The 245,570-nt window shown below is 42.2% G+C and overlaps 6 protein-coding genes and 1 pseudogene across 20 annotated transcripts; 5 read left to right on the forward strand and 2 right to left on the reverse strand.

The window, feature by feature from the left end:
- The first annotated feature begins 781 nt into the window (after positions 1–781).
- Positions 782–47,804, forward strand: BBS5 (Bardet-Biedl syndrome 5). Of its 7 annotated transcripts, none has more exons than XM_058664592.1 (17): positions 782–904; positions 3,909–3,991; positions 9,591–9,656; positions 10,338–10,423; positions 10,507–10,634; positions 13,101–13,236; positions 15,849–15,944; positions 20,807–20,869; positions 23,801–23,935; positions 25,554–25,637; positions 26,891–26,914; positions 30,162–31,283; positions 34,915–35,072; positions 35,194–35,301; positions 40,982–41,167; positions 42,725–42,871; positions 47,473–47,804. In XM_058664592.1, exons 1-17 carry the CDS (start codon positions 846–848, stop codon positions 47,582–47,584), a joined length of 2,793 nt encoding a protein of 930 aa, XP_058520575.1. In that variant the 5' UTR covers positions 782–845; the 3' UTR covers positions 47,585–47,804. The 7 variants fall into 7 exon arrangements, with proteins under 7 accessions (XP_058520575.1, XP_058520576.1, XP_058520580.1 ...); XM_058664593.1 differs by having other exon boundaries at positions 10,338–10,387; XM_058664594.1 differs by lacking the exon at positions 782–904 and adding an exon at positions 1,117–1,200.
- Positions 47,805–51,751: 3,947 nt separating this feature from the next.
- FASTKD1 (FAST kinase domains 1) lies at positions 51,752–98,273 on the reverse strand. Of its 2 annotated transcripts, none has more exons than XM_058664598.1 (15): positions 97,915–98,273; positions 87,955–88,439; positions 85,369–85,437; positions 84,202–84,327; positions 80,543–80,941; positions 78,358–78,468; positions 76,162–76,293; positions 72,299–72,785; positions 70,653–70,767; positions 64,207–64,335; positions 62,674–62,805; positions 62,217–62,330; positions 56,784–56,922; positions 55,754–55,868; positions 51,752–52,065 (listed from the first exon to the last, which is right to left on the reverse strand). In XM_058664598.1, the coding sequence occupies exons 2-15, from the start codon at positions 88,389–88,391 to the stop codon at positions 51,970–51,972; spliced, it is 2,601 nt and encodes an 866-aa protein (XP_058520581.1). In that variant the 5' UTR covers positions 88,392–88,439; positions 97,915–98,273; the 3' UTR covers positions 51,752–51,969. The 2 variants fall into 2 exon arrangements, with proteins under 2 accessions (XP_058520581.1, XP_058520582.1); XM_058664599.1 differs by lacking the exon at positions 97,915–98,273 and adding an exon at positions 91,045–91,149.
- Positions 98,274–98,405: 132 nt separating this feature from the next.
- PPIG (peptidylprolyl isomerase G) lies at positions 98,406–151,226 on the forward strand. 3 transcript variants are annotated; one of them, XM_058664600.1, is made up of 13 exons: positions 98,406–98,541; positions 115,789–115,865; positions 115,950–116,024; positions 116,413–116,520; positions 118,023–118,067; positions 120,936–121,023; positions 122,836–122,865; positions 122,949–123,088; positions 140,762–140,975; positions 143,232–143,399; positions 144,624–144,711; positions 148,461–148,597; positions 148,785–151,226. In XM_058664600.1, exons 2-13 carry the CDS (start codon positions 115,805–115,807, stop codon positions 149,899–149,901), a joined length of 2,271 nt encoding a protein of 756 aa, XP_058520583.1. In that variant the 5' UTR covers positions 98,406–98,541; positions 115,789–115,804; the 3' UTR covers positions 149,902–151,226. The 3 variants fall into 3 exon arrangements, with proteins under 3 accessions (XP_058520583.1, XP_058520584.1, XP_058520585.1); XM_058664601.1 differs by lacking the exon at positions 98,406–98,541 and adding an exon at positions 98,615–98,910; XM_058664602.1 differs by lacking the exon at positions 98,406–98,541 and adding an exon at positions 115,434–115,447.
- Positions 151,227–155,994: 4,768 nt separating this feature from the next.
- On the reverse strand, positions 155,995–181,427 carry CFAP210 (cilia and flagella associated protein 210). The gene is made up of 9 exons (XM_058664603.1): positions 181,253–181,427; positions 176,717–176,943; positions 175,099–175,272; positions 174,801–174,994; positions 171,802–171,958; positions 168,334–168,473; positions 165,541–165,733; positions 162,174–162,338; positions 155,995–156,442 (listed from the first exon to the last, which is right to left on the reverse strand). Exons 1-9 carry the CDS (start codon positions 181,317–181,319, stop codon positions 156,098–156,100), a joined length of 1,662 nt encoding a protein of 553 aa, XP_058520586.1. The 5' UTR covers positions 181,320–181,427; the 3' UTR covers positions 155,995–156,097.
- Positions 167,654–168,178, forward strand: LOC105941587 (small ribosomal subunit protein uS17-like; annotated as a pseudogene).
- Positions 181,428–182,213: 786 nt separating the features above from the next.
- Positions 182,214–187,652, forward strand: PHOSPHO2 (phosphatase, orphan 2). 5 transcript variants are annotated; one of them, XR_009245404.1, is made up of 3 exons: positions 182,214–182,244; positions 186,599–187,446; positions 187,522–187,652. XR_009245404.1 is itself a non-coding variant. In XM_058664215.1 (3 exons), the coding sequence occupies exon 3, from the start codon at positions 186,623–186,625 to the stop codon at positions 187,355–187,357; it is 735 nt and encodes a 244-aa protein (XP_058520198.1). In that variant the 5' UTR covers positions 182,497–182,764; positions 184,145–184,258; positions 186,599–186,622; the 3' UTR covers positions 187,358–187,652. The 5 variants fall into 5 exon arrangements, 4 of the variants coding, with proteins under 4 accessions (XP_058520195.1, XP_058520198.1, XP_058520199.1 ...); XM_058664215.1 differs by lacking the exon at positions 182,214–182,244 and adding exons at positions 182,497–182,764; positions 184,145–184,258 and having other exon boundaries at positions 186,599–187,652; XM_058664212.1 differs by having other exon boundaries at positions 186,599–187,652.
- Positions 187,653–208,467: 20,815 nt separating this feature from the next.
- KLHL23 (kelch like family member 23) lies at positions 208,468–226,722 on the forward strand. 2 transcript variants are annotated; one of them, XM_058664604.1, is made up of 4 exons: positions 208,469–208,843; positions 209,770–210,984; positions 216,266–216,418; positions 224,131–226,722. In XM_058664604.1, exons 2-4 carry the CDS (start codon positions 209,772–209,774, stop codon positions 224,439–224,441), a joined length of 1,677 nt encoding a protein of 558 aa, XP_058520587.1. In that variant the 5' UTR covers positions 208,469–208,843; positions 209,770–209,771; the 3' UTR covers positions 224,442–226,722. The 2 variants fall into 2 exon arrangements, with proteins under 2 accessions (XP_058520588.1, XP_058520587.1); XM_058664605.1 differs by lacking the exon at positions 216,266–216,418 and having other exon boundaries at positions 208,468–208,843.
- The last annotated feature ends 18,848 nt before the right edge of the window (positions 226,723–245,570 follow it).

Raw genomic sequence — 245,570 nt, forward strand, 5'->3', positions numbered from 1 at the left:
TTTGCAGGACCAGCGCTGTGGTATAGCCCGCAAAGCTGCCTCCTGCCACCCTGCCATCGCAGAGGAGCATCAGTTCAAATCCAGCTTTTCCGCTTCCATTCCTTCTTCCAGAGGCTGCATTTGGAAAAGCAGCAGAACATGGAAGACACTCAAGTCCTTGGGCCCCTGTCCCCACAGGGGAGGCCCGGAGGAAGGGCTAGGTCCCTGCCGTTGAGGCCTCGCGGGGAGTGATCCAGCAGAGATGGCAGCTCGCTCTCTCTAACTCTTTCAAACAAATAAACAAATCTTAAAAAAACAACAACAGAAGTTAATGTAGTATGATCTCAGACCTCTGGAAAAAAAAAGTTATTGAGGCCCTAAAAGAGGCATTGGTTATATCTATTCATAGTTACTGAGGTATTTCTTTATTTTTAATTTAAAAGTAACAATAACTCATTCTAGAAGAATCTGTAACGTTTTAAAACTATATTTTCCAAAACAGAAAAAAAATACATTTTCCCAGACATGGAGATTCATACTTTAGCATCTGAATGAGTGTTAAAATGGCTTTGTGGGGGCCACAGGGGGTTCCCCAAATCACTGTTTGTAAAACCACTGATGTCAATAATTGCAGCGTTAAAAGAAGCCCCTTGGAGTCATCCAAAAACGTATTTACTGCTTGCCTACTCCAGCTGGGTTGCCGCTGGGCCTGAGGGAGCCAACGCCTCACGCGGCTGAGGCAGGGCGAGCGGGCTATCGTCTCGGGGAAGCTTGAGTCTCGGCGGCCGCCGTAGAGGGCCTGTTTCCTAGGAGCCGCGGGACGCGGTGCTCGGGCCTCTGCTGCCGGCCACGGGCCGACCTCCACCATGTCCGTGCTGGACGCGCTCTGGGAGGACCGGGATGTCCGCTTCGACGTGTCCTCGCAGTGAGTACTCCCCCATGCCCCGGGACGTGTAGGCTGTGTGGGGAGGGGCGGCGTCGGCGTCACTGACCGGGGCCCTGCCGCTGGAGGTCGGCGCCGGGGGTCGACGCCTTGGAAGACCCGGAACTGGCCGGGCCGCCGCGGCTCGAGCAGGAACGAGCCCAGGGCACAGTGTGGTCCCGTGTGCCATCGAAGGGCCGGTGCCGGCCCGGAGGACCCTCAGTGGACGCGCCACCGCGGGTGGCCGGGACCACGCAGAAAGCTCGGAATTTGGCTTTGCCTTGGTGGAAGGAACATAGGTTGGGGGACTCGGGACACCGGGGGTCTAAACCCAGAACTGGCATAACGACACAAGTTGTGGGGTCCCTGGACACGTGACCCTTGATTTCCATCACCCTGAGCCCAGGGCAACTTCTTGCATGTAAAGTGAGAGGAGTCAACACTGTTGAGAACTGCCAACCACACAGACTTAACGTCTATGGTAAGCTTCATCTAGTGTGTCTTTAATAAACGGCACATTTATTTACCTGTTTTTAAAAATTTGTTTTTGAAAGAGTTACAGAGATTCCTGAAGGGAGAGAAAGATCTTTCATCCTCACTCCCAGGTGGTGGCAGCAGCCAGGGCTGGGCCTGGACGAAGCCAGGCGCTTCACGCAGGCCTCTGTAGGCTGCATTTCCCAGGCAGTTAGCAGGGATCAGAAGTAGGGAAGCTGAACTCAAACCAAATGCTGGAGCTCCTGACAGCATGTTTACACACTTTGCCACAACAGCAGGCCCATTTATTTACTCTCCATCACAGCAGTCTTGTTTTGGGAGCCTCTTTATCCACAGCCCTGTTTTTGAAAAAAAATGCCTCACTCTAACGAGAAAATAATTGGAAACTTCCTGCCCAAAACACCATGTGAAAGAAACGACCAGTGTTTTCCCCGACCATAAGCAGGGAGCTGGGTGGGAAGTGCAGCAGCCGGGACGTGAACTGGTGCCCTTATGGGATGCTGGCACTTGCAGACAGGATTAGCCAGTTGAGCCATCCTGCTGACCCCAGCAAGCTATTTTTTGTTTCCTTCTGTCTTCCGTTGTGTCTGCCAACTCCCAAAGGTGTTTTATATCCACTTCCCCTTTAACCATTCCCTCTGTAACTGCCTGATACTCCTTCATCTCCTTAGAAACCCGTGGGAATTACTCACTGACCATGGGACTAGGCCCGCTCCTACCAGACAGACGTTGAGAATTGCCCGGTCTTCATTATCCAGTTGTATTTCTCTCACTACTTGTTCCCCAGGCTGTCCAGTCTTCTCAGCTGTCCTTTCAATTTCTTGTTCTTGGCCTTTAGTTATGGACTCTGCTCTGTGTCTTTTCTTTCTGGAACTCCTGCCCCTCCTTCTATGCCAGAGGCCAGCTCCAAGTTCAGAGCTTGAGAAGGGTGTGTGGAGTCGGTGAAAAGAAGAGACACAGACATTGTCACTTGGTGCCCTCTGCTAACAGCTCAAGAAGCTGTCCTTTTTATTTACTCAGACACATCACAAGCCTCTGCACAAACATTTGATCTATTTTTATTTCATGACCACGGGGGCATGCACAGGCATTTGGTCATTCTATTTGTACTTCATGGTTAAGCAGGTGCCCCTAAAGGTAATTGTGCAAAATACTATATTCATATTCTTCAAAGCAAACCATTGTTCATTCTTCAGTATTAGCCATGGAGCGACAGCCGGGACTCCCAAGGCCAAGGCACATGCGATTACCTGCTAATCACTAACACATTCCTATTACATTCCTATTTCCACAACTTGCCCATCATTTAATGGGAGAAATATGTCACAAGGGAAAAAACATAAAAATCCAAGACAAAAGTTTCAAATATTAAATCCTCCTACAGCTATGGGCTCTACAAAACCATAAACAAACAAACAGTAATTAAAAGCATATCTCTATAATATTAATAAAAGCATCCTTTAATTCCTCTAGCCAAAAATTATATAAGAGGCTAAAACATACACTTCCTATGCTCCAAAGAAATTGCAAAGACAGGCTAGCCTTTAAGGTAACAGTAACTGTAGTTATCACCATAGCAATTTCAGCTCATTCTCCCATTACTTTCATTGAATTTTAGGATACTTACCAAGCCGTTTCCCAGAAGGCATACTACATGTCTGGGCCAGATTCGGAGGCAGTGGGTAGGCATACAATAAAGTGTCCAGAAACGGCATTGGCTTAATTGTACTCCTGTGTGCAAATTGTTAAAGGCCCACTAACCAAGACATTATCAGCAATATTAACTCCCAAGCTCACATTGGTTTCAAAACCTATCTTGCAAGGGCAAACAACACTCTGCCTTCAGACCAGAGATGGTCTCGCCAAGAAACCGTTCAATTTATCTGGACAATATGATGCTGTACTCTATGCTTGCAATGAAAGAATCTTGACTGAATTTGAACTGTAATACTGCAACAAGGTGGAGGAATCCTCCATGGGGAGAGGATATGGGGAGGGGTTGGGGGAATCCCAGAGCCTATGAGACAGTGTCACATAATGCAATGTAATCAATAAAAAATAATATAACAAAAAAAAAAAAAACCAAGGGCAAACAACAATGCCTCAATCGATTACAGAATTCTTTGCGGGGTGGTTGAGTGTCCATGCAAAAGGGGTGAAGCTGCATCGAAGTGGTTGGAGAGACATCTGACAGGCCCTGCCATGCAGCTGGAAGCTCCTCACGGCCTTGCCAACAGGGGAGCTGTTCTCTTCACACCTTTGTGTCATCCACACTCACTGCACGGACCCCAGCACTTCTACTTCCATTTACTCCAAGTGGTGCTGGTCACTAGAGGCCCCACTGTTCTCCAGGTTCCAGAGATTCTGGAAGAACTCAGTATCAAACCTGTGAATGCGTGTTATAGTTTGATTTATACTGTTGGCTGTTTTGTGTGCATGTCTTGTCTCCCCCTAAATAGATTGTGAGGATGTTGTTATAATCACAAAATCAAGACCATTATGTTCATTTTAGACAAATGAAAACAAGACCTGGAGAAGTCCTTATTGATTGTTTAGACTCAATTGAAGACACCAAAGGAAATAATGGTGATAGAGGTGAGTATATTGTGTAATTTATTTGACATTTCTGGTTATATCATATGTAAATGTAATTGTGAGAATGAGAGACTTAAATTTACATACGATTTCTTGGGCTGAAGCGTCAGGGGAAGCATTAACCTGTAGCCAGAGCTGCAGATTCTGTCCCTCCTTTGGTCCGTCAATAAATCCTAGTTGTGACTATAAGCTTTATTCAGTATAACTGTTAAAACTCTAGCAGCCCTGTTTACAAAGGGCATGGGATACTTCTGACACTCGCAGCCGTCTCTCCCCAAAAGGGGAAGGGGCAGGGAAAGCTAATTGTGTCCTTGCTGTGGTATGTGGAGCCATGCTTCCTTTTTAAGAAATCCAGGCCTAATGCATAATTACCTAGGATTAGCACCTCAAGATGCATATGTGGGGAACAAATTTAGTGCCATTATGAAGTCAGCTTGTAGGTCAAGTACTGGAACATCCTCTGAGATTTCTCTTGCTGTCACTGAGAAAGAGCCACACCTGGACTCTTAACCCACTTAACTCACTGTACAACAACTCCCACCCCCACTATTCATTCTCAAGGATAAAAATGAGAGATGAGGAGTGGTAGCTTAATGTATCTAAAAAATTACTTTGGGGCACACCTCTTGTTGGAAAGAGACCTGGGGGAGTGGGGTGATGGAGGAAACCTCACTCAAGTCGGCAGGTCAGGAAGTCCTGGGGAGGAGCCGTGGCCCACAGCAGCACATCCCACAGCAACATATCCCACAGGAACACATCCCACAGCAGCTGCTTGAGCGGCTCCTTGCCCTGGGAGCCTTTCTTCTGGTCTGCTCAGGGGCGGTATGTGAGAAGCAGGTCCTAACATAAGCCTTTCTTCTCTGTGATGGGAACCTGTCACCCTTCCAGCCGCAGGCAGAGCTTGTCGATGCCTGGGGCCCACCCTGAAAGGACTGCTTGCTTGCATCAGATCTCTGCAGTGTTTCCTGGTGTCAGTAGGCCTAGGTGAGAGTGAGATTTGAATATCTCCCAGCAAAGTAGAAGTCTTGGTGTGTACCTTTGAGGTTGGAATAACAATGCCATTATCAAGGTGGCATTCGAGTTAAACTGAGAAAGCCAAGTGAGAGCTTGATTGTTCTCATACAACTTGACAAGAACTCTTTTTGAATTTTTTATTTGAAAGGCAGATTTGCAGAGAGAGAAAGAGAAACAGATCTTGATCTGCTGGTTCACTCCCCTAATGGTCAGCACGGCCAGAGCTGTGCAGGGGCCCAAGGATTTGAGCCATCCTCCACTGCTTTCCCAGTCCATAAGCAAGGAACTGGAATGGAAATGGAACAGCCAGAACTCTCAACTGGCACCCATGTGGGATACCAACACTGCAGGCAGAGGCTTAACATGATAAACCTTGGCACCAGCCCTAACAAGAACTCTTCATGTGACAGCGCGTGCGCTACTGCAGACCCTGAATGATAGAACTCCTTTGGAGTCTTCAAATGCTCACTGAGTGCAGAATGCTGTTGAAGTAGGGAGGGCAGAAAACCTCCTGGCCAGAAATCTCAGGGCCTGAAATTGTTACTATTCATAAAAATAACTGTGTCTACTCAGACCTGAGAAACCTTGATTCAGATGAAACTGTGTCATCGCATGCAGAGCTGCTGCTGATGAGGTGATAAAAAAGAAAAGGGGACTCAATCTTGTCTTCCAGCCATCTCCTTCCCCTACTTTCCAGCAGTCTGAAATGATCACGTTAAGGCATTCCCAATTTAGGAGCCCCTGTATTAAAACTGTGAGTCTCTCCAGATTGCCATGTTTAATCCTCTCTGACATTCAATGATCAGATTAACCTTGTACACAGATGCTGTTCAGCGGGGAAGCAGGGGAGCTCTGTTTCAGCATATGGGAGATTAGGAGATGCACACAGCTGTTTCTGAGTGTTTACAGAGCCAGAGGGAAAAGGCCCGTGCCTGGAGCACTTGAATCAGAGCCACCGGATAGGGTCATTTAGGAGCAAGGAGGCAGTATAGGAATGCTAGGTGCTTACAGCAGGAGCATCAAGAGCAGAAACAGGGAAAGATCACCAGTGGGTTCATAAGCCATCCCTTCACTGTTTTCTCTTGGGATTTTCCATTAGGAAAACATGAAAGGATTCATGGATTTGTGGACACAGCACAATTACAGAGGCAAATATTCCCTGGGAGAAATGGATAAAGAAAGCATGAGCCAATTTATCTGGTTTTTTAAAAGTCATAAAAATGAATTTGTAAGAAATTCAAATATTTTTAAATAATAGACATTAACATTTTAAATGTTTATTCTTAGCCAGTTACTGTTCTGAACCTTTTAAAAAATACTTAACCTCACTTCATAACACTACATGTATATATACACATTCACAGGTAGAGGTTACCATCTTTTTTTTTTCCCCTTCAAAAACTGAGGAACAGAGTTCAGTTAACTTTTCCAAGGCCACGTAGCTACTTAGATGATGAACCAAACTTTTTCCCTGCTAGGAGCGCATTAGTCTCCACTCAGTTTCAATTTTAAACCCCACCCCGACTCCGCTACCCCCATCACTAGTAGCTCTGACCTGCACATCTTGGTCTCGTATTACAGAGCTGCAGGTTTGTCCACACCCTTGCACTGCCTGTGCTGCTGCTTTCCATTTGCCCCTTAGGTCCAGTGCCCTACACCCGTCTCCCTCCAGCCCTGGGAAGATGACCTATCTGAATTATACCAAAAGGTTCCTCAGCCCTGGCTGCCAGCTGAAAGAGCTGTGGCAGGAAAGGAGGCATGGGAGAGAGAGGTGTCTATTTATTTCCTGGTTCTTTCCCAGTGAGAGGCCGGCTGTGTCTCTCCTCGCAAAGTAGTCCTTCCATGAGACTGTCATTCCTTGTAGGTTTCACTGAGTGCACCCTCCTCTTGCCCCTTTGGGAGGGGAATGGGAGCAGGTCCATGACTCACCCATGGTGCTTACAGGCCTTTGTCGTGGTTGTCAAGTCCACGTGCCAGTCATCCTAATGGGAGGGTGCCTGCTGTTTTCTGTTGAACCCTGGTCCACAGACACAGTGCCTGGTCTTCTGTGATCTTATATACCTTGCCCTCTCACCATGCTTTACAATACTTACTATTTTTCTAATTTAACCTGTAATTCACCACAATCTCCCTTCTGAATACCTTTCTTTTATTTCTCCTTTTCTATCCCATCTTACTCCAGTATTTATCCTGGAATCATTTTTCTGATTTTAGACATTCTAAGAATTTTCAGGAAAGAGAGTGTGACCTAGCTATGGATCACTGGTCAAAGATTTCAGTGTTTGAGGCCAGCACGATAGCGTAACAGGTTAATCTTCCGCCTTGCAGTGTAGGCATCCCATATGGGTACCAGTTCATGTCCTGGCTGTTCCATTTCTCACCCAGCTCCCTGCTTATGGCCTGAGAAAGCAGCAGAGGATGACTGAGATCCTAGGGACTCTGAGCCCACATGGGAGATCCGGAAAATGCTTTTGGCCCCTGGCTTTGAATGGGCTCAGCTTGAGTGGAATAGCCATTTGGAGAGTGAACCAGCAGATGGAAGATCTGTTTCTCTTTCTCTGTAAACCTGCCTTTCAAATAAAATAAATAAATAAATAAATAAGTCTTTTAAAAAAAATAAAGATTTAACTATTTTTATTGAAAAGGCAGATATACAGAAAGGAGGAGAGACAGAGAGCAAGATCTTCCATCCGATGATTCACTCCCCAAGTGACTGCAACAGCTGGTACTGAGCCAATCCGAAGCCAGGAGACCGGAACTTCCTCCAGGTCTCCTATGCAGGTGCAGGGTCCCAAGGCTTTGGACTGGCCTCAACTGCCTTCCCAGACCACAAGCAGGGAGCTGGATGGGAAGTGGAGCTGCAGGTATTAGAACCGTCGCCCGTGTGGGATCCTGGGACGTTCAAGGCAAGGACTTTAGCTACTAGTGCTGGACCCAATAAATAAGTCTTTTAAAAAAAGATATCTGTGGTTATAATTTGGAGAAATGTTTTTAATTTTAAGTGAGTTTTATTATTTCAGGATATCCTAATATACTGGTTGTGTTACAAATATTTAAAACACACTATTTACCATGCTCAAATGTATTTGATTTTTTTTCTTATAGCATCCATAGAAATTATTTTTATTACATAGGACATACTTTGAAAAATAAGGTTTATCTAACTTTGTACTTCAGTGTAGGAAAACAGTCTGATGTTAATCATGAAAATACTGAGCTGAAATCCAGTTCACAGCAGGTTTGGGCACATAAGTTTGTGGAGCGCTTAGAGAGAGCTGCTACGCAAATATTCAGGTGCTCCCTTAGTGTATATGTGAGTGTTACTTGGAAGGTGTGACCTCAGTGAATGACTTCATGGTTACACTCTCTGACACTTGTTCTCAATTGTGTACATATGACTTAAGACCAGGGAGCCTAAGCAGCTTCTCCCAAGACAACGTAACACATAGGAGCGGCACTGTGGTACTGCAGGCTGCACTGCTTCTTGGGATATCAACATCCCACTCCACGGTGCCTGGGCTGCGGTCCCGCCCCCAGCGCAGCTCCCTGCTGTCGTGCCTCAGTGGCAGCAGTTGATGGTTCATGTACTGAGTCCCTGTCACCCACGGGAGACACCTAGACAGAATTCCTGGCTTTGTTTGATTTGACCCATCTCTGGCTATTGTGGCCATCTGGAGAATAAACCCATGAACAAAAGATCTCTCTCCTCTGTCTCCCTCTTTCTATCTCACACTCTTGCTTTCAAATAAACAATTTTTTTTGTAAGTAACTAATGAATGCTTCACTGTCTGCCATTGTCTGTACCGGCAATGTCAGGCTAGGACACATTTAAATAGCAGAATGATGGACTTCAGATTGTTTATGAAGGATTATAGTGTTGTAAATAATATAGAGGAAATAAGTTGGGGAGAGGGATGTAGGTGAGGGAATAAAGGAAATCCCAGGGAATAAATGGAATTGTACCCAAAAATTAAGAATAAAAATAGAGGGCCCGGTGTGGTGACCTAGTGGCTAAAGTCCTCGCCTTGAACACGCCAGGATCCCAAATGGGCACCAGTTCTAATCCCTGCAGCTCCACTTCCCAGCCAGCTCCCTGCTTGTGGCCTGGGAAAGCAATTGAGGACAGTCCAAAGCCTTGAGACCCTGCACCCACGTGGAAAACCCGGAAGAGGATCTGGGCTCCTGGCTTCGGATTGGCTCAGTACCAGCTGTTGCAGTCACTTGGGGAGTGAATCATCGGATGGAAGATCTTGCTCTCTGTCTCTCCTCCTTTCTGTATATCTGCCTTTTCAATAAAAATAGTTAAATCTTTTTTAAAAAATAATAAAAATAGAGAAAAAAAAGTAACTAATAGGTAATTGTTTCCTTAGTTGAATCAGACCAAACTGTGAATAAATTCCTGTATCCCTTCAAAAGATATTCAGATTTTTGTCTTTCTGGATTCTAAATCATGCATTTAACAGAAGTATATACAAGTACTTTCAGTGACATAAATATCACTGTTACTAGAACTTCCATGTCCACCTTATTTTCTGCTACAAAATGTGTCCTGCCAGAGCTAATCTATTGTTTTGTTTGCTTTTAGGTAGACTCTTAGTAACAAATTTAAGAATTATTTGGCACTCTTTGGCATTACCCAGAGTCAATCTTTGTAAGTATCTCTATTCAGTAACTTTAAAGGGGAAAAAGAAAATCCTTTGTCAAGGATTTGCATGGTAACTTTGGATACTGCAAAAGCTGTATCATGAAATACATAAAATCTGAAATTAATACAACGCTTTAAAATCCTTAGCTAACCAGACTGTATCATGATGCAAAAGAAGTGGCTCGTTATTTGTAATCCATTTTGTATCTTGAATGTATGTGTGATCAGGGCTTTCATGTTGAGTGGGTTTTGTTTTTTTGCTTCCCTCTAACCACTTGGTATAACACTGTTTCAGATCATCCTGAAGGGAGATCTAAGCTCTAATAGAAGTGGCATCTTTGTGTCAAATTCTGTTACATTTTTATTTTAAATTGTTTGACATTCTCCAACTAGACTTTTTCTTTTTATGTAATGCTTCAAAATTTTTCAGTAAATAATGTTACGTAGGTTGTGGAGAAGCAGCAACTTCTTGTTTCCCACGTTATGCATGCTTCTTGTTGTTAAGAGGCAGAATTGACTATCCAGTTGTTTCAATTATTTAACTTAAATGTTTTGCTTCATATTGTCATAATAAATAAATATAGGTTTATAAAATAGTTAGAAATTCTGTATATGTGCCTATTTGTAGAAATATTTTTTCTGCATTTAGTATACCATGTTCTTTAACATCTGTGGTTGGAATTGCAGCAATTGGTTACAACTGCATAATGAATATTACCACAAGGACTGCTAACTCTGTAAGTCTGAAAAATCTTATTGTGAAGAAATACAAGGTATTTAAGGTTAATATTTGTTTCCCTTTAAATGATAAATTGAATCTCCAAACCTAAACCTTTAAATAAATTTGTATTTACAGAAATTACGAGGCCAAACTGAAGCTCTTTATATACTAACAAAATGTAACAGTACTCGTTTTGAATTTATATTTACAAATTTGGTTCCTGGAAGTCCTAGACTTTTCACTTCTGTGATTGCAGTACACAGGTAATGTGATGCTTTATGAATCACTGAAAATTGTATTGATTTTTATTTTATTTGAGAGCAAAATTGCTCATCCACTGGTTCCACTCCTCAGGCACCCATAAAAAACAATGGGGTGGGACCAAAGCTGGGGGTTGGGAGTGCAGTACAGGTCTCCCAGGTGGGTGCCAGGGACCCAGCACCCTGAGCCACCACCCAAGTGCATACCGGCAGGAAGCTGTAACAGGGAGCCAAGCTGAGACTGGATCCCAGGCACTCCAAGTGACATATTAACTGCGACACAGTCCGCCCATCCCTATGGAATAGTATTTAGAGAATAAGTTATGGTACTGCCTTCCTCCAAGCTCTGTTGCAAACATCTTAAAGATATTTAGAATACCACATTTTATTATTTAATAAAGTTTGATGCTATTTATAAAACTTGCAAGATTACTGAGATTCGTAAAAATTTCTGCTGAAAATTCTATTACATTAGCTACCAAGGTAGGTAAAGAAAAATTGCAAACTCATGTGGAATGCATGTCCCAGTATTTGATTTGTAATTATGTTGATTTTTTTCTTGAATACATAATTGCTTAATTTTTTTTTTTTACTGACATGTAGTTCACATAGCCTAAACTTTCACCTAGCAAAATACCCCCATTTAACTACCATAGCTTGGTAGTTTTTGTAGTCACAAGGTATGCAACTATCACTATTCAATTTCAGAATATTCATAGCACCTCAGAAAGAAGCTTCATACACAGAGTAATCTTTCCCCATTCCCTCCTCCTCATACTCTCTGATAGCAACTAACATTCTGTCTTTATGGATTTGCCTTTTCTGAGCTTTTCATGTGAGTGGATCACATAATAAATGGCCTTTTTGTATATGATGCGCTCTCTCTCTCTCTATATATATATATATATATATGTTTCAACTGAATTATTTCTACTATTATATTCTATTCTACTCAATTATATATATTCTACTTGATTATTGGAAAGGCCGAGTATATAAGGGAGAGAATGCTGCCCTCTGCTGGTTCATTCCCAAATGGCCTGATCTGGGCCAGGCTGAAGCTGGGGAGCCAGAACTCCTTCCTAGTCTCCCATTTGAGTGGCATGGTCCCAGGAGCTTGTGCTGTGTTCTGCTGCCTTTCTGTCTTCATTAGTAAGAAGCTGGATGTGAAGAGAGCCCAGATCAAACCAGCACTCTGACAAGGGTACTATTGTCCCAAGTGGCAGCATCACCTGCTGCACCAGGTCCTGACTCACATGCAGCTTGTTTCCAAGCTCCAGGCATGTAGTGCCATCTGCCGGTTTATAGTACTTCATTCCTTGTTATAGTTTACTGAATTCCCACTGCATTTCGTTTATTCATCCATCTGCTGTTGGACATTTGGATTTTTTCCACTTGGAGCTGTTACGAATACTACTGCTATGAACGTTTTTGTAGAAGTTTTGTGTGAACATGTTTTCACTTCTATTGGGCATATACCTAAACCTAAGCTTTTTCATTTCATTTAGAAGAAGGAATATGATATTAAAAGTTTAAATAGATGATGAGGAACATGGTAGTATTATTATGAATAATATAGATATGTATTTTTCCAAAATCACTTTTAACATAGTTTGATTTTTTCAATAAAGAAAGTGAACACTTATAGCCAGGATGCCCAGATTCAGCTTTTTCAGCTTATATTTTGGAAGCTTAAAGCAAAAGTCAAGAGGTTAAGAATGAAAATTGTGAATTTTGATTTATGAATGAAAGTTTATGAATGAAAATTAGATTCTAAATTTAATAAGATGCTTTTATTTTTTTTAAGTTTTTAAAAAATATTTAGTTATCACCAACTGAAAGGCATAGTTGGAGATCTTTCATCTCCTGGTTTACTCCCCAGGTGACCACAAGGTCAGAGCTTGACTGATCCAAAGCCGGGAGCCAGCTAATTAAAGTTAGCCAGATTATTTTTTTCTGTATTACTTATCAAAAACAGTACATGGGCAGCAAAAAAAGTAATAGGGATTTTATTCTTTCCCTGTCCTCCCCTCTCCCTCCTCACCTCTCCCTTCCTCTCCTCCTCAGTCTCCCTTGAGATTCATTCTGTTTTTCTGAATGGAGGTAGAGGTGAGCACAGTGTCTTCAGGTTACAGTGCACGAAGCTATTGAACTCCTCTTTACATCAAAGGAAAAAAAAAACACCTTTTGACTAAAACTGGAATATGAGGAAAGGTGACCTTTTGATAGGAAAACAGAATACATTTCCTTTCACATTGATGTTGTATGATATCTATCACCTTGAAAATTAGACATCTGAAAAATAGGTTACTGAAATAAAGTGCATAAGTACTATGCTAAAAATGACAGATGAGATCTACAAAAGCTATATTAACTGAAGTTTATTGAAAAGATTTTTGAGTGTTGGATATTGTTAACAGCAATGAGTAAACACAACCTAAGTCATTTTGGGTTCTTCTTGTTTCATAGAGCCTATGAAACTTCTAAAATGTATCGTGATTTTAAGTTGAGAAGTGCACTGATACAAAATAAGCAACTGAGATTATTACCTCAAGAACATGTATATGATAAAATCAATGGAGTATGGAATTTATCCAGTGATCAGGTATTGTGCAAACAACTGATGAATTTTTTGGGTCCATGAAAATTTTTTTAATTCATCTTTGTGTTCAGGTGTTCATTCAGCACTAATAAAGTTAGCACTTGATAAGTTCTTATAACTCTCGGTATGAAGCAGTCTTCTGATATCTATTTTTATGATTTTATGCTCTTAGTAATTTTTGATCTGCACAGAACTTGGAGCTGAAATGACCCTTTGAGATCACGTGCTTAAGTCTCTCCATTCACAGATGAAAAAATTTTCAGTTTCCCAGGAGTTAAGTAGCTTTACACATTCAGTTTGCCCCTTATACTACATTTCTCTCTACACCGTGATAACTTATGCTAGGGAAGGAGAACCATAGTGCAGACAGTCATTTAACCTCATCTCAGAATTTAAGCATATAACTCATTTTGATTATTCTTAAATTCATGATTATAACTCTTCCTTTTGAAGTTATAACATTTGGAACATTGAATATTTTAATAGCTAGAATAAGTAAATATATTTTTCAAAATAAAGTTTTACTTCTTACTAAGAATAGTTTCTAGTTTTTGTGTATTTTACAAGCTAGACTGGCAGTCACTGTGGTTATTTGAAGGAAGGGCTTCTTGAGAAAGCATGGTTCATAAACGTAAATTGTAAATAAGCTTTGCTCAGTTGGGAGATTGGGTCTTCAACTGATAAATGTTCTATAGGTCAGGGTTCAGGAAAAATTTTCTGTAAGAGGATCAGACAGTGAATATGTTCTGCCTTTGAAGGGCGAAACCAGCTGTAGGCATAGGTGAGGAGGTGAGTGTGGTTGTCTTTTGGACACTGGAATTTGAATTTAGTACAATATTAATGTGTCACAAAATCTTCTTTTGACTTTTTGCAACCATTTACAAATTTAAAAATCTTTCTTAGCTTGTGACCCCATAAGCTGTAGCTTATCAGCCTTTGCTTTAGCTTATAGCTTAGATGTCACTTGTTGTTGTTGTTGTTTTTATGTTTTTACTTGAAAGAATTACCGAGGTTCATTCCTCAAATGGCTGCCATGGCTAGAGCTGGGCCAGTCTGAAGCTTGGGTCTCCCACATGTATGTAGGGCTTGTGCCGTCCTCCACTGCTTTCCGGGGCCATTAACAGGGAGCTGGATGGGAAGTGGAGCAGCCAGGACATGAACCAAGGCTCACATGGGAATGCCAGCACTACATGTTATGCCAATGTGCTGTCCCCAGATACCACTTTTTGAAGGCTTCTTTCTGTGTTTTCCTGATGCAGCTTCTACTGAATAATTACACTCTAATAAGTTATTCCCACTATAAAATATAGAGCTTAATCATGGCTCTGCATTAGTTACTCTGTTGTTATATCAATATCACTTAGGACAGTACCTGCATTTTTGATTAACCAAGTTTTGATTAATAAAGTTTCATGATTATGCCATATTTCATTTTATTGAAAATAATGGTTATTGTCATCCTAAGTCTTGTTCTTTGAAAAATAAGGAAACGTAAAACTTACTCTGCTATTGTTTTAAACTGTCTTTAGGACATTACAAGTTCTCTTTCTACTAAGTAAGAGGAAACAATGACATCAAGAATTGTTTTTTATAAAGTTAGACTTAGTATTAATCAGTGAGACTTGAGCAGGAAATGATGTAGGCTAATGTGTTTTCTTCAGCAATCTCTTTCAAGGTGAGAGTGAAGCGGAATACATAAATACTTCCTCATATGTTGGTTTACTTAGAATTAGAAAGTGTACAATTGGCTTTGGTGTTCTAATTTTTATTATCCCAAAGAGGACATTTTGTGTTCTGTTGTTGATTTGAATTAATGATTTATGCTCAACCTGAAAGTTCAAAATTAACAAAATCCTCTATGTGTATGTGTTGAAGGGAATAAAGGGAAAATGAGGAAGGAAAATGAAAAACAATAGAAACAGATAATTTTGATGGTATGTTGGTTTTTAGATTTTTGAGATCATTTAACTTTATACTAGGATAATTTTGAATAGGTACTGAGGGATCATGTAACTTGGAAACAGTTGTTGGATTTTTTTGTTTGTTTTTTGCTGATTTTTTTTTTGTTATTATTTTTGGGGAACAGTTTTGCTCTATCTTGTTTGTATGGAAAAGCCATAAAATATCTTTTTTGATTAGAAAACGGTTATCAAATGTGTTTTGTCTCTCATCCCAACTCCTTTGTCTTGACTTATCTCAGTTTTTGAATAATAGTTATAATAAGATCTAACACTACAGGATGCTTACTGTATGTCAGACTATGTTAAGGGCTTTATTTATTAGATTCATCGGACCAAATCTCCATTTTGCATTTAATAAAACATGACAAGAAAAAATAGATCCATGGTCAGACCACTGCATAAGTGTTTAGTTGTTCTGATTATAGTAATGGTTTCATGATTAAATAGTCTGGTTCCTCTGATTCCCAAGTCCAGCTCTCTGATACCTAATACTCCTGTCACTCTATAAATGATGGAAACATACATATTTTGTAATGTTTAGTCCTACTATTATCTGCTGCCATGATCATCACAGTTATTCTGTTGTTCAGAATGCAAAGGCTAGGTATTAGGACAAGTTACCATTGGTTTATCTCTCCTTACTGTATTTTACAGGGAAATTTAGGAACTTTTTTTATTACCAATGTAAGAATTGTGTGGCATGCAAATATGAATGACAATTTTAACGTCAGTATACCTTATCTGCAAATTGTAAGTACATGTGAACCTTATTATAAATGTAGAATAGTTTCTGTTCATCAGTCAATGGGACTTGGCACTTAATAAATTTTTTCTCTCTTTTGAAGTAATATTTCTTTGCTGAGAGCATGCTTTAAAAACATTAATCAATCAGAGTATGGTTTTTTGTTATAAAGAAATATTAAATGAAAAGATAAATATATTTATCACAGTTGGATACCACACAATATGTCCATGTACAAAAATATCGTAGGATGGCCCACAAATATGTACACAGTGAACAGTTTACAATCTCAGTATAGGAAAGACCCAGTTGTACATGTCATCAAAGAAACAACATCAGTGACCCGCTGTTAAGAAAGAAATATACTAATAAATGAATATTAAAAAAAAAGAAATTAAAAAAAAAAGAAAGAAATATACTGTATTCTAAAGTGTGTCTTCATTAGATTGCCTTCAGAGAGCTTTATCTGCTGAAGTACTCTCATTTCTCTGATGGAGCCTTAGCATGGGTTAAGTTGACTCTCTTGCCTCTTTCTGCTGTAAACTCTTTTGAAGTCAGAATGGATTCTGAGTGAACTGCTTTGTATTCAGATACAGAAAGTACTACAATAGGACTCATAATTTAGGGGTGGACTTTGTGGTACAGCCAGTTAGAGTGCTGTTTCGGATGCCTGTACCCCATTGGAATGCTTGGATTCAAGTCTTGCCTCTGCTTCTGAATCAAATTCCTGCTAACATGCCCCATGGGAGGCAGCAGATGATGGCTGAAGTACGTGGTATCCTTATGGAAGACCTGGGTATAGTTCCTGGTTCTTGACTTCAGCCTGGCTCAGCTCTGGCCGATGTGGTTGAAAGATCTGTTTCTTCCTGTGTTATTGTGTCTTTTGAATGCATTAATCAGTGCCTGCTTGACACCACAGGTTAAGCCACCACCTGCAATGCCAGCATCCCATATGAACATCGCTTCAATTTCTAGCTGCTCTACTGTATATCTAACACTCTGCTATTCTGCCTAGGAAAGCAGCAGAAGATGGCCCCAAGTATTTGGACCCCTTGCCACCTAAGTGGGAGACCCAGATAGAGCTCCTAGATTCTAACTTCAGCTTCGCCTCACCCTAGCTGTTGCAGCCATTTGGGGAGTGAACCAATAAATAGGAGATACCTCTCTCATTCTGTGTTTTTTTCTTTCTGCTTTGTCACCCTTCCCTCTCTCTATGCCTTTAAATAAATAAACCTTTACAAAAAAGTAAATCTTTGCTATCAAAAAGTTAGTGGTTTAGTGAAAGGATTCAAGATGATTTCTTTAAAAAGATTTATTTTACTTTTATCACCAAGTCAGATATACAGAGAGGAGGAGAGACAGAGAGGAAGATCTTCCATCCGATGGTTCACTCCTCAGTGGCCACAACGGCTGGAGCTGAGCCAATCCAAAGCTAGGAGCCAGAAGCTTCTTCCAGGTCTCCCACATGGGTGCAGGGTCCCAAGGTCTGGGCCATCTTCGACTGCTTTCCCAGGCCAGAAGCAGGGAGCTGAATGGGAATTGGAGCTGCTGGGATTAGAACTAGCACCAATATGGGATCCTGACATGTGCAAGGCGAGGACTTTAGCCACTAGGCCACCACGCCGGACTCTCAGATGATTTTTAACAATACTTTTTAGCTTAAGTCCAGTTAAAGTTATTAAATCCAGAATGAGAGCTGATTGTACAAATTTTTCTTGAAAGTGAGTAAAGATGCTGTTGCTATGTTAAATATGTGATTCAGTGAAAACAAATAGTAGACTAATACAGTGAAAAATTCCATTTTGTACGAAGAAGCTGTCTCTAGAACGTGTAATGCAAATTAGATGGAACATTAAAATAATGATTAACCCAGGATAATAACCCTTATTATATAACTAGTCTTAAGACTAAGCAATTTTATTAATACTTATGGAATAAATAAATAAAATGTGATATCTGATATCCTTTCTTATGCAATTATTTGCCTATGAGAAGGATAAAGCTTTGTAAAATATCCCTAAGCCTATCTTTTGCTCATGTGTTTACTGATTTATTTTAAAATATCTGATCATTGATTTGACATATATCGAGCACTTACCAGGCTACGTGCTACAGATGAAAACTAATACATGTCTCCTGTCATCAGGGAGTTCTTAGTCTTGTAAAACAAGCTATACATTAGAGCCCGGCACAATAGCATAGCAGCTGAAGTCCTCACCTTGAATGCACTGGCTCTTGGCTTCAGATCAGCTCAGCTCTGGCCATTGAGGCTGCTTGGGGAGTGAACCATCGTACAGAAGATCTTCCTCTGTCTCTCCTCCTCTCTGTATATCTGCCTTTCCAATAAAAATAAATAAATCTTTAAATAAAAAATAACATTAAACAGTAAGTTGTGGGATTTGGTAGGAATAAAATTATTTCCATTCACCTAAAGAAATATAAAGATATATAAACGAGGCTTGGAGGCTGTGACAGAGTCTGCGTAAGTGTTTGATAACTTGGTGTTTGTATTGACCATTGCACTTACCCTGACTTCTAATATGCTACGTAATTACTGAATAGTAAACAACCTTGTGCTTTCTGTTCTTCAAATAGAATGCTTTTTGTTTCTTAAGAATACAGTTGCCACGTATGGCCTCTGGAGTGAATGCCATCCGGCCCAAACAACTTGCAATCTGATACCTTCACAGCCTGTCACGGCAGCAGTCGTTTCCTAACTTGAAGCTCTACCCCTCAGCCATTGCTATGACCGTCGCTCCCATTGATGTCTCAGCTTCTGTCTGGTGCTGGCTCAGACCTTGTCGATGTTAGGGTCCGGTTTTGTCAGTTTCCCATGAATGACAAAGAGCCTTACTGATAATGCAAAAGCAAGCAGAGTTTATTGTGCCAGCATGCTGGGGTCAGACTGATCTTGGGACACGCAGGCCAGCCAAGGAGGGGTCGGACCCTGAACTAGCAAAGGCTAGAGATTATATAGGCCCCTTCAGTCATTACATGCATCATAGCCCACACAAATTCAAACACAGCAATCAGACACGTCATCTTTAGGGCTTCCAGGTGCAAACAGTCCGCTTCGTTCCCAGACACATCATCTTTAAGGCCCCTGGGTCTAGACAGCTCATTCCGTTCCCACACACATTCCTGTTCCTGGGACCGGATGATTGTGCTACTGTCCTCCTGCACCCGGGTCCATTCTATAGATAAGGCTTGTGACACTGTTCACAAGGTCACAGAGGAACAACATACATCACTAAAGTGGAGTTTTCCCATGGTCCAGACGCATCCCGACCTAACAAAGCAGCACCTTCTTGGCATGAAAGGGCCTAACATTGCCTAATGCTAACATTCTAACACACTAACTTCACCTCCAGTCAGTCACCTGCTTAGATTACCTGTTGACAGCCAGGTGCCCGTACCCCATGGTTCTTTAACATTGTGTGTTTCCTGATGAAATAGAAAGTAGTTAGATGACAGGCCAAGTTATAATACCATTAAAGCTTATCTCTCTTCCTTTTTTTTTCCTTTCCTTAAAAAAAAATTTTTTTTCCTCATTGGAAAGTCAGATTTTATAGAGAGAAGGACAGACAGAGAGAAAGATCTCCCATCCACTGGTTCACTCCCCAAACAGCCACAACGGCCAGAGTTGAACCAGGAGCCTCTTCCAGGTCTCCCACATGGGTGCAGGGTCCCAAGGCTTTGGCCCATCGTTGACTGCTTTCCCAGGCCATAAGTAGGGAGTTAAACAGAAAGTGGAACAGCCAGCACATGAACTGCTCCTATATGGGATCCCAGTGCTCAGGGGTGGAGGATTAGCCAGTTGAGCCATTGTGCCACTCCCCTCAGTCCCGCTCCCCATCTTTTGTTTTAATATTTTATCTTCTATGGCTCCCCATTAACTTCCACAAGCTGTGTGTGTGTGTATGTGTGTGTGTGTGTGTGTCTTCGTCTTCCTACGGGCACCATCAGCCCTTGTACTGCCATCCCTCCGTTCTCTGAAGACAAGGAGTCCTTGCTTATCTTCTCTGACCACGCTTACTTGTGATAAAATGTTTACTATTGATGTTAATTACAGTTATATTTGATATATCCCAGGCTTCCTTGATACTTGGTAGTGAATGTCTGTAAGCTTTTTTTTTAATGTTTATTTTTATTTACTTGAAAGGTAGAGAAATCAGTCTTCTCTACCAACTTCCTGCAACAGCTGGGTCTAGGCCAGGCCAAAGCCATGAGACAAAACTGTCTAGATCTCCCTCCTAGGTAACAAGGACTTAAGCACTTGAGCCATCACCTGCTGCCAGCCCCCCATGGAGTGCATTAGCAGGAAGCCAGTTTGGAGGCAAACGTGGTACTCACTCCCAAGCACTCCTCTGGGGATGTGGTGTATTCAGCAGCAGCCAAACCCGCTACATCACAATGCCCTCCCCACAGCCATTAGGCTTATTTTTTAAACTATGAAGCTTTCTTTAAAAAAAAAAAATAATAATATAGGCACCAATAATGTGATAAACAGAAGTCACATTGTGACTTTTAAAAATTCACACAGATGTAAGAACAGCCACAAAAGTCAATGATTTGCGACAGTGAAAAGATTGCTAGTCTTCTGTGTAAAGTGTTCACAATCATTGACTCTGAAGGGAAGGGTATTTCAGATTTCTTTAATGGATGTCATGGATGTCTTTGTGTTATCTTACAAGTTTGCCATCTATTTTCAGTATGCATCTGGGTCCGTTTACTGAAACTGTATAGGAGTTTCAGGGAGGAAAGAGGGGGGATTCTATTCTTTAGGATATGGAAAGTAGTTTCTGTGTAAAAGCCTAAAAACTTGCATTGAGAAAATAAAAGCATTCATCTTTTTCCATTTTATATCTAGCGTTCAATAAAAATTAGAGATTCGAAATTTGGTTTAGCCCTTGTCATAGAAAGCTCTCAACAGGTAAGATGTTTTTTTATTAAACTTTGGTAGATTTTAAAAGCTATGTGACAGTCTATAGATGTGTTTTATTTATGTATCAACCACTTTACCTTCAAGAATATTAGCTATAAGTTACATAAAGCCCTTCAAGTCTTAAAGTAATTGTCTCTCTAATGAGAATCTTGGCTGTTGTTTTTTTTTTTTGCTCGTGTTGACATAATCATTGTTACCATTATGATAATCACTTTTATTTTTTTTTTTTAAGATTTATTCATTTTATTACAGCCAGATATACACAGAGGAGGAGAGACAGAGAGGAAGATCTTCCGTCCGATGATTCACTGCCCAAATGAGCCGCAACGGGCCGGTGCGCGCCGATCCAAAGCCAGGAACCTGGAACCTCCTCCGGGTCTCCCACGCGGGTGCAGGGTCCCAATGCATTAGGCCGTCCTCAACTGCTTTCCCAGGCCACAAGCAGGGAGCTGGATGGGAAGTGGAGCTGCCGGGACCAGAACCGGTGCCCATATGGGATCCCGGGGCATTGAAGGCGAGGACTTTAGCCGCTAGGCCACGCCGCCGGGCCCAATCACTTTTATTTTTAATGCCGGAATCAAGTCACTGTGCTTATGTGCTTATCATGTGATATAGTACTCTGTTTCTCCATTTGCTGGTCAAGGAAACAGGATAAAGAAGTTAGGAAGCTTGCTTATGCCTCACAACTGGTGAGTTGTGGAGCTAGATTTTGATTCTAGGTCTGACTGATTCACAAGACAGTCTTTGAGACTTTCAGATATGTATAGAAGCCTTTACATGCCTGGTGTGAGATTTTAGATTCTCATATAAAGATCGTACTATATCTAGGTATAATGGCTCTTCTCTCCCATTGTGCTAGGTTTTTGCAAAAATACATTTAAATAAAAACTTAAAAAATATTTTAAAGGATTTTTAAAAACCACTTCTCTAAACTCTAAATTTAAATATGAATATCTATTTATTCCTTTTCCATATCTAGTAGCTTTCAGTTCCTGAGTGTTTGCTATGTTCCCCAAACTACTAAGTTGCTTGTGTATGGTATTTATTGTACCAATTTTCATGTGTATGGTATCTTACTTAATATGTACAACGTTATAACGATTTTATGGGTAGAGAATTGAAGCTTAGAGAGACCAAGGAAAATAAGTTTTTAGGTGTCATACAGCTAGTAAATCAGTTACAGAACCAGAAAATCAGCCCAAAAGTATTTGTTCTTAATCCAAACTATTTGCCATTTAATTTTTTAGCACTCCTCTAACAACCTGTCATAGTCAAGTCTCTTAAATCTCCAAGGAGATATTCCAAAAAAGGCAGTGAATTTTTTCTTTTAATGTATAATGTATTCTTTTCAAGACTTAGCTCAAGAGAAGCCTTGTTCCCTTGACCTTCATAATGTGCATTGTAAGTTTTGAAACATGAGTTTATACTCTTAGAGGAAATGATGTGACTGTGCTTCAGGATCATCCTGAGTCAGAGAGAGGTGACATAAAAAAGCTGGCTATGTGTTTAACTGCTTAAGCTGTATGATGACTCTAGTCATGGAGGCTCATCAAGTTTTCTTCTGTTTTTGTATATGCTTAAAATCTTTAATGATAAAAATTTTTTAAAAATCAACTTACATGTTATACGCTACAACAAGAACAATTAGGAGAGTAGTTTGTCCTATATGAAAGCATGTCAAAAAGTTTGTAGAAAATGCAATTAAAAATTTATTTTCATGCAAAGTGTTTTTTAAAGATTGATTTATTTGAAAGACAAAGTTATACAGAGAGAGAAAGAGAGAGAGAAATGGATCTCCCATCAGCTGGTTCATTCCCCCAATGGCCACAAAGGCCAGGGCTGTCTAGGCTGAACCCAGGAGGCCAGAGCTTCTTCCAGGTCTCCTGTATGGGTGCAGCAGCCCAAGCACTTTGGCCATCCTCCCTTGCTTTTCCAGGCCTTTAGCAGCAAGCTGGATCAGACGTGGATCAGCTGAGTCTCAAACCAGTGTCCATATGGGATTCAGGCATAGCAGGTGGCTTTATGCATTATGCTACAATACCAACCCTAATGCAGAAAAGTTTTTGATCCTATTTGCATGTGAAGCATCTTAAAAGTTCATGGGTTCAGCGCAGTAGCATAGTGGCTAAGGTCCTTGCCTTGCATGCTCTGGAATCCCATGTGGTTACCTGTTCATATCCTGGTTGCCTCACTTCCCATCCAGCTCCCTGCATGTGGCCTGGAAAGGGAGTGGTGGACAGTCCAAAGCCTTGGGACCCTGTGCCTGTGTGGGAGACCCAGAGGAACCTCCTGGTTCCTGGCTTCAGATCAGCTCAGCTTTGACCATTGCAGCTACTTGAGGAGTAAACCAGTGGACAGAAGATCTTTTCTCTGTCTCTCCTTCTCTCTGTAGGTCTGCCTTTCAAAAAAAAAAGAATAAATCTTTTTTTAAGAAGAAGGTTCCTGAAAATGCAGAAAAAATTATGCATGGATTTCAAAATTTTTTTGAGCCAGAATTTGTCTTAATTCAGTTTTTAAAACTTTATTTTTTGAAAGGCAGAAGTGACAGGAAGATAAAGTAAGAGAAAAACATCTTCCATTTGCTGGTTCATACCCCCATAATCCAAGTTGACTGGGGCTGATTTAGGCCAGTACCTGCAGCCTGAAACTCCATCCAGGTCTCCCACATGAGTGATGGGGGTCCAGGTGTTTGGATCCTATTCTGCTCCTCCAGCTGTTTTAGCAGGGAGCTGGATTGGAAGTGGAGCCACCAGGCCACTCACCAGCATTCCGTATGAGATGCCAGTAAAGCAGGTGGCAAATGAACCCATCGTACAACAAAACTAGTTCCTAATTCCATTTTTTATGAACATCTTGAAATGCCCTTGAACTATACATACCATTCCTCAAGCTTGTTTGTTTTGTCATTTTTTGTTGCAGAGTGGAGGATATGTTCTTGGCTTTAAAATAGATCCTGTGGAAAAACTACGAGAATCCGTTAAGGAGATAAATTCACTTCACAAAGTCTACTCTGCCAGTCCTATATTTGGAGTGGATTATGAGATGGAAGAAAAGGTAACTTGCTCAGTATGTGGACTGGAGTTTGCTGAATCACTTTTACATAGCCTGCAAGAATCAGATGTAAACTCATGGTGTACAACTGAATGTTGCACTGTTTTTATATGATGAAGATGCAGACTGTGCTCAGGTGAGCATGGCCCTGAGCCTCTGCAGTGGGTGCCTGTCACTTGTCTTCTGACTGCCTTGCAAGTCCTTCCCACCCTTCTCTGTGAAACAGCCTACTCATATGCAGGACTCCCCTTGCTTGGACAGACGAATCTGTCAGCCTTACCCTTATTCAACCCAAGTTCCCAGTTAGCATGGGCAAATCTTAGAAGCCTCACAATGCCATCCTCCTCCCTCACTGTACCACAGTACAGCATCTCCAGGAGTCTGCTCCAGTTCTAGGACCTATATCTATTCCCAGTGGTGGTTGCCTCTGCCATACCATGTATGAAACATTTTGAATATCAGGCTCACATGTCTGCTGTTTGCCTTCGTCATGATTCTAACTGTTGAACCAACTCTCTTTCGGTTTCATTTACATCCAGTCTGTCCCTGACGTCCTCAGCTCTCTCTGTCCACCCTGTCACTAGCAGCCTTGCTGGAGGTGGTGCTGTTGCCACATGCTCTGTTGCCATCGCCCTTTCTGACCTGTCGCAGTGCCATCACTGACCACTCTATTACAGGATTCCTTACTATCTGTGTTTTTGTTGTTTGTTTGTTTTTGCTGGGACTCTCCCTGCACACTGCGCTGCTGGTTCCCTTCCCATTCACTCCATCTGTGTCCTGCTGGTACCCAGCAAGTTGAGCCATATCTCAGTGGTGATCCGTATGTTTCTTTTTGCTTTTGTACTATAGGATGTGACCAGAGAGGATCAAGAAGCAGGTTGGGCAGTGGAGTACAAATTCATGACCTCATTGAGGACCTTGTGGTCTGCTATCTAAAACCTCTCTCATTGTAACATACCCTGGATGGATCTCATCTCCTGGATCATTCTTTTCCTTTTCTTCCCAGCATGCTCTCCTTCCAGTGTTCTCACTTCCACTGTGCCTTCTCTGTGTGTAAACTTGGTGAGCACCTGCTCTTCAGCATCTTCAGCTTGTTCTTTTGTCATTGGCTCCCGATCCGATCCGTTCCTATCTTGATAGATTCATTCTGCCTAGCATAGTTACTCTTTTTTTTTAAACGTAGTTGATTAGGGCACAAAGGTTCAAGGGTTACAGGAAAGTGGGTAAGACCATTGTTTCCACAATTTTGTGTGTGTGTATCTGGGATAAGGAAGGAGATAAAGGGAGAAGCCCCACCCAGTCTCCCACCCCAAGCATGGTTACTCTTGAATACTTTCATATAAGTAAAATATTGAATAACATAAATTGAATTTCTCATTTTGTAGTTTGATAAAGTAACAAAGTGATTATCCAAGCGAATAAGATAAGCTAGGACTTGAGAGAGCAGCTCAGCTCTTCTACTATTAGTAGAAGAATATAAATGGTAGAAATTTTTCTAAGATTTGAAGACTCCATTTGTGTTATCTTTTTATAAGTATTAACAGTTCACATATTACATTTATCTAAAATGGTTTATTTTCTGAACCTTGTCTCTGATGCCTTGACATTTAATGATTTCCAGCCACAGTCCCTTGAAGCTCTGACAGTCGAACAGATTCAAGATGATGTGGAAATAGATTCTGATGATCACACAGATGCTTTTGTGGTAAGTATCACAAAAGAGAATAATTATGTGTATTATGGTGTTTATATGAGTTAGTTAAATAATCATTTAAATGGGCAAAAACACAACAGAACTTAAAACTTTTGATGTGAGTTTGAAGGTAATTCTTTTTTTTTACGTGAAAGAGTTTCTTTTATGACTTTACTTTTATATTACCAAAATGGGGAATAGATATTCAGAGGATTTTAGACATGTGACAAGCTTTCCCCTTAATACTCCAGAATAATAGAGCATGTTTAATGTTATAGTTAATTCATTTAAAATCTATTCTTCCCATCATTAATCTTCATGAGATGGACTGCCTGAGTTAGAAGTATATTGTTTTTAAAAGGATATGTATTTGAGCAATAACTTTACTGTTTCCTTTCTGGTGTTAATAGCCAAAATAATAATAATAACGTTTTCTCAAGACTGTGGTCTATGAATGTGATCAGATTACCTCTCTGGTAACAAATATTTTGAAACGAAAGAGTGTAGTTGGCATAAAATATTTAAGTATAAACTATTACTCAAGAATATAGTCGGCATAAGATAATTATAAACTAATACTACATCAAACTATGTGTACTTGCTGACACATTGAATTAATGCTTGCTTTGCTTCGTTTGGCTAACAACTCCTAAAACAAAAGGAAGAAATTGTACAGCATAAAGTCATTCTTTATTATCTTTTAAGTTAACAATGCTAATTACAAAGCACTTTTTTAGCACTTAAAGCATAACTCTTGTAGACATTAATACCAATTGAAAAAGGAAATAAATTGTGCCAACAGCATTGTGGAAAATGGGCATTGAAACCACTAAGTGGACAGGAAGAGAATGTGGGAACGAGTCACAAAATCATTTTGCAAATTAATTGCCTGCTCCCAAGCCCACTGATTCATTATTTTTTTAAAAAAAAAAGATTTTTATTTTTATTGGAAAGATATACAAAGAGGAGAGACAAAGAGGAAGAATTACATCCGTTGACTCCCCAAGCAGCCACCATGGTTGGAGCTGAACTGATCCAAACCTAGGAACCTGGGACCTCTTCTGGGTCTCCCACATGGGTGCAGGGTCCCAGGCCACAAGCAGGGAGCTGGGTGGCGGGTGGAGCCACCGGGATACAAACTGACGCCCATATGGGATCCTGGCGTATGCAAGGGGAGAACTTTAACCACTAGGCTAGTGTACCAGGCCCCACTGATTCATTATTACAATTCCAGTATGTGAAACAGAATTTTCTTTGTATTTCAGGCTTATTTTGCCGATGGCAATAAGGTAAGAACATTTTACCTTTGGTATATCAAAAATTTTTCTATATTCCCACATGTAGCACTCACAAACTTATGTGAACCCTATTTTTTGTTTTTTTCCTCTTCCTTGCCCACCTTCTCTCTTCCCATCTTATCCTCTTATCTCCCAAAAAGCAACAGGATCGTGAACCTGTATTTTCAGAAGAACTGGGGCTTGCAATAGAGAAATTGAAGGATGGATTCACCCTGCAGGGACTTTGGGAAGTAATGAGTTGATCTTGAGTTAAGCTGGATTTCTGTTTAAAGACATCCCAAGACTAAAGACTAGTCACCTGCTATAAGACATGGAATTAGCTTTTATATTTACAGCTTTTAAAAAAATTTTTTCACTGGTTACAGAAAAGCTCATTTGGAAAACTGTCAGTTTTCTAAAATTAACATTTAAAATTGTAATCAAAATGTATCTAGTTTGTAAATGTTTATTTTGTACCTACAGCTTGTAAAATGTTAGTTCTTTGATATTAAATGACTGTATCATGTTGGGCTTAATAAAGAATTCATGCAAGCAATTATTAATGTTTTGAAAGTATTATTTGAAAGAATAAATTAGTCTTATGGGCTCAGCTAAATTCTACCTTCTTAATTATAAAAATCTGGTTTGAATATTTTATCAGATAGCTCCAAATGTAAGCCAACTCGAATACAAATGATAATCCCTAAGTATGTCATTTTTAGGGGATAATTTCTGGAAGAACTAAAAATTATAACTGAAATACATCAACTCCTCTGTAATGCTGTCAAGATCTTAAAAGTAATTTCAATATAGGTTTGGCACAAATACATTTATTCTATAAAAAAAATAGTTTTGTTCATTTATTGGCTTTCTGTTTGTGGTCACTGGATCTTTGACGTTTTCAAAAATACTATATATATTTTTTTTATTGGAAAGGCAGATATACAGAGTGAAGGAGATACAAAGAGAAAGATCTGTCTGCTGGTTCACTCCTCAAGTGGCTACAACAGCCAGAGCTGAGCTGACCAGGATCCAGGAGCTTCTTCCTGGTACAGGGTCCAAAGGCTTTGGGCTATCCTCTGCTGCTTTCCCAGGGCACAAGCAGGGGATGGGAAGTGGGCAGCTGGGACATGAACCAGTGCCCATATGGTACCACAGCACATGCAAGGCGAAAACTTTAGCCACTAGGCAACTGTGCCAGGCCCGATATTATTTTTCTGACTCCTTGGAGAAGCAAAATTTGGTGACTTCTTTAGAATAATTTGAAATTTTTGGCCACTAATGTGTAAATAAAACACTGTAAAGAACTTTTGTTATATAATTGAAAATAGCCAAAGGAGCCCTTTTTCTGTAGTGGGAAAAGAATGAGTGTGTAATAACATTTAAAATAAGATGCAACTATCCACATAACCACAGACACCTAGTAACCCTGGTGCCAACCTCAGATCATTGAATGTGAGTGAACAAATGGTGCTAGTGGTTTCTTTCATTTAAATTGAAGAGGGTTTCTGTAGTTTTGAGGGATGGGATTATAATAACCTATCTTAGGGGGAAAAAGACATTTAAAAATGTATATGTTACAGATAAAAGGCTGCCATTGAAGCTGTTGAAGTACTCCTTCTCAAGCTAAACACATTTACAGATTGGCAGCTAGTAAGGAATAAGCTCCAATGTCACATCATGGTATTTGCACGTGACTCATTCATCTTTTCAAATGTTAGGTGTTACATGTAGAAAGAACTGAGTCATTTATTGTTTAAACAAGGTAACAGCTGTTTTCTCTGGTGCGTTAAAACCTTTAGTGGCATCTATAAATGGAAAAAGAGTCAATGAGCTCTTTCAGCTGTTTAGCTTTAGCAGCTGACAGCACCACTGACCTCATGGTGATGTAAAACGAAGAGGCCTTTCCTCACAGCGTTGCTGAAGTTCAGAAACACTCATACACAGCTCACCAATCTGGAGACATCCATCCATTCAACAAGCACCCACAAAGCCCTGAGACTGTAGCATTAACTAAAATCATTCGGGCGGGGAGGGAGGGGAGTCCCTATCTTCACAGACCTTGTGTTCTTTGGTCATGTTTATAAATACCAGCCTTTGCTGTTGCAGTGTTTTCTAGCCCCACCGCAGTCAGAATATGATGGATTAATGAAGCATTTCATGAATCACATATTATCTATAAGGAATGGATTTTTCTTTCAAATCGTAACTTCTGCATTCCATAATTAACAGTTTCTCATAGTCAGCAATCTATGACTCTAGCTATGTATCATTTGTTAAAAAAAAAAAAAAAAAGAAAAGAAAGAAAAAATCCCATTTTCCAAACTCTGTGGATGAGGTAGCAGTCCATTCTGATTTTGCTGTGATGGCACAGTTCTTGTGGAGTTACATTTCTAGATCTTCAACGTAATTAATACAAGATCATTTTCACCACTTAAAAGCACAGAATGTAGTGGTCATATTTGTTTGAGTTTTTTCTCTCCCAAGATTTGACTTTTAGCTGCTCTTTGCCTGGTTATTGCTTGCCACATCCAGTCCTTTGTACAGCAAGGCAAAGTACGAATGAGTTGCGTAATTTTATAGTTTCTCCATTTAAGAATAAAGATAATTGAGAGTGTCTTAGAAAGTTATAAATTTCTCATTATTATTTCAATTATAAAGGAGGTATATTTTTAAAGTTTTAGGCAACTATAATTATAGTAACTGTTCCCCAATCCTAAAAGAAAAATCCTTGTCATACTGCTTTAAGCAGAAAATAAAATGTGTGTAAGGATGACTGGAAAAGGGATCTCACTTATGAGTGTTCACATGAATTCACCTCTCATTCTTGACCTTTTCATCATGAATGTGGAGAGCCAAGTAGCTTGCCACTTAGACCAATCTTAGAGGAGTGACTCAGGCTTACGATTCATTTTTCTGTGAGTTCAGTAAACACTCTTAGTAGCCTTGATTAGCTCATCGTTCTAATGTTCTATATATGTTAGAGCTTTGCCCTTCACTTGAATGCTTGTTTCTTAGCCGTTTCCTTGGTGATCACAAGTTCCAGTTGTTACTTTCAATCTACAACAGCTGCAAGAACAACTCTTCTTTCCAAACTAGCTCTCCTAAATTCCCCTTGTTAGAGTTGGGATCTATATTTAGCTGGTGGGATTAAATTGCAAAGGCTTCAGGCTGGGCAAAGCTCACTGGTCTGCCTTTTTACAGCTAGACCTGTGTGCTGCAAGCAGCTAAGGCTTTCAGTGTCCCCTTCCTTACCCAGGTTACTCACAGAATGGATTCCCAGCGGGAACTCGCAGAGGAACTGCGGCTTTACCAATCCACCCTTCTTCAGGATGGTCTAAAAGATCTCCTGGATGACAAAAAATTCATCGACTGCACCCTCAAAGCAGGTGACAAAAGTCTTCCTTGCCACAGATTGATTCTGTCAGCTTGTAGCCCTTACTTCCGGGAGTATTTCTTATCTGACATCGAGGAGGAGAAGAAAAAGGAGGTCGTGCTGGATAATGTGGATCCCGCGGTGCTCGACTTAATTATCAAGTACCTGTACTCGGCCAGTATCGATCTCAATGACGGAAACGTGCAGGATATTTTTGCACTGGCCAGCCGCTTTCAGATACCCTCGGTGTTCACCGTGTGTGTTTCCTATCTTCAGAAAAGGCTCGCTCCTGGCAACTGTCTAGCCATCCTAAGATTAGGACTGCTTTTGGACTGCCCGCGACTCGCCATTTCCGCCCGGGAATTTGTGTCTGATCGCTTTGTACAGATTTGTAAGGAAGAGGACTTTATGCAACTGTCTCCCCAGGAGCTGATCTCGGTCATTTCGAATGACGGTCTAAACGTAGAAAAGGAAGAAGCCGTCTTTGAGGCAGTGATGAAATGGGTGCGAACAGACAAAGAAAACAGGGTGAAAAGTCTGAATGAGGTATTTGATTGTATCCGTTTTCGCCTTATGACAGAAAAATATTTTAAAGATCATGTTGAGAAAGATGATATCATTAAAAGCAACCCAGAACTCCAGAAAAAAATTAAAATTCTCAAAGATGCTTTTGCAGGCAAACTCCCAGAACCTAGCAAAAACGCAGAGAAGACTGGGGCTGGCGAGGTGAATGGCGATGTTGGCGACGAAGATTTACTTCCTGGCTACCTGAATGACATTCCCAGGCACGGGATGTTCGTCAAAGACCTTATCCTTTTGGTGAACGACACGGCTGCGGTAGCTTATGATCCCACAGAAAACGAGTGCTACCTGACTGCCCTGGCTGAGCAGATCCCCAGAAATCATTCCAGCATCGTTACCCAACAGAATCAGGTGTTTGTGGTGGGAGGGCTGTACGTGGACGAAGAAAACAAGGATCAGCCCCTACAGTCATACTTCTTCCAGGTAAGAAGCATTGCATTTACAGAGGCAGAGAGGGCGGGCTGCCCCACTTGGCCCTTTGTGGATTATTGGGGCTGCTTGAATTTGCTTCTATTTGATAGCCTATCCAAGTTGCTTCCACTTTCCTACTTGGAAGATTGAGAGAAATCCTGCATTTAACTATGTGTCAGATTTAGTAAGAGGATCAGTGACGAATGAGATTCTAATTAATGCTTAACTCACAACTCAAGGTTTTTCTTGATACTCTTTTGCCCAAAATGCTGTGTTATAGCTGATGGGGTGACAGTAATCCTTCAAAGCCCTAAATTTAATCTTGTACACTTACCTGAAGAGTAGTGTTGGTATCTCTCCCTAAATCAATATAAAAAGTTCAAAAGGTTCATGGAAAATGCACATTATCCCCAGACTCTATGGAATTGTATCATAAAATTCAAAATTAAAAAATTTAAATGCACATTATAAAAAATTGCAAGGAAAAAAATTTTGCACCAAAACTTAATTCAAACTTTTATGAATTTTTTCAAGTATCTCATACTTCACACATCGCAAAGAAGTAATCATTAATCAGACTTCCTACTTTTTTCCAAGTTTCCTAGGATTGATTTGAAGTCCCTAATCTTTCACAATTATGCCTAAAATGTAGATAAGAACCTGTGTACACATTCTACACACTTTGGATTATTCTCTAGGCAACACAGCACACAAGTTTTTTTAATTTGAATTACTGTTAGGAGTTTATGCTAACATGTTTACTGGGACTGGAGTTGTGCTTAGAGTATTACAACTCTTAATCTACAGTAGGTTGGAAAGTATCACTATGCTCCTAAATCTGTATTGTAAAATACGTAGAATTTATTTACTTTACATAAGTAAAATGATTTAAATATACATATATAAATCCACCTAAATTAAGAATCTTTAAATTGTATGTTTGTTTGTTTAGAGGATCTCTGTATCACATTATCAACATCTTGCACTTTATCAGTGTATGCAGGAATCAGTGGCTTAACCTTCATCTTCAGTAATGCCAATACCAGTATTTTGCAGCTTACAACTAGCTCAGATTTGGTTTAGGTCATGGCTAATCATGGCCTGGAGCTTCGGGGCACTTGAGCAGGAATGGCCGAAGATAAGCTAGTGTAGAATGTCAAAGTACAGCCATTGTATGCTCTCAAAGTATGTGACTACTGTGCATTCACAAAATACTACCTTTAATCAGCTTTTTCTAATCTTTAAAGGTGGAGTTGTAATACATATTAACCATGTTAATTTTCAAAGTTTCTAGGAAAAGTGTTATAAGTATTTAAACATTGGCCTAGAAAATTTGTTAAATCATAATTTTAAATTCAATACATTTTAAAAAGGTAAAAATTTTGACTTTAAGAAAAGCTATAAATACAAGTGTTCTTCACAATACTTGTGAGAAATGTAATTAAAATGTTTGTTTTGGAGCAAAAAAACAAAAATGGATCCAAACATAGTGTTTTTTTTCATAACACTCATTTTCCATGGAGTTTTTGAAGCTCCTTCAGATATCCAAAAGTAAAAATATTGCAAGACAAACAGATACGTGGATATCATACACACAAGCAATAGTTCTAGCCATGAAATAACTCCTCCTAGAGTTTATTTTTTATTTTTCATTTAACTTATTGAATATATCCACAATCTAGACCCTAGTCATTTCATCTTTATCCAAGTCTCTTCTACCACATACTCCATCTCTCTAAAACTACCCTTACTTTTCTGACTTGGTTTCTCATTTCTGGCTCAAGGAATCCACTTTTCATTCTTTATACCTACCAAAAAAACAGTACACAGAATTGGAAGGTCACCTCCCTATTTCTATCCATTTCTTGCTACTTGTCAAAGACACAAATAATAGAACAAGATGGCAAGATGAAAACACCTGATCATAAGAAAAATCTGTGATTCACACATTATTGGGGTAAAAAAATCCAGATTTTGTATTTTCCTAATTGTGTTTTATATATATTAATTTAGTAGTAACTTGATGTTTACTATATGTTCTAAAAAAACTGAGATAGTTCTTAGTAGAATGAGGTTTAAGGGTTTTATCCCCATACCAGTTTCAACAGCGCCAGATTTTAATAGGTCCAAATCCTATTTTTAAACAATGAAGTTGAATAGCTGGACAGCTCATGTATCAAAGAGCCCGACAGGCAGTCTACTGTGACATATGCTATAGAAAAGGCCCAATAAGAAGTAATTGAGGAAGGTGGAAACTGTTGTGCAATGTGGCTCTAGAATTAAAATGTATGCTATTCCACTTTTAAGAAAAACTATGGAATGTGAGTTTGGGACAATGATTTCATCCATCTGTGCCTCAGTTTCCCTGTATGTAAAATGGGGATGATAAAGTGTCTGTCCTGGAGGACTACCCAAGTAAAGCATTTATGGCAACACTTGATACAGAGCCAAAACCCTGTGTTCATTGTTATTTCTACTGTAATGTACACTATATTTTAAAATAAATTTTTTCAAGACTTAAAACAAAAAAAATACATATAATTGACCTGACTGGACACTACACAATGTATACATGTACAAAAACATCACATAGCACTTCATAAAGATGTGCAGTTTTGAGGATCTGTTACAAAAATATAAAAAAGAGACAAATAAAAGGCAGTTGGGAGAAAAAAAAAAACTACAGTAAGGCTAGATAGATGCGGAATGCAACTGCAATCAGAGCTAACAGTGCAAGTATGGAGGGTAAAGCCCTCTTCGTTAGTCAGTGCTTTGTTTAGCTGAGGTTCCTCAGACACCTCTCTCTGCACAGCAGCCTTTTATGTCCACACCTATTCCTGGTATCCACCAAATCTGAATTTCACTGCTTGCTTCTGCTAACTTGAAGTAGTACAAGAATGCAGCTAGACTCCCTAGCACTGTGCATGGCTTGGTGTCCAAAAATGCAAAGTAGAAAAATCTTAAAATGATTAGCAGTGAGTGCTATGGGAACAGAAGGGAGCCAGGATCACCTATTCCATAGCACGGGCCCTGGGACGGCCACAGAGAGGTTGCAGAAGTGACACCAGTAAAACCTAGAAAAGCTACAACTGCCTGAACTAAAAAAAAAAAAAAGTATTTCAAATGACTCAAAGGAAAGATCAAGAAACTGACATTAACACCTGCTTGTATTGTAATTAAAAACAAAACAAGGTAAACCTCAACATTTTTCAAAGAAAATACTGCCTAACGTCCCAGTTGTCTGAGGACTGAGCGACAGACAGGTCCAGCTGTCCCCAGTGCTGGCTTGGGATCATGTTAAATTTAGCATGCAGGGGTCATTCGCATACCGTGCCCCTCCCTCTGTGATAATTTCTCTCTCCCCAGTGTCCTCAAAGTGTTAGGATTTCTTGTTTCAAGCTGAACAAAGTAAGAAAAGGGAAAAATGTCTGGTTGCCACTAACCTTTTGTGGTAGTCCCAGCTTTCTTATTGGGAATTTTGGGCTGCAATTTAATATTTTGAGATTGTAATTTTATTTTCCTTGAGAGATCTTCGACGATCTTAATGAATCCTAAACATAAAGCATAGCCTCGCTTGTAGCACCCCTGTAACTTTCCTCTAATGAGCTCCACACTTCCTCATCTCCTTCTTCTTTTCTTCCAGCTTGATAATATAGCCTCTGAGTGGGTTGGACTTCCACCTCTGCCTTCTGCCAGGTGTCTCTTTGGTCTGGGAGAGGTAGATGACAAAATCTATGTAGTTGCAGGCAAAGACCTTCAGACAGAGGCCTCACTGGATTCAGTCCTGTGCTACGATCCTGCGTAAGTTGGCATGACATTCCTGCTCCCTAAACATTTGAGTGTGTGAGCATCTATTAACACACTCTTATTTTCTCATCCTTAGATTTACTAAAAGCATTTACATCCTATTATCTAATTTTAGGGCTGCAAAATGGAGTGAAGTAAAAAAACTTCCTATCAAAGTCTATGGCCATAATGTGATTTCACATAAAGGGATGATATATTGTCTAGGAGGAAAGACAGATGACAAGTAAGTACCCTGAAACCTTAATGTATATATACCAGTGATTTTTTTTTTTTATTTCAAGGGTTTCTTCCTCTTTGCACTTGGATCTATAACATGAAATGTGACTTGGATCCCATTCTTTATGTATGGAAGGTAAAATTTAAAACAGCATTCTGAAAAGTTATTGCGAATTATTATAAATGATTTCCAAAGGGAAAATTTAGCTTTCATGAGGCTAGCACAGTGGCCTAGCAGTTAAAGTCCTCACCTTGAATGCACCGGGATCCCATATGGGCGCCGGTTCTAATCCCGGCAGCTCCTCTTCCCATCCAGCTCCCTGCTTGTGGCCTGGGAAGGCAGTTGAGGACGGCCCAAAGCCTTGGGACCCTGCATCCACGTGGGAGACCCAGAAGAGGATCTGGGCTCCTGGCTCTGGATTGGCACAGCACCAGCTGTTGTGGTCTCTTGGGGAGTGAATCATCGGATGGAAGATCTTCCTCTCTGTCTCTCCTCCTCTCTGTATATCTGACTTTACAATAAAAAAAAAATAAATCTTTTTTTAAAAATTTAGCATTCAGAAGTAGCTAAAATAAATGTGTAGGCACCAAGCATATTTGGTAAGCTCAATCATAAGCTTTCTTATGTGGGAAAAGCAGCATCTAGCAGCATAATCAAGTTTGGTTTTGGGTTTTTTTAGAGTTACAGAGAGATCTTCCATCTGCTGGTTCACTCCCCAAATAGCTGAAATGGCTAGGGATGGGCCAGATTGAAATTACAAGCTAGGAACGTCTTTGGGTCTCCCACATGCGTGCAGGGCCCAAGCTCTTGGACCATCCCTGCTGATTTCCCAGCACCTTAGCAGGGAGCTGGGTGAGAAGTGGAGCAGCTAGGACTTGAACTGGTGCCCATATGGGATGCCAATGGAGCAGGCAGGGCTTTACTTGCTGTGCCACAATACTGACTGCAACACCATTAAGTGCTTTAAATCACTGATTTGTAATTGTAGTTCACTATGTAAAACAGAATTGGCTGATTCGCTTTGCCAAAAGCAGATCAAAAACTTATGTACTTTTTTTTTTAAAGATTTTTTTTTTTAATATATTTTTTACTAATTACATTGCATTATGTGACACAGTTTCATGGGCTCTGGGAATCCCCCAACCCCTCCCCGTACCCTCCCCCCATGGTAGATTCCTCCATCTTATTGTTGTATTAACATTTCAAATTCAGTCAAGATTCTTTCATTGCAAGCTTATATCAAGCATAGAGTCCAGCATCTTATTGTCCAGGCAAATTCAATGGTTTCTTTTTTTTTTTCTTTAAGATTTATTTTATTTTTATTACAAAGTCAGATATACTGAGAGGAGGAGAGATAGAGAGGAAGTGGAGCTGCCAGGATTAGAACCAGTGGCCATATGGGATCAAGGCGAGGACCTTAGCCACTAGGCCACGCTGCCGAGCCCCTTATGTACTTTTTAATGTGACATTTAAAATATATCTTCAAAGATAATAATGTACTAAAAATATCATGGATTTGCAGTTTATATTAATAAGATGGAAACTGGATAGGTCAAACTGAAACTGAGAAGTATAGATTGGTAAGAGGGCAGTTTTTCTTCAGCGATGTTTTACACATTGACTGACAGAAATGATATTCAATATATTTAATAATTTCAAAAATGGTGGCTGATCAACCAGAACAGACACTTGCTGCTGTTGGTACTGGTACTTAGGCTCTTGTGAGAAAGCCTGGATAAAGTTCGGGTTTTCTTAAGATTTATTTTTATTTTTATTGAAAAGTCAGATATACAGACAGGAGGAGAGACAGAGAGGAAGATCTTCCATCATTGCTTCACTCCCCAAGCAGCCACAACGGCCGGTGCTGCGCTGATCCGAAGCTTACACAGGTCCAGGGTCCCAAGGCTTTGGGCCATCCTTCACTGCTTTCCCCCAAAATACGCAGGGAGCTGGATGGGAAGCAGGGTTGCCAGGATTAGAACAGGCACCCACATTGCATCCCAACATGTATAAGCCAAGGACTTTAGCCAGTAGGCTACCGCACTGGGCCCAGGATAAAGTTTTAGGACAAACTTTGTATACAGGCACTTCTCAAGGGTTAAGTAATTATAAATGATCTTAGAAGACTGAGAAGTGCATCTCACTGCTCCTGAGTCAGTCAGGCCATTAACCAAGCATACTGCCTTTCTGTTAAATGAGCAACTATAGTTTAGCAAGTAAAGTCGAATTTCCTGCCCCTGAAAACTGCCTGGTTTGGTTTGTCATCATTTGCCCAGGCTGTTTAGTTACCAGGGATGTCCATTCTGGGAAAGGATTCCATCAGGACAAAGAAGGAAAGGAGAATAAACTATGGAAATGTGCTAGAGTTAATCATTAGTGATGATTACCCCATTAAAATGACAAATATTACATGGAAAACGTATTTTAAAAAAAGCAATGGTTTGGGGAAGCTGTTTGGCCTAGCACTTAAGGTGCCCATTAAGGGCCCAGCACAATGTTTTAGCACTCAGCGGCTAAATCCTCACCTTGCATGTGCCAGTATTCCAAATAGGCACCAATTCCTGTCCTGGCAGCTCCACTTTCCAGCCAGCTCCCTGCTTGTGGCCTAGGAAAAGCAGTAGAGGACGGCCCAAATCCTTGGGACCCTGCACCTGCATGGAGACCTGGAAGAGGCTCCTGGCTTCTGGCTTCAGATCAGCTCAGCTCTGGCCATTGAGGCTACGTGGGGAGTGAACCAGCAGACAGAGTATCTTTCTGTCTCTCCTTCTCTCTGGAAATCTCTATTTGCAATAACAATTAGAAAAAAAAAAAGATTCCATAAAGCCATTTGTGTCTGTATTGAAATGCCTGTTCTCGACTTCTGATTTGGCTCCAGACTCCAGCTTTCTGCTGATGCAGGCCTGGGAAGCAACAGTGATGGCTCAGTTCACTGAGTTCCTGCCTACCCCATGGGACATCTGGACTAAGCTCCCACCTCCCCACTTCATACCAGCCCAGTCCTGTGGACATTTCAGGCATCTGGGGAGTGAAACAGCAACTTGGAGTTCTCTTTCTCTTTCCTCTCACCTGCCCTCTCCCACACACCCTCTCTCTTAAATACATGTAATTCTTTAAATCAATTATTTTCACATAATCTGTTGATATTCAACAACACTGTACTAAAAATTTTGGTATCTTTCTTATTTCAGCTATTCCCATCAAATCAATATTTAAAGGAATGCATATTACAAATCACTTAGTGTCAGATCTTATTTTGAGCATGTTTTCTAAGTGAGTAGAATAGAAAATCACCATTAAGCAGTGTTATGACTTTGGAAACATAGGAACCCTGCCAAAATGATTTAAATTGTTTCCTCCAAGTAGCATTAGTAACTAGGAAAATGATATGTCAGTAAGAAGCATGTGGGTCTTGTCATAAGAATATAATAACAATATGATTAAGCAAAACAGCATTTCTTAATAAAGGTCAACATAAAAAATTTGGAATGATTCTTTATCCAAGAGTTAGAACTGAATTGCATAAATTACAGTTAATGTACTTGGAGGGAATTATTTTGTATCACGTTTTTATCAGGAAGCTTTTTTAAAATTAAGATTTATTTGAAATGTAGAATTACAAAGAGAGGGAGAGAGACAGGGATCTGCTGTCCACTGGTTCACTCACCATATAGTTATCACTGGGCCAGGCTGAAGCCAGGATTGGTTTCATTTGGGTCTCCCATATGGGTACAAGCATGTGGGCTGTCCTCTGCTGCTTTCCTGGGCACACAAACAGGAAGCTGGATTGGAAGAAGAGCAGCTGGAACTCAAACCAGCATCCATATGGAGAGCCACTGTTGTGGGTGGCAGCATAACTTGTTATGCCACTAACACTGACCCCCAAGAAACTTCCCAGTGATACCTGTCGTCAAGTATTAGGGAAATGCTTCTACTCCAGGTATCTGACCCTTTCTGATTAAGAGACTGGTGCCATAGTGTGGTAGGCTAAGCTTCTTCCTATAGCACTGGCATCCAATATGGGCATTGGTTGTGTCCTGGCTGCTCCCATTCTCATCCAGCTCCCTGCCTATGGACTGGGAAAGCAGTGGAGGATGGCCCCTACACCCACATGAGAAACCAGGAAAAGGTTCCTGGTTCCTAACTTTGGATCAGCTCAGCTCTTACTATTGGGGCTGTTTGAGGAGTGAATCAGCAGATGGAAAATCTGTCTCCTTCCCTCTGTAAATCTGCCTTTCTAGTAAAAATACATCTTTTTAAAAATTTTTAATGACTTTCCCTAAAGTCAACATCTCTTGAAACCAAAATTATACCAAAAAAAGCATCAAGAGAAAAACTGCCCTCACAAAAACCTGGGGTGATTCTTTATTGCCATTAATAAATACATACAGTTAATTGGTTATTTGGAATTCTGAACTCTTATCACTGAACCATACATAACTTTACTAAGAACATAATTCAGATGAGCCCAACATTTTCTGGTAACATTCAGCATATAAAACTACTCCTTATGCATCAACTCAAATAACTAGTTGTCTAATACATAGCCCAACATTTCTTTTTTTTTAAGATTTATTATTTATTTTTATTGGAAAGTCAGATATACAGAGAGGAAGACAGAGGAAGATCCTCCATCCGTTGATGTACTCTCCAGGTGGCCACAATGGCCGGAGCTGAGCCAATCCAAAATCAGGAGCCAGGAGCCTCTTCCAGGTCTCCCATGTAGGTGCAGGGTCCCAAGGATTTGGGCCGTCCTCAACTGCTTTCCCAGACCAGAAGCAGAGAGCTGGATGGGAAGCTCTCTGGGACATGAACTGGAACATGAACCTGCGCCCATATGGAACCCAGCACATGCAAGATGAGGACTTTAGCCACTAGGCTACCACACAGGCTGAGTCCAACATTTCTTAAAATACAGTAGTATATTAATGGTAAATGAAATGAGATCTTATTAGTTAAATATAAAATAGGTATATTGGCATCTGATTATTATTACAATGATTATTTAAAAAACCTGTTTGAAAGATATATTGATAAGAAAGTTAGAGGATCTTCCATCTATTGGCTCATTGTCCAAATGGCCTCAATAAAGCCAGGAGCCTAGAACCCCATCAGATCTCCCCCATGGCTTGGGTGGCAAGGGTTCAGGCACTTGGATCATCTTTTATTGACTTCCCAGGCATATTGGCAGCAAACTAAATGGGAGGCGAAGCAACAGATACACAGATGTAGAATGCCAGCATCAAAAGCTGTGGCTTAACCTGCCAGGCTCCCACCTAATCAAAAAGTTAACTTTTTCATTCCTAATATATTCAAATAATGAAATAATAAACCTAGTATTTCTTGTTATTGAGGCATAATAAGGGATCTGTGATATTTTTAACTCAGAATAAAAACAATGTTTCCTATTAAATTTCAGGTCAGATAGGATTACAATCTACTGTCCCTGGACTTCTAAGCAGTTGCCTAGATATTAAGGTACCCTACCTTCTGGGGGAACAATGAGTTCATAAAATACCATATTTGTCCTTTGCCTAGCAGCAGATATTGCCCTTAAGAATTCTGTGGCATTTTTCTGGTCTTCTGTTAACACTCTCTAATTCATGAGGAGAAGCAAGGCCAATTTACTAGAGGTTGCTTTGCAGAAAAGATCTTAAACATGGACATTTGTTGTCTTTTTTCTTTACAGAAAGTGTACAAACAGGGTGTTTATCTACAATCCCAAAAAAGGAGACTGGAAGGACCTGGCTCCCATGAAAACCCCACGCTCCATGTTCGGGGTGGCGGTCCACAAGGGGAAAATTGTAATCGCAGGAGGAGTCACAGAGGACGGCCTTTCAGCTTCAGTGGAGGCCTTTGACCTCACCACCAACAAGTGAGTGGCTGCGGCTCCCAGCAGGGGCCGCTGTGCATTGTAACTGTTAACTGACAGAAATGAAACTGAGCTGGGACATGGTGGGCAGGGGCAGGGAGAAGTACTTTGCCCAGGGTTTCTTCTGCTGCTTCTGGGAGTAAAAATCCCAGTATTTCGACATGCTGTGTGTTTGTAAGTTGGAGCACGTGACCCTCAAGTTCATGTAGCTGTGCTGTGCTTGTCCCTACTTGTCACTAACTTTGTGAATGTAGTCATGCAGTGGTATAACTTCTGATTAATTACATACATAAAGACAGATAGCCACATCTCTACAGTTTTTCAATTGGAAATACAGTTCTTTGAATATGAAAACATCTTAATTATTACTGATGTGTTTCTTTGTGCTTTTTATGCCTTTGTTGAAACTTATTTTTAAGCTTTTAATGACAATATGACAAATATTTGCCATTCTTATATAAGATTAATCTTTTTCAAATCTTTGGGTTCACACCTCTAGAGGAGTATATACTTGAATATTATTTTGGCAATGAATTAAAATCAGAGCACTGTTATTACATTTTTTTAGAAACTATGTATGCCTGACTACAGAATTCTTCAGTGTCTGAAAATCACAAGCAAAGTAAAAACCTCTTTTAGGCTCTCTTATTAAATAGAACCTAAAAGCACTAAAAATATTTTAAGACTATTCCTAGGTGCTCTTGATTTAAGCAGTTACAGAAGCAGCACACAAAATTGTAAATCCTCTATTCCTAGATTTATCCATATGTATGAATACTTATATGCTTTTCTAAAAAAGACAAAGCTACACAAAATGTTGCTTATAATTATATTTGACAACTAGAATAATGAGGATATTTGTTTTCTTGTGCACGTTCCATACTTTCTGTACTATAATGTACATATACTATCTTTATGTTAAAGAGAGTTGAGAGAAGAAGGTTCAAAGCAAAAGTCTGAGGCCCACCACAATGTCAGGGTAATGCAACAGAGACCTAGCACATGTCTAACTCCTTCCTGAAACCTGCAACCACTTTCCTTGATTTTATCTTCAGCTGTCCTATTTCAGAAGGCTGTTAATATTTTTTTAATTATCTTTAATCCTTTATAATAGAAATTATGAATCATGAAAAATAAATTTTCCATCTTTAACTTCTAAACCTTATCATGTGCCTCTATTACAAAGGATTGGATGTTTCTTGAGAAAAGCTTGAAATTAAGTTTCTAAATATTTACATTAGTATTCAAATTCAATATAACACAGAGGCAGGTTGGGAGTTCAGGAACCCTGTAAGTACCACAGAACCCACTGTGTTTAACAAGTACTTTGGAAACCACGGCTCAAGAGGCTAAGGGATGAAACATTCAGAGTGGTTCACTGAAGGCCTTATATCTAGTGTAATTATTGTACCTTTCAAATTAAGCAAATTTAAAACATTTTCTAGGCACAAACAGTCTACTTTTAGATGACTAAGCTACTTAGATTTAAAAATTATTTCCTATAATTATTCATTAACTACAATTAAGTTTTCCATTTGCTGTATTTTCAACAATACCCAGATGGGAAGTGATGACTGAATTTCCCCAAGAAAGAAGCTCCATCAGTCTGGTCAGCCTGGCTGGATCCCTGTATGCCATTGGTGGTTTTGCTATGATTCAACTGGAGTCTAAAGAATTTGCACCCACTGAAGTCAATGACATATGGAAGTAAGTTCTCTTTGCTCCAGTTTGCAGAAATCAGATATTGAGAAAAATGAAAACTGAGCAAAAATTCTTAGTAACTAATAAGCCAAACTTCCCCAATATACAATCTATTTATTGTTTGTAAACCAAATACTTCAAAAGTTACATTTGCTATATACTTGATCAAGTACTGCTTCGAGTGAGCTGTATGAGCTTGGGAAAGAACTTATGTGGACCTTTTTTTCAATCAATAAGATGAGAGTTGGAGTAGTAATCTTCCAGTCTCCATTCCAGTTCTAAATAGGCAACACAGTAGGTATCCAGTAAAGGGAAAGCTGCCTACCTTTCCACCAGTCACTTAGTTCCTAAGAAAATAGAATTTTGAAAAAGAAAAAAATTTAACCTCTTTTATAGTTTTCCATGAAATCATTAATACTGCTTTGGATTGAATTTAAATGATCTTCCAGTTGTTTGAGGAGTCAGTTAACAAAGGGTTTAAAAAACAAAATAAAAGTAAAAGTAACAATCCATTTTACCTCCAGATAGGTACAGAGCAGTTCTCCCAAATATGACACTTGGCAATTATTGCTTAGGCCTAAAAAAAAAGGAATGTTTGAAGTGGGCAGGGGGGTGTGTTTTACCACAATGCTTAATGCAGTGAGTGTTCTGTGGAAACGAGTGCATCCAGGAAGCCTCGGGGCAGAGATGGCGAGTTTGTGCTGTGCAGTCGCACCATCAGGCACAGTGTTCAGATTCCTCCTTAGCACCAGACCACATGTGCTGCCCCACCGCCCCTGCAGCCCTCAGCCCAGGCTCTGTGCCTACTCTGAGTCCACAGAAGGTAGACCTTAGGTGTCAGAGGTGAACATAAGTTGAGTCCATGCAGCACGCTCACTTGGAAACCATGACACTCATGCTTTACCTGTCACTTTAAAGGCCAGTCCTCACGCGAAGCTGGCTGCTTTTAGCTGACCTGCCATCAGATTATCCAGAGCTTCACCATTTGTCTGCAGAATATCAGCTCCTGGGAACTTCTTAGAAATACAGAATCCCAGGCCCTACCCCAGATATAACAAATCAGAACTTGCATCTTAGCAAGATTTCAAAGTGGCTGGTTTGCATATTTTTAGCTACATCTTTGAAGGAGTATCCCATATGCCTAATGAGTGATGGCTTCCACTAAGACTTGAGAGTGGCTCAACTTTTCCCTCCATTTCAGAATCAGCAGGTGCTTTATCCTTAGCTATGAAACTGGAAGGCTGATAAACTTTTTTTTTTTTTGCATTTGGGTATTATTTCCCTAAGTGGTAAAAATAACTAGCTGTGAGAGGCAAAGAAAAAAGTGGTTATAAAAGGAAATTGCTTACTAGCGATTTTTTCCAAAAATAGAAGAAGAGAAAAAAAATTTTTTTCAGGAGCAAAGAGGCTTACAATTAGCAAGAGAGTGATATGGAGAAAACCTGGAAGCACAAAAAGAGAGAGTAAATGCTGTTAAGCTGGGAAGGTAGGGATTTTGAAGAACAGGGTTATATATCTCAGGTCAATGGGCCAAGCTTCTCAGTCCTGACTGTACATTCCTGTTGTCTCAGATGCCTTTAAAAAAAAGTATTTGTTTTCATTTTATTAGAAAGGCAGAGACAGCTTCCATCCAGTAGTCAACTCTAAATGTTTATAGCAGCTTGGGCTGGGCCAGGCTGAAGTCAGGAGTCAAAAACTCAATCCAGGTCTCTCACAAGGGACCCAAGAACTTGAGTGATCCGCCTGGCTGCCTGTCATGGATCAGAAGTGAAGGAGCTCAATATGGGATGCTGGTGTCCTAAGTGGCACTCTAAACCAGCCTGCCCAGTGCTCTCCCTGCATAGGTGCTTAAAAGCTATCAGTTCCTGGGCCTTAGCATTGACCAATTACAGGTTTCTGGAGGTAGGGCCTGTTTCCTAAAATCTTCACAGCCGATTTTAACGGACAGCCAAGTGGAGTAATACTGCTGTTAAGGAATTGTGCTGTTACCTGATCCTCATTTGATCCGCTCTGGTTCCTAACGGTAGACAAAAGCCACCTAGCCATGGCATGAGGTAGGTGTAGACAGCACAGCAAAAAACAAGGGGCCCGTACATTGCTGAGAGCAACTTTCTGACTGTGGTTTATTTTGCTATCAAGACAATGCTTCCCAAACCTGCCTGCACATTGGGGTCATTGGCAGCTTTGAAAGGTACCACTGCCTCAATCCCACCCTTACTGTAGGCTTTAGCGGGTTTGGGATATGACTGGGGCTTTGGAAGTTTCAGAAGATTCTCAAATGCACTGAAGCTCATAGCCATATCTATCCCTATAGGGATATGAAAGCCAGTGCATCACATTTTAAATCAATAGGCTCTGTTACAGCCATGTGCAAAAATATTTCATTTCTCACATTTTTTTCACAGTGATCACTCCATAATTTAGGATTGACAGGACTGAAATTAAAAATATGACTGCCAGGAAAAAAACATTTTTAAGCCACATTTAAATCCAAAATCCTGTTGCTTAAATGTCTTCTATCTTCTCTTCTATCTGCATTTTCTATCCAGCTTCCGGCTAAGGTACCTTAGAGGTAGCAGACTATGGCCCAAGTACTTTGGTTCTTGTCACCCAAGTGGGAAACCCACATGGAGCTGCTGGTGCCCTGCTTTGGTCTGCCCTAGATCTAGCTGTCGCAAGTATTTAGGGAAGGAATTAATGGATGCAAGGTTCTCTCTTTCTCTCCCTCCCTCGCTCTCTCTCCTCCCCTGTCCTTCACTCTCTTCTTCTATCTCTCTCTTTGCCTTTCAAATAAGTAAGTCAATTTTTTTAATCAATGGGTAATAATTACATAAAATTAATTTTGGAGTGCTGATCAAATTAAGTTCATAACTTTGATACCAATTAATATTTTTTAAATATTTTTAAAAGATTTATTTATTTTTCTTGCAAAGTCAGATATACAGAGAGGAAGATCTTTCGTCCATTGATTCACTCCCCGTGCAGCCACAGCAGCCGGTGCTGAGCTGATCCAGAGCCAGGAGCCAGGAACTTCCTCCAGGTCTCCTGCGTAAGTGCAGGGTCCCAAGGCTTTGGGCCGTCCTCGACTGCTTTCCCATGTCACAGGCAGGGAGCTGGATGGGAAGTGGAGCTACCAGGATTAGAACCAACGTCCATATGGGATCCTGGCACATTCAAGGCAAGGATTTTAGCCACTAGGCTACCACACCGGGCCCTAATAATTTTAAAATATCAGTCACTTGGAAGGCATATATAGAGAGATCTAATTCACTGATCCACTTCCCATATGCCCACAACAGCTATGTTTAGTTGGGGACAAAAACAAGACCCAGGAACTCTATCAATGACAGTGGCAGGAACTGAATTACTTAAACTATCACTGTCGCCTCCCAGCATCCACATTAGCAGGAAATTGGAATCAGGAGATGGAACTGGGTATAGAACCTGGACACATTGATCCAGGAAACGGGCATCTTAACTGATAGGTTAAATGCCCACTCCTGGTGATTATTTTTTAGAAAATTTTGGATTAGGGCCCAGTGCAGTAGCCTAGTGGCTAAAGTCCTTGCCTTGCATGCGCCAGGATCCCATATGGGAGTCAGTTCGTGTCCTGGCTGCTCTATTCCCTTTCCAGCTCCCTGCCTGGCCTGGGAAAGCAATGGAAGATGGCCCAAAGCCTTGGGACCCTGTACCCATGGGGGACCCAGAAGAAGCTCCTGGCTCCTGGCTTCAAATTGGCTCAGCTCCAGCCATTACGGGCACTTGGGGGGGTGAACCAGCAGATAGAAGATCTTTATCTCTAATTCTCTCTGTAAATCTGACTTTCCAATAAAATTTTTATATTAAAATGTAACTCTTAGTTCTCAGAAGGAAACAATAAAAAGGGGGGCCCGGCATGGTAGCCTAATGGCTAAAGTCCTCACCTTGAACATGCCAGGATCCCATATGGGCACCGGTTCTAATACCTGCAGCTCCACTTCCCATCCAGCTCCCTATTTGTGGCCTGGGAAAGCAGTCAAGGACAGCCCAAAGCCTTGGGACCCTGCACCTACGTGGGAGACCTGGAAGAAGTTCCTGGCTCCTGGTTCAGGATCGGTGCAGCACCAGCCATTGTGGTCACTTGGGGAGTGCATCAATGGACGAAAGATCTTCCTCTCTGTCTGACTTTGCAATAAAAATAAATCTTTATTAAAAAAAATGGGGGGGAGAAAGGGGAACAGATTTTTTTTTCAGAGATCACTGTTTATCAGGTGCAATGCTAAGCACTAGTGTATGGGAGCAAATGAAATAAGTAAACTCAGTCTCTTCCCCATTTTGTAACATTAAAGGAATAGCCTGTTTCCCTGTCCGTTATTCCTCTACTTGACAGTCTTGATTTTCAGAGAAGGTTGAACTCCTTGGGAATTCAGTTGACATTCTGTGACAACCATTCCAGCATTTGCTCGCTTGAAGAATGTGTCTTTTAGAAAAAAAAAGTCAAAGTTGTTATACCACACAGGTGTCCCCTCCTCTGGGTAGAAGCTGGTGGGTTTTTTTCATTTGTTTACTGAACACATGGAATGCTATAAAACTACTCAAAACTGATTATTGCTGTTTCCCCCCCTCAGGTATGAAGATGATAAAAAAGAATGGGCTGGGATGTTGAAGGAGATACGTTATGCTTCAGGAGCTAGTTGCCTAGCAACACGTTTAAATCTCTTCAAACTGTCAAAACTATAAAAAGGTGACAAAACCTAATAATTTGGGATGTAGTTTCTTTGGTTATCAGGCCTTTAATTTATTCTGTTTTTTTTTTTAAAGCATGTACAGGGATTCATGTGGAAATTATTCGGTGTTAATGCCTAAGCAGGGAGAATCCGAACTTCAAGGTCACACTCTCCAGTGTGACGATCAGAGCTTAAATCCATTTTTCTAATAAGGAATTAAATTGACAGTTGAACAAATTCATTCTTTTTTAATCTGTCTCACTCAATGGATTGAAAAAGAAATTCCTAAACTGAGTCATTCGCCAATTCTTTCCTTTGTATTGGGATACTTTTATACTTGTTTTTTGCATTACAAATGGAATTCAAGAAGTACATCCACATTTTTTAAGTGTTTAATCAAAAAACCTTTCCTCATGCTTAATCCTGTGTGTTGTATTAAAGATTATGTGCCATAAAGACATTGGGACTGCTGTGAAAAGAGTGTAATAAAGGGTTTCATTGGAAGGGAAAAGTCTCTAAGTAAAGGTAGTTAAATCCAAACAGCCTTTCTTTTTCCCCATTCTTTTTGCGACACTAACATATGGATTTCCAAATAACTTTTTTAAAGGTTAAATTTAAGATTAGTTGATAATTAGTCTTCAAGCCATTAACTACAGTATCTGAGGCAGGTGGATGGGGGTGCACAACAGGAAATGGGTAGATCTGTAGCTGCAGGGACATACATCGGGGCACTTCGGGTAATGAGGAGGAGGGTATATACTCATTGCTTTAATTTTTAGCTGTACTTTCCATGAAGGGCTATTTCTTTGGTAAACTTATGATTGCAAAAATGATAACTGTATTCCATTTGGGGACATGAGGCTCTATATTCAGTGTTTCTTCCCCATGTATACAGTAAGCAGAATCCTCAATCGATCCATAACCACCACATTCAACTCTATGCACATCAACAACCAACCCTCACTTTATCTCAGCACAGTAACTTGTGGGTCATTGACGTAAGTTGGACTTCAATCCTTCCACATTCTAAGAAAGTCCTGATTTGTGACTTATTTGGAGCATTCTCTGATTACCTGTCAAATACCAACATAAAGAACAGATATGTGTTCAGATTCTCCATCATAAATACGGAAATACATTGAAAAAAAATCAGTTTTATTTTGGCTCTTACCACTTTTCTGTATTGAAAACTACTGATCTGAACTACACCATCAGCATACAATCAACAAATCCCATGGGGGAACCCTACAAGTTCTTCAGCAGTTAAGCTGTTACAGGAAGGAGTGGAGAAGGTCACTTAAACAGACAGATATAAAGAAGCAGAGGATGGGAGATGCACACCAGGGTTAATAAACCTGCAAGAAATACTTACTATAAAATCAGGTTAGAAGCTGTGTCTGGGGAGAGAATACTGACCTATGTAGATATGCAATGAAGTTATAAAAATAATGTTTTTTACAATGTCTATTTAGGTGAAGATAGTAATGTTCCAGAAAAAGTGGTGATCACACAGCATATTAAAAAACCACTGTATTATTCTAAAGGTTGAATTTTATGGTCTGTGAATTTTAACTAAAAAAAAAAAAAATGTTTCTGTTGGAAGTCCAGCTATTTAGATAGAAAATTCATCAAGTAAAAATGTAAGTCTACATACACAAAGACCATTAGGAGTTTTCCACTTAGGGCGTCCACATTCGATATCAGTGGTGGGTTCAATCCCTGGTTTTTCTAGTTCCAATCCAGCTTCTTGCTGATGCACACCTGGGGAGGCAGTTCATGATGGTTTAAGTACTTGTGTTCCTACTACTATATGGAAGACCTGAACTGAGTCCAGGCTTCTGGCTTGGGTCTGATCCAGCCCTAATTTCTGTGGGCATCTGGAGAATGAACAAACGGACAGAAGTCAGATTTCAAATGACTAAAATAAACACACACATTTTAAAAAAATGAAAACTATTTGATTAAGGTACCTAGAGAAAGGGGAGTAAGAGACATGGTACATGACAAATTAGACTATGTGCCACGGTGAGTGAAAGGTATGTCAAGGTCATTTATTCACGATTTTCACGGGCAGGCATTTGGCCCAGCAGTGAAGATGCCAGGTGGGACACCCACATCACATGTAGGAACAGCCAGGTTTGCTAGGCACTCTGGCTGCTGACTCAAGTTCCCTTGGGAGGTAGAGGTAATGGTTCAAGCACGCAGGTTCCTGCCACTCATGAGAGACCTGGATTGTGTCCCCAATGCCTGGCTTCAGGGTGGGCCACTGCAGGCAAGCACTTAGGGCATGAGTAGCAGATGGGCACTCTGTCCCCTTACCTCACAAACAAAAATAAAGTTAGAAAAATTGTTTATTATAACTCCTTATGAAGGACTATACTGTTGTAACAATATGGGGAAAATCAATCGGGGGGAGTGAGAGTTTACAGGGGGAATCCCAGACTATACGGAATTGTACCATAAAATTAAAAATTAAAATAAAAAAGGTGTTTGAAGATTTCCATGTATATCAAGTATACAATAAATGATTTTCAATTACTTTCAGCAGTCTAATTATTTCATTTTAGAAGTTACATAATGAAAATATTATAACTTTATTCAAGGGTTTGTTTCTCAGCATCATTTGCTTAAGAAATAAGACACATTCATGAACATGCATAATTCAACACAGACTTCAACATATCTGATTACACAAATGAATATCTTAAGGAAATTCAGGAGGGAGGATGAATTTCAGTTGTTTGCTGTTCTAGTGTTTTTCACAAAAAGTTTTGTGACATTCACATTCTGAAGGCCATTAAGTATGAGGGCTCAAGTCATGCAAGTTCATTGGCTATATCAAATCTATAGCAAACATATCTCATCTAAGCCTAAACCATGAGTCTATGCAGCAAATTACATATAGGTCACATGTTTTAAAGCTGTGTTTACGATAGGAAGCACTCTGGCTACCAACTACATGTCACAGTAAACCCAGAAAGTCATGGAGTCTAAAATAGTCAAATTTCAGAGGTCACTTAACTTCCCACCCTATCAGGTGGAATGAGGTGGTTAGATTATGGCTTTTCTGCCATATTGTTCTTACAGTAAAGGCTTGGGATTATATCATATAATAGGACTCTGACAGCTATTTTATTGAACAAATGTGCTATAAGACCAAAAAAAAATCCTTGTATCTTCAGTGTACAATCAGGCCAGATGAAGATTGTCCCACTCAGTTACCACCCATTTGTTTGCTTCCATTTAGAAGAAAATTCATGTCTCTGTTTTGGCTCAGTCAAGCTTTCACAACTCCATCTGATCCACACTACGCTTCTTAAGATTACCAGTGATCTTCATGTAACTAAATATCATGGACATTTCCCAGTTCCCGTCTTACCTATCCAGCAGCATCTGACAGAGCTGTTTACCTGCTCCTCTTTGAAATGCTTCCTCTCCTTGGCTTCTCAGGTGTATTCACTGCCTTGATGACTCTTCCTGCTAACACACTGGCCACCTCTGCCCATGTCTCCTATTATGCTGCTTGCTCTTCGTGTCTTAAGGTTGGAGAGCCCTGTAGCTCAGTCCTTGCCCTTCTCCTGCTTCCCACTCTTCTCTAACCACATCTTAAACAACTGCACTTGGTCCTGTGGCATTAAATACCAACACCAAGTTCCAAATTCCAAATTTATATCTGCAGCCTGGATCTCCCTCCTGATCTCCAAAAGTCCATTCACTCAATTCTGCATTTAATATCTATGTGTTTAAAAGGTGACACAAATTCCATATGTCTAAAACAAACACATCCCCATGCCCCAGCCACCTTCTTGCTTTCCCATAGACTTCTCTGTCTCAGTTACTGGCAAATTAAAACCCTTTTACACACTTAGGATAAAAACTCAGAATTATCCCTGACTCCTGATTTTCTCATACTCTATATCCAATCAGTGAACAAGCTGTGCTGCCTTTCCCTGCAAATACTCCGAAAACCCAACCATATCTACTTATCTCTACTTCTGCTCTCTCAAAACTACTATCCATTTCTCATTTGGGCTATAGCAATGACCTTGTTATAGTTTGCTTTTACATTTTCCCTGCTGTATTCTTCCCTCCTTTCAACAGGGCAGCACCCAGAGTGATGCAATTAAAACGTGAGTTCATTTCATTTCCTACTTAAACCCTCCCTGTGGCTTCTCAGCTCTCATGAGGTTGTATATATATATTTGTCCCTGTTACCTCTTGCCTTTTCTTATACTTCCCTCCCCACTTACTCTGCTGTAATCACAACAGATTCCTTGATATTCTAAAACACATCACATATGTTCCTACCTCAGGATTTTTTAAATTGAGTCAGGTCAGATAATTAAATACAGGTACAGGTACAGGTGTGGCACACCATAACTCATCTTAAAATTCCAGTCATGATTTGCCTTCTCCAAATATGTGTTCTCTCAGGTAGTTCACGCGAGCTTCCTGCGTTGACAGTGCCATAGAGTTCCATTCAAAAGGAGAGATCTGTAAACAATAATAGTAGGAATGAATGTTTTTAAAATATATATTTGAGAGGCAGAGCAACAGAGCATGGAAAAGACAGAGAAATTTTTCATTTGCTAATACACTCACTATCCAAATGGATGGAACAATTGGGGTTGAACCAAGCAGAAGCCAAGAGCCAGGAATTCTATCCTGGCCTCCACACAGGTGGAAGGGGCCCAAGCACTTGGGCCTTTCATTGCCTTTGCAGGGACATTACTAGGAAACTGGACTGAAAAAGTAGTTGAGGGCCCAACACGATGGCTCAGTGGCTAAATCCTCACTTTGAACTTGCTGGGATCCCATATGGGCACCAGTTCCTATCTCAGCCACTCCATTTCCCATCCAGCTCCCTGCTTGTGGCCTGTCAAAGCAGCAGAAGACAGCCCAAAGCCTTGGGACCCTGCACCCATGTGGGAGACCCAAAAGAAGCTTCTAGTTCCTGCTTCCAGGTGGGCTCAGCTCTGGCCGTTGGGGCCACTTAGGGAGTGAGCCAGCGGATGGAAGATCTTTCTGTCTCTCTTTCTCTGTGTAAATCTACCTTTCCAAAAATAAAATACATCCTAAAAAGTAAAGAAAAAGTATCTGAAACTTAAAATGGCCTTCCAGTATATGATGCCAGTGTATAAGCAGTGGCATAATCTGCTGTACCACAATGCTATCCCCAAGAATGAAAGTTTTGAAACAATTATGACAAAAGTCAGCTTTATGACATAGTGCATAAAGCTGGTACCTGATACAGGCATCCCATGTGGATGAAGGCTTGAGACCTGAATACTCTACTTTTAATCCAGCTCCCTACTAATGATCTGGGAAAGGCAATGAGTGATAACCCAAGGCCCGCGCGGTAGTCTAGCAGCTAAAGTTCTTGTCTTGCACGAACTGAGACCCCATATGGGCACTGGTTTTAATTCCAGTGGCCCCACTTCCCATCCATCTCCCTGCTTGTGGATTGGGAAAGCAGTCATGGATAGCCCAAAACCTTGGAACCCTGCACCCATGTGGAAGACCCAGAAGAAGCTCCTGGCTCCTGGCTTGATTGGCTCAGCTCTAGCTGTTGCGGCCACTTGGAGAATGAATCAATGGACAGAAGATCTTCCTCTCTGTCTCCCCTCCTCTCTGTGTATCTGACTTTGCAATAAAAAGAAAATAAATCTCTTTTTTAAAAGAAAAGAAAGCTTTCCCAGCTACTTGGGTTCCTGTACCCACATGGAAGACCCAAGAAAATTTCCAGGCTCCTGACTTTAGGCTACAGCCATTGCAGCCATTTGAGTGGTAAACCAATGGATAGATGATCTTTCTCTCTATCTCCCTCCTCCAGTCTCGCTTCTAGCTTGCAAATAAAATAATTTAAGAATCAAAAAAAAAAAAAAAAGAAAAAATAATAAAACTTCAAAAGACATTAGGGAAGACTTATCATTACTACTGAGCAAAGCTATGTGATCCCTACTAAATTAGTTTACATGAGTATAGCCTTTAAAATCCTTTTTAGAAGTGAAGTATGGGGCCCAACACGGTGGTCTAGCGGCTAAAGTCCTCTCCTTGAACGTGCTGGGATCCCATATGGGCGCTGGTTCTAATCCCGGCAGCTCCACTTCCCATCCAGCTCCCTGCTTGTGGTCTGGGAATGCAGTCGAGGACATGGGAGACCTAAAAGAGGCTCCTGGCTTTGGATTGACTCAGCTCTGGCCACTGCGGCCGCTTGGGGAGTGAACCATCTGATCGAAGATCTTCTTCTCTGTCTCTCCTCTCTGTACATCTGCCTTTCCAATAAAAATAAATAAATCTTTAAAAAAAAAAAAAAAGAAGTGAAGTATGTCCATCCTCCAAACACTGCCTAGAAAACCTTTTCCTGCCTTAGCACTCCCTTCCTCCACCTATTCCTACCACACCAACAATGTACATTTTTTTTCCTACATATTTGTTTTCTTTAATTCTGTCCAGCTCTCAGGAGAAGGCTTGTATCCCAACCCTGTAGACTCCCAGATCCTCATCAAGGACTATCAGTACGAGCACCAAGGACTACATCCCAACTGCCTAGGAGACCACGGGGAAATGGAGTGCCTTCGGAGGCCAAGAACTCTGAGGTCACCCACCCCCATTTGGATCTACCACATGGGATGGAAGAAGCTCAAATCCTGCCTTGCAGGATCCAAGGTCGTCGGAACAACAACCAGGAACACTGAGCGGTCTGCAGAAACAGAAGAACAATAAACTTCCTTCGGGACTAGGGAGAGGAGCTTTCTCTGGTCCTTGCCTGGTCCCGACTTTGGGTCCCCACCCTCTCTCGTAATGACCATCAGGATTGCTCCAGAAACCCCTCAAAACAAACAAACAAACAAGAATAGATAGAGAACAACAAGGAAAGCTTAGAAACAGACAGGAAACGGTCAGCGGGGATGCACTTACAACTCACTGGGTGGGACACAAAGATTAGTTACTCCTCAGTGGGGTATTGAAGATTTCTCTGCACACCGCTCCTAAAACTGTTCACCTAAACTGTTGACATATGTCTTGTTAGAGTTATAGAGTTAGGCTGCCCGAGAAACAGCCTAGTGCAGCAAAATCATGCCTCAACGCTAGAAACTGCTAAATACTAAAATGAAAATAGACATGAGACAGCTGAATAGTAATCTGTAGCCATTTTAAGGTGTATAGAACCCAGTTGTACATAAACTAATAATTGAAATGTCAATGTAGAAGTCACAAGATGTGGTTCAGAACTTGTATTTTTTTTTCTCTTTTAACATATTGGTTACTCAATATCATGTCAACTAATTCCATAACGTTATAAATTGTTACTGATGTAATGCTGGGGCTTTTAATTGATTGGGGTGATACTCTGCCAGCTCTACCTTCAGACCAGAGATGGTCTCCCCAAGAAACCGTTCAACTTATCTGGACAATAAGATGCTGGACTTTATGCTTGGTAGATGCTTGCAATGAAAGAATCTCAACTGAATTTGAGCTGTGGTAATGCAACAAGGTGGAGGAATCCACTATGGGGGGAAGGCACGGGGAGGGGTGGGGGCGGGAATCCTAGTGCCTATAAAACTGTGTCACATAATGCAATGTAATTAATAAAAATAAATAAAAATAAAATTAAAAAAAAAATTCCGTCCAGCTCCACAGTTCTTCTCTCCCTTACAATATATAAATCAACAAATACGCTAAAGACAATATAAGAAATGAGTTTTCTCTTTATAGACACACACATACATGTAGATATACACACATACACATTTAGTTATTTATTTATATGAGGGATGGTAAAAGAGAGAGAGAATGGACTCCTAACCATTGGTTCACTCCCCAATACCTGCAATGTCCCTGGGCTGGAGCTAAAGCTAGAAGGACATCCATGTGGGTGGTAGGGACCCAACTTTGGGCCATCACATGTTGCTCCCAGGGTGTGCATTAGCAGGAAGCCCAAGAACTGTACAGAGAGCTGGGACTATCCCCCAAGAAACCTGAAATAGTGCGTCCCAAGCGATACCTCAGCAAGCTAGGCCAAAGGACTGTTCCCTTTATTTCTTATTGTATAAATATAAATAGTTGCAGAGACAAATGCTCAGTTTTAAATATTCCTTAACTTTTTAACATAAAAAGATATTTCTGAAAATTTCATAATGAAAGTAAATGTGTCTGCTCAGTTAAATGCATTTCATACCTGAATTACACGATAACCCAAGATTTCCAAATGCCGTTTTTTCATAGCAGATTTTCCTTTCAAGTGAGGGATGTTTCTACAGAAAGCTCTTGAATCCAAAAATTCCAAAGCAATCCTGCATAAGGTAAACAAGTATTGACTTCCAAAATCAAAATGTGAAACTGAGTAATTGTAAGCCTTTCAAGATAAGCATGTATTGTTGAAAGAAAGAAATAAACTTCTTTGCTTATTTCAGGAGAAGAGAGAAGGGACAGCAAGTCACTCCCATCCTCCCATCTGCTGTTTCAGTCCCCAAACACCTATACCCTTAGCACAGGCTAGGGCCCAAGCCGGGAACTGGAAACTCAATACAGACCTCCTACGTGACAGACCCACTCACTTGAGCCATCACTACTGTTTCCCAGCATCTGCACTGGCAAGAAAGAACCTAGACGCAGAGCTGGAGCTGAGAAGCAAACCTAAGCACTGTATGGGAAATGCAGGCATCATTATTACCAGAATAAATGCCTTCTCCCCAACCTATTTTTATACTGAAGAAATTAGTAACTAAGGACAAACCTATACACTTAAAGAAAATTATGGGAAATAAAATGATTTTTTAGAGTAAATAGCTCCGTACTTTCATCCATTTGTTTGCCCAATATCTATTCATTGCACACTTACTACATGTAAAGAAGGTACTGTGAAATAAAGCAACATAGTTTTATAATCTAGCCAAGAATGGATGATATTAGTCAGTAATCTAATGCAGTGCAAAAAGTGGCTAAGAATTCTCAGGAAAGCAGATGTCTAGAAGTACAAAAATGATGCTACTTCCTTTAGTTGAGGACTAGCACTTTAGAGAAAATGCTAGGCTTTGACCAGGCAAAGGAAGGCTGTCAGGGTAGAAGGCACAGGGCAAGCAAAGGACAGAAACAGAAAGCATGAGATGGAGAGCAGATTCTTCTATACCGAGTCTTTGAGAGCCAAGTTCATTATATGAGCTCAAATATAACACTTAGCTTCAATTGTAAACTAAGAAACGCATCACCTTTCAGCTCCTGGTGGCAGCCTTGATCCAGCTATTTGCATACTTGATTCCCAGTACATTTCTGGTAGTTTTCCCAAAGTTGCATTAGGGCTCCCATAAGGAATAGGTTTTTTTCTTTTATCCAAAATGCATTCAAAATCTTAAGGACATATGGGGAGGAATCAACAGTATTTAATTAGGTAAATTTGTACAGGTAAATATTTAAGAAATATTTAGGCATATAAGCATATACATACACATAGGTATACACATACACATGGAAGTATAATGAATCCTTCTAATTACCCAACTTTTTAAAAAATCAGATCTGCTTCAATGTACCTCTTTCTGAAAAAAAAAAATAAAAGTCCACCAGCAAGTATTACACAAAACTATATTTAGCACCAGGCTATATCTAGTACTAGTTCAGGTCAAATCACATTATAGACTTTTACTCTCCTTAAATATTCTGGTCACAACTGAAGAAAGCTAACCTAATACATCTGAAAATGAATAAAGCCTCAAGCACTTATCCTATAAAAGGATATCTAGTTGATTTAGGATAGTTCTTAGACAAATTCCAGGTAACAAATGCAGAAGAGGTGATAAGTAATACAGTCACTTAATTGGAACCCCTAATAAAATGATTGGTTTTAGTAACAAGTAATCTTGCTGCCAGAATCAGTGGGTGGAAGGCTGTTGCAGAAACTTTCTAATGGATAAATTAGTTGGTAATACACAAACTCACTGATAAAAACAAAAGCCTTCATAAAAAAAAAGTATACAGTCGCTGACTGTCTCTAGATATGGTGCAATAAGAAGTACACATACTGAATCTGTCTAGCAAAAAAAAAAATGTATAGATGGCTTTTATGGAACATTAGGTTAAGCTGCAATGTGGGTCCCACATCCCATATTGTGGTGTCAGTTCAAGTCCTAGACTTTCTGCTTCTGATCCAGCTTACTGATATGTGCCCTGCAGGAAGGCAGTGGATAACCACAGAAAAGTCTAGGGGTCTGGTGCAATGGCTAATTGGTCAAATCCTCACCTTGCAAGCACTGGGATCTCAGAAGGGTGCCAGTTCATGTCCTGGCTGCTCCACTTCCCATCCAGCTCCCTGCTTATGCCCTGGAAAAGCAAAGGAGGACGGCCCAAAACCCTGAGCCCACTTAGGAAACATAGAAGAAGCTCCTGGCTCCTGGCTTCAGATCAGCTCAGCTCCAGCTGTTGCAGCCATTTTGGGAATGAACCAGCCAACGGAATATCTTTGTCTCTCCTTCTCATACTCAAATATACTCATTTACTGAGTATATACTATCTTAATCATATCATATCCTTTTACTCAAATATTAGTATCTATATTTTATCCTTCATGATTAAATATATTTTAACATAAAAACAAGCCTTAAAATGGGAATTATAAATATTAACAGGAAATGCAGTGGCCTTGAGGTACAATGATCTTAGTTTCAGTACTAATTTCACGTGTGACATTGGGACAGCTTATCATGCATCATTTTTCTCTTTTCTATAATTCCAAATGTTCTACAATAGATATATATTATTATTAGATTAAAAGAAACATTAACAACACAAAGGAATAAAAAACCAGCCATTATGCCTGTCACAAACATTGACATAGTAAACTGCTATAAAATCCTCTCAGTGGGATTATAGAGCATTTCTTAGTTTACATTTTAGTGCATTTCTTCTACCATCACTACTTCCACAATAATCAGGGAATACACCATCTTTCAAAAAACTGTCTGCCAGGTTGGAAGTTGTCCCCCAGAATCTATTTTCCCTTCTACTTCTTCTTTTTTTTTTTTTTTTTGTAAAGATTTATTCAGTTTATTACAAAGTCAGATATACACAGAGGAGGAGAGACAGAGAGGAAGATCTTCCGTTCGATGGTTCACTCCCCAAGTGAGCCGCAACGGGCCGATGCGTGCCAATCCGAAGCCGGGAACCAGGAACCTCTTCCAGGTCTCCCACGCGGGTGCAGGGTCCCAATGCATTGGGCCATCCTCAACTGCTTTCCCAGGCCACAAGCAGAGAGCTGGATGGGAAGTGGAGCTGCCGGGATTAGAACCGGCGCCCATATGGGATCCCGGGGTGTTCAAGGCGAGGATTTTAGCCGCTAGGCCACGCCACTGGGCCCTCCCTTCTACTTCTAATGGTAAGAGTTCCTAAATCTTAGCTGTGTATGTTGCCATTCAGAATGAAACTCAAATTTCAAAAACTCACTTGCTGCCAAGAATGGCCACAGTTGCTCATGATAAATGGTTACGTGTGACTTTCCCTTCCTCCTTCCTTCACTTGGATTGTAGGTGAAATGAGAGCACCCGTCTGGGATCATGAAGCAGATGCTACATACTGAGCACGGTGGCTTATAAGATAGAAGGATCCGGGCCTGGCAGCGTGGCCTAGAGGCTAAACGCGATCCTCGCCTTCAACGCCCCGGGATCCCATATGGGCGCCGGTTCTGATCCCAGCAGCTCCACTTCCCATCCAGCTCCCTGCTTGTGGTCTGGGAAAGCAGTCGAGGACAGCCCAATGCATTGGGACCCTGCACCCACATGGGAGACCCGGAAGAGGTTCCAGGTTCCCGGCTTAGGATCGGCACGCATCGGCCCGTTGCGGCTCACTTGGGGAGTGAATCATCAGATGGAAGATCTTCCTCTCTGTCTCTCTTCCTCTGTGTATATCTGGCTGTAATAAAATGAATAAATCTTTAAAAAAAAAAAAAAAAGATAGAAGGATCCTAGATCTTTACATTTATACAACTGGTATTTCGACCCTGGGATGTGTCTGGAAGAAGGAAATACTTTCAATTTAAGTTCCTGCTACTTACGCATTTTCCTCACTCACAACTAAACCTAAACACTAATTAATATAAAACCAAAGAAGGAAAGTATGAGCTCTGTAGTGACAGATGAGAGTATCTGCCCAGTGTGGAAACACCCATAATCTGATCACAGACTCTCCCAGCTCTATTTCAACACTATTTCTTCAAAAAGCAGCCCAAAATATTCGTTATGCTGAGTTGAAACCTATGTCTTCAAAAAAAATTTTTTTATTTGTTTTTATTGGAAAGGCAGATTTATAGAGAGAAAGAGATACAGAGAGAAAGATCATCCATCCACTGGTTCACTCCCCAAGTGGTCGCAATGGCTAGAGCTGAGCTGATCCAAAGCCAGGAAGCCAGGAGCTTCTTCCAGGTTTCCCAAACAGGTGCAGGATCCCAAGGCTTTGGGTCATCCTCGACTACTTTGACAAGCCACAAGCAGGGAGCTGGAAGGGAACTGGTGCCCATAATGGATCTTGGCCCACACAAAGTGAAGATTTAGCCATGGAGCTATTGCACCATGCCCAACTATGTCTTCATTTTTGCCTTTTTTTTTTTTAAGCACAGAGATGGAATTTTCTAGTTTGGTACACATTATAATCATGCAAGCATTCACAAGTTATGGTCCCCACAAGACTTCTATTTTTTAGACTAAACCTCTCCTGCTTTTTCAGCTTCAAATTTTAAAAAATGTTAAACATTCACCTATGTATTTGAAAGGCAGAGTTACAGAGAGAAAAAGGATGAGAGAGAAGAGACGGTGGTTGGAGGTAGAGGGAGAGAACCAGTCTTTCACTTGCTGGTTACCTTCCCAAATACCAGCAATGACCAGGACTGTGCCAAGAAGCCTGGAGCTCTATCTAGATCTCCCACATAAGTGCCAAGAGCCCAGGTCATTGGCCCATTATCACTGCTTTCCCAGGTGCATTAGCGTGACTTAAATCAGAAGTGGAGCAGCAAGGACTCAAACTGGTGCTCAATTGAGATGCCAGCATGGCAGGTGTTGGCTTAACCCACTGTGCCACAAAACCAGCCCTACAAATAAAATGTCCTTTGTTCCAAGAGTCATGCTAAAGGCTTTACATGCACTGCCAGGTAATCCTGGTAAGGAGGCATAATAATAATCCCCATTTTACAAACTAATTCGGGGGTACTTGCTCAAGAATTGGAAGGCATGTGGTTCTAGTCCTCTCTAGTTCTACACCATGATTTCTAGATTTCCACTGTCTTCCTTTAGTTCTCAACCCGATCTGTCACACTGATTCTCATGAACATCAGTATGCCATACACACACACACACACACACACACACACACAATACACAATACTAACATGTGAGTGAAGGACAATGTACATTGGGACTACCAACTCTTATTTTTTTAACTCTGTTATTTTTAATACTATAGTTTTAAATAGTGTTTAACTTTTAGTATTCATTTATATTAAGTTTACAGTCTCTTAAAATATCCTTTATGTATTCAGATATTCTTTTTTTTTTTAAAGATTTATTCATTTTATTACAGCCAGATATACACAGAGGAGGAGAGACAGAGAGGAAGATCTTCCGTCCGATGATTCACTCCCCAAGTGAGCCGCAACGGACCGGTGCGCGCCGATCCGAAGCCGGGAACCTGGAACCTCTTCCGGGTCTCCCACGCGGGTGCACTGTCCCAATGCATTGGGCCATCCTCAACTGCTTTCCCAGACCACAAGCAGGGAGCTGGATGGGAAGTGGAGCTGCCGGGATTAGAACCGTCGCCCATATGGGATCCCGGGGCTTTCAAGGCGAGGACTTTAGCCGCTAGACCACGCCGCCGGGCCCTCAGATATTCTTTTAACCTCATTTAGAAAGGTTATGTTGCTCCTTAGATGACATGTTTCATCTAAGCACACTTCTTGAATTTAGTAACATCTTTTTGACTCTCACACAATATTGCCACCCAACATCATCTAGCCCACCAGCTTTATGCCGTCCACAATGAAATCAGAACACTTTCCACAACCAGACCTCCTGAGGAAGAAGGTAAGCAGTTTAGCGACAAGCACAATCTCTTTGGAAATCTTCATCCAACCTGATAATGGAGCGCAGCTTTTCAGATAGAATTTTAAAACAAAGAAACTGAAACAATCATTTCCCTGGCGTTAGTACACTGAATGGAGGTGCACAGAATGTTTTGAAAATCCAGATTTTTAGTGAATCTATATCTGGTTCTTAGAACAAAAAACAACCTTAAATTTTTTCCTGAAAAACAACAAAATTCTGATGGTTTTCTGAGTCAGGCCACAGGAATTTGAGGTTTTCCTAGATCGTTCTTTCTACTTTTGTCTATTTGGAAATTTTGATGATAATAGCTTTTTTTAAAGATTTATTTTATTTTTATTGCAAAGTGAGATAAATACAGAGAGAAGGAGAGACAGAGAGAAATATCTTCCACCCAATGATTCACTCTCCATGTGACCGCAACAGCCAGTGCTGCACCGATTCAAAGCCAGGAGTCCAGATCCTCTTCTGGGTCTCCCACGCGGGTGCAGGGTCAAGGCTCTTTTTTTCTTTTTAAAATTCCAGCTGGTTAGGGAAGTAGCTAAGAAGCTACCATGGACTCACCTACTGTGTGGTGGTAAGATGTCAGAACACAGGATTGTACATAACACACTCCTCCCAGCACCTCTGCTAGCATCTTATAAATCTTCTGTCGTGCTCCATGCATAGTGCCAATATCTTCAGAAAAAGAAAAGAGAACAGACCACTTAGATTAAACAGTTATTTTTAATTAAATTAACCAAATTCTATAAGCTGGGAAATCAAGCTTTCCAGTAGGTGCTCCAATGTAATGCCACATGTGATATCACTAAATTCTACACAAGATATGCCCTTTGCTCGCAACCAAAAGAGGCTTTGTGTTCTAAATATAAAGGAATTCTTGTTTCACAAATCTCACCTAAAATTAAGCAGTTGAGAGCACTCTTGAGAATTTGCAAGTCAAGCTTATGTTTAGCAATGTACAACCTATAAATTCTCTTTAGAATTAAACTTCATCATCTGACCAAAAGAAAGTTCAAACCTTTATTATACTGTTGTTGACAGAAAGAGTCATGAAACCATGGAATCTGAAGCTCAGGGCATTCCAAGCAGACTGCTCTATTTAACTCCATGAGACGAAACTGGATCCTTGCACTTAGAGATGAAGGTAAAACTGAAATTAAAAATACATTCCAAATAAATCTTGATAGCTCAGACCAAGCAAAATCAACCTGTGTTTTCTTCTCAAATTCATTTATCCCCACTACTGGCTGCTATTTTTATTCTTATATCATACAAATCACTTCATTTGTGCTCAAGTGCTTTATATCTACACACGCTTTTTTATATTTATTTCTATTGGAAAGGCAGATTTACAGAGAATGAGAGACAGAGAGAAAGATCCTCCATCAGCTGGTTCATGCCCCAGGTGCCGCAATGGCCGGAGTGGAGCTGATCTGAATCCAGGAGCTTCCTCTGGGTCTCCCTGATGGGTGCAAGGTCCTAAGGCATCGGGTCAACCTCCACTGCCTTCTCAGGCCACAAGCAAGGAGCTGAAAGGGAAGTGGAGCAGCCAGGACACGAAGTGGCGCCAATATGGAATCCCAGTGCACACAAAGGTGAAGATATTAGCCACTAGGCTACTGCGCTGGGCCCACATATATAGTTTTAAAGATTTATTTCTTTTTATTGGAAAGGCAGATCAGATTTATGGAGAGGAGAAACAGAAAGATCTTCCATCCACTATCCACTGGTTCACTCTGCAAATGGCTGCAACAGCCAGAGCTGAACTGACTCAAAGCCAGGAGCCAGGGGCTTCCTCCAGGTCTCCCAGGAAGGTGCAGAGTCTCAAGGCTTTAGGTCATCCTCTACTGCTTTCCCAGGCCACAAGCAGGAGCTGAAAGGGGAAATGGAGCAACCAAGATACAAACTGGTGCCCATATGGAATCCTGGCGCATACAAGGCAAAGACTTTCTTTAGCTACTAGGCTACTGAGTCAGACCCACAATGGTTTATATTTTCTAATTTCTACATCCAGCCACATGATTAGCACCAATTCCTACACTGTCTTCATTAACTGTGAATGTTGTAACTTTCATTTAATAAAAACAATACCAAGAATTTTCATTGACATTTAACAATATATCCTCAGGAAACAATCTAGGATTCACATGGAACTATTCATTATATACAATAAGAAGAACTGGAAACAAGCTGTATGATACAGAAATGTTACTATGATTTATTATGTAGCCAATAAAATCATGATGCCAGAAAATATCTAGTGATGTGGAAAATTGTTCAAAATATAATCAAATGAAAAACAACAGCATATAAAAGTAAATACATACAATAATCCAAATTTTGTTTTAATTACCATTTACACAGATAATATAAAACATAAGCAGGAAAAAGGCAGATAAGAAATACTCTAAGACATTAAAAGTAGTGGTAAGAGTGTGGGCATTAATGAACTACTTCAACAAACAAAAAAAAAGTTATCAATATTTAAATGCTTCAATATAGAGATGAGTGAAACTCAGGTATAAAGTGAAAGTGATAATATAATACATACTCTCAAGTTGAGAATCCAATCTGGCCAAGAATTTGATGTTAAAAATTGCCTTTAGCAGATCTTCTGGAAAATATTCAACCGTGGCCAAAGAGAAACCAAGAAACACTAAAACAAGAGGATCCAACACACCTAAAAAAAATTACAATTTAAAAAAAATATAATGTACAGTCACCTCACATAGAATATACACATAAATCAGGTAAAGTTAGACTTTAAAAAAAATCACACAAATATATATGGTCTACACAAGTCTGAATGGTGGATAGTAGTTACCTCGGGTGGGAAGTGGAGCAGATAGATTCTGGGTAAATCAATCTGTATAAACTATCTTTTATTCTGGGGTTACATTAACATTTTACATTTTAAAGATTTATTTATTTTTTTATTAGAAAGGCAGATTTACAGAGAGGAGAGACAAAGATCATCTGTCCGCTGGTTCTCTCCCTAAGTGGCCGCAACAGCAGGAGCTGAACCAACTGGAAGCCAGGACTTCTTCCAGGTCTCCCATGTGGGTGCAGGGACCTAAGGCTTTGGGTCATCCTCACTGCTTTCCCAGGCTACAGGCAGGAAGCCAGATGGGAAGCAGAGCAGCCAGGACACGAACTGCCACCCATATGGTATCCCGGCACGTGTGAAATGAGGATTTAGCCATTGAGCCATCATGCCAGGTCCAACAGCTTATATTACTCTTTAATATAGAGTCTTTAAAACTGTCTTGGATAGAGAAAAAAATTCAAAGCAAAAGGATGATATGTAACATAAAAAGGGGAATGATCTCAATCTCTATGTATTGATGACAATAATGTAATAGTGTTCAGAATGTGGTAGGTATAATGCTAATGCAAATAAAATTCATTTTTGCACATCATAGGAATGATCATTATCTCCGCTACATAAATGGACATAAGGAGGCAGAGAGAAATCAAATGGCATGCCCAAAGTCTTACAGATAGTGAACGGAGAGTAGAATTTCACCCAGAAAGCCCAGCTCTGAAGCCTGTATCTCCACACCAGCTGCTACCTGGGGCCTCGGGTCTCCAGACTGAGAGCACACCTACTTGAGGCCCTGCTCTCTGCATCACCAGTCACCCAGAGCATGCCAGAAGTCCCAGAAGGTAAGCCTGCAGGTTGCTAAGATGATTTGCCTCATCAGAGACACTTCCAGTGTGGGGAAGAGGTCACTTACAATGCCCTACTCACTTCAGTACTCTTACACAGGATAGGAGCAACACTCAGTTTTTCCTTTTGGGGTTTTGACTGAGGTGATTTAATGAAGAAAGATCAAATGGTGAGATGAGCTCCACCAGCAAAAAAGACCTGTCAAAACTGATCTTTCTTCAAAACAAAACAATTACATCATTTTTTTTAAAAAATTACATATACTTGTCTCTAAGGACTTCATTCTCTCACTGAGTCTTAAAAACAACTATACTTCTCAAATCTTTTTTTTACATTTTAGCTTACAAGGAAATCTTAGGGGACACGTATTGTGGCACGGTAAGTGAAGCCGCTCCCTGAGACTCCCCACATCTCAAATTCAGCTGCTTCCCTTCCAATCCAGCTTCCTGACAATGCACCTGGAAGACAGCAGATGACAGCCCAAGTGCTTGGGCTCCTGACACCCATGTGGAAACCAGGATGGAGCTTCTGACCCCTAACTTTACTCCAGTTGGCTGCTGCAGGCATTTGGTTAGTAATCCAGCAGATGGAAGACCTACCTCCATCTTTCTCCCTTTCTCATTCTTCCTTTCAAATTCAGGGATAGAGCCATGACGCAGTCTATTAAGCTGCAGCCTGTGACATCAACATCCCATATGAGCACTAACTTTACTCTCCGATGCTCTACTTCCAATCCAGTTCCCCCACTACAGTGCCTGGGAAGGTAACAGGGCATGGCCCAGATATTTGGGTACCTGCCATCATGTGGGAGACTCTGATGAAATTTTAGGATCCTGGATTTAGTCTGGCCCTGTCCCTGCCCTGGGCTTTGCAGGCATTTGGGGAGAGAACTAGCAGATATATCTCTTTCTTTCTGTTTCTCTCTCTCTCTCTCTCTAACTGTGCGAATGTCAAATACATAAATAAATCTTTACAAGTAGAAAAGTAAATAATAAAGACCTTAATTTCTAAGCCTTTATTTGGAGAATGTGGGAAGAGACACGCTTCCATTTCCTTCTGAGAGATGACAGGCACATGACTGAAATACCAGAAGAACACACTGAGTCTCAGGTTCAAGTCTGTTGTTACTACAAATGAGTGTAAATGGACGGCACACACACACATAGTCATAGCTGTGCATACAGGCATGTGCCATAGTCCCATTTTACCTATCAATAGAAGCAGAAGGGTCAGGCATGTTTAGTTACTAATGGCCTACAGAGTCCACAAAACTGTAGCAAGGTCCATTAGCAGGATGATGATATAACTGAAGTATTTGTACTGGTTTCACCAGCTTAACCAGAGGCCTACAGGTCTATGTTGATATGCTGTAATAGAGAATCTAGCATCTTGTGCTCAATGTAGAACCTTTCGGTAAGCATCTGTTCTCTCTCACACATTCAAATTTATGTGACAGATGAGAGGGACACACAGGTAAGAGTTCTCATTCAGTGGTTCATTCCCCAAACACCAACAGTGGGCTGCCAGCGTGCAACAAAATCAGAAGCTAGGAATTCAATCCTGGTCTTCCAGGAGAGTAGAAGAAATCTAGTCACTCAAGCCAGCACCACTGCCTTGCAGGGTTTGCATTAGCAGGAAGCTGGAATCACGAACTGAGCCAGGCATCAAATTCAGCCACTCTCACATAGGATGCTGGCATCTTAACTGGCAAAACACCTGTCCCAGAAAGTAGGTTTCTGTTGCATGGTAGATGACTGACTATATTTTGACTACATGCACAGCAACTCTGAGTAAACTAGGCTCCAGCTATGTACTTAATCCCACTGCCTACTCTCTAGCTCCAATTGCCACATCCCATCTGCCATTCCTCGTAGAAAACAAACAAGTTCTCATCATGGGACTCTATGCCCCATCTGTTGACATGAACACTCCCTTACATCACTGAGTCCATGGTTAAATGGCGTCTCTTCAGAGAGACAGTCTGTGTAGCCCTTATCCAGAGCAGCACTGCACCCGACTCCCACATCAGGCTCCACCCTACACGCTCAGTCTGCTCAGTATGTTTGAGGGTAGGTACTTCATTAACCTCATAGGTCTGCTTGTTGTTTGTGCCTCCTCCACACACACAGCCCAGGAAGTACGCTCAGGGCTGGCTTTACTCTCTCCTGGATCTCCAGTGCCTAGCAGAATACCAGACAGTACACAGTGACTGCAGACTGTAAAGGCCACAGTAAACCAGGGATTTTGCCTCTAACATCTCTGAATTATGCTGACAAGTACAAGCAGTGTGAATCTGACTTGAAACATGCCAAAACACCCTGCTCTTTCAAGTTCACAGTGCTCCAAACACAATTCAGGACCCAAAATAAAGGAAAAGGACAAAGTGATTTCCTGACTCCGCTGTTTTCGCACATTGATTCTGCTGCAGTCAACAGCAGGACGCACCTATTTCTATGCTATTTCTTTCTAGTATGGAAACAACATAGAAGGAGTGTTTTAACAGTTACAAAATAGGGCCTGGCACAATAATGTAGCTGCTAAAGTCCTCACCATGCACACCAGGATCCCATATGGGTGCTGTTTCTAATCCTGGTGGCCCCACTTCCCATTAAGTTCCCTGCTTGTGGCCTAGGAAAACAGTCCAGGACTGCCCAAAGCCTTGGGAACCTGCACGTGTGGGAAACCCAGAAGAAGCTCCTGGCTTCGGGCTCTGGATCGGCGCAGCTCGGGCCATTGTGGCCACTTGGGGGGTAAACCAGCAGACAGAAGATCTTTCTGCCTCTCCTCCTCTCTGTATATCTGACTTTGCAATAAAAATAAATAAATCTTTAAAAAAAAAAAAAAGAGTTGGGCCTGATGCAGTGGCCGAACAACTAAAGTCCTTGCCTTGAACACGCCGGGATCCCATATGGGCGCCAGTTATAATCCCAGCGGCCCTGCTTCCCATCCAGCGCCCTGCTTATAGCCTGGGAAAGCAGTCGAGGACGGCCCAAAGCCTTGGGACCCTGCATCCACGTGAAAGACCTGGAAGAGCTCCTGGCTCTTGGCTTCGGCTCAGCTCCTGGCTCTTGGCTCAGTTCTGGTCGTTGCAGTCACTTGGGGAGTAAATCAATGGACAGAATATCTTCCTCTCTTTCTCTCCTCCTCTCTACGTATATCTGACTTTGCAATAAAAATAAAATAAATCCTTTTTTAAAAAGTACAAAATAGGGCCCGGCAGCATGGCCTAGAGGCTAAAGTCCTTGCCTTGAACGCACTGGGATCCCATACGGGCGCCGGTTCTAATCCCGGCAGCTCCACTTCCCATCCAACTCCCTGCTTGTGGCCGGGAAAGGCAGTTGAGGACGGCCCAAAACCTTGGGACCCTGCACCCACGTGGGAGACCCGGAGGAGGTTCCTGGTTCCCAGTTTCAGATCGGCACAGCACTCACTTGGGGAGTTGGGCTGACTTGGGGAGTGAATCATTGGACGGAAGATCTTCTTCTCTGTCTCTCCTCCTCTCCATATGTCTGACTTTGTAATAAAAAAAATAAATAAATCTTAAAAAAAGTACAAAATAAAAAGCACCCAAGTAGTGACCCTTCAGATGATACATAAGTAACTATGGGAGCCCTTAAGAAACATTTACTTTTGGGGTCCCGGCTGCAGTAGCCTAGAGGCTAAATCCTTGCCTTACATGCTCCAGGATCCCATATGGGCATTGGTTTTAATCCTAGTGGTCCCACTTCCCATCCAGCTCCCTGCCTGTGACCTGGTAAAACAGTCAAGGATGCCCCAAAGCAATGGACCCTGCACCCGCGTGGGAGACCCAGAGGAGGCTCCTGGCTCCTGGCTTAGGATGAGTGCAGCTCTGGCCATTGCAGCCACTTCGGGATTGAATCAGTGGATGGAAAAGCTTCCTCTCTATCTCTCCTCTTCTCTGTGTATCTGACTTTCCAATAACAATAAATAAATCTTTAAAAAAATAATTTAAAAAGAAAAAACATTTACTTTTTAAAATTAAAGTAAAATATTAAATAACAGAAACTATGTGCTTTAGATGTAAAGGTTTCCAAAAGTTTGTGGAAAATGGAATTACAAGCTAAGTTTATTTTGGTGCAAAAAAACTGAAATTCATAAATAGAAGGGGCTTTCAAAAATGTCATGGGAAATATATATTGTGGATATATGCTATATACTTATACTGTGTGTGTGTGTATATATATATGATAAACATACTACACATGGATTTTTGCTGAAGATGATTAATCTGAACCTAGTCACACATACTTAATTTAGCTTACAAGAAATACAGGAGATAGGAGAAACAAATTAAAAGAAAGCCATCAAACAAGTCCATTTTGTGGTAAAATCTACAAAATTTATAAAAATATCAATAGAAAGAGGCAAGACAAAGTGACAAAAACAGTGCTGATTGTTAAGAAAATTCACACAAGTCAATTTGGTAACAACTGGGAAAATTTGTTTTTGGACCAAACAGTAGATGATATTTGTTCACTGTTTCAGGAATAACACCAGCAATATGAGTACACAGAAGGCTCTTCTAACCTGCAGTAGGCAGAGCTGACATTCACAGGTTCATCACACACACACAAAGAAAATGTGATAAATGTCCATTGTTATTCAGTCTAGATCGTGGGTACACAGCAAAGATGTTTGCTATAGTACTTTCAATTAGGCTGGATATTCAAAAACCTTGATAACAAAAACTTAGGGGATAAAAAAACTGTCCCTTCTAAAAGTCAGTGCCAAGCAAAGGTGGAGGGGGAGTATGGGATATTTTACAGTGTAAAAGCCTAAAAAGGTAACAGCCAAACACATGCAACTTCATCAGATGCAGGGTCCAAAGTAAGTACTCTGAAAGGTATTTTGGGGACAGTGAGGTAAATTTAAATATGTTCTGCATTAGACAGTAGGAGGTTATGATGTTCCCTTAAATGTGCTAACAATATTGTGACACATAAGATAGAAGTCTTTTTAGGTACTGCATGATAAAGTAAGTAGGGAAAAGGGTCACAGGGCTTACAACTGATTTTGAAATAGCTAAGGAAAAAACAGGAGAGCAGGAAAGACAAACAGATGAAGCAAAAAGGACAAAAATTAGCATTGCTGAAGCTACATAGTAAATGTGTGTTCCTTCTTTCATTCTTTCCGATTGTGCAGGTACTTTCTCATAATGAAACAGTTCCACAATTGGATATAAGACATTTTAAGATATAGGCTTCATGGCTATTATAATTACCTTTTAAATGAAGTACATCTGTTAGTTTAGTGGCAACGGGTACCTTCTGACACTCATTGAATGAACTACCAAACAACACACCTACCTAAGTAAGAATTAAAGCGCTGCATGCAAGTTCCAAAAAATTCTTCCCTCTGAGGTGGATCGTAGTTCAAGGTGCTGAATGGAAGAATAACAGCAAGGATTGCAAAAGGATGGATCTGTGTAAACAGAACACATATTTTTACGTTTTAAACTTCAGTAAAACAAAGTTTTAACCTAATTACTATTTTAGGTACAGTCTTTTTCTAATGTTCCAATGGTTAAATGGAAAGTGTATCACACTGCTTTTGAATTTTTCCACCCTGCTATAATTCATTTAACCCTACTACTAACTGTTAGTAGTGCTAAAAGTGTTTATGCAGATAAAGTAAACAAGACATTCCAAATTAATTGTTACATGTAAAACCCTATTCAAGAATTCATTATTCATTAGAAAAAATAGGAAACAGTATCACTAGTTTTCATAATCCAGGAACATTTTAACATTTATAATATAATGCAATTAACCAAATTTCTTCAATTATAATCATTTGCATTTGTTTTCCTTTCACTCATTGTTTTTTCCATTTTTCATTCGTTCCTCTGACACCTATCTTGAAAATTTCTGAGATTTCACACTTATCTCATAATTTTGAATGTAACTGTTTTAAATAAGAAAAGCAACACCACAGGATTATACAAAGAAAAAGAGAAAGCAAAAGCATCTACACTCCACAGTCCTAATACAATGAATATCATTTTAAGTGTTCCTTCCCATCAAAGAATTCTGATTACCAATCTTAACACTATTATAACAAACCAAAGGACAACAGCTGGTCACACCAAATTTGTGGTACTGGAAGACAAAGCATCTTTAAGAGGAGGAACAACCAACTGCTAAATCAGTGTTTAGTTTTTAAACTTCAAACATCAACCCAAGGGACTAGCATTGTGACATACAGGATAAAGCTACTGCCTGAACTACCATCATTCCATATCGACTACCATCATCCCATATGAGTTTGAGTCCTGTCTGCTCCATTTTTTTTTAAAGATTCATTTATTTTCATTACAAAATCAGATATACAGAGAGGAGCAGAGACACAGAGGAAGATTTTTTCGTTCATTGATTCAATCCCCAAGTGAGCACAACAGCCAGAGATGAGCCGATCCAAAGCTAGGAGCCAGGAATTTCTTCCAAGTTTCCCACATGGGTGCCGGATCCCAACGTTTTGGGCTGTCCTTGACTGCTTTCCAAGGCTATAAAACAGGAAGCTGGATCAGAAGCTAAACCCCTGGGATTAGAACCGGTGCCCAAATGGGATCCCAGTGTTCTCAAGGCAAACACTTTAGCTGCTAGGCTACTGCAGCGGGCCCAGCTGTTCCATTTTCAATCCACCTTCCTGTTAACGCTCCTGGACAGCAGTGGAAGATGGTACAAATGCTTGGGTTCCTGAACCCCTAGAGGGGAACAGCACAGAGCTCCTGGATCTTGGCTTCAGCCTGGTCCAGCCCAGCCATTGTGGCTGTTTGAGGGAGCGAATCAGGGGATAGAAGAATCCTCTCTGGTTCTCTCTTTAATTCTGTGTTTTAAATAAATAAACAAATCCTTTAAAAAAAAAATCAAAACTCTCAAAGTACTTATGATAGAAATTATACTTCTGGCATTTGACAAGCACATAAGACTAACATGAAACATTTAAATTTCACCTTTTCAATCTGTTGGACAACCACTGAGGCTATTCTATCAAGTAGCGAAGCACTGAGGTAGCTAGTCTTTGAAATAAAAGACGCAATCTCTGCAACATTTGTACAATTGATTTCATCCATGAAACGTTGTAAAGCAGCAAATGTGTCTTCAAGAAGTGATTCAAGGAACCAGTCTCCTTTTAAAACTTTCAGTTCCTTCCATAAGCGATCCAAACTGTTGCTCTGTTGTAGTCTCTGACAGCCGTAGTAATCCAACTTTTGAAGCAGTTTCAGTTGTTTTCCACGAATACTATCCGAATAGACATGATCGTACTGAATCCATCTTAAAACAGATGTGGCAAAATCATTGAGCTGCATCAGGTCACAGCATGGCAAAACGGCGTCCACTCGGGCTATGGCCGCTTCGTCCAGGTAGGAAGAAGGGAGCATGGAAAGAGCATGGGCCAGGACGGAAATCTGACTCGGAATGACACTGGTTTTCAGATAACTACAAGGGAAGGGGCAAAAATAAAAACAAAACCAATACATGCCGAAAAATATTAGTGCATTAAAGCATGAACATAATTATTATAATTTAATAGTTCAGGTAGGCTATATATGTTAACTTAGGAAAAGTTAGGTAAATTCAAAGACAGGTTCATAAGGGGTTATAAATAAATCAAAGCTCTTTTGATGCACATACCAAATTTTTTCTGCAAAATAAAATAGTCCCTAGCAAGCAAAAGGTTGGAGCCAGAACATTTCTAGTGCTATTTCCAGACAAACACTCTGGGTCTAATTTGTGGTATGACCTGTCAGGAGCCGTGACGAACTAGTACAGGCCCTGATATACAATGATCACTATTGCTTGCATTCTCACTTTCTGATACACACACACTCACTGCCCCTTTCTCTATTTCTCCTTTCCCAAATCTGCATGCTAAAGTCCCACTACCAGAATAATAATTCTTAAACAAAATGCAGGGAGTTTTTAAAAAAATCTTTAGGTTTAGATGTAGTGAAGGAAATAAGCCAATCAAAAGGAAATTATTATTAAAATATTACATTTTATTATTAAATATTAACATTAAAGATTATTATTAAAATAGTCTTAATATACAATGCTAGCAAAAGTGCAATGATATAAGCATTCTCATTCACTACTAATAAACTGTAGAGGTTACTGTGAATTTTCTACATTGAACAGGTTGGCTCAACAACTTTAACAATAATGTGACTGACTGACATGGTCAATCACTGACTAGGAAACAAACCTAAGAATGTCACTACTTAAAATCCAGGTAAAGGTTTGTGTTATTTTCTCCATCTTTTTGAGGGGACATGGCACAGGGAGTCAGGGAGAAACACACACAGAAAGAGGTCTTCTACCTGCTACATTACTCCCCAAATGCCACATAGCCTGGACTTGGCGATGCTAAAGCCAGGAGCCAGGTACTCCATCTGGGTCTCCCACATGGTGGCAGGGACCCACTTACCTGGAGTACCTTCCAATACCTTTCCAGCCACATTATCAAGGAGCTGGCTCACAAGCAGGGAAGAGCTGGGACTCAAACCAACACTCCACTATGGGATGCAGTAACACACTGGGCTATAATGCCAGAGCCCATTGTGTTTTCAGTATGGGTAAAATTTGAAGATGTAAACACTCAATGATGGAGAATGTTCAATGAATTATAATACATTCAGAGGATGACTACTATGTAGCCAATAGAAAAAAATTTACAAAAAGTTCCCAGTGATGTGGGGAAATGCTTTAAGATTAAATAACTAAACAACAAAACCATATGTTCATCATTCTCCACTAAAAATAGAATCTGTGGGCCCGGCACGGTGGCCTAGCGGCTAAAGGCCTTGAATGCACCAGGATTCCATATGGGCACCAGTTCTAGTCCCGGCTGCTCCACTTCCCATCCAGCTCCCTATTGTGGCTGGGGAAAGCAGTGGAGCACGGCCCAAAGCCTTGGGACCCTACACCCACATGGGAGACCCGGAAGAGCTCCTGGCTCCTGGCATCGGATCGGCACAGCACCAGCCATTGCAACCACTTGGGGAGTGAATCATCGGACAGAAGAACTTCCTGTCTCTCCTGCTCTCTATATATCTGATTTAGCAATAAAAATAAATCTTTTTAAAAAATAGAATCTGTGATATGGAGATAAACCAAATTGTCAATAATGGATAGATAAAATATTTTCTTTTTCTTCTTTATACATCTACATTAGAAAAATTACCAAATGATTTTAGTAAAATAATGTGTCAGGCCCACTCAATTAATACTAAATAATCAAAACGATCAATATACTATTTTACATGAGGGAATAAAGGTACAGCAAGTTAAACCACTGTTTGAGATGAGATTCATTCCATATGGAAATGCCTGGGATTGAGTCCCACCTCCATTCTTTTTTTTTAAGATTTACTTATTTATTTTGATTATTTTACATAGTTAATTAGGGTAATAAGGGTCAAGGGCTACAGGAAGGTGGGTGAGACCATTATTTCCACATTCTCTTTTTTTCCTTCCTGTAACTGGGGAAGGGGGGAGAAAAGGGGAGAAGTTACACCCAGACTCCCAAATGCCTTTGTACCCTGGGATGGACCACCTCCATTCTTGATCCAGCTTCATTCTAATGCATATAAAAGGCAGTAGATGATGATTCAAGTACTTGAGTTTCTGCCACCCATGTAGGTCACTGGGACGGAGTTCATTTCAGCCTGGCCTAGCCATGGCTTTATGAGCATCTGGATAATAAATCAGTGGATAGAAGAGCTCTCTCTCTCTCTCTCGGGTCCCTATACAGGATCATGAAAGAAAGCAGATGACAGCTCAGCTACATGGGTTCCTGCCACCCATGTGGGTCACCCCTGATGGAATCAGGCTCTTGGGTTTTTCTTGGCTTAGCCAGTGATGAACAAGCAGAAGGAAAATACCTGTTTCATTTTGTGTCTCCATCTGTATTACTCTGCCTTTTAAATAAGAAAATAATAAGACAGGACTGGAAACAGAACCGACCCAGCAATTGCAACCACTAGCTGATTGGGACGATGGACTGTACCGGGCCCTGTGCTTGCAAGCACACACAAGAATCTGGTCTGGGAACACCTCAGACAAAATTTCTTTTGGGATCTCCCAATCAAACTGCCAGACTCAGAACCCTAACCATGAAGAGAAGTGCAGGTGCCATGGTCTGCCATGGAGTGCAAGTGCCAGAGCCGAGCCCTCTAAGAGGCTCAGACGGAGCAGTGGAGAGCATAACCAGGTGCACATGGAGGATATGGCAGTCTATCGGAACCTGCAGAGGATACCTGGCATCACAACACAGGTCAGAACAAATCAATCAACTACCTCAGCCATATGTTGGCAGTGAAAAACTGGGCAAACACCAAACACAGAGTCTAAGGTGGATTATGTCAATCAGTGGATTCTGCAGCAACCTCATCATGCTTGGAATTGTGAGATTGGCAGCAATTCATAACTGTTGAACTATCAAAACCATTTGAGCAAGATCCTCAGAGCATGTCCCACATCAGGGACCTGGGATGGGTGGGAAACTGGGTGGGGCTTCTCCCTTTATCTCTGCCTTTACCCCAGATACAGGAAAAAAAACAATGTGGAAATAATAGTCTTACCCACTTTCATGTAGCCCTTGAACTTAACTATGTAAATATTGTCAAAAATAAAAAAAGGAAAAAGAAAAATAATAAATAAATAAATAAATGCTCATTAAAATTAAAAAAACAATTTTTTTAAAGCTACCAAGTCTTACCTCTGAAAACTTACAGCAACACTGGACATGAAATGAAATAAAATGAAATGAAACAAATATTGCAGCTAGATTACAACAAGAAACACTAGATCTTACCTAAGCAGTAATTCTCTGAGTTTCACAAACAGCTCTTTACTTCGAAACTGTAGAGAAATCAATGCATGAGTAATCTTCAATAGCTCTGTTGGTTTATACTTATCCAAATGTTTATGCAGAACTGAAGCAATTCTAAAAAGAATAACAGAACATATAACAGTTCATTCATTTACTTATTAAACAGTGCAAAGTTTTCCATCAGACACTCAGTTTTATGCTATAGCAATAGCAATGAATGAGATAGGTGTTCTGCTCTTTCAGAACTGTCTCAGATTGGTGAAAGGATTCTAACAATCTACAAGAATGAAAAAAGTGATCAATGAAGTATGAGTAAAATATACTCAACTATCAACAGTTGGAAGAGGAGCAAACTGATTCAATCTACTTTTGTTTTTAGATTTTTTAATTCTTATTTGAAAGGTAAAGTAATGGAAACAGAGTGAAAGAGAGAGAGACAGAAAGAAAGACTGCATTTCCTGGTTCATGGCCCTAAAAGCTGCAGCCACTGCACTGAGCCAAGCTGAAACAAGAGCCTGGAACTCCAAATGGATCTCCGACACGGGTGGCTGGGGTCCAAGCACTTGGACGAGCTTCACCTGCCTTCCCATACTCATTAACATGGAGCTGGATCAGAAGTGAAGCGGTTGGGACTCACTGGAGCTCATATGGGATGGCAATGTCAAAGATGGTGGCTTAACCTGCTATACCACGTTGCAGGCCCCAAAATGGAGCTTCTTAAAAACAAAGAGAAACGATAAGTTGAAGGAAAAGGCTTGGAAACAAAAATGAAAATAAAGGAACATATGTGGCATGCGCTGGGGTACAGCCAGTTAAGTACCACTTGTGACACTAGCATCCCAAAATAGAGTGTTTGTGCTAGTCCCAGCTTCCCTTGCAGCTTCCTGCCAATGTGCCTAGAAAAGCAGCAGCAGAAGGCCCAGACCCTTGGGTCCCTGCCATCCTCTGTAGAGACCAGGATGGAGTCCTGTGTTCCTGGCCATGGCATAGACCAGCTCTGGCTAATTAGGCCATTTGGAAAGTAAACCAGAGGATGGACAATAAAGCATACACTCTATGTCATTCTGCCTTTTGAATAAATAAATAAATTTTTAAAAAAGAGAAAAAAGAGAACAGAAAAAGAATGAAAGTTAAGCATAAGTACTTTGAACTATTTATCTTTTTAATCTCAAGCTGCCAAGAAAGCCAATATACAGCAGTATGTCCCCAAGGTCACACTGTGGTGTGAGGCGATGTATGTTAACTGTTCTGCAGAAACTGCCCTTTTGAAAAGTAGGATCCTAGAGCCTGGTGCGACCACTCAATTGGCTAATCCTCCACTTCCAACAGCCAGGAACCTGTATGGGGGTCAGTTAATATCCTGGATTCTACACTTCCCATCCAGCTCCTTGCTTGAGGCCTGGGAAACCAGAGAAGCACGGCCCAAAGTCCTGAGACCTTTCCCCCAGACTGGAGACCTAGAAGAAGCTCCTGGCTTTGGATTGGTTCAGTTCCAGTTGTTGCAGCCATTTGAGGAGTGAACCAGCAGATGGACGATCTTTCTCTGTTTCTCCTTCTTTCTGTAAATCTCCCTTGCAATTAAAATAAATAATTTTTTTAAAGATTCAATTATTTTTACTGGAAAGACAGATTTACAGAGACGAGAGACAGAGAAAAAGACTTACTGTCCACTGGTTCACTCCCTGAGTAGCCACAACGGCCAGAGCTGGGCGGATCCAAATCCAGGAGCCAGGGGTTTCTTCCAGGTCTCCCATGAGTGCAGGGTCCCAAGACTTTAGGCCTTCCTCAACTGCTTTCCCAAGTCACAAGCAGATAGTTGGAAGGGAAGTGAAGCAGATGGGACTAGAACCAGCACACATATGGTGCCCCATGTAAGGTGAGGACTTTAGCAACTAGGCTATTGTACCAAGCCCTAAAATACATAAATCTTTAAAAGAAGAAAAAGTAGGATCCTTCTCCGTTCTTGTCTCCAGGTTATTATGCTCCACCCAAGCATAATAGCAGCAAATGAGTGAAAAACACTGAATAATTTTGTCACCTCTATTTTGAAAATAAAAAAAACATAAATAGATGTTAATTCATTATTTCTTCAAAACAATACCTAGATCACAGAACGTATTTTTCCTTTAAAAAAAGTTCTTATTGAAGGACAACACCAGGACTCTCAGAAAAGCTTACTTTTTATTCAGATGTGAATTTCTGCTTTCCATTTCTTTCATTGCGCCCACCACTGCCAGGACTTGTTGGCTTGTCAGTTCCTCTGACATCAACAACAAGGCTGATTTAAGTCTGCAAGCAAAGAAAGATGTTTTACATTGAATTATTGAAAATTAGCTTATTTTTTTTATAAAACAATAATTATTAGGTAACAAAAAAGCACAAACAAAAATTCAATATATAATTTCATAAGAGATTAATAAGGCCTATAGAAAATTTCTATTATGAAAAAATCATGCATGAATTCCCAAGTATTTTGTACCAAAACTAAACATTTTGATTTTATTTTTCCACAAACTTTTAAAAATAATTTTGTAACTCTCCTAACATAAAATTTCACTGAAAAACAAAACTAAAAATTTTTTATCAAAACAATCAAGGTCTTGATACTATCAATTTACTGTTTCTTAAAAAAATAGGTAAAATATATTTTCATGATTTGCAAATACAAAAAGGTTATAATGGTTATAAAATACTATGAGTCAGTCACATTATTCAGTACTGCACAGCTAAAGAAAAACTGATACCCTAATCATATCTCCGACGTTTTAAAAAAGAATATCTAAGCAGGAAGTCAATAAAGCTGCAATGTGGCATAAATTTTATTTAGTAATCACCTGCAATAACACTATGAACTAAAAATTAACAAAGATGACTTACAACTATCCAAAGTGGGGCCCAGTGCAGTAGCCTAGCAGCTAAAGTCTTCACCTTGAATGCACCGGTTCTAATCCCAGCAGCCCCGCTTCCCAGCCAGCTCCCTGCTTGTGGCCTGTGAAAGCAGTTGAGGACAGCCCAAAGCCTTGGGACCCTGCATCCGCATGGGAGACCCAGAAGAAGCTCCTGGCTCCTGGCTTCAGACTGGCTCAGTAACAGCTGTTGCAGCCAATTTGGGAACAAATCATCGGATGGAAGCTCTTCCTCTCCGTCTCCCCTCCTCTCTGTATATCTGACTGTCCAATAAAAATAACTAACAACAGAATAACTTAGAAGGCACACCTAAATCATAAACTCTTCTAAGAGCAGGATAAGCCACATTTCTCTTCCAACTGGCCTCTTTTCACCAACCCAATCAGACATTTCAAACACGCCTTTCCTCCAAAGCTTTCTCCAGTATCTGTCAGCATTTATTACAGATAATACTAACCTCAGCATTTACTCAGAAACTATATTGTGATGTCAAAATATCTATCTTAATTACATATTCCTATTTTCCCAATTGGAATATATTCTGTGAAAACAAAGACAATATTTTTTTGCACTGAAGCCAATTTTTATATTCCTTCAGCAAGAGAGCTTAATACTAGAAAAACAATTTTAAAAATCATAATTTTAAAAATCACATTTTAGAACAGACATATTGAAACAGGTATAGACATCCAGCAAACGGGAAGTGTATCTCACACCTGGCACAACAAAACCAGCACCAGCTCAGAACAACCAAGCTGACTCAAGTAACACCCTCAGGACACACCACCCTCATCGGTGTCGCTGGGAGGACATTGGGCCAGCGTGATGTGGCAGAAAGGGCTACACAGCATCCTCCTCTCCTCCCCGAGACGGAGTGCAGGGCTCCTAGTTTTGGCTCCTAGGTTTTGCAGGCATATGAGAGGGAGCAAAAAGATCAAAGATTTCTCTCTTTTTCTCTCCCTCCCTCTCTCTTCCCCTTTCAAATAAATGAAAATAAACAAACAAAAATAAGACTTTGCCATAAATCTTGCACTAATACAACAATAAGGCAGATTTTATTATCCGTAATCCCTGCTTAACTAAATCTACTAATCACATTCATCATCAGGAGTACTAGGATTCTAAGTATTTCATACACGCAGGCTGGATGCAGACATGTAAATCCAGTCACGTGGCCTAGGAGGGGAGAATAAAGCACTGAAAATGTATCCTCCTTTTTTTCTGTGTTGACTCAACAGCAGAGGTTTATTGACTGCCTAGGAGTTGGAGACACTACGTTAGACTCATGGAGCAGAAAAACAGAAAAATACAGAGTCAAGGAACAGAGCACAAGCGACTATTTTCTTCTCTCTGAACTGTTAGGGTGATTTCTGTGCCTTTCATGGAGGTTCAAGGAAACCTGAACTTGAAGGTTCCACGTATTCCCAATAAGTAAAGTACTTTAAATGGAACTTACCGTTTCCTTTCTTCAAGTCCTGCTATGGGTCCCAGGGCTACAAACAATTTTACAAAGTTTGCAGGGTTATCAAATGGAAGAGCCATTTCAGTTAGCCTTTTTTTAACTGTTGCAACAAATTCAAAACTATGAAACTGTAGAGAGTAATAAAGACCAAGTATTTTGCTGATGGACTCCAAATCAAGGTGGCTCATATTTCTTAAAAACAGTTTATTACACTTTTCTAGTAGTGGATAATAACTAAAATTAGCATTTCGAAGGAATTGTACTATTTTTCTTGCAATGTTGATGTCAGAATAACTTATGGTATCAAAAAGTAGTTCTGTCTTTTTCACTAATTGATCTTGAAAATGTGACGATATTAAAGAGGAGATGTTGACCATCAGGACAGATAAAGACCTGAAAAATGAAAAAACAGGAAAAGATTTTTACATTATTTAAGCATAATGACTAATTATAAAGCTAAATGACATGCAGAAATGACTTGCTACTTGTGAGGTTCTGACCATGTTTCTCTTTTAAACACAAGTGAAACACAGATATGCATTTGATAAAGTGCTTAAAATATCACCTGGGAAACTGACACAGTGATGCAGCAAGCTAATTCTCCACTTGCTGCAACAGCATCCCACATGGACATCAGTTCAAGTCCCAGCTGCTCTACTTCCCATCCAGCTCCTTGCTAATGGACTGGGAGGACAGCAGAGGATGGCCCAAAGCCTTGGGCTCCTGCATAGACATGTGAGACTCATGTGAGCTTCTGGATCCCAGTAAATGACCAGCCCAGCTCAGGCTGCTGAGGCTAAATCTGACTTTCAAGCAAAATAAATAAATGTTAAAAAAAAAAAAAAAAAAAGCAGCAGCAGCAGCACTGCCTGGGATACTTGTATCGCACACTGAAGTGTGAAGCAGGTTCCTGCTTGATCTCTGCCTCTAATGCACACCAAGGGGGCGGCAAAGGACAGCTCAAGTGCCTGAGTTCCCTATCGCCCACATGAGCAATGCAGACCGAGTTGAGACCTAACGCTAGTTGTGGGCATATGGGGAGTAAGCCAGACAATGGAAGACACCTCTCTTTCTACATGATCCCTCTTTCTCTTCCTATATGTATGTGTCTCTCGGTCTTTCATGAGAATTAATAAATATTTTTTAATTTAAAATATAATAGAATCAGCCCCGGCGGCATGGCCTAAGGCTAAAGTCCTCGCCTTGAACGCCCCGGGATCCCATATGGGCGCCGGTTCTAATCCCGGCAGCTCCACTTCCCATCCAGCTCCCTGCTTGTGGCCTGGGAAAGCAGTCGAGGACGGCCCAATGCTTTGGGACCCTGCACCCGCGTGGGAGACCTGGAAGAGGTTCCAGGTTCCCGGCATCGGATCGGCGCAGCACCGGCTGTTGCGGCTCACTTGGGGAGTGAAACATCGGACGGAAGATCTTCTTCTCTGTCTCTCCTCCTCTCTGTATATCCGGATTTTCAATAATAATAAATCTTTAAAAATATATATATATATATAATAGAATCAAAAAAATATAACAGAATCAATAAAAAAATGCTACAGGCATGTAAGTTCAATTCTAGTCATCGATCGATACCTTAGACAAAATTATTGAAATATTATTCACTAAGCACACAAAAATCACAATTTTACAGCTAAACTATATTGACTGAAAATATTTCAGCTGTATTTACCCAGAAATCACTTTGGTTAATTCTCTATTTTCTTTTTTTTTTTAAAGATTTATTTATTTTTATTATAAAGTCAGATATACAGAGAGGAGGAGAGACAGAGAGGAAGATCTTCCGTCCGATGATTCACTCCCCAAGTGAGCCGCAGTCTCCCACGACTGCTTTCACAGACCACAAGCAGGGAGCTGGATGGGAAGTGAAGCTGCCGGGACCAGAACCGGCGCCCATATGGGATGCTGGCGCATTCAAGGCAAGGACTTTAGCCACTAGGCCACGCCGCCAGGTCCTAATTCTCCGTTTTCAAGTGTCAGAATCCTGTATGGGTGCCAGTTCCTGCCCCAGCTCCACCACTTCCCATCCAGCTCCCTGCTTGTGGTCTGTGAAAGCAGTCGAGAACAGCCCAAAGCCTTGAGACTCTACTTCCACCTGGGAGACTCGAAAGAAGCTCCTGGCTCCTGGCTTCAGATCAGCTGGTCTCTGGCCACTGTGGCAATTTGGGGAGTCAATTAACAGTTGGAGTATCTTTGTCCTTATCTCTGTAAATCTTACCTTCCAATAAAAATAAATAAATCTTTCAAAAAGTAATTAACAATATTAATACAACACTAGTATTAACAATGAATTCCCTGAAGCAATTTTTTAAAAGACTACATATTCACTTCAATATCTAATAATAATATTAGGAACTACCCATTTTTGAGAACCTTGTTTTAGAAGTTCATGGGGATGGCTCAGTGTGATAACATAGCAGTTAAAGTCCTCACCTTGAGCACGCTGGGATCCCATATGAACACTGGTTCTAATCCCGGCAGCTTCACTTCCCAGCCAGCTCCCTGCTTGTGGCCCTGGGAAAGCCGTTGAGGACGGCCCAAAGCCTTGGGACCTGCACCCGCATGGGAGACCAGGAAGCGGCTCCTGGCTTCAGATTGGCTCAGCACTGGCTGTTGTGGCCACTTGGGGAGTGAACAGCAAGTGGAAGATCTTCCTCTGTGTCTCTCCTGCTTTCTGTATATCTGACTTTCCAATAAAAATAAATTAAAAATCTTAAAAAAAAAAAAAAAAAAGAAGAAGTTCATGGGGAGACAATCCTCTATTGGTTCCTCAAGTGTCTAAACATGTTGCCAGCAAAGTCACTGACTGCCTTTGTTTAGCTCCTCAAGGATGTCTGCACGGTACAGCAAACAGCTTAGGAGCACAGAGACAGGTCCTCCTCAAGAGCACAGGGTGGACAAACGATGCAGCTCCCCAAGCCCTGGGCTCCTCTTCTGGAACACATCGCACTGTTTAAACTGGAGCTCCGGTGATCAGCACAAAGCTGACTATCAGAAAGGCTGTGAGAAATAAAGTCCTTTGTCTCTAGCCCAGGACTCTCATTTCTTCTATCACTTTCCTCTTCGAAAAACACAGGCAAATTCGTTAGCTCGCAAGTAAGGCAAAATCTTAAGCCTTTCATAGATCTTAACAAACACTGTTATATTCCTGATCTCCAACTCCCACAGCAACACTGCAGTGTAGATTTCACTAATTCTGTTATAGATGAGAATGGCGAACTTCCAAATTAAGGAAGTTGGCGCTATATGTTTTATATTAAAGATTTCTTTATTTTTATCAGAAAGGAAAATTTAAAGGAGATACAGAGAGAAAGATTCTCCATCTACTGGTTCACTCCCCAAGTGGCCGCAACAGCCAAGAGCTTCTGAGTCTACTACGCAGGTGCAGGGTCCCAAGGCTTGGGACCGTCCTCTCTTGCTTTCCCAGGCCACAAGCAGGGAGCTGGATGGGGAGCGGAGCAGCCAGGATAAGAACCGGCGCCCATATGGGATCCTGGTGCATGCAAGGTGAGGATATAGCCACTGAGCCATTGTGCCACGTGCAAGCTAGTTGGCATTAAGCCACTTCAGTGGCAAATCTGTGTCTGCATGTAAAGCCCAGAATCTTTCCACCACTACAAAAAAACAACGAACAAATTTACCTTAAGTCTTGTATGTCTTCTAAGTTTCTATGTACAATATCAGCTATTTCTCCCATTAATGGACTTAAATATAAATGCTGATCCGCTAGGCAAGTAGAAAATTTTGACAATACATTAATGTCAAACCTATTAAAGAAACATAAAGATAATTACTATTTACTTTTACTAGAATACATAATATACAGTTACAAAATTCTAACACATTACTAACTTAGAGTCAAAATTTCTAAAATGTCAATTATTTACTATTACACAACACATGGCAACTGTTAACAAATCAAATACTAAAGAAATCATTCAAAATTCTTTAAATTAGTTATCAGTTTCTTGAAGTAAAAGAACAATTTTGGATCCAGATTGCTTATTAATAAACAAAAATAAAACTGTTACTACAACAGTGGTCTGAAAAACTTCCTAATTTTTCTATAAGTAACCCAATTTCTTCAACAAGTAAAATGGCAGGACAAATGGGAGGGGAGTTACCACAGAATTTATATTTTGAACTCAATAAAAGACAAGCCTAGGGAAGATCATAGAAGCATAAAATATTGAGGGCCCAGGGCAGTAGCCTAGTGGCTAAAGTCCTTGCCTTGAATGCGCCAGGATCCCATATGACTGCCAGTTCTAATGGTTCTAATCCCGGTTGCCCTGCTTCCCATCCAGCTCCTTGCTTGTGGCCTGGGAAAGCAGTAGAGGATGGCCCAAAGCCTTGGGACTCTGCTCCCATGCTGGGGACCCTGCTCCTGACTCCTGGCTTCGGATTGGCCCAGCTGCAGCCATTGCTGGCACTTGGGGCATGAACCAGCAGAGGGAGAATCTACCTTTCCTTCTCTCTCTAGATTTGCCTTTCCAATAAAACCAATACAATCTTAAAAAAACAGATACACAAAAAATAAAACTTCCATTGTCTATAAGCTCTGATCTTGCCTTGCCGTGAAAATGGAGTAACAGATACATTGCCACAGGTGCTCCTAGACAGTTACACAGAGCCTTTTTTTTTTTTTTTTAAGAGTTACCAAGAAAGGAAGACACAGAGATGGAGCTGCTCCATCTGCTGGTTCACGTCCCAAGCCTGGCAGCAGTTGTCCTTTCTTTTCTTGAAAAATTTCCCTGTGTAAACCCTGTAAGGATCACCCCGATCCGAGGTGAGAAACCCAGAGCACTTGCCTTTCCAGCCTTCTCCAGGCCTCTATGACCAGGGCTTCAACCAGTGCGTCATGGGCCTCCACCGCAAACCTCAGGAGAAACAGCACAAATGATCTACTCAGGAACATTTTTCACAACCATTAAAAAACACAAGCAGAATTGCAAAAAAAAAGTGAATGTCAAGTGCTCTAGCTGCTATGAAGGCAGTCCGTATTCCTGGCTTGCTTCTATCTCAGTACGTCAATGTTGTAAGTACAGTCAGTAAACATTCTGTTTCATCCCATGCATTCTTTTATTATCTTTTTTTTTTTTAATTTTATGATCTAATTCCATAGACTCTGGGATTTCCCTTACTCCCTCCCGCTGCCACTTATTTTTCCTATATTATCACAATAGCATAGTCCTTCCCAAACAGTTCTAAGTCCATCATTCTGCTATTTAAGTGTATCCTGACATTGTAGGTATGGACAATGGCAGGGAGTCCAGCATTCTATTGTCAAGATATATCCAACAGTTTCACTGGGAGTCAATGTTTCATTTGGAAGCAGAGATTCTTATTGTATTGTATCTTCACATCTGGATATGACAGTCCCTACTACACAGTTACATTCCCTTAAAATGAAAAGCCATAAAACAAAATCAACAACAGGGCCCGGCGGCGTGGTCTAGCGGCTAAAGTCCTCCCCTTGAAAGCCCCGGGATCCCATATGGGCGCCGGTTCTAATCCTGGCAGCTCCACTTCCCATCCAGCTCCCTGCTTGTGGCCTGGGAAAGCAGTGGAGGACGGCCCAATGCATTGGGACACTGCACCTGCGTGGGAGACCCGGAAGAGGTTCCAGGTTCCCGGCTTCGGATCGGCACGCACCGGCCCGTTGCGGCTCACTTGGGGAGTGAGTCATCGGACGGAAGATCTTCCTCTCTGTCTCTCCTCCTCTATGTATATCTGGCTGTAATAAAATGAATAAATCTTTAAAAAAAAAAAAATCAACAACAGAAAGTAGGCTTACAAACTTACAACGCCATGAAGTTAAACAACATGCTCAACTTAACAAGCATGTTACTGAATGACCAATGTGTTGCTGAAGAAATGAAAAATACCAAAAACCTTCTTGCATTTTTATCTTCTATCCTTTAATCTGCTCATCATAATACTGTCTTAACGAACAATCAAAATGTTCAACTATAAAGGATGTTGAAAATATGTACATGTATTATTATGTCCTTATCATAAGAATATAATACAGGAGAAAGTTTATAGAAAAAATACTAATAGTCAGCAAGTCAGTATTACTTGATCTTGGTCATTAAGTATTTCTTTCAGGTACCTCAGAGTCTGAGGAAGATCACTAAAAAAGGTGAAATAATCCTTTTTTAAGATCAATCCCCTAACCCTACCCTACAAAAACAGGGAGGAGGGGGCAAGAGCTGGCACTATGGCTCAACATGCTAATCCTTCAGCTTCAAACACCAGCGTCTCATATAGGTGTCTGTTCACATCCGGACTGCTCCACTTCCCTTCCAACAATCTGCTTGTGGCCTGGGAAAGCAGTAAAGGATGGCCCAAAGCTTTGTGACGCTGTATCCCTGTGGGAGACCCAGAAGAAGCTTCTGGCTCCTGGCTTCGGATCGGCTCAGCTCTAGCCTTTGCAGCCACTTGGAGTGAATCAGTGAATGGAAGATCTTTTTCTGTCTTTCCTTCTCTCCACAAATCTGATCTGGCTTGCCAATAAAAATAAATGTAAAAAAAAAAAAAGCATCCTCCAAACACTTTTGTTTTAAGATTTATTTTTGGAAAGACAGAACAGGGCCCGGCAGCATGGTCAAGTGTAACAGAGTCCTTGCCTTGAATGCGCCAGGATCCCATATGGGAGCCGGTTCTAATCCCGGCAGCTCCACTTCCCAGCCAGCTCCCTGCTTGTGGCCTGGGAGGGCAGTTGAGGACGGCCCAAAGCCTTGGGATCCTGCACCTGTGTGGGAGACCCAGAAGAGGTTCCCGATTCCCAGCTTCAGATCATCACAGCACCAGCCATTGCGGTCACTTGGGGAGTGAATCATCAGATGGAAGATTTTCCTCTGTGTCTCTCTTCCTCTCTGCATATCTGACTTTGTAATAAAAGTAAATAAATTTTAAAAAACAAACAAAAAAAGACAGATCAAATCTATAAAGAGAAGAGGAGACAGAAAAACAGAGAAAAAAAATCTTCATTTACTGGTTTATTCTCCAAATGGCCGCAAAGTTGGAGCTGAGCTGATCTGAAGACAGGAGCCAGGAACCTCCTCCAGATCTCCCATGCAGGTGTAGGGTCACAAGGCTTTAGCCATCCTCCACCGCTTCCTCAGGCCTAAACAGGGAGCTGGATGGGAAGTGGAGCAGTCAGACACAAACTGGCACCTGCATGGATTCCTGGAGCTTAAGGTGAAGATTCAGCCATTGAGCCATCACACCAGGTGCCCACCTCTTAACATCTTCAAAACACAAAACTATTAGGAAAACTAATTACTTTAGGGGGGGGAAACACTGCTTTTCATTTTATGCAAGGTTTTTAAGAACACTTTAAAAATCCAAACTATAACTATTTCCATAAAATCTACAAGTGAATTACTTACTGTTGTGTGATATATAACACATCTACCAGGGTATCATCATCCATTAATTTGATTTTGTTTATAGTTAAACTATGAAGAGAAGGGAATTGGGGATGGTCTCTAATACACCTAATATCTTTTAACAAGTCAGTCTTCTGCTTTTGAAGCTGCCAAAGTGTATTAAATGCATATCCCACTTGCTTTTCTGAAAGCGTGCTTTTGTTTCTCTCAACAAGATCAAATACTTGCTCTTCGCTTGCGCACTTGTCCATTTGGCTAATTAACGGTTCACAGCTGAAGGGTCGAAACTGAAATACTCTCCAGGAGAACGAACAAATGACTCTCAGACGAAGCATATTGATAATCAGTGAGTCTAGCCAAAAAGGGTATCTTTCCTTATACATCCAAAACCATCTGCAACAGTAGTCAGTGCAGTACTCTGGTGTGGCACACTTCATGTAGTTTGCTTCCGTTAAGATGATTTAATCCACTCCAACATGCAGCTTCTGGAAAACAATTGGTTCAACATAGTCATGCTTATACCATTAACATCAAATTAGCTTTAAAACTCAAAGAAAAAATTTTTTTCTGCATGGAGTCTTTCTTCTTTGACTGAACCAACTAGCAGAATTGGATGCAGACTCAACCAGGATAGCAGTGAAAGGGCCGTGCCAAGAGCCCACACCCCACATTTGAGTCCCTGGGTACGCATTTCCACCTCGGGCTCCTGATTCCAGCTTTTTGCTAATGTGGACCCTGAGAGGGATGACTCACATGACCGGCTTCCTGCCACCCACATGGGAGACCTGGCTTCAGCCTTGGCGCCTACCATGTTGGACCTTTACGGAGTGAACCAGCTCTTTTAGCCTCTCTGCCTTTCAAAAGAAAAAAAAAAAGCTGATCTAATATTTACATAAAGGCTTCCAGTTTGACCATAAAATTAAAAAGAAAACAGTCAAACTCAGGACAGCTGTTGGGGCACAGCAGGATTAGCTGCTGCTCTGGATGCCCTCATTCCATATGCAAGTACCCATTCCCGCCACGGCTACTCCAACTCTGAGCCCTCTTCTTGCGACTACATCTAGGAAGAGAGCAGATCATGGTCCACGTATTCAGGTGCTGCAACCTACACAGCAGATTCAGATGAAGTTGTTGGCTCCTCATGCAGGTCAGGTTATTGCAGATATTTGGGGAGTGAACTAGTGGGTGGAAGACCTCTGTAAATAATTTTTTTAAATATTTTTTTGTTGTTGGCAAGTCACATTTACAGAGTGAAAGAGAGACACAAAGATAGAGCTTCCATCTGCTGGTTCACTCCCCAAGTGGCCACAACAGCTGGAGCTGAGCCCAATCTGAAGCCAGGAGCCAGGAGCTTCTGGGTCTCTCATGTGGGTGCAGGATTCCAAGGCTTTGGGCCATCCTCGACTGCTTTTCCAGGCCACAAGCAGATTGTTGGAAGGGAAGTGGAGCAGTCAGGATATGAACCGGCACCCATATGTGACCCAGGTTGTGCAAGGTGAGGACTTCAGCCACTAGGCTATTGCGAGGGCCACTGTAAATAAATCTTAAAATAATAACAACAAAAGGCATCAAAACTATCTTTCTAGATAAAAGTAAAATTGTTCGAAATAAATACATCAGTTTCAAAGTATTTAAAAAGAAGAATGAGGGGTTGGTGACGTGTCGTACAGGCTAAGCTATCACCTTCAGCACGAGTATCTGCTGGGTCAAGTCCTGGCTGCTCCACTTCTGTCGCAATTCTCTGCTTACGGTCTGGGGAAAACAGTAGAGGATGGCTCAAGCATTTGGGTCTCTGCACCAGGGGATGTGAAAGAAATTCAGGCTCCTGGTTTTGGATAAGCTCAGTTACAGTCATTGCAACCATCTATGGAGTGAACCAACGAATGGAAGATTTCTCTCTCTCTGTCACTCCTTCTCTCTCTGTAGCTCTGCCTTTAAAATAAAAAACAGGACTTGTTGCAGCAGCCTAGTTGCTAACGTCCTTGCCTTGCATGAGCCGGGATCACATACGTGCACCAGTTCTAATCCCGGCAGCTCCACTTCCCATCCAGCTCCCTGCTTGTGGCCTGGGAAAGCAGTGGAGGACGGCCCAAAGCCTTGGGACCCTGCACCCGTGTGGGAGACCCGGAAGAGGCTCCTGGTTTCGGAATGGCTCAGTTCCAGCCGTTGTGACCACTTGCAGGGAATGAAAGAGCAAGTGAAAGGTCTTTCTGTCTCTCCTTCTCTTTGTAAATTTGCCTTTCCAATAAAAATTTTAAAATAAAAAAAAAAAACTCACTAAATTCTCTCAACCAGCATTTAAGGTAGACACTGTCATTTCTATTTTACAGATAAGGAAAAATGGCTTCGAAAACTGGTCTAGCGCCAGGGAAGGAAGGACTATAACTCTGTTCTTTCCACTCCAACAGTCTCATGTTAACAAAGTAACGTGTGGTTACCGCATCACTAAAGATAAGCCTCATATTCCTCTCTACGGCTAAATTGATCTAGAAAACACGATGCCACAATACTGGTTATTTGGTGGTAATCAGCACAGCATTCTGAACCAAACTGACCCGGAATATACACCTTCACAAGAAGCCCTGCACAAAGCAAGGGTATCCGCAAGACCCCCACACTGCAAGGCAAGGCAACTCCAGAGCTAGAACACCGAGGAGTCGCGTCCCCAATCTCTGCCCTGACTGACCTAGCCGCATTTAAGGAGACTTAAAGCGAGAGGGCCCCAGGAGGTGCAGGTGGGCACGGTTTGCACGAAACAGGTATGCTCGCGCCCGCTGCACAGTAGAGGGGAACAAGCGCGTGCGAGCCTTCTCCACAGTCTTGGTACACAGCAGGCTCAGCCCTGCGCCAGTCCCCGGACTCCCGGGGCCCACCGCCGAGGCACTCGCCTCCGTTAAGGAACCCTGCGTCCCCAGCCCTAAAGCCGAACGCTGTAAGGGTGCAAAGCCCCTGCTACCTGGCCCTAGACTTCCCTGCAAGTTCCTCCTTCCCACGCCGGCAACTTTGTGTGAGAAACCTGGAATAGCAACCAGTGACGGTTACGGCCCCTTCCCAGCCAGGCAATGGCAGGCTCCGTTTTGTCTCGCTCACCCGCGGCATTCCAGGGGTGTTCGTCTTTTCTTGAGAGATACATCCTCTCCCGGGCCACAGTCGGTCCCCAAACCAGGAAAAAATGCCGGCTGAGATCGGCGTGGGACGCAAGACAAGCACTACATATCCCAAGGGGCGCAGCAGCGAGGGCCGCAGCACATACGTCGCATGCGCGTTTTTGTGGGCATTCTGGGCTTTGTAGTTCTTTCCTTGAGAGGGGCTCTCGGGGTGTGTAGCTTAAAACCAAGAAAGAAGGTATACGTGTTACTTTACGATTTGCTGCTGTTTTGAGAGGCGAGAGACACATCTAAGTCACTGGTTCACTCCGTAAATACCCCAAGTGACCTGCACCCGACTACCCAAGCCAGGACCAGAACTGAATCCAAATCTTCTACACGTATGGCAAAAATACAACTACTGGAGTCATAATCTGCCACCTTCCAGGGGGTGCTTTAGTAGGAAGACGAAATTGCACTTTGCTATGAGATGCAGGTGTCTTATTCCCGGACCAAACACCTCCCTTCTCTCCACTATTTTTAAGTTTTGCGGGTTTTTCCCCCTCTAGTTTTTGGAGGAATAGAGAAAATTAAAATATTATTTAGAAAATGTAAACAGAGAAAAAGACATGTAGATTTTTAAATTATTTTCTTTTTTATATACAGATTTATTTATTTGTATAGGAAACACTGAATCACACAAAGAGAGACAGAGAAAAATGTCTTCCATCTGCTGGTTTATGCCCCAAATGGTTGCAACAGCTGAAGCTGATCCAATCTGAAGCCAGGAGCCAAGAGCTTCTTCACTCCAACCTGAGTGTACAATTCTAAGGCTTTGGGCCGCCCTCCACTGCTTTTCTAGGCCACAAGCAGGGAGCTGGATGGGAAGCGGACATCAACCAGCATGCATATGAGATCCCACCACATGGATTTAGCCACTGAGCCATTGCACCAGGCCCTTTTATTTTCTTTTTAAAGATTTAATTTTTGTTATTGGAAAGGCAGATTTACAGAGAGGAGAGACAAAGATCTCCCATCTGCTGGTTTACTTCCATCCACTGGTTGACTTCTTTCAGCTGCAACAACTGGAGCTGAGCCAGTCTGAAACTAGGAAACAGGGGCTCCTTCTGAGTCTCCCACGGGGGTACAGCGTCCAAAGACATTGGGCGTTCTTCCTCTGCTTTCTGAAGCCATAAGCAGGAAGCTAGAAGAGAACTGCAGGGAGCTGGATGAGAAGTCAGGACATAAACAGACACCTATATGCGATGCTGGTGCTTGAAAGTGAAGGATTAGCCTGTCGAGCCATGGTTCCAGCCCCTCAAAACACTAATATTCAGTATATGCATTTGTATTGTGAACAGGTGTCAGTTCTCTTCAGTCTTTTTTTTTTTTAAAGATTTATTTTATTTTTATTACAAAGTCAGATATATTGAGAGGAGGTGAGACAGAGAGGAAATGGAGCTGCCGGGATTAGAACCAGCAGCCATATGGGATCAAGGCAAGGACCTTAGCCACTAGGCCACGCTGCTGAGCCCTCTCTTCAGTCTTTTAAAAAAAGTTTTACTGAGATACAATGTACATAGCATGCAATTTGCTCACTTAAAGAGTATAATTCTGGGGGTGGGTACAATAGCTCAATTTGCTAATCCTCCACCTCCAAGTACCAGGAACCTACATGGGCTGGTTCCTGTTCCAGCCACTCCACTTCCCATCAAGCACCCTGCTATAGCCTGGGAAAGTAGTGGAGAATGGCATCTGCATGAGAGACTTAGAAGAAGCTCTTGGCTTCAGATTGGCTCAACTATAGAATGTGGAAATTTTGAGAGTGAACCAACAGATTGAAGATCTTTCTCTCTGTCTCTCATTCTCTCTGTAAAATCTGCCTTTCCAATAAAAATAAATACATCTTTAAAAAAAAAGTGTGTGGGCCCGTCACAACAGCCCAGCAACTAATGTCCTTGCCTTGCACATGCCGGGATCCCACATGGACACCAGTTCTAATCCCAGCAGCCCCGCTTCACATCCAGTTCTCTGCTTGAGGCCTGGGAAAGCAGTCAAGGATGGCCCAAAGCCTTGGGACCCTGCACCCATGTGGGATACCTGGAAGAGGTTCCTGGTTCCTGGCTTCAGATTGGCTCAGCTCCAGCTGCTGTGGCCACTTGGGGAGTGGATCAGCAGATGGAAGAGCTTCCTCTCTGTCTCTCCTCCTCTCTGTATATCTGCCTTTCCAATAAAAATAAATAAATATTTTTTAAAAAGTGTGTAATTCTGGAGCTGGCATTGTAGCACAATGGATTAAGCTAACATTTGTGACACTGGTTGGATGCAAGAGAGATCATTTCAGATAAGTCTAGGATGTATTAAGGAGTCCTTATTAATCAAGATTAGTGATGGCAGTGTCCACTAGAAATTAGCAAATGAGAAGTTCACATGGCAATCCAGTCTGAATCAAAACCCTGACAGGAACAAATGGTCATTACCATGAAGTCTGTCTGTTAGACTGAAGACCTATGTTCCAGCTTCCCCCAGCAATGTAAGTTATCCTAAGAGACATGCAGCAATCACCCTAGGCACACTTACAAAGCTGCAGACATTCAGCTTTTCCTAGCTTCTCTGTCCTCATTTCATTACTGCCAGGCCTCACCTCTCCTGGAACTCTGGAAAGTACACAAATTAGAAACACAAAGTGTCTTAGCATTCACATCTTCACTGACTTATCCAAGTAGTCGACAGAGGTTGAGAAATACAGACAGGGGCCATGACAAAGAGCTACCTGTGCTTAGAATCTGTCCACAGGAAGCCAGAGAGCAAGCAGGCACTGGAAAGGTCAAATGTCAGAATACACAAGTGATGGGAGCACTCCACCAAGAGAGAGAGCCCCTCCTTATCATCCACCTTTATGGGAGCTTGAGAGGAAAGTAGTGATGCAACAATGTGATACTGCCTCCTGTCAGGTTCCAGGTGATCAAAGATGAGCATCATTTGACTCACTAGGTGGGCAGAAAGGATTATATGGGTAAGTGAGGCATGGTTTCCAAGTTTGTGATCTTGAATGATCTTGAGCTGGCTGCCTAAAACCACAACAGCACCAGCATCCCACCAGGGTGCCAATTTTTGTATCAACAGCTCCATTTCCAGTCCAGCTCCCTACTGCTGACACTGGGAAGGCAGCAGAAGATGATCCACGTACACTGGTCTCTGCTGCCCCTGTGGGAGATCCAGATGGAGTTCCTGCTCCTGGATTTAGCTTGGACCAACCCTGACAGTTTTTAGCAGTTTAGGGAATGAACCAGTGGATGATAAACCACTTTTGCCTATCGTTCTGGCTTGCAATTAAGTCAAATAAATGTTAACCAAAAAAAGTGCAATTTATGAGGGCAGCTGATGTTGTGTGTCACAGTAGTTCATGACACTGCCTGGGATGCCTGCCTGAGTGCTTGGGTTCAATTTCCAATCAGCTTTTTTTTTTTAAGATTTATTTATTTTTTTATTACAAAGTCAGATATACAGAGAGGAGGAGAGAGAGGAAGATCTTCCATCCGATGATTCACTCCCCAAGTGACCGCAACGGCCGGTGCTGCGCCGATCCAAAGCCAGGAGCCAGGAGCCTGGAGCAACTTCTGGGTCTCCCACGTGGGTGCAGGGTCCCAAGACATTGGGGTGTCCTCGATTGCTTTCCCAGGCCACAAGTAGGGAGCTGGCTGGGAAGTGGAGCTGCCGGGATTAGAACCAGTGTTCATATGGGATCCCGGTGCGTTCAAGGCGAGGACTTTAGCCACTAGGCCACGTCGCCGGTCCCTCCAGTCAGCTTTTGATTCAGCTTTCTGCTAATGTGTACCATAGGAGGTATATATAGGAAGTTCACTCAGATACATGGATCCCTGTTAACCACAAGCAAGACAAGGATGGAGGTGCTGGCTCCTCACTTCTACCTGGTCCAATTCTAGGTATAGATGTCATTTCGGAAGTGACCCCTCAAATGAAGGAATTATCTGCTTCTTTCTCTCCCTCAAATAAGAAAATTTAATTACTTAAAAAAAAATGTAAAGCTTCTTTCAACAGTCTCCTAAACTCTGACCATTTAAAATTTATACTAAAACTAGCACGGAACTGCACCAAAATTATAGCACAGTGAGTAAGGCCACTGTCTGCAAGACCTGCATCACAAAAGGAAGGGGTTCCTGTGCTGGCTGCTCTACTTCCAATGCAGTTTCCTGCTGACGGTTTGGGAAAACAAGCAGAACATGGCCTCCAAGTGTCGGAGTCCCTGTCATCCACTTGGGAAACCCAGATGCAGCTCCTGGCTCCTGGTTCTGCCTGGCCCACAGCACCGGCACTGCTGCCATCTGAGGAATTAACCAGCTAATCAAAGATCTCTCTCCACGTCTCCTCCCTAGAACTCTTCCAAAATAAATAAATAAATCCTTTTAACAATGTTTACTATGGGCTGGCACAATGACTCCACTTGCTAATCCTCTGCCTTTCAGCATGTGTGGCATCCCATATGGCTGCTCCATTCCCATCTACCTCCCTGCTTATGGCCTTGGAAAGCAACAGAAGATGACTCAAGTCCTAGGGATCCTGTATCCACATGGGAGACCAAGAACCTCCTGGTTCCTGGCTTCAATTTGGCTCAGAAGCAGCTGTTGCAGCCATTTGGGGAGTCAACTAGAAAATAGAAGACCTTTACTCTGTGTCTACCTCTCTCTGTAAATGTGTCTTTCCAAATAAAAATAAAATAAATTAATTAATAAATATTTTTAAAAATGCACGGTGGTCTAGCGGCTAAAGTCCTCGCCTTGAACACGCTGGGATCCCATATGGGCGCTGGTTCTAATCCCGGCAGCCCTGCTTCCCATCCAGCTCCCTGCTTGTGGCCTGGGAAAGCAGTCTAACACGGCCCAAAGCCTTGGGACCCTGCACCCGTGTGAGAGACCTGAAAGAAGTTGCTCCAGGCTCCTGGCTTCACATTGGCCCAGCTCCGGCCATTATAGCTGCTTGGGGAGTGAATCATCAGATAGAGGATCTTCCTCTCTCTCTCCTTCTCTCTGTATATCTGACTTTCCAATAAAAATTAAGTAAATCTTAAAAAAAAATTAAATGAATAAAGTATTATTTCACTAATAATTACTATCAATTATTTTAACACACCCCAAAATGTTAATTATAATAGTAATGATATATAGTATATCCTCAAAAGTGAATGCATATCTATGAAAAGGGAATATATACCAATATAATAGCAATTCCTCTTGTACACAGCCTTTAGTATAAGTTAAATCCCAGGAAATTAATCATTACAGAAAACATTTCTGCAGATAGACGTGCAAGAAACAAAAAGAAACCAATGCTCACAGAAATTCACCTTAAAAAAAAAACTTTTGGAAAAGTACCCAAGAAAACCAAAACCTTGTATTGTAAAAGTAGGACCCAGCCTCCCATTTGCCACCATGAGTCCAAGGTGTCCTTGCCTGCTCTTTATCAGAGGAATTCACTGAACTGAGAGAGCTGCACAGCTGGTCCCATAGGCATCTAATCATGGAACTCAAGAAGTCATTTGCTTCTCCAATAGTTAAAACCTTGTTAGTCAATGCATTCCAAGTGCAGGCAGAGAAATCCCAGGCCTGGGGAACTTACACAGAACCTCCCTTACCCCAGAACAATGGAACCCTATTGGCCATCATGAATTTCCTAAAAAGCACAGCATTGCTAACAACTAGGAACTTGGGCACAAGTTGATCAAGCACTCCTTAGTAAGCAATTGCTGCTTGGCTTTTGGCTATCTGCTTTGCAATACCATTTTTCCTCTACCTCAATGGTTTTCCGCACATCGGGTGAGCTGACTCAAGTTGGAAGGTTCTAGAGCAATATCTCCAACTAATTTGGGGTGTTGCTTAACAACAACGGTATTGCAGATTTACTCTTGCCACTGCAATGTAAATTTACAACACCCCAAATTATAATAATAATGATATATAGTATATCCTCAAAAGTGAATGCATATCTATGAAAAGGGAATATATACCAATATAATAGCTGAATAGCTATTATAATAACTGAATAGCTGTGCTATTCAGTTTCATTGCTACATTAAATTCTTCAAACCCCTCACATGCATCGCGTGCTCACACGCTTTTTAAACTAGTTTACCTGACAGGATGAGACACTTACATTCTGTGTATGTGTAGAGCAGGTGTTATAAAATTCTTCCATTATTTGATTCACTCTTGGAAATGCCAACAAAGTGTGGGCCAGGCCAAAGTTAGGAGCCAGGAACGCGAGTTGAGTCTCCTGAGTGGGTATCAGCAGATGAAGTACTGGGTCCATCATTGGTTGCCTTTCAGGAGCATTAGCAGGCAGCTGGATTCAAAATGGAAAGGCTGAGCAGTGGGTGTTGCAAATTAGGGGCTACAGCCCCTCAGAGCTTAGATTCTTTCATACAATAACCATTTAACCCCCTTAGGTATTCCCCACAGGGGGAAGACCATTGCCCCACAGCTGGTTAAACTGCTGCTTGGGATGCCAGCATCCCGTATTAAAATGTTAATTCCAGACCTCCCAACTCCCTGCCAATGAGCCTGGGGGGCAGCAGAAGATGGCTTAAATACTTGGAATCTTGGGAGAAAAGGATGGTGTTCCATGGTCCTGGCTTTCTGCAAGTCCAGCCCTGGCAACTGAAGGCATTTGAGCCAGCGGATGGAAGTTTTCTCGCATGTGCTTGCTTTCAAGTAGATGAAAATAAATATTTAAACAGAAATCACAATCCTTAATATATATGTACAAAAAAGCACCAACAAAAACCTAATTTCTCTCAGGATAGCTGTTCCCCTCAAAGTAGTCGTGATGAAGTCCAAGAGAAACTAAGCACACTTACCCATCAAAATAACTGAATGATGACATATAGTTCCCCTAAGCTGCACGGGATTTGCAATTTTAAAACGCTGTTTAGCAGACAGTGAGTATGAAGGAGTGGGACTTTCCCTGAGTGACTCCATCTGTGAAGCAAGCATAATAACCTCCATCATCAAACACAACATTAATAATTACATTTTGTCTGTTACAGTCTAGAATTTCTCTTCTAGTCTTTACTAAAAACTGAAGTGGAAGTTCCCTGAAGGGAGGTTTCCCTTCCCGGGGGCCCGACAGTCTTACGAAATATTTATTAAAAGAAGCACTTTGTTTCCGAACAATACGGCATTCGGAGGGTTAAAACCATTCTGTGTCAACTCATTTAGGAAGGATAAAATTACACAGAAACCAGGCATCCAAAACGCCCCACATCTTATATTCTCTAGGGAGGGAGTGGCGACACCCACGCAGGGACGTCAGCAGATGTCGTCATGCCATCTTGACGTGCTTCCTGCGCGACGCTTCCCCTCCACGCCGGGACTGGGCTGTGGGGGGAGGGAGGCGGTTAGTGGGCTTTAGCGCCTTTTCTGGCGGCGGTAGATTTGAAGCGCTTTTAAGGACCCGTCCCGGGAAAAGGAAACTCCCGGTGCAGGTAAAATAGCGCGCAGCCCGTGTGGTTTGGGTGGGCGTCATTTGCTGCAGCCCCGGGTCCTAAAGCGGGAAGGGCTGGGAGGAAGAGGGGCGGAGCCGGCGCGGGAGGCCGGGCCGACTTAACCGTCTTTGCCTCGAGGTGTACAGGCTGTTTGGGTGCGGAGGGAGCCTGCTCGGGACGCCGCGTTGCTGGCCCGGCTGCCGGAGCGTCCGCCCAGGGCCTGCAGCCGAGCCTGGCCGGCCGGGGCAACGTCGCTGCTCCCCCAGCCCCCGCCCTCCCTGACGCATTCTGCCGCACCAGCTGTAACATGGCGGCGACGGCCTGAGCCCCGGGGAGCTGGGTGGGTGCTGGATGCTTCCACATCGCGAGGTAGGTGGGAGGCTTGCCGGGGAAGAGGGGGTACACCCTCGACTTGCTGTCAGGTTGGGGTGGGAGAGAGTGGCGGGCCGAGATCCTGAATCCCTGGGAACAAGGTTTTTCTCATGCTCCGACCAGGACGGCAAGTGTCGTGGATACTCCAGGTCACTCTGCGAGGCGTTTTCGTAACCCCCCATAACCAGGTCCTTAACCCTCGCCTCTCGTGAAGTTCTGCGGTGTCCCGGAGCTGTGAGCCGCGCCAGGCCTTTAGGAGGAGATACTTGGCAGGAGAAAGCTCTGTATGCTCAGTGTGCTGATTTGGCCTGGCTTGAGCCTTCTTAAGGGGCAGCGTTAGAAGTCTTGTCTTGCAAGGAGACTCCAGGTTTTTCTTTTTGGTGGGGGAAACATTATAAAAAGCACCGCTGGTGCATTGATTTTTATTTCTTCCCCTGAGAGTGCATTCTGTGCGGTACGTCGTTTTTTGGAACAGTGGTCACTCCTAAGGTGCAGTGCACAGTGTTTGGGAAATGTGCGAGACCGTGGCAAAAACCGGAAGTGGGAAAAATATATATATAACATATGCCTGTGTCAATGTGCGTTGCAATTTGGTAAAGAAGGCTGAACAGCAAGCTACTTGATGACGGAGGCAGTGGAAGTGAACATTTTGTGAAGTTTTGAGGTCGGACCATCAAGTTCACTTTAGCACCTCCCCTCCCTTTTTAATTTTAACACATTTAGGGTGCGATGATTTCTGCAGCAAGTTCCATGCTTACTTGTAAGCAGTTTGTTGTACATGGCTTTGACGACTTTCTAATTGTCGACACCGTGGGATCTTGCCGGCTCTTGTCTGGGACCCTGCTGGAGTGATGTGCCCTTGAATCGCTGCAGCTGCTTCTTCAGGCTGGGCTGTCAGCGTGCACGTGTTTAAAGGGCTGCGATTGGACAGTTTGGGAGTTGTGGCTCAGGCACCTGTGTTAAGCTTCACTTGGTTTATGTGTAGAATGATAGTCTAACTTCCAGCTGTCATTAGCTGTGGGCTTCCAAAAGAGATGTTTAGTTTGTTTAGGAAAAAAAACACTGCATGAAGTCAGCTTTTGGTGACAGTTAACTAGTTCTGTGAGGGAAGTAGCATTCTTTGTATCTTGACTTTTGGAAAGCCTGGTCTTGTGTGTGTGTGGTCTTGTGGTGAGAGTGACCTGTTTCAAAAGTATCAAAAGGTCTTTGTCCTTTTGATACTTTGGTCTACAACACGTCTGCAGTTGTTTAGTAGTTGCTGCCCCTTTCAGGAAATATATGTTGATTTTTACCTTCTTACTCCTTTTCACGTTGATTATCTCAGCAAAATTATGGCATTGTCTATTTTTACTATTCCATTCTGATAACGGTGTGTTGACATCGTAGTAAGAATCTGTAAGTTAAGTCACTGGAGGAGTTTGTTGCACACATCTTTTTGTTAGATTGTGATAATGTATGCTTTTTTTTTTTAAGATTTATTTTTTATTACAAAGTCAGATATACAGAGAGGAGGAGAGACAGAGAAGAAGATCTTCCATCCGAAGATTCACTCCCCAAGTGAGCCGCAATGGGCCGATGTGCGCCGATCTGATGCCAGAAACCCGGAACCTCTTCCAGGTCTCCCATGCGGGTGCAGGGTCCCAAAGCTTTGGGCCATCCTCGACTGCTCTCCCAGGCCACAAGCAGGGAGCTGGATGGGAAGTGGAGCTGCCGGGATTAGAAGCAGCACCCATAAGGGATCCCTGCGCGTTCAAGGCCACTAGGCCATGCCGCCGGGTCCCAGGAAAACTTTTGAGCTTTGTTTTAGAGTGGTGGCTTAAAATGATCACAAACTTCCCCTTGAAATTTAACTCTGCAATAATTATAAATGGGAACATCAATCTTTGTTATGGAAATGATTGTTTTAAAATCCTAAGAAATTTCTTAACTCTTTATTTTTTTTATTGTTTTTTTAAAAGATTTATTTGTTTTTATTGGAAAGTCAGATATACAGAGAGGAGGAGTGCAGAGAGGGAAAGCTTCCATCTGATGGTTCACTCCCCAAGTGGCCGCAGCAGCTGGAGCTGAGCAGATCCAAAGTCAGGAGCCTCTTCCAGGTCTCCCACACGGGTGCAGGGTCCCAAAGCTTTGGGCCATCTTCTCCTGCTTTCCCAGACCACAGGGAGGGAGCTGGTGGGAAGCAGGGCTGCTGGGATTGGAACAGGTGCCCATTTGGGATCTCAGCATTCAAGGCAAGGACTTTAACCACTATGCTAATGCGCCGGGCCAATAACTCGTTTTTTGTTGTTGTTGTTTATTTGCTTTTAAAAGGTGAAGCATATTTATTTTTTATTTTTTATTTTATTTTTTTTAAAGATTCATTCATTTCACTACAAAGTCAGATATACAGAGAGGAGGAGAGACAGAGAGGAAGATCCTCCATCCAATGACTCACTCCCCAAGTGAGCCGCAACGGGCCGGTGCACGCCGATCCCACGCCGGGAACCAGGAACCTCCCCCGGGCCTCCCACACGGGTGCAGAGTCCCACAGCATTGGGCTGTCCTCGACCGCTCTCCCAGGCCACAGGCAGGGAGCTGGATGGGAAGTGGAGCTGCCGGGATTAGAACCGGCGCCCATATGGGATCCCGGGGTGTCCAAGGCAAGGACCCCAGCCGCCAGGCTACGCCGCCGGGCCCAAGGTGAAGCATATTTAAACTACTGTTAGTTGTATGTACACTTTAGCTGAAGGTTTATTCATAATAAAACCATTTTATTAAGATCTGCAGTGGGGATTAAATTCAGTAAGCCATGGTATTTGTGAATAAGCTTGTTTCCATAGTAAAGGTACAAAAAATGCTACATGCGACCTTGGACCTGTCATTTCAGCTCTCTAGTATCTTCATTCTGGATATGAAAATCAGAAAATTGGACCAGGTGATCTCTCTAAATTTCCTTCAGACTTCCAAAGTGTAATTTTTTTCTAGGAATTACTAAGTGAAATACCATGGGCCTAGAATGTTGTAGGTACATTTCTGAAGGCAATGAGATAAATTTATCATTATGTAAGAACATAGAGATGATTTTTGCCTACAATGTTAAGAGTATTAGCAGAGATTTTCCCGCTTAGTATTTGTTTTTCTGTGGATTGATACATAATTGTATTTTTATGTCTCTCTCAAGAGTGTGGATAGCATCCACGTTTAACACTGAATTTTGGTAGCATTACAAATTTTCTCCTTTTTTGGCAAAGATTTTTAAAAATGTGTTTACTTAAATAAATAAAACAGTTTACAGAGTGGGAGAGTGAGTACTCCAGAGCTCTGTAATCCACTGGTTCATCCCCCAGATGACCATAAAGGCTGAGGCTACACCAGGAGCCCGAGCCAGGAACTTAACCTGCCTCTCGCATGTAGGTGCCGGGGTCTAAGGATTTGGGCAGCCCTCCACTACTTTTGCAGGAATATAAGCAGGGAGCTGCATTGAAAGCAGAACAGCTAGGATTCTACCTGGACCCATATGGGATGCTGGCACATTACAGGCATAACACTGATCCACAGATTTTTTTTTTTTTTTTTTTTTTTAAGAACAACCCATCAAAATAAGATGCTGGTTTATTGTTGGACAACATTGTTTTACACACAGACCAAACAGGAAGAAAAAAAACCCAGCAACTTCATAGACAAAAACAGGGGTGGGAAGAAGCCATAATCTTTAGCCTTTTTAACCATCAATACTGCACACACCAGGATACGAATGGGCAGCCAAATGGGATCACGGCACAAGCAAAGCAAGGACTTTTAGTCACTAGGCTGCTGTCCTGTGCCCCAGATTTTTTTCTTTTCAAATTTTCCAAAGAATTTAAGAATTTCAGAAGTGCCTACCTGTTTATCATCCTGCTACCAGCAGGGTAGCTAATGTCACAGATGTTTCAAACACTGAACAAATGAGTGTGACAGAAAAGCATAATTATCTTTCCTGTCAGAATATTATCTTGATTTTACTTAATTTTGTATTAGCTATCTGGTGTTTATAAATGTATTCATATGTTTTGAAAATGATTTTTTGCCTCAGCCCTACCCCCTCCATTTATTAGAAAGGCAGAAAAGCAGGCAGGTTTCTCATCTGCTGGTTGACTTGTCAAATACCCGCTGGCCAGTGTTAAGCCAGACTGAGTTGAAAGCCTGGATCTCAGTCTGGGCCTGCCTTGTGGGTAACAAGGATCCAACTAGTTGGGCCATCACTTGCTGACCCCTGCAGTGCACATTATCAGGAGCTGGAATTGAAATGAAGCTGTGAGCCCATTACAAATAGTAGCCTAGCAATTAAAGTTCTTGCCTTACATGCACCAGGATCCCACATGGGCGCCAATTCCTGTCCCAGCTGCTCTTCTTCCCATGCAGCTGCCTGCTTGTGGCCTGGGAAAGCAGTTGAGGATGGCCCAAAGCCTTGGGACCCTATGCTTGTGTTGGAGACCTGGAAGAAGCTCCTGGCTCCTGGCTTCGGATCATCTCAGCTCTGCTTTTGTGGCCACTTGGGAAGTAAACCAGCAGATGGAAAATCATTCTGTCTCTCCTTCTCCTGTAAAACTGACTTTCCAATAAAAATACGTATTTTAAAAAAGAAAGGAAGAAAATGTAACTGGGTTATCGAACCCAGGCACTTTGTATCCCAAGCAGAGACTTAACTGCTGTGCCAGGTGTTGTAAACTGTATTAGGAATGAGCTGATGAGACTGGTATGAATCTTAAATTGCTTTCCTTGAAACCAATGGAGCATTGAGCCACTGCTTTCCATGTCAGCATCCCATATTATAGTGCCAGTTGGAGTCTTGGCTGTTCACGTTCAGATCCAGCTTCCTGGTAGTGTGCTTGGCTCAGGTTTGGGATCTTGCTACCTATGTGGGAGTCTTGAATTGAGTCACTGGCTTCTGGTTTCAGCCTGACCCCAGTCCTGGCTGGTGCAGCCATTTGGGAAGTTAATGAGTGATGAAGATCACACTATCTCTTCCTCTCTGTTGCTGTGCTATTCATATAGATAAATCTTTAAAAAAATTGCTTTCCTGAAAAGTAATTTTAGTGATGTACGATAGTTCTACAATAGTTAATTTAATAGATGAGATTGCTCCCAGAGGTGGAAATATTCAAAATTACCACCTGTAGTGGTTGGAAGGGCCCAAGTATGTGGGTCTTCTTCCACTGCCTTTTCAAGCACATTAACAAGAAATTGTATGGGCAGTGAGTAGGTGAGACTACTGGGGTGGGGTGCTGGCTCTGCAAGCAACTGCTTAATCCAGTGTGCCACAATGTGGGCCCTATGTGCTATTTCTGATTAGTAATTAGTAACATTTTAGTAAGAATAGAGACAATAGAAACCTTGTTTTGTGAGCCATCTTTTGTGCTACCATTGTCCTTCCTTGTTACTTTTGGGGTATTTTCTTGTTATGGTGTTATAACTTAAGGTCATCTTTCTCAAATTTTAAGGCATTTTTGACTTGTAATTTCAGAAAAACAAATTTTACTCATTATACTCTATAAGAAGTCTATCCTTGGGTGATAAAAAGTTCCAATATATATTGAAAACCTGTGTATTTTAATCTTAGCAAGTATTGTTTTTCTTTACAGTGATAGTTGTGCTCATTAATATATAAAAAATGTGAAGCAGAAGGCCTTAATCCTGATCTAACATGATGATTATTTCCTTTCAATATCTTAAAATATTTCAAGTAATACAGGGAAATCTAAATTCAATGAGAACACATGTTCTAAATTATTAATATTATAAATGTTTCATTACAAATTATAAATTTGGAAAGCAGAAATATATAATTGGCGTTTTAACTGGTTATTTTCACAAAAATATTTTCTGATGCAGATATGTGAAATTGGATTTTAGCCAATATTGCTTATTTTTTCGCTTCATCTAAATGATCGCATTCTTTGAAAGTCTGATTTTTATTCCAGAATTTTATAGTTTTGACATATTAATGTATAAAATTTAGAATGATATTATATAGTAAAAGTTCCTCTCTTTCCCTTCCCCCCATATCTTTTCTTTTTATTAAAATATGAATGTAAACAATGCATGCTTACACATTTCTGGAGATAATACATAAACAATTCCCTTATTTTTTTATAGCTTTGTATATTTTATAGATATACTTGTTTATGTAATCTGTCATTCCTAGGTGGATAGTTTAGGTTACAGCCTGTTGTTATTTACTTGATAGTTCATGAACTAACATGTATACATCTCATTTTTAAATGGCTGAAGGTATACATAAAATAGATTTCTAAAAGTGGAATTACTGAATTGAAGGATATTTAATGCATGTGTAAAGTTTATGTGATCAAGTTGAGAAGATTTTATCAGTTTATTTTTTTCAAATTTTTTTAAGTTGAAAGGCAGATCAGATTTATGGAGAGAAGGTGAGATAGAGAAAAAGATCTTCCATACTCTGCTTTACTCCTGAAGTGGCTGCAAGGCTGGAGCTGAGCTGATCCAAAGCCAGGAGCCAGGGGCTTCTTCTGTGCCTCCCACAGGAATGTCAGGTCCCAAGACTTTGGGCCGTCCCCTGTTGCTTTCCCAGGCCACAAGCAGGGAGCTGCATGGGAAGTGGGGCAGCCAGGACAAGAACTAGTGCCCATATGGAATCCTGGCACTTGCAGTGTGAGGATTTAGCCATTGAACCATCACACCGGGGCCCCAGTTAACTTCTTTATTAGCATCATCAGTATGTAAGGGCAGTATTTTTTATTTTTGTCAAGGCTGTTGGAGTTGAAAATGTAATTTGCAAGGTGGATGTTATGACACAGTGTTTTTTTTTTTTAAAGATTTATTCATTTTATTACAGCCAGATATTCACAGAGAGGAGGAGAGACAGAGAGGAAGATCTTCCGTCCGATGATTCACTCCCCAAGTGAGCCGCAACGGGCCGGTGCGCGCCGATCTGAAGCCGGGAACCTGGAACCTCTTCCGGGTCTCCCACGCGGGTGCAGGGTCCCAATGCATTGGGCCGTCCTCGACTGCTGTCCCAGGCTACAAGCAGGGAGCTGGATGGGAAGTGGAGCTGCCGGGGTTAGAACCGGCACCCATATGGGATCCCGGGGCTCTCAAGGCAAGGACTTTAGCTGCTAGGCTACGCCACTGGGCCCGATACAGTGTTTTAAGCCATTGCTTAGGACACTGGCATTCCAGTTGGGTGCTGGCTTAAATCCTGGCTGCTCCACATCTCATCCAGCTGCTCACTAGTGCTCCTGGGAAAGCACAGCAGATGAATCAACTGCTTGGGCCCCTGCATCCATGTAGGAGCGTGGATGGGATTTTTAGTTCCTGGCTTTGTCCTGGCTGTTAGAGTCATTTGGAGAATGAAGCTGCAGATAGAAGATGCCTCTACCCTACAACCCCTGAAGCCCCTGTGTGTTTAAAATTTGTCTTTCAAATAAATATTTTAAAAAAGGAAAAATGGTATCTGAAAAATTTTTTTAAAGATTAATTTATTTTTATTGCAAAGTCAGATATACAGAGATGAGGAGAGATAGAGAGGAATTTCTTCCATCTGATGATTCACTCCCCAAATGACCGCAGCATCCCGTGCTGTGCCAATCTGAAGCCAGGAACCAGGAACTTTCTCCAGGTCTCCCACGCAGGTGCAGGGTCCCAAGGCTTTGGGCCGTGTTTGACTGCTTTCCCAGGCCACAAGCAGGGAGCTGGATGGGAAGTGGAGCTGCCGGAATTAGAACAGGCGCCCACATGGGATCCCAGCATGTTCAAGGCAAGGACATTAGCTGCTAGGTCACTGTGCTGGGCCCGGTATCTGAAATTTTAATACAGAAAACAATATTGGCTAGGTGGTAGTTATTTCATGAAGATATCGTTCCTTTTTTTTTCATTTTAAAAATTTTATTATTGATATTTATGTAGTTGATCAGGGTGGGAAGGGTCAAGCATCAGGGGATAGTGGGTGAGACCCTTATTTGCACATTTTCTTCTTCCTGTGCATGGGGAAGAGGAGGTTACAAGAGGAGAAACCACACCTAGCTTCCCAACCACTGCATTACCCCATGGATTGGGAGACCTGCCCCCCAATGTCATTCAAAGTTCCCTATTGTGGAGCATTTTCTGAGGGTTCTGTTCATATGGTTTTGATAGTTCTGAGATGCTGCTGATATTGCCGCTGCACTGATGAGGAAATCTTTCCGAGGTCTGTTGACTGTCATACTCCACCTCTGAATCTCCATTGGTCCAGATATTTGCTGTCTAGTTTCACTAGGGTTGTTGATCAATTTGTTCTGCACTCCATCCTCAGCAAACCAATGGGTGCTATGGCCCAGCTCTGCCCCATCCAACACACATTTGTCCTCATGTACTGCTGAGGGAGCTGCAGCCCAGTCGGAGTGACCTCCAGTAACCCCCGCTGGACTGGCCCACCAGCCCTGGTTTTTGTGTCTGCCAGCATATGCAGTGGACTGATCCAGTCGGCCCCACATCTCATTGAGATCTCGTATACATCATTGGGCATTGAAGCCTAACTCAACCCAACTGACTCCACCCTCCAGCACACACTTACACCAGCGGAGTTCCCAAGATCCTTTATTGGTTCTCCTCTCAGTGGCAAATCTCACATACACCAGTGAGTCCACGGTCCAGGCTGCCTTAGTCCACCTCCTGTCCTGGCAGGAACAGTAGCCTTGCTCAAATGGCCCATACCTAATTCAGTTTTCACTATTGGTTGATACAGCCCAGCCATACCTAGTCCATGCCTTGATGCAACTCTCGCATGGCGCAGTGGGAGCTGAAACCTAGCCCAACCTGTCCTAAACCCACTCTTGTTCTCACAAGCATCAGTGGTTGCTGGAGTCTAGCCCAGTATGGCACACCCCAGAGCCTGGCCACACACGTGCTGAGGGACACTGCAGCCATGTCCAGCCCAGACCACCCCCATTCTGACTCTCATGCTCACCAGTGGGAGCACAACCTAGCCGGGGTGTCCCCTAAGGTCTCCAACCAGGCCTGTTTCAAGCCCCAGATCTTGTACATGACAGTGGTTGCTCTGACCCAGCTCTGCATACCCATCCCATCTTGACCTTTGCCATCAGGTGCTGCATCCTGGCCTGGCCTGACCTGTACCCAGTGCCAGCTCTGCCTGGCCACGCTCAGTTCGCTCCCGTCCATCACACATGCAAACCAGCAAGTGTGATAGCCTAGCCAGGCATGCCCAGTTTTCTCTCTAGCCTGTACTTGCCAGTGAGCCAAGGTTAGCATGGCCCTACCCAGTCCACTTCACATGCATGCTGACAGTTGGAGCTACCATGCCCGGTCTGCCCAACACCCAGGCCTGAGTCGCATGCTCACAAAGCGAAGCAATGGCCTATCAGGGGAGTTGACCTAGTTCCCCCAACAGACCCACTCCCAGACCCCTAGATCACCCATGCCAGTGGATGCTAGGCCCTTACCAGTAGTAGGCTGCCTCTCCATCCTGCGTATGTATGAGCAATGGATGTTGTGGCCTGACTCACCTTTCACCATATTCTTGGGTGTGTCTGCAGGTGCCGCAGCCTGGACCAACCCAGGCTGCACCCAACCCTATTACACATGAGTGTCGGTGGTTCCATGGTCAAGCTTAGCTCAGCCTGTCACCACCCCATTTCCAAGTGAACCAGTTGAGATTGGAGACCAAAGGTGTGGACTCACACATCCCCCATAGAATCTGCCCCCAGACCTAGTTCTGTTGGCTCAGGCCTCCCTCCAGACCCAAGGCCCACCCCTGAGGTTAACCAACCCAGTTAACTCTGGGCCCATATCTCCCTCCATACCCGAGCCACATCCAGGGTCAATCTGACACACCGGCAACAAGCTGATGGCTGGCTGAGGGCTCCTGGCCTCCTGACCTGCGCACTGCCGCCTGGAAGCCCACTGTTTTTTGTTTTAAGAAATTTTTTATTGTGTCCGGTGTGGTAGAGTAGTGGCTGAAGTCTTCACCTTGCACACGCTGGGATCCCATATGAATACCAGTTCTAATCCTGGTGGCCCCACTTCTCATTCAGCTCCCTGCTTGTGGCCTGGAAAGCAGTCAAGGACGGCCCAATGCATTGGGACCCTGCACCTGCGTGGGAGACCCGAAAGAGGCTCCAGGCTTCTGGCTTCGAATTGGCACAGCCTCAGCTGTTGTGGCCACTTGGGGAGTGAGTCAGCAGACCTAAGATCTTTCTCTCTGTTTATCTGACTTTACAATAAAAATAAATATTTTTAAAAAATTATTTTTGGGTCCCAGCATGATACCCTGGTGGCTAGATCCTTGGCTTGTATCCAGTAGGATCCCATGTGGGTGTCGGTTCATCATATCCCAGCTGCTCTACTTCCCATCCAGCTGCCTGCTTGTGTCCTGGGAAAGCAGAAGATGGCTCATAGCCTTGGGACCCTGCAGCCACATGGGAGATCTAGAAAGAAGCTCCTGACTCCTCATTTTTGATAGTTCTGAGATGCTGTTGATTTCATTGTTCCTAGGTCCATTGGCCAGTGTAGTCCACATTAGAGTCTTAATTTGCCCAAATACTGTCAAAGCTTGGCTGGAAGAATTGTCCAGTTTGTTCTGTACGCCATCCTCTGCCGTGGTACTAGACAGCCTCTATAGGCCTTAATAAACTGTATTGTCCCCTATGTGCTTTTGGCTGTGCCATTCACTACAAAGGCTTCAGCAACTGAGGAGGCCCATTCTAACTAACACATGCACTCCACGGTCAGACCACATATCCTGTGATTTTTTTCCCCGTGGTTGGAGTTTTGAGTCCAGTGATCCAGTTTGGGAGAGCTCCCAAAGAAACCTTGCCTGAGGTGTGTCCCCAGACCTGACTTATGTATGTACCAGCCAGTATGGGGTCCGGCTTAGGTTCATCACTCAACTTTTACTTTCGGATTTCAATTTTAAATGAATAGAAGTATTAAGTTCAAGTCTGTTTATTTTCTTTGTCTACTTTATTATTCATTGTTCTAAAATGTTTAAGGGAAAAGTGTTTTGCCCAAAGGATGAGGCACTACTCGGGAAGCCCACATTTGTTTCACAGTGCCTGGGTTCAACTTTTGCCTCTGCTTCATGCTAATGTGCACCCTGGGGAACCACAGTTGATGACTGGAGTGGTTTAGTCGCCATGACCCACATGGGAGACCCAAATTGAATTCTGCGCTTTTGACTTTTAGCTGATTAGCCAACCCTATCCATTGTGAGCATTTGGGGTGAGAAAGTGAATGTAATATCTGTGTGTCTCTACCTTATAATTAAATGTATTTTTCTTAGTGTCCAGGTTGGAAGAAGTGTGTGATTTGCTGAAGAGAAATATTTCCTAACATTTTCCAAAGTTAAAAACAACAGTAATTGTGAAGTAACATATTTTTAAAAAATAATCATTTAATCATTTAAGATTGAAGGTAAGGGGCCAGCACTGTGGCATAATAGATTAAGCCTCTGCCTGTGTGATACCAGTATCCCATGTGGTCACTGGTTTCAGTCCTGGCTGCTCTATTTTGAATCTGGCTCCCTGCTAATTTTCCTGCGAAAGCAGCAGAGGATGGTCCAAGTCCTTAGTCCTCTGCATTGATGTGGGAGATCCAAAAAGAAGGTACAGGCCAGCCAAGCCATTTGGTGAGATTTTTTTTTTCCTCTCTCTCTTTAGTCTGCCTTTCAAATAAAAATAATTCTTTTTAGATTTATTTTTATTGCAAAGTCAGATTAATAGAGGAGGAGAGAGAGGAAGATCTTCCGTCCGATGGTTCACTCCCCAAGTGACCACACGGCCGGTTCTGTGCCGATCCAAAGCCAGGAGCAGCTTCTGGATCGCCCATGTGGGTTCAGGGTCCCAAGGCTTTGGTCTGTCCTCAACTGCTTCCTCAGGCCATAAGCAGGCAGCTGGATGGGAAGTGGAGCAGCTGGGATATAAAGCAGTACCCAAATGGCATCCTGGCACTTGAAGAATGAGATTAGCCTCTTGAGTCATTGCACCAGTTCCTCCCCACACACAGGTGGCAGCTTAACCCACTGTACCACAGTGCTGGTCTCCAGAGCTTGTGTGTGTGTGTGTGTGTGTGTGTAAGAGGAGGGGGCAAAGCAGAGAACACCAGGCCAGGACCCACCACCCCAGTCCCTAGGCTGGGGGGCTGTAGATTGCCCAGGAAAGGGAATTTGGGAATGTGTTGGAGTGGGAATGGCTGTTTGCCAGGGAAGGAATGACTTCTGAGGATCTTCATGGACTGTTCCACTGCGCTGGCAGTAGGCAAGGAGGCTGAGACAAGGTGGTTTAGAGAGGGTAAACCGGAGAGCATGCCCTGGTAAGGCCAAGGCACCTGCCCATGTGGAAGGCATGAGCTGGGTTTAACAGTATTACCCATAAAATAAAAGAAAAAGAAAAAGAAAAAAACAGTATTAACCACCTCTTGTGAGTGCTCACAAAATGTGGGGTTGGTGTTCATGCTTGGCTATACTAGGCCACAATACCCCGCCCTTGAGTGTTGGATCAGGGAGTGGGCCATCTCAGACTGGGCCACAGCACCCACCAGAATGTGAGAAAACAGATTTGGGGGCAGATTCGGTAGGGGAATTGTGGCCTCTGAACTGCAGCACCCACTGGTTTACATGGAGAGCTGGGGGTGGTGACAGCTAAGACCAGCTGGCCCATAGAACTCACCTGATAGGAACCCAGCTGACACTTGTGGGAGCTAGGGCCAAGCTGCAGCACCCACAGGCACATGCATAGACTGAGATCGAAGCAGACCATGCCAAGCAGGTCTGGTGGGGGATCTTGGCGAACTCCCTTGCTGGGGTATACGTTCCGCTGTTGAGCAGGAAAACCAGGGCTGGGAACATGCCAAGCTGGACAAGGCAGCAATACCCGTGGGTGTGCATGAGTACTGGATTGGACTTGGGCTGGGCCAGGCTAGGCCACAGTAGAAGCCGACATGCACAAAAATCAAAGCTGGGGCAGGTCTGGTGGTGGTTATTGGGGATCACTCCATCAGTTTGTGTGAGGTTTGGGGCTAGGGTGGAACTGACCAGGCAGCTGCCTCCTTTGTTATGTGCATTGGCTACTGCAGGTGACAGACTACATCTGACCCTGAACTGGCTAGCACATACAACACAGAAGAGTCAAATCTGAAGTCATCTCAGGTGACGTTTCTTGAGGGACTCCCCAGTGGAATTACTAGACTCAGACCCTGGCCACAAGGAAAAAAAAAATCACAAAATTTGTTGTAAAACATTGGAGTGCACACGTCAGGACGGGGCCTCCTCAGTTGCCGATGCCTGTGCAACACACAGCAGGACCAGACCCACGTGGAGGCCAAGACAGTCAGCTCATCTAAGCCAGCAGGAACGGCAAGTGCCTCATCAAAGGACAGAAAGCAAAACACCCACTTCCTCCATAACTCACTTTCCTCATCCTAATCAAGAGGCCCACATGGGTGCACGTCCCTCTAAATTATGGAAACAGTGGTAAAGGGGAAAAAAATTAAATGTTTTAAAAGGAATTGTTTTTTATTTGAAAATCTTTTTAATATTTTTTAAGTTTTTATATTCTGTTTTTAGTATTACTTACACAGTTGAAAGGGCTGCAAGCCCATGTGGGCCTCTGATTAGGGTAGAGAGGATCAGGCACAGAAGGTGTGTGGGACAAATGTTTCTGTTTTCATTTTTTATTTTTAGCTGTGTCGAGAGGGGAGGAGGGGCAGTGGCTACTGCTTGCTGTCAAACTACCTCAGGACCCCAGGATTGACGATGGTCATTTGATGGTACCTGAGAGACCTTGATGTGGAGAAGAATGTTCTGAGGGTGTTACTTGAATAGTTTTTTTTTTAAATTTTTTTAAAAGATTTATTTATTTTTATTACAAAGTCAGATATACAGAGAGGAGGAGACAGAGAGGAAGATCTTTCGTCCCATGATTGACTCCCCAAGTGAGCTGCAACGGCCAATGCTGCGCCGATCCGAAGCCGGGAACCAGGAACCTCTTCCGGGTCTCCCACATGGGTGCAGGGTCCCAAAGCATTAGGCCACCCTCAACTGCTTTCCCAAGCCACAAGCAGAGAGCTGGATGGGAAGTGGAGCCACCGGGATTAGAACCAGTACCTATATGGGATCCCAGGGCATTCAAGGCGAGGACTTTAGCTGCTAGGCCATGCTGCCGGGCCCGAATAGTTTTGATAGTTCTGAGAAGTTGTTGGTTTCGTTGATCCAGGATTGATAAAAATCTTTCCCAGGTCTATTGATTGACAGTGTCCATTTTAGTGCATCCACAGACCCAGGAACATGCTACAAAGCTTGGCCAGAAGAGTTGTCCAACCTGTTACTACTTTCCATCCTCTGATGAAGCAGTTGACATCGCCTGCTGGACAAGATGAACTGTCATGTCTCCTGTGTGCATCTGGGCATGAACTACATAAGCATCAGCCTGACACATACACTCCAAGATTGGTCTACAAATCCTGTGACCAGGGTCTGACTCCAGTAGCTGTGGCCCAGTTGTGGAGTCCCCTGAGAAACATCAGCTGGGGTGACCTCAGAGAGAGAGAGAGATCTGCATCTGTTGGCTCACTCCCAAGTGGCTGCAGTGACCAGGGATAAGCCAGATCAAAGCCAGGAGAATGACTCTCCTGGATCTCCCGTGTGAGTGATGTAGGGGTTAAAGGATTTGGGTCATCTTCTAGCTGCTTTCCCAGGAGCATGAGCAGGGAGCTAGATCAGAAATGGAGAAGCTGGGCCTGGAAACGTTGCCCTTAAGAGATGCTGGTGTTGGGCCCGGCGGCGTGGCCTAGCGGCTAAAGTCCTCGCCTTGAACACGCCGGGATCACATATGGGTGCCAGTTTTAATCCCTGCGGCTCCACTTCCCATCCAGCTCCCTGCTTGTGGCCTGGGAAAGCAGTCGAGGACGGCCCAAAGCTTTGGGACACTGCACCTGCGTGGGAGACCTGGAAGAGGTTCCTGGTTCCCGGCTTCGGATTGGTGTGCGCCGGCCTGTTGCGGCTCACTTGGGGAGTGAATCATCGGACGGAAGATCTTCCTCTCTGTCTCTCCTCCTCTGTGTATATCTGGCTGTAATAAAATGAATAAATCTTTTAAAAAAAAAAGAGATATGCTGGTGTTGCAGGCCACAGCTCAAGTCCCCAGTGCCATTATTTATACTGAAGACCAAAATAAAGTTTTTTGCGTTGGGTATATAAACATTTTAAACCACTATGGTATTCAGTCACATGTATAAGCACATCATGATTTATTTTGCTCACTGTGACATTTTGGATGTTTCAGAGTTTTTTTGTTTGTTTGTTTTCCTCCTTTTTAGGATTTATTTATTTGAAAAGCAGAGTTAGAGAAACAGAGGTTTTCCATGCACCCAGGTTGTCTTATGATTCCTTCCCAGGCATTTTATAGGGAGCTGGATAGGAAGTGAAGCAGCTGGGACTTCAGCCAACACCTATATGGTAAGCTGGCATTGTAGGCATTGGATTAATCCATTGACCCACATTGCACAATGCCAGCCTCATTTCAGGGTTTTTTGGTCTTTTTTTCTTATTAATAACATTGCATTTTCGTGTTTGTCAGTTTAGGGCCTGCATTGTAGTTTCTCATTTAGTCACTAGGTTTGGTCCTAGTTGCTAGTGGCCAGGGGAAAAATAGTAGAAGATAGCCCATGTGCTTGGGCCCCTGCTACCCAAATGGGAGACCTGAAAGAAGCTCCTGGCTCCTAACTTTGACCTGGGTCAGCCCTGGCCGTTGCGGTCATCTGGTGAGTGAGCTACCAGATGGAAGATCTCTTACCTTGTCTTGTCCTCTCTGTAACTGTGACTTCAAATAAATACATAAATAAATCTTTTTTATACATTAGAAAAAAAAGAACAAAGGAGGATCATGGTAAAGGTAGTGAAAATATGCAGAATAATTTTTTAGTATAAAGCTGTCTCCTTCCTGTGGTTTGCAAAATAGATATGATGTGGATAGAACTAAAGATGACAAGTTTTCAGCCCTAGCGTCTGGGTTGGACAGTGAGTATTTCAGGGAATGGAGATAGGGGAATAACAATTTTGTTTTAGGTAGATTAAGTTTTTTTTAACAGAGTACTCATTGCAGTTTACATATCCCAAAGCCATAGGCTTTTCATTGTGCTTCCGAATTTAGAAACTTGGGGACCCAGTGTGGTAGTTTAGTGGCTGAAGTCCTCACCTTGCACGTGCCCTGGGATCCCATATAGGCGCCAGTTCTAATCCCACTGCTCTACTTCCCATCCAGCTCCCTGCTTGTGGCCTGGGAAAGCAGTGAAGGATGGCCCAAGTAACTAGACTTTGCTACTCCATGATGTAAGACCTAGGCAAGCCCCTGCTGTTGCCACCGTTTGGGGAGTGAGCCAGCACATAGGAAATCCCTTTCTTTCAGTTTGTCTTTTAAAATAGATAGATGGATCTTTTTTTAAGTTTTATGTTTTAATCAAAGCTCTCATTTTTGTTTTCCAGGAGCGAGACGATTGCATCAGTGGTGTTTTTTTGATTTTTTGTTTGTTTTGATTTGTTTTTAATTTAAAGGTAATGTGCTTGTTGGTTCAGTAGTCATACAAACAATACAGTTTTTATTAAGGCTGACAATCTTTACTCGGTTTATAAAATAGAAATTTGATTATATGATAATGGCTAAGCCTTATGTTTCCACTCTTTTCTAGTTGCCTCAGAAAATCACAGAATATATTTAATTTCTAAAAGGATGTACTTCACAAAAGTAAAACTCAAGATATACCCAAACTACATTTCTTCTTAATGTACACAGAATTTTTTTTCAGAAACTTATAAAAATTTCATAAATTTTGTAAAATTTTATAAATTAAGTAAATATTTTAATTTGCCTTTTTGAATCTATGTTTTACTTGTAGATTGAACTCTTGGACCATGGGAATAAAGGTTCAGCGTCCTCGATGTTTTTTTGATATTGCCATTAACAATCAGCCTGGTAAGATATTAATATTACTAGTTGGCATTTATAAGTAAGTAGTTAGTATTTTAATAAAGGAATGTAATGTTTCTTCTTTTTTAGCTGGAAGAGTTGTCTTTGAATTGTTTTCTGATGTCTGCCCCAAAACATGCGAGAACTTCAGGTGTCTTTGCACAGGTTTGTCCCATAATCAGTAGTTCCATTGACTACTTTAATTTTTAATTGACTATATTTTGGGGTTTTTTTTCCTTCATGCGTGTTATCTCTTAACATGAAGATTATGTAACAGTAACTAGGATATGAACATAATTCTTAAATATTAGTTGTATTGGGATTTTACCAGATTGATTTCTTCATGCTCCAGAAAATATGGGTGATTTTAAAATGAAAAAAATTTTTTAAAGTTCCTGAAGGAACTGAAAATTCCATAGCTTAATGAAAAGCAAATTGTAGTTCAAAAAATGAAAATGTAAGGGCAAAAGCACTCAGCATTAATTTTGCTTTAATAATATCTGCTTGATTATCTTTATCCTAATTGTGTCCTACTGACTTTCCTTCTCTGCAGGTGAAAAGGGGACAGGGAAATCAACTCAGAAGCCATTACATTATAAGAGTTGTCTCTTTCATAGAGTTGTAAAGGATTTTATGGTTCAAGGTGGTGACTTCAGTGAGGGTGAGACTTTCATTTCTACAAAAGAAGACCATGTTTATGTATTCTTTATTAAATTCTATACCTCAGAATGGAACAAAATCCCTAAGAGATTTAGTACAGTTGTTGTTTCCTTTTATTTCATGTTTAGTCATTTAGAAGTGTCTTGGAACATTTATTAAAAAAAAACACATAGAAAATATTGTTTTCGTAGAAAATAATTTTTTTTAAATATTTTTTCTTGTGATGGATCAGTTAATATCAGAATTTTACTTGAGTTCAAACCTCTGTATTCATGTTTGATTTTTGTCATATTTGCTGATGTACTACAGTATGAGTGAGGCTTTTATCTCTTTCTTGTAGTGACCATTGAATCTCTCTACTTTCTTTTTTTTTTTTTAAAGATTTATTTTATTTTTATTACAAAGTCAGATGTACTGAGAGCAGGAGAGAGAGAGAGGAAGTGGAGCTGCCGGGATTAGAACCAGCGGCCATAAGGGATCAAGTCGAGGACCTTAGCCACTAGGCCACGCTGCCAAGCCCGAATCTCTCTACTTTCTAATGATTTTTTTTTTTTTTTTTTTTTGATTGTGAAAGATAGAGTTACAGAGAGAGGGAGGGAAAGACAGAGATCTTCTGTCAATTGGTTCAGTTCCCAAATGGCTGCAATCCAGAGCAGTGCAGACAAGCCAGGAGCTAGGAGCTTCATCTGGGTCTTCCATGTTCTTGAGGAGCCCAAGCACAGGGGTCGTCCCCTGCTCCTTCCCCAGGCACATTAGTGGGTAGGTGGATCAGAAACAAAGCAGTCAGGACTTGAGCTTGCCGTTCACGTGGAATGTTGGCAACCTGGTTGATAGCTTAACTCTTTATGCCACAGTGCGAGCCCCTTGAAACTACTCTTATTAATTTTCGTTTCATTTTTTTAAGATTTTTTTTTTTTTTTTATGGCGGAGATAGCAAGAGAGAAATCTATCTGCTGGTTTACTCCCCAAATGGCTGCAATGGTTGGAACTGGTCTTATCTGAAGCCAGAAACTTCTTCCAGGTTTCCCATGTGCATACAGACCTCAAGGACTTGAGGGACAATCTTGTGCTGCTTTTCTAGGCATATTAGCAGGGAGCTAGATCTGAAATGGAGTAGCTGGGGCTTCATTTGGAACCAGTGTGGCATGCTTTCGCTGGCTTACCCAGCGAAACACTGAAAAATCTAAACTCTCCGTTAAAAACAAAACCTGCCTAAAATTAGATTATGTAATTTTGTCACATTTTTTACCCTCTGCCCCCAGCTTTGTCATATTTTTAGATTACAGGCTTTGTCACATTTTTAGTGTTAGAGAGTAAAGTAGTTTGGGATTTTGACTTTATTGACAGAAACTTTTAAAATGATTTTCTGTGATCTCTTTGAGTACTACTGTTCCTTAAAAATCTTTTGAGCACCTACTTTGTAGGAAGTAATTTGCTTAAATAGCACTTAACTGTCTTTAAGATTCTGAGTCTTTGTTGTTCTATTTGTTTTTTCATTTTTAGGAAATGGACGAGGAGGAGAATCTATTTACGGAGGATTTTTTGAAGGTAAAAATGTTTATACTTTTAATGTTTTTATGGTTTATTCTTTTTTTAATGTGTTTTTATTTTATTTGAAAGGGAGGAAGATGGATTTTCTACTTACAGATTTACTTTCCAATTGGTTCATGTTCTAAGCTGCCCCAAGCCAACATCAAGAGTCCAGAACTCTCCTGGTTCACCCTCATGGTGGCAGAGACTCAAGTGCTTGAGCCATTCATTACCTGCTGCGATCCAGGGTTGCATCAGTAGGAAACTGAATGGAAAGCCTAGTAGCTGGGATTACAACCAGGGACTCATATATAGAATGTGGGTTACACAAATGGCAGCTTAACTGCTGCACCAGATGTCCACCATTTGGTTACTATTTATTGAATCAGCAAGGTTATTCATTAATCAACATACTGATATTTAGCTACCTTCAACTATTCCAAAACCTAACGTTTTTTTAGAAAATTCTGTGTGATATACTGTTTATAAAATGGAGGTTTATGTTCTTAGTATATTATTGCACATTAGGAGTTTGAATGATCTTTACTAAAGCTTTAGAATTATTGCACTGGATTAGGAACCTCTTCACTAAAAGATTTATTTATTTATTGTTATTTGAAAGGCAGATTTACAGAGAGACAGAGACAGAAGTCTTCCATCACTGGCTGGCTCCTCAGATGGCCACAACAGCTTAAGGTAGACTGGTCAGGAACCAGGAGCTTCTTCAGGGTCTCCATGCAGGCTCAGGGTACCAAGGGTTTGGTCCATCCTCCACTGTTTTCCCAGGTCACAAGCAGGGAGCTAGAAGGAAAGTGGAGCAGCTGGGACAGCAGCTGGTGCCCATGTAAAACACCAGCACTTGTAGGTGGTAGATTAACCAATTGAGCTATTGTGCCAGCTCAAAGATAGACAAATCTTACTCCTGAGGGTTCACTTTCCAAATAGCCACAAGGGCTGGAGCTGAGCCAATCTGAAGCCAGGAGCTTCTTCTGGATCTTCTACATAGGTGCAGGTACCTAAGGGCTTCAACTTTCTTCCTCTGCCTTCCTAAGTCATCAGCAGAGAACTGAATTGGAAATGGAACAGCTCAACTTGGACTGGCACCCAAATGGGATGCTGCTGTCAAAGACGGAAGCCTAGCTACTGTGCCGTGGCACCAGTCCCAGCAATGTTTCTTAATGTTCAAATTTTAGAAAATATTTTTTCTATAAATTTAAAAATTCTCAGCATACTGAATTTGCTGTTTTCTGATTTTGTTTTTTTTCTCTAAAATGTGTATTAGTGTGAAGATCATTTTGAAAAATTAACAGCTTGTAAATGTGGAAATAATTTTTTTACCATCTCTTATTTTTGGGTATGGTAAAATTTTGTTGGAAATTCTACAGCTTTTGTTCTCATATACTAATCTAAAAGACTGAAAGAACTGCACAGTAGATGTTATTATGGTAAAGATTTAATTTAGTGATCCTAGAATAAACATTATGAGAGTACTCAAATAAACTTCATGACATGGAATTAAGGGGCATGGTGGATTGCTCAGTGGCAAAATCTTCACTTTACAAGGGCCAACATCCCCCATATGGGCACCAGTTCGTGTCCTGGCTGCTCCAATTCCCATCCAGCTCCCTGCTTGTGGCCTGGGAAACCAGGAGAAGATGGCCTAAAGCCTTTGGGACCCTACACCCGATGTTGGAGACCTGGAAGAAGATCGTGGCTCATGGCTTTGTATCAGCTCAGTTCTGGCCATTGCAGCCACCTGGGGAGGAAACCAGTGAATGGAAGATCTTTCTCTTTGTCTCTCCTTTCATAAAAATTTGCCTTTCCAATAAAAGAAATGTAAGTAGGTAAAAGACATGTAGATTTTTGTTTATTGTTTTCATATATATACGCACATATGTTTATATATGCACACATATGTTTGTTTATATATATATGTGTGTGTGTGTGTGTGTATGTATGTATGTATATAAATCTTTTGTAAGGGAAAAGAAAAATTAAGTGCCTAAATCCACGTGACTAAATCTATATGCTAGCTTGTAGGTAAGCCACTTAGCAATTAGCAATATATAGCCTAGAGGATACTATAAAGCTCCCTGCCTGTGGCCTGGAAAGGTAGTGGAGAATGGCACAGAGCCTTGGCACCCTGCGTCCCTGTTGGAGACCTGAAAGAAGCTCCTGGCTCCTGGCTTTGGATCAGCTCAGCTCTGGCTATTGTGGCTACTTGGAGAGTGAATCAGCAGATGGAAGACCTTCCAATCTGTCTCCCATCCTCTCCTTATATCTCACTTTCCAATAAGAATAAATAAATATTTTAAATTTTTTTGTTTAAAAATTTGTTTTATGAAGCTATTGTTAGAAATTGTTGATTTTTTTTCCTAATCTAAAATGTTGGAAAGGAAATTGATTTATATTTGTTTTTTACTTTATAACCTGTTATCTAAGTTGTGTTTATCACTAAAAAGCACATCAGTTATGAAGAGGAGTGAAAATTAGCTTTTTTTTTTTTTAAAGATTTTTATTTATTTTTATTACAAAGATATACAGAGAGGAGAGACAGAGAGGAAGATCTTCCATCCAATGATTCACTCCCCAAGTGAGGGCAATGGCCGGTGCTGCGCCGATCCGAAGCCGGGAACCAGGAATCTCTTCCGGGTCTCCCACACGGGTGCAGGGTCCCAAGGCTTTGGGCCTTCCTCAACTGCTTTTCCAGGCCACAAGCAGGGAGCTGGATGGGAAGTGGGGCTGCCGGGATTAGAACCCGCCTCCATATGGGATCCCGGCGTGTTCAAGGCGAGGACTTTAGCCGCTAGGCCACCGTGCCAGGCCCGTATTTTTCTTTTTAATAAATTGTGCCAATTTTGTAACTGAAAACATTGCTTCCTATAGATGAGAGCTTCGCTGTTAAACACAACAAAGAGTTTCTCTTGTCGATGGCCAACAGAGGGAAAGATACAAATGGCTCACAGTTCTTCATGTAAGTACTGATGATCTGATCATTTAAGGTGTCTTAATTTTTTGGTCTTATTTTTCTGTGTGCCTGCCGTTAATCATTAACATACCAGGGGAAAAAAATTTTTTTTTTTTTAAAGATTTATTTTATTTTCATTACAAAGTCAGATATACAGGGAGGAGAAGAGACAGAGAGGAAGATCTTCCATCCGATGATTCACTCCCCAAGTGAGCGCAGTGGCCGATGCTGCGCTGCACTGATCCGAAGCCAGAAGGCAGGAGCCTCCTCTGGGTCTCCCATTCAGGTACAGGGTCCCAAGGCCCTGGACCTTCCTAGGCCACAAGCAGGGAGCTGGATAAGAAGTGGAACTGCCGGGATTAGAACCATTGCCCACATGGGACCCCAGCACGTTCAAGGCAAGGACTTCAGCTGCTAGGGCACGCCACTGGACCCAGGGGAGAAATTCTTGAGGTGTTATTGTTGAATGAACAACATGAAAGAGTAGAAGAGGAGAAAAATCAGTCTTTTGTTTTTAAGGTGTATTTATTAACTTGAACAGCAAAATTACAGAGACAGAGAGATCCTCCATCCACTGGTTTATTTCTTAAACAGCCATATCAGCTGGATCTGGGTTGTTGTGGAATCAAGCACTTCTTTGGAGTCTCCCACATAGGTCCAAGGATTTGGGCCATCCTCCACTGCTTTCCCAGCTGTATTAACAGCAAGCTGGATCGGAAGTAGAACAGAAAGGACTCAAACTGGTGCTCATATGGAATTTCAGCACAACTGGTGTGGGTCTAACCCTGTGTGGGTCTCACCTGCCATAATGCCAGCTTGGAGAACATTGTTCAACAGGGAATGTGAACTACGGTGCTGAAAGTTTCCAAGTGATGAAGACATGTCAGGAGACACAGGAGCCAGCTTAACAGGTTTTCACACTGCCCAAATTGAGACAATTTGAACATCAAAAGTAGTGATGGTACCAGGTTATAATCAAATAGAAATCTACAAATGCATAAGTTTTAATTATTCATCGTTAGCCATACTTGGAAGTATTAAATGAAAGATTCCAAAAATAAGTGGATTTGTTACAAGCCATGATGAATTCTCACTGTCCAGCCAGCAACATGAATGAATGAACTTTTAAGTCATCCCTTTGTTCAGCATGGGTGCACCACCTGCCGTTTAGTCACTTAGTAGTTGCTTGGTTGTCAGAGCACTATTGTGTTGTTGCAGTGTTTGTATTCTATTACTCCTTGATAGATTTTAGCATATCCAGACAGTAGGCCATATATATGCAGTAAGAGCTCAGTCACATATAAGAAGCACAAATGGATAAAAATAACACCATAATGTCATTGAAGTTTTATTACATTCACGGTTTCAATAATGAGTAGATACTGCCTTAAGACTCAAAACAATTTTTTAAAATATGGAAAACATAACCGTTGAACTTGACGGGACAATAAGATGCTGGACTCTATGTTTGGTATACGCTTGCAATGGGGAAATCTCAACTGAACTTGAGCTGTGGTTATGCAATAAGGTGGAGGAATCCACCATGGTGGGAGGGTTTGGGGAGGGGTGGGGAGAACCCAAGTATCTATGTAACTGTGTCACATAATACAATGTAATTACTGAAGTTAAATAATAAATAATTAAAAAAAAAAAAAAAAAAAAAAGAAAACATTGTGTATTCTATTCTGCTTAATAATGTTGTGAAGATAGCATGTGATTTCAATTTTTTTTCCATCGCTGTTATTTTTGTTTTCCTTTTTTATGAGTTGTTTACTTTGTTTTTCTCTTTTTTTGATTATTCTGATGACTTCACAAAAGAACAACGAAGCCAACGCCTCATTTAGATGGGTAAATATTATTTTATCTTAAAACATACTTTAGTGAATACTAAATAGAAGCTTTTAGTTAGTCATCTTTTCTTGACTCTTTAGGCATCATGTTGTTTTTGGACAAGTGATCTCTGGTCAAGAAGTTGTGAGAGAGATAGAAAATCAGAAAACCGATGCAGCTAGCAAGCCATTTGCTGAGGTACGGATACTCAGCTGTGGAGAGCTAATTCCCAAGTCTAAAGGTAAGAAAAAGTATATGTTTTTCAGAAATTATACATTCATAAAATGACCAAAGCCACTCTGCTTTTATCATATAAACCTGACATAAACAATGTTTTTGTTCTTTTTCCTATACTTTTGATTTTCTTTTAAATTAACAAAAATTGTATGTTTATACCAAGCAGCATATTTTAAATATGTATACATTGTGCGCTAAATTGAGCATGTTCTTGGGTTTGGTTTTTTTGTTGTTTTGTTTTTGTTTTTGTTTTTTGTTGTTGTTTTTGGTTTTGGTTTTTGGTGTTTTTTTGGTTTTTGTTTTTTTGGTGGTAAGAACAGTCAAAATCTGTTGTCTTAATGATTGTGAAAAATGCAATATTTTTAACTATAGTTGCTATGTATACAATATATTTTTTGATTGCATTCTTCTATCTAACTGAAATTTTTTTGTCCTAAGAAAAATTCCCCAATTCGTCACCACCAGTACTAGGGGCCCCTATAGCCACTGTTTTTTCTTACTGCTTCTATAAGATCACTTGTTTTGCATTCCACCTGTAAGTCAATCCAAATAGTATTTTCTGTGTCTTATTTCACTTAACAAAATATCTCCTAGGTTTTTGTATTTTTTTTTCAAGGCTGGCTGGTATCACATTATATATATATATGCCACTTGAATAAGTTGATGTGTTGGTGGACACAAGTTGATTTCATTTCATGGCTGTTGTGACTAACATTGCAATGAGCAGGAGAAGTACAGTTACCTCATGAACTGATTTCATTTCTTTTGCATAGAGTATTCGAATTAATGGGTCATAGAGTACTACTGTTTTCCGGTTTTCTGAGGCATTTCCACATTTTACTGACTAATTTATAATTCTACAGATTGTGTATTAAGTGATTTTTTTCCCCATCCACAGCATCATCTATATTTTGTCTTTATGATAGTAACCATTCATAGTTACTGGGTAATGTGGTTTTGGTTTGCTTTTCTTTAATGATTAACGATGTTGAGCATTATTTTCATTTACCTGATAACCAGATATGTGTTTTTTGAGAAATGCTTGTTTAGGTCTTTTGACTGTGTTGATTGAGTTTGTGGTCTTAAATTGAGTTGAACTACTTACATATTTTGAATGTTAACTCTGTGAATTGTATGGTTTGTAAATTTTGTCTCCCATTACAGGTTGTCTTTTTACTACTCTTAATTGTTCCCTTGATAATGCAGAAGCGGTTTAGTTTTATTAATCTCATCTATTTTTTTTTTTTAAAGATTTATTCATTTTATTACAGCCAGATATACACAGAGGAGGAGAGACAGAGAGGAAGATCTTCCGTCCAATGATTCACTCCCCAAGTGAGCCGCAACGGGCCAGTGCGTGCCGATCCGAAGCTGGAAACCTGGAACCTCTTCCGGGTCTCCCACGCGGGTGCAGGGTCCCAATGCATTGGGCCTTCCTCGACTGCTTTCCCAGGCCACAAGCAGGGAGCTGGATGGGAAGTGGAGCTGCCGGGATTAGAACCGGCGCCCATATGGGATCCTGGGGCGTTCAAAGCGAGGACTTTAGCCGCTAGGCCACGCCGCCGGGCCCCTAATCTCATCTATTTTCACTTTTATTGACTATGTCTTTGGGGTCATATTCAAAGTTATTTCCTAGACTTTTGTCATGGAACTTTTTCCGATGTTTTCTTCTGCTTCAATCATTGTCTATTTTCAGATAGTTATATATGGATTGTGAGATAAGGGTCAAACAATTCCTCTACATATTGATATCCAGTTGTCCCCCAATGCTGTTTCTGATAACTGTCTATCCTTAACCCATTTTATGTTCTTGGCATTTTTGTGTTTTAAATTGTGTTCTGTCATTCTTGTTAATCAATTTATTATGAAACCATTGAAATATTTCTTATTTTTTGCAATAGTTTGCTCTTTTTTCGAGCTTTTTCATTTTCAATAAATACTCATCTAGAGAAAGAGACAGTGGAAGGAGAGCGGTAATTGAAGGGAGTAAGAAAAGCTTTAGAAGAGGGGCTTTTTTGTCATAGTTAAAATGCTACTTGTTTTTCTTTTGTTTTTAATTTTTAATGTTGTAAATATTGTTTATGTAGGTGAAAGTGATTCATGCCCATGTGGATATCCAGTTAGGGTAGGGAGGGTGGAGGTATGGAGGGAAGTAGATGTGTAGAACAAATGTTTCAGTTCTTTTTTTTTTTGTTTCTTGGGGTTTTTTTTTGTTGTTGTTGTTGGCTTTTTGTTTTTTTTGTTTTTTTGTCCTCCTGTGTCTGCTTGGGGGAAGAGGCCACTCCTTGATGTCAAACTGCATCAGGACCCGGGATGGGGGATGGTTATTTGTTATGTCTTAAGAGACCCTGATGTGGGAAAGAGTGTTCTGAGGATATTAGCTAATTTTTTTTTTAATACTTCTGAAAAGTTGTTGGATTCATTGATCCAGGGTTGAGAAAATCTTCCCAAGGTCTGTTGATTGACAAAGTTCACGTTAGTATATCCACAGACCCAAGAACATGCTGCAAAGCTTGGCCAGGAGAATTGTCCAACTGGTTCTGCTTTCTATCCTCTGATGAGGGAGCTGACATCCTCTACTGGCAGAGATGATCTGATTGTCATGTTATCCATGTGTGCTGGACATGGTGTCCACTGCATAGGCATCAACAACTAAGGATGCCCAGTCCCAATACATGCACTCTAAGGTTGGACCACATGTATTATGATTTTCCCTGTGGCTGAAATTGAATCTAGTGATCTAGTTAGGGAGTCACCTTGCCTGGGGTGATCCCCAGTTTGACTCTTGTGAGTGCACCAGCCAGTTTAGGGTCAGGTTCTGATGAGGTCACCTGCACCAGCCAGTGCACATACTGGTGGAAGTAGCTGTCTGGTCAGTTCCACCTGCAACCCAATCTCTCAAAGGAACTGATGGATGCTGTGGCCCAGCTCACCTAAGACCCGGTCCTCATGCAACCAGCAGGTGCTGCAAGCTAGTCAGAGCAACCCACAAAAACTCTCACTGGGCCTGTCCCAAGTTTTGAGTTTTGCATTTACAGTATGTGTTGCAACTTAGCCCAGCCCATCCTGCATCCCATCCATTCATCATGCACACCTGTGGCTTAATCCAGCCCACACATATGCTAAGAGATGCTTGTCCAGCCTGGTCTGCCCCCAGGTCTGGCTTATGTGCTCACTAATGGGAACTGTAATATAGCAGTGGAGTGCTTACAGTACCCCCCCAACCCTGAATCGCCCCTAGACCGAACCCACATGCCAGCTGACGGATCCTGCATCCTGCCCAGACCAGGCTGTCTTCAGTCCCAGCTCCCACGCTCACCAGTGGAAGCAGAAACATGACATGGGAGTCCTTCAAGTTTCACTACCAGGTCTTATTCCAGCCCCGGGTCTTGGCACATGTCACTGGGTACTGCAGCCGAGGCTGACATGGCCCACCCCCACGTTTGCTGGTTGGTGGGTCAGGCTCAGCCCACCTCTAGTTCCAGTTCTTGCTGGTGGGTGCAGCAACCTAGCTCAGACTGGTGCCTATCCCCAGCCCTGGCCCTCATGTGAACTGGCAAATGTTGTGGACCAACCCAATCTGGTCTGCACCCCATCTAGGCTCTCACTAATGCCAGCGTGTACTGCAGACTGGTCCAGTTTAGCCCAGCCCATACAAATGCCAAGGAATGCTGCAGTCCTGCCAGGTCTGGCCTGTCCCTAGCCATGGCTCTTGTGCGTATCAATGGGAGCTGTAGTCTAGCAGGGGAGGTTACCAAGATCCCTTACCATGTCCGCTCCCAGTCCTGGCATTTACTGGCAGGTACTGCAACCTAGCCCAACTGGCCATATCCATTTTTGTTTTTGCCAGTGGGTGCTGTAGGCTAACCCAACCTGGCCCACTCGAAGACCCAGCTCTCATGTCACCCAGTGGTGCCCCAGCCTCACCCAACCTAACCTGCATCAATTCTGGCTCCTATGGTGCCAGCTGGTACTGGAGCCTGGCCTTATCTAGCCTGCCCCTAGATGTAGCCTATAGGCATGCCATTAGGTACTAAGCTTGGTCTTCCCTCAGCCTCAGCTTTCACATTCATCAGTGGAAGCTGCAGCCTAGCAGGTGAGTGTCCAAATTTCCACTACCAGGCCCATTCCGATTTCCAGATCTGTGTGCTGGCAGGTGCTTTGACCTAGCCTGGCATGACCCACCCACAGTCTCAGCTCTTCTCTGCGTGTGTTACAGCCTAACCCAGTCTGGCAAGACCCTCAGTCTGTACTACTGCCCGACCTGGCCCACTAACATGCCAATGAGTGCTGCAGGCCTTGTGGGCCCATGCCTGCCATGGCTCTTGTGCTTCCCAGTAGGCACTGCTGCCTATCAGGGAAATTAGATGCTATTTGTGATGCCCACATCTTATTTATCAGGGTGCCTGGATACAAATCCTGACTTTGCTTCTGATGTAACATCCCTGCCAATGTACATCCTTGGAAGCAGCTATTTAGTGGCTGAAGCTCTCTCTCTTGCTTTTAGACAAAAACAAAAACTTTGAGGGAATAAATTTTCACTTCATGCACTGTTTAGATTCAAAAGCATCCTGTACTTTTTTCTTTTAAGATTTGTTTATTTATATTTGTTTTTTTGTTGTTGTTAAATTTTTTTTATTGATTACATTGCATTATGTGACACAGTTTTATAGGCACTGGAATTCCCCCCACCCCTCCCCAGCCCCCCCCCCCCATGGTGGAATCCTCAACCTTGTTGCATTACAACAGTTCAAATTCAGATGAGATTCTTTCATTGCAAGCATCTACCAAGCATAAAGTCCAGCATCTTATTGTCCAGATAAGTTCAATGGCTTGTTGGGGAGACCTTCTCTGGTCTGAAGGTAGAGCTGGCAGAGTATCACCCCAATCAATTAAAAGCCCCAACATTACATCAGTAACAATTTATAACGTTATGGAATTAGTTGACATGGTATTGAGTAACTAATATGTTAAAAGATTACTATTCAGCTGTCTCATGTCTATTTTAATTTTAGTATTTAGCAGTTTCTAGCGTTGAGGCATGATTTTGCTGAACCTGGCTGTTTCTCGGGCAGTCTAACTCTATAACTCTAACAAGACATATGTCAACAGTTTAGGTGAACAGTTTTAGGAGGGGTGTGCAGAGAAATCTTCCATACCCCAGTGAGGAGTAACTAATCTTTGTGTCCCACCCAGTGAGTTATAAGTGCATCCCTGCTGACCGTTTCCTGTCAATTTCTAAGCTTTCCTTGTTGTTCTCTGTCTACCTATGCTAGTTTTTTTGTTTATTTGTTTGTTTGTTTCGAGGAGTTTCTGGAGCGATCCTGATGGTCATTACGAGAGAGGGTGGGGACCCAAAATCGGGACCAGGCAAGGACCAGAGAAAGCTCCTCTCCCTAGTCCCGAAGGAAGTTTACTGTTCTTCTGTTTCTGTGGACCGCTCAGTGTTCCTGGTTGTTGTTCCGATGACCTTGGATCCTGCAAGGCAGGATTTGGGCTTCTTCCATCCCATGTGGTAGATCCAAATGGGGGTGGGTGACCTCAAGAGTTCTCGGCCTCCAAAGGCACTCCATTTCCCCATGGTCTCCTAGGCAGTTGGGATGTAGTCCTTGGTGCTCATACTGATAGTCCTTGATGAGGATCTGGAAGTCTTCAGGGTTGGGATACAAGCCTCCTCTTGCCGGCCTGCTCCACTCTGGGTTCCCCCCCTGCTCTGTGCATATGACCTCTTGTTAAGAGGTTGTTAGGATCGCTCCTGATTCCCCCCATATACCTTTGTAGTTTTGCTATTGTCTAATGCTGATTCGAGTGTGTTGTCTATGAGTTACCAGTTATGATCCTGATAGGTTATACTTCCCGTCCTTCCTTGCTTATTTATATTTGAAAGGAAAATTTACTGAGAGGAGAGACAGAGAATGATCTTTCATTATTGGTTCTTTTTCCATTGGCCCCAGTGGCTGGACCTGAGCTGATCTGAAGCCAGGTAGGAGCCTCCTTTGGGCCTCTCACATGGGTGCAGGGGCCCAAGGACCTGTGCCATCCTCTGCTTTCCTAGGCCATAAGCAAAGAGCTGGATGGGAAGTGGAGCAGCCAGGATATGAACCAGCTCCCATATAGAATGCCGGCACTTGCTGGTGGAAAAGTAGTTAATTGAGGTTCTCAGCCTCCTTTACTTTTAAGAAACTTCTTTTACTTAGTGCAGTCAAAGCTAGTATGAGTAATTTTTGCTACTGTCTGAAATGCTAAGAACTTTGCTGTTAGTCTTAGGTGTGTTGTATCTTAAAACTTAAGAAAATGCTGTCATATAATACAAAAACGGAATCTGACAGAAGTAATGGCATTAGGATTACCTTCAAACCTCTATAAATGTGAAAAAATTAAAATGCTGTATTTTTACTGGCCTGGAGAATAGAAATATCAATAGTTGTGGTTAGCAAATGTGAAAGTCATGATACTCTTTTGATTCTTTTTTTCTTTTATAGATTTATTTTTATTGGAAAGTCAGATATACAGAGAGGAGGAGAGACAGAGAGGAAGATCTTCCGTCCAATGGTTCACTCCCCAAGCAGCCACAACGGCTGGAGCTGAGCCGATCCGAAGCCAGGATCCAGGCACTTCCTCCAGGGAGCTGGATGGGAAGTGGAGCTGCCGGGATTACAACCGGCGACCATATGGGATCGCGGGCATGCAAGGCGAGGACTTTAACCGCTACGCTGTGGCGCCTGACCCTACTCTTTTGATTTTTGAAATATCTGTAATACTGTCTCCCCAGCTTACAGGTCACGATTGGCAAGTATATTTTATTTTCTACCATATTCAACAAATAGGTGTTAAACCTAAGTTTGGGATCTAGAGCTTTTGCTATTACAGGTCAATCACTCATTGAATTTTAAAATGTCTATAATCTTCCTTACAGAATTACTCCAAGTAGAACATGCTGTTCTCATCTATGAAGAGTATTAATTTGCTCTATAGTATTTATGCATGTACTTTTCAAAATAGAATTTATTTTTATTAGAAAGATTTATAGAGAGAGACAAAGAGAACAATCTTCCATCTTCTAGTTCACTCCCCAGATAGCCACAGTGGACTGAGCTGAGCCGATCCAAAGTAGGAGCCAGGAGCTCTTTCCAGGTCTCCCACGTGGGTGCAGGGTCCCAAGGCTTTGGGCCGTCTTCAACTGCCTTCCCAGGCCACAAGCAGGGAGCTGGATGAGAAGCAGGTCGGCCAGGATTAGAACCGGCGACCATATGGGATCCTGGAGTGTTCAAGGTGAGGACTTTAGCTGCTAGGCCACACCGCCAGGCCCATACATGTATTTTCAAATAACAGATGTTAATATGCTTATTTCTTCTCGAATATTTAGTAAAGAAGGTGTTGAGTTATGCTTTTCAAATACAGTTATTCACATTTTAAGAAAGAAAATCAGATACTATGTTTAAATCATTAGAATGTCAGTACAATTAGAATGTGTTTGTTTAAGGTACTAGTTTTTCCCATATCTTGGAACAAATTTTTATCTTTACTTAACAAGTGATTATTTTTGTTATATTTTGTTGTCTTTAAGGTCTTTTCTATCTGTTTTCTGCTTATAGAAGTTGTGTGGTTTATATATTCAAAAAGAGATTGAGGTAATAAAAGCTTGCATTTTAAACAACGAACAGTATTATAGACTTACATATTTAAAGAACCTTTTGGTACTAAAAGTGTAGTGTTTAAATGTCTGCCTAAAAGATCAGAACAATAAGTTAGTATAGCTCTTTACGTATAATGTCTCAAATCTTTCTGTTCTGAGATAAGATAATTGCAATTTTAGAAATCTCATAGAAGGGCCCGGCGGCGTGGCCGAGTGGCTAAAGTCCTCACCTTGAACGCCCCAGGATCCCATATGGGCAACGGTTCTAATCCCGGCAGCTCCACTTCCCATCCAGCTCCCTGCTTGTGGCCTGGGAAAGCAGTCGAGGACGGCCCAATGCATTGGGACCCTGCAGCCGCGTGGGAGACCCGGAAGAGGTTCCAGGTTTCCAGCTTCGGATCGGCGGGCACAGGCCCGTTGCGGCTCACTTGGGGAGTGAATCATTGGACGAAAGATCTTCCTCTCTGTCTCTCCTCCTCTCTGTATATCTGACTTTGTAATAAAATAAATAAATCTTTAAAAAAAAAAAAAGAAATCTCATAGAAGGTTCCTAGTGCTCTTTTCTGTCTTTGAGTGATAACTAGTAAGCTGCCTCCCAATGGCTTACTCGCCAAATGCCTGCAACAGCTGTGACTGGCTCAGCCTGATTTCAGGAGCTGGGAACCCAGTGCAGATTTCCCACATGGATGACAGGAGCCCTGGCACTTGAGGCATCACTTCTGCTCAGCATGCTGCATTAGCACGTATCGGTGGTTGGATACAGGTATTAAACCTCAGTGATCTGATTTAGGGTACGCATACTAACTGGCTTCTTAGTTGCTAAGTCAACTTAGCATCCTTCCTGTTATTTTTTTAGTTCCATTCTCCACAAACTTTTTGAAGGCCCTCATAAATAATAATTGTGCTCATGCCACTGTAGTCAAGAAGTTGTGCAGAAAGTTTATGCAGCATCCTATTGTATAACTCTAAGTTAGTGTAACTTACCCTTACCAGTTTCAGCAGTTGGAGGTGTGACCAGAAAGATCATGTTTATTTTGAGCCTTACAGCCAATGCTTGCTCTATCCTTGATCATGCTGGGAGGAAGAAAAGATGTGTAAGATTGAGATCACACAGTTTGGCATCTATTACCCCCGCAGTCCTTCAATGTGCATTTGGTACATGAGTCAGAATGGATTTTATCATGCATCTATACAGTATTGTTCAGGCAGAGCATGTATTTGCAAGTTTGAAGGGCTCTTCAGGAGATTTTTGAATTCAGAACAATCTAAAACTTTGTGGAACATTTGTGGTGCTCATTATCATTCATATTTAAAACCTTGTTTGAGAGATTATACAAAGTTTAAAAGAAAATAAATGTAGAATTTTTTTCTTCTTTTTTAACTACCTGAAAGAAAACATAGAGACTATTGAAGAGCTCTGACTGCCTGGGCCCACCTGTAGATGGTCTTAGTGAGTCTGGACACTCTTCTTGGGCCTTTCTACTTTGCTTTTGTGAGATTTGAGAGTCTGCTTTTTGAAGCTATTTGTATCAGGAAGAACTTTCCAACAAATGCAGACTTGGAACACTAGAGGCTTGTAAGAGCTGCATTCCATGTAGAGGTTCAGTTCAGCAAAGGACTATTACCGGACAGAGAGGAGTCTAGAACATGTACCACTAGAAAATGAAACCACTATCTTGACTATAAAGTACTTCCTGGTTTTTCAGGAGTTGACATGACCTCAGGCTACACTTTCTCCTCAGAGTGTGCTGCAGTTGTTAGAATCTCTTCATCTTGGCCATGGCTCAAGAGTTGAGGACATTGCTGTATTACTGAGTACACAGAAATACAAGAACTGACTTGTGGCAACTTGACAGCAAGTAGGTGATAGGAAACAGATTGTCAGGCAGTACAGCAGGAATAGCACACTACAGGAAACAGCTGGTGACTCTTACATAGACAATTCCCACTTACATGCTTCCTCTTAAAATTTCTCAGCCTTGTGCTCTTAGAAAAGCAACACTCATTCAGTGACAACTATATCTCAGATTTTGAAATTTTATCGTTTCCTGAACTAGTTTTATATAGTAATGGTAACATACTGGAAAGGCAAACATTTTTGCTGTACATTCAACAATTCAGATTACCTCTGACACCAGATATTTGTAGGGTTTTCCCAACACACAAAGCACACAGTTCTGTAGCAGTTACCTCTTAGGCATTCTCCTATTCAATTCTGATTCTGTCCCTCCTACCACCAAATGCTAATTTCAAGCTCCAAATTATTTCACCTGGGCTTTTCACTGACTGTCATTTGGGGTTGTCACAGATTCCTCCATGTGTTTGATTAATTTGCCTAAACAGTCCATAGAATTCAAAGGAATGTTTACTTATATTTGTCTTTTATTTAAAAAGATACTAACAAATGATATAGATAAAAGATGTAAAACATAACGTAAGGCAGAAGAGATGGAATTTCCATGTCCATCCCTCTGTTCATTTATCAAGGAGCTGAAACTCCTTTGGGTTTCAATGGAGATTTTGTTGTGTAGCCATGATAAAAGCATGGACAATTTTCAATAAGTTCGGCAAATATATAAAGTTGGAAAAAACCTATTCTCTGTGTAGGTTTTTTCTGTGTATGTGAGAAATCCTCAACTCTGTCTTATTGGTCAAAATAGGTTACTTAATTCATTTATGGGCATTAGTAACACAGAAACTAGGGGAAAGGTTGAAGTTTCCATTACTTTCCCAGGGGAAAAATAAATACTAGTTTCTGTGGTCGGCCTTGGGATCTAGGATTATGATGGGACATGCCATGTCTTGATGTGATAAGAGCTGCACCAGTGAGCCACAGCTCTTATCAGCCACATGAACAGGAAGCAATTAGGCATTAAATGCAGTGTTTTTGGTTTTTTTTTTTAAGATTTACTTTTTATTGCAATGTCAGATATATATAGAGAGGAGGAGAGACAGAGAGGAAGATCCATCTGATGATTCACTGCCCAAGTGACAGCAACGGCTGGTACTGTGCTGATGTAAAGCCAGGAGCCAAGAACTTTCTCCAGGTCTGCCACGCGGGTACAGGGTCCCAAGGCTTTGGGTGGTCCTCAACTGCTTTGCTAGGCCACAGCAGGGAGCTGGATGAGAAGCGGGGCTGCCAGAATTAGAACCGACGCCCATATGGGATCCGGGCACATTCAAGGCAAGGACCGCGTCAGGCCCTAAATGCAGTTTTAATTTGAAATTCTTTATTTTCTGAGACACAGAGACTTTTCTTCTGCTGGTTCACTGTGCCAGCCCCTGGATAGAACATTCTGCAGCTGTCTTATGAGTCCAGGTAATCTGTAAGCTGTTTTATTTCATTATTGATTCTGTGTCAGGATGATGTATCCCATTTATAAAAATGGAATGTTGGCCCGGCGGCGTGGCCTGACAGCTAAAGTCCTCGCCTTCAACGCCCTGAGATCCCATATGGGCAACAGTTCTAATCCCAGCAGCTCCACTTCCCATCCAGCTCCCTGCTTGTGGCCTGGGAAAGCAGTCGAGGACGGCCCAATGCATTGGGACCCTGCACCCGCGTGGGAGACGCGGAAGAGGTTCCTGGTTCCCGGTATTGGATCGGCGCGAACTGGCCCGTTGCGGCTCACTTGAGGAGTGAATCATCGGACGGAAGATCTTCCTCTCTATCTCTCCTCTCTGTATATCTGACTTTGTAATAAAATAAAATAAATCTTAAAAAAAAAAATGGAGTGTTTACTACTGTTATTTTGTGGGAGTCTTTCTCTCCCTTTAGGTGTACATATATACACACACATACATATCTTCAGTCATTTCCATTTTTGCCTGAACCATTTATCACTATACAATGATCTTCCTTTTTTAATGTTTTTGTTTTAAATTTTATTTGTTAGAAATATGGTTATTGTTGCTTTCTTTTAGGTTCCAATTATGTAGGATATTTTCTTCCAGCTTTTAGTTTGTCTCTGCGTGTTCTTAGAGATAAAGTGAATTTCTTGTAAGAAGCGTATAATTGGGCCCAGCACCGTGGCCTAGTGGCTAAAGTCCTCGCCTTCAACGCCCTGAGATCCCATATGGGCACCGGTTCTAATCCCGGCAGCTCCACTTCCCATCCAGCCCCCTGCTTGTGGCCTGGGAAAGCAGTCGAGGACAGCCCAATGCTTTGGGACCCTACACCCGCGTAGGAGACCCGGAAGAGGTTCCTGGTTCCCGGCTTCGGATCAGCACAGCACCGGCTGTTGCACTCACTTGGGGAGTGAATCATCGGATGGAAGATCTCCCTCTTTGTCTCTCCTCCTCTCTGTATATCTGACTTTGTAATAAAATAAATAAATCTTAAAAAAAAAAGAAGCATATAATTGAGTTTTTTACTCACATGATGACTCTTATGATTTATTTATTTATGAGGCAGGGAGACAGAGATTGCATCTACGGATTCATTCCTATAGTTCCTGCTATAGCTATATGTGGGCAAAGCCCAAGGCAGAAGCTGGGAACACCATTCTGGATTTTCAAGTGGGTGGCACGGGTCCAAGTTCTTGGGCTATCTTCTGCTGCCTTCTAGATACATTAGCTAGGAGCAGAGTGCCTGGGAATTTAACTGGCACTCTGTTATGACACAGCTCTGGCCCCACTCTTTTTAAAATTTAGGATTTAATGATTACATTTAAGGGGATTATTTAGAAGTTCTTATCACTGCATTTTGATTGTGTTTTATCTCAGTTTTATTTTTCTTTTCAATTAGTCTTCATTATTTTTTATTGGAAAGCAGAGTTATTGAGAGGGAGAGACAGAAAGATCTCCGCTGGTTCACTCCTCATGTGGCTGCAACAGCTTAAGTTGAGCCAATCAAAAACCAGGAGCCTGAAGTTTCTTCCAGGTCTGCCACATAAAAGCAGGGTCCCAAGGTTTGGGGCTGTCTTTTACTGCTTTTCCAGGCAACAAGCAGGGAGCTAGATGGGAAGTGGAGCAGCAGAGACACGAACCTGCACCCATGTGGGATCTGCGCAGTTGCAAGGCAAGGAGTTAGCCACTAGGCTACTGTATTGGGTCCTATATTTAGATTCTTGTATTACAGGATATTTACTCTCTTTTGTAGTTAAACGATTTTCTCTGGTAAGGTGTGTTGATTTGATTTTTTGGTAAGTCTATTAGAAATTTTTGTTTTGTGATTATTATAAAACTATCTTTTGGCTATAACCGATTGTTTTTAGGGATAACAGCATGGCATTGATTGCACTGAGGAAATCACAATACTAATGAAGAATATCCTTGCTCTCTATTCCTCCCCACATTGTTATTACTATTTTTTCCTATTTTATTTAAAAAGCAGAAAGAGATCTCTTCCAACTGCTAGTCCATTTGCCAAATGCCCACAGTAGTTGGCGTGGGCCAGACTATACCCAGGAGCTTAGAACTCAGTCCGAGTTTCCCATGTGGATCGCAGGGCCCCAACTTTTTGAGTCATCTTTGCACCACCGTCCAGGTTTACATGTACAGGAACCTGGACTGGAAGTAGAGAAGCCACAGGTTGAGCCAAGCACTACACTGTTATGCACCTGTCCAGTATAGCAACTTAACCTCTGTACCAAATGTCTCCCCTGTATTTTTTTTTTTTTTTTTGGTAAAGATTTATTTATTTTATTACAAAGTCAGATATACAGAGAGGAGGAGAGACAGAGAGGAAGATCTTCTGTCCGATGATTCACTCCCCAGGAACCTCTTCCGGGTCTCCCACGCAGGTGCAGTGTCCCAATGCATTGGGCCATCCTCGACTGCTTTCCCAGGCCACAAGCAGGGAGCTGGATGGGAAGTGGAGCTGCCGGGATTAGAACCGGTGCCCATATGGGATCCCGGGGCGTTCAAGGCGAGGACTTCAGCCGCTAGGCCACGCCACTGGGCCCCAACATAAGCCTTTTTAAAAAGACTTAATTTGTATTTATTTGAAAGGCAGAGTTATAGAGAGGGCAGGAGAGACACACACAGAGAGGGATAAAGAGGGAGATACATAGAGTGAAGGAGGTCTTCCATCCTCTGGTTCACTCCCCAAATGGCCACAGTATTGGCACTGGTCCTTTTGGAACACAGTATCCCCAAGCTGCTTCTGGGTCTGCCATTTGGGTGCAGAAACCCAACTGTTTTCCCAGTTACATTAACAGGGAACTGCGTCAGAAACAAAGTTGCTGGGTCTTGAACCCGTACCCATATGTCACCCATAGCTAACTTGCTGTGCCACAATGCCAGTTGCTTTACTCCATCTGATCCAGCTCCCTGCCTATGCATCTGGGGAGCAGTGACTGATGTCTGATATGCTTGGTTTCTGCTATCTCCCCTGGGAGACTCCTAATCACCTGACCCAACCCCAGCTGTCGCAGCTATTTGAAAGGCAGATTTTCAGAGAGGAGAGAGGAATTTTCCATTTGCTGGTTCACACCTTAGCTGCAATGACCAGAGCTGAGCTGAGCTGATCTGAAGCCATGAGCCCCCTGTCGCTCTCATGCAGGTGCAGGGTCCCAAGGGCTTTGGGCCATTCTCCAGGCCATTAACAGGGAGCTAGATCAAAAGAGGAACAGCTGGGACATGAACCAGCAATCATATGGGAAGTGGCACCACAGGCAGAGAATTAGCTTACTGTGCCACTACACCAGCCCTCACAGATCTTTTTTTTTAAAATAAGTAAATAAATAAGAGTACATTTCAGTTTGTCTATGTAGTTAGTCCTAACCAGTGAATTTTCTGCCTTCTGATAGTAGCATGTTTCATTCAGTTTGAAGAATTCTTTCGGTATCTTTATTATTATTATCTTGAGATGTATGTATTCGAAAGGCAGAGTGACAGAGATTTTCCATCCTCTTGTTTGTTCACTGCCGAAATGGCCACAGTAACTCCTACCTGCACTTGGCCAAAGGCAGGAACTAGGATCTTCAGATGGGTCTTAGCACAGGTGGCAGGGGTCTAAGTATTTGGGCCAGAATTATGTGCTGCCAGGTACATTAGCAGGGAAGCTGAATCAGAAATAAAGCAGCTGGATCTCAAACTGGTTGCTGATATGGGTTGCCAGCAACACAGGCAGTGGCTTGATGCACTAAGCCTCGGTGACCCTCTTGGTATTTCTTTTTTCCTTTTTTTTTTTTATTGATTACATTGCATTATGTGACACAGTTTCATAGGCTCTGGGATTCCCCCATCCCCTCCCCGTGCCTTCCCCCCATAGTGGATTCCTCTACCTTGTTGCATATTGCAGTTCAAATTCAGTTAAGATTCTTTCATTGGAAGCATATACCAAGCATAGAGTCCAGCGTCTCATTGTCCAGATAAATTCATCGGTTTCTTGGGGAGACCATCTCTGGTCTGAAGGTACAGCTGGCAGAGTATCATCCTGATCAATTAAAAGCCCCAACATAACATCCCTCTTAGTATTTCTTCGAAGATCTGATGTTAATAAATTCTGCTTGTCTGACTATATCTTTATCTCCTTTTATATCAAAGATAGTCTTTCTCGGGGCATTATTCCTTGTTCACATGTTTGGTTTTTTTTCTTCAGTGCCTTGAAGTATAAATCCATTCACTCCTGGCCTGTGTGGTTTCTGTTCTTTAGCAGCTTGGAGAATCTTCCAGGCTCTGATCGTAGCTTATCTGTGGTAGACTTGGCTGGAAGAACTGACAGACCACCACCATGCCGAGATTCCACCTCAGTAGCACATGCTATTTGCATCTCAAAGGAAAGGGCTTGAGTTCTTGTCATATTTCCTCACCCTTTAACAGATGTGCAACTGTTGCTATTTTTATTAGTTTCTTTTCCGTATAAGAAATTTATTTCACTTGCATTTGTCTGTTCAGTTCCAAATGCCTGGTCCAGATAGCTTGAAACCTAGAGCGTATTACTTCCATGTGGTACTTACACTATCATCACTGTCCCCTTGAATGGACACTGCAGAAAGCAGGAATTCGAAGCAAGCCTAGACTGAAACAGGCACTTCTGTGTGGGATGGGGGCATTCCAAGTGTTATCTTAACTCTTGCATCAAAACACCTTCCTCTCTGTCATTGATGACTTTCAGTATGTGTGTTATGCTGCTGACTTCTTTCCATATGCCATACTGTTTCTATTGCATGTTTTTCATGATACGGTGCTTTAGAGGGGTATATAGGTTATGGTACAGCAGAACTAACTGACTGTCCCTTTCTCAAAACCTTTCTATGCTGTTCCTTATAAGCTATACTTCTAAATCCGTATACAATTAATAGTGTCCATAAATTGTGCAATGGAAATAATTTTTGATGCTATTTACTTTTTTAAAAAAGATTTATTTATTTTTATTGCAAAGTCAGATATACAGAGATGAAGAGGGACAGAGAGAAAGATCTTCTATCTGATGAGTCATTTCTCAAGTGGCCGCAAAGGCCAGAGCTGTGCCATTGGGAAGCCAGGAGTCCGGAGCCTCTTCCTGGTCTTCCATGTGGATGCAGGGTCCCAGCGCTTTGGGCCGTCCTCAACTGCTTTCCAAGGCCACCAGCAGGGAGCTGGATGGGAAGCGGGGCTGCCAGGATTAGAACCAGCGCCCATATGGGATCCCAGCACATTCAAGGCAAGGACTTCAGCGGCTAGGCTACTGTGCTGGGGGCTGTTTACTTTTTTTTCCTTCTAAAATATATTTTTATTGGAAAGGCAGATGCACAGTACTTTATCCGCTATGCTATCAAGCCGGGCCCTCAAACACCATTTGCTAAACAGTCTATTTTATACTTGATAGTGCCTGACACTTAAGTGTGTTGTATTACTATACAGATAATTATGAATCTTTTTGGCTGCCTGCATATTGTGATATTGTGCTTCACTAAAATGTTTTCTTCAAAATAATGTTAAATGTTTTAATGGTCATTTTAAACTACATTTGGTGATGAAGAGGGAGGGACAGACTTGCCTTCAAAATAAATCAACTGCAATATGTTTAAATTGGAACTGGTGAATAACCTTTTTATTTGTGGGTAAAATATTTTTAATTAAACATTTTTAGCAGGTATTTTTTTGTGTTTATTTGGATTATTTTTATTTTGGTTGTATATATGTAGTGTCGTATCTTCATTTAAAGTTACCCCTATTGTTTATGTACTTAATTTGCCCTTTCAGGTTTCTTTAGAAGCTTTCCACACTCCCCCTTAGTCCTACATACTTCTCAGATTTTTATTTTAGTACAGTATTTATAGTATGTGTCTAAAGGTAGATTTTTTTGCTTTGTATTATCGGCAGTAGTGATTTGGGGTTCAGAATCACAGTCGGATTCAGGAGAAAGAGTGAGTTTTACCCAAAACTAAGTTTATTTACCCTTAAAAAAAAGAATGTAGCATAGAAAAGAGCATACAATGTACAGGCATGATGCCAGGCATCTCATTCCTGATAGGTTTGTGGTCCTGAGGAACGTAAGCAGTTGAAGGATGGAGACTCACTTGGTTAAAAGCCTAGTCAGCTCTTATACCTCAATCCATTCTGCACTGTAGCAGTGTTAGCACCACTAGGATATTCAGATTACTGTATAGTACATCGTAGAAGCATTTGATCTTTTGGATCTGTTTAAAAATCATTTACTTCCTTACAATAGAATTTAAGTTTGAAAATGACTTTTCATAGTGATGCCAAAACATCATGGGCACATGTCTTCCCTTGAATTGTGAATTGTGAATCTACTCTTCAACTAAAGTTAAATTTCCTAATCACCTGAAGAAAACTCAGAGATTAAAATTATCTGTTGATCTTAGTAAGAGAAAAAGCAGGACACTGCAAGAAAAATTTAATCTGAGAGTCTTCATTAATATTTCATAAAATTTAGTTTAGCATGTTATAATTACATTGTGATACTTTTCAAAAAATTGATTGGCTTAATATAGCATCCTGACCCATGATTCTATTTCTGTTCTCCTCCGATCAGATAGCTGGATAAGATGAAGGTCAAATCCTGGATTCAGTGAAAGTCTGCCGAGAAATTTGATTTCCCCTTACAGAGTTTGTTCCCTGGTACCCATGTCCTTTTTGTTTTTATTAAAGCTAAGAAAGAAGAAAAGAAAAGGCGTAAGTCATCATCATCTTCCTCCTCGTCATCCAGTGACTCTGATAGCTCCAGTGATTCCCAGTCCTCTTCTGAGTCTTCTGATTCTGAAAGTGCTTCTGAAGACAAGTCAAAGAAAAGGAAAAAGAAACATCGGAAAAATTCCCGAAAACATAAGAAGGAAAAGAAGAAGCGAAAGAAAAGCAAGAAAAGGTCTTTAGTTTCATAGTACTTGGCTTTCTATTGTGATTCCCCTCTGTTTATACAATAATGTATTGATGTTTTGGTTAATTAAAGTAGTAATATTTTATACCGTGAACTATATCAATCAACATTACATTCAGTCATCTATAAATTAGATTTGGATACATAGATTTCCATTTTTGAAAAAGATTTATTGTATTATTTATATGAAAGGCTGATTTTTACAGAGAGCAGTCTTTTATATGCTGGTTCACTCCCCAAATGGCCACAGTGGTTTTGGCTGAGCTTATCGTGACCCTGGGAGCCCAGAACTTCTTCCCCATCTCCTATGTGTGTACAGGAGCCCAAGACCTTTGGCCATCCTCTGCTGCTTTCTTAGGCCATAAGCGGAGAGCTAGGTCAGAAGCCAGGCATGCAGGACAGGAACCGACACCCACATGCGATGCCAGCGCTTATGCACAGAGGATAAACTTGCTGTGGCCCCATATTTGACCTGGTGGATTTCCATTTTTTTAAGAAAAAGCTTGGATTGTTTTGTGTTCAGTCAATGGATTTTAGTTGTGTATCCTGTGGGGTTAATGAGAATGTAGGAAGCCAATAGTTTTCATTGTTTAATACACTGGGCTCTTTGACTTTATCTCTCTTATATAATGCAAAAGAGTAGAAAACAGATAATGTCGGAATATTCAGTTTCCCTTCCGTTTTGCTCAAAATAATCTGTGGCTAGACTAAAACTTAGTTTTATTTGCCTATTGCTAAAAAAGCAATTATTTTCTTTAATTTTTTTTTTAAAGATTTATTTATTTTATTACAAAGTCAGATATACAGAGAGGAGGAGAGACAGAGAGGAAGATCTTCCATTCGATGATTCACTCCCCAAGTGAGCCGCAACAGGCTGGTGCGCGCCAATCCGAAGCCGGGAACCAGAAACCTCTTCCAGGTCTCCCATGCGGGTGTAGGGTCCCAAAGCACTGGGCCGTCCTCGACTGCTTTCCCAGGCCACAAGCACGGAGCTGGATGGGAAGTGGAGCTGCCGGGATTAGAACCATTGCCCATATGGGATCCTGGGGCGTTCAAGGCGAGGGGTTTAGCCGCTAGGCCACGCCACCAGTCCCTATTTTCTTTAATTTTTAAACTTTACCAGAGTGTTGAGTATAGTCTCATATTTTATTTAGTTTTAAAAATATGTTTGAAAGAATTATAGAGAGAAGAGGAGACAGAGAGAGAAATCCTCCCATCGTTGCTTCACTAGGCCATGCTGAAACCATGAGCTTCATCTGGTTTCCCACATAGTGGCAAAGGTCCAGACACTGTGGTAATCTTCCAATATGTGACTGTTATTGGGGAACTGGATTGGAAGTGGAGCAGCCAAAATACAAACCAGTGTTAATATGAGAACACTAATGTTGCAGTGTAACAGTACCCACCCCCAAGTCTCATATTTTAGAGCCATATTATGGAAAAATATGTATTTTAACCGTGGCTGGTGCTATGGCTCAATAGGTTAAGCCTCTGCCTTTGGCATCAGCATCCCATGTGAGCACCCATTCCAGTCCTGACTCTCTTTCGATCCAGCCCTTTGCTAATATGCCTAGGAAAGCAGAATCCTACATCCTCATGGGAAACATGAGGGAAGCTACAGGTGGATTGAAGTTCTCTTTCCTTTTCTTTTTGTAAATATCTCAAATATAAACAAACGGGCCTGGCGCGATAACATAGTGGTTAAAGTCATGGCCTTGAACGCGCTGGGATCCCATATGGGCGCCAGTTCTAGTCCTGGCTGACCTGCTTTCCATTCAGCTCCCTGCCTGTGGCCTGGGAAAGCAGTAGAGGATGGCCCGAGGCTTTGGGACATTGCACTCGCATGAGAGACCTGGAAGAGCTCCTGGCTCCTGGCTCCTGGCTTCAGACTGGCTCAGCTCCAGCCATTGCGACTGCTTGGGGAGTGAACCATCGGACGGAAGATCTTCCTCTCTGTCTCTCATCCTCTCTGTATATCTGACTGCAATAAAAATAAATCTTTAAAATATATATATATATATATATATATATATATATATATAAACAAACAAATCATAAAATAGAAATATTTGATTTGGAAATTTGGTCAGTTTCTCAGGAATGGAATTAAATTTTGTCCATGCGATCACATATTTAGGAGGGAGAGGGTAATATATATTATCACATAAAATAAAAACCAAAAATTTGTCTTTTGAGTATGTGCATAATAACCAAATATAATTTGTTTTCTGTATTTCTCTTAAGTGCATCTAGTGAGAGTGAGACTGAGAATCTTGAAGTACAGCCTCAATCTACTGTTCGTCCAGAAGAGATCCCTCCTATACCAGAGAACAGATTCCTAATGAGAAAAAGTCCTCCTAAAGTGGATGACAAGGAAAGGAAGAACAGAGAGAGAGAAAGAGAGAGAGAGTGGTATGTATGTTTGTTTCGTAGCATCCTCTGCATGCTTTTATGATAGAAGCTTTTCTCATTGTCATAAATTTTTACTTATTTTTACTTCATGCTTTTGTATAATTTTTTTAGCATGTTGTTAGGAAAACTCCCATTCGGTAACCATATATATATAACTAGAAAGATAAAGGAACTTAAATTACAAGCAGATTCTGAGTAAAATTTACTTTATAAAATAGTAGACAGTATAAATGGGGAAACAACATGTTAGGTGGCACTTCAAATAATTAACAAAGTATTGTGAAGCCAATAAAAACATAGGGTTTGGCTATGTTATCTATATACATTAACGTTAAGCTTTTGAAAAATTTTTAATAGGAAGATATCCTGTTTTCCTTACCAGATTTACAGTGTATGATAATTAAAACTGATATGTTCAGCTACTTTAAAATTTTTGTAGATAAATCCATAGCAATCAACATTCCTGTTGGTTATTTTTAAATAGTTTTAATGATGTACAAAATTTTAAAAATAGTCAAAGTCTTTCTGAGTTATGAACTGTCAGTCCATATGAATGGCAATGTTGTAAACAGTGGCTTAGTACATTATGCCATAATTTCATAATTTCACCCTAAGTTGATTATATTTTTCTGCTAGTAGCAGAAGAGATGTTTCTGAGGAAATAAAGAGAAACTTTTTCAATCATACTAGAGTGAACTTTTGTGAACGTAGTAATTATTACTTCATATCACTATTTGAAAAGATGATTTCCCTTTTATATTATGAACATTTCCTAATTAACACAAGTTTATCTCTGTGATTCACATTACTTAATTTTTCTAGTTCTGTTACCAATGAACAACTGTATAGGATAATAAAGCACTTTGGGATAAGATAGTTTAAAATTGTTCTCCGAACAGCATGTACCCATTCTGAACTTTTCTATGATTTTCTTGAACATTATCAGTTAGCTTCATCTTGGAAAAGAGTACCACAGTGTCCCTTTACCAAGTCATTATGGCCATTTTTCAGCAAGGTCATTCTTCCTCCTGACACATTACAAGACTCCCACTTTGTGCCACTCATTGGCAGTTGAAGAAGTATTACTAGCTATTGAACATTTTGGATTGAGAATTACTGATTAATATTATTTATTTTGAATTTATTTACATTCAATAAATCTGTATTCTCCAGATTCAGTTTTATAAAGTCAATATGTGTTAACTTTCTTTTGGTTCCTTCTAGCAACCTACCAAACTCCCAGCCTGCTTCATATCAGAGACGACTTTTAGTTACTAGGTCTGGCAGAAAAATTAAAGGAAGAGGACCAAGGGTAGGTGATTTTTTTCCTCCCAGAAATTCTAATAATATCGAATTTATCTTCCTTAAGTAAGTAAAAAGTACTTTAGATTTTGTTTTACTGGACAAGGTCCTAAGTTTAGGCTCTTGTTACAGCAAGAGTGGGGAATATCTGATCCCCATAATATGTATAAGACCTAGAAATCATGTGGTCTGGCCCTGCCAGAAAGCCACAGTTGGGACTGAGAATTCCATAAACCTGTAAAAGGCTTGTTGCTAATTTTGTATGACTCGTGAATGATGTTACAAGTATCTAAACAGACCTTACTTAGCATAACAAAGTTTCCCCATTTCTGCTTTATAAAAACATTTATGTATTTAGAACCATGATATATAAATGGATTGATTTTACATGTGAATTATGTAAAAGAAGTTGAAATTTTCTGCCCACTGTCTTGTGTTTTCAGAGCTTTAGAGACTTCACTGTATTTCCTGAGTTACTTCTTCACTTCTTATTCTGCAAGGATTTCACTGTCTTCTTATCCTTGTTATTTTGCTTAAAAATACTGTTTTCATTGTGGTCAGCTCCATATCACAAAATCCAGTGTATCTTTCATAATGTTACAGTTAATCTGCCTGTTTGTAGCGTTCTCTCCTTGTTGCTTTCATCATTTTCTTCTTTAAGCTTTAAGTTGTAGTCCATAGTATCCTATCTGACCATGAAAATATTATAGTACTTCAGGGTTCCAACTCTTCACACTTGTTCCTTGGACAATTCTGATTACTGTTATGGCTAGCTATCCAATACCTTCTGCTGTTCTTGGCACACAAGGCTTATTTGACTGACTGAACACCTTCAGCCTGGCCTATTAGCAGTTGAGCATAAACAGTTTGTCTTCACATCCAATCCTATTTCAGAGACCTGTCTTCTCTGATAGCTCCTACCACCTGTGCAGTTCTTATGCCTAAAGCCCTAGAGTCATTTTAATTCTCCTTAATTCACACTTCATGTATCCCATTCATTCTCAAGTCCTGTCAATTTTATCTCTTAATACTTTGAATTCATGTGTTTCTTTTAAGCTTTATTCTAGCCTTATTAGATCTGTTCACTTTGTCTAATCTATAAATGGCTTCCTAGCTTGTATTTTGCTAATTCTCAAATTTTTTTGAACTAAGATCTGCTTCACAAAGGTAAAAATTATTGAAGACCCACAATAGCTTTATTAGGTTGCATCTGTCAATATTCTTTTTAGAAATTAAGATGAGGAGTAAGATCTTCCTCTCTGTCTCTCCTCTCTCTATATATCTGACTTTGCAATAAAAATAAATAAATCTCTCTTTTTAAAAGATTTATTTATTGCTATTGGAAAGGTGGATATGCAGAGAGAGGAGAGATAGAGAGGAAGATCTTCCATTCGATGGTTCACTCTCCAAGCAGCCACAACAGCCAGAGCTGAGCCAATCAAGCCAAGAGCCAAGAGCTCCTCTGGGTCTCCCACGCAGGTGCAGGGTCCCAAGGCTCTGGGTGCAAGGTCCCAAGGCTTTGCGGCCGTGTTTGACTGCTCTCCCAGGCCACAAGCAGGGAGCTGGATGGAAGCGGGGCTGCTGGGACTAGAACCGGCACCCATATGGGATCCCGGCACATGCAAGGCAAGGACTTTAACCACTACTCTATCAGGCCAGGCCCAAAATAAATAAATCTTTTAAGAAAAAAGATGAGGGGCCCGGTGCGATAGCGTAGTGGTTAAGGTCCTCGCCTTACACGTGCCAGGATCCCATATGGTTGCCGGTTCTAATCCTGTTGGCCCTGCTTCCCAACCAGTTCCCCGCTTGTGGCCTGAGAAAGCAGTCAAGGACAGCCCAAAACCTTGGGACCCTGCACCCGCGTGGGAGACCCGGAAGGGCTCCTGGTTTCGGATTGGCTCAGCTCCAGCCATTGTGGTCACCTGGGGAGTGAACCATCGGATGGAAGATTTTCCTCTCTGTCTCTCCTCCTCTCTATGTATCCACCTTTCCAATAAAAATCTTTAAAAAAAGAAAAGGTGAGGAGTATTTAAAGCACAGGAATATATAGGAACATATTCTAATAGCTATGAGAGCAATAGCATCAAAAACATGTAGTCTCCAAATAATTCCAGTGTGTACTAATGAAAGGGTAAAAGTACAAAAAAAACAAATAATTATTTTTAAATAGTTTGACCTCTTAGGATCACAGTTTGAGAATCACTGAACTAATCCATTTTCTTCCTTTTCTTTTTAAAAGAGTTATTTATTTAAAAGGAAAAGGTACAAAGAGGAAGAGAGACAGATTGTCGATCTGTTGGCTCACTCCCCAAATGACTGCATCTCTCTGGGGCTTGAGCAGGTCACAGTGAGGAACCAGGTGTTTCTTGATTCTCCATGTGGATGCTGGGGCTTAAGCACTTGTGCCATCTTGGCTGCTTTCCAAGGCACACTAATAGGGAGCTGGATCAGCAGTAGATCTTGAACTGCTCCCCTATGGTATGTGGCAGGCAGGCTTTACCCATTATGCCACAACACTGGCCTCTAGTCTTTTTTTTTTTTTAAAGCAGTAACCAAGAAGTACCATTTGAAAATAAAAATCTAGGAGCTGACATTGTGGAATAGTGGAATAGGGTAAAGTTACCACCTGTGATGCCAACATCCCATTTGGGGGCCAGTTCAAGTCCCAGCTGCTCTACTCCCAGTGTAGTCCTGCTAATGCACCTGAGAAAGCAGTGGGAGATGTATTCTGGGGAAGAACTGGAGGAAGTTCCTCCCTGCTGGCTTTGGTCTCACCCAGCTCTGTCTGTTGCAACCATTTGGGAATGAACCAGTGGATGAAAGATCTCTCTTTTCTACTAATGCTATCTTCCAAATAAGTAAATTTAAAAAGAAAATCTGATTATATCCTTCCTTTAACATGTATATTAAGACAAATCCAAAAGCATTAAAACAGCCTACAAGATCTCAGAAAACTTAGTTCAGGTTTGCTTCATTAGTATTGTCAAACATTGTGTTCCTTGGCAATTCTCGGCTTTTGCTACAGTTAATCTGTTCTGTAATAATTTCTGAAACATTCTGATTCTTCTGCCTTACCAATGTTGCTCCTTGCTAATTCATCCTTATCTTCTTCCCCTCTGGGTAACTCAGAAACATTTTTGTGGGCTCCTTTTCTTGGTTTAGCTATTCATACTGCCATAGCAGGTCAGATCTCTTTGCTGTATATTCTGTGAGAATCTCTTCTTACACATTCATTCTGTTTTAGCTGTACCTGTGTTTAATCTCAGTGATTATCTATCCAGGTATGTGTTCTCCTACCACATGGAATACAGTTCCAGGAGAGCAAAGTCAGATATTTCTTGACTCTCTAATGTTCCACAGTATATGGTTAGCCATCTCAAGGACTGAGTAAATTTTAGCTGAATAAATGAGCATTTGCAAATTTACTGTTTTTCTCATGTGGGAAACATCAAACACACACACTCAAAACACATACATGTATTAATTAGAAATTGGCAACTTGAAAGAGTTTTTATACCTTGTATGTATGATTTAGCCAACACTTGGATAAGGCAGGGCTCTTTCATGGTAAAATACGAGTGGCTAAAGTTTCCATGGTTATTTGGAGTCTGTAGTATTACTGCTCAAAATGTTTTATTAATTTTGTATTTGAACATTAAGAAATTTTGAAGGACATAGAAATATCAGTTATTTGGGTCTAGAAGTGTAGACTTTAATATTTTTGTACATTAATTTTTTTCTCTTTTTTATTTTTTTAAGCGTTATCGAACTCCTTCCAGATCCAGATCCAGGGATCGTTTCAGACGTAGTGAGACTCCTCCACATTGGAGGCAAGAGATGCAGAGAGCTCAAAGAATGAGAGTATCAAGTGGTGAAAGATGGATCAAAGGGGATAAGTAAGATTTAAGTATATTACTTCAAATATAGTGATAAGTATATTTTGTCTAGTGTGCATAGTGGCTTTTTAAATCGCCACTTTAATTATATCTGTACTTTTAGACAAATAGATTATTATTTTAATTGAAACAACATTTTTCTTTTACCTAGCAACATTTCTGAAAATATTTTTCCCTTATGTTTTAGGAGTGAGTTGAATGAAATGAAAGAAAATCAAAGAAGCCCAATTAGAGTTAAAGAGAGAAAAGTAGTTGATCACAGGCATGTGTCTGAGAGTCCAAACAGAAAAAATGAAAAGGAAAAGAAAGCTAAAGAGCATAAATCTAACAGCAAAGAGAGAGACGTCAGAAAAAACTCAGAAAAAGATGAAAAGTATAATAAAAATAAAGTGAAGAAAAGGGCGAAATCTAAAAGTAGGAGTAAGAGCAAAGAGAAATCAAAGAGTAAGGAAAGGGAGTCGAAACATAATAGACACGAAGAAAAGAAGGTGAGATCAAGGAGTAAAGACAGAGATCATGAAATTATTAAAGAAAAAGAAAAGCAGTCTGATTCTAAAGGAAAAGATCCAGAAAGGAGTAGAAGCAAAGAGAAGTCTAAACAATTAGAATCCAAGAGTAATGAGCATGATCATAATAAAAATAAGGAAAAAGATAGACGTGCACATTCAAAGAGTAGAGAACGAGATACAACTAAAAGTAAACACAGTTACAATAGCAGGACAAGAGACCGGAGCAGAAGCAAGGACAGGAGCAGAAGAGTGCGATCCAGAAGCCGGGACAGAGACAGAGATCGTAGCAGAAGCAAGGAGTACCATAGATACAGAGAACAGGAGTACAGGAGAAGAGGGAGGTCACGCAGCCGTGAGAGACGAACTACACCTGGAAGATCTAGAAGTAAGGACAGGAGGAGGAGGAGGAGAGACTCCCGGAGTTCAGAGAGAGAAGAAAGTCAAAACAGGAACAGAGAAAAATACAGAAACCAGGAGAGTAAGAGTTCACACAGAAAAGAGAATTTTGAGGGTGAGAAAAGAATGTACCCAAAAAATCGTGATCATAATAGTTCAAATAACAGGGAAAAAAAAGCTGACAGAGATCAAAGTCCGTTCTCAAAAATGAAACAAAGCAGTCAGGACAATGAATTAAAGTCCTCTACGTCAAAAACTAAGGAGGATGACAAGACCAGCTCCTCAACAGAAAAAGAATACCAAAAATCAAAGGGTCAAGAAAATGATCATGTACATGATAAAAATAAAAAATTTGATCATGACTCAAGCCCCGGAACAGATGAAGACAAAAGTGGATGAGTGAGTTCTGTAAACTTACTTCATTTTTTGTCTCAAATTTTAAGTTTTACAGACTTCCTGGCGAATCTACTTCATGTTTTGTTTTCATTGTTTTTTGGGTTGTTTATGTTTGTCCTTTTTTTTTAATGTGGACTTCATTAAGTTGATCTTTTGATAATCTGTACCTGGATAATTTGTACTGCTAAAGTTTTAATAAACTTGAAATGAGAAAAACACTTTGGAGTAATACTGTGTGCTGTGTTAAACTATTTTATGTATGCACTTTTGTGTTGCACCAACCAACCAGTAGCATTCCAATTTCTTTAATCATCTACTTGGAAACAGGCTTAATGATCATTGCAATACATGTTAATAGAAGTTCTTAGTTTTCATGATTAGTAATTTAGAAATCAATAAAAAATCTTGTATGGATTTTTCTGTTTGCATTTATAGTGGAGAGTTGCAGCAATTTCTTTTAATTACACAGGAACAGGATTTTGTTAAGATCTTAAATAATTTTTTTGATTCAACAGTAATTTGTGCTTTAAATAGATATTATGGCGCTTTATACCTTATTCTTCATGGTTTCAGCCTTGCCCACTTCATAGGAATACTTTTCCTGTCTGGTTTTGTTTTACTTAACTGTCATTTAAAATCAAAGTTTGTTTCGTTTTGTTTTTTCATTTGATGGGCTGATTGAGTTTCTGTTGCTATTGTACAGCATTTGACAGGAATTATTCTTTGGGAAAACCAGATTGTAATTCTTAATTCTATGTTGCTTTTGGTTTGAAGAGTTCAAATTATTGCTTTTTGAGAACATAGCTTAACTGCTATTATTATTGCTATCTTCTTAAATGAAAAATACTTTTCTGACTAAAACATACTACTTGTTCAGGTCCTTAAGGTAGACAGATTCGAAAAATTGTTAGTAATTTACACATTAACTTCTAAGATCTCTTGTTTTCGCCCTAACCTATATAATGTTGAGTGGTAAATCTGCATGGTTTTTTGTTTGTTTTGTTTTGTTTTTTCATTTGAAGTGACTTCTATAGCTCATAGTTGTGAGTTCAAATGGCAAGAAAATGCATCTTTTCTATATGTGTACCAAGATAGGCTTTAGCATGTTTATGAATCTAACTTCTTTTTGTTCTACCATTATTGTTAGCTTAATTTTAATTTGGCATGTGTAACATTTCCATATAGAATAGAAAGTTGCAAAATTTGACAAGTTACAAAGTAAACATATCCAAAATCTATTTGAATGTGCATTGTATTTTGCTATTTTTGTGATGTTATTCTGTAATAGCTCTACTAAATAAAACATTGGACATCCAACAGACACAAAACCTGCCTCATTTGAAAGGAATTTTCAAAATTCTGATTGCTGTAGCCTCTTAAGTTTTATACTTTAATACTTGTCAATATAGAAATCAGTCTACTACCATGTAGGCTTCTGGATAAATCAGGAGCCACTCCAGTGCTATTTGTACTGACTGAATAAAGCAATGCTTAACTTGATATTTCCCAATAGATTAATACAACAGTGTTACTTTTGGGTTATAAATTTGGAATATCTGTAAACAAATATCCACAGTGGATTTTTTCCCCTAATGATAAAGCTAGATGTTTATTATAATCCAGGGTGAGTTATTCCTTAGAGGATGAACTGAAACCCATGTTTGTGATAATTTGACTCTTAGTGCCCAAGCTGTATAATCCATTGTGTTGTTTAATCAAAATATTTTGTCTTATGTTCAGTGAATTGCTTTCAAGATCTGTTAAAAAGTTACTCACAATTCAAGAAAGATACAGTCGAAGAAAGGATTTCTAGTAAGTAATACCTACATATATGTTTAAGAACATGGTACGGAAGCATACTTCTGTGTTATCTGATCCCACAGTTTTATCTCATGTTTGGGTAATCAAAGGAGCAACTCCATATTAAGTATTATTTATTGGCCTTCCTCACCCTCCACCCCCCACACACGCACATCCCCTAGCCTTGTTAACTGCTTTTGCAAAAGAGAGGTGGTGAAGGAGTTGAAGTGAGAGAGGACAATCAACTGGATTTTATTGTTAGAATGATAAGGAACCTTAATTGAGCAGCACTAACCTCAACTCTTTCCTTCGCATTGGAATAGTACACAGCTCAAAATGGTCCTTTTCTTTCCTTAATTTTTTAATGTTTATGCCATCTTTAATTTGTACTTTCAACATTGTTTTCCTACGAGTCAGCTATTGAATTTTCCCCACCAAATTAATTTAACTTTCATATCTGAGATTGCATAGTTCACTTCAAAATAACTTTGGCTTAAAATCCTTTAAAAGATGCATGTATGTGTGTTTTGATTGGTGATTAACTGAAAATGTCTTCACTGTGTAGGATTGCCATGTTTATATGAATCACATTTCTGGGATAGCAGTCTACACAGAAATTGGCAATAGAGAAACTAATGTTAAATATGCAGTAGAGAGCCTATTGGATTGTTCTAGAAGATTCTTAAATTACTCTAGTTGTAATTCATAGAGCATTGCCATTTCTTTTAAGTTACTTAACTGATGCCCTCAAAAGTTGCAAATAATTGCTTTCATAAATCTTTTTTTGCGTGTGATTGTAGTATGTGTTGGCATTGCTAATGGCCTTTGATTTTTGTGCTCAATGGAAGATGTACAAAACCAGTAAAGATTTCTTTCTGTTATTAGTAGGCAGACATTGAGTTTATTAATTTGGATAGTGGTGTCAACAGATAATTCAAATGTATTTTCTAGTTAGCATTTAGAGCAAGTCTGTATATCTTTTAGTACTTTATTGTACTTTGGTCCAGATGGCAATAGTTTTCATCATACTGAGAGTTTTATATTAAATTTCTGTAGAAATTTGTTGAGTTTGCCTTCATTAAAAGGTACTTTATGTATGTACCATAAAATTGTTTTAAAGAAAGAAAATAGGTATTTTCTGTCTACCTTTAATTTTGTTTACTGTTGCTACTCTACTTTGGAATCATACTTTGACAATTGAAAAAACTTCATGGACTGTAGGATGATAACCTATTTATTGTAAAAAGTTGCGCTTTGTTACAAATATTTACAGGATTAGTAGAGTAAGCAAAAAGAAGTGCATCTTTAGCTGGCTCCCATAGTGGTCTTCCCAGCTGCATCAAAGGGAGTCAGACAAGTGAAAATTCACTGGCCTGTTGTGTGACAAGGTATGAAGTATGAAAGGAAAAGGAAAGCAAGTAATAATTTAGAAATCCCATAAGGACGGTTCAGAGGGAGTCGTGGGATTTGTTTGTTGCAGGAGGAGTGAGGTAGTTCAGCAAGTTTCATTTTTCTAAAACCACATGCTCTGTGTTCCCCTTTTCTGTGATTAATGAATTGGGCATTTCCGTGTGGGGATATTCAATGTTGTGGCTGCTCTCTGTGAAAGGAGAAAATAGTGAAGTTAATGCACTTCTTTTCATAGCTCAGAAGTCACTGTGATGTATATTTTTTTAATGAAATTTACAAGTAAAACTGTTGTCTTCTCAATTGTAAAATTAGCTTCAAAATGCTGCTTCTCTATTAGTTTAGTAACTGTTGAACTGTTTTCTGCATTTTACAAAATTTAAACTTCAAAACTGTATTAATTTTTATAGTTAAACATTGTATTAAATAAACTATGCTCTGTCAACAGATTGGTTTTGGATTTTTTAAAGTGTTATCAGTTTTTTGACCCTTATTTTTATTGAAAATCAGATGATGAAAATAAACCAACCTAAATACTTCTGTTTTATCCATGGAGATGAAAGTTACACTTATTATGAGGAAACTGAACAAAGAGAATATTGGATTTCTTTAAAAGCTCAGCTGTGGGCCAACAGTGACAATTTTCAGGTTTAAGAATGTTTAATGTACATGTATAGTTTTAATGCTTCAGATTGCACAGTGTCTTTTGGGTATACACACTTTTAAGGTTAATCTTAAGGAGTCTGTATTACTATCTAGTAGAATACCACTTTTTAATTTCTCAGCATTGAGTAGACTAATATATTCTGTGTTTGTCAGTCTTAATATGTATAATTGTAAGGCCATGTACAAATATAATTTTGTAAGACCTTTGTTTCACTTAAATTACACATTTAGGGGGAAATTTGCCTAGTTAACTTGAAAGTTAGAAAACACACAGGATACAACATTCTGAGCAATCAGGTTTGCGTGTGTTAACAGGTGAGTAAGAGTACTAAGCTGCCATCTGGAGTGCCAGTGTGAGTGTTGCATAGGAGCTGTACAAATTATTAAATATTAAAATACTTTTGAAATCAAATTTGCCTTTTCTGATAACTTCCTTCCCGTATTTCTTTTGCTAAAGCTGTAACTGTTGATCATGATTTTTACACTTTTTTTAAAAGATCTATTTATTTTTATAGGAAAGTCAGATATACAAAGAGGAGAGACAGAGAGGAAGATCTTCGATCCACTGATTTCACTCACCAAGTGACTACAATGGCCAGTACTGTGCTGATTCGAAGCCAAGAGCCAGGAACCTCCTCCAGGTCTCCCATGCGGGTGCAGGGTCCCAAGGCTTTGGGCCAACCTTCACTGCTTTCCCAAGCCACAAGCAGGGAGCTGGAAGGGAAGTGGAGCTGCCAGGATTAGAACCAGCACCCATATGGGATCCTAGCGCGTTCAAGGTGAGGACTTTAGCTGCTAGGCCACAGCGCCGGGCCTTACACCTTTTCTTAGTATTCAAATAGCTTGTTTCCACAGTTTACCTTCAGAGTGATTTTATATACAGGTATGTTGCCAAACTGCCACATGACAACAGTTGGGTTTTGCTTTGTGTGATGTACTACTAAGTTTTTTTCACTGAATTGTTTTGTGATTAATCTTCAGATGTTTGTGTGACCTTAATTTCTTTTTAATGTGCTCAACGTTAGAAAGCCTAGCCAAGTTATAACTGAAGTTATGTACTTAAGAACAAAATGCTAGTTTCTTGTGTGTGTGCTTTCTTCCCTTATGATTTATTTTGTATTTCAAAGTCAGTTGTTGGGGATGGAGCTTGAGAGATCTTCCTTCTAGTGGTTCACTCCCCAAATGGCTACAATGGCCAAATCTGACCTGGTCTAAAACTGGAAGTTTCTTCCAGGTGTCCCACATAAGTGCAAGTGCCCAAGGCTTGAATCCTCTTCTGCTACCTTCACAGACTGTTATCAGGGAGCTGGGTTGGAAGTGGAGCAGCTGAAATGAACTGACACCCATATAGGATGCTCGCAGTGCAGGTGGAAGATTAACTAATAAGCTACCGCACTGACCCTATAACTTGTGTTTTAAGTTACCCTGTATTCATCTAACAAATTTATGTCCTTAACCATTTTGTAAAAATGTTTATTTCTCAGTGCAAAGATAGATCTAAAATTAGTGACTAAAACTAAATAGTCATATTTTTATTTAGAAAAAAAATGATTTGAAAGGCCAGGATACAGAGAAGAGACAGACTAGTTCGTTCACTCTGCAGTGGCCAGAGCTGGGCTGATTGTGATCCAGGAGCTTCTTCCAGGTCTCCTGCATGGGTGCAGGGGCCAGAGGACTTCAGCCATCTGCTTCCCATGCCATTAGCAGGGAATTGGATTGGACAAGGGGAGCAGCCGGTGCATGCAAGACAAGGATTTAGCCACAACGATTTAGCAAGGCCTACGATGAATGTAAATTAGAAACTCACCCCAGGGCCCAGTGTGGTGGCCTAGCAGCTAAAGTCCTTGCTTGAACGCGCCAGGATCCTATATGGGTGCCAGTTCTAATCCTGGCAGCACTACTTCCCTTCCAGCTCCCTGCTTGTGGTCTGGGAAAGTAGTTGAAGGTGGCCCAAAGCCTTGGGACCCTGCACCCGCGTGGCAGACCTGGAAGAACCTCCTGGATCCTGGCTTCAGATAGGCTCAGCTTGGGCTATTGCAGTCACTTGGTGAGTGAAATCAGTGGATCGAAGATCTTCCTCTCTGTCTCTCCTCTTTGTATATCTGACTTTCCTATAAAAATAAATAAATCTTAAAAAAAAAAAAAACAGTAAGAAAAGGAAATCTGGAACGATTAACCTTGTGTTTTCTAAACAACCAGTAAATATATTACAAAGTCAGACAATTGGGGTAAAGAGCAGCTTTATTAAGTTATAAGTATATGGTCCATGTACATTTGTAGCTCATTTCCTATAAACATGGTCATTTCAAATCTTAAAATAATTTTTCTACCATGTAAAACCCAGCCTTCCCTTTGACTTTTGAAAATTATTGTATTTTGATCCTTGAGAGTTATAAAAGGGAAGCTGGACTCCAGTATTATCATTAGCTTGATAGCTGGGTCTTAGTCTTCCTCTATCCACAAAAACTGGTCCACGGCCACCTCCAGGTCCTTCCTGTGCAGCTTTCACCAGAGGATATATATATTTATTTGTTGATTCAGTCTCAAACTTAATTACTTCCCTGGCATAATCCTGAAATTCTTTCTCCTTTTCAGCAGCAAGAGCTTCAGTAAGTCTGCAATAATCCAGTTCTGCTTGTTTTGCCTGTTTTGCATTTATTTTATTTTTGGCCTATTTAGAAAGAGAAAATACGATTTTAGTTAAAGTATCAATTTTCTAAAAATGGGTATCATTTTCAGAGGTACAATTTTCTAAATTGATATTTTAAAAGCTTTGATTGAACTACATAACTTGGTCTTGAAACTCACGTTTCTCATGTTCAGAGTGTGGATTAATAAAACTTAACATTGGGCATTTGTGATCCATGTTCAAACAAGCAATAAAAGCATGAAATTAAGACTTCAGAAACTCAGCTGATTTTATAGACACACTTCAGTCATTTTTGTTATAAACTTTGGCGGTTTGGTAGGTGTAACGATCATTGTCAGCCTAACCTGTGCATTATCCTGAAGGAATTCAATCAACTCCCCAACATTCTGAGTCAAACCAAGACACAGTGTTTCCTAGAGGACGAGATTAACTCATCAGCAAATATCTGAATTAAAGAATTATACATTATGAAGTTGAAGCCATAACTACTGACATTTATCAATGTAAGTTAACTAGAATAATTACTATTTTCCAAAAGCCAATTTACAGTGTTCATAAAAGCAGTTTTTTACCTATTCATATTATATATTGAATAGATTTATTTTAGTGACTTTTCTATGACATTTTGGGTAACTTTCCATGTTGTCTTAATTAGCAGTTTTCAACTGTTGAGTTTATAAAAAATAAGTTATTTTGTGTACTTATGAATATATGTAGTAGTCCTGACAGTGTTTTTCAAAATAAAAAAATTAGGCAAATATAAATCAATAGCCCAAACTCAGTATTTTCCATAGATTGAAACTTGATAGAACAGAGAAACCATATGAATAGCAAATTTCTGTTAGTGCTGAAATTCAAATTAAAAGCTTAAATGCTGTTTGTAGAATTGATATCAGAATGCTAGTAGTTTGAAAAAAATACAAGGTGTCATTCAAGGGCCAGGGCCTTGGTGCAGCAGTATAACCATATCGGAGAGAGTTTCTATCTTAGCTGTGTTCGCAATTCAGCTTTTATATGCACATGTTGGGAGTGAAAAAGTGACTGTCCAAGTTGTGCTTATGCCACCTATCTGGGAGACCCTGGACTGAGTTCCTGGCTCCTGGCTTCAGCCTGGCCCAGCCATCACCACTATTGGCATTTGGACAGTACCTCGGTGGATTGAAGCTCCATTTTATCTATCTGCCTCTCAAATAAGTGTAAATCATTTTTTTAAAAAATTAAACACAGGGCCCGGTGCTACAGCCTGGTGGCCAGAGTCCTTGCCTTGCATGTGCTGAGATCCATGTGGGTGCCAATTTATTTCCCTGCTATCTGACAAACCATCCAGCTCCCTGCATGTAGCCTGGAAAAGCATTGGAGGAATCTATACCCACACAGGAAACCAACGGAAGGATGGCTCCTGGCTCCAGATTGGCTCAGCTTCAGCCACTGTAAATAAATCTTTCAAAAAAATTTAAATACTTGGGCCCAGTGTAGTAGCCTAGTGGTTAAAATGTTCTCACCTGGTACACACCAGGATCCCAAATGGGTGCCAGTTCTAATCCCGGCTGCTCCACTTCCCATCCAGCTCCCTGCTTGTGGCCTGGGAAGGTAGTCGAGAATGGCCCAAAGCCTTGGGACCCTGCCTGTGTAAAAGTAGATTTACAGAGAGAAGGAGAAACAGGAAGAACTGCCCACTGGTCCACTTCACAAGCAGCCTCAATGGCTGGAGCTGAGCCAACCCGAAGCCCTAAGCCAGTAGCTTTCTCCGTATCTCCTACGTGGGTACAGGGTCCCAGGTCCTTTGACCATCCTCGACTGCTTTCTAAGGCCACAAAAAAAGAGCTGCCTGAGGAAGTAGAGCAAACAGAATAAGGAGTGGCACCTATATGGGATATCAGCAGATGCAAGACGAAGATTCAACCACTAGACCATCTCACCGGGCCCCAAAATAAAATCTTAAAAAAAGAAACCTATTAAAAAACAAGGATTCCATTTCTGTCTGAATGCCACTGCCATCCTTTTGGTGCATCTGGTGAAACCCTGTAAATCTTAGACAGCGATGACAGTTCCCATTCAGGTTAGGTGGTAGAGCTACTGGAAATTGTCCTGGAGATTCTGGAAGTGAGATAGGGATGTAACGGCTGAAGTTATATACCCTCCAGTCATCCCTCCTTGGTCCATGGGCCCTCTTCTGCCAGTTGTGCTATCAGGAAACTGGATCAGAAGCGGAAGAGCCAGGAATTGAACTGACACTCCTACATGGGATACCAGCATCACAAAGAGTGGCTTAACGTGCTGCACCACAATCTTGGTGACCCCTGACATTGTACAACAATCAAGAGCCAAAGACAGACCTCTGTTAATTTTTAGTAAAACTTCCAGGGTAATTCATTGAAGAAAGTTTTGTTTACTAAATAGTTCTAGAATAATTGAGCATCTGAAAAAAAAATCTTTTATCTGATACCTTAAATCAAACAAAACTGATTCAAAAAGGTTATACCCAACATTTTTTTTAAAAAAAATGTAGAATAGGAGAAATCCTTTCATTTTGAGAGGAAGAGGAAATTCTCATTCACTGCTTCCCGCCCCTAAATACCCACAGTGGCCGAGGCGTGAGCAGCTGATCCAGGTGGCCCCTGTGTGAGTGCAACGGCCTAGGACTATTGTGCCATTGCCTTCCACTTCCCAGGGTGTGCATGAGCAGGGAGCTGGAGTTGGGAGTGGAGTCATGAGGAGAATCCAAGCCCTTTGGTATAGGGTCTGAGTTTCCCAGGTACCATTTTTACTAGGTCCAAAACCTGCACCTGGTACAAATACGTACAATCTAGTTTGTGGTTTTTTTTTTTTTTTGGACTTCTGCAAAAAAGCAGGAGACAAATGTTTGCCCTAGATGCCAGTGCACCGCTGTCAAAGTGCCTCGGTTAGACAGCCTACTCTGGATCGACTTATGCACATCTTTGAGGAAGTGCCAAGAGCTGCCGAAATTGGGTTCCTGCTGTCTGGGTGTGAGAGTTGGACAGAGCTCACAGCTTGCAGGTTCAGGTTAGGCCACTCATGAGTAGTGTTTGGAAAGTGAATCAAGGATAAGGGCATATTCACCTCAGTGTGGGTGTGAGTGTTCCTCTGCCCCAAATAACAATTTAAAAATACTTGTTCCTCAGAAGATATCATTAACAAGTAAAAAGACAAGCTACAAATGGGAGAAAAGATTTTCAAACATCTGACAAATATTCTTTCTAGAACATATGAACTCTTAAGGCTCAACAGTATTCTAGAAAAATATCCACGCATTTATAGCCAAATTATTTTTGACAAGGACACCATGACCATTCAGGGCAGAGGATGGTCACTTCAGCAAATGCTGCGGGGATAGCCACGTGCAGAACTGAGCTGTCCTCTGAGCTGTAAGACCATGTGCAGACACTAACCTGGAGGTGGGAGTCGGGTGCAACAGTGAAGCTGCTGCCTGGGTCATTGGCTTCCCCTACCAGAGTGTGGAAATTTGAGTTCCCAGTCTGTTCTCCAACCTCCTGCTAATGTAGACAGCAGGTGATGGCTCGTGCCACTCCTGGTGAAGAGCCAACTGAATTATGAGCCCCCAGCTTCTGCCTGTCCCAGCCGCCTGGCTGTTAGGGGCTTTAAGGGAATAAATCAGCAGATAGGAGATCTCGGTCTTTTATAAAAATTAATTTAAAAATTAACTCCAAAAAAATAATCAAAAACCTAAACTTAAGAGTCAAAACTATAAAATTACTAGAATAAACTATACAGGGAAAATTCCATAATGTTAAGTTTGGAAATGATGTCTTAGCTATGACATCAAATGCATTTTTTAAAGATTTATTTTATTGGAAAGTCAGACACACAGAATGGAGGAAAGATGGAAAGGAAGATCTTCCATCCACCGACCCATTCCCCAAGCGGTCACAATGGCCAGAGCTGCGCTGATCTGAAGCCAGGAGCCTCTTCCAGGTCTCCCACGCGGGTACAGGGTCCTAAGACCTCGGGCTGTCCCCAGCCTCTTTCCCAGACCACCAGCAGAGAGCTGGATGGGAAGCTGGGACCAGAACCGGCACCCATATGGGATCCCAGTGCATGCAAGGCGAGGACTTTTAGCCACTAGGCTACCGCACCGGGCTCCATTAAATACATTTTTTTTTAAAAGAGATGGATTTAATGTAATCAGTACAGCAAAGATACTATCAATGGAGTAAAAAAGTAACCCACGGGATCAGAAAAAATAAAAAATAAACTGCAAATCATATATGCTAAGTTAATATCCAGAAAATAAAGGATTTCTTACATACCACCATCACCAAAACCCAATTTTAAAATGGGCAAGAACTAGAGTAAACATTATTCAAAAGAAAATATACAGGTTGGTCTGAAAGTAGTGAGTTATCACAATTAATTGTTCAGTAATTTACAGCTCTAATTCCTTGTTCTACACCACCTCGCTCCACTACTGCACTAGACTAGTCTTAAATACAAACACACACACATACACACACACACCACACACACAAGGTCAATTTCATGAAAATTAAAACCAGTCAGATACTACTTCATACCATTTGGATGGCCATTTTTAAAAGGAAGGCAAGAAAGAAGGAAAACGGGAAAAGTGTTGTTTGCGACAGTGGAACCTGTGTGCATTACTGCTAAGGCTGCAAAATGGTCTAACTACTGCAAAAAGCAAGTGTAAGAGCTCCTCAAAGTTTAAAACATAGAATTACCATGTGATCAGCAACTCCATTCTGGCAATACAGAAAAGAACTGAAAGTAAGGACTTGAGCAGATACCTGTTAGCCAGAGTTCACAGAAGTCAGGAGGTGGGAACAACCCAGAAATCTGCTTACAGGTATATGGCTCACAAAGGGTGGTGGATACAGTCAATGGAATCTCAAAAAGAAAGAAACTGATACATACTACCACCTGGACAAGCCTCCAAGGGCTGTAGGGACAGGCAGATAGGGAGCTATTTACTGTTCAGTGAGTGCAAGCTCTTAGGATTGAGTGATGAAAAAGCCCTGGAGGAAGTTAGTAGCAATGGTCCATGTAAGCATGTATAATGCCCTGAACTGTCCGCTTAAAAATGGTGAACACAGTAGATTTGACCCTGGGTATATTTTCCCATGGCAGAATGTTAATAAAGATACAACAATAAATGGCAACAGGCTTGAGCAGACACTACATAGAAGAAAGCACACACAAGACCAACCAGAACATGAAAAGACATTCGTGACTGCAGCCCAAGCTACCACTGCACTAGAATAGGCAACACCAACGGCTGACAACAGTGCCATGTGTTTGTGAAGATAGCCAGCAGCCTGTGCTTATACAAAGGCTGGTAGGGTTGGAGAATGACACAGCCATTTTGGGAAAGTTTTAGTCATAGATGACATGATTGCCAGATCCTCTGAGGTCCACCACTCACCAGAAATCTGAAACCCCTAAGATTCCAATCAACACAGTCTATGGAACATTATAGTTAAACAGACAGTAAGGGGAAAGAATGCAGTAAAAGAAAATGAGCATTGTGGCCTGTCACAGGGGTGTGGCTATTCTTCATTACTTACTAAAGCATGCTAGCCAGTAAAGATCAGCATGTGTGTAAGAGGTAAATCTAGAATATATATGTGTGTGAGTGTACACATACATATATGTTCTTACTACACACAAGTTTCTGGAGAGGCAGAAACCTAGTACAATTCTATGGTGCATATTTATTGTAAAAAACAACAACGTATAAACATTTAGGAATAATTACCATCTGCTGAATGTGGGCGTCTTGAATTTCTCGGCGCTCCTTGTCAGCTCTGTTTTTTTTCTCCTTTTCATGCTCCTTGAAAATCTGATCTGCTTCCAGGATAGCCATAAGATGTTCTTTAGACTCTATTTGTCTTTGTCTTTCTTTTTCCTCTTTATTTTTGATCTAGATGTTTAAAGGAAAAGAGGAAAAAACAAAATGAGGCTTACAAGTAGCCTGACTGGTTTCAGAGCTAACTTCTGTGAGAGGCGAACCTTTGTTCTTCCAAGGTGCCTTTGCATATCTGTAACACCTTTCCATTCGTGAGCCATACAAAATTATCAACTTAAAAATCAGCCTCCTGGGCAGCACAATAGTGTAGCAGTTAAAGTCCTTGCCTTGAACCTGCCAGGATGCCATATGGGCGCCAGTTCTAATCCCAGCAGCCCTGCTTCCCATCCAGCTCCCTGCTTGTGGCCTGGGAAAGCAGTCAAGGACAACCCAAAGCCTTGGGACACTGCACCTGTGTGAGAGACCTGGAAGAGGCTCCTGGCTTCAGCTTCGGATTGGCTTAGCTCCAGCCATTGTGGCTGTTTGGGGAGTGAATCATCAGACAGAAGATCTTCCTCTCAGTCTCTCCTCCTCTCTGTCTGCCTTTCCAATAAAAATAATCTTAAAAAAAAAAAAAAAAGAGCATGCTGTAGACTGAATTTTTGGTCTCCCATATGATTGTGTTGGCAGGGCCAGATCAAATGATTTCACACTTACATTGTCCAGAGGCCAAATATTTTCCAGTTTTATACAAAAGGAAAAGTCAGGCCCCGGAGCAGTAGCCTAGTGGCTAAATCCTCGCTTTGTACATGCCAGGATCCCATATGGGTGCATGTTCGTATCCTGGCTGTTCCACTTCCATCCAGCTCCCTGCTTGTGGCATAACAAAGTAGTTAAGGACAGACAGAAACCTTGTGACCCTGCACCAGCGTGGAAGACCTGGAAGAGGCTCCTGGCTTCCAATCTACTCAGCTCTGGGTGTTGCATTCACTTGGGGAGTAAACCAGAGAATGGGAAATTTTTCTCTCTGTCTCTCCTTCTCTCTGTAAATCTGCCTTTCCAATAAAAATAAATTTTTTTAAAGATTTATTCATTTTATTACAGCCAGATATACAGAGAGGAGGAGACAGAGAGGAAGATCTTCCGTCCAATGATTCACTCCCCAAGTGAGCCACAACGGGCCAATGTTGTGCCGATCCGAAGCCGGGAACCTGGAACATGTTCCGGGTCTCCCAAGCGGGTGCAGTGTCCCAATGCATTGGGCCGTCCTCAACTGCTTTCCCAGGCCACAAGCAGGGAGCTGGATGGGAAGTGGAGCTGCCGGGATTAGAACCGGCGCCCATATGGGATCCTGGGGCTTTCAAGGTGAGGACTTTAGCCGCTAGGCCATGCCGCCGGGCCCAAAAATAAATTTTTTTAAAAAGTCAGCCAGGGGCCTGGCGTGATAGTGTAGTGGTTAAGGTCCTTGCCTTGCACGCCTGGGATCCCATATGGGCGCCAGTTCTAATCCCTGCGGCCCCGCTTCCCATCCAGCTCCGTGCTTGTGGCCTGGCAGTCAAGGATGACCCAAAGTTTTGGGATCCAGCACCCATGTGAGAGACATGGAAGAGCTCCTGGCTCCTGGATTCGGATTGGTTCAACTCCAGCCATTGCAGCCACTTGAGGAGTGAATCATTGGACGGAAGATCTTCCTCTCTGTCTCTCCTCTTCTCTGTATATCTGTCTTTCCAATAAAAATAAATAAATCTGCAAAAGAAAAAGTCAGCCAGAAGTAATGCAGGAGCAAAAAACTATGCACATATAGTTGGTTTACTTTGGTTTCTGTCCACGGTATTTTTTAAAAACAGGAAACATTAAATGAAAACAATACAGTGATACAGACAAATGTACCTTTTAATGGAAAAAACACAAGAATGGAAAAGCAGGATCTTCTTGCAGCAGGGAAATATTTGTAATGAAAGTTAATCATTGCTATCAAGTATACCAATTATTTACTTAAATGTTACAATAAGCCATAGCACAATGACTCAATTTGCTAATACTCTCCCTAAAAGTGCTGGGATTTCATGTAGGCTCTGGTTCATATCCTGGCTGCTCCACCTCCCAATCAGCTAGTAGCCTAGAAAAGCAGTGGAGGATGGCCCAAAGCCTTTGGACCCTGCACCCATGTGGGCGCCCCAGAGGAGGCTCCTGGCTCCTGACTTCAGATTGGCTCAGCTTGGGCCACTGCGGCCATCTGGGGAGTTAATCTGTGGATGCAAGGTCTGTCTTTCCTTTTCATTGTAAATCTATCTTCACAATAAAAATAAATAAGACATAAAATATGCTACAAGAGTCAGCTATATGATATGTTTCTTTAAATGATTAAGAAATTTTAAATGTAATACATCATTTTTAGCTGACTAAAAATTTAAGAAATTTTATTTTTCTTTTTTAAGAAATATTTCAGGGCCCGGCGGCGTGGCCTAGCAGCTAAAGTCCTCACCTTGAATGCCCCGGGATCCCATATGGGCGCCAGTTCTAATCCCGGCAGCTCCACTTCCCATCCAGCTCCCTGCTTGTGGCCTGGGAAAGCAGTTGAGGACGGCCCAATCCTTTGGGACCCTGCACCCACGTGGGAGACCTGGAAGAGGTTCCAGGTTCCTGGCTTCAGATCGGCGCGTACCGGCCGTTGCGGCTCACTTGGGGAGTGAATCATTGGACGGAAGATCTTCCTCTCTGTCTCTCCTCCTCTCTGTATATCTGACTTTGTAATAAAATAAATAAATCTTTAAAAAAAAAAGAAATATTTTAAATATATAACAATCTTTACAGCTAAAAGGTTATGAAACATAGCGTTTCTTTGCATCTATAACCATATTTTAAAATACGTATTCAATTATCTAAAAGGCAAAGAGATAGACACAAAGATCTCCCATCCACTTCTGTTCACTCACCAAATGCTACAATTCTAGAGCTGGGTCAGGCCAAAGCTAGGAACTGAAGTCATTCTAGGTCTCCCAGGTTGGCAGCAGGTACCCAGCTGCCTGGGCCATCACCTGCTGCCTAGCTCTCAGGGTGGGCATGAGGAGCAGGAAGCTGGGGCCAGAGCTGGGACTGGAAGCCAGGTTGTCCGACGTGCAGGCGCCCTGAGGTGCTTCCAAACTTAGGATGATTGTCCACCTGTACCTTCTGTTAGAGAGTAAACATTTTCTGATTCCGAGATTATGGGAAAATATAATACAGTGTTTCTCTCATATCTAGCTAGTTTTTTGTCAAAGAAAAAAAGGGAATAGAAATCGAAAGTGGAAAGGTCTGAAATCTATCTATTCTTAATTATTATAATGGAACACTTTACCACAATGTCTCTATATTTTGCAATAGCATTTAATTCTGCTTGCTTTTTTTCATATTTTTCTTTTTCTCTTTTTTCCCATTCTGCTTCAATTTGTGCAATATCTCTAGCAATAATCAAATCTTCATTGTCCAGTTTTTCTTTCATTAGTTCACTCAAGAAATTATTTATTCTTTCTCTTCGTTCTTCCATCAGCCTATAACAAAATAATCATTCTTGTTACATTCTTATGAGCAACCTCTTCATGCATCCAGTATGATTTAAAGAGTCATGTATTCTACAAATTGTAGTTTTATAAAATAAAAGGAGCCCCAAACTCCAAATATGTAATTGTTTTTATAAGTATAAAATAACATATATTCTAAAAGCCAAAAGAGAGCAGTAAATATAATATGATCATGTGTATGTCTAGAGGAAATAAGTTTCAAATCTCCGTACTGGAAGATATTTAACAGTATGTGTATTTCTGCTGCTTACTTGAGCATTAAAGGTGTAGGCTATCAAAGACTTTAAAACTTAGGAAATAGTGAATAAGTTGTCTAAATCTTGAACAAATCCATCCTCTACATCCTGCTGGATTTTCCTTACAGTGCTTTGTTGGTTGCACCTATCTGTGCATCTCTCTCCCTTTACGCTGTGGAGCTCCTGACATCAGACTTGGGTCGTCCTCTCTCTGGCTGGTCCATCATAAACAATAAACACATGTTGCAACAAAGTCACAAATTTATCAAATAAATTTGCAAAGCAGTATGTAAAAATGGTAAGAAAGGACAAGGAAATTATGATCTAAAGTGGAGTAACGGCATATAGTAAATCACTATATAAGGCAAACATCATCAGAGATTTAGGAGTTAATGGAAAAAGGAGGGACAAAAGCCACCTTCGTAAGAAAGATGATGTTTCAGGCCTGACGTAATAGCGTAGCACCTAGAGTCCTCGCCTTGCACGCCCGAGGATCCCATATAGGAGCCAGTTCTAATACTGGTGACCCTGTTCCCTTCCAAAGTAAATCTTTGAAAAAGATTTTTGCCCTCAGGACTGGCACAGAGCCATAACGGGCTAATCCTCTGCCTATCTGTACTGACATCCCATAAGGGCACTGGTTTGTCTCCCAGTTTTTCCACTTCAGATCCAGCTCCCTGCTAATGTCCTGGCAAAGCATCAGAGGATGACAGAACTCCTTGAGCCCCTCTACCCACATTGGAGATCTGGAAGAAAACTCCGAGTTTCCAGCTTCATATCAGACCAGCTCTGGCTAGTGCAATCATTTGGGGAGTAAACCAGTAGATGGAAGATCTCTGTCTCTTCCCACTCTTTGTAACTCTGACTTCCCAAATAAAATGAGTAAAAACAAAATTCTAAAAAATCAAAGTTTGCCCTCATGGAATCCTGGCTATTGCTGGTGAAGGGTAGTAAGCATATATAACTAAACAAGTTAAAGGAGCAGGTTCTGTGTGCATTGGAAGTGAGCAGTGTACTAAAAGAATCCGGGGTAGGAGAGAACAGGGAAAGAGACAAAAGTAGCAGGTGAGATGCTAGAGATAAGGCTGTGGTCAGCTGGGCATGTGGACAGTAGAGCCCAACGGGCTACTCTTAAGGCTCCTAAGTTGAGATGTAAAACAAGCTGAGGATTCTGCAAGGGAAAAGCATGATCTAGTTGTGTAGTGCCATGTGGCCTCTGACTCCTGACTCTCCACCCCCATCCCAAACTGCTCTCCGAGTGACAATGGCCTCCTTCTCTGAAGGACACCTCATCTGAACATTCTATTGAATCCCTCTACTGATGGAAGTACCTAACATTAATGCCTGCTTCCTTTCTGTTCAAACTCTCCTCCTTGACATCTCTCTGGTTTTCTTCCAGTCTCTGAAAACTATTCTTTGGTCTTCCTATTATTCTTTCTCCATTTGATGCTTAAATATGGAGTTCCCCAGGAACCACCTCTCCTTCCTTACCTGCTTACCCTCCATTCCAACCACCACTTACATACCAATAGCGCACAGTCTTATCCCTCTGCTGGGCAGACCAGTACTTCTGACCACCTGCCAGTATTTCCAGCCAGACAGATGTCCTGGCCATGCCAAAGGTTCTTCACCTCTCATGCCCCACACTGAAATTATGTCAATAATTGCCCTGTTGTTCTCTGTTTTCCTCTGGAGGCCGGAAAGATGGTGGACATCCAGACCGAGGGCGCCGACCATCTTTCAAAACAAGAAGCAGGTCCTGCTCGGGGAGACTGGCAAAGAGCAGCTCCCGCGCTACTACAAGAACATCGGGCAGGGCTTCAAGACACCCAAGGAGGCTACTGATGAAACCTTCACCGGAATCGTGTCCATCTGGGGGAGGATCCTGCCGGGTGTGGTGACCAGATGAAGATGCAAAGGACCATCTTCATCCACCGCGACTACCCGCACTACATCCGGAAGTACAACCGCTTTGAGAAGCGCCACAAGAACGTGTTGGTGCACCTGTCACCCTGCTTCAGGGACGTCCAGATCGGGGACATCGTCATGGTGGGTGAGTGCCGGCCCCTCAGCAAGACCGTGCGCTTCAACGTGCTTGAGGTCACCAAGGCCTCCGGCACCAAGAAGCAGTTCCAGAAGCTCTGAGCCGCCGCTGCCCCTCCCCCACATGAAATAAAGTTATTTTCCCCATTTCAAAAATATAAATAGAAATAAAGGCCCTGTTCATGTATACACAATGAAACTGCCTATTCCTAAATGTTACTTTCATAGCCCAGCTTCTGAATTTTAATTTGAGATACCACTTTGCTTGTACAATCATTTTTAAAAGCTTACCTATGTGTTTCAGCTTCTTTTTCTCTGCCCATTTGTGTGAGACGCTTTTTGGCTTTGATGAATCTTCTGATCTTTTCATCTTCCTCTTCTTGCTGCTGCTGCTCTACAGCTTTGATGATATTTTTATCATTCAAATGTTCCTTAGGAAAAAAGTGGACAGTATCCAATCACAAAATATCTTTCAATGCATCAATACCCAACAGCAACCTACCCAAGGTTACCACTCTGGTTATTTCTCTCCTGGAAATTCACCCCAAAGAGATAATCAGGAAAGCGCATAAGGGTTTATGTACCATCCACTTCATCTCAGAAAAAAAAAAAAACTTGAAACAATCTAAATGCCCTAGAGGAATGCTTAACTAAACCATAAGTCCAATGACGTGAGAAGATAATGCATTCAGTAAGACGATCAAAAGAGCAGAATGTAAAATATCATGGTATATTCCGATTTCATAAATACATGCATGTACAAGTTTGTAATGTATATATGACTAGAAAAAGTGTGCCAAATGTTAAAAGTAGTTATCTTTAAGATTTTTTTTAATTTAAAAGGCAGAGTTCCATAGAGAGATAACTTCTGTATGTTGCTTCACTTCCTAAATGGCCACAATAGCCAGTGCCGGGCCAAGCCAAGGCCAACAGCTTCACCTGATCTTCCCACAAAGGTGCAGGGCCTAAGGATTTGGGTCACCTGCTGCTGCTTTCCCATGTGGATTAACAGGGAAGTGGATCAGCCAAGACTTGAATGGGTGCCCATATGGGAGGCCCACACTGCAGGTAGCAGCTTAACACATAATGCCACAGCACACATAATGCCACAGCACGGGCCCCAATTCCAAAATCTTACCTCGGCAGAAGCACCATCTTCCTGTAGTTCACCAAGATGAGGAACACAAAGGGAGACGGGCAAGGCACCAGATACAAGTTCTCCAAGCAAGTCAGAAAACCTGGCACAGTTCCTTTCCACACATACATGTGCATTCACGAGAAAGGTGGCATTGTAGATTTCAACAATGAGAACTCTTTAAAAAGGAATGCCCATGTATGTTACTATGGCAACCCTGGAAATCTGCAATGTAACCCAACGCTGTTGCAAACAAGGGCAAGATTCTTGCTAAGAGGATAAGCATGTGTATTGAACAAGTTAACCACTCTAAGAGCAGAGATAGCTTCACAAACCGTATGAAGGAAAAGGAGCAGATGAAGAAGGAAGCCAAGGAGACAGAGAACTGGGACCAAGTGAAGCTTCAGCCTGCTCCTCCCAGAAGCCCACATTGCCGGAGCCAACAGGAAGGACCTGAGCTGCTGGAACCCATTCCTATGAATGCATGGCCTTCTAAGTGTAAATAAAATCAACAGGTACATAGAAGACTTCTGGAATACATATAGAAAACTTTCCATAAACCCCTTCTTAGGAAGCTGTTCAGATGGATTTTAAAGGAGTAACCCAGCCAAAATGAAGATGCGGGATTCAGGAGATGGGAGTAGTGGCCCTGGAATGTGACACAGGATGTCCCAGGATGGCCACTATGCAGCAGCCCTAGCACAGATGCAGTCCAGAGGAAAGAAACCAGGAAGGACCCTGGATGGGGAAGACCCAAGGTAAGAACATTTAATATACTTAGCTGAACACCCAAAACCAGTAATGAATACACATATATTTATTTTTTTCCCTAAGATGTATTTGTTTTTATTTGAAAGGCAGGTTATTTACAGACAGAGAAGCTGAGACAGAGAGCTCTCTGACCGCCATTTCACTTCCCAAATGGTTGCAATGGCCAGAGCAGAGCTGTTCCAAAGCAGGGATTCAGAAGCCTTCTCCAAGTCTTCCAAATGGGTACAGGAGTCCAGACTCGTACCAGGCTCCCTGGTCTCCCAGACCATCAGCAGAGAGCTGGATTGGAAGTGGAGCAGCTGGGACATGGAACAAACACCCATGTAGGATGCTGGTGCTGCAGGTGGAGGACTAACTGGCAATGCCACCATGCTAGCCCCATGAATATACATTTAACAGATCTTACTGAACAAATGGAAAAGGCAGATCACAAAAACTGTCCAGAAAAGGATTTAAAGAATTGAGTCAAAACAAATGAAAGAAAAGGCAATTATTTTAATCATAGGAAAGGGAACATAAATGTAACCAAAGGGATATAATGACAGTATATTACTTGGCTTTGCACAGAAAAATATTTATATAACTACAATGGTGATCTAAGTAAAACTGTGACATGTTTAATGGTACAGGGAGGATGACAAGGGCAATAATGAAAAAGAGAGAAATCATCAACTATGAGGACTGAGAGATCGAAAAGATCCAAAACTGGCAAATCAAGAAACATCATTTAGAATTTGTGGTTTAAAAATCTAAACATAGGATATTTAAAATAGCATTTTCCACCACAACAAACAAATACAAACTTAGGAAATTATTGTCTCCAGGAGGCAAAAAAAAAATTACTCCTCTTTTAAGAAATGTGGGACTGCTTGATAAACATCAACTCTTTTTTTAAGATTTATTTATTTTTATTGGAAAGGCAGATTATAGAGAGGAGAGACATTGAGAGAGAAAGATCTTCCATATGCTGGTTCACTCTAAGTGGTTGCAACAGCTGGAGCTGAGCCGATTCAGAGCCAATCTTTTGTTTTATATTACTTAAAAATGAAAATGAATTTTAAAGAAAAATATTAAAAAGTGTGAAATAAGGACATGGTGTGATGGCTCAAGGCTAAATCCTTGCACTGCACGTGCTAAAATTCCATTTGGGCACTGGTTTGTGTCCCAGCAGCCCTGCTTCCCATCCAGCTCCCTGCTTGTGGCCTGGGCAAGCAGTTGAGAACGACGCAAAGCCTTGGGACCCTGCACCCAAGTGGGAGGCCTGGAGGAGGCTCTGGGCTCCTGGCTTCAGATGGCCACAGCTCTAGCTGTTGCAGCTACTTGGAGAATGAACCAAAGGATGGAAGATCTTTCTGTCTCTGCTCTCTGTAAAAAGATAATTAATGAACCTATCAAGATTATGGTTTTTGACGCATGAGAGCACATCCACAGAAACGCATGGCAGTTAGAGACGGCAGGTGTGTAGATGGAGGGATGGAGTCTCTTAGAAACACAACTTAAAGCAATTTGTTTTCTACACCCCTATTATTTTTAAAGGACATATTAGAAGTTAGGCAAAATTGCCCTAATTAACTATGTAAAAATTGTCAAAAATAAAGAAAAAAAAGTTAGGCAATTGTCTACTTGGGTTCTGGCCAAGCGTCTAAGAAATCCAATTGGAACTGCTGGTTCTTGGCTTTGGGCTGGCCTAGTCCTGGATGTGGCAGGCACTTGGGAGTAAACCAGTAGACAGAGGATCAATGTCTCTGTCTCCAACACTCTGCCTTTCCAATCAATCAATCAATCAATTTTTCTTTTTTAAAGCTACGCATTTGACTATAGTTTAACATCGGTACATTGTATTTTCAACCTACAAAAAACAGTCTCCTGCTTTCATGCATCTCTTCTTTCTTCTTTTTTAGTTTTTTCTTCATTTCTATTTCATATAATAAATTCTGTCGTTTTATTTCCTCAGCATCTTTTTCTTCATGCTTTCTCCTTCTCTCTTCTTCTTCTTCATGTTCTTTTATTCTAAAGCATAAAAAATTAAAGCAATGCAGAAAAACTGTATTTTTACAACATTCCTTGGATGCTAACCTGGGATGATTTAAAGCTGTAATAAAAATTATTAGTTTCTTTTGGGAAAAGAACAGGCATTGAAGAGCACTGGCTAAAACTAATCCAATCTTGGCAGAACTGCCAATACTTTCCTGTCTACCTAATTTGCTTCATTTCTCACTCAAAAAACTTCTGCCAGATGCAAATGTCTCTTAAGAATATTAAGAATGATGACATTGTACCGAAAAGTCCAATCTCAAGTTCCCCATCTGTAGTACTAGAAGTCATGCAACATAAGCCCTGCATCTAGCCCACCAAGAGATGTGAGGCTTGCTGAGAGAAAGGTGACAAAGGTCTCCTTGGCCAAATGCCACTTTAACAGTTATTCTTTCTACAGCCCAGGCTGCATAAGCTCTCCGTGCTGGCTGAAAGGTATGCCTCCACATAAGCAGTCTTTCAGATCTCCGAGAGGGGCTGTCTTCCTGCACAGCCCTCCTCTGGCACACGGGCCTCCATCTCTGCCTCTCAACCCATCCCACCACCAGGCACTCCCACCATCAGTAGTTTATTGCAGACCCCAGGTCTAAGGGACCTCTCATGGGCAGCCAGCTATGGCATGGCAGCACACACCCATGCTGCCTTCTTGCCCATGGCAGATTCTTGCGTTCTGTTGACCAGTCAGCAGATGTGTAGGCTGTTCCAATGCCACCTGGCTCTGGCAGGCAGGCATAGGGTACATCAACACTGAACAAACAACTGCAGAATAAAACTTCTTTCAGCACTCTATCTAGAAAATGCTTTCCATAGAGTTTCCCCATTAAACTTCAGTGATGACCAAGTTCCCTTTCCCTTTGCCAGGGAGAGCTAGTTGTCTTGAGTCCATAAGTTCACCAAGTTATTGTCAAGCCAGCTCAGGAGAGGAGATTCAGTCCTGACTGATTCCTCCGTGTGGACCAAGCAGCTTCAGAGTCAAGAGTCGCTCCATTTAGGAAGAACTAAGGAAACAGTCATCACTGGCCACAGTGAAACTAGACTTCAAGTTGCCCCAAGAAAAACTTAAGTTTCCAAGAACTTTCATTTATTAGAACAATGCAGTACTTTATTTCCAATATTTCTTAGAAATCAATTCTCAGGTCAACAGTCAAGATTTAAAGGAGCACGGCATAGTAGCCTAGCAGCTAAAGTCCTCACCTTGCATCCATCAGGATCCCATGTGGGTGCTGGTTCTAATCCTGGCGACCTTGCTTGCCATCCATCTCCCTGGGAAAGCAGTGGAGTATGACCCAAAGTCTTGGGACCCTGCACCTGTGTTGGAGGCCTGGAAGAAGATCCTGTCTCCTGGCTTTGGATTGGCTCAGCTCCAACTGTTACAGCTACTTAGGGAGTGAATCAGCAGACAGAATATCTTCATCTCTCCTCTTATCTGACTTTCCAATAAAAACAAATATTGAAAAAAAAAAAAAGAATAGGGTCTGGCACATTGGCTCAACAGACTAACCCTCCACCTCAAAATGCCAGTATTCCACATGGGCGCTGGTTCATGTCCAAGCTGCTCCACTTCTCATCTAGCTCCCTGCTTATATCCTGGGAAAGCAGTAGAGGATGCCTTAGGTCCTTGGGACCCTATATCCTCATGGGAGACCGGGAAGAAGTTCCTGGCTACTTGATTTTTGAAACTCAAAATCCTCCTCTCCCGAAATTTGAGTTTTCAGTGATCTAAAACTTCATTCCTTTTTTTCCTTAACATTCGTTTACAGTCTTAGTTCTTTCATATATTTCCCTCCTAACTGGCTGTTGAAGTTTCCTGACTTCTTGTGAGGGGGATTTTTCACCTACAGTATGTCATGATTTTTTTTTAAAGATTTATTATTTGAAAGGCAGGGTTACAGAAAGAGAGGGAGAGAAAGAAAAAAAATATCTTCCATCCACTGGTTTACTCCCCAAATGACCTTAGCAACCAGAAATGAGCCGCTTTCTTGGGTACATTAACAGGGAGCTGGATTGGAGGCAGAACATTCAGGACTCAAATCAGTGTCTTTATGGGACGTCATCACACACGTTTGGTTTACCCATTAGACTACAATGCCAGCCCCAGATACCATGATGTTTACTTTGTTTTTGCTTTTCTTCTTTCCTTCTTATGAAGACTTTCTGTATTTCCATTAATAGTTTCTCAGGCCCAGCACAATAGCCTAGTGGCTAAATCCTTGCCTTACATCCACCAGGATCCCATATGTATCCCTACTGCTCCACTTTCCATCCAGCTCCCTGATTGTGGCCTTGGAAAGCAATATAGGATGACCCAAAGCCTTGCGATCCTGCACCCATGTGGGCAACCCAGAACAAGTTCCTGGTTCCTGGCTTCAGATTGGTTTAACCCTACAAGCTTGTTCTCTTGTTTCTGTCAATACCATGTGACAATTTCCCCCAGGGGGCTGCATCATGCCAAACCTTAAATGTATACATGTGGAGGTCAGAACTCTTCCCCACAGCAATGAGAGAATTGAACCAGTCCTACAGTTCGTTGAAATTCTGGCCACCTAAGTCTAGGTTAGCTCAACCAACCCCATCTAACCCACAAATGCATGGGGTAAATGTTTATGGGTACACATCACTTGAATGTGTGGTTGTTATGTAGTATTATTTTGGCAACACTAACCAATCCATAATCTTTGGTTAAGGGAACAATTTGAATTTAACCCTTGTGACTTTTTTGTGCTAAGTATTTTAGTATGCATTACTTTTATAGTAAAATAGTACTATATTTATTACAAGAAAACGACAAGGTACGAACTGTTAGTTTGGATATACATACTGTTTCAGGTGATCATTAGCAAGAGCCACCCTTTCTGTCCGTTGTTTTTCTGCTTTTTCTTGCTCTTCTTTAAAAGCTTTCTGAATATCAAGTTTCATTTGTTCTTCCCATTTTTTGTCTGATTTTATCTTAGACTTTTTGAATTCAATCTGGGCATCACGTTCTTTCATAACTCTACTAAGAAGTAGTCCTGACTACAAAAAAATGGCAGTATTTTAAGAAATAATGTTTTTGCATAGATAAGCTAAATATATGTATATACAATGGATGCATAAAACTAAGAAAATTCAAGTATTACATGAAAATTTTTCACTCTTTCTGTTTGGTAAAATTGATACTGTTTTGCACGTTCAATGGCCTTCTTTCTTTCTCTTTGTTTGTATAGTGCTTCTTCCACATCAAGAATTTGTCTTTCTGCCTCAATTTCTTCATCACGCTTTTTTTTGGCTTCAAGTTTCTGTTCTTTCATTCCCTACAGAAAACAAGATTATTATTTTTCAAAATAATTTTTATCAACAATTGTGTACAACTATTAACTGAAGTGTGAAATTCGTACCACATTAGCAGGTGAAAAGATCAATATTATATTGTGCTATCTCATACAATGACCATACTATGCAGCAATGAAAATAATTGATACATGGGCCCGGCAGCATGGCCTAGAGGCTAAAGTCCTTACCTTGAACGCACCGGGATCCCATATGGGCCAGTTCTAATCCCGGCAGCTCCACTTCCCAGCCAGCTCCCTGCTTGTGGCCTGGGAAAGCAGTCAAGGACGGCCCAAAGTTTTGCGACCCTGCACCCACATGGGAGAGCTGGAAGAGATCCTGGCTCCTGGCTTTGGATCAGCGCAGCACCGGCCATTGTGGCTCACTTGGGGAGTGAATCATCGCACAGAAGTTCTTCCTCTCTGTCTCTCCTCCTCTCTGTGTATCTGACTTTATAATAAAAGTAAATAAATCTTTTAAAAAATAATTGATACATATAACATAAATGCATCTCAAAATAATTGTGCTGAATTAAATCTATAATAATAGAAAGTAGGTCATTTGTTACCCAGGAATAATGAAGAGAGGAAAGAAGGACTGAAAAGCAAAATTTGATTCTCACACACTGGCCTACTCCAAAAATACCACAGCGGCGGGGCTATGCCTGGCCAAAACCAAGACCCGGGAACTCAATCCAGGTCTCCCACATGACTGGCAGGAGCTCAACTATTGGAGTGATCATTGCTGTCTCTCAGGGTAGTACCACAAAGCTGGAGCAGGAGCCAAGCTGGGTGTCAAACTCAGGAATTCCAATGTGGCAAATGGGCATCTTTTTTTTTTTTTTTTTTTTTTTAAAGATTTTATTATTATTGGAAAGCCGGATATACAGAGAGGAGGAGAGACAAAGAGGAAGATCTTCCGTCCGATGTTTCACTCCCCAAGTGAGCTGCAACGGGCTGGTGCGCGCCAATCCGATGCCGGGAACCAGGAACCTCTTCCGGGTCTCCCACGCGGGTGCAGGGTCCCAATGCATTGGGCCGACCTCGACTGCTTTCCCAGGCCACAAGCAGGGAGCTGGATGGGAAGTGGAGCTGCCGGGATTAGAACCGGCGCCCATATGGGATCCCGGGGCTTTCAAGGTGAGGACTTTAGCCGCTAGGCCACGCCGCCGGGCCCGACATGGGCATCTTTATTGGCAGTTTAACCATCAGACTGCCCCTGCTGGTTATCTTAATTGTAATGATGTCAACATTCATCAAAGTATACACTGTAAATATATTTATATTATGTCACTTATTCTTAGACAAGCTGTTGAAACTGGCTTTTAATGTACTTTATGAAATTTTATGCACTGAAATAATCATAAAAGAAGCATAAGAGAAACAAGCAGAGCCCATGGATGTGTACCCCTGCATCAGTAATACTTACTGCATATGTATTCGTCCAATGTTTTACCACTTCTTGGGATCGCAAATGCATTTCCTTCTTGGCCTTCCTTTCTGCACGCAGAGATGCAGCTTCTCTTGTCAAACTGTCAAGGCTATCCTGAATCCTTTTCCACTCATCGTGTGGAATTATGGTGACCTGGCGGAGATCTACTTTGCTAGGTAGAAGAGGTGGATAGGAAACTTGGTCTTCTTCAAAGTTTCTTATTCCTAATAAAAATTTAAAATGATTATTAGAAAATTTCAAGGAGAATTTAAGTGCCTTTTTTTCTCAGAAATATTTATGCTGTCATGCTACCTGAAACTCAGTCCAAATGCTTAATGTACTCATGTTATCTTAATAGCTAGCGGGGCTAGTGTTGTGATGTAGCAGGTTAGGCTGCTGCCTCTATTCCACATGAGTGCCAATTCAAGTTCTAGCTGCTTCACTTCTGATCCAGCTCCCTGACAGTGAGCCTGGGAAAGCAGCAGCAGATGGTCCTGCAGCCACGTGAAGGCCTGAAGGAAGCTGCTGGCTTCCACTTGCCTCAGCTCTGGCCATCGCTGCCATTTAGGAAATGAATCAGTAGATGGAGGATCACCTCTTTCTGTGATTCCCTCTCTTTCTGACTCTACCTTTCAAATAAATGAATAAATCTCTTAAAGAAAAAAAAAAGGAACAGTTAGCATTCAGTTCACAAAAAGAAGACCTTGAAATTACAAAACATGTTTGTTTGCTCATTTCCTTACTACGTAAACTTTTGGGGGGAATGGATAACTTTGAGGATGCTCATCTTTTGGGACTGGACACCGCAATGCACTCTATTCAACCTCTACCCACTGAGGAGCAGCAGTTCAACTTGAGAAATGACCAGAGTCCCAAGGTGGATCTAATTCACTTCAGAATGTTTGCATCTCTCTTGCCAACAACTGTTTGTCTATTAATCAAATAACTCTCTATTAATCAAAACAAGAGGTGTATTCGCAACCTTTGGGAAACTTCTTCCCTTTTATTTTTTAAAGATTTATTTTTGGACCCAGCATGGTAACCTAGTGGCTCAAGTCTGCCTTGCACGTGCTGGGATCCCATAAGAGAACCAGTTCTAATCCCAGCAGCTCCACTTCCCATCCAGCTCCCTGCTTGTGGCCTGGAAAAGCAGTCAATGACAGTCCAAAGACTTGGGACCCTGCACCCACATGGGAGACCTGAAAGAAGTTCCGGGATCCTGGCTTCAGATCGTCACAGCTCTGGCCACTGCAGCCGCTTGGGGAGTTGGTCAGCGGATGGAGGATCTTCCTCTTTGTCTCTCCTCCTTTCTGTATATCTCACTTTGCAATAAATAAATAAAAATAAAATAAAGAGATTTATTTTATTATAAAGGCAGATTTACAGAGAAAATGGGATATATAGAGAGAAAGGTCTTCTGTCCACTGGTTTACTGCCCAAGTGGCCGTAATGGTCAGAGTTCAGGCCACCCAAAGCCAGGAGCTAATGCTCTTTAGGCCACAAGCAGAGAGCTGGATGGGAAGTGAGTAGCCAAGATAGGAACTGGCACACATATCATATCCTGGAGAAGACCAAGACCAAGATTTAGCCACTGGGCTACCACAGCAGGCCCACTTCTTCCTTTTTTTGGGGGGGGTGGAGAGACATTCTGGAGACTCTCAAGCTAGAAGTGACCAGGGAAAAAAAGATGGGCAGCAGTCATTCTAGGACACAGGAGGGATAAAACCTTGGATGCAGCTGTTAATGGCCAACTACAGAAACCAAAGGAGGCACCTGGGGCAATGATGAACTCATTGCCCAAAGCCAGGAAATCCTGCTCTAAGTGAATAAAGTTCCTGGCATCTTACATTTCTCTGAGGATTTACTCATTTTTTAAAAAGATCTATTTATTTTATACGGAAAGTCAGAGAGACAGATCTTTCATATACTGTTTCAGTCCCCAGCGGCCTCAACAGCCAGAGCTGGACTGGTCTGAAGTCAAGAGTCAGGAGCTTCTTCCAGGTCTCCCATGTGGGTACAGGGGCCCAAGGACTTAAGCTATCCTCCATCGCCCTCCCAAGCCATAGCAGAGAGCTGGATCAGGATGTGGAGCAGCCTGGACAAGAACCTGTGTCCATATGGGATGTAGGTACCGCAAGGCTGAGGATTAGCCTGTTATGCCACCATGCTGGCTCCAGGATTTACTCATTTTATCTTATTTTTCCTCCCTCTGGGTATCTTCAGACTGAATAACTGAGACTATCCAGGCCTACTGAGGTCTTGGCCACACCTTCAGGTGGGCGACACCAGCATTGCCCACCCATTTCCTAACTAATTAAGAGAGGTCGAGGGAGAGAGGGATTAAGAGGGGACTTAACCTCCCTTTTTTACAGCAAACTCCTTCTACACTTATGTCATGAACCCATCATGAATCCATCTACTCCAACTTCATGGCCTGATCCTCTCCCACGAGGACCCACCTCTTAACACTGCTGCATTTGGAAGTAAAGCTTCCAACACATGTTTTTGGCAGGATATATATATATTTTTAAATATTTATTTATTTTATTACAAAGTCAGATATACAGAGAGGAGGAGAGACAGACAGGAAGATCTTCCGTCCGATGTTTCACTCCGCAAGTGAGCACAACGGCAGGTGCTGTGCCGATCCGAAGCCAGGAACCAGGAACCTCTTCCAGGTCTGCCACGCCACTGGGCCTGGCAGGATATATTCAAACCACTGCCTATGATATTAACAATTGCCACCAGCCCTTTTGACAAGGATACTCCATGGACTCTGAGTCAAGTCAAATAATGACAAGCTTCAAGCCTAGATTTTCCCAAGGGCCTGCCATGCAAATAGTAACAGTTATAGGAGAAATGAGTTTTGGAGAGAATCAAAGCCTGGTCCGGCCCCTCCACAAAGAGCTAAGACACCAACTTTATCTGACCACTGTGGCTTTCTATGCTGCTGTGAGACTGGGAGAGAAGTATGGAACAACGGTTAGGTAAAACATTGAGGAACTCACTGCTAATATGGGGATTCAACCATTTTTCTTGGATAAGATTCCTTCAATTGTCACTGGCCTCTGCTTAACAATTGGAGTTCTAAAAAAATTGCTGGCATTCTCACTGATTTTTATAAAGAAAAGTATTTTTAGGGATATTTATTCTACAATTCCGGCCAATGTCCCCTACTAAATCCTTGCAGAATTATTACTTTTAACATATAGTTGTTTACATGTCTGAAACCCTCTCCCTTCGCTGACAGAAATGATAATTTAGCAGTGAGGCTCAAACAGAAGCTTCTGAGCCAGTCATCACAAAACATGAATATTTAGGCAAATCTTTTTTTTTAAAAGATTTATTCATGTTATTACAGCCAGATATACACAGAGAAGGAGAGACAGAGAGGAAGATCTTCCGTCCGATGACTCACTCCCCAAGTGAGCCGCAACAGGCTGATCCGATGCCAGGAACCTGGAACCTCTTCCAGGTCTCCCACGCGGGTGTAGGGTCCCAAAGCTTTGGGCCGTCCTCAACTGGTTTCCCAGGCCACAAGCAGGGAGCTGGATGGGAAGTGGAGCTGCCGGGATTAGAACCGGCGCCCATATGGGATCCTGGGGCTTTCAAGGCGAGGACTTTAGCCTCTAGGCCACGCCGCCGGGCCCAATTTAGGCAAATCTTAAGTGATCTAGTGCACAGTTAGAGATGAAGTGAATACGTGAGCCTTTTCAACACTTGCCACAAAAGTCCGGACTTCCTCCTCCAACATGACAATCCTGGCTGCTACTTACTAAAGTCTACCCACTGCCCAAACGGCCACTAGTGAGAGACCAGCTGGTTCCCTGCTTGAATCTGGTGCAAGGGGGGCGTTGCTGCTACAGAAGCCCAGGCAAGGACATGATGACAGTTCTAATCCCCAAGATTCTAGCTGTTATTATAACAATCATAATTTGGGGAGTTTACACACCTAGGAAACTGTGCCAGTTGGAACTGAGAAAGTTCTTCCGAAGTCCTATGAGTCCATTTTCCACTACAAAATCAACAGGCCGTCCTTATTACACTACCTCACGTAGCACTCTGTTTTTACACTCTGTCGGAGTGTTTGACTTTGGAACAGCGCTTACCTTCAGGGGCTTTAGTAAAATGCCTTCCACAGTTCTGCAGCTAAGGAATCCATCGATGCTTCCAAAAGATTCCAGTTTACATCGTGCATTTCACTCCTCTTCAGCCAACACGACTCCGGGCATCGCTGAGGATCTGACCGGCTAGTCCGCTAGGATTCTCTAGCTCCCTGTACTTTCTACATCTATTTCTGTAAACTTCATCGTCCTCACGGCCTTTCATCTTTCCCTCTTTCATCCATTCCCCTGGGAGCAAAGCTGTCTAACTTTCACAGAACCCACAGGTACTGGTGCTTTGGAACGGGGCAGAGCTCTTCTTCAAAAGGCAACCCAAGCCCTCATTTGGCATCCTAGCCTCTAGCCTGGTGCTGGGGCGCGGACAGGTGCAGAGCCCCTCCTGGTGCTGGAATGAGGCAGTGTAGCTCACCTGTGTTTTCCTTCACTCGTCCACAGCGCCGTCCAAAGTGCACCAGCATCCCTGACGACGTGCCCATGGCGCTCCCAGACCTGGAAAAGCGACTGTTAGCGCCGAGCTGGGCGGACTCCAGTCAGCCAGCCAGCAGACAGCCAGCCGAATGTTTCCCACGCCGCGTGGTTGCTTGGCAACGCCGCCGGAAGTGACGCACTATCGCCGAGAAACCGGGAACGCGCCGCGGTCAGCCGCGGGGCTGAGGAATTGGGGTTGCGCTTGCGCGGGAAGCGGAGGTCCCTGTGTGCTTGGGGCGGCCCTCGCTGGGCAGTTCGGGGCACTGTGGGGAACCCAGCTGGAGGACGCCGCGCCCAGGGCGGGCGACTGCCGGCGCCGGGCCTAGGCCGTGAGGTGCAGCCTCTCCGGTGAGCACCTCGCCGGGTGGACCCCCAAGTAAATACCGACTCCCGTCGCCGGGGTGGACTCTGCAGGTGTGTGAGCGCTCGAGGCGTAGCCTGGGTGTGTGTGCGCGCAGGTCTCTGCAGGTGGAATATCAAGGGCAGACCTCCTCCTTCGGCTGGGGAAACCTAGGAGTTGAAAGACAAAGCTTCGTTTTTGAAAGTTCTTGTTCCTGCGATGTGCTCAGGACTAGATGAAGTAAGATTTTTTTTTTTTTAAGTAGTGCTGGAAGTTGGATGTTGTTCCGAGAGTATTCATATTAGAGCCTTTAAATAGTTTCTATTCCGTGGTGAACAAACCAGTGAATGGAATGTGACGGATCTTTGACACAGAAATACTGAGTGTGGACATGCGCTTGGCTTCAAAACATGTTTTTCTAACGTGTTGATGTGGAATGATTTCCCTTCCTGTTTCTTTGGCTCTAACCTGTAGAATTCGGGCTCAAGCTGAGGTCTCAAACAGAAGGAAGTGAAGAATTTTAATGAGTTTTCTAACATTAAGTTGTGCTGTTTCTTTCCAGGTTTTCTGTCAGCTGTGCTGCCGTAATGTTGGTAAGTATGAAAGGAATCATAAAACATTTGTAGACAAAAAATTGTGTACATATAATCCTGGTGGGTTTTTCAGAAGCTAATTTATCAACTCCCAGGAACTAAGAAGGGTCAGAAATGTGCAACCCATATGGCATGCATCCTTCTTTTCTATGTAAGCATTATCAAAAATAAAACAAATCCTATTGTTAAAAATAAATAAATAAAAGAAATGTGCAACCCATGTGAGCTGACCGCTGGGCCTGCTGTGTTTTATATGGGATGCCGATTTCCCAGGTCATAGGTGATAACAGTAGCCAGTGTAGCAATGGTTTAGCCTCAGCAGTTTTACTTGCGGGACATGCTGGACTACGGATATCCATGGAGAATCATCTCCCAGTGAAGATTGTATGAGGTTTTAAGTAGCTAAGGACATATTTTGAATTTCATAAGATGTGATGCCATTAATTTGCTAGTTTTGACAGGCAGCCAAATACTGTTTCAAACTCCAGTCCCCAGCTCTGACCCATGAGTCTTCACACAGGTAACTCTGGAGATTTGGAGTTACTTGCTTGTTCTTCTATGCCCGTCACTCTTTACCCTTGTAAATTTAAGAAGATGGCATGTGCATACTGATTTGCAACATTAAACAATATATCCATGTATCAAAATACCACCTGATACCCCTGGCAGGTTTTTAAAAGTAAGAATTAAATAATCAAATAGTTTTATTAATTTTAGGAGTTAAAAATTTTCCTTTCCTTTGCTCCACACCAGAAGACTTTGTCCCCTACATATAAAACAATCATATATTTGAAAACAGCTGGTTGGTGTTTAAAACTGAGGATTGTCGTGGCTGTTTAAGTTCTATGCTGACCTAAGGTTAATTGCCTTGGAAATACTAATTTGGGGAAGTATCTTTAATAAACACTAATAGAAAAAATCTGATATTAAGGAAATTATTGTGTTAGATCAACCATGGAACTAAGTTGCCTTGTAGCATTTCAAGATCAATAATTTAGGAATTTTAGTGACTTTTTTTGTGCCTAATTCAGTCTAGGTCCTGGGTAGTTTTTTTTTTTTTTTAAAGATTTATTTTATTTTTATTACAAAGTCAGATATACAGAGAGGAGGAGAGATAGAGAGGAAGTGGAGCTGCCGAGATTAGAACCAGCAACCATATGGGATCCTGGCGCATTCAAGGCGAGGACCTTAGCCACTAGGCCACGCCACCAGGCCCCAGGGTAGTTTTAATCAGCTGGAGTTACAGTTGAAAAAAAATTTTTTATTGTAAATTCGAAAAAGCTTAAAAGTGATGTTTAATTGAAAATGTGCTGAGATGCAGTGGTCACTTGATCTTCAGTTATGCCTTATTGCTATGATATTGTGCCTATTGGAAAATGATTTCAGTTTTATTTTTTGGGATCCGCTTAGACAAAACTGGATTAGACATTTAAAGATGACAAGGTTGGGGAGTATCAGAGCTTTTTTCTGTCTCCACTAAGTACCTGTTGTACTAAACTGGAAAATACATGGGGTTAAATGCCAAGTTTCATTTTTAGTTGATCTCCTGGGGTTTTTTTTTGTTTTGTTTTTTTTGTTTGTTTGTTTTTTGTTTTTGTGTAGTGAGACGTAGAGAAAGAGAACTCCCTTCTCGGGGTTCAGTCCCCAAACGCCCACAGTCGCCCTAGCAAAGAACTCAATCTGGTCTCCCTCATGGGTGCCAGGAACTGAACTACTTGAGCCATCACCTGCCTCCCAGGCTGAGAAGGAGAAAGTAAGAGATGGATCTTACATCTTCTGGCTCACTCCACAAATGGCCATACAGGATGTTGTCATTGCAGGTGGCAGCTTTACTTGTTATACCGTGATGATGGCCCCTTTTCTGTTTTGTAAGGTTTGTTTATTTGTTTAAATGGCATAGTTACAGAGCAAGAAGAGAAACACAGAAACGTCTTCCATCCTCTTGTTCGTTCTTCGAGTGCCCTTATCAGCTGGAACAGGACCAGGCTGAAGCCAAGAGCCTGAAGCTTCATAGGTGGGTGGCAGAGACCCCAAAATGGGCTAAGTTCCTCTGCTTTCTCAGGCCCACTAGAGGAAGCTACCTCAGAAGTAGAGCAGCTGCGGACTCGGACCAGCCCTCATTTAAGATGCCACTTTGCAGACCATGGCTTTAAGTCCTGAGCTGCAGCACCAGTCCCAATCACTTAATTGTAATATGGGCAACCAGAAACCTATTTCAAGTTAAACTCTCTCTCTTTTTTTAAAAGATTTATTTTATTTTTATTGGAAAGTCAGATATAAAGAGGATGAGAAACAGAGGGAGATCTTCCATCTGTTGATTCACTGTGCCAGGCCTAAACTCTCTCTCTCTCTTTTTTTTTTTTAAATTTATTAATTTTTATGGCAAAGCCAGATATACACAGAGGAGGAGAGACAAAGAGGAAGATCTTTCATCCGATGATTCACTCCCCAAGTGACCGCAATGACCAATACTGCGCCAATCCAAAGCCAGGAGCCAGGAGCTCTTTTCGGGTCTCCCACGCGGATGCAGGGTCCCAAAGCTTTGGGCCATCCTCAACTGCTTTCCCAGGCCACAGGCAGGGAGCTGGATAGAAAGCGGGGCCGCTGGGATTAGAACCAGCGCCCACGTGGGATTTTGGTGCATTCAAAGCCAGGACTTTAGCCACTAGGTCACCGCAACGGGCCCCTAACCTCTCTTTTTAAAAAATTATTCTGGGCCTGTGCGGTAGCCTGGTGGGTAAAGTCCTTGCCTTACATACACTGGGATGTCATATGACTGCTCCACTTCCTTTCTAACTCCCTGCCTGTGGCCTGGGAAAGTGGTAGAGAACGGCCCAAAGCCTTGGGACCCTGTACCTTTATGAAAGACCTGGAAGAAGCTCTTAGCTGTAGGCTTCAAATCAGCTCAGCTCCAGCTTCAGATTGGTTCACTAGGGGAGTGAACCAGCAGATGGAAGATCTTTCTTTTTGTGTTTCCTTCTCTCTGTAAATCTGACTTTCCAATAAAAATAAATAAATATTTTGGGCCCGGCGCCGTGGCCTAGCGGCTAAAGTCCTCGCCTTGAAAGCCCCAGGATCCCATATGGGCGCCGGTTCTAATCCCGGCAGCTCCACTTCCCATCCAGCTCCCTGCTTGTGGCCTGGGAAAGCAGTTGAGGACGGCCCAAAGCTTTGGGACCCTGCACCCGCGTGGGAGACCCGGAAGAGGTTCCTGGTTCCCAGATTTGGATCGGCGCGCACCGACCGTTGCGGCTCACTTGGGGAGTGGATCATCGGATGGAAGATCTTCCTCTCTGTCTCTCCTCCTCTCTGTATATCTGACTTTGTAATAAAATAAATAAATCTTTAAAAATAAATAAATAAATAAATAAATATTTTAAAAAATTATTCCAGGACCTGGCATAGTAGCCAAGCAGCTCATGTCCTCACCTTGAACACACTCAGAACCCATATGGGTGCCAGTTCTAATCCTGGCGGTCCCGCTTCCCATCCAGCTCCCTGTTTGTGGCCTGGGAAAGCAGTCAAGGATGGCTCAAAGCCTTGGGACCCTGTACATCCGCGTGGGAGACCCGAAAAGAGCTCCTGGCTCCTGGCTTTGAATCAGCTCAGCTCCAGCCATTGGGACCACTTGGGGAGTGAATCATCAAACAGAAGATCTTCCTCTCTGTCTCGTCTTGTCTCTGTATATCTGACTTTCCAATAAATCTTTAAAACAAAAAAATTGTTAAAAATTATTCCAGGGCTCGGCAGCGTGGCCTAGTGGCTAAGGTCCTTGCCTTGATCCCATATGGCCGCTGGTTCTAATCCTGGCAGCTCCACTTCCTCTCTGTCTCTCCTCCTCTCAGTATATCTGACTTTGTAATAAAAATAAAATAAAATCTTTAAAAAAAAATTATTCCAAAAAATATTTCATGTAATAATAGATTTTGTTCAAAATATTTGTCAGTATTCAGAGACCTTATAATTATTTTAACCTAGTAGGCATGGATATGATCAAAATATATAGTAAGAATTATTAACCTGCATTTTTCTGTCTTAGAAATTTGTAAGAAGTCGTTAATTTATTTTTACCTCTGGAGATAGCTTAGTACTTTCAATTTGAAAATTCAAAGAATCATCCCTAGAGTAACACAAAGATACTTAAAGTGTTGTTTTTAGATATTGTGTCTTCCATTCACTTAAAGCACTCAAATATAAACTTTGTATCTTGGGAAAGGGTGCTTACATGGTGGTTTTAACATGCTTGCTCACTTATTTATATTCCTTGGCTTAGCAGGTTAACAATTTATCAAATAAGTGCAATAGCTAGATATAGAAATACATTGCTTTCAGAATAATCTTTATTCTCTTTCAGGCAATCCAGTCTCCTCCTGGAACCATGAAAATCCTGCTGGTTTTTGATTTTGACAATACAATCATAGATGACAATAGTGACACCTGGATTGTGCAGTGTGCCCCAGACAGAAAGCTCCCTATTGAACTGCAAGAGTCATACCAAAAAGGATTTTGGACGGAATTTATGGGCAGAGTCTTTAAATATTTGGGAGATGAAGGTATAGGGGAAGATGAAATGAAAAGAGCAGTTACTTCCATACCTTTCACTCCAGGGATGGTAGAACTTTTCTCCTTTATAAGAAAGAATAAGGATAAATTTGATTGTATTATTATTTCAGATTCAAATTCCATCTTCATAGATTGGGTTTTAGAAGCTGCCCATTTTCACGATGTGTTTGATAGAGTGTTTACAAATCCAGCAGGTTTCGATAACAGTGGTTATCTCACTGTGAAAAATTACCATACTCATACTTGCAATAGGTGCCCAAGGAATCTTTGCAAAAATGTCGTATTAGGAGAATTTATAGATAAACAGTTGAAACAGGCAGTGAATTATACCCAAATTGTTTATATTGGTGATGGTGGAAATGATGTTTGTCCAGTATCCTTTTTAAAGAAGGAAGATGTTGCCATGCCACGGAAAGGATACACTTTACAGAAAACTCTTTCCAAAATGTCTCGAAATCTTGAACCTATGGAATCCTCTGTTTTGGTTTGGTCTTCAGGTGTTGAAATCATTTCTCATTTGCAGTCTCTAATAAAGGAGTGTATCCACTAAGATTAGATTCAGCATCATAAAAACTGAAATCCCCAACAGCCAATGACTTAGAGAAGTATTTTTTTTTTCCACTGAAAGTAATTCCAGAGGTAAGTATCTTGAGGCCTTTTTCTTGCTCTGACCGCATTTGGCTTCCAACTTAAAATCCAAGATTTCTGTTCAAGCTACAGCCCTCACAGAGACATTCTTGCCAACAAGAAGCACAGTGAGAAGGTCACAGCTCCTTGTTTTAGGACATTTCCTGGAAGGGGAAACCAATGTTGCTGCTTAAATGCCATTGGCTAATACTTGGTCATAATGCAAGGAAGCAAGGGATAGAGAGCTGTCATCCAACTGGTTATATGCCCAGGAAAAACTGGGAAGAACACAGACTGAGGTAGGTGCATGCCATTAATGGTTTCTGCTAAAGGTGGTTGATAGATTGTATTTTGTTCACTTATGCCTGGAGAGAGTAGTCATACGTTGTCAGATACTTTTCAAAAATGTGTCCAGTGGTTAAACATCTTAACTAATTAAAAATAAGCCTGATGTTTTATTCACATAAGAGGAAAAGGCTTCCAAATGTGTGTAGTGTCCTCCGAAAGATATAGGGATACAATATATATTGTTTTTTTTTTTTTTTAAAGATTTATTCATTTTATTACAGCCAGATATACACAGAGGAGGAGAGACAGAGAGGAAGATCTTCCATCCGATGATTCACTCCCCAAGTGAGCCGCAACGGTCGGTGCGCGCCGATCCGAAGCCGGGAACCTGAAAACTCTTCCGGGTTTCCCACGCGGGTGCAGGGTCCCAAAGCATTGGGCCGTCCTCAACTGCTTTCCCAGGCCACAGGCAGGGAGCTGGATGGGAAGTGGAGCTGCCGGGATTAGAACCGGCGCCCATATGGGATCCTGGGGCTTTCAAGGCGAGGACTTTAGCCTCTAGGCCACGGCGCCGGGCCCTACAATATATATTGTTCAAAGTTATCTATTTCAGGCAGTCTTATATGGCATGGATTACATATTAGAGTTCTTCAAAGATTTTATAACATCATAGGCAGTAACTACAGTGCTGGTTTAATCAGCTCTCTTTGACAGTGCAGTCTTGAGCAATGTTATAAATAAGTTGTAGAAATACTAACATTTTAGAAACCTTCATAATAGAAATATTGGCAAAATAAAGTTACCTGAAAAACAGTAGTCTTTTTTTTAATAAGATTTATTTATTTGAAAGACAAACAAAATCTGCTGTTTTATACCCCAAATTACTACAAAAAGCCAGGACTGATCCAATCCAGACTCAGGAGCCCAGAACTTTATCAAGGTCTCCCATGAAAATTTTAACAAAGTGTTGAAAAATCACATGAAAACCAAAGTGGAAACAACTGAAAATGACCTTGGCAGAAATAGCATTTTAGTAGACAAACAGAAGAACACAGATAACTGAGGAAAGATTAGCCAGTGAGCACTAATTAGAATATCCAAAGAGTAACAGAATAATGAAAATACAGAAGATAAAGTAATAGCATCTAATTTGATAACTTAGTGTTCCAGGAGAGAAAAACAGTAATGAAGGAGAAGCAGTAATTAAAGAGACAATGAGGGGCCCAGCCCTGTATAGCAGCTACAGCTACTGCCTGCAATGCCAGCCTCTCGTATGGGCATTGGTTCATGTCTTAGTGCTGTGCTTCTCATCCAGCTCTCTGGTAATGGCCTGGAGCAGCAGGAGATAGGCCGAGCACATTGGGTCCCTGCCACCCATGTGGGCAACGTGGATGAAGCTCCTGGCGCCTGGTATTGCCCTGACACAGTCCTGGCCACTGCAACCATCCGTCCATGAACTAAAGGATGGAAGATGACACACTCTCTTTATCCTTCTCTCTGTAACTTCGATTTCTAAATAAATCTTTTTGAAAGATATTACAAAAAGAAACTATGGCAACTGTATAACCTTAACATTAACCTATAAAATCCATAGGAACCTGAAGAGGACAAATAAAAGAAAAAACTCTTGTAATCATTAATTGTGAAACTTCTGCTAAACAAATGTAGAAAGAAGTATGAAGTCCCTTGGCACTGTGGGTGTTCTCCGGGACTAGCAGAAAGCTCAGAAGTCTCAGTATATCATGTTCTATGGCAGTGGCAAGAGCATGACAAACATTGTCAGCAAGTGAAGCTGGCCTCCCTTCAAGTGCCCTTCCAGATATGAATACAGATAAAATTCCCTCATTTAAAAAAAGAACAAGTTAGTAACATATTTTTAAATACTTAAGCAATTTCAGTAGTGAACACATTCCAGTCGAGGTTTCTTTATTGGATTCTAGCACTCATTCCACTGTTTAAGTAGACACAGCACTACTCAGGTTGTATATTTTTTCTTTACTAGACATCAGTAGTTTGCGACTATCATCTATTGCTGCATAATAAATTATCTTAAAATATAGTAGCCTATCATAAACAGGATAGCATCTATGGGTTGGGAATTTGGAATTTTTTTTTAAGATTTATTTATTTTTATGGCAAAGCCAGATATACAGAGAGGAGGAGAGACTGAGAGGAAGATCTTCCATCAGATGATTCACTCCCCAAGTGATCACAACAGCCGGAGCTGAGCTGAAGCCAGGAGCCAGGAGTCCGGAGCTTCTTCCAGGTCTCTCACACGGGTGCTGGATCCCAAGGCTGTGGGTCATCCTTGACTGCTTTCCCAGGCCACAAGTAGGGAGCTGGATGGGAAGCAAGACCACGGGGATTAGAACCAGCACTCATATGGGATCCCGGCGCATTCAAGGCAAGGACATTAGCTGCTAGGCCACCGTGCCGGGCCCAAATTCTGTAATTTTCAGCAGGGTGGTTCTGGCTCAAGATCAAAAACAGGTGAAGGTGTCAGTTGAGGTGCAGTTATATGAAAGCTTGACTGGAGTGGGAGGGTCTGCTTTAGGAGACCTCTCATACATCCTTTGGAGGAAACCTCACATCTTCACTATTACCAGGAAGGCTCAATTCATAGCTGACTAATGGTGAGATAAATTTTGTTTTCTAATTGCATTGGCTTCTCCATAAAGCTTGAACTTGCTGAAAAACAGTAGCTGAGTGATCGAAGAGAAAAGGCTAGGAGAACACAAAATGCCTTCTGTGGCCTATCAGAAGTCACATAGCAACACTTCTGACATACTCTTTGTTAAAATTGTATACTAAATCTAACATTGTAAAAGGGAAATAAGTCAAAAAATGCATAGATGGCCTTTAAAACCACCAGTGTCTCTTAACTTCATTCCTTTCATCTAAGTTATAAGATTTATTTTATTTTTATTACAAAGTCAGATATACTGAGAGGAGGAGAGACAGAGAGGAAGTGGAGCTGCCGGGATTAGAACCAGCAGCCATATGGGATCAAGGCGAGGACCTTAGCCACTAGGCCATGCTGCTGAGCCCATGGGCATGTAGTTTTAAAAATACTCCTTAAGTTTTTAATTTTACAACGAATGCTTATTTACTCACTGTGAGGATTCTGCCTTTAATATCTTATTCTTGTCAGTCTTCATCCAGCCTATCTGCCATACCCGTGGCACACAAAGCCATGGCTAGGGGGCCTGCTTGGCAAGACTGAGTCACAGTACCCACCAGTGAGAGTCAGGGCAGCGTGTGGACCATGTTAGGTTGGGACATGACACTAACCATCTCTAGAGAGAACTGGATCTGGGGCCAGATTCTGTGGGGAATCCTGGGCTCACCCATGTGGAACTTGCCATATCAGCTAGCTGGTTTGCTCAAGGGCAAGGGTTAGGGATGGGCTGAGCTAGGCATGACCGTGCAACTCACCAACAAGCATAGATACTGGGGTTGGGAACAGGCCAGGCTGATTCAGTCTGCAGTACCTGCAGGTGCACCCAAGAACTGGATATGGGGTGAACCAGGCTACAACATCTACCAGTACACACAAAGACCGAGATTTGGGACACAAACGGTGCCAGGTAAGGGCCTGGCAGCTGGTGGCACACATGAAATCTGGGTCTGGGAGTGGACCTGGTGAGAGAACTTGCTGAACTCCCCAGTGGGCCATAGCTCCCACTATTGAGCACGAGTCAGGGCTGGGTGTTGGTCAGGCTGGGCAGAGCTGCTTCACTTGTTGCCAGGTGTGTAGGCTGACTCGGGGGGGTGGACTGGGCAGGGCCAGGCAAAACCAACACACTGGCATGCACAGGAGCTAGGATAGGGTATATGGGCCATGCTAGGCTAGGCTAGGCTATCACCCCTACCTGTATGTATGAATGCCAGAAATGGGCAGGCTCTGCAGGGTTAGGCTGTAGCATCCACCAGTGAAAGTTAGGACTAGGGACATGCCAGGCTGCAGCATCTAATGATGAAGGCCAAACTGAATAATAGGTTAGAGCAGCCACCAACACACTCAAGATCTAGCTTGGAGTGAGCCTGGTCGGGAAGCTAAGGGGATGCTCTGGCTAGGTTGTGGTTCCCACTGGTGAGTGCAAGAGCCAGAATGGGGCGACAAACTAGGCTGGACATGGCTGCCGTATCCCTCAGCATGGGTGTGTAATTAGGTTTGGAGTGCACCAGAGTAGACCAGGCTCTAGCACCCACTGGTACTCAAAAGAGCCAGGGTGGGTATAGGACAGGTTGGGCTAGTTTTCTTCACCTGCTGAACCACATGAGAATTGGGTCAGTGGTAGACCAGGCTGGTTTGAACTGTAACACACAACAGTAAGAGCTAAAATGCGAATGGGCTGGTCAGGCAAGGCCTGCCAGGACAGGAGGTGGGCCAAGGACCCACTGGTATGCGCGAGGTCTGCAACTGGGATGTGACCTCATAGAGGAACTTGAGGAACTCCGCTGTCAGGATGCAGTCCCTGTAGGTGAGCACAAGAACCAAGGCAAGGAGCAGCCCAGACCAGGCCAGATTATAGAACCCACCTGGTTATACTACCCAGCATATGTGTGGATCAGGTCTGGGGGCACGCAAGGCTGGGCCAATTCATAACACCCACTGGCAGATGTGAGAACCAGGGCAGAGTGTAAGATTGGGCTGCAACACAAACCAGTTCACCTTAGGACTGGGAGTGGGGGCAGGCCAGGACAAGCCAGGTTGCAGCACCCACTGAGGAATGCCAAGGTGAGGCATGCCATGCCAGACTTGGGCTTCAGCATCCATCAGCACATATAAGACCCGGGATGTGGGTGAGCCCAATAGGGAAATTTCAGGAACTCCCCTATTGGGCCACTGTTCCTGCTGGTGAATGGAAAGCTGGGATTGGGGGCAAACCAAGCCAGGCAGGGCTACAAAACCTATTGGCCTGCAGGTGAGCTTGGTTAGGGGATAGCCAGGCTAGACTGGGCATTCATGTCCACTGGTGCATGAAGGAGCTAGAGTGGTTGAGGGCTGGTTGGTCTTTGCTGCAGCATTGACTAGCAAGTGCTGTGACTGAGAACAAGTCCTATCAGGCTAGACTGTAGAACCACCTGGAAAGTGCAAGGTCCAGGGCTGGGAGTGGGGCTGGTAGGGAAACTATGAGCACCCCTGTGTTGGGCTGCAGCTCATCAGTGAGCATGAGAACCAGGGCTGGGGGCGGGCTTGGCTGGACAGATGGTGATTCCCGCCAACATGAGTATGGACGGGATAGTGGGGTCAGTCAAGCTAAACTAGGCTCCAGTGGCCATTGATGTTTACAAGAGCCAAATGGGATGCAGGACAGACTGGATTAATCTGCTGCACATACTGGCATACACATGAACCAGGGCTGGGGGCTGGCTTGGTGAGAGCTAATGGGAGCTGCTCCGACTAGGCTGAAGTTCTCACTGGTGTGTGTAAGGGCTGAGTGTATGGTGAGCAAGATTAGGCTGGGCCGCAGCATCCATTGGTTTGCGTATGGGATGAGGCTAGAAACAGAACTGACCAGGTGGCTACAACCACCAGTATGCGTGTAGGCTGATGGGTAATGGACTGAACCAGACCCACCTCTGGCTAGCACAAACAGGAGTCATATTGGACTCACCTCCAGCAAGGTTTCTTTGGGGATCCCTACCTCCCAGCTTTATCACTGGACTCAGAATTCAAACCATGGGGAAAAACACAGGATGCGTGGCCTAACTGTAGAGTGCATGTTTCAGAACTGGATCTCCACAATTTCTGAGGCCTTTGCAGTGGATGGCATGCCCAGATGTTCATGGGGAGATGACAATCAGTTCATTAAGGCCCTCCGAGTGCATCTACTGTCATGGAGAGTTGAAAAAATTGAACAGCTCTCCTGTTCAAGTTTTGACAGTGAGTATTTGGCAAATCAAGACTCTAGATGAGAGCCTGGAATGGTAGCCTAGTGGCTAAAGTCCTCACCTTGCACGTCCTGGGATCCCATGTGGGCACTGGTTCTAATCCCAGCAGCCCCGCTTCCCTTCCAGCTCACTGCTTGTGGCCTGGGAAAGCAGTCGATGACAGCCCAAGGCCTTGGAACCCTGCTGAAAAAAAAGAAACAAAAACAAAAATAACCCTCTAGGTGGACTATGTCAATCAATGGACGTTGGAAGGAGTTCCTCAACCTTGGAGCAATGTGATCAATAGCATCTCAGAACTATCAAAACCACTTAAACACTATCCTTAAAACAGGCTCCACGTTGGGGACTCTGGGATGACATCGGGTGGTTGTCCCCCATTCTTGGGAATTATTGCGGTTTGGATGCTAAGAGCAGCCCTTTCCCCTTGCCCTCTCCGTTGTCTGCATAAAGAGGAAGAAAAAAGGAGATAGGAGGCAGTTGTCTCATCCGCTTTCCTCCATTCCTTGACCCTGCTCACCCTAATTGGTGGATTACATGGGAATGCATCCTTCTAAACTATATATACATCACCAAAAATAAAATGAATTTATTATTTTTGGGCCCGGTGTGGCAGCCTAATGGCTAAAGTCCTCACCTTGCATGCACCAAAATCCCATTTGGGTGGCAGTTCTAATCCTGGTGGCCCCGCTTCCCATCCAGCTCCCTGCTTGTGGCCTGGGAGAGCAGTCAAGGACGGCCCAAAGCTTTGGGACCCTGCACCTGTGTGAGAGACCTGAAAGAGGCTCCTGGTTCCTGGCTTTGGGTCGGCTCAGCTCCGTTGCAGTCACGTGGGAAGTGAATGAGTGGACAGAAAATCTTCCTCTCTGTCTCCCCTCTCTGTATTTCTGACTTTGTAATAAAAGTAAAAATAGGGCCCGGCACGATGGCATAGTGGTTAAAGTACTCGCCTTACATATGCCAGGATACCAAATGGGCACCAGTTCTAATCCCAGTGACTCCTCTTCCCATCCAGCTCCCTGGTTGTTGCCTGGGAAAGCAGTCGAGGACAGCCCAGGGTTTTGGGATCCTGTACCTGCGTGGGAGACTTGGAAGAAGCTCCTGGCTTTAGATTGGCTCAGCTCCAGCCATTGTGGCCGCTTGGGGAGTGAATCATCGGACAGAAGATCTTCCTCTCTGTCTCTTCTCCTCTCTGTATATCTGACTTTCCAATAAAACAAACAAACAAAAAATCTTTAAAAAAAAAAGAATTATAAAACTCTTGAAAAAAAAAAGTAAAACTAAATATTTTAAATGAATTTATTATTTTAAAAAGTGTGAGTTGAGCAGACTGTCAAAGTTCCATAATAAATCTGGATAGAGAAATCTGTACATCGTAAGAGTTACCCAAATATAATTATAGGCGACCCACCCTTGCCTACATGTGCATGCTCTGCATAATCCTTCATACTGTGAATTTGATATGTGTTATGGTACAGTTGACCTAAAAATAGAGGGGTTATTCAATAGGGCCTGACCTAATCACAGGGGAGACCTTTAAGAGCAGAACTTTCCTGGCCACTTGCAGAAGAGGAAGTCAAAGATTTGAAACATGGAAGGGTTCAGCATGTCATTGCTGGCTTACAGAGGTAGTAAGGAAAGTGGGAAACTTCTGGGAGTGGAGACCAGCCCCTGGCTGACAACCAGCAGAGAAGGAGGGACCCTTGTCCTTCAACTGGCTGTAAGAAAAATTCTGCCAACAACCAAGTGACTTTCAAAAAGCACCCTGATTAAGAGGTCAAAGACAGCCCAGATTGACACTTGGAATTTCAGAGTGCCCCCCACTCACCCAGACCTAAAACTAATGGACATTATGAGATAATACATTTCTGGCTTTTGTTGTGTTTTGCTTTTTTTTTTTTTTTTTTTTAACGGAGAGGAGGAGAGACAGAGAGGAATATCTTCCGTCCGTTGATTCATTGGCAAGTTGCCACAAGGGCCAGAGCTGAGCTGATCCAAAGCCAGGAACCAGGAGCTTCTCCTGGGTCTCCCACACGGGTGCACGGTTCCAAGGCTTTGGGCCATCCTCAACTGCTTTTCCAAGCCACAGGCAGGGAGCTGGATGGGAAGTAGGAAACAACCAGCCCCCATATGGGATCCGGGCACACACAAGGCAAAAAATTTAGCCACTAGGCTACCGCGCCGGGCCCAATTTCTGTTTTAAGCTTCCTAACTTAGGTAATATGTTACATGGCAATAACAAACCAAAACAGCAGCTGATATCACTTAATTAATAGCATATTTTCTTTTTAATATTGTTCACATAGTTGAGAGGGATGCATTCTCAAGTGGTCCTGCAATTGAGAGGGCCAGGAACAGAGGAAGGTGTGTGAGACAAATATTTCAGGTTTCTTTTATTTTCTCTTGTGTCTGCAGAAGAGGAAGAGGATGGGGCCATTCCTTGTTGTCAAACTGTATCAGCACCTGAGGATGGGGGATGGTTCTTTGAGAGTTAGAGACCCCTATGTGGGGAATAGTACTTTGAGAGTATTACTGGAGTGGCTTTGATAGTTCTGAGAAGTCGTTGATTTCATTGCTCCAGGGTTGAGAAAATCTTTCCAAGGTCTATTGCCTGACAAAGTACAGTTTCGTGCATCCACGGACTCTCTCAGGAACGTGCTGCAAAGCTTGGCCAGCAGAGTTGTCCAGCTTGTTCTGCTTGCCATCCTCCAACGAGGCAGTAGATGTCCTCTGCTGGCCTAGATGAGCTGACTGTCATGTTCCCTGTGTGCATCTGGAATGCTGCCCACCGTACCAGCAGCAGCAGCTGAGGAGGACTAGTCCTGACACATGTACCCCAAGGTTAGACCACATGTATTGTAAGTTTGCCAGTGGCCAGGCTGACCTGATCAACAGTTTGGAGTCAGGAGCCTCCTCCAGGTCTCCCATGTGAGTGTAGGGACCCAAGGACTTGAACCATCCTCTGCCTTCCCAGCTCACAAGAAGGAAGCTCAATGGAAAATAGTGCAGCTGGATGATGAACTGGCAGCACCCATGTGAGATGCCAGTGCCACAGGCAGAAGCTTAAACTACTGTTACTGCACCAGCCCCAAAAGACCTGAATTCTATTCCCAGCTGTAACTGCTAACTAGTTGTGTGGCTCTAGATGTGATTTCACTTCCCTGGAATTCATTTTATTTCCTGCAGAATAGTTAAATTCATTGATTACTTCCACATATTAATTTTATTTTTTATTTCTAAAATTCTATAACTCTAATATAATAAATTTCATTGGTTCTCTGGATCTGGCTAGAGGAGCTTTTAAAAAGTTCCATTTGAGTGGCTTTGCATGCTAATGCTCCATCTTCAGGGCCGGCATCCCATGTGAACACTGGTTCATGTCCCAGCTGCTAGCCTGTGAAGATGGTGGAGAGTGACTCGGGTCCTTGGGCCACTCCCATGGAAGAGACCTGGAAGAGGCCTGAGGGTCCTGGCTCCTGGGTTCAGATCAGCTTAGCTCCTGTTGCAGCTATCTGGGGAGTGAGTCAGCGGATGGAAGATCTTTCTCTCTGTCTTCCTCTGTCTGTAAATCTTCCTTTAAGAGATTTTCCTTTGGTTACAATTTAAAACTTTGCGTGTAATTTTTAGCATATTGAGGGCTCACAAATTTGACTTATTTGTGCTATTTAGTTTGCAATAAATAATCAATTTCTTTAGCAGCCCTCTGGTATCTGTTTTTGTTTTTATGGCTCTCGTCTGTCCTCTTCATTAGCCCTCTCCAGGTCTTCAGGGCTGTCCCTGAACATGACCCAGCACTACATTCAGAGATCAAGTTGCTGATTATCCATCTCATTTTCACTCTTAAAAGCACTGACATTCTTCTCTTTCTTTTTCCCTCAATGTATTAGAATGGTATTTCTCTGAGGATCATATTAAAATGTCAATTCTGTTTCAATAAGCCTGGGGTGCTCTTAAGATTCTGCCTTTGTTACAGTCACAGATAATCTTGATGCTGCTGGTCCCCAGACCACACTGTCAGGAACATAATATATTCCATTGAAATGTTCTTTGTTAAAAAGAATGGTTTTAAAGACCTCTTTCCCACAAGCTAAGGAATAGCAGTTCATAGCATTTTTGTGGTCAGATGGTATACTTTTTTTTTTCCAGACATGCCTACATTCTGCATGGTTAGCACAACTTCAAACACTCATATGCCCAGTTATTGCAAATTTTGTCCCATAAAGACAGTAGGAACCAGAAAGCAATCTTTGACTCACCCATATGTCGAGGTTGGGTGCCACAGAAATAATTTGAAAGCCAAATCAACCTTTACAGTATGTTCAAACTTGCCCCTCTAAGCAGCCAAACATGAAGAGATCTAAGATTACTTGTCACGCAGTTACCTACCCCAGCTCCTGTGCCCTTAGTCACCAAAGAAGAATTACTAGCCACAGACACTGCTGGAGTTGGAGCTGCTATGGAAAAATGGCAATACAGGCATTCTCAATGTTGGCACTATAGATAATTGGAGCCCAGATAATTTCCTGTGGGGTAGGGTGGGGCAGTTTTGTGGGAGAGCTTTGCGCGCTGTCAGATATTTAGCAGTATCTCTGACCTCAGTAGATGTCAGTAGCAGCTATTCCCTCACCCAAGTTATGACAACCAGAAACACCTGCAGCCATTGCTAAATGCCTCCTTTGAAATAAAATTAGTTCTGTTTGAGAACCTTTTGCTTGAGGCATGAACATTCATATCTTTTATTTGTCAATCAAGTCAAGACAGAAGTCATACATTCTCTGGCTTCTCTTTTTTTTTTAATTCTTTTATTTTGATTATCTTTACATAGTTGATTAGGGCACAAAGGGTCAAGGGCTACAGGAAAGTGGGTAATACCACTGTTTCCACATTAGTATGATTTTTTTTTCTGTATCCGGGATAAGGGGAGAGATAAATGGAAAAGCCCCACCCAGCCTCCCAACCATCCCAGGTCCCCAATGTGGGGCACGCTCCGGGGGTCCTGCAAATGCAATTTTGATAGATTAACAGTTCTGAATTGGTGCCAGTCTCGACATTCCACGCACAATGAAATCTCTTCAGAATCCACTGGCTGACATACTGTCTTCATGGTTGGGTTCTGAGATCAGCAGTTCAGTTGGAGGGATCCCCAGAGAAACTTCCTCTAAGGTGATCCCAGACCTGATTCATGTGTGTGAATGCCAGCACAGGGGCCAACACAGTCCGTTGCCCCAATCAGCTTATGCATAAGCAGGTGGTTGCATTTGCTGGGTCATTTATGTTTCCAGAACTGTCTTCCACACAAACCAATGGGTGTTGCAGTCAAGCCTGATTCTGCTCAGCACACACTTGGCTCTCTTGCAAACCAGTTGGAGCTGCAGCCTAGTTGGTGCAACTCCCAATAACCCCCATCAGGCCTGCCCCTACCCTGGTTCCAATGCTTGCCAGTATGCACCGCAGACTTGTCCAGTCTATCCCACATCCCATTCAGCTCTTATACATGTCAGTGGGCCTTGAAAGCTAGTTCAACCCAACCAACCCTACTTTCCAGGCCACATACGTGCTGGTGGGTGCCATTCTGTCTAGCCACCCCTGCCCTAGTCCTGGTTTTCATGCTCTCCAGTGGGAGTGGTTACCAAGAGGGGAGTGCCCACTTTTCCCCTACTGGGCCACTCCCACTCCCAGATCATGCTCTCCACAGGTGTTTCTGTGGTTAAACTTGACAGAATTAGGCCCTAGGTTCTGGCTTCTCTTAAAGAACATTTGTCCCGATATGAATATTTTGTTATCTTTAAGTTCTTACCTTTGTTTCAGCATAACAATCATCATCTGAACATTCAATGAATTTTTTTTTGATACTTAACTGTATCACCTATTGTGTTAGATAAGTTCTAGACTTCTTCACTTACTTAGATATATGTATAAGTATTACGCACATATCTATTATGTTAAGTATCTTTTGTAATGAAACATAGATTGTGGCTTTATTTTAGTTTTCTAAAAGTGCTATTTCTGAGCCTGGCACGGTAGCCTAGTGGCTAAAGTCCTCACTTTGCATGTACCAGGAATCCCATATGGGTGCTGGTTTGTATCCTTGCTGTTTTGCTTCCCATCCAGCTCCCTGCTTGTGGCCTGGGAAAGGAAAGCAGTCGATGACAGCCCAAAGCTTTGGGACCCTGTGCCTACCTGGGAGACCTGAAAGAAGCTCCTGGCTCCTGGCTTTGGATCATTGTAACTCCAGCCATTGCAACCACTTAGGGAATGAACCAGTGGATGGAAGATCTTTCTGTCTCCTCTCTGTAATCTGACTTTCCAATAAAAATAAATAAATCTTTCTTTAAAAGTGATCTTTCTGATGTACCCACATACTAATTTACTTTTACAATATGTAGATATTTTGGCATCTGGTTAAAAGTATCTCTGAGGGATTTCCCTTTATGGTCCTATGTGCTGCTTTAAAGAACAGCTGGGGAATCAGTAGGACAATCACAGGCAGACACCAGATGGGAAATAGTGGTAGTTCTATCAATTCTGTGAGTGGCATATAGAATTGATAGCAGTTTACCTGCTCAATATCAGATTGGTTTTTCAGAATATGGTACAAAGACTCTTTTATTGACTTAACAACACCACAGCCTATCTTGAGGTAAGGCCAGTGAGAGGGAATACTTAATTGAAATAATAACGAGTTGACCAAACTCTTCGCCTAATACCCTATTATTTGGGGTACCTTGTTGGATTTTTCTTTTGGCCAGACAGTGTGGTAATTCTGTGGTAGACATAATATTAGATGGCTCTATAATGGCTTATGGAATAATACGTTCTGGGCCAAAAGCTAAATCTGTCTTGTTTGCATTGTGTAAACTGATGTGTGTGATGATGGTTCATATGGAAACAAAATATTCACATGGCTTTTTCCCAACATAGAAATTCTTAGAAACTCATTGTTTATGGAGGACGTTGCTTAGCAAAAGTGTAGTTTCTCTTTTGTTTTCAAATGATAGATTTTCAGTTATAATCTAAACAGCCAGCAAAAAATATTTACAATCAAACTAAGTACAAGCTGTAGCTCAAAGTTTCATAATCAGTGAAGAATAGAAATCTTAGACATTCACATTTTTTCTACCTACTCTAAGTCATACTTGGGATTATGTTACATACCAAAATTGCCAGCATTTTTACAACTAGATCCAATAAATGTTATTCTCAGTTCAATGTGAAAGTATGTTTTCTTTAAGAACTCTGTAATTGATAACATAACCCTTTTTATAATCAAATTAAGGAAAATACCCTATTACACAATTTTTGGTGCTAAAAATTTTTAATTCAGCAAATTTTTAGGAAGTATCTACTAAATGCCTAAGAGAAAAAGAGTAACCTGTGGAAGTATGTGTTGTATACAAAAAAAAAAAAAGATGCCTTTCAAAGAACCTACAATTAAACTGAAGATGTGGGATGTTTATACATGTAATATGTGCTTCATAGAGCATCTTAGTTATTAGCATAACCAAACATACCTAGGAGTAGAAGAAATGGTAAGACAAATATTATTAAAGGATAGGCTGTGATCCATACTTCATTTATTTTTTTAAAGAGTGTTTTTATATACTTGGAAGGCAAAATTAGAGAGAGATTCCATCCACTGTTTCACTCCCCAGATGTCCACAACAGCCAGGTCAAAGCCAGGAGCTGGAATTCCATCCGGGTTTTTCTTTTGCTTTCCCAGGTAAGAAAGTAGCTGGCTCAGAAGTAGAACAGGTGCTGGCCTGGTGGCAAAACAACTGAGTCCTCCGTCTGTGTGCAGCCCATATGGGCACCAGCTTATGGTTGCTTTGCTTCTGATCCAGCTCCTTGGATATAACCTAGGAGAGCAGCAGAGAATGGTTCAAGTTGTTGGGCCTCTGCACCCAAGTGAGAGATTCTGAGGAAGAAGCTCCCGACTCCTGGTTTCAAATTGGCTCTGTTCTGACCTTTGCAGTTCTTTGGGGAGTGAACTAGTGCATGGAAGACCTCTCTGTCTCTTTTTCTTTCTCTGTAAATCCTGTTTTTCAAATAAAAAATCTTTTTAGAAGAAGGAAGAGGAAGAGAACAAAAATAAGGAAAAGACCCAGATGACAGGACAATGTGGACCAAGATGGTAGTGAATACAAGATACATGAGGCAGTGAGGAGATGGTTGGCCTCATGGCACTCAGTGTTGGAATGCAAAAATAGTGGAATAAACCTTTGTGAGTGGGATTTGGCTTCATGGTTAGGCCTGTTAGAGAAGTTTGAATTTTTCCTGGTGACTCTTAGGAGCAAATGAAGACAAGCAATGTGAAGAAAATATTGTCAAAGCAGGATTAAAGGTATAGTTTAGGGTACAGTTTGAGAGGAAGAAGACTGATATAGAGATATATCACAGTAAACCAGGTAAGAAATGCTAATGACCTGGGTAAGAGTACTGTATAAGGCTAGGACCTTGCTTCCTATTCAGCCTCCTGATAGTGTACATCTTGGAGGCAGCAACAGTTTAAGTCCACATTGGGAGACTCAGAATGAGTGCTAGGCTCCTGACATTAACATTTCAAGCCCAGCTATTGCAGGCATTGGGGAGAGAACCAGCAGATGGAAAATCTTTTTTGTACTCTCTTTAAAATACAATAAAAAATAAGTTCAAAATTTTAAAAAGTGATGTCAGAGGGAATGAAAAAGAAGATATAGATAAGTTGGATGTTTTGCATTTAAAAGCATTTTTCTTTTAAAAAATATTTATTTTTATTGGAAAGACAGATTTATGGAGAGAAAGAGATACAAAGATCCTCCGTCCACTGGTTCACTCCCCAAAAGACCACAGCAGCCAGAACTGAGCCCATTTGATACCAGGAGCTAAGAACTTCCTCCAGGTCTCCCTTGCAGGTACAGGGTCCCAAGGCTTTTGGTCATCCTCGACTGCTTTCCCAGGCCATATTCTGGGAATTGGATAGGAAGTGAAGCATCCAGGACACAAACTAGTGCCCATATGGTGGCATCTAAAGGTGGAGGATTAGCCAATTGAGCCAGCACACCAGCTCCTCCCACCCACCTCCAAACAATATTTTCATTTTATTTGAAAGACAGATACAGGTGAGACCATTAGCTTATTCCTCAAATGTCCACAACAGCCATGGTTAGGCCAGGTCAAAGCCAAGAGCCAGGTATCCAATCCTGGTCTTCCTTAAGGTAGTAGGGTCCCGAATACCTGGGCCCTTACAGCTGCCTGCCTCACAGGATACACCTTAACAGGAAGCTGGAATTGGGAATAGAGGTGGGACTCAAACCCAGGCACTTCATCCTGAGATATAGATGTCCCAAGCAATGACTTAGTGGGTGTGCCAAAAACCTATTCCTATTTTAGAAGTGTTAATGTTATACATGACTGAGTCAATGATTTGACTCAGGTGTTAGAAGAGAAGTGGGGAATGTTACAGGGTGCAGCCAGTGATAGCCAGCACTCATTGACAGTGGGTTAAGGAGCTGATTAGTGCTGGTTGAGCTGGGCAGGAACAGGAACTGGGCTTATGGCTAAAAACACCTACACTAATTGGACTCATCTGTATCCAATATCCTGGCTAAATTAGGATGTGGGGGGAAGAGTATATAAGGAGAGGTAAAGGAGCAATAAAGTGAGAGTTTGTGGAGACTTCTACCATCACTGGTGTCCTGTTGGTGCTTCATCCCCAGACCCTCTCAGAGCAGTCATGGTCCCAGTGTACTGCTTAGATGGGACAATGGATATAGTAATGTTGTTTCTGGTTTGTGTACTATCAGGAGTTCCAAGAGAGGTGAGGCCTGGCAGTGATGGAATATGGGCAGAGAAGCCAGGGAAAGGTGAATGTCTGCAGCTTTGTAAGTGTGTCCATGTTATCCATTGCATGTCTCTTAGGATAACTTACATTGTTGGGGAGGCTAGGACATAGGGCTTCAACTTAATGGATAAGTTTAAGGGTAATGACCATTTTTCCCCTTTTGGATTATATTTGGTTGGATTATGATTGGTTGGATTGCCATATGGATTTCTGATTTGCTATTTCTAGTATGCTCTGTTATCACCAAGCTTGGTTAATAAAGACTCCTTGATAAGCCTTAGACATGTCTGGTGTGATCTCCCTTGCACCCTATAACATTATGCGTTATTAAAAGTTACGTATTTAAAAGTGAAAAACAACACAAAACTTTCTGGCCTTATTCAGCAAAAAAAAGCAGTGTCTGTGGTTTAAATGACAAATTGTGCACTTTTGAAAAATAATTCATTTATTTTTTTAAAGATTTCTTTTGATTGGAAAGGTATATTTTACAGAAAGGTGTTTTTTTGTAAAGATTTCTTTATTTTTATTGCAAAGTCAGACATATAGAAAGGAGGAGAGAGAGAGGAAAATCTTCCATCCGATGATTCACTCCCCAAGTGATCGCAATTGACGGGGCTGTGCCGATCCGGAGCCAGGAGCCAGGAACTTCCTCCAGGTCTCCCAAAGCATTGGGCGATCCTCAACTGCTTTCCCAGGCCATAAGCAGGGAGCTGGCTGGGAAGTGGAACAGTCAGAACACAAACTGGCCCACATGGGATCTCGATGCTTGCAAGGTTTTACTGAAGGAGATAGAAGTGTTTGGAGAGTTTTAACGTCTTAATTATCTAAGACTCTTGTTGTCATGTTTTGAATAGCTCCTGTTGAAACTGCCTTCCAAGTCATGTGTTGACAATATTTGAAGAAGGAGTTTTGGGAAGGTAATTGGGATTAGCTAAGCTAATCAGGATGCAGGCTTTTGTAAGAGGAAAAGAGATCTGAGCTGGACACACCTGCTCAGCCTTGCCGTGGAACATCTTCCAGCCAGCATGGGATTCAACAAGAAGACCCTAACCAGACTTCAGTGGATGCTCTTGGATTTCTGAGTCTCCTGAGTCCAGAGCTTATAACTAAACCTTTATACTTTATAAATCAACCAGTCTGTGGAGTCCAGTTATAGCAACAAAAAATGGACAGAGTTCACTGGACGTAGTTCACTGGAGCCAAGTCTCTTCTATTACTTCTTTTTTTTTTCTTTTTTTTTTTTAAGATTTATTTATTTTCATTACAAAGTCAGATATACAGAAAGGAGGAGAGATAGAGAGGAAGATCTCTATTACTTCTTAGTTGCAAGAACTCAGTGTTTGTTGTTGGTAACTGAAAAACCCTGATTTTCTATCCTACAGTCTTGTACCTGGAGTTTGGCTTTAACTAGCATGTGAAAAACATATATTCTGAAATATAAACTGCTCTCTTTTCTCCAAATAGTAATAGGCTGGTTGCGGTTTTTGAGTTTAGATCACTTGCTTTTAAGCAGTTACCCCCTGAAAAACTATATGCTCACTAATACTCTTATTTTACAGGCAGCATACCAAAAAAATGAAGTCTTCACCAAGACATGTCTGCTGCACGGTGGCCATAAATAGCCGTGCTGGTTGGGTAATACGCAGCTAGTACAGACAGTGTTCACTTTATACTCAGCAGTGTGAGCTCCAACTAAATAGCACACAGCTTACGTTCGTTGGATGTGGTGGCCTTACAAATTTCATGTACCAAAAAAATTATCTACTTCTTTGTTTTAACTTAGCAGCAATTTATTCAATCCAGTATGTAAATTGAATATGCAAAACTTTCTGTCTTTACCTACCATTGACACACTCTGATAATGATAGCATAATTAGCCTATCAAACATCTAGTGCCACGGTTTTAACTATTGGAAATGTATGAATAAAATAAAATAATGAGTCATTATTTTATAGGAAGCAGGAGTCCTTTGCAAGGTGAAGCATGATGCCAAGAAGGCATCTGATTCCATGCCAAACACTCTGCTGGGAGTTATTTATGTCCCATTTTGGTGGTGGCTGTTTATTTCTTCAAGGCTTGGAGACACAGATGGCACAGCTGTTTTCTTGAACAGTGTCATTAATATATTTAACTTGTGAATGCTAATTATATGTTTCTGAGCGCAGCAAATCTATCTGCCTTTGCACTGGCCTCTGATAAAGCACATGGAATTTAAGCAGACTGATATTCCAATATGCTCTGGTAGCCTGATACACACTTCTTTCTCTAACTTTCAATAAATCTTTAAAAAAGAAAAAAAAAAAGACATTGTAGCTACTTCTATTGCCCAAGGATCATTGACTATATAGAGTTAGAATTCTAGAAGATAGATGGAACCCCTAATATTTTCTGTGCATCAAATGCATTGACAAATGACAAAATAGAAACTACAGTAGGGTCTGGTGGCGTGACCTAGCAGCTAAAGTCCTTACCTTGAACACGCTAAGATCCCATATGGGCGCCGGTTCTAATCCCAGCAGCACCACTTCCCAGCCAGCTCCCTGCCTGTGGCCTGGGAAAGCAGTCAAGGACGGCCCAAAGCCTTGGGACCCTGCACTCATGTGGGAGACCTGGAGGAGGTTCCTGGCTCCTGGCTTTGGATCAGTGCAGTACTGGCTGTTGCGGTCACTTGGGGAGATCTTTGTATACAGAGAGGAGGAAAGACAGAGAGTCAGATATACAGAGAGGAGGAGAGACAGAGAGGAAGATCTTCTGTCTGGTGATTCACTCCCCAAGTGAGCCCGCAACGGCCGGTGCTGCGCCGATCCTAAGCTGGGAACCAGGAACCTCTTCCAGGTCTCCCACGCGTAAGTGCAGGGTCCCAAAGGGACATCCTCGACTGCTTTCCCAGGCCACAAGCAGAGAGCTGGATGGGAAGCAGGGCCACCGGGATTAGAACCGGTGACCATAAGGGTGGGATCCTGGCGTCTGCAAGGTGAGGACTTTAACCACTATGATATTGCGTCAGGCCCATGTAGTTTATTTTTTTTAAAGATGTATTTATTGGGCCCGGCATGGTGGCCTAGTGGCTAAAGTCCTCGCCTTCAACGCCCTGGGCGCCGGTTCTAATCCCGACAGCTCCACTTCCCATCCAGCTCCCTGTTTGTGGCCTGGGAAAGCAGCTGAGGACAGTCCAAAGCCTTGGGACCCTGCACCTGCGTGGGAGAACTGGAAGAGCTCCTGGCTCCTGGCTTCAGATCGGCTCAGCACCAGCCATTGTGGTCACTTGGAGAGTGAACCATCGGACGGAAGATTTTCCTCTCTGTTTCTCCTCCTCTCTGTATATCCGCCTTTCCAATAAAAATAAATAAATCTTAAAAAAAAAAAAAAACTACAGGCACAAATAGCCACCATTACACTGAAAAAAATATTTTTAAAATCTCATCTGCAATTGGCCACAATTGTGTTTGAAAGGCAACAATGACAAAAGCATCACTGTTAGTTTTGAAAAAAAAAACTATAATTATGCCTCACTACAGTTTAATCATTTTGTGAAATGTTATTAAGGTACTAATTTCCAAATCGGGTTGTAGTGGAGAACTTAAAGTCAACATCCTTTCATTGACATTGCTGATATTTATATATCAGCAATGCTTTTGCAGTCATAATTTTCTAATAACCTTAGATTAAGAAAGTATTGATACCTTATGTGTTTTACAGATCAGAAAACTAATTGGCAAAGTTTAGTAACTTGCTCAAAGCTACACATTACCTAAGTGGTGAAACTGAACCTTAAGCCTGAACCTAAATCTGAATTGTTGACCATATATTAAGATTAAACCTTTCATTTCTTTTTCTTTGGAGCACAACACATGTTCTTTCAACTACACATAAGAATCACCTGCTGTCCTTGGTTAAAAGTTGGATTCTTACGTATCCACTACAGAGAAGTCTGAGTGGTGGCCAAGGTCACAAAATGCTGCACAACCAGGTTCCCAAATGATTCAGTTAGGATGGCCTGACACGAGAATTTCAACTAAAACCACCCAAAGCACACACAGGTGCTACTTACTCAGCTTGCTCAAAATCAGGCAGGGAAGTAGGAATGCTTTATAAAAAATAAATAAAAGTCCCAGATACACCCTGGAGGCCCTGGCATGGGAAAACTGGGGACTGACTACAGGAAGCAGGGGTATTTTATGTGATTGGTTTGGGGGAACACATTTGGCTTTCTCTGGTTGGTCCTGATGTAGAAATAAGGGTAAAAATTGACCACAGCCTGACTGTTCTGATCCAAGTGCCAGAGGTTGTGGTTTGGCTTTCTGGGCTGCTGCTTCATGGCTCAGTTTTGTTGTGGTACATGGTCTGGCCAACGTCCATCTGTACGTGCTGTCTCGGGTCATACTTGAGACACAGTGGTGACTTCCTTCTGACCACCTTCCTCCCTCGAGGTGGCTGGACTGTAGGCTCCTCTAGGACAAGAGCTCAGCCCTATCAGGCCTACACAAGGCACTTAATGGAATATGGCTAGGGAATGACAAATGGAAATACTTTATATCAACTTTTATTGGTACCCCCTCCCACTACCACCAAAAGGAATTTTTTGGTGCAGCACATGGACAGTCTTGATGTGACCAGATGGGTTGTCACCAGAAAGGCTGGAGATGGCTCCTTGCAGCTTCTGTGCTCCCAATACAGTAACCCGAATCCCAGCCTCCAGATTCTGTCTCAGCTTGGCTGCCCCACAGTCTTAGAGCTTTTCGGTTAACTCGTGAAGAGCCTATAGGTGCTAAAAGCTCCAGCTGAGGGCTCCGCTGGGGGATGCGTGGGTGGGGTAGGGGGACAGTGGGTGGCGTTTGTGGGAAAGTGCCGGCTACTCCTACTTCACTTTTGAAGTCAATCTAATCCTAGATCATTAGTTCGGTTGCATCCTCTTCTCATTTGCCTACGCTGAAGGCCGAGGCCAGTGAGAGCTCCTGAGGGGACACACCATTTCAGGAGTCACAGAGTTCATCTGAGAGAAGAAAACTGGAAGAAGTGTGTGTGTTACCCATTTTAGTGAGAGAGTCCAGGGCAGAAGGGAAAAGCCAGCGGTCTCCTGAGGGAAGCCTTCCCACCTGCTGCGGGCGAAGCGCTGGGAGGGGCGGCAGGCAGCCGCGCGCCCGCCCCGCCTCTCCCGCCGCGCGGCCCCGCGCCAGGGGTTCCCGTGAGTGACCCCGCGCCCAGGACGCGCAGGGGGCTGTTCGGGTGGGGGCGGGGGAGCCGCCGGGGCACCAAAATAGGAGCCGCTTGTGGTCTGGAGCTGCACTGGCAGGCAGCCTCCGTCGCGCCTCTACCAAAGATGGTCAGAGGGTCCGGAGGCGCCCCCACCCCCGCTCGCTGGTAGCCTTGCGGGCCAGCACCGCGTTCCAAAGCAGCCACCAGAGGTAGGTGCGGTGCGGACCTGCTGCCCGAGGGCCAGCTGGGCGACGACTGAGCGGGACCGAGCGCGGGAGAGCGAGGCCGCGCCGCCCGCCGAGCCCGCCGGCAGCAAACGAACAGAGACAATGGCCGCGCGGGCGCCGGGCCGTGCCGAGCGCAGCGCGTGGGGCCTCCCGCAGCGCTCCCCGCCGGCCCACACCTGTGCCGGGTGCCGAGCTGAGGGACGCGGGCAGCGGGCCCGGCGGGCGGCGCTCGGCGCCCTGGAGGCGAATCCCCCGCGCCGGGGCCCCGGGGCGGAGCGCTCTCCGGGCGGGAACCCGAGCCGGGGCCCAGGCGCGGGGCGCGCGGAAACCCCTGCGGCCGGAGCGGAGGAAGGGGCGCGGGCCTCGGGTCCCACCGCTGGTCTCTTCTGCTTGAAGCGAAAAGGCACGAGGTTTCCTTTTCTTCAGGTTTCTTCTCTAGAACATTTCTGTCACCCCCACCCATGCTTCTTGATGTCCCGGACTAATTTGAAAGAAAAAGGGAGCGAGGAGAAAAGGTGCAAGTGGGGCCGAGCGGATGCGGCCAAGCCAAGGACAGGGCTCTGCCAAGTGTGGGGTCACTTCTCTTCACCGCCTGCCCCTGGCGAGATTGCGGAGACTGAGTGAATGCTGTAGCCAAGTCAGTGTTGCTTCTTAAAGGGCAAGTGAAAAATCCGGGGGTGGGGCTCGTTTTCAGTCGAAGCCGCTCTCAGAATTTATTTTGACCACTCTACAAATTATAAAGCAGTCCGCCCACATTTTGCATTTTTCTCCTTAGGCTGCTGAACTTAGTCTAGGTTTCTGAATGATTTCCATGCTTATCAGTGATTCCAGTGAGAGTTACCTAGCATCGATTATTAGAGGTAAAATGGAAAGTTGAAAACATTTTATTTACCTCCTTTTAATTGCAGCCATGGCTCTCAAAGGACAAGAAGATTACATTTATCTCTTCAAGGATTCCGCACATCCTGTGGACCTTCTGGATGCCTTCAGAACATTTTACCTGGATGGATTATTTACTGATATCACCCTTCAGTGTCCTTCGGGCATCATCTTCCATTGTCACCGAGCTGTGTTAGCTGCTTGCAGCAATTATTTCAAGGCCATGTTCACGGCGGACATGAAGGAAAAATTTAAAAACAAAATCAAACTCTCTGGTATCCACCATGATATTCTGGAAGGCCTTGTCAATTATGCATATACATCCCAGATTGAAATAACGAAAAGAAATGTCCAAAGCCTGCTGCAGGCAGCAGATCTGTTGCAGTTCCTCTCCGTGAAGAAGGCTTGCGAGCAGTTCTTGGTAAGACACCTGGATATTGACAATTGTATTGGAATGCACTCCTTTGCGGAGTTTCACATGTGTCCAGAACTAGAGAAGGAATCTCGGAGAATTCTGTGCTCAAGGTTTAAGGAAGTGTGGCAACAAGAAGAATTTCTAGAAATCAGCCTTGAGAAGTTCCTCTTTATCTTATCGAGGAAGAATCTAAGTGTTTGGAAAGAAGAAGCTATCATAGAGCCAGTGATTAAGTGGACTGCCCATGATGTGGAAAAGCGAATTGAATGCTTGTATAATCTGCTGAGCTATATCAACATTGACATTGATCCAGTGTATTTAAAAACAGCATTAGGCCTTCAAAGAAACTGCTTGCTAACAGAAAATAAAATCCGCTCTCTAATATACAATGCTTTGAATCCTATGCATAAGGAGATTTCCCAGAGGTCCACAGCCACAATGTATATCATTGGAGGCTACTACTGGCATCCTTTGTCAGAAGTCCACATATGGGATCCTTTGACAAATGTTTGGATTCAGGGAGCAGAAATACCAGATTATACCAGAGAGAGTTATGGGGTTACATGTGTAGGACCCAACATTTATGTCACTGGGGGCTATAGGACGGATAACATAGAAGCTCTTGACACAGTGTGGATCTATAACAGTGAAAGCGACGATTGGACAGAGGGTTTGCCAATGCTCAATGCTAGGTATTACCACTGTGCAGTCACCTTGGGTGGCTGTGTCTATGCCTTAGGGGGTTACAGAAAAGGAGCGCCAGCAGAAGAGGCCGAGTTCTATGACCCTTTAAAGGAGAAATGGATCCCTATTGCCAACATGATTAAAGGTAAGCATGATTTTGTATAATCTGTCTTGTTTAGCTATTTGGGGTTAGATTAACATGTGATGCTCTTGCACATAACGTTAAAAACATTGATCATTTTGACATCTTGTAAGATGGATAGTAGATTGTGCCAATAATGATGTACAGATTGCTTACAGTCCCCTTTATATATAAGAAAACAGTAATTCATCTTACTTGTATCAAGTGTTAAAAATGTGTGTATAAGAAAAAAAATGCATGTGTAAATCAGAAGCTAACTGGGGGACCCGGTGTGAAGGCCTAGTGGCTAAATCATTGCCTACATCTGCTGGGATGCCATATGGGTGCTGGTTCATATCCCAGCTGCTCTGCTTCCCATCCAACTTCCTGCCAGTGCCTGGGAAAGCAGAAGAGGATGGCTCAAAGCCTTGGGACCCTGCACCCACCTAGGAGACTCCCAAGAAGCTCCTAGCTCCTGGCTTTGGATCAGCTCAGCTCTGGTTATCGTGGGCACTTGGGGAGTGAAGCAGCAGACAAAAGATCTTTCTCTCTGTATTTTCTTCTCTCTGTATATTTGCCTCTCCAATAAAAAAAATAAATGTTTTAAAAAGAAAAAGAACAAGACTAACCTGGGGAGTTGGTATGTACTCAAGTGGTTCACATGTCTGCCCCCCCCACGCCCCCCGTTTTTTGGATTTGATTTCAAGTCCTGGCTCCTGGCCCCTGGCTTCCTGCTGGGAAGCAATGGTGATGGGCCAAGTTCTTGCCACCCAGGTGGGAGATGAAGGTGGTATTCTGGTTCCTGGTCTCAGACCTGGCCTTTGGGGAATGAACCAGTGCATGGGTAAAGTGTGTGTGTATGTTTCAGGCACTAGCTCTTTTTTCCTCTCTGCCTGCATCTCAAATAAATAAAAATGCTAGTTGAAGAGAAAGATCTGGTTTTATGGTTTTGTTTTGTTTTTTTGTGCTTGCTTTTGAAATCAGCCCCCTTTCAGTTCTAATAAGCGGTATTTTTTCTCTCTCAGAATTTGCTGATCAGCTCTAAAGACGTCTTTCATTAATACCTTGGAAGGTTTGGTCTCCAGAGGTTTTAACAAACTGGTCTCCAAAGAGGCACATGGCTTGGTGAGGCAGGGCAGGGTGCTGAGAGGACAGGCTGGTGTTAGAGACGAGGGGTGGATAGAAATACTCTCCAGGCCCAGTGAAACAGGCTCGTTGGTGTTTCTCTGTGTCTGATTAACTTTGTATTTTCTGCTGTCTTTGGTGGTAGATGAGCCTTGTTTTCCTTTCCTTTCCTTTTTTCCTTTCCTTTTTTCCTCCCATGGGGAAAAAAAATGTTAAAATGGAAACATTAAAATGAAACCGTGTTTCATGACATCTTTTCATTAGTGCAAGGAGATGTGCAAAACAACCAGTAAGTTGTTACCAAATTTGTGGCGTTACATCCCAGATATTTCTTCCCAGGCCCTTCTGTTCTTTTTTAGTGCTAGTGAGGCTGTGGGAATTTGACCTGGTCTGGAAATCCGACTTGCTGTGATTGTTGGGTGACAAGCAGGAAGCCTGGGAGGCCAAGTGGCTCTGTGATCAGACACACTGCTTCTGGGAAATCCCAGCTTCCCACTTGCCTGCTGGTCAGTGTGGGTTAAGTCTCCCTGTGCCCTGGCGTAGTAGTCATCTATACAGTGGGGATAAATGAAATTATTTTATGCTTGTGAAGGATGAAATTAATTTGTGCTGTGAAGTTCATAGAATGGTGTCTGGCACCAAGTCAGCCCTCAGTACATAGTAGGCATGAATGTTACTTAGATGATTCACAAAATGATGTCAGCCTGGATAAGGGAGAAATGTATATATTTTAAAAATTTGTTTATTTATTTAAAAGTCAGAAGGAGGGAGAGCAAGGTCTCTTATCCTGCCTCGGCCAGGCTGAAGTCAGGAGTCTAGAATTCCGACATGTCTCCCATGTGGGTGCCAGGGGCTCAGGGAGTTGTGCCACCCTCTGCTGCTTTCTCAGGAGTAATAGCAGGGAACTGGATTCAAAGTGGAGCAGCTAGGACTCGAATTGGCGCTCTGATTACTGGCATTGTAAGCAGCAGCTTGACCCACTGCACCATAACACTGGCTGAATGTCTTTCATAGTAAGTCAGGACTGCAGTTGTTCCACATAAAGGAGATAATTGTAAACCTGTTGCTGTTTTTCTTATGCTTTGGCCTGGTGTGGTGGCTGAATGGTTAAATCCTATCCTCAAGCACCAGGATCCTTTATGGGCACCAATTACTGTCGTGCTGCTCTGCTTCCCTTCCAGCTGCCTGCCTGTGGTCTGGGAAAACAGTGGAAGGTGGCCCAAAAGCTTTGGGACCCTTCACCCTCGTGGGAAACCTGGAAGGAGCTCCTGGCTCTTGGCTTCAGATCAGCTCAGCTCGAGCCATTACTGCCATTTAAGGAATGAATCAGAGGATGGAAGATCTTTTTCTCTTTCTCTTTGTATCTACTTCTCTCCATAAATCTGACTTTCCAATAAAAATAAGTAAATCTTTAAAAAAAAAAAGGGGGGGCCCGGCAGCGTGGCCTAGCAGCTAAAGTCCTTGCCTTGAAAGCCCCGGGATCCCATATGGGCGCCGGTTCTAATCCCGGCAGCTCCAGTTCCCATCCAGCTCCTTGCTTGTGGCCTGGGAAAGCAGTAGAAGACGGCCCAATGCATTGGGACCCTGCACCCGCGTGGGAGACTTGGAAGAGTTTCCAGGTTCCCGGCTTCGGATCGGCGCGCATCGGCCCGTTGTGGCTCACTTGGGGAGTGAATCATTGGAGGGAAGATCTTCCTCTTTGTCTCTCCTCCTCTGTGTATATTTGGCTGTAATAAAATGAATAAATCCTCAAAAAAAAAAAAAAAAGGTTTTCCGTGCAAAGACACACTTAACTCCCCAAGTGGCTCCAACAGCTGGAGTTGAGCTGATCGGAAGCAAGGGGCCAGGTGCTTCTGGGTCTCCTATGCGGGTGAAGGATCCCAAGGTTTTGGATCATCCTGCACTGCTTTTCCAGGCCATTAGCAGAGAGCTGGATGGGAAGGGGAGCAGCCGGGACATGAACCAGCGCCCACATGGGATCCTGGCACTTGAAGGCGGAGGATTAGCCACACGGGCCCCTCTTGCTGCTTTTTGCATTTGCCTGAGCTTGAGCCTGACTCTTCTTTAAAAGAAATAAATTCAACTGTTTTAGCAACTATTATGCACATAGGTGCATTTCTCCTTCTGTTTCTTAATGACAAGGTAGCCACTTTTGTGGTTCCGTAGGTCAGAGCATTTTTGGGTAGAGTCTAATTTCAAATTCATTTCCTAATGTTGAGTTAGGAATATGACATCGAAAGAGGAAATAAATACTTGGCAGCTCAGGTATTTAAATCTTTTCTTTTTTTAAAGATTTATTTATTTGTATTGGAAAGGCAGATATACAGAGAGGAGGAAAGACAGAAAGATCTTTGTCCGATGAGTCACTCCCCAAGTGATGGCAACAGCCGCTGCTGTGCTGATCTGAAGCCAGAAACTTCCTCCAGATCTTCCACGTGGGTGCAGGGTCCCAAGGCTTTGGGCTATCCTTGACTGCTTTCCCAGGCCACAAGCAGGGAGCTGGATGGGAAGTGGAGCTGCTGGGATTAGAACCGGCACCCTTATGGGATCCCAGCACATTCAAGGCGAGGACTTTAGCTGCTATGCCACTGCGCCGGGCCCAAATCTTTTCTTCTTTTTTTTCGTGTTGTAACTGTCCTGCTTATAAATCATCTTTTTTTAAAAGACTTTTTAATTTTTATTGGATATACAGATTTACAGAGGGGAAAGAAAAGATCTTCCGGCTGCTGGTTCACTTCCCAAATAGGTAGAATGGCCTGAGCTGAGATGATCCAGTGCCAAGAGCCAGAAGTTTCTTCTGGGTCTCATGTGGGTGCAGGGTTTCAAGGCTTTTGGACCATCCTCTACTGCTTTCTCAGAACACAAACAGAACTGGATGGGAAGTAGAACAGCCAGGACACAAACCAGTACCCATATGGACTTTGCAAGGGGAAGATTAACTTGTTGAGCCAATGCATCTGCCCGTATAAATCAGCTTTTATCTTGGAGTAAATGTGAATCAGGAGATTGAACGGCACCCAGCATGTAGCAGCGCTAGGTAATACTTGATTGAAAGACTAAATTGATGTTTTCAACTAAAATGGGCTTCATTGTTTTTCTTCCTCTCTTCTTATTCCACTTCTGAAGTGTCCTTCCTGTTCTGTGCATCGGTTTTTCCCAGATTTCGAAAATCGAGGATCAGTGTGGTTTGTCTCAGAATCATCAAGGTCTAACGTTTTCCTTTTGTCTCTTGCTTTGGTGCCCTTCCCTTCAATCACATCGTTGATAGTGCTTGTCTGGATCAGTTCCCCACTCTATCTAATGTTCCTTTTCAGGCCCTCTCTCACTCTGTTTAAAAAAGCTTAAAGGGTCTGGCACGATGGCCTAGCAGCTGAGATCCTCGCCTTGGACGCACCAGGATCCCATACGGGTGCCAGTTCTAATCCCGGCAGCTTCACTTCCCATCAGCTCCCTGCTTGTGGCCTGGGAAGGCAGTCGAGGACGGCCCAAAGCCTTGGGACCCTGCACCCACGTGGGAGACCTGGAGAAGGTTCCTGGCTCCTGGCTTTGGACCGGCTCAGCAGCGGCTGTTGCCATCACTTGGGGAGTGAATCATTGGATGCAAAATCTTCCTCTTTTTCTCTCCTCCTCTCTGTATATCTGACTTTCCAATAAAAATAAATACATCTTTAAAAAAAAGCTTAAAAACCTTGCTGAATTTTAAGCCCGGATGCCTACTTGACCATCAAGATCCTTTTCCTCGTGATTTTAGTTTACTGCGTCAGCCTTAACTCCTCTGTGTTACCTGCCCTGTCTAACTGTGCGTGGTAGATTCTGTCACTGGCTCTGCTCTGCTTGACAGGGCTTCCTGTCACCTCCATGGTGACAGAGCTGTCGCTAGCAAAGCCGTAGTCAAATTCTGCCACCTTCTGCTGTGATTCTCCTAGTCAAAAGCTGCAAGCATTCAGTAGTTCCTTTCTTTTTTTTATGGTTGATCTTCCATTCTGTATCTTGTGTTCTAGTTACTTGTGTCTGTGTTTTGTCCGGTCTTAAAAGAGGTTGAGGAATCATCCTTGCTTTTATCTCTCACTGCATCTAACCCAAAGCCTTGCAGCTACTCTGAACAATGAACTTCGCTCAGAATTCACTGCAAAAAAAGAGGGAAAATTCAATCTGAAGATGTCATTTGAATTACACACAGGTGTGGGAAATGCTACTGCCTGTGTCTTACATGAAGTTATCTATGTCATTGGCGGTCACTGCGGCTACAGAGGAAGCTGCACCTATGACAAGGTCCAGAGCTACAATTCCGATATCAATGAATGGAGCCTCATCACCTCCAGTCCACATCCAGGTAACACAATACCTTCTCAAACAATGTGTGTTGTGCTGCTGTTTAGCAAATGGCTAGCTAAAAATAGGCCGGAAATAGAAAAGTGCTAACTTTATGAAATACTATGCATAAATGTAATTAAAAAGTTTAAGAATATTTTTGTATATTCATGTGATAATTTTTAGATTCCAGTTAGGTAGTGTCTATAATTATTTTTTGATGTCTATAATTATTTTTTGATCATACAACACATTTTAAGTCTATGTGTATGGAAATAATAGATGCTTTTTAAATGTTTTTTTACTTAGTTTTTTTTCTTATATTTTATTTTGTTATGGATTTTAATGTAGGCTATATATAAAAATGCTGGTTTTTAAAGATTTGTTTGTTTTTATTTGAAAGGCAGATTTTACAAAGAGAGAGAGGTAGACAGGTCTTCCATCCAATGGTTCACACTGAAAATGGCCAAATGGCCAGAGGTAAGGTGCTCTGAAATGAAAGCCAGGAGCTGCTTTCAAGTCTGCCCTGTGGGTGCAGCGGCCCAAGGACATGAACTATCCTCCAGTATTCCCACAGACTCCTAGCACAGAGCTGGATCAGAAGCAAAGCAGTCAGGACATGCTCTGTTGCCCATATAGGATGATAGCGCCTGCAGGAAGATTAACTTGCACCAGCCCCTGTCAGTTAGGGTTTGGACCGTTCTCCACTGCTTTCCCAAGGCACAAGCAGAGAGCTGGATGGGAAGTGAAGCTGCCGGGATATGAACCAGCATCCATCCAGAGACAGAGAGGAAGATCTTCTATCCAATGATTCACTCCCCAAGTGGCTGCAACGGCTGGAGCTGAGCTGATCCAAAGCTAGGAGCCAGGAACTTCTTTCTAAGTCTCCCACTCGGGTGCTGGGTCCCAAGGCTTTGGGCCGTCCTCGACTGCTTTCCCTGGCCACAAGCAGGGAGCTGGATGGGAAGTGGTGCTGCTGGGATTAGAACTGGCGCCCGTATAGGATCCTGGTGTGTTCAAGGCGAGGACCTTAACCACTGCGCTATTGCACCAGGTCCCCACCTAGTATTTTTGAAAGGTCAGATTCCAGCCCAAATAGTCTGACTTGGAACCTATGCTTTTTGTTTTGGAACCTATGTTATTTGTTTGTTTGTTTGTTTTGTTTTATTTTGTTTTTAATTGGAAGAGCAGATGTACAGAGAGGCAGAGAGATGGGAAGATCCTGTTTTGGAACCTATATTCTTAGGAACTTTATCTTATTTAAACCTTAAAAGTTAGATGTTATTCTGGCTATTTCATGGAAAGATTTATCTTAAAATCCAATATCTAAAAAGTGAGATTAGCAAATTAGAGGGTAGTTATGTCCATTATAAATTTACTATGTATATTTTTATACAGACCCAAAATACAAGCATCCCATTTATTAGCTACTTTGAAAGCTAAAAGGCAGTACTTCTGTCAAAGTACTAAAAGCCATGAAAAATTGAAAATCAAGCCAAAGCAATCAAATTTCAGTAAAACTCAACAGGAGCATATAATTTCACTTACAAAGTTTCAGTTTGGGGGCCCGGCATTGTTGCCTAGCAGCTAAAGTCCTCTCCTTGCACATGACAGGATCCCAAATGGCCATCGGTTCTAATCCCAGCAGCCCTGCTTCCCATCCAGCTCCCTGCTTGTGGCCTGGGAAAGCAGTCGGGGACCGCCCAAAGCCTTGGGACCCTGCACTTATGCGTGGGAGATCTGGAGAAAGCTCCTGCTTTCAGATCAGTTCTGCTCCGGCCATTGCGGCCACTTGGCTAGTGAATCATTGGACGGAAGATCTTCCTCTTGTCTCTCCTGCTCTCTGTATATCTGACTGTTATTCTGCCTATTTCATGGAAAGATTTATCTTAAAATCCAATACCTAAAAAGTGAGATTAGTAAATTAGAGGGAAGTTATGTCCATTATAAATTTACTATGTATATTTTTATATATCTTCTGGCCAATGATTCACTCCCCAAGTGAGCGCAACAGCCGGTGCTGTGCTGATCCGAAGCCAGGAACCAGGAATCTCTTCCAGGTCTCCCATGTGGGTGTAGGGTCCCAAAGCTTTGGGCCGTCCTCGACTGCTTTCCCAGGCCACAAGCAGGGAGCTGGATGGGAAATGGAGCTGCTGGGGCTAGAACCGGTGCCCATATGGGATCCCGGGGCGTTCAAGGTGAGGAGCTTAGCCACTAGTCCACGCTGCTGGGCCCAAAAAGTAAATAAATCTTAAAAAAATAAAAGTTTCAGTTTGTATTGAACTTTTTCTTGGCAAAATGAGTAGACATTCCAAATTACTGCCTTTTGTAATATATGCCGTTAGGCTCTCAGTTATTAGAACATTTTTGACCTGGCCTGCGGCACATATTTACAATTCAGGAAAGTTAATGTAAAAGTCATGATTTCTAACCTTAACAAAAGTTGTAAGCTCTGGCACCCCTGCTTGACAGCAGTCACTGGAACCGTGTAGCAGCCGTTGCTGTTGGGGTGTGTTCTCCTCTTGACCCGGCTGCCCCACAGTGTCTTCCATTCTGGTCCCATCACGCATGTAGGCTGCTGCTTTACCTCTGCCCGACCTGCTTTTTTGGCAGTTTATTATCCTTTTAAGCTCTTAAATGTGTATGCAGCAGCCTTCACTGACTAATGGCAAGGGGTGCTGCCTACACATTTCATAGCACCTGCCTGAGGAAGGCAAAATGTCAGTATGGATTCAGCTTTAAACATATCCATGGCTTAGACCCAGAAGAAATGATTATTATTATTTTTAAATTATATTACAAATGTTATCTTTTTATCTTAATCTCTTTGAGCGGTAGGTTTGTATAACTGAAAATCATGAGACCATATAATTTTATAAATTTGAAATGGTATGTTTTGAAACCCTACATCAGGAAAGCTTATATTCTAGCAATTATGTAAGACACAAAGACAGATAAGTTCCACTCTGTGCTACCACAGAATCTAGTAGCAACTATCCATGAAAGTGGGACAGTTCTTGGGAGGTTCTGTATACACAAATGCTATTGAAATTGAGAATAGAGAGAATTTGAATTTACTCAGCAGATGGCCTCAATGACCATGGCTAGGCCAGGCAAAATTCAAGAGCTGGAAACTTTATCTGGGTCTCCCTCGTGTGTGGCTGGGGCCCAAGCATTTGGGCCATCTTCTGCTGCTTTCTTAGGCCATTAGAAGGGAGTTGGATGGGAAGTGGTGCGACTGGGACATGAAATGGCATGCATGTGGGGTGCCAGCATTGAAGGCCGTGGCTTTCCTTGCTATACCACAGCACTGGCCCCAGCAAAGCAGTTTATGAAGAAGGGCTTTTCTGGCAGGAAGTCAACCCAATGAAAGAAGGAGAGGAAGTTGTAGGTATCTTATTTTCTTGGGAGTAGACATGAATGAAATAAATATAAGAAAGTAGAGTTAGGGATTAGGATGGGAGAGTTCAGTTATGGAACATATCATGGAAGGCTTTGATTGGTATGGTCTGAAACATTTAGCAGGGGTAGGGAATGTGTGGCTCACAGATAATAGCTCAAAACCTACAAAATTATTTCATCTGGTCCTGTCAAGGCAACCGCAGATTGGACTCAGTATTACTGTAGCAGATTAATTTTTAACTTGATAGTTTTGTATGGCCCATGAATGATGTGATTAAGAATCCAAATGGCCCTTTGCAGGACAAAAGGTTCCTCAGCCCAAATAATGGAGACCCATCAAAGGTTACAGAGCCCTGGTTTCAAGATAATTCCTTTAAGATTAGACTGAGAGGAAGGGAGATCTGCTCAGACTATTATAACTAATCAGGTGAGAGATGCGGAGAAAACCTTAAGTGGGAGGTGTGGATGAGAGGGGCCAATGAGAGGAGTAGGGTTGACTCAGTAGCTGATTGCCTCCTTAGCTGGCTGAGGGTATACAGGAGATAAGGGGAGAAAGGAATTGACAGCCATTCCAAGGTCCTCGGCCAGTTATCTGGGAGGACAGAACATACTGAAAGAGGAACCGAGAGTTGAGAATGGTAGGAAGATGATGAGCTCACTTTTGTAGCTTCAGGTGAAGGGGTAGTTGGATAGCCTAAAAGAGCTGTCCAGCAAGCAGTGGAAAATGTGGGTCTGCAATTTCAGGAGGAAGGATGTAGCTAAATATAGAGATCTGGGAATTGTTTGCTTGCTTGATGGCCATGGGGATGAGGTTGAATGAAATGCCTTGGGAAAGTGCAGAGAGCAGACAGCTGTGGGCAGAATCCTGGGAAATGGTCTGACTTGTGAAGACATGTGAGAAGCAGTACTTGATCGATGGGCAAGTGGCTTAAACTCTGGAGCCTAACTTACCAGCAAAATAAGGAACCTAGTCTGATCCCAGTTTCTTGCAAAGTGCTCTCTTGAAGTCAGCAGATGATGGCTTCCTGCCGCACATGTGGGAGATGCAGATGAAGTTCAGGCTCCTAGCTTTGGCCTGGCCTACCCCTGGCTGTTGTTGTTGAATGAATTATCAGACAATTAATAGATTTTTCTTTTCTTTTCTCTTTTTTCTCTTTTTCTTTTCCCCTTCATGACTCCCTCCCTCTCTTGTTTCCTTCTTTCCTTCCTTCTTCCCCTTTCCCCCTCTCTGTCCCTCCCTTCCTGCCCTGTTCCTTTCAAATAAAAATGAAAGTCAGTCTGGGGTCACCACTGCCGTGAAGTAGGCTAATCATCCACCTGCAGCACCAGCATCCCTTATGGGCACCAGTTTGTGTCCCGCCTGCTCCACTTCAAACTGAGCCCCCTGCTTATACCCTGGGAAAGCAATGGAGGATGGCTCAAATCCCTGGGCCCTGCACCCACATGGGAGACCTTCAGGTCAGCTTAGCTCTGGTTGTTGCAGATATTTGGGGAGTGAACCAATGGATGGAAGTTCTCTCTCTCTCTCTTTCTCTGTGTCCCTGTTTCTGTCTCTCTCTCCTCACTCCTATCTGTACCTCTGCCTTTGCAATAAAAAGAAACCCTAAAAAGTGAAAATCTATCAATAAATAAAGTAAAAATAAGGAAACTAGACTATATGTGTTTTACAGGTCCTTTCAGTAAGAAATATCTTAGGAAAACAACTTAATTGCATTTGCATTCATTATTGTGGTTGTCTCTGAGCCCTTGTATTACTTTGTTCATGTCACTCATGCCACACTGAATAGACAGTGCCACATCTTTGCTTGATATTTATGTGTAAACTCTTTAAGCTGTGGTTGGTGACATTATTCCATGCTTAGTTTGAGCTTATTCATTTATTTATCCAACATTTTCAGTGCATTTCTGTATATACAGTGCTTGGAGCACAGTAAAGAAGACATAGTACTTTACCCTTAGTAGTTTCGAAGAGTTGACAAGGAAAAGGGCAGTTAGGGTTGAAGAAGTGAAAGTTCCCATTAACAGTAATAGTATTTGGGTAGCAGGAGGAAAACCTGTCAAGAAGACATCATTTGAAGCATCTTTGGTGCTACAGGAAGATTGAGATTATGTGTCTTAACACAAGAATCAAATAAGGGTCCAGCATTGTGGCACAGTGAGTAAAGCTGCTGCCTTCATGCCCAGCATCCCATGTGGTTACCAGTTCAAATGCTGCTCCCTGGTCCAGCTCCCTGCTAATGCACTTAGGAAAACAAATAGGATGCCCCAAGTGCTGAGGTCCTGGCCCCACCTGGGAGACACAGATTAAGTTCCTGGCTGCTAGCTTTGCTCTGTCCCAGTCCTGAGCCCATTTGGGGAGTGAACCAGTGAATGGCGATTCTGTCTTTCCCTCTATCTCTGTAACTCTGCCTTTCAAATAGTGAAGTCTTCATAATAAGAGTAAAATAATGTTTTACAAATATTTGAAACAGCTTAGTTGTACAAAGCCCTATATGCATGTTACTGGAAAGTAATCAAGAAGTTTTTTTTTAAGAGACTTTTTCTTTTATTTTAAAGGCAGCTTTAGAGACAGACAGATATTCTGTCCACAGATTTATTGCCCAACTGGCCACAGTGGCCAAAGTTGGGAGCCAGGAGTCCTCGACACTTGGGCCATTTTCCACTGCTTTCCAAGGCCCTTGACAGGGAACTGGATCGGAAGTGGAGCAGATGGGACCCGAACCAACACACATAAAGGATGTCCTTGATATAGGTCAAGGCTTAGTGTGCTACACCATGGCACTGATCTCCGTTATATATATATTTTTAAGTCAGTGAGTTTTTATGAAGTAAGAGAATTCTTATTTTCTTGGATGTCAGACACTTGAGACTAGGATGTGGAATCAAAGCCTATCTTCCAAGACTTTCCTTAGTATTCAAAATTTTGGTAGGATGAACTCTACAGGTATGAGAGGTTGGTTTCCATTCTTAGAGAAAATCATACTCCTCTTCCTACATGCTGTCTAAAGAGGAGTTAGTCTATAAGAAGAGCAACAATAACATGGGCTCACATTGTGGTGTAGGAGGGGACAGGTGCAGCTCATTCATTAACCCAGTAAACCTCTTTAGGTTTCTTATGTGCCAGCCACTTGCTGTTCTCCAGCTGGGTATAGAGCAGTGGACAGGAAATAGTTACTGCTCTGTTAAGACGGGGAGAAAGACATGAAATACACCAGATAACAAGAAGTGCAATGGAGACATAGTGCAGAGATGCCTTGACTGGCCGCTTCATTATGGATGTTCAGGGAGGGCTCTCCTAGGAGGTGATGGTATGATAAGATTTGAGTGACACAAAGGAGGCAGCTGTGCACAGACCTGGGAGGTGGAGTGTATTGGAGCAAGCATTTTCCTAGCTGTGATATAAGTGTCACTGACAAATCCTCCTCTTCCTGCAGGACTGCAGCTGCAAGTACTTATGTGTGTTTTATGGCTGGTATCTCAAAGAGTGAACATACAGGCTGGGAGTGATGCTGCAAGTAGGGGCTAGGGCGAGGCAGACAACACACTGAAGGCACAGAATTTGAGGAATCCTCCTTGCATTTTACAGCCTAGGTCCCTCACTAGGTTGCTCCTCCCCACAACAAGCAGTAGGCTTGTGGGCTATCCTAGGCTTTGAAGTGCCAGCAGGTTAGAGTGCAGAGAAGGAGGTAAATAAAATGAGAAACACTACAGTAGCCCAGGAGGTGGACACATTAGGGGCAGACCCCCTTGCCCAGGACCACAACCCTGCCAAGCAGCCCCTTGCCTGAGGGTACTTGTTAGATTCTCTGAGAATGACAACTGCTGTGCTTTACAGAGATGGGTGTATGTTTCTCTAACTTCCGGCATTCCTACCTGCCAACAGTGTGAGAAAAGCAAGCCAGACCATCTTGTGTGGCACCGGTAACATCAGACATTTGAGAGTACACACCACTGGTGACAGGAATAGCTGCTGAGCCCTCGAGGGACCAACCCCAGTTCCCTGGTGGGCCTGCCTGCGTTGGAGGGGGGCTCCACTGTGCCTGTGGTTTACAGGTGACAGCAAATCCTGGGTGTCAGTGTTGGGCAAGCTGCAAAAGGGCAGTGGTCTGAGGTATGAGTTCTTTCTTGGCACTTGCAGGGCCAATTTAAGGATGGCTATGTAGCAAGAACACATACATGGATGTTCAGCGTCAGGATACAGCAGTGTGGACCAGAATTAAACTGTCATCACTACTTGTGTGTGTGCACGTGCGCTGAATCATAGAGGGTCATGACATCACCATACTATGGTAACTCTTATTTGTCTTTCTGCAAACTCTTTCTTTTTAAAAGAATATGGATTGTGCTCAGTTCCATTTGAAAGCAAGCTGTATCTAGTCGGTGGACAAACTACAATCACAGAGTGCTACGACCCTGAACAAAACAAGTGGAGAGAAATTGCTCCCATGATGGAAAGAAGGATGGAGTGTGGTGCTGTCATCATGAACGGATGCATTTATGTCACTGGAGGATATTCCTACTCCAAGGGAACATATCTTCAGAGTATTGAGAAATATGATCCAGAGCTGAACAAGTGGGAAATTGTGGGTAACCTTCCCAGTGCCATGCGGTCTCATGGATGTGTTTGTGTGTATAATGTCTGATGGTGTCTACAGAAATGACCAAGTAATCACTGTTTTTGGGTGAGTGAAAAGAAAAATCAGGGAGGAATACAAGGTATGGAATCCCCTACTGATGGTGGTCTGACAATGTCAGGACCTAGATAAATGATAATTGCGAACCCTACCGTGCTCCCAAATACAGTGATAAATAGTTAAGAAGAACCATCTGCATATATACAGTTGAATTAGTGGAGGAGTTAACTCCCATAGTTTTTGCTTTCCAAAGGTCATCGGGGATGTTTAACTTGGGTACAAGGTGAAAGAACCTTTGTAGGGCATCTTTTCTTCCTGGTAGCGTCAACACTGGGTGTAGGTCAAAATCATTCTTTGTAATGAGATGTCTCTTCAGAGCCTGTAATGTAATGGATAGTGTATATTAAGTTCCATGTATCCAACAAGAATTTGAAATTTAAAGAGAGAATCTTCTCTACCTCTACAAAACCTACATTGAAAATGTTTTTCACCTTTATTTCACAATATTTGGAATGTGAAATTATTTTAAATATGCTTCTTTTACCTTTGTACCATATCTAATTTATTGTTTTTCTTTATTTACTGACTACCAGAGATAGACAAAATAGTATGTGAAATATTATTACTGTTCAAAAAGTTTACAAACTAGATTTGAAAGACCAAGTCTGCTAAATTGCAGAGAAAATACTCGAACATTTGCCAGTGGTATGGGCTATTTGTATTTTTTTGCTTTGGTGCACATTGCTTGTGTAGGTCTTTAAGCATAACAGAAAATTTAGGCTTATATGTAAATATGTGTCTGCATCTAAAGTTGAGTTTCTGAACCAGAAAGCATGTAGATCAGTTGTGCGATAGTAGAAAATAAACTGACAAAAAGAAATTTACATTAATTTTCTAGCTCTGCTACTAGCTAGCTTTGTGGCTTGAGTTGCTTAACCTTTCCTTGATTAGACCTGCCAACCCTGGCACCGTGGGTCATAGTTGTGCCTAGGTACAGATCCCTCCTCTCCTGCAGCCAGGGGTGGCTTGAGTGGCATCTGCCTCTGGTTCAGAAACCCCTTTGTCCATTTCCTCCAGTGTGCCTACAGGATAGCTTTCCACAGGTGCCATAACATGGGAAACGTTGGGAAGCATTGCTTTAGTTAACTCACCTCGACTTTTAGTTATCTAGATGACATCTATTCTACCCTCTTCATTTTTTGAAAAAGAAGTAATATTTTTAACTTTAAATTCTCAAATTTAAGACTACCTAATACTTTGACTTAATAAACTTTTAGAAAACTGTTTAGTGCATTAATTCCAGGTAGCATTTTTGCTTTAAAGATTTATTTTATTTTTATTGGAAAATCAGAGCTAAAGAGAGAAGAGACAGAGAGGCAAGATCTTCCATCCGCTGGTTCACTCCCCAAGTGGCCACAGTGGCTGGAGCTGAGCCAATCTAAAGGCAGGAGCCAGGAGTTTCTTCCGGGTCTCCCACACGGGTGCAGGGTTCCAAACTTTGGTCTATCCTCAACTGCTTTTCCAGGCCACAAGCAGGGAGCTGAATGGGAAATGGAGCAGCCGGGATTAGAACCAGCGCCTATATGGGATCTTGGTGAATATAAGGTGAGGACTTTAGCTGCTTAGGCTACCATGTCAAACCCTCCAGGTAGCATTTTAAATACAACTCTTTGATGTTACAATATGGTAGGACAGAGTAAGGGTCATAAAAATTACTCTTTCCTTTGCTCCCTAAATTATTTTGACCTGAAGGATAATACACAAAAAAGTAAATGCACGAAGGTGTTTATATCTATCCTAGTTATAAATACCAAGAAGTTGGAAATAGTTACATGTCACAGAATAAAGTGGGCTAATAAAATAGGGAAGTGTTACAGTGCCACTAAAGTAATTATTTGGAAGTTTGTAGACACATGGATGATTCCAGGCTATGGTAAGTAAAATGAGCTCATTACAAAATGGTATGCACACTATGGTTGTAACTCTGTAAAGTATGCATGTGGGAGGCAGTGTGCAAAAGAAATCTATTGTGTTAGTATAGAGGGGCTATGGAATGATGCTGAATTTATTTAATCTTTCTTTAATATTTCTTTGTACTTTCAAAAAATAAACAAATTACTATATACATGGTAAGTCTGCTTGAATGTAGGCCAATTGGGTTGACAGTCTGAATTAGTGAAACAACTGATAGAGACTATTTCAAACTATAATTGAATTACAGCATCTCTTTTTTACTCTCAAGGCGATTCAGTTATTAATAGTGGATTAATAATGTATTGCCCAGTAGCACTTTAGCGATTAGCTTTGTGGGACAGGTGAGAACAGTTATGATCACTGTGTATCCGTCCCATAAAGCCCTGATGCAGGCCTGGACTGCTCTGGAGTTCTTCCCTCTCTCAGACACAGTAGAAGTCTCACTCTCACCTCTGAAGAACTAACTGCAGGGCTGTCATTGTGGCACAACAGGTTAAGCTGCCACCTGTGATGTCAGCATCCTAGCAGTAATTCAAAGTCCTGATTGTTCCACTTTCTGTCTAGATCCTTACTAATGTTCCTAAGCAAGCAGCAGCAAATGACCTAAAGCTTTGGACCCTGCTGCCATTTTAGATCAGGCTGGAGTTTCTGGGTTCAGGGCTTGTTCTGGCCCAGCCCTGACTGTTGCATCCTTTTGGGGAGTGAACAGTGCATTGGGAGTCCATCTTTTAGCCTGGAAGTAGAGATGCATACTGCATTGTATCCTCACATCTGGATATGATAGTCTCCATTTCACAGTTACTATACATCCCTTTAAATGAAAAGCCACAAAACAAAATAAACAACAGGAAGAAAAAAAAGAAATTAGTAACACCATGAAGTTAAATAACATGCTACTGAATGACTAATGTGTCGCTGAAGAAATGAAAAAAAAAATGAAGAGCCTTCTTAAAGAAAATGGTGCTTCTGTATGATCTATGAGTCATTGAAGAATTCAATCAGAAGAAAGTGTTTTGAAGAGATGAAACTAACAAAAAAACCCCAAAATCTGTGAGATATAGTTTCTGCTGATCTTTGTTGGCGAGATATGTTTCCTGTAGGCAACAAATAAATGGGTTTTGTTTTTTAATCCAGTCTACTAATCTATGATGTTTGATTGATGAGTTTAAGCTGTTTACATTCAGAGTAAATACAACAGGTAGTAATTTGGTCCTGTCATTTTAGCAATGGGTTGTTCATTGATTTAGTCTTCTGTTGTTATTTTAAGGGATGCTCTTCACGTTTGCCTTTGGTTTTGGTGGGTGCTATTCCTTTTATCTGTCAAGATAACATCTTTAAGTATCATTTGTAGGGCAGGTTTGGAAGAGGCATATTCTTTTAAGTTTTCTTTACTGTGGAAGAATTTTATTTCATTTTCAAAGACAAAGGAAACCTTTGCTGGGTATGTTATCCTGGGCCAACAAGTTTTTGCTTTTAGAACCTGGAATATGTCACTGCATTCTCTTCTGACCTGCAGTGTTTCCTATGAGAGATCAGCTGTGAATTTAACTGGCATTCCTTTATATGTCAATTAATTTTTTTCACTTGCACATATAAGGATATTTCCTTTGTTGAAGAGAGCTTGCTTATCATGTGTCTTGGTGAAGATCACTTTTGATCAAGCCTGTTGGGAGTTCTGTGCCCCTCCTGGTTGTTGTTTCCCAATTCTTTCTCTAGATTAGGGAAAATTTCCCTTATTATTTCATTAAATTTTTTTTTTAAGATTTATTTATTGTATTACAAAGTCAGATATACAGAGAGGAAAATCTTCCATCCAATGATTCACTCCCCAAGTGAGCCGCAACGGACCGATGCGCGCCGATCCAAAGCCGGGAACCTGGAACCTCTTCCGGGTCTCCCAGGCGGGTGCAGGGTCCCAAAGCCTTGGGCCATCCTCAACTGCCTTCCCCGGCCACAAGCAGGGAGCTGGATGGGAAGTGGAACTGCCGGGACCAGAACCGGCACCCATATGGGATCCCGGGGCTTTCAAGGCAAGGACTTTAGCCGCTAGACCACGCCACCGGGCCCGATAAACTCAGTATGTTAAAGATGACATCTTTGTTGGGGTTAATGTACAAAGGTTTTTGTCCTAACAACTGTCAATTACTATTAAGTGTCAATATATGCATACACATATCCACATATATGAGAAGACTTCAAAAAGCAAAAGTTCATGAAAAATTCATGATGAGAAAAGTACAGATGAATTTGACACTTTTGGGCACCTAAGTAACCCTGTTATTTAATTCTGTTTTCCATAAACTTCGTGAAGTCCCTCAAATCAGTTTATAAGATCAGTATAACATTATTTTTTATAGAATTATCAAATGCCGATACTGATACTAAAATCTAAAGAGTTCAATATTAAATTAACTCCATTGTCAAACAATCAAGTGTATTTTAATTTTTATTGCAGATGAGGGCCCGGTGCCATAGCGTAGTGGTTAAAGTCCTCACCTTGCACACGCCGGGATCCCATATGGGTGCCAGTTCTAATCCTAGTGGCCCTGCTTCCCATCCAGTTCCCTGCTTGTGGCCTGGGAAAGCAGTGGATGACGGCCCAAGGCCTTGGGACCCTGCATCTGCGTGGGAAACCCGGAAGAGCTCCTGGCTCCTGGCTTCGGATTAAAAAAGTCAAAAAAAAAATTTAATTGCAGATGTTAAATATAGCATCGTGTAATAGTATGTAATAGTCTTTAGTAAAATCATGATGAGAGGTCAGTGTTGTTGCCTTGCAGATTAAGCCACTACCTGCACCACTGGGACCCACTGGACGCAGTATGTGTTCCATCTCCTTACTTCCAGATGAAGTTCCTGTCTTCTGGCTTTAGCTTAGCGCTGCTGTTGTGGCCATCTGGGGAGTGAAATAGCAAATGGAAAAATCTCCCTTTCCTCTAAGGTTTGTTTTTGTTTTTGAGATTTAGCTACTTTCGTTTTCATTGGAAAGGCAAAGGATTAGTCAGACCATCATGCCAACCCTTTCCTGTAAGATTTTAAGCAAAATCTTTAGAACTTCTCTGTGGCTACTGTTAAGCATCTTCCTCAAGCCCCCAGGAAATATTGCAGATTCCAGCCGGCCACGTCATAAGGATGTTTTGTATGGGTTCAGGAAGAGACACCAAGTTGCATTTATATACACAAGATTGTGAATGTACTTTTTTCTTTTCGTTGAAACCCAACCACAAGATTGTATGTCTGCAAGTAACTGCAGAGGTTCTTATTGGAGCTTTTGAAATGCTGACACTGTGTATGTCAGCCTTAACCAGGGGTAGCCAGTTACTGCCCTGCTCCTCCAGCATGTTCAACTTTTACTAATAAGGCTGACTAAGCACATGTAATCTGGAAATACTCTTAGCAAAGCCTGTCAGGTGCTATAACTAGGGAAGTACATCTTTCATTTCTAAGGCCACAGATAAACACTGTTACTAGTTCTTTCCTGGATAAGTAAGTACACAAAGGTGGTATCTGTATAATTTTTTTTAATGTCTACAGCCTTCTATCTCTTCAGCATTTTCCCCTTCACACCTTCCACACACAGGAAATGAATCACAATTTTCCTGCCAAAGGATTTATGACACTGTGCACAGGCAGATATTTGAGTTAAACATTATAACATTATTAGAGACCGGGGTTGTTGTATAGTTTGTGAAGCCATTGCCTGCAACAGTGACATCCCATTTGGGTTCAAGTCCTGGCTGCTCCATTTCTGATCCAGCTCCCTGCTGGTAGCCTAGGAAAAGCAGCGGAACATGGTACAAGTGTTTGAGACCCTGCAACCATGTGTGAGGCCCAGAAGAAATTCCTGGCTCCTGGTTTCATCTTGGCCCAGTCCCAGCTGTTGTGACCATCTGGGGAGTGAACCAGCAGATGGTAGGTGTCTTTCTCTCTCCTCTCCCCCCTACCCTCCCTCGTTTTCTGTAACTTGGATTTTAAAATGTTTTGTCAAAGTTTGTCTTTTACTTAAAAAGCAGATTTGCAAAGAGGAGAGACAGAGAGAGAGAGATCTTCCATCTGCTGGTTCTCTTCCCAAATGGCCACAGCAGCCAAAGCTGAACCCAGTCTGAGTCAGAAACCACGGGTTTCTTTTGAGTCTGCCACATGGACGCATGGGGCCAAGGACTTAAACCATTTTCCACTGCTTTGCTAGGCCATCAGCAGGGAGCTGGATGGGAAGTAGAGCAAGTGGAACACCAACAGATTGCCCATATAGGATGTTAGCACTGCAGGGAGGCTTAGCCTTCGGTGTGCCAACCCCAAATTTTATTTTTTAATTTTGAAAAAAGTATTAGTTTGATTTTTTTAGAATGCTTCTTTTAATATCAATCAAATACAGAAATCCACATGGAATGAATGTAAGGGTCAGTAAGTTATTTAAGACAACCCCCTTGTAATTGGCATCCATGTCTGGAAGGAAGACTTTGTCAGCCTTTGCAGCTATGTTGTACCTGGATCTCCTGAACCTTTGTCTTCACTGTAGGGATTGTTGTTTTATCCAGGTTGTCACCCATAGTACTAGTTGCTGTGGCTTTTGTAGAGATGAGTGCAGACTGTATAGCTTCAGCTTATTCCCAGGACCAAGAGGTAGCTCAGTAGGTTAATCATCCAGTTTGTGGCTCCCAGCATCCCATTTGGATGCCATTTTATGTTCTGACTGCTCCACTTCCCACCCGGCTCCCTGTTTGTAGTCTGGGAAAGCAATAGAGGATGATTCAAGTGCTTGGGCCCCTGAACACACGTAGGAGACCCAGAAAAAGCTCCTGGCTCGATTCAGCTCAGCTCCAGTTGCAGCCATTTGGGAGGTGTACCAGTTGATGGAAGATCTTTTTCTCTCCTCTCTGTAAATCTGCCATTCCAATAAAAATAAATAAATCTTAAAAACATAATAAAGCTATTCCCACAGAATCTGGGAATCAGCCAGGCTGGAAGTTCTAGAACAAAGGCTGTTCTCTTATAGCTTCTCAGAGCTGTCAGCACCCCTTGACTCGTGGCTGTATCACTCCATTCTCTGTCCTACTGATCACACTGTCAAGTACTCTTCAATCTGTCCCTACCTACCTCTTTATATATCCATATGTATATATATATTTATATATATATTTTAAATATGTATATTTTAAATATATATATTTTATTATATATATATATTTAAAGTTTTTTTATTAGAAAGGCAGATTTACAGAAAGAAGGAGAAACACACAGATCTTTCATCTGCTGCTTCACTCCCCAAGTAGCTGTAACACCTGAAGCTGAGCCAATGCGAAGCCAGGACCCAGAAGCTTCTTCCTGGTCTCCTACATGGGTGCAGGGTCCAAAGGCTTTGGGCCATGCTCTATTGCTTTCCTAGGCCACAAGCAGGGAGCTGGAAGGGAAGTGGAGCAGCCAGGAATCAAACTGGTGCCCTTATTTGATCCTGGCAATTGCAATGCGAGAATTTAACCATTAGGCTATCACGCTGGACCTTCTGCCTAAATATTTTTTTAAATTTATTTTCAGCTGCCTAACTATTATATGGACACTTAGCATTAGATTTAGGGCCTAGCTAGATAATCTGGAATATCATCAGGATTATAATTGTATTTGAAAAGAACATTTTCAAATGAAGGTGAAATTCATGGACTCCAGGGACCAGGATGTGGACACACGGACGTGAGGAAATTGTCAACGTTCAACTCACTCCATCACCCAAGTATAATCCCTGAATGCTGTGTTATCTTTGCTTTTGCTTTGTCCTTTCGCATCCTTCTTCTGTAGGTCCCCGTCCATCTCCTTGGAATAACCCCTGACATAACCTCTGGCAATGTATTTGTTGAAGTAGTGGGTCATATAGTCTACTTCCCCAATATTGGAATTGTACTGAATGTGTTTGTATTTTCTAGTTTAGCCTGTTCTGTTCATATAAGCTGGTGGTGAAGACCTAGAGGCTTGATTGGATTTATAGGTTTTTTTTTTCTTTTTTGAGAGAGTTACTTCATAAGTGATATGTTTGTCAAAGGCATCTATCTAATGGCTGGTTATCTCTTTGTGGTATTAGCAGCCAGAGATATTCAGTACCTGGAAGGTTTTTTTTTTTTTTAATTTGATTTGATTTGGGACCTCCCCAGACTCTCACCCACCGACAGATATTCCCCATGTTGCTACAATAGTGTAGGCCTTCATAAGGAGTCATAATTCCATCAGTCTCTTATCAGTCCCCGACATTGCTGGTACAGACAGTGTCAGTCCAGTATCCAATTGTCTACACATTTCCAACAGTTTCATTGGGTGTCCATCCTTTGTCTGGAAACCGGAATGCGTGTTGCATTGTGCTCCACATCTGGATGTAGTAGACCCCAGTACTCCATCACTGTACATTTCAATAAATGAGAAGCCATAAAGAAAGGTCAACAACTGGTATGAATTAGAACAGCAGCCACAACAACAACTAATTACAGCATGAAAAACCATGCCACTGAGTAATCAATACATGGGTGACAAAAAAAACAAAAACAAAAAAACACAGAAGTCTCTTGGAACCAGCGATGACTTCGACAAGAGAAAAGAAATTATTTGGAATAAATGAAACTGAAATCAAAAACATCAAAACATATGGGATGCAGCCAAAAAAATCCAGTATGGATCAGGTTATTGAAGTTACACTTTCCATGATGTCTAATATAAGGTTTCCTTATATTATAGAGAACATATGGTATTTGTTCGTTTGTGATTGACTCATTTCACTGAGCAAAATGGTCTCTAATTGGGACTAGCTAGTTGTAAATGGCATAATTTCATTCTTCTTAATAGCTGAGTAATATTCCATGGAGTAGATGTACCACAGTTTCTTTAAGCATTCTTTTTTGGAAGCACATCTGGATTATTTCCATGTCTTTGCTGTTATAGATTGTGCTGCTGCAAATATAGGATTACAGATCCCCTTGCATATGAAATGAAATCATATGCAGATTTCATTTCTATTTGGTATATTCCTAGGAGCGGGATAGCTGGGTCATATGGCAGCTTTATTTGCGATTCTCCAAGCACTCTCTGTACTGATTTCCACAGTGGTTGTACTAGCCTGCACTCCCACCAGCAGTGAAGGAGGGTTCCTTTCTCCCCACATCCACGCCAGCAAGTGTTGTTACTTGAGTTCTGAATGTAGGCCAGTCTCACTGGAGTTAGGTGAGTACCTGGAGTTTTAATTCATAAAGAATTGTGCAGTGGTATTTCCAGTGCTGTTATCTCTTCTTGGTGTATGGACTGAAATATTGTATAAAGAGACACTTTATTGATGGTTTAGCCAGCAGTGTAATTTGTACAGGAAAGGCAGGATAAATTCTTGATTCTTACCACTACTTGCCAGTTTGCAAAATAAAACAGTTGCTAGCATCTCCAAAGGTGATTTAGGTTTTTTTTCTCTCAGAATGAATTCACGTCTTTGGCATGTCTCAGTCCATTGCATTTACTGTTATTACTATTATTGCTTATTCTTGAGCTAATGGAAGTCTTTGCATATTGTTCTTCAATTCTGTTTGTCACAAGCCTAATAATTTTTTTGTTTGTTTTATTTTTTATTTGAGAGAGAGAAAGAGAGAGAGAGAGAGAGAAAAGAGCTCCCATCCATTGTTTGACACCCCACATACACACAGTGGCTGGGAGTGGGCCTGAATAAAGTTCGGAACCAAGAACTCAGCACAGTTCTCCCAGTTAGGTGGCAGAATCCCAACTGAAGCATCATTATTGCTTCCAAGAGTCTGCGTTAGGAGGAAGCTGGTATCAGGAGCCAAACCCCAAGTGTTGAATCAAGGCTGCTCAGTTCAGACATGGTATCTTTTTTTTTTTTTTTAAAGATTTATTCATCTTATTACAGTCAGATATACACAGAGGAGGAGAGACAGAGAGGAAGATCTTCCATCCGATGTTTCACTCCCCAAGTGAGCCGCAACGGGCCGGTGCGCGCCAACCCGAAGCCGGGAACCAGGAACCCCTTCCGGGTCCCCCACGCGGGTGCAGGGTCCCAATGCATTGGGCCGTCCTCAACTGCCTTCCCAGGCCACAAGCAGGGAGCTGGATGGGAAGTGGAGCTGCCGGGATTAGAACCGGCGCCCATATGGGATCCCGGGGCTTTCAAGGCGAGGACTTTAGCCGCTAGGCCACGCCGCCAGGCCCCAGACATGGTATCTTAATCAGTGTCTGAGCCAGCAGGCTACACACCTGGTCCAACCTAGGTAGACTTTTAATAGCTACTTTGCTATCTGGTGTGAGAAGATGCTCCTGACTGTATTTCCTGCCTCAAGCTTGGAATGAATCATTTAGCTAAGTAGTCGTGGTCTCTTCTAGCAAGAAGTGGTATTTCAGGACCGCAGTCTGGATATTAGGAATGCTTGTTGCTATGCATTGTTCCTTACCTCTCAGCCTTAAAGTAAAATGCTTAGTAAGAATAGCATAAAGGCAGGAGGGAGTTATTGAAGTGACCTTTTTTAAAGGTTCTAGCACTACCAGGAAGCATCAGACTGTTTACTTAACCTGTTCTATCCTGACACCTGCAGCCCCTTTCACCTGCAGCAAAATGCATCCTTGTTTTTAAGGTTGCCTGGGATGAAAACTATCACATTATAACTCTTGCTTTATTTTGTGTTTCTCCTCCCCCCCCCCCCCGCCCACACACACAGAGCCTTATCAAAGTAACACTAGCAGCATGCAGGTTGAGCTTTTACTAACTACGGTTTCTTAAACACTGTACAGGAAGCAATTGAACAGATCAGATTGAATCTGGCAAACTAATGCCTGGGACCTGGGATTTCAGGCCTTCGGAAAGAATGATAAGAAATACCAGCCAGGAACGCTAAACATACACAAACTGTGGGACAGTCTTCCAGCTCTTTGTTTCAGCTGCAGGCATTTATTACTGGAGGCTCAGCCAAGAGCTGGTAGGAAGGCTCTTCCAGATAACACTTGCCCCTTGTCAGCTTGTTGTGAGATCCAGTGAACACAGAAGAGGAATAAATATAGTTTGAAGTCTCTTTAAGTAAACGTAGAAGCATAGAGTTTTTGTGTTTAAGAGTATAGCCTATTCCCTTGTATACCTCTGTGATAAGTGAGGAGGATAAGGCAATGGTGTCCAAAGCTCTGTCTCCATGAACTAGAAGAAGCTTCCCTAGGAAGGTTTGAAGCAGACATTTCATGCTCCGGGGATTCAGACATTCCCTCAGCATCACCATGATCACAGCTGGCAACTACTTTGTGGAGTTAGATCAAAGTTTAAAGCAAAGTTGTGTCCAGTAAAGTTACCATTACTCTCAGTTGAGACTTTAGCCTTCAAGTGTCTTTGTGGTTTTGTGTTCCCTACATGAATTTTTATCATGCACAATTGTCATATTTTGAAAAGTAGCGTAGTTCAAAACAGGTGGCTTTCCACAGTGACATCTGCCTAATGTAAACCTCTGTATGTTTATTCTAAAAATTATAAATCAGGATGTTCTTGGGCATTGCAGTGGATCCACCAAAACTTAGGAATTTTTTATTTCAATGAGGAAGGTCAAAGTTTGATGAGAAAACAACAGGAGAAAATAAAACATTCGTGGAATTAACACAGCATCTTGTCTCAGAAATTCTGTATCAGAAACCATCAGGCCCTTTCCCTCTTCTTTCCCTTTCCTCATCTGTAAAATCCAAGCATTCAGAACAATTTAGCATGAGGGTGGGGAAAGCCACCCATTCACCCGCCCAGCTCCCCACTGCCCTCTCTGCGCTCCTGCAGCCTGCACAATAGCTCTGTTTCTCGTCTCAGAGGATACTTGGCAGTTACATCTTGGATCAGAGAAATGCCATACACATCACCAGAGTGTCTACACCAGCAGATCAAACCCTGCTGACAACAGTAACTGTGGAGTGTACAAACGTAGTGATCATGACACTCCCCTGTTGGAATTTCTGCAAAGAATTCCCATTTCACTCCCCATTGAAGTCTGAGGAGCACATGCAAGTGTGCTGCAATAGACTGGCACAGAGCTGGCTACCTGCCCACGGGAAAGCCCAGGGCGTCTTGGTACAAACAGCAAGATGAGATTTGTGGACACGGAGACAACCGAGTCACGGCCAGGTACTGTGACATTACTAAAACTAAACTTCTGGTGAATGACAATTTTTTAAAATGTTTTTTAAATAATACCTATTAGGCAGATTTGCAGAGAAGGAAATAGAAACAAAGATCTTCCATCCGCTGGGTCACTCCCCAAGTGGCCGCAGTGACCAGAGCTGAGCCGATCTGAAGCTAGGTGCCAACAGCTTCTTCTGGGTCTCCCACATGGCATGGGTGGAGGGGCCCAAGGACTTGGGCCATCCTCTATAGCTTTCCCAGGGACATTAGCACATGAACAGGGAGCTGTATTAGAAGTGACAGCTTGGGGCTCGGCAGCGTGGCCTAGTGGCTAAGGTCCTTGCCTTGATCCCATATGGCTGCTGGTTCTAATCCCGGCAGCTCCACTTCCTCTCTGTCTCTCCTCCTCTCAGTATATCTGACTTTGTAATAAAAATAAAAAAAAAATAAATCTTTAAAAAAAAAAAAAAAAAAGTGACAGCCTGAACTGGACCCAGCACTCATATGGGATGCTGGTATCACAGGTTGTGGCTTAGTCTGTTATGCCACAGCCCTGGCCTCAGGGTTACAACTTTCAGATTGAATAATGAAATAGGTACAAACATGCTAGCCTTTTGCACTTCCTGCCATCCCCAGCCACCAGTCAGACACCAGGACCTGCCCAATCCTGAACTGCTAGCCTCCAAAACCGTGAGCTGAAATAGATCTTCTACCTTCCTAAGTAACTTCTCTATGGTATTTTATGTATTTAAATTTTCTATTTAGGGCCCAGCGCGATAGCCTAGCAGCTTAAGTACTCACCTCGCACTTGCCAGGATCCCATATAGATGCCGATTGTAATCCCAGCGGCCCTGCTTCCCAATCCAGCTCCCTGCTTGTGGCCTGGGAAAGCAGTCGAGAAGGGCCCAAAGCCTTGGGACCCTGTACCCACGTGTGAGACCTGGAAGCAGAGGCTCCGGGCTCCTGGCGCAGCTGCGGCCGTTGCAGCTGCTTGGGGGGTGAATCAGCAGACAGAAGATCTTTCTCTTTGTCTCTCTTCCTCTCTGTATATCTGACTGTCCAATAAAAATTAATGTTAAAAAATTAAAAAAAAATTTCTAATTATTTTACTTACTTGAGAGACAAAGAGAATGAGAGAGCTTCCATCCCCTGGTTTACTACCCAGTTGCCTACAAAACTCGGATTGGGCCAAGGTAAAGCTGGGAACTGGGGACTTGGTCTCAGTCTCCCATTTGAGTGGCAGGGACCCAACTGTTTGTGTCATCATCTGCTGCCTCTCAGAGTGCACCCGAGCCAAAACAAAGGTGTTGAGAGCAAAGGCAGGACTCAAACCAAGGCACTCCGATACGACATGTGGGTATTCCACTCAGTTTCTTACCCACAAGGCCAAGTGCTCACCCATTTCCTTGGATATTAGAGTTGTAATGAAAAGCTAATCGAGTCAGTGCATTGGCTCAGTGGGCTAATGCTCCACCTCCAAGCATGGGCACCGTGTCCTTGATGATCCACTTTCCACCCAGCTTCCTGCTTATGGCGTGGGAAAGCAGCAGAGGATGCCCCAAAGCCTCTGGAACCCTGCACCCACATGAGAGGCCTGGAATTAGCTCCTGGCTCCTGGCTTCAGATAGGCTCAGCTCTGGGCATTGCAGCCATTTGGGAAATGTGCTAGTGGATGGAAGATCTTTCTCTCTGTCTCTCCTTCCCTCTCTAAATCTGACTTTCCAATAAAAAAAAAAATAAATCTTTAAAAAAAAAGCTAATACATCTGTCTCATTTTCCTTTACTTGAAAGAGTGTAATTTGGGACCAGCATTGTGGCAAAATGAGTTAAGCTGCCAGCTGCCAACATGAGCATCCCATTTGGATCCTTGTTTAAGACCCGGCTGTTATTTCAATCTACCTCCCTGCTAATGGCCTGGGAAAGGAGAGGAAGATGGACCAAACGTTTGGACCTTGCCACCCATATGGAGACCTGGAAGAATCTCTTGGCTCCTGGCTTCAGCTGGCCCAGCCCCAGCCATTGCAACCATTTAGTATTGAATAAGTGGATAGAAAATCTCACTCTGTCTTGTCTCGTCTCTTCTCTTCTCTTCTCTTCTCTTCTCTTCTCTTCTCTTCTCTTCTCTTCTCTCTCTCTCTCTCCCTCTCTCTCTCCCTCTCTCTCTCTCAAGTTCAGCTTTTCAAGTAAATACATCCTTAAAAAAATACCAAGAACTTTGTGTGTTCTAGGCCCTGAGCCAAACTGTTGGAAGAGGAGTGGGAAGCTCCCTGTTGTGAGTGGGTATAACCCTAGCAAGGAGCACAGATAACCGGCAAGGAAACAAGCAGAGAAACTAGTTTGTGAAAGTGCTAGGGCTAAAAGAAAGCAGATAGAATTTTCTATTCTTATAGAGAATGGCTAGGGTGGGAGAGACAAAAAAGGAATTTATTTTGTTCAAGTTGAGGTTTTATGGAGCTAGAATGCATTAAGCAAACATGCATAGTGTATTTCTGTATGCCTGGTACTGGTTAGGGCACTGCATGAAACAATGTAGGTGACAAAGTCCCTGCCTTTCTGAAGCTCAAGGTGTTCTACTGGTACAGACTGATAATTAACTGTCAAATCAATAGGTTGGATTCAATCAGGCTTACTGTGAGGGCTGGGAACTGCTGGCTTTGGAATGTTCTACCTGGTAAGTGAAAACCAGGTTAGGGCAACACATTCTTAGATAAGCATTTTTGGTAAATTGCCTAAAGAAATCTTGGAACAGCTGAGTCTCCAAGCCTCCAGCAATTTGTAATGATTTCTTTTCATTTGCTAAAGATTCACTTCATTTTTAATTGCAATCTTTTTAAACTTTTAAAAATATTTACTGGGCCCAGCACCGTGGCCTAGCGGCTAAAGTCCTCACCTTGAACACGCCGGGATCCCATATGGACGCCGGTTCTAATCCCGGCAGCTCTACTTCCCGTCCAGCTCCCTGTTTGTGGCCTGGGAAAGCAGTCGAGGACGGCCCAAAGCCTTGGGACCCTGCACCTGCATGAGAGACCCGGAAGAGGCTCCTGGTTCCCGGCTTCGGGTTGGTGCAGCACCGGCCGTTGCGGCTCACTTGGGGAGTGAATCATCAGATGGAAGATCTTCCTCTCTGTCTCTCCTCCTCTCTGTACATCTGACTTTGTAATAAAAATAAATAAATATTTAAAAAGATATTTACTTAAAAAGCAGAGTAAAAAACACAGAGAAGTCTTCTGCTGGTTCATTTCCTCAAATGCCCATACTAGTAGGGATGGGGCCAGGCCAAAGTTAGGAGCCAGGAACTCCATCCAGGTCTCTCAGATGACGGCAGCCCAAGCACTTGTCTGCTGGTGCACTGGCAGGAGGCTGGAGTCTGGAGCCAGAGGTGAGTGTGAACTTAGGCAATCAGAGGTCAGAATCCAGCTTCTTAACCTCTAGGTCAAATGCCTGCACCAGGATACTTTGTTTCTTAAAGAAATCTTTCCCTTGAAATTGAATAATTTTAGGTAATAACAAGTATTAGGAAGAAAAATAAATCAGGATGAAGATTGGATGATGTTAGTATTATGCATCTAAGTTGTCCAGCAAGAGCCAATCTGGCAAGAAGGACAAAAAGGACCCTGAGGGTCTACCACTGTAATACTAAGAGGACACCACTTGCAGCACTGAGCGTTGCCACATCAGAGTGCTGATTCAAGCCCTGGCTGCTCTGCTTCCACTCGAGCTTTCTGGAGAAGAAGGCTAAAGAACTTGGGCCTCTGTTGCTCTTATGGGAGACTGACATGGAGTTCTTTGGCTTCTGGCTTTGGCCTGATCCAGAGACACGTCTGTTGTGGCTTTTTTGGGGTGAGAACCGATAGATAGAAGGTCTCTGTTTTTGAAATATAAATAAATCTTTTAGAAAGAAGTAGCTGTTGCAGCCTGAAAAAGGGAGACTAGAACCTTAGAAAGATTCAAAGGCCTGAGGTGTGTGTGTTGTGACGCCTTCTGCATAATTATCATCCAAACAAATTTTTCCTAGGCAAAATTCTTTTAGGAGATTTTAGTTGTCCACAGTCAAGGAACTATTACTTAATAAATCTATGCACTAGGGGCCACTTCAGTGGCTCAATGGTTAATCCTGTGTCTGTAAGTACAGGCATCCCATGTGGGCACTAATTCATGTCCCAGCTGTTTCACTTCCTAGCCAGTTCTCAGCTTATGGCTGGGAAAGCAGAAGATAATCCAAAGCCTTGGGACCCAGTGCCCAGTTTGGAGACATGGAAGAGGCCTCTGATTCTTGGCTTTGGATCAACTCAACTCTAGCTGTTGTGACTATTTGGGGAGTGAACAAGTAGATAGAACATCTTTCTCCTCTGTGTAAATCTCTTTCAATTCATAAGAAATGCAAAAAATAAATTTTTGTTAAGATATCTTCATTTTGTTCAGGTGAATCTGGAATTTAGTATTGAACAGAGCCTACTGGCTGATTGAGAGATTCCATGATACTCCTGAAATCCCAAAATAATGAAGCTGTTTTATTTCCATCAGTGACTTCCTGTCTATCACTGAGACTGAGAATCACAAGGCCTTTTGCATCTTCAGCAGGACACAGAGTTTGAGTGGTTTGGAAACAAAAGAGGCTCAGGCAGGAAGAATCTTTCCAGTGGAAACCCTGGCTCTGTTTTTAGAGCAAACATGTCTCTGTAATGAAAACAGACCATGCGAGTGCACTGGGAGTGATTATGCAGGAAACAGCAAAGAAGAGAGGGATGCAGGAAAAAATTCAAGGAGATCAAAAGGTTGCTAAACTGAAATTAATAATATACCCTTCAAAAAGAGATACGCCAGTGTATCCTGTTTTGTTGTTCTGTGGACCCTCTGTAAAGAAGTGGTTGGGCTAGGCATTTAGCCTGGTGGATGGGATGCCAGCTTAGACATCCACATCCCACATCAGCGTGCCTGGGTTCCTGACCTACTTCTGACTCTGTCTCCAGCTTCCTACTCATGCAGCCCCTGGGGAGAAAGGTGGGTGGTGAACGAGTCAAGTACTTGTGGTCTAGCCACTCACCTGGAGGACCTGAGTCGAGTTCTCTGCTTCTGGTTTCTGTCTGGCACAACCCTGACTGCTGCGGGGGCATTTGGGACATGAACCAAGAGTTGGGAACTTGTTCTCTCTCTCTGATTCTCTTTTCAATATTTTCTCTTTCTTCCCCACCCCCCCATAAGTAAGTGAAATTTATTTATTTTATTTTTCAAAATTTTATTGGAATGTCAGATTTAGAGAGACAAGGAGAGACAGAAAGATCATCCATCTTCTGGGTCACTCCCCAAGTGGCTGCAGTGGTCGAAACAGCCAACCTAAAGCCAGGAGCCAGGAGCTTCTTTTGGGTCTTCCCCGCGACCATCCTCGACTGCTTCCCAAGGCCAAAAACAGGGAGCTGGAAGGTAAGTGATGCACCCATATGGGATCCTGGCGTATACAAGGTGAGGATTTTAGCCACTAGGCTATCACGCTGGACCCAATAAGTGATAATTTTTTAAAAGATTAGTTGTTGTTGTTGTTGTTGTTGTTGTTGGAAAGTCAGATATACAGAGAGGAGAAGAGACAGAGAGGAAGATCTTCCGTCCACTGACTCACTCCCCAAGTGGTTGCAAGAGTAGCAGCTGCACTGATCAGGAGCAAGGAGCCTCCTCCAGGTCTCCCACGTGAGTGCAGAATCCAAGGCTTTGGACCGTCCTCAGCTGCCTCTCCATGCCACAAGCAGGGAGCTGGATAGGAAATGGGGCTGCTGGGACATGAAATGGCACCCATATGGGATCCTGGTGCATGTAAGGCAAGGACTTTAGGTACTAGGCTACTGCGCCAGACCCCCAATATATGAAATCTTTAAAATGAAAAAGAAACTGGGCCAGGCATGGTATTTCAGTGGCTAAAGTCCTCCTCTTACAAGCACTGGGATCCCATATGGGAGCCAGTTCATGTCCTGGCTGCTCCGAGCTCCTTGCTGTCGTCTGGGAAAGCAGTAGAAAATGGCCCAAATCCTTGGAACCTAATACCCACGTGGGAGTCCTGGAAGAAGCCCCTAGCTCCTGGCTTCAGATCAGCTGGGCAATGGCCACTGAGGCCATTTGAGTGAACCAAGGGATGGAAAATCTTTGTTTCTCCTTTTCTCTAAATCTGATCTGCCTTTCCAGTAAAAATAAATCCTTTTTAAAAAAGGAGAAAAAAATGTCATTACAGTGAGTCATTATGAATTTGTCTAAACTGGAGTCTACCTGAGGCAGAAGACAGAGCCCAGGTTCTGTTGACTTTTGCATCATCAGAGTCAAACATTTGAAAGATCTGCTGTATAAGTGTGGAAAATTAAAGATGAATGTTGTCAACCAATAGACCTCAGAAAAAACTTCTCAACCCTGGAGAAATTAAACCAACAACTTCTCAATCTACCAAAACCGCTCAACTAACATCCTCAGAACACTCTTCCCCACATCAGGGTCTCTAAGGTGTCATGAAATGACAGTCCCCCGTCTCCAGGTGCCGATCTAGTGTGGCAGCAAGGTGCGGCCCCCTAGCTTGCCTCCCCTGCAGACAGAAGAAAAAAAGAAAAACTGAAAATATGTCCCACCTACCTTGCTGCAGACCTGACCCTCGTCACTCAGGCCTACATGGGCATGCCTAGCTCTCAACTATGTAGACACTACTTAAAATAAAATCAAGATGGGAGGGTTTGGGGAGGGGTGGGGAGAATCCAAGTACCTATGAAACTGTGTCACATAATACAATGTAATTAATGAATTAAAAATACTAAAAAATATAATCAACAATAAAAAAAGTAAAATCAAGATGAATGTTCAACTGAGCAATGGCAAACACAACTCAGCACTTCTTCTTTTCTTAAAGATTTATTTTTTTTTTTTATTGGAAAGTCAGATTACAGAGAGGAGGAGAGACAGAGAGGAAGATCTTCCGTCCGATGATTCACTCCCCAAGTGACTGCAATGGCAGGAGCTATGCCGATCCGAAGCCAGGAGCTCTTCCAGGTCTCCCACACAGGTGCAGGGTCCAAAGCTTTGGGCTGTCCTCAACTGCTTTCCCAGGCCACAAGCAGGGAGCTGGATGGAAAGTGGGGCTGCCAGGATTAAAACCGTCGTCCATATAAGATCCCAGGAGTGCAGGACTTGAGCCTCTAGGCCGCCGTGCCAGACCCTCTCTCCATCTTTTAAACTCACCTGCTCTGTTTAATCTAACTCTAGGCCTTCTCTGGACTTGTGGTAGACAACTGTTCCCTAGAACAGTGCCTTCGGTTTGTGGCCATAATCCTAAATATATTTCCATAGTAAGATCAACATTTCACTCTCTATCTCAACTATGTAATATCAATCTCTTCTCTCTCTGTCTCCCCTCACCCCCTTTTTTTCTCCAAATCTCAACAACCCCTCTTTTGGCCACATTCCTATTCTGTAATGAACAAATATCCTAAGCGATAAACAAGGACTCTGTTTTTCTTCCTAGCCACCAAATCTTCCTGCATCTCTACCAGTATTTCTTCTTGTCTCCCCACTTATAATGATGCAAATACCACCGCCTGTACAAGGCCCGCCCTTTCCAGCTCTGGATCCCATCCTAGGTTGTCCTGTGCTTTGTCAAGGACATCACTCCCCTCTCAGGGATCATCAAGTTATTCATAATATGGAACTTATTATTCGTGTGTGTGTGTGTGTTTGAAAGGCAGAATTACAGACAGAAGAGACAGAGATAAAGGAAAAACTTCCCAAGGCCACAATGGCCAGGGCTGGCTGGGCCCAAGCCAGGAGCCAAGAGCTTCATCTGGGCCTTCCATTTGGGTGCAAAGACCCAGGTACTTGGAGGTCTTCTGCTGCTTTCCCAAGAGCCCTAGCAGTGAGCTGGATTCAAAGTGAAACAGCTAGGCAGCTCTACTCACTACCCCCCAATGCCACACTGACCTCAAAACTTACTATTCTGAATGATACCATCTTTTCTTGTTTTTTTTTGTTTTTGGTTTGTTGTTGTTTTGGAAGCAGAGTTAGAATGACTTAATGGAGGAGATTTTGGAATTGCTCATGTGAAAACTTGCCCTTTCTGCCCCCTGACTAATGGTCCATCCCACACATCGCAGCTTGTGCAGAATGTTGCTGGCTCAAAAGAGAAGGAGCCACGAACTCAGCCCCTAGGCCAACAGCATCCTGGCCGGTTTGCTCAGCCTGTAGTGTGACTACAGTTTAGAGATGGGACAATGATAATGGATAAAGAAATACCTGAAAAAACAAAAAACAAGGGCCGGCAGCGTGGCCTAGCGGCTAGAGTCCTCACCTTGAACATGCCAGGCTCCCATATGGGTGCCGGTTCTAATCCCAGTGGCCCCACTTCCCATCCAGCTCCCTGCTTGTGGCCTGGGAAAGCAGTTGATGACGGCCCAAAGCTTTGAGACCCTGCACCCATGTGGGAGACCCGTAAAAAGCTCCTGGCTCCTGGCTTCGTATCATTTCGGCTCCGGCAGTTCTGGGTATTTGAGGCATGAAACCACATGTGCCCAGCAGTGTGGCCTAGCGGCTTAAGTCCTCGCCCTGAATGCACTGGGATCCTATATGGACGCCATTCTAATCCCGGCAGCTCCACTTCCCATCCAGCTCCCTGCTTGTGGCCTGGGGAAGCAGTTGAGGACGGCCCAAAGCCTTGGGACCCTGCACCCGCATGGGAGGCCTGGAAGAGGTTCCTGGTTCCCGGCTTCGGATCGGCGCGCATCGGCCCGTTGCGGCTCACTTGGGGAGTGAATCATTGGACGGAAGATTTTCCTCTCTGTCTCTCCTCCTCTGTGTATATCTGGCTGTAATAAAATGAATAAATCTTTAAAAAAAAATAAAAATGGACAGAGTACTAGAACAGACACTTCACACAGAGAGCCAACAGTGTCTGGCACCATGGATGCAGGTCTGTGACTCTTAGCAGGACATAATCTGTGGATGACTCCTTCCAGAGACATCCCCCGCTTTTAGCTCCTCTACAACCTTCTTTCCTGGTACCTTCAAGGCTCGGACTCTTCCAGCTCCTATAA

This window comes from Ochotona princeps, chromosome 5 (assembly GCF_030435755.1).
Source record: "Ochotona princeps isolate mOchPri1 chromosome 5, mOchPri1.hap1, whole genome shotgun sequence".
Classification (NCBI taxonomy): domain Eukaryota; kingdom Metazoa; phylum Chordata; class Mammalia; order Lagomorpha; family Ochotonidae; genus Ochotona; species Ochotona princeps.

What these genes read in the sequence shown, in the direction of transcription:
- PPIG (XM_058664600.1), top strand. Translation starts at nt 115,805, where the DNA reads ATGGGAATAAAGGTTCAGCGTCCTCGATGTTTTTTTGATATTGCCATT. An exon ending in AGGTGGTGACTTCAGTGAGG is followed by an intron (nt 116,521 to 118,022) that starts GTGAGACTTTCA and finishes TTTCATTTTTAG; the next exon opens with GAAATGGACGAGGAGGAGAA. An exon ending in CCAACGCCTCATTTAGATGG is followed by an intron (nt 122,866 to 122,948) that starts GTAAATATTATT and finishes TTGACTCTTTAG; the next exon opens with GCATCATGTTGTTTTTGGAC.
- CFAP210 (XM_058664603.1), bottom strand. Translation starts at nt 181,319, where the DNA reads ATGGGCACGTCGTCAGGGATGCTGGTGCACTTTGGACGGCGCTGTGGA. An exon ending in ATTGGACGAATACATATGCA is followed by an intron (nt 175,273 to 176,716) that starts GTAAGTATTACT and finishes TGTTTTCTGTAG; the next exon opens with GGAATGAAAGAACAGAAACT. An exon ending in GCTAATGATCACCTGAAACA is followed by an intron (nt 171,959 to 174,800) that starts GTATGTATATCC and finishes TTTATGCTTTAG; the next exon opens with AATAAAAGAACATGAAGAAG.
- FASTKD1 (XM_058664598.1), bottom strand. Translation starts at nt 88,391, where the DNA reads ATGAAGTGTGCCACACCAGAGTACTGCACTGACTACTGTTGCAGATGG. An exon ending in GCGCTTTAATTCTTACTTAG is followed by an intron (nt 64,336 to 70,652) that starts GTAGGTGTGTTG and finishes AATTTTTTTTAG; the next exon opens with GTGTGTTGGATCCTCTTGTT. An exon ending in ATCTTACCACCACACAGTAG is followed by an intron (nt 56,923 to 62,216) that starts GTGAGTCCATGG and finishes TATGTCCTTAAG; the next exon opens with ATTTTGAATGCATTTTGGAT.
- KLHL23 (XM_058664604.1), top strand. Translation starts at nt 209,772, where the DNA reads ATGGCTCTCAAAGGACAAGAAGATTACATTTATCTCTTCAAGGATTCC. An exon ending in TATTGCCAACATGATTAAAG is followed by an intron (nt 210,985 to 216,265) that starts GTAAGCATGATT and finishes AATTACACACAG; the next exon opens with GTGTGGGAAATGCTACTGCC. An exon ending in CACCTCCAGTCCACATCCAG is followed by an intron (nt 216,419 to 224,130) that starts GTAACACAATAC and finishes TCTTTTTAAAAG; the next exon opens with AATATGGATTGTGCTCAGTT.
- BBS5 (XM_058664592.1), top strand. Translation starts at nt 846, where the DNA reads ATGTCCGTGCTGGACGCGCTCTGGGAGGACCGGGATGTCCGCTTCGAC. An exon ending in CGCTTCGACGTGTCCTCGCA is followed by an intron (nt 905 to 3,908) that starts GTGAGTACTCCC and finishes TGTTCATTTTAG; the next exon opens with ACAAATGAAAACAAGACCTG. An exon ending in TCTGTGATTGCAGTACACAG is followed by an intron (nt 10,635 to 13,100) that starts GTAATGTGATGC and finishes CTTGTTTCATAG; the next exon opens with AGCCTATGAAACTTCTAAAA.